We start from the raw sequence: 239,847 nt of genomic DNA, 5'->3' as shown, positions 1-239,847 counted from the left end.
GGATTAACAATTGAGACGAATCAAATCGTTTTGATTATCGAGTGTGTGTATCACAGATTTGTATAATGTATCAGGTTATTATTGTGTATATTGTACATATAAATAGTGTAACAATTAAGATATGTAAATTACTTGTTTTGATCAAGACAAATGTGGATGATACATTAATATATATCAATCTTAGATTTTTGTGAATGGTTGTATCATTGATAATTTTAATTTACCTAGTAAATGTTCTAAGATGGTTACAAAATTGTGTCGATATGTGTTAGTTTTTGTTAGATAGGTGTTGGCTTTGAAAATTGAAAAGAATGTATTTCATATAATGTATCAACTGAATTTTTTAATGTTTGCAGATTGTTCCATGTCGTATGAGTTTTTATGTATCAAGATTATTATGGGTAATATGTACATAAATATTGCATTCTAAGTTGGATAACACTGAACAAATGTTAAAGAGTGTAGATACATAACACACAACTGATTTGTTTTTGTCTATATAGCCTTTTAAATTTGAATAAGATTGATGATGCAAATGATACATTAGGAAGTGTTTATGTATCAAGTACATTTATATTGAACATGATAAAACTAATTAAAGATTCAACAACATTAGAGTTATGTATCAACACCTTAAATATGAATATGATACATTGCATAAAACAAGGATGAACGGAGAATCATATGTATCAAGAAAAAAAGGGTAAAAACAAAAAAAATTGAAAAAAACGACAATGGAAAATATGAAAATGACCTAATTCAGTAGTTTAAATTTGATTGACTAGAGAGAGAATCCTTTTGAAATTCAAATTGAGATGAAAGTTGTAACTGATAAGAATGTGGAGTGAAATTGGGAGAGATTAAAGGAGTGAAAAGAGGAATGGAAAATGTGGAGTTAAGCCTAAAATACTTGTGTATCCAGATGACTTAAGAATTGAGTGAAAATAAGGGATTTTAGAAATATTTTAAAATGATAGGAAATAATAGAAATTATGAAAAATAAAGGTGTGTATATAAGTAATTAATCCATATAAAATACAATCTAAAGCGGTAAAAATATGAATACAATCGTATCGAGACATGCATAAATATGCTCAATATCAAACGCATACAAGGTAATTAGAACTTTTTGTAGGAATGATATCATTAGTCTTCCTTACTCTCATGTGAATTAAATGAATTTTTTTTAAAATAAAATTTCATCTTTTCATCATAATACTTAAATTGTCCTTTAAAGTTGAAAGGAAAAATAATTTTGGAAGTAAGCCTAGATTCCAAAGTTAAGGAAGTCCCACATAGATGGTATCTTCCAAGAATTTAGATTCCAAAATCAATGATAGTATCTTCTCGAAATTGAGTACTCCTCCGTTTAAAAAAGAATGATTTCCTTTCTTTTTTAATTTGTTTTGAAAAGAATGACATTTTTCTTTTTTTGGTAACATTTTAATTTCAGTTTTCCATGTGACATGTTTAAGGCCACAATATTAAAGGTCAATTTTGTATATTTGACATGTTTAAGGCCACAAAATTCAAAAAATTTATTTATTTTCTTAAATTTTGTGTCAAGTCAAACTAGGTCATTATTTGTGAAATTGAGAGAGTATTAAATTATAATTCCCCTCTAGTCATTGTCAAAATGTACCACAACATAGAGTAGGACCCATAGCCAAATAATACAACATTAGGGTCAAATCTTGGTATCATATTTTTGGTCATTATCATTGATAAGCTTTGCCTCATTCTTTTTACATTTTGATTGTGATTTTTGGATCAGTTTTTCCACACTTTGATTTTAGTTAAATAATACTTATAAGTTGAGAATTTAGGTTAATTAATAATGATTAAGTGCTAAAAATTAATGTGCAAACATGTTTGATGAAGTGACTAAATTATACTGAGGTATGACACAAATTCTGACTCTTCTAATAAAAATTTTGGTTGGTGAAATACTCTCTGGAACCAACCCCACATATTCATTCTAGCTAGGGTTCATATTGTGATAATGTGATCTAAACGTTGATTAAACAATAAGAATTCATGTAATTTTTGATTATACGTATCATTCTAAGTAGAGGTCTGGAGTTCAACCTTTGATAGTGAGTAGTGTTTGGTAGAGAGCTTAATTTACCTTTAAAATGAAATTTCATTCGTAAATTAATTAATTAAAAATTTTCAATACGAGTATCGAGAAAAAGAAAACCAAAAAGGAGTGTTTCTCTAGCTTCTCATAATTTTAGTGAATAAGAGCAAACGTACGTTTTGTGGGGGTAAAAGTGATACCCTACTAGGTAATATACTAACATAATGTCATCATATGATATAGCTAAATAAAATAATAAATAATTAAAGTAGAAAACTCAAGAATTATACACGTGCTACAACACTAATATTATGCAAACTAACAAAACCTGAATAAGGGCCGAATTTCCCTACCTATGTATAAACTCTTCTCCTCTATTTCTCACACTTTTCATGGTGAATTTCTACACATGAAATTTGAACTTCAAAATTTATAAAATTCGCATTTGCAGAACAAACAAAATTTCAAATTTTTGTTCAGAAATCTGAGAGATCACGAGTTTTTTTTGTTTGTTCGAAAAAAAAACAATTATCCAGCTCGGAGTGCTCTGTATTCTGTGAATCTGAAAATTTGTGCAGAGTTCAGTGTTTGTTGATGTTCAGCTAAAAGTTCTTCTGCAAATTGCTGCCGTTGTGGATACGTACAGGTAATTGCTTCGAAAATCTACGAAGAAATTACTACAAAAATTGTTAATTTGGAGAGAATTATTGTTTAGTAGAACGGAGTTTTGTGTTTATCTGCCATTTTACGATTCAAAATTATGGCTAGGAGTGCTCTGTTATTTTTTCCTTTTGATATTTGTGAATCTGCAAATTTCTCTGTTTATTACAGAAAAAACAGAGCTCAGTGTTTGTTGATTTGGACGTACAGGCCATTACTGTTATTGCTTCGATAATCGAAGAAGAAATTTATTGCAGAATTTGCAGTTGTAGAGAAAACTATTCACGTGAATGCATGCACACACAAAAATGATGTATATGTATATATCAATGCAGAGGCGGATCCAGAATTTTGAATTTATCTGCCAAAACACGTAAATGGAACTCTAGTTCCCCGCTGTATGTGTGATATAAAACAGTCAATTCCAGTGATGTGTTATTGCTCTTAAATTTGGCTTTATAAAAGCATTTAATTGATTTGAGATTCTGTCAACTCAATTAATTCTTTTCTGCTATGTTTTGTTTTTTTTACTCCTTTTTTTTTTTTTGGAGGAATTTTATCTTTTTTCTTTTATATGAAGCTAAAATTATTGCCTGTAAATTAGTGGTTTTGATGTGAAAATGGATAGTGATGTGAGTGTATATACTAATGCTTCTTTTATTATGGTTAATCATACACATCTGCAAATGTATATATGGCTCATCCTAAACTTGATGAGTTCAAATTTAATATTTGTCGAAATTTAAGTGATTTTTCACTTATATAATTATGTTACATGTTGAAATTACTAGGTTCAGTTGAACCCATAGACAATAGGCTTTGTTCGTGTCTTTGTAGCTATATAGGTGAACATGTTGCCACTCAAGGGTGTGGCCTAGTGGCCATGAATGAAAGTGAGTTGAGATTTGTTGGTGTAATATACCACAAATACAATAAAATACATTTGAAATTAAAATAACAAAAAATGAATAAACAAATCTTTAGGCTGAGGCGCGGATATATCGCTCTCTTTAAGGAGATTCAAGCCCACTGCAACATAATTTACACCGATCCAGCAATATCACTCTTGACTTGTCCCCTTCAGGATACAACATCCCAACAACATCGTACAACTCAAGCAACTCCGGATTAGTTGAAGAATCCAAAGCTCCACAAAAGAACACCTTCCTTCAACATATTATTACTCTCTTTTGTATAGTGAATATAGTTGAAGATTTAGAATATTTTCTTTGTCTCAACTCTCTCTTTCACTACTACACACTACAATATTATTTCATATTCTCTTCTTTCTTCCACTCTTTCACATATCTGTTGTTTTTCTTATTGTTCCCAACACAAAGGAAGACCACACTATTTATAGGTGATGAATTCTTCCTTGCAATGAATATGAAGATAGTGGGTATAAATTTGCCAAATGAATGGCTCAAATGTTACATAAGTTACAAGACATAAAGATAGAATAATGGGTGAAATGAAGAGTTGGTGGTTACGTAAGTTACTAACAACTAATGACCACTTTCTTTCACAATATAATTGTGATGTCCACCAATAGACATAACATGATACATAATGTGACATATAATATATTTTTATTAGGAATAATACATAAATATGCCTTTTAATTTGACCTCATTTCACATTTACGTCCTCCAACTTTGAGAGTTCACAAGTAGACACTTAAACTTGTATCAAGTTGAATAAGTAGACACATGAGTCCTATGTGGCGTAATACACGTAGGACATCACATAGGATGCAAATTGCCACGTAGGATGCCACATAGGACGTGTGTGTTTATTTATTCAATTTTATACAAGTTTAAGTGTCTTACTTGTGCACACCAAAGTTTGAGGGCATAAATGTGAAATGATGCAAAGTTAAAGGTTATATTTATGTATTATGCCTTTTTATTAATAAGAAAATGTCACACCAACAAGATTCAAATCCCAGCCTAGAAAAAAACACTTGGCTATTCTTCTCATCTGGCCTAGCCTTTGTGGACATAGTTACCTGATACCTGCACCTAGTGGGAGGTGAACATGTTGTGTGTATGCTTAAATTTTGTACTTTGAGTGATTTAGAGACCAAGTCATTTGAACTACTCATGGTCTTTCAAAGTTCTTCTGTGTCTCGTGGGCTCTTTTGTAGTGCATGAAAATAATTGCATCACTGTGTGAAATCTACATCAATTGTTTGTGAACAGGTAGCTTATCTGACACCATGTTTGGTATAATTTCTCATTCAGTGTCCGGCACCCAAATACTCTTGTTGTATTCTCTATGGAAATCGATTTCTCATCACTAGAAATGTGTCATTGCTGTTTATCTCATTCCTTTTCTTTTTTGTGGCTGAATGCAGATAAAAAATGGTGTCTTTTGGGAAAAAGTTGAAGGGAAGACAAATCCAAGAATGGCAAGGGTATGTCAGGTGTCCTTAATTTAGCAGAAACTAGAGATTGCTTTAGATTTATGTGTTAAATTCGGTAGAAATTGATCTTGTCCATGCTCTTATTCTGCACTTCTAGATGAACTTTGTGAACTTGCTTTGTTTCTTTTTACTAAAAACACAATTCCAGAAAATGCTATGCTGTGAATTACTCGATATATTTGCCGCATACATTCTGACCACAAACCTTATTGTTATGTGTGTTAATTAAAAAATGAAGAAATGGTAGTTGCAATGCAGAAAGACAAAGTTCGCTTCTTTGAGGATTAAGGAAATAGGTTCTCTTTTTTGTGTTAGTAAAGAGAGAAAAAACTACCTGAATACTTTAATGCAGTAGTGATTAATTATGTAGCTTGGACTCTTCAAAGATCCCACTGGGCGTTTGTCGAATCGTCCAAAAGCTATGCTATTTTTGAAGGATCCGACAGGAATACGACAACATCTTTGGAGGGTCCGAGCAACATAGGTGATTAATCAAAGAGGAGAAATTAGACATTACCAACTAATGAAAAGGAATCAAAAGAAAACATTTATTTTGAGTTTGCATTATTAAGTTGAATGGTGAAGATCAATTTTGTTGCAGATACTATATCAATTACAAATTGATGAAGAGGAAGCTTAAGCAATATGCTAACCAAAGCCAAGCCGTAGTACCAGATCGTCGATTTGTTCTTAAGGATTTCTCCAGAATGCTAGACAACCAGGTAAGGAGATGGAATTGATGCACTTGCATACTTTATCGTATAAAGGCCAAAGTAGGCCGAAACAGAAAAATTCATTGTAAGTCTTCCGGCGTCTTCCTTATGTGTGATGCATGTGCCCTGTTCAAATAGACTATTCTTGTCGTTTAGTAGCATTCAAATAGTTCATCTTGGAAATAAAATTCCTGAGGATTGGCCTCTTGATAGCTAATTACAGAGTAAGTTAGTAAGTGATTGAGGGCTACCTCTGCCCAACTCTTACCACAGGCTGGCTTCAACAGATGTCAGAGCCCTACATGCATAAATCAACTCGATCGTATTAGTTCTTTTGTTCTTCCTGTGACAATTTATCAACTTTGAAGTTTGTCAGCATTTATTGTGAAAGGTTTCTATGATGTTTTATACTTAAAGAGTTATTTTGGAGGCTCTTTGATGAAGTGGAATCCATGCCTAGTTCAACTTGAATCAGGATAAGAACTATGAGTATAGGTTATGCATCAGTTGCGAGTATCCTCATCAGTATTCGGTCTATGAAAACTAATCAATTGTGGAACCTTCATTTTGCAGAAAGTTTTATGTTTCTGAGATCAAACTTTTAGGAAAAAGACAGGTTCTTGTTTCACTCGATGTCTTATTTGCCATATTTGTTGCTAGTAGTGACTGTTGCATAATTTGTTGCTTACTCTGTCAATGTTCTGATCATGTTGTCAAAGGCTCATTAAAAGTGTGCTCAATCCCTGTATATCATAAACGCTTAAGGAGGGCACGCTGCCTAGCTTAAGCTGCGCTTCACTATAGGCAAGTCACTTAGGCGTGCACCTCATTTCTCATGAGTTCTATCTTGGATAGAGCATTACTAAACAAATATAATCGGCATCTAAGTGTAGTAGTGGTTAAGGAAAATAATATGAATGAACTTAATATTTTTTTCTCGAATCACATATATATTTTTGTTTTTTCCCTTCATTGTGCCTTCTATAAATGAAGCCCACACTTTTATTGTGCTTTTCTCTTAAAGCCCCAATTGATCTGGAGTGAAATTTAGAGCTTTTTGCCTTTGACAACTCTAGTTCTGATAGGTTTGGAGGGGTCAATAATAGTCCTTAGAAATTAATCTTGACTATCTCTATTTGCTCGTAGCATTTACACTTCCTGTGTTGGATTGAAAGGATACTTCTTATAGTGAAGAAGGCTTCAGCCACATCATTGAGATGTGATCATTTTCTTCTTATCTTTTGCAGATCGAAACAATAGTTCTCTTTTTGTTGGAACAACAAGGAGCTCTTGCGAGCAGAATATCTGAACTTAATGAACAGAAAGATTTTCTTCAAGAGGTGCCTGATATATCAAAAATAGACGAGTTGCGGGAAGCTTATCAAGCTGTGGGGCGTGATCTTCTAAAGCTTCTCTATTTCGTTGAAATAAATGCTATTGGATTGCGGAAGATACTTAAAAAATTTGACAAACGTTTTGGCTATAAGTTCACTGATTATTATGTCAAAACCCGGGCTAATCATCCATATTCCCAACTTCAGCAAGTATTCAAGCACGTGGTAATATGCTAAACTCAAATAGCCAGTCCACTATTCTTCTTCTACTATAATAATGCTACTGCTGCTAAGCCTTTGTGGATAGAATTATCTGGTTCTTGTGTTGGTGGGAGGTAGTAGGTACGCATGGAATTAGTTATGGTGCACGCAAGTTGCCCCAAACACCACGGTTATCAAAAAAAGAATAATGCAACTGCTGATAAGACAACTGCCACTATTACTTTTTTCCTTCTGAGATTTGTCTTTTAACTCATTACTGCAAATGTCATTTCTTGACTAAAAAACATGAGATTCAGATTTATTTGCACTAGTATGCCCTAACACAACTTGTGGGACCACACTGGGTATGTTGTTGTTGTAGTATGCCCTAACACAAGCCATCCCTGAATGATGATTGCAGGGATTAGGGGCAGTTGTTGGAGCAATATCTCGTAATCTTGCAGATCTTCAAGACCGTCAGGGAAGCTACTTGTCAATTTATGACCAGCCAGCTCTTCCCCTCCAGGTTTAGTTTACTTGTAGTAATCAGCTTCAGATCAATGTGCAGGTTTTATAAATATCACTCTGGTTGTTCCATTTTATGTGACACAGTTACTATTTGGAGTGTCAAAAGTTTTTCCGTGACCACTACTTTTCATATTGTGACTTATAGTAATTTTTATGTAGTTCCTAAATATGTAAATTTTATTTAAAAAAACTTGAAGATGTTTTGTCCGAGTTCACACAGAAAATTAGATAGTTTGGCCGTCATACTTTGAGTAGTGTCACATAAAGTGGGATGGAGAGTATAGTTTTTTCCTGTCAAACTCCATTCATATATTCTAGACATGCTCTGCTATTTTTTTCTAATATGGTACAGAGCCTTTTTGCAGGATCCTGTGGTTGACTCGATGCAAGCAGCTGTCGATAGATTAAGTCATTCGACAAACTTTCTTAACTTTTTGGCCCAACATGCACTTATTATGCAAGAGGAGTTACCCGCTCCTGTCGAGGAAGGAGTTGATGATCAGAGATACCATTTTATGTCGCTCCTGTTGAACTTGGCGAATACTTTCCTTTACATGGTCAATACATACATTATTGTACCAACAGCAGATGATTATTCTATGAGCCTTGGTGCGGCTGCAACGGTTTGTGGGATTGTGATTGGAGCCATGGCTGTCGCGCAGATCTTCTCGTCCGTGTATTTCAGTGCTTGGTCGAACAGGTCTTATTTCAGACCTCTGATATTCAGCAGTATAGTTCTTTTTATTGGGAATGTCATGTATGCATTGTCTTATGATCTCAATTCAATACCAGTTCTGCTTATCGGTCGTCTATTTTGCGGGTAAACCTCTCTCCTCCACTCTTTCCAGCTGTGTGCATCTATACATGTGGTTTTCTATTATTGAATATGTGAGAAATATAGGAAAAGAATATTATTGAATTGTTGTTGTTTACATTATTACATTGAGACCCTATTTATAGACCCTAGAATACAATCCTTTACCAAGTAGGATACTATTTAGTATTCCTATTTCTATTTCTATTCCTATTCCTGTTCTAATAGGATTGTATAAACTTATTCTTATTCTAATAGGATTGTATAAACCTATTCCTATTCTAATAAGATTGTATAAACCTATTCCTATTCTAACACTCCCCCTCAAGCTAGTGCATACAATTCATGTACCTAGCTTGTTACAAATGTAATTAACACGAGGACCGATGAGGGGCTTGGTGAGATATCTGCAAGTTGATCACTCGACTTCACAAATTTGACAATCAATCTCAATGGGCTTGGTCTTCTCATGAAATACTGAATTTGATGCATAATGCCGATAAAACAGAGACTGATAAAATTACAGTGTTGAACTTCCCAAACCAAGCTTGCAAAAACTATTTCAGACCATGGAGTAACTTACGTAATCAACATACAAGGCTACTAAACTCCCCCTGAGCAACAAATTAGGTGGTTGCTCCATATAGACTTCTTCACAATGCAACGGTCGCCGGAAGTGCTCAAAATCTAGTATAAAGTGTATGGATCATGTTGGAATCAATAGACGTGTCAATATTTAACAAGAAAGTCACCGAAAAATTGGCCGGAACATGCTTATATGCCGGAGTATTGATTTGATGGATAAAAGTGGTCACAATCTAAGAAATAAAATTATATGGATAGGGTTGGAATGATGTCACGACCCAACTAGAAAATAGAAATTATATAGGATAGTTCGAATTGATGGAATGACCCCCATTGAAAAAGAGAAATAATATGGGTAGGGTCGGAATGATGGCACAACCCTAATGAAAAAGAGAAATTATATAGGTATGGTTGGAATGATAGCACAACCCTACGCAAATCAGATTTGGGGAGTCACCGGAAAGACGAATGGAACTATGCAAATCAAATCTGAGGAGTCACTAAAAAGACATGATGCTATGCAACTCAGATATGCGAAAGTAGTTCGGTAAAATCCACGGTACTACACAAATTAATTATGAAAAGTAGTCCGGAGAGATGCACGGTGCTACGCAAATAAGATATGCAAAAAAAGGTAGTCACCGAAAGGATGTCACGGTGCTACACAAATTATATATGAAAAAGTAGTCACTGGAATGATGGCACAGTGCTACACAAATTAAATATGAAAAAGTAGTCACCGGAATGATGACACGGTGCTACAAAAATTAAATATGAAAAAGTAGTCACCGGAATGATGGCACGGTGCTACACAAATTAGATATAAAAAAGTAGTCACTAAAAAGATGGCACGGTGCTACAAGTTAGATATAAGAAAGTAGTCACCGGAATGATGGCACAGTGCTTAAATAAATCAAATATGAGAAAATAGTCACCGGAAAGATACATGGTGACCCAACTTTTGCTAACATAATTGTTGGCCAGACGGGCGGCATATATGAGTAATAGCCGCCCGCCGGCAGCGGAATCACTTTGATCGTTTACCAAGATCGTAGAGGCTCTGATACCATGTGAGAAATATAGGAAAAGAATATTATTGAATTGTTGTTGTTTACATTATTACATTGAGACCCTATTTATAGACCCTAGAATACAATCCTTTACCAAGTAGGATACTATTTAGTATTCCTATTTCTATTTCTATTCCTATTCCTGTTCTAATAGGATTGTATAAACTTATTCTTATTCTAATAGGATTGTATAAACCTATTCCTATTCTAATAGGATTGTATAAACCTATTCCTATTCTAACAGAATATTTAAGATATTTCTTTTTGGTACTTCGGACGATGAATGGTAGTGGTTGGAGGATGATTTATAAAATCATTTGGTGATTTCACTTTCTTTCGCGTTTTTGAAGCATATCTAGTTTCATTTTTGCTGATTTGGGAGGTTAACACCGACTTTCAAAAAGTAATTGCAAATGATGTCGAGTTAGTTGATGAAACTAGTCATGGAGTTAACGAGAAGTTGGAAGAGTTTCAAATCGTGAGCTAGATAGCCCTCGGGGATTTCTCGGTTATATTAAAAATGGAATATGTTCACCTCAAGTATAGTCCCCATTAGAAAAATGAATGAAAGTGAAGTGAGATAAGATTATGGTATGTAAATTTTGGTTCAGATGCCTAAGCTCAATCTTTTAGGAAAATGCATGATATAGTTGAATTTAGGTAATAAAAGAATATACTTAATAGAATGCTGATTAGTTGGAATTATGCCTTAATTGTGGTTGTTAAACTTACAATATTTACTGAGAAGTAATCAATTGATTTATCGAATTTGCACTTAATCATAAGACTTGCAAGTTGACAAGATGGTGGCTTGCCCTTCGATCTCTTCTTGAATTGCAGTTTTGGTTCCGCCAGAGCAGTGAACCGTCGCTACATCAGTGACTGTGTACCACTTAAATACCGGATGCAGGCTTCAGCGGGTTTCGTTAGTGCTAGCGCGCTTGGAATGGCATGTGGACCTGCAGTTGCCGGCTTACTTCAGACGAATTTTAAGATTTACATGATAACCGTCAATAAAGAAACTTTGCCTGGTTGGCTTATGGCTATTGCATGGCTCATTTATTTGGTATGGCTGTGGTTCTCTTTTAAAGAACCTGTGCGTGATACTGAAATAAAAAATGTTCCTCAAGAGTCTAAGGCCGGTATGTCCTAGTTATTACAATTCGAACATTACATATATTATTGCCTCTATGCTCTCCTTTCCTCTTATTCTCTGTAATATTTAACTAAGAATGCAAAATAACAATTCACTTGAGCTATATATATATCGTAATTGTGCCATAGAATATGTGCAAAAGCTGACGTAACGTAATACTTATCAAAAAGGATCTGATAATAAATCTTTTTGATCACTAGAACCTGATTCCCTTGAAAAAGGCATTGTGGAACCATTGCTGTTAAAATCACCGGAGAATCAACAAGATGAGGATGAACAAGAAGGTGACGAGAGTGAAGAAGCTCCTGAGGACTCTCATAAACCTGCTAATTCTATAGTAGCAGCATACAGATTGCTCACTCCTTCTGTGAAGGTATGTTCAAACTATGAGCTCCTTGCTTCTTTTTCGATCCAATAAGCAGCAAGTGATTGATCAATAGATTTCTCAAAACAAATGAAAAGGAAATGAAACATAAATCATGGATTAACTTAGCCCTCTTGGGGACTTCGTTAAAGAGGAACCTCATGTAAATTCCTTTTGTATGAAAGAGTAGTAATCCACTGAAATCACATGGTCTTATTCTTCACTGGGAAATTGATTCTTTGGAGTTCAACTACTAGCAGGGACAGGAGCTAGAGTACTGTATGAAGCGGGTTTGGCAAAAAACCAGTAATTTTGGTGTATTTATCTAATACAAATTCATTTAATATGTACAAATTATTACCAGTAACTCAAATTGATGACTAAAATCCCGAACCCATGTGTTTCAAATTCTGGCTGACTACAAGTATGTGATGCATGTTCCCCTGATGTTTCATACTCTTTTGATTTTTCCAGGTTCAATTGTTAATCTATTTTATGCTGAAATATGCTATGGAGATTTTACTTTCAGAATCTAGTGTCATCACGACATATTACTTTAGCTGGTCAACAGGCCATGTGGCAGTTTTTCTTGCGTGTCTTGGCCTCACGGTTCTTCCAGTAAATCTTGTTGTTGGGAGCTATATAACTAACATGTTCGAGGACAGGTAACTTCTTTCGCGCACACTTATGTTAATGGATGGTTACTTTCTGGTCAATAGTCAATACTATTTGCTTTTTAAAAGGATTCTTGCGTAGAAAATATTTTATTTTGACCTAAATATTTGCACAATTTTTAGATTGGTTCAATTTTGAACGGGTCAAAATGGGTTCAGTGTGTGCGGTTCATGATTGTCTGGCCTAACTTTGCCACCTCTACATGTAATCGATATAGTTTATGGCTTGGCGTATAAAATAAAGAAATGTTTTGGCAGCTTTTTCGCATAGAGTTCACGTCTCACCTTGTACTGATGCATCTAATAAGACAGAAGGTGGACAATTTTATATTCAACAATATGTTAGAAGACTGAAAATTCACCATACGTTTATCATATATAAATCTTCACCATCAGAAATTGAATGCCGAGTTTCTTTTATTTGCAGGCAAATTCTGTTGGCATCTGAAATTATGGTGTGTGTTGGTATACTGATGAGCTTTAATGTTATAATCCCGTATTCTGTGCCACAGTATGTCTGCTCGGGGCTCTTATTATTTGTATCTGCTGAAGTGTTAGAAGGTATGATCCCCTCTTTTCGTTGTCTTTCTTAAGAAACACTCATCTTTAATTGTCAATTGATCTATCAATATGGAAAACCAAAAATTGTGTAGTTGAATAAAAGTTGTGCTCAAACTCAGAATAACTCGAAGAAAAAGGCATATATTGGCTTCTAGTGTGTGATAGTTTCAATAAAGTTTGCTTATAGTTCAACAAAAAGAGTTGCTTCATGATCTAAAGGGAGTCGTTGATTTTAGAAATTAGGTTAATTGTAGCACGTTGATATAAGTGAATTCATTTCTATATACTATTATGTGTATAAGTGGTGTTCGTAGTTAACACTTCTTTGACATATAACAAAACTTGGCAAATTTTCAATGATAATACTATGTTATTGTTAGTTTTTATATCATGTACGTTCTAAAAAAGTTACTTTGGCTTTGGCTCACTTCAGGTGTAAATTTGTCACTCCTCTCGCGAGTCATGTCATCTAGGCTTTCTCGTGGAACCTACAATGGTGGCCTCTTGTCTACAGAAGCCGGAACCATTGCTCGGGTGATTGCAGATGCAACTATAACTCTCGCTGGGTACTTGGGGGAGAGTATGCTCTTGAATATTACTCTTCTTCCTTCGCTCTTCATATGCATTGTGTCCATTCTCGCCACCTTTTGGACCTACAATTCTCTCTATTGATTTAGTCTCATGTATTTAGATGAATCCTCAGCACCCAGAAATCATTTCTGCTTTCAATTATTTTATCGATTTATTTGTTTCTTGTACTTTTACTTCCATTCATCTGTATTATTGCTATAAATTGAAAGTGGCACTAGTGGATCATTAGCACAGATGATACTAAATTGATCCATGTAATGTTTGTTACGTTCGTCTAGTTGTTATTATTAAGCAGTTAAAGAAAAGAGTTACGTGAGTCCATGGATTATTATGCCCCGGTAATGTATCCCATCATTTCTTTCTCTGTGATTTATCAATGGATTTTCTTTTTGTATTTTTAGTTACATTCATTTGTATTATTATTGCTATAAATTGGAAGTGTCTCCAATGGATCATGAACATAAATAATACTAAATTAATCCTTGAAGTGTGATATGATAATCATACAAGGGGAAAGATAGAGTATAATGTAGTGTTGTGATTATGAGTATTAAAGTTTATAATAATATCTATATTTCTCCCCCATTTTGATAGAAAATATAATTTTTTTCTTAAAATTTTAGAATGTGTGTCATTGAATTTTATTTGTTATTCTATAAAATATTTTAGTATATCAAAACACATAAGTGAAAACTATTTCTAATTAGATCATGATTTTTATACCTTTTAAATAATAGTATCGAAATCTTACTGGGAGTACGAGTAGAGTAAAGTGTATGTAGATCTTATTTATATCTCATGAAGATAGAAATGTTGTTTCCGAAAAGACCTTTGACTTAAATTACAATGAGTACAATAGAGTGTATGAGAATAGCTATCATGATTAATATTTAGTCATTCTAAAGAGTAATTTAATAATAATTTAAAAAGATAAAAATAAAAAGTAATGTCTAATTAATATATTAATATTCTTTTCTTGAAAGATGTGTTATATTTCAACAATTTACTTATTTTGAAATGAAGAAAGTATAAAATATTTTGCTCACATTAATAAAATTTGAAAAGAATCACACCTCGAAAGATGTAATCTTATTAAAAAGAAAAAAGAATGTAACTATGTGAGGAAAATCTTCAATATAGGTTGCTGAACTAAAAATGTCTGCGTGGTGTCTAGTACTCTATTATTGACTCCAAAAAGATAATAAAATATCAAACACTTTAAGTACCAGTTACCAAACATGGAGGTAACGGGATAGACTCAAAATTTAAAATTTATAAATTTTTGTACTAAATTTAAGTTTATATATAATAATAATTGAATTCATACCAGAAATATTTATTAATATTTAGTGAATCAATTAATATATATATATATATATATATATATATATATATATATATATATATATATATATATATATAAATTAAATTAAATATTATTAAATTCAGATAACCAATAAATGATAATCTAGATATGTCCTTGGTAACCATGAACTCTTAGCAGTGAAGCCTATAACAAGGAGTGGATCAATTTTCTTATCAATAATATATATATTTCCTTTATTTCAGTTTATATGACTTTATTGAATATTAACATGTTTTCATATTTAAAAATACTTAAAAGTCATCAAGTACCAGTTCCATAATAATACTAATGTAAAAGAATTGATTCTTTACTTGTTGAAAATTCGTAAATCGAATTCACTTTCTTAACGCATATTTCACTCACTCACTTGAATGGAACTCGACCATTAATCTTTTTATTTGTAGGATCATTCGTTGTACACTCCCTCACTATTATCCGCTGAGAAAATTAAAATCAAATACATATATTTGTTATTATATGTACTATTGAAAAAGCTTCAAACTAACTAGTAGGCGAAATAATAGAATCAGCTAATAGACACAAATAAATATAATATACAATAAATACTTCTTACTTTACTCTTAACTAAAACATATTGAAAATCACATATTTTAAAAAAAAAGTAATTAATTCTATATCAAAGAAGTTGTTCAAAAATAATCATCAAAATAATAAGTGGTTGTAATAACACTAAAGTCAAGTTTGGCTGTCAACACTATACTAAGGGGTCGTTTGGTGTGAGGGATAATACCAAATAGTCCCGGGATTAAATTATAGTACCGTTTATTTTGTTGTTTGGTTGGCAAGTTCGGGATAACTTATCCCGGGATTAATAATTAGTACCGGGATAAGTTATCCCTCTCCTTGGGTGGTATAGTAATCCCGGAATAACTTATCCCGGGATAAAATAGGTAAATGACAAAAATGTCTCTTTCAACCCTTTTGTTATATCACTTTTTACATTAATGAAGGGCATTTTTGTAAACAAATAAATTGTTCTTAAAATTTATTATTTTGAATACAACAAACCAAACACTCAATAAAAAATAATCCCAACACAACTTATCCCATCATAACTAATCCCAACATAACTTATCCCAACATAACTTATCCCATCATAACTCATTTTCAAACCAAACGACCCCTAATAGTTTGTGATATAATATTCAATTGATCAGAAAGAATTTACGAAGTCAAATTTAACCAATAAGTTTGGTAATACAAAGAGATAAAACTTCAAATTGGTGGTTTACAACTTTGAACATTTTAATTAATTAGGCTTACTACATGTTCTATATATATGTTATTTTATAATAAGTGATTATGTGCTACTTCCTAGTTCCACAAATGCTATTAAGAGAGGGGAAAAGGAAATGCATTGAAGATCAATAGAGAAGGCATAAAACGTATACATCAAATGCGATTTATGAACAAATTTGAAAATTTTAAAAACATATTGTTGAACATAAAATATTATGTCAAGTATCTCAATATACAATATTATAAAATATTATATCTTGATAAATCCGTACTTTTTTGCTAGGTTACATATAAATTTATACTTATAAGTGGGGAGGAGAAAGATGCAATAACTTATTTCATCTTAAACTTTAATTATAAATTATATCTAATAGTTACTAATTGTATTTATTTATTGGTAAATTTTAGTTTTGACCCTTATAGCATTTAATTAAGTATATTTAACTTTTAATTAATTTAAGTTGTTTTTTTTACTCCTTAATATAAAAATGTGTGTTATTTGGAGTATTTTATAACTATATTTACTCAAATATAAAGTAACAATAAAAATCTAACATAACACTTCAACATTTGTAAATTTGGATTTTGATCCTTGTAATATTTAATTAAGTATATGTCGTCTTCAATTAATTAAAATGTGTATTATGATTCCTTTATTATTCAAGAAACATGTGATATTTAGATTATTTTTAAAATTATACTACTTTCAAATGTGAATTAACAATAAAAAATTAACATGCACATCTCTAGTTAAACAATTTACGCTTAGTGATTCATTAAATTTGAGTAGATTTATAGAAATTAAAAGTGAATATATCAATTAACTAAAGATTAAATATGTTTAATCATAAATTATAAGACTAAATTGAAATTCGATTCCATGAGAAATAGTCCAATCTTATTCACAAAAAATGAAGTTGGAGTCAAGTTTGGCTGTCATATTATTATTATTAGTATAATAGAAGTGGGGTCTTTTTTTATTATTATTATCAAATTATTAAATATTATATATTGAAAGTGGATTTGTCCCTAATGGCAAAAAAACAGATAATAGATCTGGTATTTTTCCATGTACCTTTAGAAAAAAAATTCTCTTTTTTATTTTATTATTCAAGTTTAAGATCAAATAACTACCAACATTACCACAATAACAATAGTAATGTTTGTAGTGTAGTATAGATCTGGTATTTTTCCATGTACCTTTAGAAAAAAAATTCTCTTTTTTATTTTATTATTCAAGTTTAAGATCAATTAACTACCAACATTACCACAATAACAATAGTAATGTTTGAAATGTAGTCTTGTATATATAAAAAATTAAAAAGAATAGACTATAGATAAATTTTATTCTTATTTTTATGAAATAAACATTCGATTCAATCCACCTCTAAATTTATGTAATATGTGAATTTGGCAAGAAAAAAAAAACTAAACTAATGTAGAAATAGGTGATTATTAGATAAAAATTGAAACAATGACTTCGACTTGTGTTAAAGGAGCTTTTAGCGTTAACCAACATTTATGTAGCGATAAGAACCCATAGCTCTCAAAGATAGGATTGGGCATAAAATATCAAAAATCTAATCAAAATTTTCGATAATTTGATATTCGGTAATTTGATATTTGGTATTTGATATGGTATTCGGGAATAATATGTTAGAATTATGATATTCGGGTTTAGGTTTGGTATGAGACATAAGTATTATTTGGTATTCGGTATTTCCCAAATACTGAATTATTTATTTAATGAAGGTCATATATTAACATGTGCATTACTCATAGTATAAGTTCAAAGAGAAAGTTAAAGAATAAACATAACAATTCAAACACATATGTTTTTTAGTTGTATCGATTTGCTTTTCTTGGTGTCTTCTTACTTGTTGATATTCTATTATATTGTGCCTCCACATAAACAAAAATAGAAATAATTGGAGAAAGAGTATTAACTTTGTAATACAATTGGCTACAACTTCAATACGGTACTACCGAATACTATATCAAAGTTTAATTTATTGATTATTGAATTACCAAACCATATTTAAAAATATGATATTTGATATCTACTTTTTACTACTAATTACCGAATTACCAAATCCAAAATTTGAGAATCCCAAACCAAATACCAAACACCCACCCCTAATCGCCATTTATTTTTTTTCAAATCATATATTTATCATAATTAAGTTATAAATTAAAAAGAAAAATGTGCATTTTTGTTTTTGGTAAATAATAAGAGCTTCTATAATTAAGAATACATAAAAAATTTTATATATATAAATATTTTGTTTCTTATCCTGAACTACTTACTTTATTTTATTACTCCTTTCGTCGAGTCAATTCCCTAAATGGTCACCCAAGTTTAGAGAATTGCCTTGAAATATCATTTATGTTTCATTTAGGACCAAAATATCACTCAACTATCACTATTCTCCTCCAAATATACTTGACACTCCAAAAGCCCCACTCTTTTCTATTTGGCATGACATGTCATTAAAGTCTTTTTTTAATAATAGACCTTTAATTCATTAAACTCATTTAACTAAAATAAGCCATGATCATATTATTTTTTTAAAAGTTACATTAGTTTATTAAGAATAAATTTTCATACTTAAGAATATTTTATCATAATTAAACTTTTTATTTTTGTATGTTATGAAGAATAGGTTTTTAAAACGTATTATAATATCATTAATTTTGAATACTTATAAACACATACATTCAAAAAAAAAATTGATATACAAATCACGCATGAATGCTAACTTACATCAGTTAATCATAAATTGTAGGGAAAAGGGACGGATTTACCCCCGAACTTTAATAAATGGTATGTGTATGCCCTCCGTTATACTTTGCGTCCACATAAGCCCCTGCCGTCCAATTATAGGTACACATATACCCCTCTCACTAACGGACCCCTAATTTCTTACACGTGTCTTAATATTATTGAACTACCCGTTTGACCCTTTTTTTAACCCATAACCCAACTATCCGCCCCATAACCCAATACCCACCCAATTTCCTCTAAAAGGATCCTAATTAAAACACCAAAATCCATCCCTTTTCCCTAGTCGGAGGTCCCCGCGTATCCCTCACACCAAAACCCTAGTCGTTGCCGCGATTCCAATTTGTCTTCGTCGATTCCACTTTGTCTCATCGATTTCACCTTGTCTTTGTCGAATCTATCGTGTGTTGGTCATAATTTTGTAGTCAATTTTTCATCTATCTGTCGTCTCCCTCAAATCAGACCTAAAACCATGTCTGAAAGTTCTTGTGATTCAATTAGTAACTCAATTAGAGCTTTGAAACTTTTGGGTAGTGCACTTTTTGGCATGGGTGAGTATAAGGTAGCTGTTAAGGCATTAGAAGAGGCCATTTATATGAAGAGTGACTATGCTGATGCACATTGTGATCTTGCTTCTTCATTGCACGCAATGGGTGATGATGATAATGCTATTAAGGAGTTTCAGAGAGCTATTGATTTGAAACCTGGCCATGTTGATGCCTTGTACAATTTAGGTGGACTTTACATGGATATGGGTAGATATCAGCGTGCTTCAGAGATGTACACTAGGATACTAAGTGTTTGGCCGAATCACTGGAGAGCACAGCTCAATAAGGCTGTGGCTTTATTGGGGGCTGGGGAAACTGAGGAAGCTAAGAAAGCTTTGAAAGAAGCTCTGAAGATGACGAACAGAGTGGAATTGCATGATGCAGTAGCACATTTGAAACAACTTCAGAAAAAGAAGTTAAAGGGGAATGGTGGTGGCAATGGGGAAAACCACATTGAGAGCAGATTTTGGTGTTTTAATTTGGGTGTTTTAATTAGGATCCTTTTAGAGGAAATTGGGTGGGTATTGGGTTATGGGGCGGATAGTTGGGTTATGGGTTAAAAAAAAGGGTCAAACGGGTAGTTCAATAATATTAAGACACATGTAAGAAATTAGGGGTCCGTTAGTGAGAGGGGTATATGTGTACTTATAATTGGACGGCAGGGGCTTATGTGGACGCAAAGTATAACGGAGGGCATACACATACCATTTATTAAAGTTCAGGGGTAAATCCGTCCCTTTTCCCTAAATTGTATAATGAATCAATAATATTAAAGGTCAATTAACTATTACAATAATATTAATTGTGTATTTTGAAATTCATGCTTACAATATTTTTTTAAAAAAAAAATAGAAAGTGAATAATATTATATTTTTGATCCAAAAAATAATATTAAATACCTCAAAAGTCTCCTTCTATTCTAGTTGATACGTCATGTCATTAAATCATCATTTTAAAAAATAACAGACCTATTTAATTCATCAAACTTATGTCTCTACAAAACAAATATATAAATTACATTTGAATTTGTGAAGATTATAAAAAAAAATTAAAAATCTAATTCCTTTATATATTTTTACTAAACAAAATTCAATGAAAAAATCTCTGTGTACAATTATTACCCGGTAGTTTTTAAAATTTCTAAGTAAATTATTTGAAAATTTTAAGAATTTTTTTTCATAAAAGTATTCAGATAAATTTGTAAGGTTGACAAAAAAGTTGGTATGAAAGAGAAAATTATTATTTAGCTTTTTTTTTAATTTAATTTTTTTATTATTGTTTTATTCTATATTATATTATATTTTAACTTCTCATACAATTAAACACCAATATATATTCTTATCTCATCCCAAATTTATGAAGTACAAGTAATAATTAATTGAATTGCCTTTTTTAATTCAATAATATACATATTATATGAGATTAATATACTGATAAATAAAGATCAAAATTTATTTTCTAATATAAATATTATTCACTTTCTATTTTCTTTTCAAAAAAAAGATATGGCAAGTATATATGAATTTCAAAGCACCCAATTAATTATTTTTTAGTAGTTAATTGATCCTTAATATTATTGATCCATTATATAATATATGATTAATTGATGTAAGTTGACATTTGTAAGTGATTTATATATCAATTTTTTTTTTGAATATATGTGTTTATAATTATTCAAAATTGATGACATTATGATAATTTTTAAAAAACTATTCATCATCACATAAAAAAATAAAAAAAATTAATTATGATAAATGATTCTTAAGTATGAAAATTTATTCTTAATAAACTAATAAATCTTTTAAAAAAATATGATCATTATTTTAGTTAAATGGGTTTAATGAATTAAATTAGTATATTATTTTTAAAAAAAAACTTTAATGACATGTCATGCCAACTAAGAGAGAGTGAGACTTTTGGAGTGTCAAGTATATTTGGAGGAAAATAGTGATAGTTGAGTGATATTTTAATTCTAAATGAAACATAAATGATATTTCAAGGCAATTCCCTAAACTTGGGTGATCATTTAGGGAATTGACTCCCTTTCGTCTCAACTTGTATGATACTTTTTGGATTTCGAGATTTAAATAAGTTTATTTGTAAATTTTTTATATAATCTTTTAATTATTAGTTATTGTGGTTTATAGTACTTTTTACAAATATATAAATTTCATTTTAAAATAATTGAAGATTCCACATATAAATTTTTAATCAAACTTAAATTATTTGACTCAAAAAATATAAATTAGAAGGAAATACTTTTTGGATAAATATACTTTTCCTCCATACGATCACATGTATACATGTCTGCCGAACTATGTATTTATTTTCTTCATTAGTCTGCGGAATATCAAAATGGAAAATTTCTTAGCAGTCTCCACTCTCCGGTTAGTATAAATATGTGAAAGCCTTACAAGCACAAATCATCACTCGCCTTTCTCTCTCTTCTGCAAAACGATAAAGTGTGTGTTCGCCGGCGCTCAATTCGAGGAGATTTAGAGTGACAGAAAACGGTGTGTTCACCGGCGGTTATTCCGATCTGCTCAGTTTAACATCGACTCGGAGAAGAAAGAGTACGTGTGTGTGTGTTCGCCGGCGGTTATTTCGATTTGTTCAGTTTAATACTGTTTGATAATAGTCGAAGAGAAGAAATCGGAAATCAGAAAATGGCAGCTCAACCGAAGAATGTCGGAATTCTCGCCGTCGAGATTTACTTTCCTCCTACTTGCCTACAGCAGGTACTTTCTCTTTCTCACACATACACATACACATACACTTGTGAAACTAACGGCCTGTTTGGTTAAGTTTTTAAGAGATCGGAAATGCTTATTTGAGCTGTTTAGTGTTTAGTCAAATTTTTGGAGAAAATACTAACTGAAAGTTGTTTTTGAAGCTTAAAAAATAAAATAAAATAAATTCCGATAGTACTTTTTGGAAAAAAATTAAATTAGAAACAGTTTTGAAAAGTTTAGAATTGTTTTTCAAATGGACACACATTATTTTTCACTTAAAAAATAGTACAAGCTTATTTTTGAAATTTAGCCAAACAGGCTATAAACTTTGATTATATAATTTATAGATATGTGTGTTAATTACTTTGATTACTTGAATGCTTAGCAGACTATATTAAGTGCTTTAAGTTGGTTGAGAATTTGGGAAATTTTAATTTTTGTCACTTTCTTATACGGAATTTTCTTTTCTTTATTGTCTTTTTTTTTAAAACAAATTAGAATATCTTTTTTTCATATGTTTTATTTCTGGTAAAATATTCCTTAAATGCTTTTTTTTAATCTCTTTTTTTAGTTCAAAATCCCTTAATTGTTTCATATAGAGATTCATAGCTCCGCCTAACAGTGCATATATGAGCATAAACTTTATTCCCTCCGAGTCAATTTATGTTGTACAGTTTTGACTTAACACAGACTTTAAAAAAATGAAAGACTTTTGGAATTTGTGGTATAAAATAAATTTTAGATATATGTGTGACTATGATAATAATTTAAAGTAAAGTTATTTCTAATTATGAAAAAATGTTTTTTTTTTGGGACAGACTAAAAAGAAAAAGATGTCATGTTAATTGTGACAATTATTAAACTATTATATTTTTACTCTGTTAATTGAGACAAGTTTAAGGCAATTAAATTCTGATCACTTGCAAAAAGAAAAAGAAAAAAATTCATTTTGTTTTGCATTATATAGGAAGCATTGGAGGCTCATGATGGAGCAAGCAAAGGGAAATACACAATTGGTCTTGGACAAGATTGTATGGGCTTTTGCACCGAGGTGGAAGATGTTATATCAATGAGGTACGTCTCCCTCGTCGGAAAATTACATTGCATAAATTGGTCATATTTTTCTTTTTATGTAGATAAACACTTCTCCGTGTGTTTAGTTCTTTATATTCTGAAGTATGTAGTTTGAAGGTGTTAGTAGTTTCTTCTGCTAGATGAACAACATGATAAATTTATCATTGTAATTTTTGTCACTGTACTGTCTTCTAATTAAATTGTTCATGCTCAGTTTGACAGCAGTTACTTCCCTTTTGGAGAAGTATGCTATTGATCCAAAGCAAATTGGTCGTCTAGAGGTTGGAAGTGAAACCGTAATTGATAAGAGCAAATCCATCAAGACATTCCTGATGCAAATATTTGAGGTACACAGTTCTAGCAATGCTTGTTTAGTAAATCGTCTATCATGGCACGTTCAATGAATCGAATATGTGTTTTATGACTTGTATCCTAGACTTCTGGCATATAAGCAAACCGATTGATCGACCAAAATGAAAATTAGATAGTTAGAGATTTACTCACTACACACTAGCTCAAGATGATGAATATATCTTGCAGCCAAGTATTAGGACAGAGATTTCAAATGTTGGATCCGCTTAATTCTGCCTGAAATATGTTGTAATGTTAACTTTTTGGCCCTGAATGCACTTGCTCATCCTGTTTGTTGAAAAAAGTGAGTTTATTGTTTGTTGTACATCATCCTTAAACATTGATTGTTGCATCTGTTTTGTCTTACGATGATATGAAATGAGCTTAAGTGAAGAAGTGGGGATTCATATACCCGCGCAACTTGTTTGAGGCTTGACACGTAGTTATTATTGTTGTTGTATGTGATTTATTTTTGTCTCACTTGACATTCCACTTCCCAAGCAGAGCTTTACATTATGACTAACAGGAATTTTGTTCAATGAAAACTTATCCTGCTTCCTTACTGTGTCAAAAAAGCAGACATGTGGAAATACTGACATTGAAGGAGTCGACTCAACTAATGCATGCTATGGGGGAACTGCCGCATTGTTCAACTGTGTGAATTGGGTCGAGAGCTCTTCATGGGATGGTCGCTATGGACTCGTTGTATGCACTGATAGTGCGGTAAGCTCATCACATTCATAGAATTTCTACAGCATATGTGTTGTCTTCAAAATATTGAGTTTGCATTGCTCATTTGGTACATATTTGTGATGAATTTGAGCATCTGCATGATAAACATTCACTAATTTCAGGAGCTTATTTTGACAGGTCTATGCTGAGGGAGCTGCTCGGCCTACTGGAGGTGCTGCAGCAATTGCTATGCTAGTCGGGCCAGATGCTCCTATTGTGTTCGAAAGCAAGATTAGGGCTAGCCATATGGCCCATGTCTATGATTTTTACAAGCCCATCCTCGACAGTGAATATCCAGTAATTCACTTGAGCCCATGCAATCGTTAATCATCTGTTTTTACACAGGAGTGCTTTGATATGTTGGTTACTGGACAAAATTTAAAAGAAATATATAGGAAATTGTTTATTGGTATATGAATTTCCATATGTGCTCTATATGATGGTTAATTGGTAATTAATTGTTGGTTTGCAGGTGGTTGATGGCAAGCTTTCACAAACTTGTTATCTTATGGCACTTGATTCTTGCTACAAGAGCTTATGCAACAAGTAAGCTGCCGGTTGAGCACACATTCTAGTATTCCAAACGAACCTCTCTATTATAGTCTTTAATAATCTCTTTGTTCACATTCTAGATTCGAAAAATTGGAGGGCAAGCAGTTTTCGATTGATGATGCAGCCTATTTTGTTTTCCATTCACCATACAACAAGGTACTTTATGGATCCAATACAGAATTTTGATCTTTTTTCTTTGTGATGATAAGGATTACCTGAACGTTTGTTTTATTTAATCCTGCAGCTTGTACAGAAGAGCACTGCTCGGTTGATGTTCAATGACTTTACAAGGAACGCTAGGTGGGTTGCACATATTCCGTACTAAAGGAATTGCTTTTTATTTTGTAAACGGAATTCAGTTGACTGATCTTATTCGATTTTGCATTTGCAGTTCCATTGATGAGTCTACTAAAGAAAAGCTGGCACCATTTTCATCCCTAACTGGTGATGAGAGTTATCAAAGCCGTAATCTTGAGAAGGTCCATACATAAGCTTTCATATTCGTTGATTTCGTAGAAATATTGTCTTCTTTTTTATCATTTTCAAATGGCTTTGTTTTGATCTTCCAGTATATGTTTAGAACGCTGAAAATGAAGCTTTCAGTAGGAAGAATTGCATTAACAATTATACATGTTGAGATTGGAACTAACTAAATATTGCATATACAGACATCCTGGCAAGTGGCAAAACCATTTTATGACGAGAAGGTAAAACCGACCACATTAGTACCAAAACAAGTTGGCAACATGTACACCGCGTCTCTCTATGCTGCTTTTGCATCCCTCCTTCACAACAAGCACAGCTCATTGGTAACTACGAGCTACTTCTTTTCCTTTTGGCCTGTTTTCTTGCTATAATCTATCGTGTTTCTTATAATTTCAAATGATTTTGTCAACTCAGGCTGGACAGCGGGTAGTCTTGTTCTCTTACGGGAGTGGGTTGACTGCAACAATGTTCTCATTAAAGCTTCACGAAGGTCAACATCCTTTTAACTTGTCCAACATTGCAGCTGTGATGAACGTTGAAGAGAAATTGAAGTCGAGGCATGAGGTATGATAAAATCGTCTTTATAATTTACTCATGGACGTTGAACTCGTTGCCAACACTGTGACGGTTGAGTTCCTTAACTATCTTTGACAAACAATCTTTTGTGCAGTTCACTCCTGAAAATTTCATCGAAACGATGAAAATAATGGAGCACAGGTATGGGGGTAAAGACTTTGTGACGAGCAAGGATTGCAGCCTTCTAGCTCCAGGCACTTACTACCTCACAGAAGTCGATTCGAAGTACAGAAGATTCTATGCCAAGAAATGTACTGAGAATGGACTTGCCAATGGTCATTGAAGATATGTCCTAGTATGATGTAACTTCCATGAAATTGGCTTGTACTCTTTTAATTATTGTCAGCACATAGAGGAATAATAATTACTTCATAATAACATATAGTACTAGTTTGTTTCTACTTTCCAACAAATTCAATATTGTTTCTTGTATTCTCATCTGTTTGAGAGATGATTTAAAAAATCATCAATGTAATGTAGTCTTATATATGAATTGAGAAAAACTATATTTTGAGATCGGCTATATGAATCCATTGCATCATTCGTTCTTACATAGTATCAACTATTACAAGATCAAATCGCAAAATAAAACTCCAGAAATAATATTGAAAAAATCAAGAATAAATGCTTGAGAAGTCCAAAAAAACATAGGACTACATGATCATTAGTTGAAGTTGACATTGGCTTGATAAGTCATTCCTACTTGCCAACTAGAAGGTGCAACATTAGTAGCTATAATTGTTTCTTTAGATGTGTAAGAAGTGATCTTAAACGAAAGTGTTTGGCCACTTAGAGTTGCAAATGCTTGATATGAAGCTCCCCAATTATGGCTCATAGCTAACCAACTTGTTTTAGTTCCCTTCACCCACATACTTGCAATATCTCCACTTCCACCAACATTCATCACATATACCAATAACCAATACCCATTTCCTTGAAGACTAAACTTGATTCCACCTTTTTTAACACAGGGTACCCTACAACCATGAGAGCAATGGTACATGTTAGAGGTAGTAAATGTCGGATGGAATAATCGAGGTGCACACAACTGATTCTACCACTATTATATAATTATCAATTTGTTTTATTTAAACGCATATTAAGCACAAGCGTATTTGTGTGTGTCCAAAGGGTGTCTATTGAAATTCTTTTCTCGGAAAATTACACCATCTTTGATGTTATATTTCATTATAGGTATACATATTTTTTTAAAAAAATTCTTGCTACACTTATAATTATAGTTTGAGTTGATGGCAACAAATTAAATTTAACTCAAAAAAACTCGCCTTAAAAGTTTGTTTTTGCAACATCTAAGGTAAATAACACATCATGCCCTAGGAATGGAAGAAAATCCTAATATGCAGTACTTCCTCTTTTAATGAGTCTTACATGAAGCCCGAAATAGTCAGGACCCAAAACACATATCAAGAATCAGGTGATAAAACAAAGATTAACATGTTAATTTTTTTTAGTTTTCCATCCGATTACTTTAGTGCCCAATTAATCAGATTCTCACCGAAAAGTCCTATTATAAGGGGGTAAAACGTTCTCTCTACTAAAGGCGACTTCATTTCTAGGGATTGAAAGCGAGACCTTTGGTTGGAGGAGTACTTACAACTCCACCACAACCTTTGACAGTCACTAAAATATTGAAGACATAATACATAAGTAGACACTCAAACTTGACCTCAGTTGTCAAGTAAGCACTCAAACTTTGAAAACATACATCTAAACACCTTAACTTGGTCTCAACTGACAACTAAACACTCTAACTCATTCCTACTATGTATCATGGACACCCGACACGGTGACACATAAATTTTGGAGGTGTCTAAATTATATCATTTTGTAAGTTGGAATGTTCAACTGACAGAGTGGAGACGAGTTGAGATATGCATACTCAAAATTAGAGTGCTTACTTGCCTGCTAAAACCAAGACTGAGTGTTTGTTTATGTATTATGCCAGTATTAAATGTTCAACCACAAAATGAATCATTTACCTGCGATAAGAAACAGGGACAATTCCAGCCTTCCATTGAGCAATTTTCATGAAAGCAGGTTTGGCCATATCAAAATGTGTTCTAGGTGGATTACACCAACCACCATTGTTACTGTCTTGTGCAGGATTTGGTGGACAGAGATTTGTTGCTGTCACTGTTACAATTGTTGAGTAGCAAGAGTCTGACTGCACACATTTTATTTGGAAACATTGTCCACATGCAAATCCCTTGCTGTATAATACTGAGCTCAATGCTGCTGTATCTGTTCCATAACCTGATGTGACCAAATTTCCAAATCCACAAGATCCCCCTACAAAAAGATTTCACATTATTAATTAGTGTGTTTTTATCTGTTGTAGCAGGTAATCTATCTTATTTAGCAAGTTAACAAGAAAGTATTACAGTGTAATAATTACACTATCAGTGTGTTTTAACTTTTATCGTTCTTTGAGCCGAGGGTCTATCGGAAACAGACTTTTTGTTTTCTCAAGGTAGGGGCAACATCTGCATACACTCTACCCTGATCCCAAGATCTCACTTGCAAGATTAATTACACTTGAGTTTTGTTGTTGTAGTAGTAGGTAATATGTCTTATTTTGCAGGTTAATGCTACGTTGCTTGTACTCTTAAAAAATGTAGTCTGACACGTATTGATTCTTTCAAAGATAGTGTATTTTTAGAGGATACAATATTGATGCGACATCTTTCTTAGATATTCTAGAGTTACATAGGGTTACTATTGCGTTTCTTGTAAAAGATTGTGTTGGTGCTAATGAATTGCGTGATCTTTTAGATTTTTCTAGTAGGTCTAACAAGTTGAAGTAAGAGTTTAAATTCTACGTACTGACCAATATAAAAAGAATATTTACGCAATGAAAATGTCCTTAAAGAATCCGTGTTTTCTAATAGTATAACATGCTATCACAAATTAAAATTTATTGATAGTGTGTAAAATACTTTTGTACTTACCCATATATATAACTTAAATCATTAGAATACATATTGAGGATGTCTACAATTGGTATGGTAGTATAATGAAATGCTTTTATAAGAAACATATTCCACCATAATAATATCACTCATTGCTAAAATAAGGCAATACTTCTACGTGAATTTTCGCTATTTATATATGTACAACGTCATAATAATGAATATAAATCAAAATAGTTTATCGATTAAGTAAACGCACCCATGGTAGCTGAAGCACTCTCATCGCCATAGAACGTAGCATGAGAGGGTTGCCAAGCTGTTGCTTGAAAGCCGCTAGGGGTGTCACCATAGCCCGCGCCATTTACTCGATCGATGATTGCTAATGTTGCAACCACCAAGAACATTGTCAAGCTCCATCTATGGTGAAAAGAGGCCATGAAAAATTAGCTTACAATCAAGAAAATTGTAATGGCTTATTTGATTTTTGTAAAGATATAAGACCTTAATATATAGTTTTTTTTTGTGTGTATAAATTATGTTACAAAAATGTAACACTTCGTGCCAACACGAACAATGTAACCTTTATAAGTCAACTTTGGTATTTGAAAATTAATTATGTTTCATAGAAACGTGCTGGCAGGTTATAAACTTACATGTTGTACATTACTATTGTTATTCAGTGCCATTTTCTTGATTTATTGTTTTCTACAAATAATGGAGAACTCATTTTTGAACAAATAGACACATTCTACGTGTCATTTTTGTTTCCTATGTGGCATCCTACTTAAATTATGACGTGTGTGTCTACTTGTTCAATTTTAAACAAGTTTAAGTGTCTACTTGTACACCCCCAAAGCTGGAGGGCGTAATGTTGGCTGAAGCCAAGTTAAAGGCATATTTATGCGCCTGTCACAGCGGTGGGCGGTGGAATTTTTATGCCCAACTATTAGTGGGTGACATGGATAGGTCATTTCATTCTCGATAGTTTAATGACATGTTTAAGCCTTTTCATAAGATAAAATAACTTCAGAAGAGAAGCTCATTAAAACTGTTATTTTTTTTTTTATTGATATACTTATAGTCACACACAATACATTACATAATATATTCACACAATACAAGTTGCAAATCATTCACAAATTCAATACTGAACTTGTTTTTCATTTTCACAAACTGCATCATATGGTCTCTCTTCCATGCCCAGCTTGTGTTAAAGAGCAAATCTCTTGTGCAGATATCTCCATATATAAAATCATCCTGCAGTTTGCAAGAAATCAGTAAACGGAACGGGTTTTCTATACGAAGGAAGCACATATATTAAGGGCGATTGGCTCAAATCATGTATTTGTGTTATGAAATTCACGTAATATGTATAAATGATATATTCAGAGAACCCAATAAACAAAAGGGGTTGTGGTCCGGAACTTATAAGTTAAAGTCCTGGATCCCCCTCCCCCTCTGATATATTATACTTCTCCATACAAGCGATAATATATTATCTCTCAGACTCTCCAAAACTGTTGAAGCACCTGTATAGGATTCTCCAAAAATGCAATGCTTTTGGAGGATTTTGACACACACTTGGTGGTACTTTTAAACAATCTGAGCAGCATAGGTTATAATAGATAAAAAGGCTAGGCCTAGCTAGGTATATACCTCGAATCATGCACTACTTCCTTCAGGCAATGTAATCAAACGCGTATCTGAATCATAGACCAAGTCTGTCCCACAACTGCGGAAGATGATGGTGATGACGATTACACTATGAATAGATCATGATAAACATCGAAAAACTAAAGTGTTAATGTCAACTTACCCTGAGCATTTTACTTTGTTGCTGGAACCCTCATTAGATACCGATAATATTGTACCAAAGAAGGAAGTATTCTCTGTTCCACAATTCGGACAGGGGCCCTAAAGATGGAGATTATGTGTGTTAAATGTCGAACACATAGCTTCTAAGATAATACTACGCACGCCTGAAATGTTCATGAGATCTTACCTTTAAGATCAGAAAATCTTTAACAATGGCGTTTGTGATTGTAAAGGATAGCCATAATATCAATGGCAAAGCAGCAAACCATGTGAAAATGAAACTGAAAGGCTCTGGAAGCTGCAAATTGATAAATTATATCATTACAAAGTCTAATGAATACTCTGATCTTTCATCTAGCTAGTTATTTTACTCGGACCCTCCAAAAATGATGCCCCAGCCGTTTTAGATCTTCCAAAAAGGTGTAACTTTTGGAGGATTCAGCATACACCCAGCGGTATTTTTGAAGAGTTTGATACCTTAGCAATGAAATAAGGACCAATACAGGTAACAAGGCGTACCTCCAAAAGATAAGTGATCTCGAATCCAGTCAAATCGTCTAGGAAGAAAAACCTAGCAAGACATTGGCAAAACATTTCTATTACAGAAAAATCATGCTAGTTGCTTCGTGAGCTAAGAACACGGATATGTGTGGTATCATTAGTTCACATATTCTTTTAACATCGTAAAACAGTCAAGTATTACTCACAATCCGAGAGCAACAACAGCAGCAGGGACATTTAACAAGAACATCTTCAGATAATCAACAGAAAGGTCACTATAAACCTGCACGAAGTAAAGTCCATCAACCAACTTAACCTCGTAGACATCTTGCATAGATGTAAGACGAAGAACAAGCATTTCCACAAGAGTACGACATGAAAGATGAATATGAATTATAATAAGACTAGTAAATCCCATCGAGCAGAGAAGTACAAACCTTTCTACTTCGAAGACTGCACCTTGGACCCTCAACCACAATATTGCTGCCATCCCTCTACAAAATTAAAAGATGTCAATACAGAAAAGACTAAAGAGTCGTTTGGATATAATACGAACAATATTGCGATCCAAATAACAACTAATGTCCGAGCACCTTAAGTTTCATCTTCAGCTTGTCATATTCTTTATCAGTCATAATTGGATTTCCAGATACATAAGCCATAGAAGCTTCGAGAAACCTCTGTTCATCGGGGCCTGCATAGTGAGAAACCGCTATTACTACACCTTTTTTAAGTCCCGATCAGACAAAAATACGAATACCATATCATCATTTAGACAATGTATAATACAGAAATTCTTCCATACTTAGCATGACGACGCTGCTTCCTTCCCACATTAATTCTTCCTTAAGGTTATCAAATTCCTCATTTGACATCATGGCCTTTCCTTCATAATAGAATGACTGTGGTACAACGCCAGGAAAGAGTGCAATTAATGTTGATAGAAGACAAAAGAAAACAATCAAGAAATAAGAGATCGTAGATGCTTAAGTACTTGTAGTGCTTGAAGAAACTCTTGCTCCATTTCCCCGAGAGACTTCTTTCCTTTACCGTCAATGCTACAATACTGCAAGATTTTACTGTCTTCAATCTCATCCTCCTTGAGCTGACCTGAAAGCAAAAGCGGGATCCCCAAAGTTGGAGGACATAGATGTCAGTTGAGTCCAAGTTAATGTATTATGTCAATTAAATATATCAACCATCTATGAATTTAGTACTATAACAATCAAATTGAAATTAGCATAACCAATTTCAATATCCATTAATCAACATACAATAGTGATAATATTAATCTCTAACTTTTCAAAATAAGATTCAAATAACCGATCCTTTTGTTGGGCTAAAACAACCTAAAGATACTCTTAACATGGAGTGATACCGTCCTTTAGGTCAAGCCTACACGATTTTTCTCAAAAGGCCTCACATCCCTTCTTGTCGGGAAGGAGAGTAGGTTGAAAACATCTAGGGGCAGAGCTGTAGTATTAGCTGCGATGAACCCCACTAACTAAAATAAGCTATAGGTTCGACTGTAAATGAACTATAAGTTCAAATCATGACTCCGCCTCTAAAGCATCATTAAAATACTTCTAACATCATAAAGAAAAAAAACATGCAGTGGCAGAGTCGGAGCCAAGTAGGACTGAAGGGTTCGTCCGAATTACCCTCTAGTGGAAAATTACACGGTTGAAATCATCTTTTATGTATATATATATAGCAGATGTTGAACCCTTCAAATTTTTCGTATTTTTATCCCCTCAATCAAAATCCTGGTTCCACCGCTAAGCAACGGATCCAAAGTGAAACTTATGGGTTCCTGAATTCAGTAGCTTTTGCCCGAACTCTCTATAGTATCAAAAACTCCACTAAAATTTATAAATATTTGACTATGAACTCATCGAGGTTAACTTACCTGGCTGATCGGTGGTGGCCTTAGGAGAGAGAAACAATAGCCTACGTCGAATAGATAACTTTCTTCCACCAAAATTAATCAAAGGGCTTACAGAATTGGGAGAAAAAATTGGTTTTTTTCTAAACGGAGCATGAAAAAAGCGACTGCTTGTTGTTATAGTGAATCCAAATTTGGTGGCCATTTCTGGCGGCGACTGCGGCGGAGATGGATGGAGTGTAGAAATGAATATTGCATTTGTGAAAAAAAAATTGTTAAGTGGCAATTTGATGGGGTTTTGGTAACGATGAAGATAAGGTTATGTGATGAATGTGTGGAGGGTATTCAAAATTGAAAAAAACAAAAACTTTTTTGTTTTCTTGGTTAAAATTCTATCGGGATAAATTCGTTCATGTGTAATAACTAGTAAATTACAAAGAAAATGTAAATTGCATTGGAATTGTTAGATGGAACGAGCTCATCTGAAAAAATGTTAACAAGATAAATGAATTTAAAATTTCACTTATGAATACAAATTATTAAACTTTTTTGTGTTGATAAAACTCAAGAAAATCAATTTTCCATTTTTTAGCAGTTATTTGATGTAACAGAATCTGCCAAGTCAGCTTCATGATGTTGTCAAGAATATTTGGTTGACACGTGGCTGCTTGTTGCTTTCATGTATCTGCCACGTAAGATTGATCTATCAAGGCCATGCAACTTTGGGGGGGGGGGGGGTTATGATAATAATTTCAAAATAATACGTTATGATTATTTTATTCTGTGTTTGGTTATTTTAAAATAATATGTATAATTTCATTTTGATGTAATTTTTTTTTATCTATCAAGGCCATACCACTTTTTTTTCACGTTATTTAGAGTATCAAACATTTTATCGGTAATTAATTTTCTTCTAAACTATTAATATGAATTTTATCTTCACATATTCAATAATATGTGCTATAACAATTTATTTGTTTCACTTTTCAGTTGAGTGACCTCACTAATTATTGATGTAGTTAACATATAATTATTTTTTAAGTGATTTAATAGAATAAAATTCTCTTTGATTATGCAAATTTGCTCAGCATATTCCGTTGATTATCAGTTTATTCAGCTCTTTGTTATGTCATTTCCCCTAGCAACTAGTTTTAATTTCTAATTTAGGTATCATGCCAAGTATATATGGAACAATTAAATATTAATTTACCATCAATAAAAGAAAATAATTAATTGTCATTTTTCAAAAAATTTATAAGTTCAATTTTTTGCTAAGCTTTCTTAGAAACCAATTGCACATAATTTTTTTTTATTTTTTTTCTTTTATAAAAAAACTCGCATGCATAAGAAAGAGTTGTTTGTTTTTATTGGTATGATCAATTTTGTCTCCACGCGTAAGTTTTTTTTGTTGTTAGAGGTTGAATAGTTCATATCTATATTATTTTATACATGTTATTAAATTTTTCTTTTCAAGAAAATGTCCCAAAAGCTACCTACATTTTCTAAAGACTTGTAACTAAACTCTTTTTTATTTAGTTAGAAGAGCTTTAAAAGTGAATTTTCTTTCTTGAGTTGTTGAAAAGTCTCTTAAGCAATCTAAGGATATTAATTTTATCGCATCGGAGTTCAACTTAAGGCAAAAATCTTGCTTATACCTTCTCATTTAACTTGTTGCTTTGAAGATCGAGAAAAAAGAAGGATTCGTAGTAATAACAAAAAAAAATGGAAGGAAGATGACGACGATGATTATAAGAGAAGAAGGGAGGGAATAGACAAAAATGGAATTTGAATATAAAAAGCGAGTATATAAATATTTTTAAAAAATATTTAATAATTGCCCCAAAATAATAATATTAGTCAAATCCATCAAACTTAATCATGATTAAAATGGATCAGTATCACCTTATTTTTGTGAAGACGTCTCATATTAAATCTTCTTAATTACCTTTATGAATAATTAATAGTATATCTTTTTTAATTAAGATTTAATTTTTTAAAAGTAGATTAACTAAATCTTCTTGTCCAAATAATATCCTATCACTATCTTTTTTTTGTGTTAAATTATTTTTAACCATATTATAATTATAATTTCTTATTTCCTTCTAAATGAAACAAAAACAAATAGATAATTATTTGAGCCAAATTGGGTCTTTGGGACAGAAAAATTAGGGCACAGCTTTATCTCCATCTGGAAAACTGTTTTGCTACTCTGCTCTCTCTCCTTTCAACCGGAGTTATTTCTGTGATTTTAAAGGTAAATTCTCTCCTTTTTCAGTTTCGCGGCATAAAATTACTTATAAAAACACTGAAACCAAAGTTTACATGGAAAAAATTGATTATCTTTTTGGTCATTCAGTTTCTTACTTGTTCGAATGAATGATGAAAAGTGTAATTCCGAAGTTGTTTTGGCTGTAAAGTAATAGTTTTTTTTGGTTGACTGAGTGATTTTATCATGTGGGATTTCCTTTTTTTTTTCTTTAAAGAAAGATGAATGAACTGTTGTAAAAGTTGGTTGGATTTTATTGAATTCTGTGAGCATTTTATTATAATGTGGTAGTTATAAATGAATCATTTTTAAGCAAAGAATTTGCAGATTGGATTGTTTTATAATGCGGGTTTTTAGGGGGTGAATGACCCGGAGGTCAGTTGGAGTTCTTATTGAATTCTGTGAGCATTTTATTATTATGTTGAAATTATAAATGAATTATTTATAAATAGAATTTGTAGACTGAATTGTTTAATCATGTGGGTTTGAGGAGAGGTAGAGGTAGACTGGATAAGTATTAGAGAGAGAGAGAGGTGATTAGATAGGAGATGACGTAGTTTTAGCTTGCTGAGGACATGACCTTAGATAGGAGGGTGTGGAGGACACAGTTAGGGTAGAAGGTTAGTAGGTACTAGGTAGAAGCGTGTGCTGTCCGTTCGTATTAGTAGTTGTAGTATAGCTCTTAGTTTCATGTCCTTCGATTTCTGGTACTATTTTTTGTTCCTTATACTTCTATTATGGTATTGTTGTTTTGTAGTGTCTGTTCTGTTACGATCATTGTTTTTGTTATTATTTGTTGTTTCTTGTACTTCTGTTACTTCTTTTTGGGAGTGCTTTGGACTGTTTTCCTTGAGTCGAGGGTTTATTCGAAACAACCTCTCTACCTATGAAGTAGGTGTAAGGGTTTGTGTACCCTCTACCCTCCCCAAACTCCACTTTGTGGGACTACACTGGTTATATTGTTGTTGTTTGAGGGTTTTTTCCTTTTTTTTTTGTCATAGAGAAAGATGAATAGACTTTAGCTGTATATTGTAGTTGAAGTCTCTCGAAATAGTGAGCATTATGTTAAAATGTTGAAGAATGTACTCTAAGTATCACTCTGACACACTGTTGGATGTTTAAGAGTTTAGCAGTTGCAATTAGCAAATAGCAAGACTGAAAGGAGCAGAGATATGAGAAATGAAAAGGGAAACTGAAGAAGAAGAAGAAGAAGGGGAAATATCAAATTAAGAATTGAAAAGGAGAAAAGTTGTTCATGAAAGAGAGACTTTACCCTTACACTTCTGCAATGAATCAAGAGGTGCGTAAAACTTGAACTGCTAAACCAAATGATGAGGGTGTAAGTGAAAGAAAATGGATGAAAGTAGACTAAAGTTTAAATCTAAAACTTTAATTTAAAAGCTAATGAATCTGAAGTTCAGTCTGTCAGTCATGAACAACTCGGTGCCACACGTAGTAAGAATTTGGTCATTGCCTTACACAAGCGAAGGGTTTGGATTCTGGATGGGGTTAGACTCTTTTATATCTTTAGAAATCTCAATTTGCTATGAGAGAATGCATAATTAGGAGGATAAGTGTAGAATGCTGGTCCTCAAATTGTGTTAAATGACCTTTGTCTTGTAAGTTGGTTTCTACTTTTCTTACATATGCTATATGATTCATCTTGGAATGACTACTTGATATGGACATTGAAAACCTAAAACAAAGTACTAAAAAAATTGTTCTGCAATTTTCTCTTTGTTCCAGTTAGTTGGCACGGATGAGTTCTCTAGATTTTTCAATTTCCTGCTCTTTGGAATGCCATGTTCCCAGTTGCCACAATAGCATCCATATGATAATCAAACTCTATTTCTTTGAAGGTTGATGATATGTATTAGTTTTGGATTTGATTTGTGATTAATTGTTTATTGGAAACAACCTCGCTACCCCACAAAGATAGGGTAAGGTCTGTGTACATCCTACCCTCCCCAGATCCCACTCGTGGGATTACACTGGGTATATTGTTGTGACATTTATAAATGATTTCATCTGAGAATTTTCATCTAGTGTTCCATATTTCTAGCTGTCCAAGGAGTTCTGTGCTTCCCTATATACTAAATGATGATCTTCATACAGTATGACAGAGAGCCAAGCCTGCTCATTGCAGTCTCTTTATTTGTTTTTATCGTGTTCTGAACACATATGTCCTATGCTCCTCAACCTAACATATACAGCCTGAGTGATCAACCTAATATATACAACCTAATATGATTATTTACTCTAGTGAGGTTTTAATTTCCGAAGTTTTCCTCATTTGACCTTCTGATATATATTATTTTATCTTCTTTGAGGTTTTGTACTCTTAAACCTAATTTTACTGTCATTCTGTTACCTTTTTTTCCGGCAGGAGGTTGTATGCAGATATGCCGTCAGATACTGCAAGAGAAAATGCATCTATAGCTAATTCCATAGTGACCGACTGGAAAAATGAAAGAGGGAATCTTGGCGGACCAGGTAACCCTGATGCGAAATCTATTCATAATTCAGTTATCTGTGTGGGTTTTGTTTTGTTTTGTATATTTATTTTTTTGAGTAGTTGCTACTGTTGAGATTTGTTACAAGGTTTCCTTGAATGTGTCTGCATCACAAAGACAAGGATGTGGTCATTCACTCTGGCCCACAATTTAATATTGGTGCAAAAGTTGTATGCTTCAAGTATCTTTTGGCTGGTTTTTCTATTCAACTGATGAGCAATAAGTATTCTTTAACGTGTTAGGGAAGACCAAACAATTCCAGTCTTTTCTACTTTGACTGGAGCTTCACTTGAGAATTAGAAAGAGCTTGCTGAATTTGATAGAAAGGAGGTCCACTAGTTAGTAATTAGTGATGCCATGAAGAGCTCTAGTTACTTGCATGGTTTCTTGAGGCTGTAAGGTGGCTTGATATTATTAGGTCTTTCCACTAAACCACGTAAAACTGATTCTAAGAGCCTGTTTGATTGGGCTTATAGCTTTTGATTTATAAGCCAAAATCCATACGTTAGGAATTCTAACTTATGGCTTTTGGCTCATTTTTGCCAATTTGGGTTAAAAAACTTAAAAACACTTTTTTATTTTACCCAAACACTACAAAAGTGCTTAATAACACTTGAATAAGTCAATCCAAACAGGCTCTAAATCTTTTCATAATTCAATTCTGCGTGTTGTTCATTTGTATGAACTGTGATGGCTGTCTTCGAGATTGTGTAAAAGTTTCACACCCTCCATGAATTTGTATGCATAAAATGCACATAATTCAATTCTGCGTGTTGTTCATTTGTATGAACTGTCATGGCTGTCTTCGAGATTGTGTAAAAAAGTTTCACACCCTCCATGAATTTGTATGCATAAAAAGCAGAGATGGTTTAGATGCACAACTTTTATTCCCGTCTAATGAACGTGACACTTCAAGCACTTCATAGGAGCGAGGGTTTTACCCTGTGCGCACCAAAAGGGTAGCGGCTGCGGGTTTCCCTTGTCATAAAAAATAAAATAAAAAAAATGCTATGAAGTTCATGGAGCAATAATACTGCATAACTTCATCATTTCAACACAATTTGTTGGAGAAACAAAGGGTAAATCGAACGATAAATGTTACTTATTGATGAGGATAAGCGCTATGGTTTTTTCCTTTTCTTTTTGTGTTAAAACTCTGTTGTCAGCATCCTGTTCTAACATTCCATCAAGATTTTGGCCCTTGTCTCTAGTTAGCCTAATAGTTCTTTATTCCACATTATGTCCCTCTTGAGATGCCTTAACTTCTTCATAAGGACATAATCTGAACTTTCAGTTACTTGATTATGTTTTTTTTTTGATAAGATTAGTGGTATTAATAACAGCATCAGGAAGATGCATAATTTACAAGATATGGCATTTGAGCTTACAAAAAATTCTCTAGCTAACTATACAAACTATCTAAGCCAGAGCTAAAATTACCTTATGTTGCCCCAATTAATAAAATTACCTTACTTTATAAATAAATTAGTGACGATACAAGGAGCTTCAGTTACTTTCATAACTTATTGAGTATGTACTATCTGGCGTGGCCCTTCTCAAAACTATAATGTACAATCTGACTTGACATTAATTTTTTTACAATGTTATAAAAAATATATGTGATTGTTGATTACGTTGAACCTACAAATTAATAGAGTACTTTACCTCTTTAGAATTGGAATCTAATTTCATGCCTTCATAATGAACCTGTGGTGTACATAAAGTTTGGAATCTTTTGATAAAACTTTCAACCTGTTGTCTTATTGGATTTTAATATTGTTTGACAAGTAGCTTGGGAATGATAATACGTAATCCACTCCCCCCCCCCCCCCCCCCCCTCTCTCTCTTTCCACTTTGGAATAGCAGGCTTATTGTGTTCTCAAAAAGTTCACTTATTTTATCTCAACTTCAGGGAATGACTCCATGAAGTTCTTTCAGTTTCCACTCCTTTTGGTGCATTCTATGTCATTATAGTAACTACTAAGTGCTACGTGAGTGTATATGTGTTAATTATAATACTTTACCTCGTGAATTGATTGTCCTCTATGTTCTTATTCATGAAAAATACTGCAATCCAACTTCTTGCCAAATTTTGCTTATTGAATCTTAGATTCGTAATTATTACGTAGTAAATTCGCAGAAATAGGCTGTATGCTTATTCATTTTCTTCTAAAAAATGTTGAGTTGTTGGAACTTGATGATTGATTTTTATGCACAAACAGTTCGAGTTAATTCCTATGCTTGCTATATTGTTTTTGGTTGTGAATAATGCTTTTTTTTTTTTACTGTAAGTTTGTTACTATTTTCTGGGATGTTTTATATGTGAATCCTCATAGATATTGTGTAGCAACCTTGATGATCAATGTTCAGGAGCCAACTCTGTTTTGTCTAATTTCTTGTTAAATTCAATATCTCCTGACTATAACCTTTATAAAGCTTCACGCTATCTGTTCACAGAAATAAAATACAAAAGGAAGATATCTTGTAGCTTCGTTGTCCTTGACATGAAAGTAGTGGTTAAATGATAAGTTAATGAATTACTATGTACTGGTACATCAACATGATTCAAATTTAAATATGAACTCTTTTCTCAGATAGTTCAACCCTCAGAGTAAATGAGGATACCAATCGTTCTATAGCAGAGGAGCTCACACTTTCATCTCCGCCGATTGGAATTTCAAGTGCAATTGAAAAGGGTAAACTCTATAGCATAAGATATTTTGTAATCAAAAGTTTGAACCATGAAAATATCCAATTATCAGTAAACAGAGGGATTTGGGCTACTCAAGCCATGAATGAGGCCATTTTGGATGAAGCATTTCATGTAAGTCGTTTTTCCTTTTATATCCTCATGAGTATTATAATATTATGAGCATCTGTAATATATATATATCTTACAATACAACAAATGTTTGTGTTTATTTTGCGGGCAGAATTCCAGCAAGGTTATACTAATATTCAGTGTCAACATGAGTGGGTATTTCCAAGGGTACGCCCAAATGATTTCTTCAGTCGGTTTGAGAAGAGACCAAGTTTGGAGTCAAGGAAATGGTGGTCGTAATCCTTGGGGTCGAAGCTTTGAAGTGAATTGGCTGCGATTGTATGATCTACCTTTCCAAAGAACTCTTCACCTTAAGAATCCATGGAATCAATACAAACCAGTCAAAATTAGTAGAGATTGTCAGGCATGGGTTATATTCTTGTCTTAGTACTATTCACTTATTTTTTCAATGTACTCTTGTTAGTAAAGAGGCTTTTATGACCCTGGTACATGTATTGCTGTCAGGAGTTACCTCCAGATATTGGTGAAGCTTTATGTAAGCTCCTTGATGGACAGGATGCTTTGGATGTTGATTTGAAAATGTATAGCCCTTTCTTCGAAAACTTAAATAGTGTGTTCCCGTTCCATTATTTGGAAACATACAGCCTTTTCTCAAAATTGAATTAGTGCTAGAGTGGTGGAAAAATTGGACCAAATGATTTTTCTCTTTATAATTGTTATTGGCTCATCCAGGGATATCTTTGCAAGGAATGATCTCTCTTCTAAAAGGCCATATGTAGAGCCTTCACTGCATCTTGGAGATCAAGACTGTAATGCATCTCTGATACCTAATGGGACCATGTTTTATCCCTCTTTACTCTACCAACATCAAATTGATGCTAGTAGACTTCACGTAGCACCTCAGAGAATAAATGGTGTATTTTCTGCTGAGGAGTCAGCCATTGCATCAGGGGAATCAAAGTCGAGACAGTCGAGGCATTCACAGAGGAATAGAAGCCTTGCTAATCTTCATGTAGACACTGACATGGGTCCTCAAATTAACATGTGGGGCTTGCCGGCAGAAAGGAGCCCACTTGCTAGTAATTTGACTGAAGATGACATTCTTGAAATGGTTTGTGTTTCCTGTCTTACCATTATTTATTTAGAAGTTCTCGTCTTACCCTTAATTTTTAATTATTGATGCACGTAGGTCAAAAAGATTGTTCTTGTATTTGTCAAGAAGATGAAATACTCTTTTGTACTCTCTCAAAGTTTGCTGATGATTTCAATTTTCAGCCAAGAAAGCTTATTTCTCTTATTTCTGACTATTTGATATCTAGCATCCTCCTCTTCTTTGAATGCATATGAATCTGTACTTTGTGTGCATTTTATACAAAAATGGTTATCTACTGTTGAAGGCATACGCCAGAAATTGCCCAATTCAGTAATTTTTAACTTACAAGGCCTCCACCAGATTTCTTGATACTGGACCGCATGTCATCTGATTCTTTCTGTAGTTAGACTTTCAAATCTTCTGTTTGTATGATAAGACTCATAGGTGTGGACTTACAATTCCTTAAACAAATGCACATCTGTTGAACTTTGATACCATTAACTGTATTAGTTTATTATCATTAAGTATCAAGGTGTTTGTTTAAATCAAACTTCGTAGCAAAATGGTTTATAAGATTTTAGTTTAATTCCCAACTTTACATGAATCCTGGTTGTCTTAGAAGTCAATATAAGTCCTTTTTCATTGAGTAATAATTCCTGCAGGTATAGAGAACAGACTGGGAACTTGTGTATGTATATATATACACCCATATAGTTTTCAATTGTAGAGTGGAAAGTTATCAGGTTATTCACATCCAAGGGTGTGTGACCTAGTGGTTAATCAAGTGGGCTGAGAACTATGATGTCTCAAGTTCAAAACCCAACAGAGGCAAAAACTTGTGATTTCTACCTCAACAAAGTTACCCGGTACCTATGCCACCAGTGGAGTCCGCAGGTACCTAGTGGGATTAGTCAAGGTGCACACAAGCTGGTCGGACACCACCAGCTATAAGAAGTTATTAGGTTATTCCTATTTTATTGGTGAAGTTTTTCTTCTTCTTTGGTGCTTTATGCACCTTGACAAAGGGGCTAGTCCAAGGAAATGCTAGGTGGGATTCGTAGACATTCTTCTTCTTTACATTTGCCCCTTACCCCCCATTAAGTAACACACACACACCAGCAACTTCTCTCTCTCCCCCTCTCTTGCATGGCTGCTACAATTTAAGGCCTTCTGACTCATATTGTCTCTTAGACTGCTGCAATATTGATAGTTTCAAGACACTATAGTTCTTATGTTTTTAATACATCATATTTATTCACCTGGCTCCTAGCTATGAACTTAGAAGGTTGCATATTCTCTGTCCTTGCCGAATTTAGTTTGAAGAATGTATTTAAACAAGTGTAATACTTCATGATCCACATGTTGTAGCTGTTAGATCCACCAGCAAATCATGTTGCCATAATTAAGATATTACTGTAAACTTCTTGTTCATACTCCTTTCTCTTTTTGCAGACATATGAAGAGTATCTTGAAGCATATAGCAGAGGCAGCAAAATATCGCCCCACCCTGTTAGTACTTTTTGACATTTTTCTTGTTATATATTCCTGTATTATCGAATAAACTCATGAACCATGCTCTGTTGGGTTGGATTTTGAACTGTAAAAAGTTCACCTTTATCCTTTTAGTTAATCTCTGTTCTGGAAAATGTATTCTAAATTCCTTTCTTTTCGGAGAAAAGCTTGTAGCACTTAGCATTTCCTCATTGTGCTATTAGCAAGAGATGATTAGCTCAATTGAGGAACTTGTGTCTTAAGTCACAAGTTTGAAGTAAGTCTAGTATTTTAAGTGTAGAAGGATTGAGGGTGGGTCCATCATCTCCGGGTTTTGAAAGTCACGGATGCCCAAACCGTTGGCTCCAGATGAACTTCTTGTTCATAAAAAACTTGGGGCGACTCCCATCCCTCTTTTTTCTCCATGCTATCTAGTGGTTGATGATCTGAATGTGGTGGGTTCTCTGGGTGAAGTATTGTGATAAATTCACGTGCTATTGTTAGGGTCCTCGAAATTTCAGTCTCTGTTCTGCTCTTTAGCATGAGATTTGAGTCTTGCGTATCTACCATTTCACCACCCAGGCATCTTGAAAGTGAATCATATTCCATGAATATGATATCTATCTAGTTTTGTAGATGGCATTTCCTTTTCTTTTCTCTAGCATGATGAAGTGGTTCATTTATGTATTTAAACTCAATTTTTGAAAGTGCCCTTGCTTAATATATGTATCTGCGGAGTGTTTCTTAGTGTGGATATCCATGACTTGCACACAGATTTTTAAAGAAGAATTTTTCGCTAGAAATGATTCTGAACAAAACATCAGGTTTCCATTGTGCAATAAGTTACCTCTCTTTATCTAGGTTTCAGGACCATCACGGAGTACACAGAGGTCATTAGCCAGTGAAGAAAACTGTGATGATTCGTAAGTTTATTTACTTCTCATTTCCAACACACTTGGGATGCAACGAACCAGCTGAGTGACCTATATCTATTATCTTTGCAGGCAATCAGGTTGCAGTTCGAAGAAAAGGAGAAGTCACTAAATCTCCCCATTGGTTGCATTGGTTTTCTTGGCGAGCAGGCTTATATGGTTGATAATTGTATTGTTGCAGTTGTCGCGAAGTGGTGGCTCTTGCGAATTGTTCCTTTACAGTTTTGTAAAACTTAAAACTTAGGAGCATATATTGCTATAATGTTGTAGTATATCTGTACTGTATTATATGACCCTCTTGTCACCCTTCTCCCCTTCCTGTTTTCGAAGGGAAAATTTTATACTGTCAATGGAAACTTGTACAGGAAATTAGCTAGTCTCTCTATACTCATATATTCATTCTTGATAAAGTCAGTACTGTATAGAAATGGATAATATCTTCTTGATTATTGGGTTGGAGAGGAATTATTCTTCTTTTTTTCTTTTCCCTATGAGGGCACTTCTTATTCTTCAAGATTATTTTAATGGTCTATGAAGTATGTATATTCGGGTTTGAGTTCTAGGTATGGAAAAATCCTTGGTAGGGAGGGCTTTCCCTCTGAAATGGGGACCTTATGGTGTGTATCTGGAAAAGTCGGGATTTAATGTGGATATCGAACACCAGATAGGAAATAAAAAGAAGTATGTATATTCGGAGGAAGAATAGTCTTTGAGGGTTGGTAACACTGATGAATTGCTCTTGTGGTTGCGATTTGCCCTAAAGACAGCGTGATGAATATCGAATGTGTTAGGTAGTTTGTAATATATAAAAGGAAAATTTCCTCCTAAACTTGTGTCGAAAAGTCAGTTACGCGCTCAAAATATTGTGGCGACCTATTGTACACTTAATCTTGCTCAAAGTGATATTAATACCCTCCTCCGAAGACAATTTGAGTTTTGTGTAAAAAAAGTGTTGTACATGCGTTTTCATACATAAATAATAATATTATTTTAATTTTTAAAAATCTTTATCTCTTGATATTTTCTTAAACTTTTGCAAAAAACTATAAATTTGGGCATCTTCTTCCTCTCACCATACATTTCTCTTTTTGAAATCTATTTCTTCTTCTCCTTCATAAATTGAAGGAAAAGATAAGAATCTGAAGAGAAAATAGGAGTCAGTAAATCGATTATGAAGTATAGAGATGTTAGCGGCGTCTATAGGTGATGGGCAACACCATTGTTGCCGGTGAAACAAATAAAATTTTCAGATCTGTAAAATTCTTTAAAAATATTGATAACTATGTATGTAAATCAAGCATTTCATTAGTATTCTTTGTATATAATGATTAATCAAATATGCTATTAATGATTTGTGACATAAAAATAGAAATTGTGGTGGTTGTAGGTAGTGCTCCGACGAGAATAGAGAAGACAAAGATGGGGAAATCATTTTCTTGGATGAACTTTTGATAAATTTAGGCAATATAATCATGAATTTTATGCATTAATGTTATAGGATTTTCAATTGGAATTATTGTCACACCCCTATTTTTCTCAAACGAAGTGTTTGAACATAGAGTTTCTCCGATTAAAGTGACGTTTCGAAAAGGGATTATTTTATTTCAGAGTCGCCACTTGGAATTGAGTTTTGGTGTTCCAAGTCACCTAATTTTTACCCCTAATCAAAAGGAAGTTGACTCTAATTTTTAATGGTCTGCGAACTAGAAATCTGGATAAGAAATTCTATTGACCAAGGGGAAGGTATAAGGCACCCCTCGAGTCCTGTGGTTCTAGCACAGTCGCTTCATTGACTTATATCTTGGCCTGACTTAGCTTTTGGATACAATACTTATTAGCTATACATTTACCTATATCCCACCCTCTTTGATTTATTGTAACTGTCTTATTTAAATTTTTCTTTGAAAATCCGAGAAATTTTAGTATTGTCATTTTAGTGAGAATAGATATTTGAATTGTGATAGGAGGTAAACTTCTATGGGATTTAGGATTAATTTTAGGAAAAGAAAATATTAAAGAGGTTAAGACCAATTTCTTGGAAATTTCTTTTATTTTTTATTCTATTCTTTTTTTTTGCACGTTATTTTTTATAGTTTTTATTTTATTTATTTATTTATTTATTAAAACATTCAGTTTCTTCTTCTTCTTACCGTTATTTTTTTTGTTTTTATCTAACAAAAATGTTTCTCTTCTTTTTTGATTTAAATAATTTTTTGGCTAAGTTTTGTTTTCCCCTTTTTTAGTTTTACCTTTTCTTTATTATTATTATTTTTTTTATCACTTTTCATCTTTTGTTTCTTCTGTTTTTGTTTTAAATGTTTATTTATTTTATTCTCACTTTCTTTTTAATGATCTATTCCTCTCTTTTTTTTTATTATCTTCATCTTTCTATTCTGCATTATTTTGTTTTATTATTATACTTTTCTCTGCTCACGTTTTCTTTTTAATTAATTTTTCCTTTAAACTAATTGAGAGAAAATAATATACGTAGTGATATAATAATTTTTCTTCACCAAATGATGATAGTGTGAAATTACTAATAAAAGAACTATCTCACGTTGATGAATTAATGACTCACTCAAATGAACTAATGTTCATCTCCTCCATTTTTAATATTTCGAATACGATAAAAAATATTTTAATAATTAATTGTCTCCATAAGTATGGCAATATTATTTATTTATTAAACTCCAGAAACTCTAAATGATAACTAATACAGAATCTCTAACCAATTTACATGTAATTAAATTAAAGTCATAAACGAAGTTGTCAATTTGTACCATCAAATAAATGTACATAAACATGTTGAAACAAAACTAGGAGTAAACAACAACCATCTTTGGATCAAATTAGTTGATTAAATTAACATCAGGTGTAAAAAATAATTCGATGAGCAAATTTAAACAGTAGCAATTCATGCAATCAACAATATGATATGCGTCATAAAATAGTGGCATATAACAATACATGTAATTTTAAGGACTACATAACATCATAATCGAATTCAGAACAATTATTTCATTGAACTATATAAGGAATTAGAATTACCTTTTCGTAAAACTTAATTCCAACAAAAGAAACCGCCACAATCTACTGATTTCCAAAGTTAATTATAATTAACTTTAAGGAGCCACGAACTTGAATCCACAAAAAAAATCTTTCTGACTTAAAGTATATTGCTTTTTTTTTTTTTTGTGTGCACCGTTATTCCGTATAACTGATCATGATTTATGATGATGATGTATTGTGATATATATAGGAGTCCTCCCCTCTTTTTAGATACGTGGGGGTGTGGGTCTCTTTTTGGTTTTTTTTATTTTATTTAATTTTAGTCGTGTATAGGGGTTTGTTAGTTGCTGATAGGTTTTTGTGGGGATATAGTAGTATAGGGGTGAGTAATGGGGTTTGGTGGGGGTATGGGAGGTTAGATTATTAGGTTATCTTTACTTTTATTTTAATTTTAAGAGAATAATAATTAACTAATTAGAAAAAGTCAAGTAGCTAAAAAATAAATAAAAATAAGATAATAATAATAATTAAATAAATACTAGCTTATTTATAAAAACTTAATTTTAAATATAGATTTTTTTTTGTAATCTTTCATTTCTTTTTAAACAATTGACAATAAAACTTACCTTAAAAAGTGATTCTATTTTGTTGTTTTCAAATCTTTTAAAATAAACTTAATAAAAAATAAGAGAAAAGTCAAAATGTTTTCTTTATATTTATAAAAATATTTCAGCTCTAAAAATGGTGTAAAATTTTAAGTTCGGTCAAAAATTACGTGTCTACAATTATTATCTTTCTCATGATTATTTTTTGGTAATCTTCTCCGGTGAATCATCCGGCGAGTTTAAACGGGAAAATCATGAATTTTAAGTTGAAATTATTAACTTTTCTATGAAAGTCATCATCTTCTCCACTCCTTTCTATTTCTTTTTAGAGTTCCTCTTTAAGGATAGAGAGTTTGATGTACTTCCATCAAACAATTAATGGTGACAAATGTTGTGATTCCTTAAGAAGAAGAAGAACTCAAAATAAAGAAAAATGTAAATGCTTTAAAGAAATTGGGCCACCAATAAAAAGATTAAAAAAGAAAAAAAATTGAAATAATTAATATATTAAAAATTATAATACATAATTATATAATGACCAATAAAATAGTGTCATGTGTTCAAATTTGTCATTTAACATGTATTTTTTTCTTCTTCTCTCACATCTTAAGGAAGCTGAAAACACTTTATTTGCCATGTCACGTTCTAAAGGGATATTAATATCACTTTGAACAAAATTAGGTATGTAATAGGTCGCCATAATAGTTTGAGCGTGTAACTGACTTCTCGATACAAGTTCAGAGAGGAATTTATGCCTTTTCCTTATATAAATACACATTTGTTTGTGATGAAGCATGATAATTTTGAAAAGTCGTGTAATAATTATAAAAACTCTTGAAGTAGTATAAAAAAATTCAGATATAAACATGAGTTTTGTTGTATTTTGAAGGTAATTTGTTGTATTTTTTCTAATTTGTATACGAAAAATATCTCTTTAGCATTATCTTGAAAGTTATGTGATAGATATGAAATACCTTATTGGGATAAATCATACCTATATGTTTTCGAAAGATGATTATTTCATGCTTCGAAACCATTTCTTCTTTAATTACATTTTTTTAATTCTTTAACGCACGATGGCTCAAAGAGTCGTTGTGGTTTGGCGATTAATGAAGTTGGAATGACAAACATGCAAAATTATTATATACTCAACTCTTAATAGAAGTACAAAAGTTTTAGTGTTTTTTTAATTTGTTTGAATCTTTGTTAAAACGGATTAAGAAAATATTTGTATGGATAAGAAGATTATGTATCCAGTAAGAATGATTTTTTATTTTTTTTTTCACCAGTAAGAATGAAGTTCATTTGAGTCTAGATTGCCCAAAGACAGAACTTATCTTGAGTTGAATCTCTGAGCTCCTCACTCACCCCACTCACTCCACCACTAAAAAAAATGAAACTTATCGAGAGCGGAGGTTGTCAAGTATGAACAATGATTTTATTCAAATATCTTGAGGCACTAAGAACGTAACTCATTTTGAGTAGAGCCACAAAGCTCCAATGATTCAATGTGGATAATTATTTCAATCGAGTATCTAAAGTCACTAGATATGAAATTAATTAAGTGTAAAGCTTCATCCTTACCATCACAAATAATGATTTGAGTCGAGTATGTAAAACTCAAACAATAAAACTCATCGAAAGTGATTCAAAATGAATAGTAACTTGAGTTGCTTACTAAGATTGGAATTTAATGATTTAAGGTGAATTACAATTTGAATCGAGTCTACCTTACCCCAAGGATGGAACTAACTAAGACGGATAGTTCAAAAATGATAAAAAATCATAAACGACGTGAAAAATGGTTCTAACAAGTTATTCTAATTAGTCGAATAAGTGAGTATCAAAAAAGAAAGAAAAAAATTTATAAACTAATTTAACTAAACAGACCAACTAATTTAATCATGATGCAATAGACCCTAATGGTTGGACCCTTTCCTAAACTCCAACTAATTTTTAGTCCTTTCTCCAACACATTAGTGGAAAGAGTAGTTTCAAAATCAAATTTTCCCCCTTTTCCAATTTGTATAGGGTTTACCGTTTCTACAAATTCAATACGAAAATCCATATATACATCGAAAATTAACAATGGAGAATGGTGATGGAACAAATGGGAAAAGGATAAGGGCAGAAGATGTAATATGTGAGCTCAAGGACGATGGCGATTTCGATAAACTTCGCCTCAAAATTGTTCGCAGAATGAAAGAAAATGTCAGTATTTGCTTTTTCTTCTTTGGTTTTGTTGTTTAGGGTTCTTCATTGGGCTTAAACTGTTAAGAGTATTTTTTTATCTTCGGTTTCTGTATTGTTTTATCTGTTTTTACATCAATTTACGCTAAATCCTGAGTTGGGTTTTGTTCTTTTTACTCTATCAAAATTGTATGTGATTGGTATTGGAAATTCGGCATAATTATTGGATTTAAGTTATAGACACTTGGACTGATGTTAGAGTAGAAGGTTAATACGTAGTTGAGTGTTGTTTTTGTAGCAGGGTTATTATTATTATAATTACTCCGATGTATGTGTATCTTATTCCTGGATTTTATTATTACTTCTTGTTCTCTTGGTTTCAGTTATTGTAGTGCTAGTTGTTGATAAAGCTCTTCGATTTTTTTTGAAATAGCTTATATGTTGTTGCTTTGGTATGTTTGATATGCTTTACTTGAGCTGAGGGTCTTTTGGAAACAATCTCTCTACCTTCACATGGTAGGGCTAAGGTCTACATACACATCACCCTCCCCGACTCCACTTGTGAGATTACAATGGGTATGTTTTTGTTGTACTCCGGGTGTGAGGCGAGGCGTGTAGTTTTTGTGGGCTGGGGGCCTTCTATAGAGAAAAAAAGGTGAGGCAAGGGGTGTAGTTTTTATAGGCCGGGTGCTTTCTACGAGGAAAAAGGGTGTGTATAGGTAGGCTCAAGCTAGATATTACTTTCCAGCAGAATGGGAAGACTGTGATACGTGGCATGTAGTTTCTCTGGTGTGGGTGCAGTATACAGAAAAAAAAAGGGGTGCAAAGATAGGCTTAAGCTAAGATTCCACTCGAGAGCAAAGTGGGCAGACTGTGGTATAAGGCATGTAGTTTTGCCTCCTATGGAGAAAGAAAGAGGTGCTGGCAGACTGTGATATGATTTACGAGGCATGCATTTCTGGGGCAGGTGCCCCCTGTTTAGGTGAAAAGAGGTGCAGGGGTAGGCTTGGGCTAAGATTCGACTTGCGAACATAATGGGCAGACTGTGATACTGACTAATGGAACAGAGATCAGGGTGATCCAGTAGTTGATGGATACACATGTACTTTAAAGAGTTGTTGCATTATCAATTCAACCTAATTCTTATTAACTGGCTGCACCAGGTCGCTAACCCTCCTTGCAGGGTACAAATCTACGCTTATACTAGATTGCTATTTGTCGTTTGTTTTTAAATAGCTTGATAATCATATTGTCAGTGTAAAAAATTAAACCTTTAGACCATAATTGTGTAGCACACGTCCTACATATGTGGTTTTGCTTGTTTCAGCTAACATTTGGAGACTTAACATTATTAAAAAACAAAAATCTGCTTCTCCTTAATTTGAAATCATAGAAGTACAAGCAAGGGGAACTAAGGACTTTACAGGATGCAAAAGGGACTTACTGGCAGGATTCTAGTGGCATGTTAAACTTGAACAGGCCTTTACTTGAAAGCTTGAGTTCTGTTGCATCTACTATAAAATTATGTTAAACAGAACTAATTGTACAAAAGGTCAATCAGCAAGCATTCCATAACTGAGGTTCTGACGTCTTCTCTTTTGCCAAAAGAATACCTTGATTATTAATCTACTGGGTTGCTAGTTAAGCTAGACCAATAGAAGCTTACCACTCAGCTTGTATTAGGGCTGGGTTTTAATTCAGTATGAGTTGGTGCAAAGTAATTTCAGATTGATTTTGACTGAAGGTACACTTCGTGCAAGTTCAGGGTGAATTTGCTTAGAGTAAGAATCTTTTAGTAGTTCTTTTCCGTCCCTACAAAAAGTTCTGGTAACAGCTGTTTATAGTTGTAGTTCTGTCTCGGCTCTGTCTACCGCTGTGCGGTCTGGACTTCACTTTTTTGATATTCAGGTATGAGTAATTCAACTTTGCTCGGCATATTCACTTTTTTGTTACATATAATTATCTTTTAAGTGAATTGATAGAATAAATTCTCTTTGATTATGTAAATTTGCTCGGCATATTCTGTTGATTATCAGTTTGTTTAGCTCTTTGTTGTGTCATTTCCACTAGCAACTAGTTTTAGGTTCTAATTTAGGTATCATGCCAAGTATATATGAAACAATTAAATATTAGTTTTACCATCAATAAAAGAATTTTTTTTTAATTGATCGTGATTCTTCATAAATTTTATAAGTTCAACTTTTTTGCTAAGCTTTCTTAGCAACCAATTGCACCTAGTTTCTTTTTTTGTTATAAAAAATACTTGCATGCATAAGAAAGAGTTGTTTGTTCTTATTGGTATGATCAATCTTGTCTCCACACGTAAGTTTCTTTGTTGTTAGAGGCTAAATAGTTCATAACTAATACTATATTATCTTACACATGTTCCTTTCATGTTATTACAATCTTCTTTTTAAGGAAATGTCCCAAAAGCTATGTACATTTTTTTTTTTGGTGAAGTAATTAAATTGCATTAGAAAGGCATCAAGAAGATGCAATGGTTACAACATGTACATTTTCTAAAGACTTGTAACTAACTCATTAGTTCTGGCTTAGATAGTTTGTATAGTTAGCTAGAGATTTTTTTTTGTAAGCTCAAATGCCATATCTTGTAAATCTTGCATCTTCTTGACGTTGTTATTAATACCACTTATCGTATAAAAAAAAAGACTTGTAACTAAGCTCCTTTTTATTTAGTTTGAAGAGCTTTAAAAGTGAATTTTCTTTCTTTAGTTGTCGAAAGTCTCTTAAGCAATCTTAGGATATTAATTCTATCGCATCGGAGTCCAACACAAAATTCTTGCTTCTACCTTCTCATTTAACTTGTTGCTTTGAAGACAAAAAAAAAAGGATTCTTAGTAATAACAACAAAGGAAAAAAAAAAAAGAAATGGAAGGAAGATGACGACGTTGTTAATAAGAAAAAAGTGGGAATAGACAAAATTGAAATTTAAAGGGAAAATTACGCGGTTAAGCAAACTTATACTACTTAATTATTCATCATAGCTATAGTTTGCTATAATTACCACCCGCGACTAACATTATACATTAATTATGTGGGCTGACTTCGAGTTTGTATAATTAGCCACGTTTGTATATGTATAATTCGCCAGAATATACAAATACATATGTATAATATACAATTATCTAACCGATATACATATATAATTCACCTCTCTCCCACTTTTTGCTCTTTCTCGCTCGCCTCTCTCCTCCCTCTCCCAATCTCGCTTGCCATATATACAAATGCATATGTATAGTATACAATTTTCTAACCGATATACATATACAATTCACCTCTCTCCCACTCTCTGCCCTCTTTCGCTCGCCTCTCTCCTCCCTCTCCCAATCTCGCTCGCCTCTCTCCTCCCTCTCCCAATCTCACTTGCCATATATACAAATACATATGTATAATATACAATTATCTAACAGATATACATATACAATTCACCTCTCTCCCACTCTTTGCCCTCTCTCGCTCGCCTCTCTCCTCTCTCTCCTAGTCTCGCTCGCCTCTCTCCTCCCTATAACATGTAGCTACAAATTGTAATTATCAAACTATAGCTATGGAGAGTAATTAGACTATTTTTGAGTGGCTATATGTGAAAGTTCCTCAAATTTAAATATAAAAAGCGAGTATATACATTTTATTTTAAAAATATTTGATATTTGCCGCAAAATAATAATATTAGTCAAATCCATCAAACTTAATCATGTTTAAAATGGTCAATATCACCTTGTTTTTGTGATTTAAGACTTGAGACATCTCATATTAAATCTCCTTAATTGCCTTTATGAATAATTAGTATTATGTCTTCTTTAAATTAAGATTTTATTTTTTAGAAGTAGATTAACTAAATCTTCTTGTCCAAATAATATCCTATCACTATCTTTATTGTGTTAAATTATTTTTAATGATTAATTTCTTATTTTCTTTTAAATGAAACAAAAACAAATATATAAAGTATATAATTGTTTGGGCCAAATTGGGTCTTTTGAGACAGAAAAATTAGGGCACAGCTTAATCTCCATCTGGAAAACTGTTTTGTTTTGCTACTCTGCTCTCTCTCCTTCCAACAGGAATTATTTCTCTGATTTTTAAGGTAAATTCTCTCCTTTTTTCAGTTTCGCGGCATAAAATTACTTCAAAAAAAAAATACTGAAACCAAAGTTTACATGGAAAAATTGATCATCTTTTTGGTCATTCAGTTTTTTACTTGTTCGAATGTATGATGAAGAGTGTTATTCTGAAGTTGTTTTGTCTGTAAAGAAATAATTGTTTTTTATTGACTGAGTGGTTTTATCATGTGGGTTTCCTTTCTTTTTTTTTGGTCGAATTTTGTTGAATTCAGTGAGCATTTTATTATAATGTGGAAGTTGTCAATGAATCATTTTTAAGCAAAGAATTTGCAGATTGAATTGTTTTATTATGTGGGTTTCTGGGGGTGAATGACCTGGAGGTTAGTTGGAGTTTTAATTGAATTATATGAGCATTTTATTATTATGTTGAAGTTGTAAATGAATTATTTATAATCATAGATTTCTAGACTGAATTGTTTTATCATGTGGGTTTGAGGAGAGGTAGAGGTAGACCAGAGAAGTATTATAGATAGAGAGAGGTGATTAGATAGGAGATGACGTAGTTTTAGCTTGTTGAGGACTTGACCTTAGATAGTAGGAGGGTGTGGAGGACACAGTTAAGGTAGAAGGTTACTGCTCATCATCAACAAACTAAAAGATTAATCTATCGTCATTTTAGAGAGATTTTATTGGTTCAAATTTTTTGCTAAGCTTTCTTACCAACCCATTGCACATAATTTCTTTCTTTATATAACTACTCATATGCATTAGACAAGGTTGTTTGTTCTTGTTGGTATGATCAATCTCTCTCCACGTATAAGTTTCCTTGCTGACAGAGACTGAATAGTTTATAACTTCATATCTAATACTATTATTGGCTTTAGTGGCGGAGCCAGGATTTACATTGAGGGGTGTCAAAATACAAAGTAGTAAGTACACATGAAAATCAACAAAATAAATTTTACTAATGAAAGCAAAAAATAATTACATTATCACAATCGTTTGGCGACGCCCGACGAAGAGTCGCAGCGAAGGCAGCGACTCAGCAGCGAACAAAAATGATTTTTTTGGGCTCTTCCTCCTCGAGCCCTTTAATTTTGAAATTAAGGATTTGCTTAATCCCTAAAGTACATTTTTTCTTTTTAAAAATAAAATATTAAAGTCAACTTTATTTAAGTCAATCGCTTAAAAATTGATGGAAAAAAAACGCTTCAGTTTTCCAAAATTTGAAGACAAAAGACGTTTCTTTTAGTCTTAATTTTAATTAAAAAAACGCTAAAAAAAAAAAAAACCCCAGCCAGGTTCAAACCCCTAACGTTCAGGCCAAAGCTTAAGGAGAAATTTTGCAGGCCCTCAACCACTGAGCTAACTCTTCATCTTATGTTAAAGAGTGTCAACTACAATATATGTAGGGATAAAATCAAAATTTAACCTACCTATACAACGTAATTTTCCGACGAAGATGTATCGCTTGACACCCCTCGGGCAAGGGTAGCTCCGCCCATGATTGGCTTATATATGTTCCTCACATGTTATCATAATCTTTTCATTTTGAGAAGGTCCCAAAGCTATGTACATATTCTAAAAGCTTATAACTAGACTCTTTTTAAATTAAATTATTTTTTTTGGCAATTAAAACACTTTATTAATCACTGTGCAAGGAATTGGAGAGAATAACTTGTATCTTATTCAATAGGTAAACATGTATAAATACAATAATATTAGAAGCTAATTAAGGAAAGAAATAAAGAGGAAATCCTAAAGATATGCTATCTATCTATATCTTTGTACAATATCAAGAAAGAGATCTGTATACATTCTTCAACACTCCCCCTCAAGCTGGAGCATGTATATTGATCATGCATAGCTTGTTACAAAGGTAATCTACTCGAGCTCTATGCAATGCCTTCGTGAACAAATCAACTACTTGTTCTCTTGTCTTCACGTAGTCCGTAGATATCAAGTTTTCCTGAATCTTCTCACGAATAAAATGTCAATCAACTAAATGTTACTAGTGTCAAAAACAATAAAATGTCAATCAACCTCAATATGTATCGTTCTTTCATGATACACCGGACAAGCAATATGAAGCGCAACTTGATTATCACACCAAAGTTTTGATGGAGTAGAATGCTTCAATCCAATTTCAGTTAAAAGATGATGTATCCACATGATTTTACATGTAGAATGTGTCGTTGCTCTATACTCGGATTCTGCACTGGACCAAGATATAACATTTTGTTTCTTACTTTTCCATGATACCAAGTTTCCACCAACAAAAACACAATAACCAATAGTAGATCTTCGATCAATCTTGGATCCAGCCCAATCTGCATCTGCGAAACACTCAATGTGAAAGTGTCCATGATTGCTATACAATATACCTTGTCCTTAGATAGAAGAAGAAGAGGAGAAGCAAGAATGGCAATAACCTCCACTATTTCCGCTTCGGAATTGCTGTGATCAAGAAGTCTGCAGCAAATTCGAGTTTAAGGGTTGCCAAAGCATTGAGAGATGGAAGGAATGCTCTGTCTAACCGCAATGCTTGTCTGGCCTCTCCAGCCAAATTGCTCTCTCACTAAGGGCTTCTATTCCAATAAGCCTACTTATACGTTCTATCTGAGCCTAGCTTCCAAAGTCAACTCATTCACAGGGACAGGATAAGGGCTAAAGAATCATATCCTTACTTAGATCAAGCTCTCTGGCCGTGGGTGTGGACATGAACTGACTAACCACACTTACTGCAAATGCGATATTTGGACGAGTCACAATGAGATAGTTTAATTTCCCAACCAACTTTCTGTACCGTTCTAGATCTTCAAATGGATAGTCATCATCATTTATAAGATGCATATTAGGAACCATTAGAGTACTACAAGGTTTGGTAGCCAACTTTCCAGTTTTTGCCAGGAGGTCAAGAATATACTTTCTCTCAGATAGAAAAAAACCCTTCTTGCTTCTAGATACTTCTATTTCCAAGAAGTACTTAAGTTGTCCCAAGTCTTTTGTATGAAACTTAGTATGTAAGAAAGACTTAAGAGAAGAGATACCTGCAAAATCACTTCCAGTGATGACATTATTGACATATACAACAAGGAAAATAGTTGCAGCAGCAGATTGCCTGTAAAAGACTGAATGATCACATTTGCTCTTTTTCAATCCGAACTCCTGAACTACCTCGCTAAATTTTTCAAACCAAGCTCGGGGACTCTGTTTCAAGCCATACAAGGACTTCTTCAAGTGACAAACCTTTCCATACTCCCCTGAGCAACAAAACCATGCGGTTGCTCCATAAAAACCTCTTCGTGGAGATCACCATGAAGGAACTCATTCTTAATATCCAACTGATGTAACAACCAAATCTCAGAAGTAGCTAGAGAAATGAACAAGCGGACAGAAGTGAGTTTGGCAACCGGGGAGAAGGTGTCTGAATAATCCACCCCATAAGTCTGAGCATACCCTTTGGCCACAAGTCTGGCCTTAAGTCTCACCACAGAGCTATCTGAATTAACTTTGACTGTGAATACCCACTTGCTTCCCATTACTTTCTTTCCACTAGGTAAGCCTACCAGATCCCATGTATGATTTTCCTCTAAGGCATGTATTTCCTCAAGCATTGCTTCAAATAACCCAGGATGATTCAAAGCCTTCTTAATAGTTTTGGGTACAGATATAGAGTCTAGAGATACAATCAAAGATCTAGATGCGGGATATTATTGACCGTAGGAAACAAAATTACCAATGGAATATATGGATTTACAAGTAAGTGTACCTTTGCGAAGAGCAATAGGAAGGTCAATATTTTCTGTGGGATCACTTGGAGGAGGATCTGATGACGAAGGAGCTGGTGCAGCATAGGTATCATTAGTCTCTCGCCTCCTAGAGTAAACCTAAACAACAGACGGTCTTGTTGGAGCTGATGGAACTGGTGCTGAAGGCACGATAGTAGATTGGTGCTCAATTGAAGAATCAGGCGATGCATGAGAAACATCATTTGATCGTTCTGGTATGGCCGTGGTAACTTGGTACACTAACCACTCCTCTTCCTCCCCTTGACTCGTAGAAATAGGAGGTGTATAGAAGAATGGTGTAACCTAGCTACATCAGTTGATACCAAATATTTTCCAAGTTTAGTAGAGTAACAACGATATCCTTTCTGAAGGCGAGAATATCCCAAGAAAACACACTTCAAGGCCTTGGGTTCCAACTTGGTAACTGATGGTCGAACATCTCTAACATAACAAGTGCTTCCAAATACCTTAAGTTCCATCGGAAATAAGGACTTATTTGGAAAAAGAATGCTATATGGTGCATCACCTACAAGCACAGTAGATAGCCTGCGATTAATCAGGAAACAAGTTGTAGAGACAGCATCGGCCCAAAACTGTTTAGGAACCTTTGTTTGAAACAATAGTGCCTGAGCTATCTCAAGTAGATACATGTTTTCTTTCAGCAACTCCATTCTGAGAAGGTGTATCAACACAAGATGACTAGTGGAGAATCCCATGTTGCCTCATATACGACTGAAATGATTCTGACATGTATTCTTTAGCATTATCACTCCTTAGTATGTGCAGGGTAGTATTAAATTGAGTCTTAACTTCAGCAGAAAACACACAAAAATGGGAAAACACTTCAGATCTATTCTTCACAAAGTATATCCACGTCATTCTAGAAAAATCATCCACAAAAGTAACAAAATATTTATGTCTAGTTTTGGAAACAACAGGACATGGTCCCCAAACATCAGAATGAACTAACTCAAAAGCTGACTCTACTCGCTAATTAACCCTTGGACTTAACGAGGTGCTATGGTGTTTAGCAAATCGACATGATTCACAATCTAATAAAGAAATATTTTTAAACTCGGGACAAAGCTTCTTCAACAAAGGTAGTGAAGGATGTCCCAATCGACAATGTGCTTCAAATGGAGAAATAACACCTGAGCATGCAACAGACCGAGGTTCCCATTCATTAAGGATGTAGAGATCATCAGATACATGTCCTTTACCAATAACCTGATTCGTTCCAATGTCACAAAACAGACGATAATTGGGAAAGAACGAGATATAACAGTTAAGGTCTCTCGTAAGTTTACTAACAGAAATCAAATTAAAGGCCGATTTTGGGAAACTTAATACAGATGACAGGGTAATAGATGAGGTTGGTTTATGAGTTCCAGATCCAACACTGGTACAAGTTGATCCATCCGCTACAGTAACTGGAGAACGTGCTTTGTGTGGCTGGAAGTTCGAAAAAGTATTAGGGTTACCTGTCATGTGATTTGTGGCGCCTGAATCAATCACCCATTTATTTGAAGAGGTAACAAGGCACGCTTTCCCTGACTTGGCAAAAGTAGTAACTGAAGCAGATTTCTTAAGTGATTTCTGATACTGAACGAATCTAGCATAATCTTCTGACGAAACCAAAAATGTTTTATCCGATGATGGCCAATGAGTAACATCAACCTTACTATTATGCTTATCTGAACTCTTCCATTCATCTCCCTTATTATCATTCATTCTCACAATATCTACGCAAATTAACAAAGAAATCACCAAAACTTCCAATATAAAGGTTTTAACAAGAGAATAGTCAACTTCACAAAAAGGCTCAACTCAAGTAGAGAAAATCAGAGAAAACCAAATAACCCAAAACAGAGTTCAGATGGTTCGAATACCCAGCAGTTCACAGGGTAACAAGAAACTAAAATATGAATAGCCAAACGCTCCGGACAGAAAACCAATCAAGCAACAGAGAGGAAATTTGAACCAGCAGCAGCAAAGATCAGACAGTAGTCTGGCTCAAAACAGACCAAACAGCAGCAGAGAAAGGAATTCAAACTAAAGTATCACCAAAAGAAAGATTGCAGAACCTGGAACTTGATGTTAAATCTTCAAAACGTAGTCCAATGATAAGAAAACCACCATAAATCAACTGGGAATCTTAAGGCAACGTCAAATCAGTAAGACAGACCACCAGTGGTGAAGTCACATGAACCACAAATATGGCAGCGGTTAGTTCCGGCAACCACCAGTGGTGAGGCTCGAGAACCACCACTTCAAGTCTCACAATTCCGGTTATGCTCTGATACCATGTGCAAGGAATTGGAGAGAATAACTTGTATCTTATTCAATAGGTAAACATGTATAAATACAATAATATTAGAAGCTAACTAAGGAAAGAAATAAAGAGGAAATCCTAAAGATATGCTATCTATCTATATCTTTGTAGAATATCAAGAAAGAGATCTGTATACATTCTGTAACACCAAGTGAGATCAATTACAATACCAAGGGAAAGAAACCTACTTCACCCTTCTTAATAACAATCAAACAACCTATAGTAATCAAATTTATTCCACTGCTCAGCTACCTACCACTCCAAACTAGCATGTATCTATGTACTCCATCAACTTTCTATTCCCACTAACTCTTGTACAAAGTCCCAGTTTTATGTGATGAAGAAGTGCTTCCATTGGTCTCTGAATTTGTTGAAAAATCCTCTTGTTTCGTTCAATCCAGATGTTGTATATAACCGCTGCAAAACTGGCATTCAAGATGATACCTCTTTCTTGTTTACCCCTTGCCTTCTTATCCACCCATTTCCGTTCATCTTCCCATTGAAGTATGCCTCTATGCCATTTTTTCCATGCTAGTATTGATGTCCATAATGCTTTGGTATAGGGGCATTTAAAAAATAAATGATCTGCACTTTCAGGTTCATCATTACATAGGACACATGTTGCTGCCACTGGAATACCCCATTTCAATAGTAGGTCTTTGGTTTGTAGCCATAGTATAAATATATGTTTTGCTTCAGCACAACTATGACATACCAAGTTCTTCCATTCCACATTAGGACCCTCACCTCTTAGCTGGTGTATACGCCTTTGAGATCAGAAATTTTCCTTCGTGGATCAGCTTTTCAGTGACTCCCCAAGTCTGCCGGAATTTCCTCATATGCAATATCTTTTGTACCATCCATGATGCTTTTGTTGGAACTTTCATAGTCCCAATAAGGAATTAGTTTCACTGTGAATTTTCTTTCTTCAATTATCAAAAGTCTCTTAAGTATTTTAAGAATATTAGTTTCATAGCATAGCAGTCCAACTTAAGGCAATGTTCTTGCCTCTAGCTTCTCATTTAACTTGTTGCTTTGAAGACAAAAAATAAGAATGATTTGTAGTAATAACAATAACAAATAATGAAACAAAGAAGAAGAAACGGAAGGAAGACGACAATGATGATTATAAGAGAAGGGAGGGAATAAACAAAATTGAAATCTGAATATCAAAAGCGAGTATGTACATTTTATTTTAAAAATATTTAATATTACCCCAAAATAATAATATTAATCAGGCTCGTCTTCACTTAATCCTGATTAAAACCGATCAAGGTCAGTTTCTTTTTGTTATTAAGACTTGAGAGATCCCTTTAACTTTATGAATAATTAGTAGTACAATATGTCTTTTTATAAATTAAGACTTTAATTTTTGTAGATTAAATAAATATTGTGCAAATAATGTTCTGTCACTATCTTTATTATTTCAATTATTTTATTTATTAACCAAAAAAGAAGGGGAGTATTGTTTTTTATTATTGGTACTATTTTTTTTTATTATTGTTGGTACTATTATTTTAACCATATTATATTTCCTTATTTCCCTCTAAATGAAACAAAAACAAATATAAAGTATAATTGTTCGGGCCAAATTGAGTCTCAGAGACAGACAAATTAGGGCACAACTTTATCTCCATTTGAAAAACTACTTTTCTACCGTGTTCTCTCTCCCTCTCGTAGTCTCGTTCCAACCGGAGTTATCTCTGTAAATTTTAAGGTAAATTCTCCTTTCCATTTTCAGTTTTGCGGCATAGAGTTACTTCAATTATCACTGAAACCAAAGTTTACATGGAAAAATAGATACTCTTTTTGGTCATTCAATTTCTTACTCGTTCAGAATGAATGTTGAAGAGTGTAATTCCGTAGTTGTTTTGGCTGTAAATAAACAATTTTTTTTGTTGACCGAGTGGTTTTATCAAGCAGGGTTTCCTCTTTTTTTTGGAGGTCGAATTTTGTGAGCATTTTATTATAATGTGGAAGTTGTAAATGATTCATTTTTAAGCAAAGCATTTGCAGATTGAATTGTTTTATTATGTGGGTTTCTGGGGAATGACCCGGGTTAGTTTTTGTTTTAATTGCATTGTGTGAGTATTTTATTATTATTATGTTGAAGTTGTAAATGAATTATTTATAATCATAGGTTTGTAGACTGAATTGTTTTATCATGTAGGTTTGAGGAGAGTTAGAGGTAGACGCGAGAAGTATTAGAGAGAGTGGTGAATAGATAGGAGAGACATAGTTTTAGCGTGATGAGAACATGATCTTAGATAGGAGGGTGCAAAGGACACAATTAGGGTAGAAGGTTAGTTGGTAGAAGTGTGTTATGTCCATTTGTATTGGTTGTAGTATTGCTCTTGTAGTTTCATGTCGTTCAATTTCTGTTACTCTCTGTTGTTCCTTATACCTTACCTCGATTATGGTATTGTTTTTTTGTAGTTTCTGTTCTGTTACTATCTATTGTTTTTGTTATTAGTTGTTGTTTCTTGATCTTTCGTTACTTCTTTTTGGGATTGCTTTGGACTGTTTTTCCTTGAGCCGAGGGTTTATTTGAAACAACCTCTCTACCTATGAGGTAGGGGTAAGGTTTGCATACCTTCTACCCTCCCCAAACCCACTTTGTGGGACCACTAGTTATATTATTGTTGTTTGAGAGTTTTTTTCCATTTGTTCATAGAGAAAGATGAATAAACTCTAGCTGTCTATTTTAGTTGAAGTCTCTCGAAATAGTGAGCATTATGTTAAAATGTCGAAGAATGTACTCTTAAGTATCACTCTGACACATTGTTGGATGTTTAAGTGTTTAGCAGTTGTAATTAATCATGATTAAAATGGATCAATACCTTGCTTTAGTTACTTAAGACTTGAGAGATCCAATATTAAATCTCCTTACCTTAATGAATAATTAGTATTATGTCTTTTTAAATAAAGATTTTAATTTTGAAAAGTAGATTAGGTAAATCTTGTCCAAATAATGTCCGATCACTATCTTTGTTATTTCAACCATTTTTATTTTGTTAACCAAAAAATATAGGAGTATTGTTTTTTATTATTGGTATTATTATTTTTAAACATATTATATTTTCTTATTTCCCTCTAAATTAAACAAAAACAAATATAAAGTATAATTGTTTGGGCCAAATTGGGTCTTAGAGACAGAAAAATTAGGGAACAGTTTTATCTCCGTCTGGAGAACTGCTTTGCTATTCCGCTCTCTCTCGTTCCAACCGGAGTTTTTTCTCTGATTTTTCAGGTAAATTCTCTCCATTTTCAGTTTCGCGGAATAAAATTACTTCTTAAAACGCTGAAACTAAAGTTTACATGGAAAAAATTGATCAACTCTTTGGTCATTCAGTTTCTTACTTGTTCGGGAGGAATGTTGAAGAGCGTAATTCTGAAGTTGTTTTGGCTGTAAAGGAATATTTTTTTTGTTGATTGAGTGGTTTTATCATGTGGGATTTCTTTCTTTTTGAAATAATGAACTGTTGGTCGAATTTTGTTGAATTCTGTGAGCATTTTTTGTTACGATGTTGAAGTTGTAAATGAATCATTTGTAAGCAAATAATTTGCAGATTGAATTTTTTCATCATGTGGGTTTCTGGGTTTTTTTCTTTTTTCCTGAAAGAATGATGAATGAATAATTTTTGGTCATTCAGTAGCTTACTTGTTAGGAATGAATGTTGAAGAGTGTAATTCGTAGTTGTTTTGGCTGTAAAGAAATAGTTATTTTTGTTGACTTAGTGGTTTTATCATGTGGGATTTCCTTTTTTTTTTGCTTTAAAGAAAGATGAATGAATAGTTGTAAAAGTTGGTTGGATTTTATTGAATTCTGTGAGCATTTTATTATAATTTGGTAGTTATAAATGAATCATTTTTAAGCAAAGAATTTGCAGATTGGATTGTTTTATCATGTGGGTTTTTGGGGGGTGAATGACCCGGAGGTCAGTTGGAGTTCTTATTGAATTCTGTGAGCATTTTATTATTATGTTGAAATTGTAAATGAATTATTTATAACATAGAATTTGTAGAGTGAATTGTTTAATCATGTGGATTTGAGGAGAGGTAGAGGTAGACTCGATAAGTATTAGAGAGAGAGAGGTGATTAGATAGGAGATGGCGTAGTTTTAGCTTGCTGAGGACATGACCTTAGACAGGAGGGTGTGGAGGACACAGTTAGGGTAGAAGGTTAGTAGGTACTAGGTAGAAGTGTGTGCTGTCCGTTCGTAGTAGTAGTTGTAGTATTATTCTTGTAGTTTCATGTCCTTCGATTTCTGGTACTATCTTTTGTTCCTTATACTTCTATTATGGTATTGTTGTTTTGTAGTGTCTGTTCTGTTACTATCATTGTTTTTGTTATTATTTGTTGTTTCTTGCACTTCCGTTACTTCTTTTTGGGAGTGCTTTGGACTGTTTTCCTTGAGCCGAGGGTTTATTCAAAACAACCTCTCTACCTATGAAGTAGGGGTAAGGGTTTGTGTACCCTCTACCCTCCCCAAACCCCACTTTGTGGGACTACACTGGTTATATTGTTGTTGTTTGAGGGTTTTTTCCTTTTTTTTTTTTCATAGTGAAAGATGAATAGTCTTAGCTGTCTATTTTAGTTGAAGTCTCTCGAAATAGTGAGCATTATTTTAAAATGTTGAAGAATGTACTCTAAGTATCACTCTGACACACTGTTGGATGTTTAAGAGTTTAGCAGTTGCAATTAGCAAATAGCAAGATTGAAAGGAGCAGATATATGAGAAATGAAAAGGGAAACTTAAGAAGAAGAAGGGAAAATATCAAATTAAGAATCGAAAAGGAGAAAAGTTGTTCATGAAAGACAGACATTACCCTTACACTTCTGCAATGAATCAAGAGGTGCGTAAAACTCAAACTGCTAAACCAAATGATGAGGGTGTAAGTGAAAGAAAATGGATAAAAGTAGACTAAAGTTTAAATCAAAAACTTTAATTTAAAAGCTGAATGAATCTGAAGTTCAGTCTGTCAGTCATGAACAACTCTGGTGCCACACGTAGTAAGAATTTGGTCATTCCTTACACAAGCAAAGGGTTTGGATTTTGGATGAGGGTAGACTCTTTTATATCTTTAGAAAACTCGATAGTTGCTATGTGAGAATGCATAATTAGGAGGATAAGTGTAGAATGCTGGTCCTCAAATTGTGTTAAATGACCTTTGTCTTGTAAGTTGGTTTCTACCTTTCTTATATATGCAATAGGATTCATCTTGGAATGACTACTTGATATGGACACTGAAAACCTAAAACAAAGTACTAAAATTTTTTTTCTGCAATTTTCTTTTTGTTCCAGTAGTTGGCACGAATTAGTTCTGTAGGTTTTTTCAGTTTCCTCCTCTTTGGAATGCCATGTTCCCAGTTGCCACAATAGCATCCATATGATAATCAAACTCTTTTCTTTGAAGGTTGATGATGTGTATTTGTTTTGGATTTGATTTGTGATTAATTGTTTAATGGAAACAACCTCTCTACCCTACAAAGATAGGGTAAGGTCTGTGTACATCCTACCCTCCCCAGATCCCACATGTGGGATTACACTAGGTATATTGTTGTGATATTTATAAATGATTTCATCTGAGAATTTTCTTCTAGTGTTCCATATTTCTAGTTGTCCAAGGAGTTCTGTGCTTCCCTATATACTAAATGATGATGTTCACACAGTATGACAGAGAGCCAAACCTGCTCATTGCAGTCTCTTTATTTGTTGTTATCGTGTTTAGAACACGTATGTTCTATTCTCCTCAACCTAACATATACAGCCTGATTGGTCGACCTAATATTCAACCTAATATGAATATTTACTGTAATGAGGTGTTAATTTCAGAAGTATTCCTCATTTTACCTTCTGATATATATTATTTTATCTTCTTTGAGGTTTTGTACTCTTAAACCTAATTTTACTGTCATTCTGTTACCTTTTTTTCGGCAGGAGGTTGTAAGCAGATATGCTGTCAGATACTGCAAGAGAAAATGCATCAATAGCTTATTCCATAGTGACCGATTGCACAAATGAAAGGAATGTCGATGGACCAGGTAACGCTGATGCGAAATCTATTCATAATTCAGTTATCTGTGTGGGTTTTGTCTTATTTTGAATTTTTTTTTTGTTTGAGTACTTTCTACTGTTGAGATTTGTTACAAGGTTTCCTATAATGTGTCTGCATGACAAAGACAAGGATGTGGTCATTTACACTGGCCCACAATTTAATATTGGTGCAAAAGTTGTATGCTTCAAGTATCTTTTGGCTGGCTTTTCTATTCAACTGATGAGCAATAAGTTTTCTTTAACGTGTTAGGGATGGCCAAACAGGTCCAGTCTTTTCTACTTTGACTGGAGCTTCACTTGAGAATTAGAAAGAGCTTGCTGAATTTGATAGAAAGGAGGTCCACTAGTTAGTAATTAGTGATGCCATGAAGAGCTCTAGTTAATTGCATGGTTTCTTGAGGCTGTAAAACTGATACTAAGAGCCTGTTTGATTGGGCTTATAGCTTTTGATTTATAAGCCAAAATCCATAAGTTAGGAATTCTAACTTATGGCTTTTGGCTTTTTTTTTTTTTTTGCCTATTTGGCTTAAGAAACTTAAAAACACTTTTTTATTTTACCCAAACACTACAAAAATGCTTAATAACACTTGAAATAAGCCAATCCGAATAGGCTCTAAATCTTTTCATAATTCAATTCTGCGTGTTGTTCATTTGTATGGAGTGGCGACATTGATGATGATGTCACACATCGCGTTGGGGCTGCTTGGATGAAATGGAGGCTTGCCTCTGGAGTATTGTGTGATAAGAAAATTCCACCGAAACTTAAAGGTAAGTTCTACAGAGTGGTAGTTAGACCGGCCTTGTTGTATGGAGCGGAGTGTTGGCCAGTTAAGAACGCACATGTTCATAAAATGCATGTTGCGGAGATGAGGATGTTGAGATGGATGTGTGGGCACACTAGGAGCGACAAGATTAGGAATGAGGTTATCCGGGAGAAGGTGGGAGTGGCCTCTGTGGTGGACAAGCTGAGGGAAGCGAGACTGAGATGGTTTGGACATGTGAAGAGACGGAGTGCAGACGCCCCAGTGAGGAGGTGCGAGGTAATGGGGGTAGAGGGTACGCGGAGGGGTAGAGGTAGGCCCAAGAAGTATTGGGAAGAGGTGATTAGACAAGATTTGGCTATGCTTCACATCACCGAGGACATGACTCTAGATAGGAAGGAGTGGAGGTCGCGTATTAAGGTTGAAGGTTAGTAGGGTTAGCGGGTTGTCTTCCCTTGCGAGGGTTTGGGTTGTTAGCGTTTGGAGCAGTCCTAGCCTTATGCTGTTTACTGTGTTTCACTCCTTCTATATCTTTCTTGTTATTGTCTCATTTGTTGATTATACGCTATCTTTTGTATTGGCTGTTATGTTTGCATATATCTCTCCTGTCACTTAGATTTGATGTTCTTGAGCTGAGGGTCTCTTGGAAACAGCCTCTCTACCTCCACGAGGTAGTGGCAAGGTCTGCGTACTATTTACCCTCCCCAGACCCCACCTAGTGGGATTTCACTGGGTTGTTGTTGTTGTTGTTGTTGTGTTGTTCATTTGTATGAACAGTCATGGCTGTCTTCGAGGTTGTGTAGAAGTTTCACACCCTCCATGAATTTGTATGCATAAAATGCAGAGATGGTTTAGATGCACAACTTTTATTCCCGTCTAATGAATGTGACACTTCAAGTATCTTTTGGTTGGAAATGCTTTGAAGTTCATGGAGCAATAATACTGCATAACTTCATCATTTCAACACAATTTGTTGGAGAAACAAAGGGTAAATCGAACGATAAATGTTACTTATTGATGAGAATAAACGCTATGGTTTTTTCCTTTTCTTTTTGTGTTAAAACTCTGTTGTCAGCATCCTGTTCTAACATTCCATCAAGATTTTTGCCCTGGTCTCTAATTAGTGTAATAGTTCTTTATTCCACATAATGTCCCTCTTGAGATGCCTTAACTTCTTCATAAGGACATAATCTGGACTTCCAGTTACTTGATAAGGTTGCCCCCATTAATAAAATTACCTTACTTTATAAATAAATTAGTGACGATACAAGGAGCTTCAGTTACTCGCATAGCTTATTGAGTATGTACAATCTGGCGTGGCCCTTGTCAAAAAAAAAAGTACAATCTGGCTTGGCATTAATTTGTTTACAATATTATATAAAAAAGAAATGCGATTGTTGAGAAAGTTGAACCTACAAATTTATGGAGTACTTTACTTCTTAAGAATTGGAATCCAATTTCATGGCTTCATAATGAACCTGTGGTGTATATAAAGTTTGGAATTTTTTGATAAAACTTTCAACCTGTTGTCTTATAGGATTTTAATATTGTTTGACAAGTAGCTTGGGAATGACTATACGTAATCCACTCTCTCTCTCTCTCTCTCTCTCTCTCCCTCTCCCTCTCCCTCTCTCTCCATCTCTCTCTCTCTCTCTCTCTCTCTCTCTCCACTTTGGGAATAACAGGCTTGTTGTGTTCTCAAAAAGTTCACTTATTTTATCTCAACTCCAGGGAATGACTACATGAAGTACTTTCAGTTTCCACTCCTTTTGGTGCATTCTATGTCATTATAGTAACTAGTAAGTGCTACATGAGTGTATGTGTTAATTATAACATATTACCTCGTGAATTGATTGTCCTCTACGTTCTTATTCATGAAAAATACTGCAATTCAACTTCTTGCCAAATTTTGCTTATTGAACTTTGAATCTTAGATTCGTAATTTTTTTTCTTTTGAAATAGCTAACTTTGTACTATATCACAAAACAGTACATGGGTTTGTACTGAAACCATTATATACAAATGTCTCCTTTTCTACTTGTTTCAGTCTATATTGAGCCTAAAACATCAATTACCAATACAATGGCATTGGAGTATACCTGATTACACCAAAAACATAACAATAAAATGCAGTTTAACTTGACTTACACAATTATTACGTAGTAAATTATCAGAAATAGGCTGTATGCTCATTCATTTTCTTCTAAAAAATGTTTTGAGTTGTTGGAACTTATTGATTGATTCTATGCACAAACAGTTCGAGTTAATTACTATGCTTGCTATATTATTTTTGGTTGTGAATAATTCTTATTTTTCTTTACTGTAAGTTTGTTACTATTTTCTGGGCTGTTTTATATGTGAATCCTCATAGATATCGTGTAGCATCCTTGATGATCAGTGTTCAGGAGCTAACTCCGTTTTGTCTAATTTCTTGTTAAATTCAACATCTCCTGACTGTAACCTTTATGAAGTTTCACACTACCTGATCACAGAAATAAAAAATAAAAAGGAGATATCTTGTAGCTTCGTTGTCCTTGACATGAATGTAGTGGTTAAATGATAAGTATATGAATTACTATATACTGGTACATCAACATGATTCAACTTCAAATATGAACTCTTTTCTCAGGTAGTTCATGCCTCGGAGTAATTGAGGGTCCCAATCGTTCTATAGCAGAGGAGCTCACACTTTCATCTCCGCCGATTGGAATTTCAAGTGCAATTGAAAAGGGTAAACTCTATAGCATAAGATATTTTGTAATCAAGAGTTTGAACCATGAAAATATCCAATTATCAGTAAACAGAGGGATTTGGGCTACGCAAGCCATGAATGAGGCCATTTTGGATGAAGCATTTCATGTAAGTCGTTTTTCCTTTTATATCCTCATGAGTATTATAATATTATGAGCATCTGTAATATATATATTTCTTACAATACAACAAATGTTTGTGTTTATTTTGCGGGCAGAATTCCAGCAAGGTTATACTAATATTCAGTGTCAACATGAGTGGGTATTTCCAAGGGTACGCCCAAATGATTTCTTCAGTCGGTTTGAGAAGAGACCAAGTTTGGAGTCAAGGAAATGGTGGTCGTAATCCTTGGGGTCGAAGCTTTGAAGTGAATTGGCTGCGATTGTATGATCTGCCTTTCCAAAGAACTCTTCACCTTAAGAATCCATGGAATCAATACAAACCAGTCAAAATTAGTAGAGATTGTCAGGCATGGGTTATATTCTTGTCTTAGTACTATTCACTTATTTTTTCAATGTACTCTTGTTAGTAAAGAGGCTTTTATGACCCTGGTACATGTATTGCTGTCAGGAGTTACCTCCAGATATTGGTGAAGCTTTATGTGAGCTCCTTGATGGACAGGATGCTTTGGATGTTGATTTGAAAATGTATAGCCCTTTCCTCGAAAACTTGAATAGTGTGTTCCCGTTCCATTATTTGGAAACATACAGCCTTTTCTCAAAATTGAATTAGTGCTAGAGTTGTGGAAAAATTGGTCCAAATGATTTTTCTCTTTATAATTGTTATTGGCTCATCCAGGGATATCTTTGCAAGGAATGATCTCTCTTCTAAAAGGCCATATGTAGAGCCTTCACTGCTTCTTGGATATCAAGACTGTAATGCATCTCTGATACCTAATGGGACCATGTTTTATCCCTCTTTACTCTACCAACATCAAATTGATGCTAGTAGACTTCACCTAGCTCCTCAGAGAATAAATGGTGTATTTTCTGCTGAGGAGTCAGCCATTGCATCAGGGGAATCAAAGTCGAGACAGTCGAGGCATTCACAGAGGAATAGAAGCCTTGCTAATCTTCATGTAGATACTTACATGGGTCCTCAAATTAACATGTGGGGATTGCCGGCAGAAAGGAGTCCACTTGCTCGTAATTTGACTGAAGATGACATTCTTGAAATGGTTTGTGTTTCCTGTCTTACCATTATTTATTTAGAAGTTCTCGTTTTACCCTTAATTTTTAATTATTGATGCACATAGGTCAAAAGGATTGTTCTTGTATTTGTCAAGAAGATGAAATACTCTTTTGTACTCTCTCAAAGTTTGCTGATGATTTCAATTTTCAGCCAAGAACGCTTATATCTCTTGTTTCTGACTATTTGATATCTAGCATCCTTCTTTTCTTTGAATGCATATGAATCTGTACTTTGTGTGCATTTTGTACAAAAATGGTTATCTACTGTTGAAGGCATATGCCAGAAATTGCCCAATTCAGTAATTTTTAACTTACAAGGTCTACACCAGATTTCTTGATACTGGACCGTATGTCATCTGATTCTTTCTGTAACACCCCGTATCCGAAAATAGAGATTTCAGATTTCTGGTGTTACAGGTGGCACTCACGGACACCATCCACGGACCGTAGATGGACTCACGGTCCGTCCTGCAGGTCCGTGGTTCGTGACAGAAAACTTCCCCAGAACTCAGTCAGAAAATTTGGCTAAGTGTTGACCCACGGCCGGACTTACGGTCCGTAAGTCAGGTCACGGACCGTAGTTCGTGTCCGTGAATCGATGCCCCAAAAGCCCAGCTTCAGTCCCAAACTACGGTTGACCAGCACGGACCGTCATTCGATCCACGGTCCGTAGGTCTGACCGTAGATCGAAGGTTAGCAGCCAGTTAGCTGAAAATTCTGATGGGTCAACTTCAGATGGTCATAACTTTTAGCAAAAAATGAATTATGTGTCCCATGACCTATGGTTAGATAGATAATTGAATTATCTTTCCAACGCCACCGAGTTTGCTAAATTCCGACCTCCGAGTAAAAAGTTATCCCCGTTTTAGTGAAGACCTGTCGGGCAGACTCGACCTACGGACCCAATCGACGGACCGTCGATTGATTGACGGACCGTCTGTCACTCCGACAGCAGCTAATTTAAGGGTCTTTTGGTCTTTTCCTATTTCGTTTAACCCCTAAGATACGTCGTTTAGACCCTAAATCATGAGATTTTAATAAGTTTAAACCTAGAAACATAACTAGAACTTACCTAAGTCAAATCATTAATCAAACTTAGAAGAATTAGAACGCTAAAAGGAGAAAAGAAGTCAAGAACCCTAGTTCAAGAACGCAGCAAGGTTCCTTCAGTTCCAGCCCCTAAATCGAAAGATTTCTCCGTGGAATTCGTCACCAGGTATGTGGGATTTCACTAGTGGGTTCCTTTCGCCCATTAGGTCCCTAGAATTCAGTCAGATTCTTGATTCCATGATTATGAACAGACCTAGGGTTTCTAGAATTATAGCAGATCATCATGAATTAGTTATTTAAATGTTCCAAATTAGATTATCATGTTATTGCTCAGTTTATCGCATGAATTTCAGAACCCTAGCTATGTATTTCTTTAGTTCTTGAATTACACATGCTAGGTCAGATATTTCAGTATTCAGTTTTACATGCCTCAGTTTATGAATGCATCATTATCAGATTAATTATTGCATTCTCAGTTTGCATGTTCAGTTCGAGCTATCCAGTATTTACAGAAATTCAGTCATAACCAGTTAACTACTTAATTCATTGGGAGTAGCATAATACCGAGTTGGACTAGGGTTTCAGCGTACCCATATAGTCCTAGAACTACGAGCCACGTAGGTGTAAGTCCCCTCTGTGGGCAACATCAGTTTAGTGATCACGCCAGCATGCCTCTATACCTCTGGCAGGGTATATTGGGTCCTCTCGATGGGGCGTATACATCGAACTCCACATTTAACTCATGTGGTTTTATGTCGGTTATTAGTAGCTCCCACAGTTCAGTCAGACTCTATTGCATTGACCATATTTCAGTACAGTCAGTATTCAGTCTCAGCATGTTATAAATTTGGTCATTGCATTCAGTTAGCTTAGTATTCAGTATTTTCAGTATCTATATCATGTTCAGATTATATCATTGCTCAGTATGCCTTGTTCAGTTATGCATTATTTTAGCTTTACTCTATCCTGCATGCTCAGTACCTTTCAAGTACTGACGCATACGTGCGCTACATCTTCTCGTGATGTAGGTTCAGGTTCTCAGTATCCAGATCACGCTTAGATTGGTTCTCGATCTTTAGTTCAGCAGCATCAGTGGTGAGTCCTCATTCTTCGAGGACTAGTGACATGTTTATCTTTATCGCTTTTAGTCTTTAGTTTCAGTTTTTTTCTAGATCTAGTTGGGGCATGTCCCAACATTTCTAGTCAGTTTAGAGGCTTATTTCAGACATAGTTAGATTCAGCTTAGTATTTGAGTTTGATATTTCTTTTGTATTAAACTCTCAGATTTGATATATATTCAGCTATAGTATATGGGTATTCCCCATCTTTTTAGATTTATTTATGAATTAGCTTCCGCATCAGTTTATTATCTTTAGTATGCTCATGATCATGCCAGCAGGGTTAGCTTGGGATCACTTGTGGTCCTAGGTCCCGTGTCCGCGTCTCGGGGGTAGCTTGGGGCGTGACACTTTCTGTAGTTAGACTTTCAAATCTTCTGTTTGTATGATAGGACTCACAGGTGTGGACTTACAATTCCTTAAACAAATGCACATCTGTTGAACCTTGATACCATTAACTGTATTAGTTTAAATCAAACTTCATAGCAAAATGGTTTATAAGATATTAGTTTAATTCCCAACTTTACATGAATCCTGGTTGTCTTAGAAGTCAATGTAAGTCCTTTTTCATTGAGTAATAATTCCTGCAGGTATAGAGAACAGACTGGGAACTTGTATATGTATATATATACACCCATATAGTTTTCAATTGTAGAGTGGAAAGTTATCAGGTTATTCACATCCAAGGGTGTGTGACCTAGTGGCCAATGAAGTGGGCTGAGAACTATGATGTCTCAAGTTCAAAACCCAACAGAGGCAAAAACTAGGTGATTTCTACCTCAACAGAGTTACCCGGTACCTATGCCGCCGGTGGAGTCCGCAGGTACCTAGTGAGATTAATCAAGGTGCACACAAGTTGGCCGGACACCACCAGTTATAAGAAGTTATTAGGTTATTCCTATTTTATTGGTGAAGTTTTTCTTCTTCTTTGGTGCTCTATGCACCTTGACAAATGGGCTAGTCCAAGGAAATGCTAGGTGGAATTCGTAGACATTCTTCTTCTTTACATTTGCCCCCTACCCCCCATTAAGTAACACACACACACCAGCAACTTCTCTCTTTCCCCCTCTCTTGCATGGCTGCTATTTATGGCCTTCTGACTCATATTGTCTCTTAGACTGTTGCAATATTGATATTTTCAAGACACTGTAGTTCTTATGTTTTTAATACATCATAATTTATTCACCTGGTTCCTAGCTATGAACTTAGCAGGTTGCATAATCTCTGTCCTTACCGAATTTAGTTTGAAGAATGTTCTTTAACAAGTGTAATACTTCATGAACCACATGTTGTAGCTGTTAGATCCACCATCAAATCATGTTTGCCATAATTAACATATTACTGTAAACTTGTTGTTCATACTCCTTTCTCTTGTTGCAGACATATGAAGAGTATCTTGAAGCTTATAGCAGAGGCAGCAAAAGATTGCCCCACCCTGTTAGTACTCTTTGACATTTTTCTTGTTATATATTCATGTATTTTCGAATAAACTCAAGAGCCATGCTCTGTTGGGTTGGATTTTGAACTGTAAAAAGTTCACCTTTATCGTTTTAGTTAATCTCTGTTCTGGAAAATCTATTCTAATTTCCTTTCTTTTCGGAGAAAAGCTTGTAGCATTTAGCATTTCCTCATAGTGCTATAAGCAAGAGATGGTTAGCTCAGTTGAGGAACTTGTGTCTTAAGTCACAAGTTTGAACCTTGCACCAAGTGAACTAAGTCTAGTATTTAAGTGGAGAAGGATAGAGGGGCGGGTCCATCATCTCCGGGTTTTGAAACTCACGGATGCCCAAACCATTGGCTCCAGATGAACTTCTTGTTCATAAAAAACTTGGGGCGACTCCCATCCCTCTTTTTTCTCCATGCTATCTAGTGGTTGATGATCTGGGTGTGGTTGGTTCTCTGGGTGAAGTATTGTGATAAATTCATGTGCTGTAGTTAGGGTCCTCGAAATTTCAGTCTCTGTTCTGCTCTTTAGCATGAGATTTGAGTCTTGCGTATCTACCATTTCACCACCTAGGCATCTTGAAAGTGAATCATATTCCATGAATATGATATCTATCTAGTTTTGTAGATGACATTTCCTTTTCTTTTCTCTAGCACGATGAAGTGGTTCATTAATGTATTTAAACTCAGTTTTTGAAAGTGCCCTTGTTCGACATATGTATCTGCAGAGTGTTTCTTAGTGTGGATATCCATGACTTGCACACAGATTTTTAATGAAGTATCTTTTGCTAGAAAGGATTCTGAACAAAACATCAGGTTTCCATTGTGCAATAAGTTACCTCTCTTTATCTTGGTTTCAGGACCATAACGGAGTACACAGAGGTCATTAGCCAGTGAAGAAAACTGTGATGATTCGTAAGTTTTTTTACTTCTCATTTCCAACACACTTGGGATGCAACGAACCAGCTGAGTGACCTATATCAATTATCTTTGCAGGCAATCAGGTTTCAGTTCGAAGTAAAGGAGAAGTCACTAAATCTCCCTATTGGTGGCATTGGTTTTCTTGGCGAGCAGGCTGATATGGTTGATAATTGTATTGTTGCAGTTGTCGCGAAGTGGTGGCTCTTGCGAAATTGTTCCTTTATTTTTGTAAAACTTAAAACTTAGGAGAATATATTGCTATAATGTTGGTATATCTGTACTGTATTTTATGACCCTCTTGTCACCCTTCTCCCCTTCCTGTTTTCGAATGGAAAATTTTATACTGTCAATGGAAACTTGTACAGGAAATTAGCTAGTCTCTCTATACTCATATATTCATTCTTGATAAAGTCAGTACTGTATAGAAATGGATAATATCTTTTTGATTATTGGGATGGAGAGGAATTCTTCTTCTTTTCCCTATGAGGCTACTTGTTATTCTTCAAGATCATTTTAATGGTCTATCAAGTATGTATATTTGGGTTTGTGTCCTAGGTATAGAAAAATTCTTGGTAGGGAGTACTTCCCTTGCGTAATGGGGCCCTACGTGATGTGTATCCGGAATAGTTGGGATTTAAAGCACATATTGAACACCGGATGAAAAAAAAAGGTATGTATATTCAGAGGAAGAATAGTCTTTGAGAGGTTGTAGCACTGATGAATTGCTCTTGGGGTTGTGGTCCGCCTTAAAGACAGCGTGATGGACATCAAAATAGTTTGTAATATTTCAATACACGTTTGTTTGTGATGCAACATGATTATTTTGAAAAGTCGTTGTATAATTATAAAAACTCTTGGAGTAGTATAAAAAAATAAAAATAATTATAAACGTGAGTTTTGTTGTATTTTGAAGGAAATTTATTGTAATTTTTCTAATGTATATATGAAAAATATCTCTTTATGATTATCTTGAAAGTTATGTAATGACATGAAATACCTTATTGGGATAAATCATACCTATATAATTATGAAAGTTGATTTTTTTATGTATCAAAATAATTTCTTCTTTAATTACATATTTTTTATTCTTTAACGCATAGTGGCTCAAAAAGTCAGTGTGGCTTGGCGATTTATGAAGTTGGAATAACAAGCATGCAAAATTATTATATAATTAACTCTTAATAGAAGTAAAAAAGATTAAGTGTTTTTTAGTTTGTTTTGATCTTTGTTAAAGCGGATTAAAAAACTACTTGTACTGATGAGCAGATTAGGTATCTAGTAAGAATGAAGTTTATTTGAGTTTAGATTGCCCAAAGACAAAACTTATCTTGAGTTGAGTCTATGAGCCCCTCAATCCACCCCACTCACCCCCCACCTCTAGAAAAAATGAAACTCATCGAGAGTGAAGCTTGTCAAGTATGAACAATGATTTTATTCAAATATCTTGAGGCACTAAGAATGTAGCTCATCTTGAGTTGATCCACAAAGCTCCAATAATTCAATGTGGATAATTATTTTAATAAAGTATCTTGAACCACTAAATATGAAATTAATTAAGAGTAAAGCTACATCCTTATCATCACAAATAATGCTTTGAGTCGAATATGTAAAACTCATCAAAAGCAGATATCGATAGCAATTCAAAATGAATAGTAATTTGAGTTGCTTACTAAGAATGGAGATGGGAACCTAAATAAGCCACAAAAACATAAAAGTGACCAAAATAAGCCACAACTTTAGGAAGTAACTAAAATAGGCTTAGTGGAAGAAAAATTTCCACTTCATCTAATATTCTAAACGTTTTCCGTTAGTCCCATAACGTATATATTTTAATATATAACAGAACTATTTCCTACACTTTATAAAATGGAACTATTTCTTACACTTTATAAAGTGTAAGTTTTTCTTACACTTTGTAAAGTGGAACTTTTTCTTACACTTTATAAAGTGGAAGAAAAAATTCCACTTTACAAAGAGGAATATTTTTCCCATCTCTTTATCTTTTTTTTTGCAGTGTTTGTGTCATACAATCAATTATATTGATTTGACATATCATAAAAACGGAAAAAATTATTTCACTATGTATTTTTATTTTTTTATTCTGAAAAATCCTCCAATCTCTATTTAAGGAGGATGTTCAAACATAGTTGATAGCACCTACAACATAAAGTCTTCTATATTTGTTCATTTCAATCTCAAAAGAAAAATCTCTTCTAAACCAAAAGTTAGAGTTTCGATTTATTGGGATGGCGAAATTATACATGACGGAAATACCGTTTATTATAATTGTCCTCCCAAACACAATGCTAAATATTCAATTAATGTCCGCTATCATAAATTTCTTTCATCAATTTATAAAATAATGGGTATAAATAGTACTGATTATAATTTGATTATAGTCGGAAAATACCCTACTTCATTTTTATCACAAGGACAAGTAAATTTTGGAGAGTGGATTATCTATAATGACGAATCGTTGACCGACTTTTTGAGGGTTCCAAATGACTTCATAGATCAAATCAAGTTAACAATACTTGAAAGCTATGTTAGGAAGGAGCCTAAGACTAGTCAACAACATTCTCCTTTATCGGTCGATGTCCATCCCCGATTAGAAAATCGTAATAGCGTTGATGGATTTCCGATAACTCAATCTACTGATTTTTCTAACATGACTCATTATCAAAATATTCTTACCGGTCGATATGATGTTGATTTGAACGAAACTATCAATGAAAGTGACTGGTAATGCTCAATAATTATATTTCGATTATTATTTGTTGATTTTGTCAATTATTTATTAATTTATATGATTTATTATTCTTATTATTCTTCTTATTATTATTATATATTTTGTAGCGGTTTACCTCAGCAAGATAGGAATATTGCTTCAAGTTATGGACTAGATAATTATTTTGGTCAGTCCTCACACTTTCAAATGACGGAAAATGTCGGGACATCCTCAAATTTTCATGTCTCGCCTACTTTTGATGCAGATGATTGTCGGTATGTCCAACACTTGATTTTTTATTTAAGTAAGTTAATTGCATGAGACAAATATTTATACTTTTATACATATATAGGGAAAATATCACACAAGATGAGCCCATTGATCCTGTAAATATCGATGATCGTGACCTTCCAAATTACGGCTCACCTTCAGCTAGTGATAGTGATGATTTGCCTAATGCCGAGAAATCAAGAGATAATGTTCCATTTGAGGTATCATCTAGTGATGATGATTTTTTAATGCCCAATCGGTCGCCAAGACCAATGTCCATGAGTCCTTTTTGTAATCATGAAATTCCTTATCTGGATCATCTCCAAGATGGTCCAGATATCTTTGGCGATACACATGATGAATATACATCACAACGTACATGGGGTGAATCGGAAGATTTCATGAATGGTGCTATTTATATTGAAAAGGGCATGTTGTTCAATTCGAAGAAGCAGTTGCAAAGAGCAGTTAAGCTTCTACATTTAAAGATAGCGAGGGAGTACTTTGTTATTAAATCGACAAAGAAATCATGGCGACTTGTTTGCAGGCGTGTAGAACAAGGATGTCGATTTAGGCTAACTTCTTTTAATGATAAACATACTAACATGTGGAAAGTTGGAAGATACATTAAAGAACATACATGTGATATGGGTACGTGCCGCGATGGACATTTCAACTTGGATGTTGAGATGATTGCTAACGTCATTCGTGTTGATATAGAAAAAATGCCAAGGTACTATTTTATCCTTAGATGATTTTTCTTTAATAAGAAAATATTCATTTTTTATTTGATAATGAATATTATTTTTACTTTTCAGGTTTCCCATCAAAGACTGTCAAACAACGGTTCTTAAAGCATATGACATTTCGATAAGCAGAAGAAAAGCATATCTTGGTCACAAGTGTGCTTTTGAAAAAGTCTATGGTACTTGGGAGGGTTCTTTTTCCGAGTTGCCGAGGTTCATGGAAGCTTTGAAACACTTTAATCCCGGAACAATAGTTGAATGAAAAACAGAGTGGCGTGTCGATGTCATTGAAGATGTATTCAACTATGTGTTCTGGACTTTTAAACCATGCATTGATGGGTTTGTGTTTTGTCGTCCTGTTATATCGATCGACGGAACACATGTCTATGGAAAATATGATATCAAGTCGTTGATTGTGATTGCAACGGATGGTAACGGCTCAATATAACCTTTGGCATTTGCAATAGTTGCGAATGAGAGCATGGAGTTAATTTTTGGATCATTTGCACTTGCACGTTGTCAAGGGTCGTAGAAGTGTGGCATTGATTTCAGATAGGCATCACGGAATACTCTCATCCGTGTATAATTCTCCCAATTGGCATGTAACATCCCGTATTCAAAATAGACAAAAATGCAGATTATGAGAAGTTGCAGGTGCAACTTACGGTCACCATCCACGGACCGTAGGTCAGACCACGGCCTGTGCTGGTGGTCCGTGGTTCGCCACTTCAACCCCTCCCCAGCCAGCTCAGAAAAAATTGGCTAAGTCTCGACTCACGGTCCGTAGATCAGACCACGGTCCGTAGATCAGACCACGGTCCGTGGTCTGTGTCCGTGGATCGAGACTTACCTTACCCAGCCTCTGACACAAACTATGGTCGACCAGCACGGACCATCATTCGATCCACGGTCCGTAGGTCTGACCGTAGATGAGGGTCAACAACCAGTTAGCTGAAATTTCTTGATGGGTCAACTTCAGATGGTCATAACTTTTAGCAAAAAACGAATTATGTGTCCCATAACTTATGGTTAAATAGATAATTGAATTATCTTTCCAACGCCACCGAGTTTTCTAAATTCCGACCTCCGAGTAAAAAGTTATGCTCATTTTATTGAAGCCCTGTCGGGCAGACTCGACCTACGGACCCAATCGACGGACCGTCGATTGATTGACGGACCGTCTGTCCAGTCCGTCAGTCACTCCGACAGCAGTTAATTCAAGGGTCTTTTGGTCTTTTCTTATTTCGTTTAACCCCTAAGATACGTCATTTAGACCCTAAATCATGAGGTTTTAATCAGTTTAAGCCTAGAAACATAACTAGAACTTACTTTAGTCAAAATCATTAATCAAACTTAGAAAATTAGAAGCAAGAGAGGAGAAAAAGGTCAAGAACCCTAGTTCAAGAACGCAGCGAGGTTTCTTCAGTTCCAGCCCCGAAATCAAAAGATTTCTCCGTGGAATTCGTCACCAGGTATGTGGGATTTCACTAGTGGGTTCCTTTCGCCCATTAGGTCCCTAGAATTCAGTCAGATTCTTGATTCCATAATTATGAACAGACCTAAGGTTTCTAGAATTTGAACAGATCATCATGAATTAGTTATTTAAATGTTCCAAATCAGATTATCATGTTATTGCTCAGTTTATCGCATGAATTTCAGAACCCTAGCTATGTATTTCTTTAGTTCTTGAATTACACATGCTAGGTAAGATATTTCAGTATTCAATTTTACATGCCTCAGTTTATGAATGCATCATTATCAGATTAATTGTTGCATTCTCAGTTTGCATGTTCAGTTCGAGCTATCCAGTATTTACAGAAATTCAGTCATAACCAGTTAACTACTTAATTCATTGGGAGTAGCATAATATCGAGTTGGACTAGGGTTTCAGCGTACCCATATAGTCCTAGAACTACGAGCCACGTAGGTGTAAGTCCCCTCTGTGGGCAACATTAGTTTAGTGATCACGCCAGCATGCCTTTATACCTCTGGCAGGGTATATTGGGTCCTCTCGATGGGGCGTATACATCAGACTCCACATTTAGCTCATGTGGTTTTATGTCGGTTATTAGTAGCTCCCCTCAGTTCAGTCAGACTCTATTGAATTGACCATATTTCAGTACAGTCAGTATTCAGTCTCAGCATGTTATAAATTTGGTCATTGCATCAGTTAGCTCAGTATTCAGTATTTTCAGTATCTATATCATGTCCAGATGATTTCATTGCTTTATTGCTTTGTTCAGTTATATTTTCTTTCAGCTTTACTCTATCCTACATGCTCAGTACCTTTCAAGTACTGACGCATACGTGCGCTACATCTTCTCGTGATGTAGGTTCAGGTTCTCAGTATCCAGATCACGCTTAGATTGGTTCTCGATCTTCAGTTCAGCAGCATCAGTGGTGAGTCCTCATTCTTCGAGGACTAGTGACATGTTTATCTTTATCGCTTTTAGTCTTTAGTTTCAGTTTTGCTAGATCTAGTTGAGGCATGTCCCAACATTTCTAGTCAATTTAGAGGCTTATTTCAGACATAGTTAGATTCAGCTTAGTATTTGAGTTTGATATTTCTTTTGTATTAAACTCTCAGATTTGATATATTCAGTTATAGTATATGGGTATGCCCCATCTTTTAAGATTTATTTATGAATTAGCTTCTGTTTCAGTTTATTTTCTTTAGTATGCTCATGATCATGCCAGCAGAGTTAGCTTGGGATCACTTGTGGTCCTAGGTCCCGTGTCCGCGTCTTGGGGGTAGCTCGGGGTGTGACATGGCAGGCCCCATTTGGGTTCCATCGTTTTTGTTTAAGACATTTGAAGGCCAATTTTCAAAAAAAATTCAAAATTTTAAACAACCTTTTATGGGCAACTGCAAATCACTGTCAGGAGAAAAAGTTTTTGGAAAAAATGGAGATGATCAAGGAGATTAACCCGGAAGTGTATGTGTGGTTAATGAAGAACGATCTTGACAAATGGACAATGCACAGGGATGGAGGTAGGAGATGGGGCATGTTGACAACAAACAGTTCCGAGTCATTCAATGGTCTTCTTAAGTCAGCTAGGGGCCTGCCAGTTACTGCAATGGTAAGACTCACTTACAATCAAATTGTGAACCGATTTGTTACAAGATCAAAATTTGTCAATCAGCTAGTACAACAAAAGCAACAATGGATGCCTAAACCATTCAAGATTTTTGAGGATAATCGAAAAAAGTCACAGCGTCACACACTTATCAACTATCACCAACAAAGGGAAAACATATTTGAGGTGCAGACACATATGCATCATGGCAGTGGTGGTAATAAGCACATTGTAAATGCATCACAAGGAAAATGTCAATGTGGTAAATGGCAATCATACCACATTCCGTGTTCTCATGCAATAAAGGGATTTGACCAAATTGGGTATCAAGCATGAGAGCATATGGCACCAGAATTTAGCGTGTGTAGCTACAAAAAACCTACTCTGGACAATTCAATCCACTCGGCGGTGAAAAATATTGGCCTGATAGTCCTTTTCTTATGATAGCAAATAAAAAATATTTACGAAAAGTGAGCATAAATAAAATCACCCGTATACATAATGAAATGGATGTTCCCGCAAGTACACTTACTCGCAAATGTTCAACGTGGTGGTTGGTTCCCCAACTAGGAATCGCAGGTATATGTTGGGGACGACCAAACTGACGTATCACTCTATCAGGTGCGTGCACCTCAACAATCTCTAGGCAAAACATAGGCACGCATGCCATCCACAAAGGCTCATTGATCGTACAACAATGAAGCGGTGTATGTAAAATCTCATTATACAGTGTCCATCGAAACTTTTTTTAAAAGATAACAATTAGATAAAATCAACGTTAACCGCTTAGTATATAAATAAAATTATTATTGATTTACTTTTAAATAATTTACTTTTATATGTAGATTATATATATATTTTTAAAAAAACTAGTAAAGAGTTACAAAAATTATTTGATGTACCTGATCCTTCGTCATGTGGTCTAGCTGATCTCTAATCGGGATAAGAACATGATGTGACTCAGTATCCCTATCAATTCCACGCGTCTATCGCCTAGCATATGGAAGTAATACATCACCATCATGCGGCAGAGGAGCTGATGGTTGTACATGCAAGATCCTCTCCCAACACCAAACCTTAATGTGACAAACAAAATAATTAAACTATCATTATTAACAAAAACAAATTAACAATTACATATATCTATTTTAAATAATTTTTAGAAATTATTTGTATCTAATTTAAATATTTTAAAAAATTGAATATAGAAAAAATATTCTTGTACAGTATAATGTTAAAAGATTCTTTGTATTTGAATGTATTTTAAAACTTTAGTAAAGTTACCTGAAAGAGAGGAATAAATCCGCAAATGTCAACCACATTACCGATAGATGCCCGACAAAGTGCACGGTACAAGTAGGCCAACACTGCACTGCCCCAACTATACTTACCTACGTCGTGGATGGGATCTAGGAACGCCAAGTATTGTAAGCTAATAAGGTTCCCCGACGTGTTCGGAAATAAGATGCCCCCCAATATAACAAGCATGTAAAGTCTACAAATTTTCTCAACCCGCTCCACTGGAGTAGCATCTCCTATCGGATCTACTTGTAACTAATCTCGCAAGTAGCCGGTAATGTTATGTATCCTCACCCGGCTCGCACCATCCATATCAGCAGGTGCTATGGCGCATTCTGTGAGTGTCTCTAATAAAGTACGCCATGGACGAATCCTCCGTGTAGCATCCTGCATGTACACATCATCACCATCGATGCGCAAACCAAACAAGACCTGCACATCCTGTAATGTAATCGTGACCTCACCAAAACGTAAGTGGAAGCAATGAGTCTCTAGCCTCCAACGTTCAACCATAGTTGTAACAAGGGCACGGTCATACTGCATCCTGCCCACACAAACTACATCATACAGTCCTGACCTACGTAAGATCTCCTCAACACGTCCATGAGGTCGATGCAAACGAAATAAATTTCAGGCATCATTCATGCGCACCGTCCTCATAAGGCTAGTAAATGATATCTCACCTTTCCATAACAATTCTGATTTATGCTCATGCTGAGAGAGAAGAAGTGTACGATCAATCGGTCCAGGATTCACAACACGCTCCATTATATTTTGTAAGAAAAATTCTATTAATTTTGCAATTAGAGATTGTATATGGTGGTTACAGACTAACATCTTACTCAAACGAAGTGATAAGCCAATTACTTGCTAATACAAGACAAATGATATTGCCATCGTATTAGATGAAAACAGATTCTGCAGAACATAAGATCCATGAAAATTACACTATTGATACCATCTTGCAGCTTGTGTTTTATTTACATATCCACTATCTCATAGACAGATTACTTACATTAGATTTCAAGTTATAAGTTCTTATTTCTGCTCTACTCGTACTCCAAACATGTATCACTTGTAAAATAGCATAACATTGTACTGCTGCTTACATCCTCATTGATTTTTTATTTTGATGTATCTCAATTTGACTAATTGTTCAGACTCTCGGTACTCTGAGAAGTTGTATAACTATTATACCATTGAAAAGGTTCTCTGACTTTTGAATTATTATTTCTGCTTACAACAAATTGGTTTATCTAATAAGATGACACTCAATAATTTTACTTTTCATTTGCCATTCTTCAACAGGCTTGGTATCTTTGTGATACAGAAGCCGAGAGGGTGTTCTAGCCCCTTCAAGCGGCAGAAGTAAAGTTCGTTCTAATGTCAAATTTTGACATCCTATTGAGACCAATATTAAGGACTCTAAACTGTGATCACTGATTTGATGTCAAAAATTTCTAATCCTGGCTCCGCCTTTTATTTGTTCATTTTTTATAGTAATTATACATAAGTAGTTCAATCGATGGTCAAGTGGTTCATCTATAACAAGTTAGATTTTTATTTTTATTTTTAAAAATAGATTTGGTGTTTTATGTCTTTAAAAAGTATTATATCAGTGCAATGCTTATAGCAGCTTTGCGTTTCACCTATGCTCTCCTATATATCACACAAATGGTGTTGCGATTACGTTGTTTCCCTTGTTACCTGATAGTTAGTGGTATCATGACAATTGCATTTGCTAGAATCTAAATCATGTAATCCTAAGAGAATCTTAATGTGTTTTTCGTCTTTCCTTTCGCTTCCATTTCGTACTTTCTGATTCAATAGCTGATATTATTTTTGGCTTTTCACAGGTTAGATACGTGTCGTAGTTTTAGCTGACCGAGCATATGAACTTAGATAACAGGTTATGGAGAACTCGAATTAGGTTAAAAGGTTAGTTACGTAGTTTAGTGTTATTTCAACTACTTTGTAATTTCTTCTTTTTTGATTCTGTCATTATTTGACATTTGTTGTACTTTGATTATTGTTTTATTTTGTCGTAGTTATTGTTACATTTTAAGAAGATAAGAGTTCTCACATGCTTTTTCTTTTTTCCCCAACTACTTTTTCTCCGGACCTCACTTGTGGGATTATATTGATTATGTTATTGTAGTAGTAGCAGTGATCTATTTGGGCATTCTTCCCAAGGATTATATTCCTACTATGCTTGACAATTTCAATGCTAATGTGGATATGGATGGAAGAATTGTCAATTTGGGATTATGAGACACTGCATATACTTTTTCTTTAAATAGATTTATTGCTCTTATGAGATATTTCAAAGTTAAAATCCGCATGAAAATGGTAGCTTTTATAATAAGTGCAAGCCATAATCCTGATAATCCTAAATATGATTGAGGTGTCAAGCTCTCTTTTCCTTTTCATTAAACACGAAGGGCTATTATCTACACAAAGAGATACACAGAAAGAGACACACAAAGATGGCATACGTGACATTTGCCTACTGGATCCTCTTATTCGTACACATTTTCTTTATATTTCATCTTTGCTCCTTCACATACATTTTATGTATCTATAACCACTACGTCAACTATTACTGTTGGGCCCGTGCTGGCACGGGCGCCACCTATCTAGTTAGCTTAAAAAATATCCAAGCAAAAGAGAGTTGTTTGCTATGAAGTTACCTAGGGAATAATCCTAGCTATTATTTGCTTGAATATGTTTCTTAGAAAAAATATTCTAGCTAAATTAGCTAGGCTAACAACGTTTTTCCTAGCAAAATTTTAGCTAAGAGTGTATTAGCTACAAAAGGTTGCTACGGTCATTTTCCTAGCAAAAATGATGTTAGCTAATTTTGTAAGTTAGCTAGGGATTTAGTCTCTCGCTAATGACATGTTCTCTTGTTTGCAATACCAATCCAACAATGTAATTCATTTTGTTTATTTCGAATTAAAGACTTTTTTCTAACTCAATAATTAGAAATTGAATGCATACTGTATAAGGCATCATTTTAAAGTAATGAAAGTATGAGATGAAAAAAAATACCTAATTTATATAATTTGTAGGGTCGGATTGTGCTACTCCAATCTTTCAAGATTTTGATTTTTTAGTGTAGGGCTGCTTCAATTGTCGGATTGGGACCATCAACTGTTATGTTAATCTTCAAAGTGAAGTTTGGAAGCCATGAAAGTGAAAGGGGAGAAGAAGAAAGTGAAAAGGTAAAGTAACTTTTTATAAAGTGGAAGAAAAAGTTCCACTTTACAAAGTGTAAGAAAAACTTACACTTTATAAAGTGTAAGAAACAGTTCCATTTTATAAAGTGTAGGAAATAGTTCCGTTATATATTAAAACATACACGTTATGAGACTAACGGAAAACGTTTACAATATCAGATAAAGTGGAATGTTTTCTTCCACTAAGCCTATTTTAGTTACTTACAAAAGTAGTGGCTTATTTTGGTCACTTTTATGTTTTTGTGGCTTATTTTGGTTCCGAACTCCTAAGAATGGGGCTTAGTAGTTCAAGGTGAATTACGATTTGAATCAAGTCTCCCTAACCCCCAAAGATGGAACTAACTAAGAGGTGAACTTAATTGCGGATAGTTCAAAATAATAAAAAAAAATGACGTGAATAATGGTTTTAATAGGTTATTCTAATTAGTCGAATAAGTAAATATAAAAATAAAATAAAATTATAAACTTAATTTTACTAAACAGACCAACAAAAATCCTAATTTTTTAAATCACAACATTATATATTGATGCAATAGATCCTAATGGTCCGACCGTGTCCGAGCTCGAATTAACACCATTTGGCCTTTTTAGTCCTTTGTCCAACACATTTAGTAGAAAGAAGTAGTTTCAAAATCAATTTTCCCCCTTTTCCAATTTGTATAAGGTTTACTGTTTCTACAAATTCCCTACCAAAATCCATATATACATCGAAAATTAACAATGGAGAATGGTGATGGAACAAATGGGAAAAGGATAAGGGCTGAAGATGTGATATGTGAGCTCAAGGACGATGGCGATTTCGATAAATTTCGCCTCAAAATTGTCAGTATTTGCTCATTCTTCTTTGGTTTTGTTGTTTAGGGTACTGTTAAGAGTATTTTTTATCTTTGGTTTCTGTATTGTTTTATCTGTTTTTACATCAATTTACGCTAAATCCTGAGTTGGGTTTTGTTCTTTTTACTCTATCAAAATTGTGTGTGATTGGTATTGGAAATTCGGCATAATTATTGGATTTAAGTTATATATATACTGGGAGTGATGTTAGAGTACAAGGTTAATAGGTAGTAGAGTGTTGTTTTTGTAGTGGGTTATTATTATTATTATAATTACTCCGATGTATGTGTATCTTATTCCTGGATTTTATTATTACTTCTTGTTCTCTTGGTTTCAGTTATTGTAGTGCTAGTTGTTGATAAAGCTCTTCCATTTTTTTTTTGAAATGGCTTATTTGCTGTTGCTTTGGTATGTTTGATATGCTTTAGTTGAGCTGAGGGTCTTTCGGAAACAACCTCTCTACCTTCACATGGTAGGGCTAAGGTCTGCATACACATCACCCTCCTAGACTCCATTTGTGAGATTACAATGGGTATGTTGTTGTTGTTGTACTCTGGGTGTGCAGCGAGGCGTGTAGTTTTTGTGGGCTGGGGGCCTTCTATAGAGAAAAAAAGATGAGGCAAGGGGTGTAGTTTTTCTAGGACGGGTGCTTTCTATCGAGGAAAAAGGGTATGTATAGGTAGGCTCGAGCTAGATATTACTTTCCAGCAGAATGGGAAGACTGTGATACGTGGCATGTAGTTTCTCTGGTGTGGGTGCAGTATACAGAAAAAAAAGGGGGTGCAAAGATAGGCTTAAGCTAAGATTCCACTTGCGAGCATAGTGGGCAGACTGTGGTATAAGGCATGTAGTTTTGCCTCCTATAGAGAAAAAAAGAGGTGTGGGCAGACTGTGATATGACTTATGAGGCATGCATTTCTGGGGCAGGTGCCTCCTGTTTAGGGGAAAAGAGGTGCAGGGGTAGGCTTGAGCTAAGATTCGACTTGTGAACATAGTGGGCAGACTGTGATACTGACTAATGGAACAAAGATCAGGGTGATCCAGTAGTTGATGGATACACATGTACTTTAAAGAGTTGTTGCATTATCAATTCAACCTAATTCTTATTAACTGGCTGCACCAGGTCGCTAACCCTCCTTGCAGGGTACAAATCTACGCTTATACTAGATTGCTATTTGTCGTTTGTTTTTAAATAGCTTGATAATCATATTGTCAGTGTAAAAAATTAAACCTTTAGACCATAATTGTGTAGCACACATCCTACATATGTGGTTTTGCTTGTTTCAGCTAACATTTGGAGACTTAACATTATTAAAAAACAAAATTCTGCTTCTCCTTAATTTGAAATCATATAAGTACAAGCAAGGGGAACTAAGGACTTTACAGGATGCAAAAGGGACTTACTGGCAGGATTCTAGTGGCATGTTAAACTTGAACAGGCCTTTACTTGAAAGCTTGAGTTCTGTTGCATCTACTATAAAATTATGTTAAACAGAACTAATTGTACAAAAGGTCAATCAGCAAGCATTCCATAACTGAGGTTCTGACGTCTTCTCTTTTGCCAAAAGAATACCTTGATTATTAATCTACTGGGTTGCTAGTTAAGCTAGACCAATAGAAGCTTACCGCTCAGCTTGTATTAGGGCTGGGTTTTTTTTTTTGATAAAAGTAAAAGTTGGTCTATATTTATCCACAGGTATACTACCTCAAAAGTGTAGTTCCCCTCCAAAAGTGTTGTAGTTACATAGGATCCTATACCTACCAAGTTACATAGTATGAGTTGGTTCAAAGTAATTTCAGATTGATTTTGACTGAAGGTACACTTCGTGCAAGTTCAGGGTGAATTTGCTTAGAGTAAGAATCTTTTAGTTGTTCTTTTCCGTCCCTACAAAAAGTTCTGGTAACAGCTGTTTATAGTTGTAGTTCTGTCTCGGCTCTGTCTACCCCTGTGCGGTCTGGACTTCACTTTTTCGATATTCAGGTATGAGTAATTCAACTTTGCTCGGCATATTCACTTTTTTGTTACATATAATTATCTTTTAAGTGAATTGATAGAATAAATTCTCTTTGATTATGTAAATTTGCTCGGCATATTCTGTTGATTATCAGTTTGTTCAGCTCTTTGTTGTGTCATTTCCACTAGCAACTAGTTTTAGGTTCTAATTTAGGTATCATGCCAAGTATATATGAAACAATTAAATATTAGTTTTACCATCAATAAAAGAAAAAAAAATTAATTGATCGTGATTCTTCATAAATTTTATAAGTTCAACTTTTTTGCTAAGCTTTCTTAGCAACCAATTGCACATAGTTTCTTTTTTTTGTTATAAAAAATACTTGCATGCATAAGAAAGAGTTGTTTGTTCTTATTGGTATGATCAATCTTGTCTCCACACGTAAGTTTCTTTGTTGTTAGAGGCTAAATAGTTCATATCTAATACTATATTATCTTACACATGTTCCTTACATGTTATTACAATCTTCTTTTTAAGGAAATGTCCCAAAAGCTACGTACATTTTCTAAAGACTTGTAACTAAGCTCCTTTTTATTTAGTTTGAAGAGCTTTAAAAGTGAATTTTCTTTCTTCAGTTGTCGAAAGTCTCTTAAGCAATCTAAGGATATTAATTCTATCACATCGGAGTCCAACGCAAAATTCTTGCTTCTACCTTCTCATTTAACTTGTTGCTTTGAAGACAAAAAATAAGAAGGATTTGTAGTAATAAAAATAGAAATAATGAAACATAGAAGAAGAAACGGAAGGAAGACGACGATGATGATTATAAGAGAAGGGAGGGAATAAACAAAATTGAAATCTGAATATGAAAAGCGAGTATGTACATTTCATTTTTTAAATATTTAATATTACCCCAAAATAATTATATTAATCAGGCTCGTCTTTACTTAATCCTGATTAAAACCGATCAAGGTCAATTTCTTTTTGTTATTAAGACTTGATAGATCCCTTTAACTTTATGAATAATTAGTAGTACAATATGTCTTTTTATAAATTAAGATTTTAATTTTTGTGGATTAAATAAATATTGTGCAAATAATGTTCTGTCACTATCTTTTTTATCTAAATTATTTTATTTATTAACCAAAAAAAGAAGGTGAGTATTTTTCTTATTATTATTGGTACTATTTTTTTTATTATTATTGGTATCATTATTTTAACCATATTATATTTCCTTATTTCCCTCTAAATGAAACAAAAACAAATATAAAGTATAATTATTTGGGCCAAATTGAGTCTCAGAGACAGACAAATTAGGGCACAACTTTATCTCCATTTGAAAAACTACTTTTCTACCGTGTTCTCTCTCCCTCTCGTAATCTCGTTCCAACCGGAGTTTTCTCTGTAAATTTTAAGGTAAATTCTCCTTTCCATTTTCAGTTTTGCGGCATAGAGTTACTTCAATTATTACTGAAACCAAAGTTTACATGGAAAAAGAGATACTCTTTTTGGTCATTCAATTTCTTACTCGTTCAGAATGAATGTTGAAGAGTGTAATTCTGTAGTTGTTTTGGATGTAAAGAAACAATTTTTTTTGTTGACAGAGTGTTTTATCATGTGGATGTGGGGTTTCCCCTTTTTTTTTGGGGGTCGAATTTTGTTGAATTCTGTGAGTATTTTATTATAATGTGGAAGTTGTAAATGATTCATTTTTAAGCAAAGAATTTGCAGATTGAATTGTTTTATTATGTGGGTTTCTGGGGAATGACCCGGAGGTTAGTTGGAGTTTTAATTGCATTGTGTGAGTATTTTGATTATTATGTTGAAGTTGTAAATAAGTTATTTATAATCATAGATTTGTAGACTGAATTGTTTTGTCATGTGGGTTTGAGAAGAGTTAGAGGTCGACTCGAGAAGTATTAGATCGAGAGAGGTGAATAGATAGGAGATGACATAGTTTTAGCGTGCTGAGGACATGATCTTAGATAGGAGGGTGTGGAGGACACGATTAGGGTATAAGGCTAGTAGGTAGAAGTGTGTTGTGTCCATTTGTATTAGTTGTAGTATTGCTCTTGTAGTTTCATGTCTTTCAATTTATGGTATTGTTTTGTTGTAGTTTCTGTTTTGTTACTATCTATTGTTTTTGTTATTAGTTGTTGTTTCTTGAACTTTCGTTTCTTCTTTTTGGGATTGCTTTGGACTGTTTTACCTTGTGCCGATGGTTTATTTGAAACAACCTCTCTACCTATGAGGTACGGGTAAGGTTTGTGTACCTTCTAACCTCCCCAAACCCCACTTTGTGGGACTACACTGTTTATATTGTTTTTGTTTGAGAGTTTTTTTCCTTTTTTTGATAGAGAAAGATGAATAGACTTTAGTTGTCTATTTTAGTTGAAGTCTCTCGAAATAGTGAGCATTATGTTAAAATGTCGAAGAATGTACTCTTAAGTATCACTCCGACACATTGTTGGATGTTTGAAGTGTTTAGCAGTTGCAATTAATCATGATTAAAATGGATTAATATCACCTTGCTTTAGTTATTTAAGACTTGAGAGATCCAATATTAAATCTCCTTACCTTAATGAATAATTAGTATTATGTCTTTTTAAATAAAGATTTTAATTTTGAAAAGTAGATTAGGTAAATCTTGTTCAAATAATGTCCTATTACTATCTTTATTATTTCAACCATTTTAATTTATTAACCAAAAAAAAAGGAGTATTGTTTTTTATTATTGGTATTATTATTTTTAACCATATTATATTTTCTTATTTCCCTCTAAATAAAATAAAAACAAATATAAAGTATAATTGTTTGGGCAAAATTAGGTCTTAGAGACAGAAAATTAAGGCACAGTTTTATATCCATCTGGAGAACTGCTCTGTTATTCCGCTCTCTCTCGTTCCAACCGGAGTTTTTTCTGTGATTTTTAAGGTAAATTCTCTCCATTTTCAGTTTCGCGGCATAAAATTACTTCTAAAAACGCTGAAACTAGAGTTTACATGGAAAAAATTGATCAACTCTTTGGCCATTCAGTTTCTTACTTGTTCGGGATGAATGTTGAAGAGCGTAATTCTGAAGTTGTTTTGGCTGTAAAGGAATTTTTTTTTTTGTTGATCGAGTGGTTTTTTCATGTGGGATTTCTTTCTTTTTTGAAATAATGAACTGTTGGTCGAATTTTGTTGAATTCTGTGAGCATTTTTTGTTATGATGTTGAAGTTGTAAATGAATCATTTGTAAGCAAAGAATTTGCAGATTGAATATTTTTATTATGTGGGTTTCTGGGTTTTTTTCTTTTTTCCTGAAAGAATGATGAATGAATCATTTTTGGTCATTCAGTATCTTACTTGTTAGGAATGAATGTTGAAGAGTGTAATTCGAAGTTGTTTTGGCTGTAAAGAAATAGTTATTTTTGTTGACTGAGTGGTTTTATCATGTGGGTTTCCTTTTTTTTTTTTCTTTAAGGAAAGATGAATGAACTGTTGTAAAAGTTGGTTGGATTTTATTGAATTCTGTGAGCATTTTATTATAATGTGGTAGTTGTAAATGAATCATTTTTAAGCAAAGAATTTACAGATTGGATTGTTTTATCATGTGGGTTTCTGGGGGGGTGAATGACCCGGAGGTCAGTTGGAGTTCTTATTGAATTCTGTGAGCATTTTATTATTATGTTGAAATTGTAAATGAATTATTTATAATATAGAATTTGTAGAGTGAATTGTTTAATCATGTGGGTTTGAGGAGAGGTAGAGGTAGATTGGATAAGTATTAGAGAGAGAGAGGTGATTAGATGGGAGATGACGTAGTTTTAGCTTTCTGAGGACATGAACTTAGATAGGAGGGTGTGGAGGACGCAGTTAGGGTAGAAGGGTAGTAGGTACTAGGTAGAAGTGTGTGCTGTCCGTTCGTATTAGTAGTTGTAGTATTGCTCTTGTAGTTTCAACTATCTTTTGTTTCTTATACTTCTATTATGGTATTGTTGTTTTGTTGTGTCTGTTTTGTTACTATCATTGTTTTTGTTATTATTTGTTGTTTGTTGCACTTCCGTTACTTCTTTTTGGGAGTGCTTTGGACTGTTTTCCTTGAGCCGAAGGTTTATTTGAAACAACCTCTCTACCTATGAAGTAGGGATAAGGGTTTGTGTACCCTCTACCCTCCCCAAACCCCACTTTGTGGGACTACACTGGTTATATTGTTGTTGTTTGAGGGTTTTTTGCTTCTTTTTTTATAGAGAAAGATCAATAGACTTTAGCTTTCTATATTAGTTGAAGTCTCTCGAAATAGTGAGCGTTATGTTAAAATGTTGAAGAATGTACTCTAAGTATCACTCTGAGACACTGTTGGATGTTTAAGAGTTTAGCAGTGCAATTAGCAAATAGCAAGATTGAAAGGAGCAGAGATATTAGAAATGAAAAGGGAAACTGAAGAAGAAGGGAAAATTTCAAATTAAAAGGAGAAAAGTTGTTCATGAAAGAGAGACTTTACCCTTACACTTCTGCAATGAATCAAGAGGTGTGTAAAACTCAAACTGCTAAACCAAATGATGACGGTGCTAGTGAAAGACAATGGATAAAAGTAGACTAAAGTTTAAATCTAAAACTTTAATTTAAAAGCTGAATGAATCTGAAGTTCAGTCTGTAAGTCATGAACAACTCCGGTGCCACACGTAGTAAGAATTTGGTCATTCCTTACACAAGCAAAGGGTTTGGATTTTGGATGGGGGTAGACTCTTTTATATCTTTAGAAATCTCAATATTTACTATGAGAGAATGCATAATTAGGAGGATAAGTGTAGAATGCTGGTCCTCAAATTGTGTTAAATGACCTTTGTCTTGTAAGTAGGTTTCTACCTTTCTTACATATGCAATAGGATTCATCTTGGAATGACTACTTGATATGGACAGAGAAAACCTAAAACAAAGTACTAAAAACTTTTTTCTGCAATTTTCTCTTTGTTTTAGTTGCACGGATGAGTTCTGTAGATTTTTCAGTTTCCTGCTCTTTGGAATGCCATGTTCCCAGTTGCCACAATAGCATCCATATGATAATCAAACTCTATTTCTTTGAAGGTTGATGATCTGTATTAGTTTTGGATTTGATTTGTGATTAATTGTTTATTGGAAACAACCTCTCTACCCCACAAAGATAGGGTACCCCAGATCCCACTTGTGGGATTACATTGGGTATATTGTTGTGGCATTTATAAATGATTTCATCTGAGAATTTTCTTCTAGTGTTCCATATTTCTAGCTTTTCAAGGAGTTCTGTGCTTCCCTATATACTAAATGATGATCCAGTATGACAGAGAGCCAAGCCTGCTCCTTGCAGTCTCGTAATTTGTTGTTATCGTGTTTAGAACACGTATGTTCTATTCTCCTCAACCTAACATATACAGCCTGATTGGTCGACCTAATATACAACCTAATATGATTATTTACTGTAGTGAGGTTTTAATTTCAGAATCCTCATTTTACCTTCTTATATATATTATTTTATCTTCTTTGAGGTTTTGTACTCTTAAACCTAATTTTACTGTCATTCTGTTACCTTTTTTACGGCAGGAGGTTGTAAGCAGATATGCCGTCAGATACTGCAAGAGAAAATGCATCTATAGCTAATTCCATAGTGACTGACTGCAAAAATGAAAGAAGGAATTTTGATGGACCAGGTAACCCTGATACGAAATCTATTCATAATTCAGTTATCTATGTGGGTTTTGTTTTGTTTTGTATTTTTTTTTTTTTTTGAGTAGTTGCTTCTGTTGAGATTTGTTACAAGGTTTCCTTGAATGTGTCTGCATGACAAAGACAAGGATGTGGTCATTTACACTGGCCCACAATTTAATATTGGTGCAAAAGTTGTATGCTTCAAGTATCTTTTGGTTGGCTTTTCTATTCAACTGATCAGCAATAAGTATTCTTTAACGTGTTAGGGATGGCCAAACAATTACAGTCTTTTCTACTTTGACTGGAGCTTCACTTGAGAAATAGAAAGAGCATGCTGAATTTGATAGAAAGGAGGTCCACTAGTTAGTAATTAGTGATGGCATGAAGAGCTCTAGTTACTTGCATGGTTTCTTGAGGCTGTAAGCTGGCTTGATATTATTAGGTCTTTCCACTAAACCACGCAAAACTGATACTAAGAGCCTGTTTGATTGGGCTTATAGCTTTTGATTTATAAGCCAAAATCCATAAGTTAGGAATTCTAACTTATGGCTTTTGGCTTTTTTTTGCCTATTTGGCTTAAAAAACTTAAAAACACTTTTTTATTTTACCCAAACACTACAAAAGTGTTTTATAACACTTGAAATAAGCCAATCCAAACAGGCTCTAAATCTTTTCATAATTCAATTCTGCGTGTTGTTCATTTGTATGAACAGTAATGGCAGTCTTCGAGATTGTGTAGAAGTTTCACACCCTCCATGAATTTGTACGCATAAAATGCAGAGATGGTTTAGATGCACAACTTTTATTCCTGTCCAATGAATGTGACACTTCAAGTATCTTTTGGTTGGAAATGCTATGAAGTTCATGGAGCAATAACACTGCATAACTTCATCATTTCAACACAATTTGTTGGAGAAACAAAGGGTAAATTGAACGATAAATGTTACTTATTGATGAGAATAAACGCTATGGTTTTTTCCTTTTCTTTTTGTGTTAAAACTCTGTTGTCAGCATCCTTTTCTGACATTCCATCAAGATTTTTGCCCTGGTCTCTAATTAGTGTAATAGTTCTTTATTCCACATAATGTCCCTCTTGAGATGCCTTAACTTATTCATAAGGACATAATCTGGACTTCCAGTTACTTGATAAGGTTGCCCCCATTAATAAAATTACCTTACTTTATAAATAAATTAGTGACGATACAAGGAGCTTCAGTTACTCGCATAGTTTATTGAGTATGAACAATCTGGCGTGGCCCTTGTAAAAAAAAAAGTATAATCTGGCTTGGAATTAATTTGTTTACAATGTTATAAAAAAGAAATGCGATTGTTGAGAAAGTTGAACCTACAAATTTATGGAGTACTTTACTTCTTAAGAATTGGAATCCAATTTCATGGCTTCATAATGAACCTGTGGTGTACATAAAGTTTGGAATCTTTTGATAAAACTTTCAACCTGTTGTCATATTGGATTTTAATATTGCGAATCCTCGTAGATATCGTGTAGCATCCTTGATGATCAGTTTTCAGGAGCCAACTCCGTTTTGTCTAATTTCTGGTTAAATTCAACATCTCCTGACTGTAACCTTTATGAAGTTTCACGCTACCTGATTACAGAAATAAAAAATAAAAAGAAGACATCTTGTAGCTTCGTTGTCCTTGACATGAAAGTAGTGGTTAAATGATAAGTATATGGATTACTATATACTGGTACATCTACATGATTCAAATTTAAATATGAACTCTTTTCTCAGATAGTTCAAGGCTCGGAGTAAATGAGGATACCAATCGTTCTATAGCAGAGGAGCTCACAGTTTCATCTCCGCTGTTTGGAATTTCTAGTGCAATTGAAAACGGTAAAACTTTCAACCTGTTGTCTTATTGGATTTTAGTATTGTTTGACAAGTAGCTTGGGAATGACAATACGTAATCCACTCCCTCTCTCTCTCTCTCACACACACACACTCTCTCTTCTCTCTCTCTCCACTTTGGGAATAACAGGCTTATTGTGTTCTCAAAAAGTTCACTTATTTTATCTCAACTTTAGGGAATGACTCCATGAAGTTCTTTCAGTTTCCACTCCTTTTGGTGCATTCTATGTCATTATAGTAACTAGGAAGTGCTACATGAGTGTATATGTGTTAATTATAATACATTACCTCGTGAATTGATTGTCCTCTGTGTTCTTATTCATGAAAAATACTGCAATCCAACTTCTTGCCAAATTTTGCTTATTGAATCTTTTTTTTTTTTTTGAAACTGGTAAGGTTGAATTCTTCAGCATCTTAATGCTATGCTGGCTACCTCCAAAAAGGGTTAATTACAGATTTTCTATCAATTCTATAATCTGGTCTATATCATCTATACAAAGCTGTTTACACCAAAAAAGTAGAGATACTATACAATTCCATTTAACTTTGTGGACGGAATTGGATCGATCTTCAAAACATCTTCCATTTCTTTCTTTCCAGACTGACCACCATACACATGATGGTATTAGCTTCCACCATCTCTTTTGACTCTTACTGCCTCCCTTCCTAATCCAGCAGCTCAACAGATCTGATGTATGTTCTGGCATTGTCCAGTTCATGCTTGTGATGTTGAGAAACAAGTTCCAAATTTGAACAGTAAACTTACAATGCAGGAAGAGATGGTTATTTGTTTCCCCCGTCAAGTTGCACAAAAAACACCTAGGGACCAGTTGTCTGCCTTTCTTTTGTAGAACTTCTTCTGTTAAACATGCTCTCTTTATTACTAACCATGTGAAACACTTTACTTTTGTAGGAATGTCACTCTTCCAAAAGTAGTTCCAATTATATTTTGGGGCCCCTGTCATCCCCAGTGGTCCTCTTTTGTAGGCATTGTTGACTGAGAAGACTCCATCCTTACTATGTTTCCACAGGATCTTCTCTGTTGTTGTTGTAGTTATAATCATTCCAGCTAGTTTTTCCAGTAGCGCTGCCACCCTCTCCACCTCCCAGTCATTAAGTAGTCTTCTTAAAGATATGTCCCATCCCTGTTCTGTCCAACAATCACTCACTCTAGCATCAGGGTTCTCACAGATTTGTTTGGAAAAAGTTCTCTAAGAGAGGTTTGGTCTATCCAGCCATCTTTCCAAAATTTAGTTTTGTTTCCATTACCCACCTTAATATACATATTTCCTTCCATTTGTGACCATAGGTTCCTGATTGTCCTCCATACCCCCACCCCATATGGTTCAGAGGTGGTTTTTGTACACCAGGGATTTAGTTCTCCATATTTTGCTACTATAACCTCCTTCCAGAGAGCTGCATTAGTACACCAGGGGTAATTTTTTTTTTTTTTTTTTTTTTGAAATAGTTAACTTTGTATTATATATCACAAAACAGTAGATGGGTTGTACTGAAACCATTATATACAAATGTCTCTTTTTCCACTTGTTTCAGTCTATATTGAGCCTAAGACATCAATTACCAATACAATGTCATTGGAGTATACCTGATTACACCAAAAACATAACAATAAAATGCAGTTTAGCTTGACTTTCTGGACATAACCATAAAATGCAGTTTAACTTGACTTTCGTAATTATTACGTAGTAAATTTGCAGAAATAGGCTTTAATCTCGTTCATTTTCTTCTAAAAAATGTTTTGAGTTGTTGGAACTTGATGATTGATTTCTATGCACAAACAGTTCGAGTTAATTCCTATGCTTGCTATATTGTTTTTGGTTGTGAATAATGCTTATTTGTCTTTACTGTAAGTTTGTTACTATTTTCTGGGCTGTTTTATATGCGAATCATCATAGATATCGTGTAGCATCCTTGATGATCAGTGTTCAGGAGCTAACTCCGTTTTGTCTAATTTCTTGTTAAATTCAACATCTCCTGACTGTAACCTTTATGAAGTTTCACGCTACCTGATCACAAAAATAAAAATTAAAAAGAAGATATCTTGTAGCTTCGTTATCCTTGACATGAATGTAGTGGTTAAATGATAAGTACATGAATTACTAAATACTGGTACATCAACATGATTCGAATTTAATTATGAACTCTTCTCTCAGATAGTTCATGCCTTGGAGTAAATGAGGATACCAATCGTTCTATAGCAGAGGAGCTCACAGTTTCATCTCCGCCAATTGGAATTTCAAGTGTAATTGAAAAGGGTAAACTCTATAGCATAAGATATTTTGTAATCAAGAGTTTGAACCATGAAAATATCCAATTATCAGTAAACAGAGGGATTTGGGCTACTCAAGCCATGAATGAGGCCATTTTGGATGAAGCTTTTCATGTAAGTCATTTTTCCTTTTTTATCCCCATGAGTATAATAATATAATGACCATCTGTAATATATATATATATATATATATATATATATATATATATATATATATCTTAACCCTTCGGGGTGGCCTAGTGGTTTGGGCTTGGGACTTCCATGTTGGAGGTTTCAAGTTCGAAAGCCCTTGCCAGCGAAAGCAAGGGGTTTGCCTTCTGGGTCGAGCTCGTCGCACCAGGCTTGCCTAGTGCGGGTTACCTCTTCTATGTGGTTTGCAAGCTATTGCATAGGAGCGGGGGTTTTACCCTGTGCGCACCCAAAGGGTAGCGGCTGCGGATTTCCCTTGTCATAAAAAAAATAAAAATAAAAATAAAAATAAAAAATATATATATATATCTTACAATACAACAAATGTTTGTGTTTATTTTGTGGGCAGAATTCCAGCAAGGTTATACTGATATTCAATGTCAACATGAGTAAGTATTTCCAAGGGTACGCCCAAATGATTTCTTCTGTTGGTTTGAGAAGAGACCAAGTTTGGAGTCAAGGAAATGGTGGTCGTAATCCTTGGGGTCGAAGCTTTAAAGTGAATTGGCTGCGATTGTATGATCTGCCTTTCCAAAGAACTCTTCACCTTCAGAATCCATGGAATCAATACAAATCAGTCAAAATTAGTAGAGATTGTCAGGCATGGGTTATATTCTTGTTTTAGTACTATTCACTTATTTTTTCAATGTACTCTTGTTAGTAAAGAGGCTTTTATGACCCTGGTACATGTATTGCTGTCAGGAGTTACCTCCAGATATTGGTGAAGCTTTATGTGAGCTCCTTGATGGACAGGATGCTTTGGATGTTGATTTGAAAATGTATAGCCTTTTCCTTGAAAACTTAAATAGTGTGTTCCTGTTCCATTATTTGGAAACATACAGCCTTTTCTCAAAATTGAATTAGTGCTAGAGTTGTGGAATAAATGGTCCAAATGATTTTTCTCTTTATAATTGTTATTGGCTCATCCAGGGATATCTTTGCAAGGAATGATCTCTCTTTTAAAAGGCCATATGTAGAGCCTTCACTGCATCTTGGAGATCAAGACTGTAATGCATCTCTGATACCTAATGGGACCATGTTTTATCCCTCTTTACTCTACCAACATCAAATTGATGCTAGTAGACTTCACGTAGCACCTCAGAGAATAAATGGTGTATTTTCTGCTGAGGAGTCAGCCATTGCATCAGGGGAATCAAAGTCGAGACAGTCGAGGCATTCACAGAGGAATAGAAGCCTTGCTAATATTCATGTAGACACTGACATGGGTCCTCAAATTAACATGTGGGGATTGCCGGCAGAAAGGAGCCCATTTGCTAGTAATTTGACTGAAGATGACATTCTTGAAATGGTTTGTGTTTCCTGTCTTACCATTATTTATTTAGAAGTTCTCGTCTTACCCTTAATTTTTAATTATTGATGCACATAGGTTAAAACGATTGTTCTTGTATTTCTCAAGAAGATGAAATACTCTTTTGTACTCTCTGACTCTCAAAGTTTGCTGATGATTTCAATTTTCAGCCAAGAAAGCTTATTTCTCTTGTTTCTGACTATTTGATAGCTAGCATCCTCCTTTTCTTTGAATGCATATGAATCTGTACTTTGTGTGCATTTTATACAAAAATGGTTATCTACTATTGAAGGCATATGCCAGAAATTGCCCAATTCAGTAATTTTTAACTTACAAGGGCCTCCACCAAATTTCTTGATATTGGACCATATGTCATCTGATTCTTTCTGTAGTTAGACTTTCAAATCTTCTATTTATATGATAAGTCTCACAAGTGTGGACTTACAATTCCTTAAACAAATGCACATCTGTTGAACCTTGATACTATTAACTGTATTAGTTTATTATCATTAAGTATCAAGGTGTTTGTTTAAATCAAACTTCGTAGCAAAATGGTTTATAAGATTTTAGGTTAATTCCCAACTTTACATGAATCCTGGTTGTCTTAGAAGTCAATGTAAGTCCTTTTTCATTGAGTAATAATTCCTGCAGGTATTGAGAACAGACTGGGAACTTGTATATGTATATATACACCCATATAGTTTTCAATTGTAGAGTGGAAAGTTATCAGGTTATTCACATCCAAGGGTGTGTGACCTAGTGGTCAATGAAGTGGGTGAGAACTATGATGTCTCAAGTTCAAAACCCAACAGTGGCAAAAACTAGGTGATTTCTACCTCAACAGAGTTACCCGGTACCTATGCCGCCGGTGGAGTCCGCAGGTACCTAGTGGGATTAGTCAAGGTGCACACAAGCTGGCCGGACACCACCAGTTATAAGAAGTTATTAGGTTATTCCTATTTTATTGGTGAAGTTTTTCTTCTTCTTTGGTGCTTTATGCACCTTGACAAAGGGGCTAGTCCAAGGAAATGCTAGGTGGAATTCGTAGACATTCTTCTTCTTTACATTTGCCCCCTATCCCCCACTAAGTAACACACACACCAGCAACTTCTCTCTCTCCCCACCTCTCTTGCATGACTGCTACAATTTAAGGCCTTCTGACTCATATTGTCTCTTAGACTGCTGCATTATTGATAGTTTCAAGACACTATAGTTCTTATGTTTTTAATACATCATATTTATTCACCTGGTTCCTAGCTATGAACTTAGCAGGTTGCATATTCTCTGTCCTTACCGAATTTAGTTTGAAGAATGTTTTTTAACAAGTGTAATACTTCATGAACCACATGTTGTAGCTGTTAGATCCACCATCAAATCATGTTTGCCATAATTAACATATTACTGTAAACTTGTTGTTCATACTCCTTTCTCTTGTTGCAGACATATGAAGAGTATCTTGAAGCTTATAGCAGAGGCAGCAAAAGATTGCCCCACCCTGTTAGTACTCTTTGACATTTTTCTTTTTATATATTCCTGTATTATCGAATAAACTCATGAGCCATGCTCTGTTGGGTTGGATTTTTAACTGTAAAAAGTTCACCTTTATCTTTTTAGTTAATCTCTGTTCTGGAAAATCTATTCTAATTTCCTTTCTTTTCGGAGAAAAGCTTGTAGCATTTAGCATTTCCTCATTGTGCTATAAGCAAGAGATGGTTAGCTTAATTGAGGAACTTGTGTCTTAAGTCACAAGTTTGAACTAAGTCTAGTATTTAAGTGGAGAAGGATGGAGGGGTGGGTCCATCATCTCCGGGTTTTGAAAGTCACGGATGCCCAAACCGTTGGCTCCAGATGAACTTCTTGTTCATAAAAAACTTGGGGCGACTCCCATCCCTCTTTTTTCTTCATGCTATCTAGTGGTTGATGATCTGAATGTGGTTGGTTCTCTGGGTGAAGTATTGTGATAAATTCATGTGCTATTGTTAGGGTCCTCGAAATTTCAGTCTCTGTTCTGCTCTTTAGCATGAGATTTGAGTCTTGCGTATCTATCATTTCACCACCCAGGCATCTTGAAAGTTAATCATATTCCTTTAATACGATATCTATCTAGTTTTGTAGATGGCATTTCCTTTTCTTTTCTCTAGCATGATAAAGTGGTTTATGAATGTATTTTAACTCAGTTTTTGAAAGTGCCCTTGTTCGATATATGTATCTGCGGAATATTTCTTAGTGTGGATATCCATGACTTGCACACAGATTTTTAAAGAAGAATCTTTTGCTAGAAAGGATTCTGAACAAAACATCAGGTTTCCATTGTGCAATAATTTACCTCTCTTTATCTAGGTTTCAGGACCATCACAGAGTACACAGAGGTCATTAGCCAGTGGAGACAACTGTGATGATTCGTAAGTCTTCTTACTTCTCATTTCCAACACACTTGGGATGCAACGAACCAGCTGAGTGACCTATATCTATTATCTTTGCAGGCAATCAGGTTGCAGTTCGAAGAAAAGGAGAAGTCACTAAATCTCCCCATTGGTTGCATTGGTTTTCTTGGCGAGCGGCTGATATGGTTGATAATTGTATTGTTGCAGTTGTTGCGAAGTGGTGGCTCTTGCGAAATTGTTCCTTTATTTTTGTAAAACTTAAAACTTAGGAGCATATATTGCTATAATGTTGTAGTATATCTGTACTGTATTATATGACCCTCTTGTCACCCTTCTCCCCTTCCTGGTTTCGAATGGAAAATTTTATATACTGTCAATGGAAACTTGTACTGGAAATTAGCAAGTCTCTCTATACTCATATATTCATTCTTGATAAAGTCCAGTACTGTATAGAAATGGATAATATCTTCTTGATTGTTGGGATGGAGAGGAATTATTCTTCTTTTTTCTTTTCCCTACGAGGCTACTTGTTATTCTTCAAGATCATTTTAATGGTCTATCAAGTATGTATATTCGGGTTCGAGTCCTAGGTATTAAAAAATCCTTGGTAGGGAGGGCTTTCCCTTCGGAATGGGGCCCTATGCACTGAGTATCCGGAATAGTTGTGATTTAATTCGGGTATCGAACGCTGGATGGGAAATAAAAATAAAGTGTGTATATTTGGAGAAATAGTCTTTGGGGTTGTGATCCGCCTTAAAGACATCGTGATGGATATCAAAATAGTGTTAGATTGTTTGTATTTTATATAAATATACATTTGTTTGTGATGGAGCATGATTATTTTGAAAAGTTGTGTTATAATTAGTAAAACTCTTGAAGAAGTACTATAAAATAAATATTTAGATATAAACATCAGTTTTATTGTATTTTGAAGGAAATTTGTGGTATTTTTCCTAATTTGTATTCGAAAAATATCTCTTTAAAATTATCTTGAAAGGGATGATATGAAATACCTTATTGGGATAATCATACCTATATGTTTTTGAAAGTTGATTCTTTCATGCCTCAGAATCATTTCTTCTTTCATTACAATTTTTTTATTCTTTAACGCACAATGGGGTTTGGCGATCAATGAAGTTGGAATGACAAAGATGCAAAATCATTATATACTTAACTTTTAATATAAGTAAAAAAGTTCAAGTGTTTTTTTGTTTGTTCGAATCTTTGTTACAGCGGACTAAGAAAATACTTGTACTGATGAGTAGATTAGGTATCCAGTAAGAATGAAGTTCATTTGAATCTAGATTGTCCAAAGACAGAACTTATCTTGAGTCGAGTCTCTAAGTCCCTCACCCCACCCTACCACTAAAAAAATGAAACTCATCGAGAGTGGAATTTGTCAATATGAACAATGATTTTATTCAAATATCTTGAGGCACTAAAAATGTAACTCATCTTGAGTTGAGCCACAAAGCTCCAGTAATTCAACGTAGATGATTATTTAATAGAGTATCTTGAGTCACTAAGTATGAAATATTAAGAGTGAAGCTTTGTCCTTACTATCACAAATAAAGATTTGAGTCGAGTATGTAAAACTCAAACAATAAAACTCATCGAAAGCAGAGATTGATAATGACTAAAGATGAATAGTAACTTCAGTTGCTTACTAAGAATGGAGCTTAGTGGTTCAAGGTGAATTACGATTTGAATCGAGTCTCTCTAACCTCCAAGGATGGAACTAACCAAGATGGTAGCTTAATTGCGGATAGTTCAAAAATGATAAAAAAAATAATCATAAACGACTTGAATAATGATTCTAATAGATTATTCTAATTAGTCGAACAAGTGTATATCAAAAAAGAAAGAAAAATAAATTATAAACTAATTAAACTAAACAGACCAACAAAAATCCCAGGACACCATTTGGCCTTTTTTAGTCCTTTGTCCATCACATTTAGTAGAAAGAAGTAGTTTCAAAATCAATTTTTCCCCCTTTTCCAATTAGTATAGGGTTTACTGTTTCTACAAATTCAATACGAAAATCCATATACACATCGAAAATTAACAATGGAGAATGGTGATGGAACAAATGGGAAAAGGATAAGGGCTGAAGATGTAATATGTAAGCTCAAGGACGATGGCGATTTCGATAAACTTCGCCTCAAAATTGTTCGCAGAATGAAAGAAAATGTCAGTATTTGCTTATTCTTCTTTGGTTTTGTTGTTTAGGTTCTTCATTGGGCTTAAACTGTTAAAGAGTATTTGTTATCTTCGGTTTCTATATTGTTAATTCTGTTTTTACATCAATTTGCGCTAAACCCTGAGTTGGGTTTTGTTCTTTTTGTTCCATTAAAATTGTATGTTATTGGTATTGGAGATTCGACGTTAATTATTGGATTTAAGTTATATACACAGGTAGTGATTGTTAGAGTAGAATGTTAATAGGTATTCGAGTGCTGTTTTTTCTAGTAGAGTTATTATTGTTACTCTCGTGTATCTTATTCCTGGACTTTATTATTACTTGTTGTTCACTTGGTTTCAGTTATTGTAGTGCTCGTTGTTGATAAAGCTCTCTTCTTTTTACAAAATGGCTTATTTGCTATGGCTTGATATGCTTTACTTGAGTTGAGCACCTTCTAGAGGTGCATGCACTTCACTTGTGAGATTACAATGGGTATGTTGCTGTTTACACTGGGAGTGAGGTGAGTCAAGGCGTGTAGTTTTTCTGGGCTGGGTGCCTTTTATAGAGAGAGAAAAATGAGGCAAGAGGTGTAGTTTTTCTAGGCCGCGTGCTTCTATAGATGAAAAAAGGTGTGTGTAGGTTGGCTCAAGCTAGATAATACTTACGAGCAGAATGAGAAGACTATGATATGTGGCATGTAGTTTTTCTGGTGTGGGTGCCTCCTATAGAGAAAAAAAAGGGTGTGCAAAGATAGGCTCAAGCTAAGATTCTACTTGCGAGCATAATGGGCAGACTATGGTACGAGGCGTGTTGTTTCTCTGGTGTGGGTGCCTACTATTGAGAAAAAAGAGGTGTTCAAAGGTACACTTGACCTAAGAATATGCTTGCATGGGAGATGATATTATATCTCTGAATGCCCTGAACTTAAAACAAAAGCATTAGTTAGTAGTAACGACTCATTCAAGAAATGGATTAGTTTTTTTAAACTGGTAAGTTTGTATTCTTCAGCATTGAGGATAAGCTGACCACCATCAAAAGAATTAGAGATTCCCTATCAGATCTATAATCTGTTTAGTATCCTCTATACATAATTGTTTACACCAAACAAGTAAAGATAAAATAAATTTCCATTTGCCCTTGTGAATTGGACCTATCTGTAAAACATCTTGCATTTCTTTCCCTCCATACTGCCCACCATATGCATGAAGGGATCAGTCTGCAAACCCCCCCCCGCCCCCCCTCTTTCCCTCCTTTCTTATCCAACAACTAAGAAGCATCTGATGTATGCTCAGGCATGGTCCAGCTCTTCCCTGTTGAGGAACAAAATTCCACAGCTGAGCAGTGTACTTACAAATGCAAAAAAATGTGTTTGTTTGTCTCCTCAGTCTCCATACATAGAAAACACCTAGGAACAAGTTGTGTTCCCTTCCTCTGTAGCACTTCTTGAGTTAGGCAGGCCCATTTTATAACCAACCCGATGAAGCACTTTACTTTGTGGGTATGTTACTTTTCCAGATGATGCATTGGTCATATACTTTAGTCACCAGAAGACCCCTTGTGTAAGCACTCTTTACAGAGAAAATCCCATTTCTATTGTGAATGAAAAGAGCTCTATCCTGTATTACTGATACTTGCCCTATTTTCCCCAATAACAGGGCTACCTCCTATATCTCCCAATCATTTAAAAGCCTCCTAAAAGGGATGTCCCACCCTTGTGTTGACCAAGACTCTTGGACTGTCATCTCCGGATTTACACAAATAAGAAATAGATCAGGGAATGCTTAGTAAAGAGGGGTTTGTTCAATGCACTTATCTCTCCAAAATTTTACCTTGCACCGCTGCCTACCTTGAGGTAGATGTTGGCTTCCATTGATTGCCACAGATTTCTAATTGTTCTCCACACTCCCGCTCCATATGTATCCGGTACCATTTCTGTGCACCATGGATAGCTTCACCATACTTTGTCACAAGGACTTCCTTCCATAGAGTCCTATCCTCAGTGATGTATATCCATAACCATTTCGACAAAAGACTCTCATTCTGCAACCTCAAGTACCTGATTCCTCGACCCCCTTCACTTTTGCTGAGAAACACTGTTTTCTAGTTCACCAGACAATAACCCTTCCCCTCCTTATTCCCTTGCCACAGAAACTTCCTCCTAATTCTATCTAGCTTTTTCACCACCTTTGCTGGGATTGTGAAAAGGGACATCACATAAGTGGGCAGTGAGTCAAGAAATGGATTAGTAACTACAAACAAAAGGCATTAGGGATAGAGTTTGTTCGTTTCATGGCCACACAAACAAGATAGTGAAGTGTTTCACCTAAAATAAAATGATTTCTGTTACAAAAATCACACTCCAAAATATGTATATGAATCAATTCTGTGTCAAAGTTGATGGTAAAAAGTATAGGCAGCATTAAATTTGATGGTCGTGCTTCCAAGTATATAGAAAAACATGGGTTTGGGGTGGAGCAAAAGGGCAGAGAAAGTTTCTCTATCGGTTTCTGAAAGCATTAGATACCTGTCTTAGGTTGGTCAACAAAGAATATTCATCCTCATTATATTGAATTTCATTTAGAATTTTGTCCCTCCTAATTTAGATATTTATTTTCTCACAGAGAACTTGAGAATAAAGGACCCTACTCTTAGTTTAAAAAAAAATAAAGGACCCTACTCTTGATAATAAAATTAAAACATATTTCTTGTCCTTCAGTATATCTATATGTAAAAATAAGATCAAAGATACACACGTTATCTTTGTTATGGTGTACGTAAATGATGTATTTCTAATTTTAAAGTTTTGTAATTATTTACTTGCTAAATTTAGTATGAGAGGGTGGTTAATTTTTCTAATTGTAAGAAAAAAGAACTATATATATACTTGATTTGTTTTCAGGTGAGTCTGTGAGGTAAGATGGTTGTTATTTTTGTTCTTCTAATTGATGGATGAATTGTTTAAGGTTGAGGAGCTAGTAGTGGATTGGGGTTTTTGTCCTCTATTGTCTTCTACTCGACTCCCACCAAGAAAAAAAACTTTTGGTGCTTAAAGACAGAAGAAGCACCAATACCATTAATAGCAGTCTATTTAAGTGTTAGTCAACTTCACCTAGCTGCAAATTGAAAAGGAAGATAACCCTAATTCTTAAGGAAGATGATGAGAGTTTTCTATCAAATTTTAAAATTGTATATATATATTATTTTCCCTTTTAGTATATGAGAAAACTCCCAACTTTTAAATGACCATTTTATGTTGAGTTTGCCCGCTGTCATGTATTTGAACCCTGCTGCAGACTAAAGCCTGTTATTTAAGTGAAGAAGGGTACAAGCACAGGCCTATCGAGTTTTGCACCGTCCTCTGCTTTCCCTGGAGGATTTCACAGTTATTTTAAAAACAGGCAAGAGAAGAAGGAGCATTTTATGCTAAAGTTTTGAATCAATGAAATATATTGTTTATATTGTTCAATATCTTTGGATCAATTAAGGCTGAATAAATTGTTTATCAATTTGTATTTTACTCGTGTCGTGTCACTCTACTTTCAAAGTTTGTTTTTTCCATAATGTGTTAGTGTTGAAAATGATGAATTGCTTAACACCAAGAAAGAACCATTGACTTTTTAGTGAAAATATTTTGTTTTTTGCGCAAAAAACATAATTTCTTTTGTGAATTTGAAGACATTTGTTTGCAACAGTCTTAATATGTGTTTTCTTAAAGGGCATGTTAGGTCTCAGCTTGATGTAGGACAGACTACAATTGTGCAAGGGTTTTAGAAGATAGCTTAAGTTTCATTGAGCTCTTTTCTAAAATAAGCTGATAATATTTAGGCAACATCTCTAGCATTGGGCTTTGTTGTTGTGCCTCAGTTTTATTCAAGATACTGTTTTCTGATGATCGAGAAATTCGTTTGGGGCCAACCCATTAAGACCAACTGCTGCCTTTGAAACTCGAGGATAATGATCCCATCCCTCTACCCTTATCCAATTAGATACTAAGTATATTTCTCATGGCACACGGCTCAAGCCTGTGATCAATGTCACAGTCCCTTAAGCTTTGCCACTTGAACTAAGCCTGGGGTGAAGTTTTACTCAATACCTAAGAAAATGAAGGTGAGATTTGAGTTGAAATATAGTCATGAAAATATGGTCTAATAGTTCTCTCTCTCAAAAAAGAAAGAAATTAGTTTTAATGATGTAGCACGCCGAATTTAATTGTAAGGATGAACTGCTGACAAAATTGGCATACAATAAGTGGAGAAGGGTAGAGGGGTGGGTTAATGATCCACAGACATTTGACTGTGTGCCAAATACTCTCCCTGATTTCTCGGTTATCAAGAAAAATAATACACATACACCACGTTAAGGATGAAACTGGAAAACAAATCAATAATAACCTATATGATCGAAAAGTTTATCATTGCTAGTTCTCGATTAAAGAGAGCTCTTTTCTGCCATTAGTTAGTTTCACTTGTCTGATCCGTTTCTAGTTTCTATATTTCCTGTTCTTTTTTGCATTGTCACGATATTCAAAAAGTGTTCAATCATCAGCAACATACAAAATATAAACTTACATCTCAAAGACTCTCGGGATTAGTCTCTCCCAAGCAAATATATTTGTACCTTCGCCTCTTAAAACTGTAGTCTTAATGGTTCTTTTTCTGTGTGTGAATGAGTTGGATGTTGGTGCATCTTTTGGATAATGTGCTATCTGCTTGACAATTATGATTACCAAGATAAATAGGCAAAAAACACATAAAAATTCGTCAATAGATTATTCACTTGAATTGATAACTTGAGAAACTGAAGATAATGGAAAAGCTCCAATCCCCCTCCTCCTGTGGGTGAAGTGCGTTGGTTGACACAGTTATGGTATGTCATTGTCAGTGGGGCATGAACTTTTTTGTTGCATATTTTCTGTATCCACTATGTAAATGGATTTGTATGTCATTTCTTTTGGCTTACGTGGTATGTTATCTTTTTGCTTTGTCTTCAGATAAACAAAAGGAATAGAATGATGCTATTATACATTTAAGCTTACATGTGTGCTCCAGTTGTGTGACAATTGTGTTTTTTTCCAGGTAGAGTTGCGAAATAGCTTAAGAGCTACAGTGAAAGAATCAGCAGCACTTAACCGTCCAGGTGCAGAAAATATGAAACTGAGGCAACTGTCCGATGCTATATATCAAGAAGTTGGGTAGGTCATATTTTCAACCTTTTCCCATGGTTTTGATTTTTTCTCTTCAAGACACTAGAAACATGCCTGAACTGTCCTTCAGTAGATCTCAACAACCCCCCCTCCCTTCTTTTAACTGGGTTGTTCAACTAGGCTGTTTCCGTTTCTTCTTTTCTTTCACAAGAACCTTTTGACTATAGGATAAGTGGTAGTTGTTTATTTTTTGGGGGACTGGAAATTGTTGACATCTTTTAAAACAATCTGGGCCTTTCAATTTGGTATTGAAGGAATAATTGTTTATCAACACAATGAAAGAGAATATTTCTGACGAGTACAGCAAAAAAGTTGGTACTCGAGGGGGAGGGGTACGGGGATGGCCGTGTCATGTTAGGAGAGAAATTTAAGGGGCCTAACTGATAGATTAATGAAAGCTCAATTATTCTAGTCTTTTTTCCTTTTATTCGAACAGCGAATTATGATTCTGTGTTTCAACTAGTGGTATTAAAAGTTAATCTGGTAATGGATATAGAGTTCCACAATTTTAACCTGTTTTGGTCATGAACTATAGGGACAAAGTCATGAGTAAAATTTCAGATGATTTGTGGAATACAATCAGAACCAGTGATGGCATTCAAACGGAGATAACCGAAACGGTTCAATCAGTTTACAATAAGTTATTGAACCCACAGCTAAATGATGCTGGTGAATCGGCCTTCCATTCAGACTTGCAGCCAGCTCAGAATGGAGTTGAAAGTAATGGACATCTTGCTGTTTCTGACAGTGGTATTGATACCACATTTTCTGCTGATGCGGAACCAAGTGAACCTCCTGGTTTTACCCGATTAAGTTCAAATCAGAACGGCAAAAGTGACCATAAGGAATCACCGAAAGAAGTGTCGGGAATTCCTGTTCCTTCTGATGGAAAAGCAAAAGAAACATATACCCAGTCAGAGAACAACTGCTCACTTGACCCTTTGGTACCCAACAGTGTGGATGTGGGTGCGCCACCTGGCTTTGCTATAGGCACAAAAGAGAAGAATCCAGATGATGTTAATGATGAAGATCCTGAAGTGCCTCCAGGATTTGGCTGATGGCTTATTAAGTTGTTCATATAGTTCTGTTTATATTTTTGGGAAAGGTTAGCCATATTTGGTTGGTCATTGTTGTATCAAGTTCTAGAAGCTTGTGTTTGTACTTGCAGAGAGTACTTTACTTTCACTGCGCCGACTAGCAGCTCATGACCTCTCTTTCTTCAATTTCCCGAGGTTAGAAGTCTTAACTATGTCGCTTGTGCATGATCTTGGATTACAGATTAGTACTATCAAAACTCAGAGGCTTCAAATATGAACATTGCTGATGACAAGATGTCTTGTTGTAAGATGTAGACTAAACTAAGTTAATTTTGTTGGTTCTTTAGATGCTACCCGCAATATTTCTTCCTAACCTGTTCAAGTTGGATTTTTTTTCTCCCTTGTGATTTGTCTTTTAAATGTTTTTCTTTAGCTGAACAAGTTCCTAGATAACAAGCCTAAAGGTTTTTTATTGATGAGCTTGATATTGATGATAGTGACAATCTTGATGCTAGTGATGATATCAATCGTGACCTTGATACGGAGCTGGAACTGCTAACTAGGATGAATGGGTTTGTTTTTCCTAAATTTTTAGGAGTTGATGCTGTGGATTGGACAAAGGAAAATTAGTTGGTCATCCCATATGGCAAGAAGGTATTTTTTGTAAATGCCTTTACATGATTTTCTAAGCAATTTATTTTTCTCTTGGTTACAAAGATGAAGCACTATGCTCTGGTGAGGTGCCTTGCCTCTTATGGAGAATTATACTAGAGAAAAAAACTACTCCATTTGTCTCAATTTATGTGTCACCCTTTCTTTTTAGTCTTTCAAAAAAAGAAAGTCATACTTCTTTATTTAGAAACAATAAAGAGGTGATGTATAGCCACACAAATATCTATAATTTAAACTTTACTCTTTACCCTTAAAGAGGTGATGTATAGCCACACAAATATCTATAATTTATTTAAACCAATTTTTCAAATATCTTTCTTTCTTCCTTAAACTTTGTACCTCATCAAACACCATCGCCACATAAATTGAGACGGAAGGAGTAGGATATTCTGAATTATTCATATTTATGATATGAATTTGTAGAACTATATTGTTAAGTTATGTTGCCACCTCTTCTAAAAGGTTAAGTTGTTAGAGAGAACATATCTAATTAATTATATTTTCAATACGCTTCTTTCATGCCAGCCAACTTTTTTTTAATGATCCAAGCACATGGGAATTGTTCTTGATGAAGGTTGGTGGTGAAATTTAAACTCAGGACATCTGGTTCCATGATAAATTACGTGACCACTTTATGTCTGAAAGCTTAGGTTGTTAGAAAAAACTAATTTAATTATATCGTCAAGATTCTACTAGTTGGAAATAAGTCTTGGACTTGTTAGAAGCTTTCTAATTTTATTGTTTCACACACACACACCACTTCTAATTTTATGGCATAAGTTGAGCTTCAAAGAAGTAGTGAGGATTCATATACTCGACTTGACTCGTCGGGACTGAGATGTTATTTAATTATATTGACAAGATATATTTTCTCTTCTGAATGGAATTTTATGATCTGTACTTGTGTTTGTGTATGCTACATGAGATGATGGAATTTTGTTGACAAGTCTATGGATAATGCAGGTATGCAACACACTAACTTCAGGTGCAAGAAGTGTTATTTATTGGTTTTATTAAGTTCCAAGCATGTTTCTTTTGGATTCAAAATTTAGATTTGTTTGCCTAAATACTCTTGTAATACGATTCAGAATTTGTTTGCCTAAACATTCCTGTAACATGAATTGGAATTCAGGTTTGTTTGTCCAAACACTCTTGTAATATGTTTCGGAATTTAGGTTTGTTAGCCTAAACAGTCTTGTAATAGTATTCAAAGTTTTGATTTGTTTGTCGAAACACTGGTGTAATATGATTCAGTTGCGAATGCATTTTTTTTTATTGAATGGAAAGTTATGGTACTGCAATTAGTTGAATCTATTTTCAAGTTTTGGCAGTTTGATTAAAACATTCATTTCTATTTATCATTCTAGTTATTGAAAATGGCTCTCATTTAATTGAGTTACTGGCAGACTCTCATGTGGAAACTCTAGATTTACTCAATCTCAGAAAGTTGAATTTTCAGATTAAATTAAACCAAATTGTTATGAAATTAAGTTTTTCTTTTTTTACATAATCTAATGTAGTTAATTCACAATTACCAATAATTGTGACCTAAATTGAGTAATAAGAAGTTTCACCCAAGTGTGTGTCCTAGTGGTCAATGAGGTGTGAGTGGTCATGAAGGATGGGAACCTCTAGGGAGAAAATATTGAAAGATTGGACACCATAGACGCTTGACAAAAGTATCAAGAAACATAGAAGTGAGCGGTGTTGATCCCAACAATATTTTCTTCATTTCCAAGGGCGTGAACCTGAGGCCTCTAGTTAAGCGTGATGAGATTCCGACCATCCACCACAACCTATGCCGGTGAACAATTAAAATTCAATGAAATAATTTTATCTATTATAACTTTATGAAAAAAGAAAAGATATTAAAGGAAAGGAACTTTCACAAAATGAAAAGTAGAGTCATCTATCATTCTATTGTTTTTAAAATATGAGTGTCATTCCATGGAAGTATTTAATTCATTAGGTATTTATAGATTGCAACTTAGTTTAACTTTGGCTTTATGAATCCTCACCGTCCATTTATACTCTATGAACTCAAATAATTCAACGTTGATACAAACCTTAATCTTAATTATTCAGATTTCAGTTATTAAGTGCATTTATTTTTCAGGTTTAATTTTAATCACTCAAATTTCAATCATTAATGGTGTGAAGGAAAAGGTGTTCCATGAAAAATGTGTTTCTCGGAAAATAAGTGATTTTTTTGTATTTGTTATACGTAAGTAGAAAATATTATCCCAAAAATATTTGTATATAATCTACGCAAACACAAGTGGGAGTAGGGGCGGAGAAGAGACAATCAATATGAAATGGCACTTCCGAAACTTATTTTCCATTCTTAGACTATTCTTAGTTACTCTTTCACATCACTTTCCTTTTTCTTTTCTTTATTCTTCCTATTACTAGTTGTTTCATAGAATTTCTACTATTAACTTTAATTCAGAACATCAACAGATTAGAGTTTTTCTGTAGCCCATTTTGCAGCTATGAAAATCTTGAAATTTTATCTTGTTTTTACCATACTTGGCTGTTTTTCATGGCCTAGTATACAAAGTGAATTAAAGACGTATATAGTACACGTTGAATCCCCAGAAAACCAAATTTCAACACAAATTTTATCAGAGGATTTGGAAAGTTGGTATCAGTCCTTTTTGCCAAATACAATAGCAAGCACACACTCAAATGAAGAGGAGGGGCCGCGTTTAGTATATTCATATCGCAATGTTATGAAAGGCTTTGCTGCAAGATTATCAGCAGAGCAAGTGAAAGAAATGGAGAAGAAACCAGTCTTCATATCTGCACAGCCACAGAGGATATTGTCTTTACACATGACTCATACTCCGAGTTTTCTTGGATTGCAACAGTACAGTGGCTTGTGGAGGGATTCCAACTATGGTAAAGGTGTGATCATCGGTGTTTTAGACACCGGGATTTCACCTGACCATCCTTCATTTAGCGATGAAGGAATGCCTCCTCCGCCTGCTAAATGGAAGGGAAAGTGTGAATTGAACTTCCTTACAAAGTGTAACAACAAGCTCATAGGCGTGAGGACTTTCCCAAAAGAAAACGGTTCGCCAATAGATGATGATGGACACGGTACTCACACCGCCAGCACTGCTGCTGGCGGTTTTGTGAGAGGTGCCAATGTGTATGGAAATGCAAATGGCACTGCTGTTGGTGTTGCCCCTCTTGCTCACTTGGCTATTTATAAAGCCTGTGACTCAACTGGTTGCGCTAGCAGTAACATTTTAGCTGCTATGGATGCAGCTATTGATGATGGCGTTGACATCTTATCCCTTTCCCTTGAAGGATTTACTAGACCCTTCTATAATGATCCCGTTGCACTCGGTGCGTATACCGCAACTGAAGGAGGTATCCTTGTGAGTTGCTCTGTAGGTAATAGTGGTCCAACCAATAGTTCTTTATCAAATGAAGCCCCATGGATTCTCACTGTAGGCGCGAGCACTCTTGATAGGAAAATTAAAGCAACTCTTCAATTGGAAAACAAACATGAAATTGAGGGTGTATCAGCTTTCCATCCAAAGGTTTTAAACTCAACATTTTTTCCTCTGAATGAACCTGGAAAGAATGAAAGCGAATCTACTGAAGGTTCTTATTGCCAAGATGGATTAGTGTACAATTCTAATGGAGGCAAAATAGTTTTGTGCCTGGTAGTTGGAAAAGGACAAGTTGTAAAGAATTCCGGAGGCGTTGGCATGATTATCATCAATAAGGAGGAAAATGGTTTCACGACATCAGCTAATGTTCACGTCCTTCCTGCCCTTGATGTTACTTATGCAAATGGAATGAAAATTCTTGCCTATATGAATTCAACAAAGAAACCTGTTGCCCGGATTACATTCCAAGGAACAATAATAGGTGATAAAAATGCTCCTGTAGTTTCTTCTCGCAGACCAAACTTAGCTAGTCCTGGAATCTTGAAACCGGATATTATTGGTCCTGGTGTAAACATTCTTGCTGCTTGGCCTACCTCCATGGAAACAACAAAATCTACCTTCAATATTATTTCTGGCACCTCCATGTCTTGTCCTCACCTGAGTGGAGTAGCTGCATTGCTAAAAAGCACTCATCCCACTTGGTCTCCGGCAGTTATCAAGTCAGCCATCATGACAACTGCTGATACAGTAAACCTCGCCAACAAGCCCATCCTAGATGAAAGGCTTTTTCCTGCAAATATCTTTGCGGTTGGTGCAGGACATGTCAATTCCGTCAAGAGCAAATGATCCAGGACTAATATATGATACCCCATTCAAGAGCTACTTACCATATTTGTGTGGTTTGAATTACACAAATCAAGAGATTCAAAGCCTTCTACAACGCAAGGTGAACTGCTCAGAAGTGAAAAATATTCCTGAAGCACAACTAAATTATCCTTCATTTTCCATCACACTTGGAGCAAATTCTCAAACATATACAAGAACAGTGACTAACGCCGGAGAGGCTAAATCATCTTACAGTGTGGAGATAGTTTCACGACCAGGAGTTTCTGTGATTGTTAAGCCCTCTACTCTGAAATTCTCCAAGTTGAACCAGAAGTTGACATATCAAGTGACCTTTTCAAAAACGGCGAATAGTTCAACCAGTGGTACAGTTCAAGGATTCTTGAAATGGACTAGTAATAGGCACTCTGTAAGAAGTCCAATTGCAGTTGTGCTAGTCTAGTGAAACTGCAAGATTTAGTTTTTCGTTTCATTTACTTTTAGTAATTTGATCCTTCTACAATAATCATGTATTAGTTGTTCCAATTTCTTCAAATGATCCATTGATATCTAATGAATCTGCTTTTTTGTTTCCCTACTGTAACTTTTGCTTTACAATGTGAGTGTATGTAGCAGCCATATGCTTTCCCTTGTTCTTGATTTTGTATATACTATAACAATATTAGTATGGGAACTTTAACTTCCTTGTACACGTAACGTATGGATGTTGCCTTTGCCCCCTGTTTGATGTTGGACTTATTTTAGTAACTAATAGTAATGATACATGGTTCTTCGTTTGAGCTAGCACTCACTATGGTCGTTGGAAAGAAAGAATCATTCCAGCTCTCTAAATCCATCGCTGATGATTGAGTAGAAATTTGACTCTATGGGGACTGAACTTGTATTATATAAGTCTTGAACGGACTCTGAATAATAATTGGCCATATAAGAGAGGTAAGCAAGCAAAAAAAGAAGATATTTTTCAAGAATTCCATGGTTGCAAATGGGCTAGAAGAACTCTAATTTCTTACTATTCTGAAGTAATTCATGAACTATGATGCGCTTATTTAGTAACATAGATTCTGAGAGAGAAATGCAGAGAGTTTCATTTCTGTAAATGAAGCAATTCTAACACTAATGCACATTCCTATAATGAAAAGATGACTAAAAAGATTACATAAAGAGGGTAAAAGAAGAGAATAAAGTAATACAAGTATAATAGAGTATCATGAGTACTTTCTGCATTCATTCTACATTTTGGATTCAAACAATGAATGCAGGCTTATTACATGGAACAAATCATGACTTTTTAAAACGAAACGAGACTAGAAATCAAACGTTGCAGTTTCTTATAGAACGATTGCAATTGGACTTCTTACAGAGTGCCTATTACTAGTCCATTTCAAGAATCCTTGAACTACACCACTAGTTGAACTATTGTCTGTTTTTGAAAAAGTTACTCGATAGGTCTTTTTCTGGTTCATCTTCGAGAACTTCAGAGTAGAGGGCTTAACAGTCACGGAAACTTCTAGTGGTGAAACTATTTCCACAATGTAAGATGATTTAGCCTCCCCGACATTAGTCACTGTTCTTGTATATGTTTGAGGATTTTCTCTGAGTGTGATGGAAAATGAAGGATAGTTTAGTTGTGCTTCAGGAATGCTTTTCACTTCCGAGCAATCCACCTTACGTTGTAGAAGGTTTCCAACCTCTCGGTTTGTGTAATTCAAACCGCATAAATAAGGTACATAGTCCTTGACTGGGGTATCATAAATTAATCCTGGATCATTTGCTCTTTCTGGATTGACATGTCCTGCACCAAACGCGAAGATGCTAGCAGGAAGGAGTGTTTCATCTAATATGGGACCGTTGGCAAGATTGGTTGTATCAGCTGTTGTCATGATTGCTGATTTAATAGCTGCAGGAGACCAAGTGGGATGAGCGCTTTTTAGCAATGCTGCTACGCCACTGAGGTGAGGACAAGACATGGAGGTTCCCGAAATAATGTTGAAAGTAGATTTTGTGTTGGTGTTGTTCTCCATGGAGGTAGGCCAAGCAGCAAGAATGTTTACACCAGGACCGATAATGTCAGGCTTTAAGATTCCGCGACTAGCTATGCTTGGCCCTCTGGAAGAAAATGCAGCAACAACCGGAGCATTTTGATCACCGAGTATAGTTCCTTGGAATGTATTCCGAGCAACAGGTTTCTTCGTTGAATTCATATAGTTGATGATTTTCATTCCGTCTTCATAAGTTACATCCATTGCTGGAAGGACGTGAGCGGTAGCTGATGTAGTGAAACCATCTTCAGCCCTGTTTATTAGAATCATGCCAACACCTCCAGCATCCTTAACAGCTTGTCCTTTAGCAATTCTCGAATAATCGCCTCCCATCATACACAATACTATTTTGCCTTTAACAGCATGGTCACTCAACGTACCTGATCCGCAATAAGATTTGCGAAACTCACTAGCATTTAGTGCAGGAACAAACAAAGGGAAGAATTTTGTACTAACACCCTTTGGATGAAAGGCCGATTCACCCTCAAACCATTTTTTGTTTCCTAGATGAACTGTTGCCTTAATTTTCCTGTCAAGAGTGCTCGCGCCTACTGTGAGAATCCACGGGGCTTCGTTTGAAACAGAACTTTTGGATGGACCAGTATTACCTGCAGAGCAACTAACAAGAATGCCTCTTTCAGTTGCGCTATATGCACCGAGTGCAATGGGATCACTATGGAAGGGACTAGTATATCCACCAAGGGAAAGGGATATGATATCAACACCATCATCAATAGCTGCATCCATGGCAGCTAAAACGTTACTGACAATGCAACCAAAAGAGTCACAGGCCTTATAAATAGCCAAGTGAGCAAGAGGGGCAACACCAACAGCAGTGCCATTAGCATTTCCATACACATTGGCACCTCTCACAAAACCACCAGCAGCAGTGCTGGCGGTGTGAGTACCGTGTCCATCATCATCTATTGGCGAACCATTTTCTTTTGGGAAAGTCCTCGCACCAATGAGCTTGTTGTTACACTTTGTAGTGAAGTTTGATTCACACTTTCCCTTCCATTTAGCAGGCGGCGGAGGCATTCCTTTGTCGCTAAATGAAGGATGGTCAGGAAGAATCCCAGTGTCCAAGACTCCGATGATCACGCCTTTCCCATAATTGGAATCCCTCCACAAGCCAATGTTCTGCTTCAATCCAAGAAAACTCGGAGTACGTGTAGTGTGCAAAGACAATAACCTCTCCGGCCACACATTTACAAAGCCTGATTTCTTCTCCATTTCTTTCACTTGTTCTGCTGATAATCTTGCAGCAAAGCCTTTCATCACATTGCGATATGAGTATATCAAGCGTGGCGCCTCTTCATTTGAGATTGTGCTTGCTATACTCTTTGGCAAAAAAGAATTGTACCAACTTTCTAAATTCATTGACATTGATTGGCTTTCTGGAGATTGAACTTGAACAATGTAAGTATCTAAATTGCTCTGCATACTTGGCAATGATAAACAACAAACTATGAATAAAGCAAGAAGGAACTTCATGGCTACAAAATACATGAACTAATAATAATAATGTATAGTTGATGATTTTGCATAGTAGAATATATAGTGCCAGGCTTTTTAAATGGAAACTTAAAAGATGTTTAGCTCTTTTCCTTTTTGATAAAGATGTAGGTGGAACATAATTAAAGTTATCCCTGTCATAAAAAGATACTACTAATAATTTAAGTGCCAGGCTTCTTGTATGGAAACTTAATTTTCCCAATTGGCTTGTAAGAATTCTAAAATTTATTAGAAAAAATGCTGTTTTTTATATAAAAAAATACATACAAATATTCTTGGGAACGAGCAAAGAGTTTGGTAACAAGTTATGAACTCATAAAGTTTAAATCTAGGTTACGCACGCCGATGAGAACTTTAACTTCTTTTTTTTCCACATGCACCATGTGGATTTAGTATCTGGCATTTTTTTGGATTTATCCTATGTCCTACTCAATTTTCAATTGGACAAAATGTTACTAAAAGTTTATATCTAATGAATAATTACATGTTTCAAGAATCTTGGTAGGGTCAATACCATATTGTTTGAGCGGGAATCCAAGAACGAAAAAGTTGTTTGAATTTTGAAAAAAAAAAGGTAGTCCAAATGTGACAGGGGAGAGATCAGCAAAATCGTCCTTTTTGTCCTTTTTTGTCAACAAATACAAAAAAAATTGACTTCAATGTTTCAAGAAGCTGGCGGACTTGGGCCTTACTTGGCTATTGTTGGGCTGCGTTTCTAGTGGATTTTTGTTTGATTTTGAGCTCATAATTGGATAGGTTTTTTCCTTCTTTCAATTATTTCTTTTCAAGTTTTAAATTAGTAACTACTATTATCTACATTATGTAAAAACTTGAAATAAAATACTATTTTAAAGAAGACGACATTAACGTAATAATAGTAATGTTGATAAAAAAAAAAATTGAAATAGTGAAAATCATAATAAAAAGATGATAATCATAAAAGCAAAGTAATATAGATAATTACGATAACAATAGTGATTAATGGAAAATAATAATGAATTATAAAGTATTCGACTTAGAGCCCGTTTGGATTGACTTAAAAAAAGTAACTTTTCAAAGTGCTGAAACTTATTTTTAAAATAAATAGTTATGTGTTTGGATAAAAGTGTTCCAGTTGAAAAAAAAGTTGTTGATGTGTTTGGCAAATAAGTGCTGGTAAACACTTTTTTTTATCAAAATGTCTGAAATACCCTTTAAGTTGTTAACATGATGAAAAGTTGATTAATTTAAGATTTTTATACTTTAAAAAAAATTAAAACAAAATTAATTTATATTTTACATCCATAAGTAATACTCCCTCAGTTTCAAAAAGATTGGTCTGGTTTGACTTGACACAAAGTTTAAGAAATTAAAGAAGACTTTTGAATCTTGTGGTCCTAAATTAAAGTTATGTCAAATGTACAAAATTGCCCTTAATCTTGTGGTCTTAAACATGCCATGTGGAAAGCAAAAAGTAAAATGTTACCAAAAAAAGAAAGAAGTCATTTTTTTGAAACTGACTAAAAAGGAAAGGAGACCATTCTTTGTGAAACAGAGGGAGTAATATTTTCCTATCATTCACATATTTCTTTACCACCACAATTTATTTATAAGAGGAATAATAATAATAATAATAATAATAAATAATAATAATAATAATAATAATAAAATGATAATAATAATAATAATACTAATAATAATAAAATAATAATGATAATAAAATAATAATAATAATAATAATAAAATAATAATAATAATAATGATAATAATAATAAAATAATAATAATAATAATGATAGTAAAATAATAATAATAATAATGATAATAATAAAATAATAATAATAATAATGATAATAATAAAATAATAATAATAATAATAAAATATCACATATTTCTTTACCACCACAAATTATTTATAAGAGGAATAATAATAATAATAATATAATAAAATAATAATGATAATAATAAAATAACAATAATAATAATAAAAATAATAAAATAATAATAATAATAATAATGATAATAATAAAATAATAATAATAATAATAATAATTTTAAAAAATAAAATAATAATAATAATAATAATTCAATATGGGCAATTTGGAAATTGTATAAAAGAATTAAGGGCAAAACGGTAATATACTTGGTCAACATAAAAAGGCTTTTAAGTTAAAAAAAAAGAAGCTCCCCTCCTCTAGCTTTTAGCTTTTGGCTTAAAATAAGTCACTTTGATAATTGCCAAACACTCTAATAAGTCAAAAACTGACTTTTAAGCTAGTTTGACCAGCTTAAAAGCCCATCCAAACAGGCTCTTATTAGTAATTTAGAAGCTCAACGAAATAAATTAGAAAAAAGGAGGGACAAAATTTGGTGTCACATGCAAAGACTGGTTTTCTTGATATTTTATATATTTTTGATTCCTTCTTTTAGGTATTGGATATTGATATTCTCCTTCAACTTTCTGAGTTGTCATGGGATGGATAGTTCTAATTCCTTCGCCCTTAATTCAAACTCTGAGAGCGGAAAAACCCTTGTAGGTAGCGCTTTCTCCTTTAATGGCCTTATGCAAGTGAATCCAAATTAGGCAGGCCTTAAAAGGGAACACTGAACACTGAATGAGAAATTAAAAAAAAAAAAAAGACACAAGTTTCTAAATCCTCCACCCTAGACCAAAGGTATTGGGTTTGAACCCTCATAATCGAATAAACTCATGGTAGGGAGTGCTTCCTTCTTTAATGGGGGATTAACACGGTGTGGAATCATATTAGTCGTTGATAAAATTATTCCCTGTACTAAAACGGTGAAAGTAATGGCACTAAAAGAAAATATAAGGCTGAGGGGTGGGGAACGGACAAGACTCACCTCGTGAGCTAGCTTTCGTGGTTGAGTTATGCCCAAGATTCATTTCATATAGAACATGTTATCAGAGTAGGATCCACCCCGATTCTTGTTTACTGATGATGGCCCCCATAGGCGTGAAGTGGTGTGTTAAAAGAGTCCCACATTGGATGAAAAAGGGTTGGTGGTTGTATCAGAGATGAACCCATTCGAATTCTTTGTTTCACCAATGTTGGGCCCCAATTATATTGTTCAAGCACCAGTTGGCAGGCCTGGGCATGTGGGGGGTGTTGAGTCCCCCTCATCGGCTAAGGGATGGAGGACTTGGTTTCCTTATATGACTTGAGCAATCCTCACTTTTGAGCTAGATTTTGGGTTGAGTTAGGCTCAAAATCCATTTTATAACAGTTTCTGTGCAAATTCAGCTTGTTGTTGAACGGGAGAGCTACCTACTCCACAAGGCATAATTGATTTAGCACTGTGTGCTTGATCGAAATCAATTGAGAACCTGAAACTTGCAAGTATATATAGTGGATGGTAGTAATCGATCTGTCCATTTCCATTTTCCATCGTGGCTGAGCCTGAGCTAGCTCGAGCTTCAATAATGCTGTTTTTCCGGTTGACTTGAGATAAACAGCCTCAATCTCAGCATCATTTCTCTGATACCTGGAAGTTTGATAATGTAAAGTGAAATTCAACTATAACGAAAGGATGTGGTGTGGTAAATAAAGAAAGTGAAAGAAGAGAATAGAAAAAATAGTAGTTCACTCTGAAATGAAAGTAACACAAGAATAATAGAATAGCATGAGTACTTTCTGCATTCATTCTACATTTTGGATTCAAACAATTAATCCAGGCTTGTTACATGGAGCAAATCATTTTAAAAACGAAACGAGTCTAGAAATCCAAAATTGCAGTTTCTTCTAGAACAATTGCAATTGGACTTCTTACAGAGTGCCTATTACTAGTCCACTTCAAGAATCCTTGAACTACACCACTGGTTGAACTATTGGCTGTTCTTGAAAAAGTTACTTGATATGTCTTTTTCTCGTTCATCTTCGAGAACTTTAGAGTAGAGGGCTTAATAGTCACAGAAACTCCTTGTGGTGAAACTATTTCCACAATGTAAGATGATTTAGCCTCCCCAACGTTAGTCACTGTTCTTGTATATGTTTGAGGATTTTCTCCGAGTGTGATGGAAAATGAAGGATAATTTAGTTGTGCTTCAGGAATGCTTTTCACTTCCGAACAATCCACCTTACGTTGTAAAAGGTTTCCAACCTCTCGATTTGTGTAATTCAAACCGCATAAATAAGGTAAGTAGTCCTTGAAAGGGGTATCATAAATTAGTCCCGGGTCATTTGCTCTGGATGGATTGACATGTCCTGCACCGATGGCAAAAATGCTAGCAGGAAGGAGCGTTTCATCTAGGATGGGATTGTTGGCGAGGTTTACAGTATAAGCAGTTGTCATGATTGCGGATTTAATAGCTGCAGGAGACCAAGTGGGGTGAGCGCTTTTTAGCAATGCTGCTACTCCACTGAGGTGAGGACAAGACATGGAGGTACCCGAAATAATATTGAAGGTAGATCTTGTTTTAGTATTGTTCTCCATGGAGGTAGGCCAAGCAGCAAGAATATTAACACCAGGACCAATAATGTCAGGCTTTAAGATTCCGCGACTAGCTATGCTTGGCCCTCTAGAAGAAAATCCAGCAACAACCGGAGCATTTTTATCTCCGAGTATAGTTCCTTGGAAGGTAATCCGAGCAACATGTTTCTTCGTTGAATTCATATAGTCAATGATTTTCATTCCATCTTCATAAGTTACATCCATTGCTGGAAGGACGTGAGCATCAGCTGATGTAGTGAAACCGTCTTCTACCCTATTTATTAGAATCATGCCAACACCTCCAGCATCCTTAACAGCTTGTCCTTTTGCAATCCTCGTATAACCTCCCCCTATCATACACAAGACTATTTTGCCTTTAACAGCACCGTCAGTCAACGTACCTGATCCGCAATAAGAGCTGTCAGACTCACTAGCATTTAGTGATGGATCAAACAAAGGGAAGAATTTTGTACTGAAAGACTTTGAGTGAAAAGCCGATTCGCCTTCAAACACTTTTTTGTTTCCTAGCTGAACTGTTGCCTTAATTTTCCTGTCAAGAGTGCTCGCGCCTACTGTGAGAATCCACGGGGCTTCATTTGCAACAGAACTTTCGGATGGACCACTATTACCAGCAGAGCAACTTACAAGAATACCTCTTTGTGTTGCACTGTACGCACCGAGTGCAATAGAATCACTATAGAAGGGACTAGTACTCGAACCAAGAGATAGCGATAGGATATCAACTCCGTCATCAATAGCTACATCCATAGCAGCTAGAATCCCACTGTCAGAGCAACCAAACGAATCACAAACCTTATAAATGGCTAGGTGAGCAAGAGGGGCAACACCAACAGCAGTGCCATTAGCATTTCCATACACATTGGCACCTTTCACAAAACCACCAGCAGCAGTGCTGGCAGTGTGTGTACCGTGTCCATCATCATCTATTGGCGAACCATTTTCCTTTGGGAATATCCGTGCTCCAATGAGCTTGTTGTTGCACTTTGTAGTGAAGTTCGATTCACATTTTCCCTTCCATTTAGCAGGCGGAGGAGGCATTCCTCTGTCGCTAAATGAAGGATGGTCTGGAAAAATCCCAGAGTCCAAGACTCCGATGATCACGCCTTTACCATAGTTGGAATCCCTCCACAAGCCAATGTTCTGCTTTAATCCAAGAAAACTCTGAGTACGTGTAGTATGCAAAGACAATATCCTCTCTGGCCACGCATTTACAAAGCCTGATTTCTTCTTCATTTCTTTCACTTGCTCTGCTGATAATCTTGCAGCAAAGCCTTTCATCACATTGTGATATGAGTATATCAAACGCGGCACCTCTTCATTCGAGCTTGTGCTTGCTATACTCTTTGGCAAAAAAGAATTGTACCAACTTTCTAAATCCATTGACATTGATTGAGTTGAAATTTGGCTTTCTGGAGATTCAACTTGAACTATATAAGTCTCTAAATTGCTTTGCATACTAGGCCATGACATACAACCAACAATGAACAAAACAAGAAGGATATTCAAGAACTTCATGGCTACAAATTTACTAAAAGAACTCTAAATACATGAACTAATTATGTATTCATGAAAGAGAAGTTGGTGATTTTGCCTTCTTTGAAGTACTAACATATATAGTGCTAGTCCTATAGTTTTGATTGGTCCATCTAGATCAAGATTTAAAATTGTTTAATCAATAGATACCCTCATGTTACTTAATGTATTATATTGTGTGTGGGAAAAAAAGAAGTATCATGTGATAGAAAAAGGCTAAAGTTGAGAGGAACAATTAAATAAGAACATAAAACATAAAATAATTTTAGTTGGACCTTCCTAAGAATTGACTTAGTCTTGATTGAAGAAAAGCTATCTCTATTTTCTCAGCTCGAATCAAAGACCTCTGATTAAAGACACAAGGATCACCTTTGTTCCACTACATTCCTTGTTGGTAAAATAGGCATTGTTATACGAGGATTACTCTTTACGAGCTCTTTTTGTTATATGTGTATACTTATTCCACATTCTATCAGACATAAAATAAAACTTAATTTTCCCAATTGGCTGTAAGAATTCTAATTTCATACAATAAAATGCAGCTTTTTGCTGAGAAAAAAAAAAAACTTAAAAATTCTAGTCCCCTTGCAAGCCATGCTTTTTCCTTTTCCTTTATTTTGTGCATATTGTAATAGGGGCAGAGCTACTGTATTAGGTAAGGGTTTGATCGAACTCACTATCTTTTGCTTAGATACTGTAGTTATATTAGGAGATTCATTAGATACGTATAAATATTTACTCGCGGACTCAGTAGCTAAAACGAGCGAAGAGTTTGGTAACAAGTTCTGAACTCATAAACTTTAAATCCTGGTTCCGCCTCTATATTATTACCACCTAAAGATGGGAACTTTAACTACTTTTTTTTTCCACATATACCATGTGGATGTTGCTTTATTTTCTTGTTTGATGTTGGATTTAGTATCTGGCATTTTTTTTTGTTTATCATGTGTCCTACTTAAAATACTTATCCCTTTATAATATTCAATTGTACAAATGTTAAAGTTTACATCTAATGAATAAATTACATCTTTCAATAATCTTGGTAGGGTCAGTATCATATTACTTAATTAGACCACTAAGACTCTTGATGAGTATTTTATATTATTCCTTCTTTTAGGTATTGGATGTTGAAATTCTCCCTCTACTTTCTAGACACCATGAGTTGTTGTGGGATGGATAATTTTAATTCCTTCGCCCTTAATTAAATATCTCGGATTCAAACTTCTAGAGCAGAAAAAAAACATGGTATGGAGCGCTTCCTCTTTTAATGGCCTTATGCAGGCGAAAAGGGAACACTGCACACCAAACGGAAAATTAAAAAAAAAATGGACATAAATTTCTACACCCTCCAACTTTAACCAAAGGTCTTGGGATTCGAACCTTTGTGATCGAAAAAAATCATGATAGAAAGTGCTTCTTCCTTTAATGGGCCTAACACGACGCGGATTTGTATTAATTGTGTCTTGTATTTAAGTTTTTATCACTTAACTATGGTTAAGTAATATGCATTATCATTGTAATTTCAGTATAAATACTGAGTGCGAGTAAGTATTTTCCGTTAATATAATAGATGAAAGAGAGTACAATAAAAAGTAACAAGGATCAAAATAGAAATATTAGTCCATACATGAGTGATTTGTGAACTCATTTGGATGCAAACCATTAATGTAGGCTTATTATACATGGAAACAAATTATTAAAAATCAAACAAACTAATCAATATCTGGTGTTTCTGGCTCTTGTAGCACAACTGCAATTGGACTTCTTACAAAGTGCTTATTACTAGTCCATTTCATGTATCCATGAACAACTTCCATGTTTCTAATCTCTGTTGTTGTGGAAAATGTCACACGGTACGTCATCTTCTGATTCAACTTTGAGAACTTTAGAATCGAGGGCTTAACAACCACGGAGACCATTCGTGGTGAAACTATCTCCACGCGATAAGTTGATTTTGCCTCTCCAACGTTTGTCACCGTTCTTGTGTATGTTTGAGGTTTTTCTCCAAGTGAGATGGAAAATGAAGGGTAATTGAGTTGTGCTTCAGGGATGCTTTTCATTTTTGAGCAATTCGCCTTGCGTTGTAGAAGGCTTCCAACCTCTCGATTTGAGTAATTCAAACCGCATAAATAAGGTAAGTAGTCCTTGAATTGAGTATCGTAAACTAGTCCTGGATCATTTGCTCTTGATGGATTGACATGTCCTGCTCCATACGCGAAGATTCTAGCAGGAGTGAGTGTTTCACTTAGGAAGGATTCGTTGTTGAGGTTGACTATGTCCGCGGTTGTCATGATTGCTGATTTAATAGCTGAAGGGGACCACTTGGGGTGCGCGCTTTTCAGCAATGCTGCTACTCCACTGAGGTGAGGACAGGACATTGAGGTGCCCGAAATGATGTTGAATGTCGATTTTGTGTTTGTTTTGTTCTCAACCGAATTATGCCAAGCTGCAAGAATGTTGACACCAGGACCAATAATATCAGGCTTCAAGATTCCAGGACTAGCTGTGCTCGGTCCACGAGCAGAAAATGCAGCAACCACCGGAGCATTTTTATCTCCAATTATCGTTCCTTGGAACGTAATTCTAGCCACAGGATTCTTAGTTGATTTCATATAGTCAGTGATTGAATTTCTATCAGAGGATGTCACGTCCAAGGCTGGAAGGACGTGAGCATCTGCTGATTTAGTGGAACCGTCCTGAGGACGATTTGTGAGAATCATACCAACACCTCCAGCATTCTTAACAGCTTGCCCTTTTTCAATTCTGTTAAAACCACCACCTACCTCACACAAGACGATTTTCCCTTTTGCAACAGCGCTGAGCTCAGTCAGCCCTGGTCCGCAAAAGAGGATATCTGAGTCAGAATCAGGATCAGTTGCATTCTCTGAAGGATCAAACAAAGGGAAGAATTTGTTATTGGAAACTTTAGGATGAAAAGCTGATTCACCCTCGAATTCTTCTTTGTTTCCAAGCGTTAGAGTGGCCTTAATTTTCCTGTCAAGCGTGCTCGCTCCTACTGTGAGAATCCACGGGGCTTCATTTACAACCGTGCTTTCAAATGGACCGTTATTACCAGCAGAGCAACTTACAAGAATACCTCTTTGTGTTGCACTATACGCCCCGAGTGCAATAGGGTCACTATGAAAGGGGTTAGTAGTTCCACCAAGGGAAAGTGATAGGATATCAACTCCGTCATCAATAGCAGCGTCCATAGCAGATAAAACACCACTATCAGAGCAACCAAACGAATCACATACCTTATAAATGGCTAGGTGAGCAAGAGGGACAATTCCAACCGCGGTGCCAATAGCATTTCCAAACACATTGGCACCTTTCACAAAACTGCCAGCAATTGTGCTGGCAGTGTGTGTACCATGTCCATTATCATCTATTGGTGAACCATTGGCTTGTGGGAACGTCCTCGCTCCAATGAGCTTGTTGTTACACTTAGTAGTGAAGTTGGATTCACATTTTCCCTTCCATTTAGCAGGCGGAGGAGGCATTCCTTCGTCACTAAATGAAGGATGGTCAGGTGAGATCCCAGTGTCTAAAACACCGATGATCACACCTTTCCCATAGTTAGAATTCTTCCACAAGCCAATGTTCTGTTGCAATCCAAGAAAACTCGGACTATGCGTGGTGTGTAAGGACAAAATCCTCTCTGGCCACGCAGCTATAAATCCCGGTTTCTTCTCCATTTCTTTCACTTGCTCTGCTGTCAATCGCGCTGCAAAGCCTTTCATAACATTGCGATATGAATATACTAAACGCGACGCCTCCTCATTCGAGCTAGCACTTGTGGTTGCTATTGTATTTGGTAAAAAGGATTGATACCAACTCTCTAAATCCCCTGACAAAGATTGTGTTGAAATTTGACTTTCTGGGGATTCAACGTGTACTATATACGTTTTTAATTCGCTCTGTATACTAGCCCATGACAAACAACCAAGTATAGTAAAAACAAGAAAAAAATTGAAGATTTTCATGACTAAAAATGTGGTAAGAAATTTGTATTTTCTTGAGCTAAAACATTAATACAATTTGTAAAATGATGTTTATTATTTTGCATTCTTCTGGACAAATGGTATATATAGTGCTCTGGCGGCTGATCCTGTTCATGATCAAAACAAGTTGAGTGGAAGCTTTTGTATTATTTAATTAGTAGAGCCCATGTTTAATATAGTACTAATTCTTGATTTTTTTAAAATTATTTTATTGAAAGAGGAAAACAATTATTATGAGAAGAAAAAAAAAAAGAACTAAAGTTAAAAGGAAGAATGGATAATGATGTGAATGAATGCCACCACTGTTCTAGTGGTAAGAGCGCAATACGTGATACGTAAATTCGCGGTCTTTAGTAAGGCAAAAGTACACAATGACTTGAATTCCAGAGATACATCTTAACTAAATTAAGGTTATATTATCCCAATTTTATTTTATTTTTATAATTTTATACACCTTTTTGGGTTACATGGCATCTAAACATCTCCCACGTATGTGGAGTCACAGAGTGTGTCACGCAAGCCAAAAGGTGTATAAAATTATAAACAAAATGAATTTAGATGTAATAGGATCTTAGTTTAGTTAAAGTGTATCTCTAAAATTTTGATTATAATCCAGACTCCAAAGGTATCTGTGCCTTTTTTTCTTTATTTTTAGATAAAGCTATTCCTTTGTCAGAAAAAGAAGAAGATAAAAGTAATAGTTGCACTAATATATTAAGGACCCATCCAATTAGCAGCCATTATTTTCCCAATTGTGTTCATATTATATATTATAACAATCTAAAGTTGACAACTTTGACTTCTTTGTAGCGAGAAGTCCGGATACTGATTCGATCGAATCTACTATTTTTTAGTTAAATAATGTATTTATATCACAAAATAAATTAAGAGGGTATAAATATTAGATTTAGATATTTATTATTGGCTCTTGAAGGTGTCATTCTAAATTTTAGAATCATAAAATTAAAATTTTGATTTCGCCTTTGTTTGTATACTTGATATTTCTGGTCAATTATTTGATATTGGATTTATTATATAGTACTATTATTGATATACCCTATTTCATACATATAATGATCAATTCTTTAGTGGGCAACATGTTTAAATAGTTATAAGTTTCCATTACATCTTCCAAGTACCTTCACAAGGTCAACATACTTTACCTTAATTTAGGCCACAAAATACTGGTTCTCCGTAAATATTTTTATTTTCTCGTTAAGTTTGATACTAAATATAAAATTTATTTTTTAATTAAGTTGTATTAATTTAATAAATAATAAGTTAAAGTTTTATTTTTTAAGGAAAATCAAGTTGTCTATGGGCGAAGGGTCCAAAAGATAAGTAGCTAGTGTCCATCAAAATCAAATTATTCCATTTTCCTTGGCTGTTAGCATTCACCATCCCTAGCTGTTGTACTCTCCATCTCTCCTTCACGTAGCCGCCATTGGTGACTATCTTTATTTTTTAGAGATAGAATTACAGATTAAATTTTGCGAATTGTGAATTTGTTAGTGTATTCATAACTCATTTTAGTTATTTGGTTCACAATTAAGTAAATATTTATGCATATTCAATAGAAATCTCTAGTATAAAAACGAGATCTAAACAAAAGCTAGCTCTGCGGCCTTATCATGAACTTTATATTTCCACCACCTTCAAGTTCCATTCCAAGAAGACATATCATAAACAAACATTCAAATTTGATTTTATCTGATTTTAAGCATATAAATCTATAGTGGCGGAGCCAGAAAGTAAAAATATACAAGCGTTGTTACCAAGGATAAAACACACAACCTCAAGTAATTTTTGCAACCCCTTAATTGCTATACCAAACCTTCTACTTGTATCAATATGTGTCAACACTTGTATATATTTATTAAATCAAATTTTGATCTATATACAATGTAATTTTTTGAAGTGTCGTTTGACACCCCTTGCCTTAGGGTAGCTCCACCCCTGTATATCCTAGACACATTAATTTGTCGGGTGACACCAAAATTTATGTATTGCATCAATATTGAGAATTTGAAAGACAAAATTGAAATGAGTTGGAGTGTTTAGTGGTCTATGTTCCAAAAATAAAATAAAATCAAGTTTTCAACTTTTTTTCCCCAAATCAATTACACTTCCAAATAAACAAATTGGGGATTTTTTTTTTTTGAAAAATAGAGGAGAAAGTATGAACACACAAATTCTCGACGCCAAACTGTTATGAAATTCGAGGTAAAATTGAATCTCATTTTCCCCATTTTCTGCTTAATTTTTCACTTTAATGGAAGAAAAAAGTTTCCTTCGTGTCTGTTTTTTTATTGCTAATTCAGATATTTTGATGATTATTGCTGGTGAGTTTTGAGTTTTAACTGATTTTGTTATTCGAATCATTACTTTGCTCCGTCCCTGGACCACCATTGTCCGACCTCTGTCCACGGCTCAGAAGCAAAGCCAGAATTTAAACTTTATGAGTTCGAGATTTTAGGATAATAATTTTAAATGCTAATTAATAAGTTTGGAATTTAATATTTATACTTATTTAGTAGAATCCTTGAGTCGAGAATCTATAGGAAATAACCATAAGGATAAGGTATGTTTACGCTCTACCCTTTTCGAGTCTGGAATTACATTGGGTATGTTGTTGATATTTAGTAGAATCTTAACTCATAGAGAATTTGAGCTGAAGATTTAACCCTACGGGCGGATAGACTTTTAGTCGTGGGCTCATTTGAACTCATAACTTTTGTATATGGTATAGATATATATATGTAAAAAAAATATTAAAATATCAAAAGTTTGAACGATGCAAGAGAATTAAATCCATTAAATTTATATCTTGGATCCGTCTCGATCTCTTATTGTTCCCCTTTATATATGCTTCACTTTCAGAAGTTATGTAAAGAATTCACCCTTTAACATTAAGAATTCATCCCACAAAAGGACCCTCTTTATAGAACAATTACTCGGAAAGATGAGTGCAGGAAACAAAGAGATGAAATGAAAGCGACAAGAGAACAACCAATAAAAGTTGTGGTGGAGTGAGAAGTACTCCTTTATTCTTAACTAGAGGTTTCAGGTTCGAGCTTTGAGTATGGAAGTGATTGGACACAAGTTGGGAAACAAACTAATAGAGAGAAGAGAATAGAAAATTTAAACGAAAATGAGACCCCGAAAAAATGACAATATAAAAAGTTGGACATGTGCAACTAAATGAAGCTTCCGACATAATTTTTTTTTGCATTCGCTCTCCTATTATATGTGTAGAACATGCGAGCGTCACATAGCTGTTGGAGTCCCTCGTCGGTTGGATAAGGGGTCCTTGTTCTCTTTTTATGGTCTGGGGCAATCCTTCCCTCATGATCTAGTTTTTGGATAAAGTCAAGCCCCCATTTCTTTAACATGGTATTAGAGCGAAACACATCCCAATTCATTGTTTCCGATGTTGGGCCTTCCGGCTTATATTGTCCATACTCTAGATGTCTAGTCTTGGGCATGCAGGGTTGTTGGAGTCCACATTGGTGGGATAAGGGGTCCTGGTCTCCTTATGTGGTCTATGTATTAAGCCTTTATAGAATTTACATGAACAATTTTGGAATTATAATTATTTGTACTGAGTCATGTGGTAACATTTTTTATATTATGAAAATGTAACATGCAAATATAATGTGAATACTTTTGTCACTTATAATTCAACAGTTTCTATTGGAACCACTAACATAGGCTTGTTATACATAGTTCCAATTACTAAAATGAGAAGAAAATAAAACTAGAAACCAATTGTAGGTTGTAGCACAACTGCAACTGGGCTTCTTACTGAGTACTTCTTACTACTCCATTTCAAGAATCCTTGAGCAATGCCACTGTTTGGGCTATTATCTCTTTTCGTAAATGTCACTTGGTATTTCAACTTCTGGTCCAACTGGGAGAATTCCAGAGTAGAGGGCTTAACAATCACAGAGACTCCGGGTGGGGAAGCTATTTCCACACTGTAAGATGATTTAGCTTCCCCGACATTAGTCACTGTTCTCGTATAAGTCTGAGAAATTTCTCCTAGTGCGATGGAGAATGAAGGATAATTTAGTTGTGCTTCAGGAATGCGTTTCACTTCCTTACAATCCACTGTGCGTTGCAGGAGATTTCCCACCTGTCGATTTGTGTAATTCAAACCGCAGAGGTAAGGCAGGTAGTCCTTCAATTCGGTGTCGTAGATTAGTCCTGGATCATTAGCTCTCGATGGATTGACATGTCCTGCACCGATTGCGAAGATGTTAGCCGAAAGGAGCCTCTCATCTAAGATGGGATCATTGGCGAGGTTCACTGTGTTAGCAGTTGTCATGATTGCTGATTTGATAGCTGCAGGGGACCAAGTCGGGTGTGTGCTTTTCAGCAATGCTGCCACTCCACTGAGGTGTGGACAAGACATTGAAGTGCCCGATATAATGTTGAAGGTAGACTTTGTGTTTGTTTTGTTGTCAATGGAGGTTGGCCAAGCAGCAAGAATGTTAAGACCGGGACCAATAATATCAGGCTTCAAGATTCCAGGACTAGCTATACTTGGTCCCCTAGAAGAAAATGCAGTAACCACCGGAGCATCTTTGTCCCCAATTATTGTTCCTTGAAATGCAATTCTTGCAATTGGTTTTGACGTTGAGTTCATGTAGTCAAGAATTTCCATTCCATCTTTGTAGGTAATATACAGAGCCGGAAGGACGTGAGCATCGGCAGGTATAGTGAAACCATCATCAGCGGTACTAATGATAATCATGCCAACACCTCCGGCATCCTTTACAGTTTGTCCTTTTACTATCCTGGGAAAACCACCACCTGCCTTGCACACAACAATTTTGCCTTTAATTTCAGGGTCACTCAGAGTACCTGGTCCGCAATAAGGTCTTTCAAAGTCAGTTGCATTCAGTGAAGGATCAAACAGAGGGGAAAATGTTGAATTGTGATCCTTTGGTTGAAAAGCTGTTTCACCCTCGAATAATTGTTGGTCTCCGAGCTTAACAGTGGCCTTGAGTTTCCTGTCAATAGTGCTTGCACCTACTGTCAGAATCCATGGAGCTTCATTTGATAAGGTGCTATCATATGGACCGCTATTACCGGCAGAGCAACTTACAAGAATACCTCTTTTCGCTGCACTATAGGCACCGAGTGCAATTGGATCATTATAGAATGGAATGCTGCTACCACCAAGGGAAAGGGACAGGATATCTACTCCATCATCAATAGCTGCATCCATGGCAGCTAGAATGTCACTGTCAGCGCAACCAGATGAATCACAGACCTTATAAATGGCCAGGTGAGCAAGAGGGGCAATCCCAACTGCAGTGCCTTCAGCGTTCCCATACACATTCGCACCTTTCACAAAACTTCCTGCAGCTGTGCTGGCTGTGTGTGTACCATGTCCATCCTCATCAATTGGTGAATCACTGCTTATTGGGAAAGTCCTCGCACCAATGAGCTTGTTGTTACACTTTGTTGTGAAGTTCGATTCACACTTACCCTTCCATTTAGCAGGCGGAGGAGCCATTCCTTTGTCGCTAAATGAAGGATGGTCAGGTGAAATCCCGGTGTCTAAAACACCAATGATCACACCTTCACCATAGTTGGAATCCCTCCACAGGCCAACGTTCTGTTGCAATCCAAGAAAACTCGGAGTATGTGTAGTGTGCAAAGACAATATCCTCTGAGGCCACGCAGATATAAAACCTGGTTTCTTCTCCATTTCCTTCACTTGCTTCGCTGACAATCTAGTAGCAAAGCCTATGATAACATTATGATACGAATATATCAACCGTGGCTTTTCCTCTGAGTCAGCGGTTTCTATGGTCTTTGGCATGAAAGATTTGTACCAGCTCTGCAAATCCATTCTTGACGATTGAGTGGAAATTTGGCTTTCTGGTGATTCGACTTGAACTATGTACGTCACCAAATCGCTCTGCATACTAGGACATGAAAAACAAGCAAGTATAGCAAAAATAACAAAAAATATTTTCAAGATTCCCATGGCTGCAAGTGTGGTATGAAAAAGGAACTATGAATTAATGATGTACATTTAGGAAAGTGGAGTTTGATATTTTTTACTTTGTGTGTACTACTACTATATATAGTGTAGTCTGGTCCTGCAGTGGAAGATTTTTGAATTGTTTAATCAATAGCACTCCTTTTGATATCTTTTCCTAGAAATGGTTGTCACAATCTTCTTTTTTAATGAAAAAAAAAACCATTTTTCCACTTGCAAAGCTGCATGTTTAACTACCGATTGGGCTATTGACATTGACATTTTGACTAAAGATGAGTGTTCCCATTGAAAACTTTATTATAAAAAAGAGGGTACTTTGCTTCGACAAACTTTTTCTAGAAGTTATTAACACCTTTTTCTTGTTAAAACTATCCTTAACAGATCGATTTCAACTTCCATGATATAGCACTAATAGTCCACCATGCAAAATTGGTGCACTCTTGGTCCCCAAGCTTTTGCCTATTTTTTTAAATTTTACGTTGGTTTTGCCTATTGGTTTAGTAGAAACAATAATTTCATGTGAGAGAAAGTGAGATTGAGAAGAAGAGTGCTCCTTATTTTGCTTAATCCAAACATCATTGCACCTAAACCAAGAACCTACCTTTACTTTTTGTATAATCTTTGCATTTCCCAAACATTATATGCTACAAAAAGTAATAACATGAAATCTCATAAGTATGATAAAAAAAATAAGTTCCAAATCTCAATACATAAAGAGTGAATAAATTAAAGGTGATATAACAAGACAAGGTCGGGCCTAACACATCGGAATGGAGTAGAGATATACATGTAAATTAGCAACCTAGCATCTAATCTTAACCAATTTCATAGTTGGTATTGTGCTCGTCAAAGTGTGATGAGTCACTTTGCATTCACCTCATTCATATGAACAATGAGTACTCTTCTATTCGTGTTTTGACTATTGCACTATTTTGTTGTTTTTGTTTCTTTTTTGTAGGCTTTGCACTGTTTTCTTTGTTAGTTGCTATGTTTTCTTCTTCTTTGTACTTGGATTTGCTTCTCTTGAGCTGAGGGTCTTTCAGCAACAGCCTATCTGCCTCCATAAGCTAGTGGTAAGGTTTGCGTACACTTTATATGAAACTTTTGACACATGTTCTTGCATTCATTCTCATTTTCTATGTGTAGAGCTCGCGAGTGTCATGTAGCTAAAGTGATATATATTAGACACACTTTGTGAACGTTTGATGTGTAAAATGTTGAAGGACATATATATGTGAAAGAGATTTGACTACAAGCTCATGTAGTAACATTTTTGATATTGTGAAAATGTAATATGAAAATATGATGTGAATACTTTTGTCACTTATTATTCAACAGTTTCGATTGAAACCACTAACATAGCCTTGTTATACATTGTTCCAATTACTAGAAACCAATTGTAGGCTGTAGCACAACTGCGATTGGGCTTCTTACAGAGTACTTCTTACTACTCCATTTCAAGAATCCTTGAGCAATACCACTGTTTGTGCTATTATCTCTTCTTGTAAACGTCACTTGGTATTTCAACTTCTGGTTCAACTGGGAGAATTTCAGAGTAGAGGGCTTAACAATCACAGTGACTCCGGGTGGGGAATCTATTTCCACAGTGTAAGATGATTTAGCTTCCCCGACGTTAGTCACTGTTCTTGTATATGTCTGAGAACTCTCCCCGAATTCGATGGAGAATGAAGGATAATTTAGTTGAGCTTCAGGAATGTGTTTCACTTTGTTACAATCCACTTTGTGTTTCACGATGCTTCCCACCTGTTGATCTGTGTAATTCAAACCACACAGGTAAGGCAGGTAGTCGTCAAATGGGGTGTCGTAGATTAGTCCTGGATCATTAGCTCTCGATGGATTGACATGTCCTGCACCAATGGCAAAGATGTCAGCAGGAAGGAGCCTTTCATCTAAGATGGGAACATTGGCGAGGTTCAGTGTGTTAGCGGTTGTCATGATTGCTGATTTGATAGCTGAAGGGGACCAAGTGGGGTGTGTGCTTTTAAGCAATGCTGCTACTCCACTGAGGTGAGGACAAGACATGGAGGTGCCCTGTATAATATTGAAGGTAGATTTTGTGTGTTTTTCGTAGTCAACGGAGGTAGGCCAAGCAGCAAGAATGTTATTACCGGGACCAATTATATCAGGCTTCAAGATACCAGGAGTAGCTTTGCTAGGTCCGCGAGAAGAATATGCAGCAACCACCGGAGCTTCTTTATCTCCGATTATTGTTCCATGGAACAAAATTCTTGCAGTTGGTTCTGATGTTGAGTTCATGTATTGAAGGATCTCCGTTCCGTCATTGAATGTAATAAACAGAGCTGGAAGGACATGAGGATCGGCTAACTTGGTGAAACCAAACTCAGGGATACTAACAAGAATCATGCCAACTCCTCCGGCATCCTTTACAGCTTGTCCTTTTTCAACATTGCCAGCATTCCCAACCTTGCACACAACAATTTTGCCTTTAATTTTAGGATCATTCAGAGCACCTGGTTCGCAATAAGGGCTATAAAAGTTGAGTTTACTCAGTGAAGGATCAATCAAAGGGAAAAAATCCAAAATGGGAACCTTAGGACTAAATGCTGATTCACCCACGAATAGTTTTTGGTTTCCGAGCATAACGGTGGCCTTAAGTTCTCTGTCAATAGTGCTTGCACCTACTGTCAGAATCCACGGAGCTTCGTTTGATATGATTCCATTGGATGGACCATCATTACTGGCAGAGCAACTTACAAGAATACCTCTTTTTGCGGCACTGTATGCCCCGAGTGCAATTGGATCATCATAGAATGACCTGCTAGGTCCACCCAGGGAAAGGGACAGGATATCTACTCCATCATCAATAGCTTCATCCATGCCAGCTAAAATGTCAGCATCGGGGCAACCAAATTCTTGACAGACCTTATAAATGGCCAAGTGAGCAAGAGGGGCAATCCCAACCGCAGTGCCTTTAGCGTTCCCATACACATTGGCACCTTTCACAAAACTTCCTGCAGCTGTGCTGGAGGTGTGTGTGCCATGTCCATCATCATCTATTGGCGAATGTTTGTCGTCTATGTAGGACCTTGCGCCAATGAGCTTGTTGTTACACTTTGCAGTGAAATTCAAATCACACTTTCCCTTCCATTTAGCAGGTGGAGGAGGCATTCCTTCGTCGCTAAATGAAGGATGGTCAGGGGTAACCCCGGTGTCCAAGACTCCAATGATCACACCTTTTCCATATTTGTCATCCCTCCACAGGCCAACGTTCTGTTGCAATTGAAGAAAACTCGGAGTATGGGTAGTGTGCAAGGACAATATCCTCTGAGGCCACGCAGATATAAAACCTGGTTTCTTCTCCATTTCCTTCACTTGCTTCGCTGACAATCTAGCAGCAAAGCCTATGATAACATTATGATACGAATATATCAACCGTGGCTTTTCCTCTGAGTCAGCGGTTTCTATGGTCTTTGGCATGAAAGATTTGTACCAGCTCTGCAAATCCATTCTTGACGATTGAGTGGAAATTTGGCTTTCTGGTGATTCGACTTGAACTATGTACGTCTCCAAATCGCTCTGCATACTAGGACATGAAAAACAAGCAAGTATAGCAAAAATAACAAAAAATATTTTCATTGTTGCAAATGTGTTGAACTAATGATGTACACTTAGGAAAGTGGAGTTTGATATTTTTGCATTATGTATACTACTAGTACTTATAGTGAGCTCTGGCCTTGCAAATATTTGATTGTTTAATAAAGTAGTATTGTGTGTTTAAGGAACTAAAGTTGAAGCAGCAATTAAGAAAGTAATAAAAAGGAAAGAATGGTGATGTGAATTAGTTAGTCTAATTGAACATTTTCCTAGAAATGATTAGTGTTAATGACCATGTATCAAAACTTTATTCTCATAAACTACTTCTTAATTAAGAACAAATCTCCACTTGCAAACCTATAAGTTTTACTACATTTGGCCTATTGACAGTTTGATGAATGATGATTGTTTTCATTGAGAACTTTAGTTCTTTTTTGGTAATTTGATTTGACATACCTGGTCTAGAACCTTTTACTTGTTAAAGCGGTTAATCGATTTTGATTTTATTGATCACATTGTCCTGTTGTCTTAATCGATAAACACCCTTTTTGGAATGTCAGTTAGCAGACAGTTTGACACTAATTGCACGCTTTCCTAGAAATCATTAATATTAATGACCATACGCAAAAACCTTGATTCTCATAAACTTCTTCTTAATTAAGAACACATTTGTATTTGCAACGCAACAAGTTTAACTGAATATTGGGCTATTGACATTGACATTTTGATGAATGATGACTGTTTCCACTGAGATTTTTTTGAAAAATAAATTGGTAATTTTCTTCGAGTGAAGTTGAGAAGAGAATTTTGGACAAAGAGTGACTTGAAAGTTATCTGAATAAGACATATTTCCATTAGTATCGCCTTACCAAGACCTGCAAGTCATTGTAACCATGCCGAAAGGTATAATTAGCTATTTAAAACTCTTAGTCATCCTTTGAAAACCAAAGACACATTTATGTTAAAACATTATGTTCAATACCATCATCCAAGTCTTTCCAAGTTACAAGACAACATAAAAATGCAATATCACTAACAATTTACGGGGACAGAAACATTATCCTTTGTTCATCATTTTAAACTGAAGATTTTGAAAGACTCATAGATTCCCAAATTCATTATTTATACTGAAAAACCCTTTTCAAAATCATACGAGGCAATTCACAAACCAATAATCCAAGTTCTGAAATCATAATAAAGTAATTTGAACATAATTAATAAGAAAGGAACATTTGTAATCAATTTTCATGAAATCATCTCTCGACCCTAACCTCATTTCATAAAGAAAATACGAGTCTTGTATGAGTAGTTTGAAGTAGGCAGTGTTTATAAGGCCATCAATAGTTGGAGGACTAAAGTAATAATTCACGCCAAGTTTAGGCGTATTTTCAATACTTATCTCTTAAAATTCAGGGGTTAAACTATGTATTCAGCCTTTATAGGACTTACAAGAACAATTTTGGAACTATAACTACTTGAACTAGTTTATGTAAAGTTTGGTGCCATGTGACTCACGGGTTTGAGTCATGGAAATAGCCCCTTGCAGAAATGCACGACAAAGCTACGTATAATAGATCCTTGTGGTCCGTCTCTTTTCCAGACTCGCTCATAGAGAGAGCTTAGTGCACCAAGTTGCCCTTTTTTGGGTACTAATTCATGTAGTAACATTTTGAAATTGTGAAAGTGAGTACTTTTGTCTCATAGTATTCACTGTTTTCTATTGAAACCACTAACAGAGTCTTGTTATACATTCTTCCAATTACTAAAAAAATGAGAAGAAATATAAAACTAAAAACCAATTGTAGGCGGTAGGATAACTGCAATTGGGCTTCTTACAGAGTGCTTCTTACTACTCCATTTCAAGAATCCTTGACTAATACCACTATTTGTGCTATTATCTCTTCTCGTAAACGTCACTTGGTATTTCAACTTCTGGTTCAACTTGGAGAATTTTAGAGTAGAGGGCTTAACAATCACAGTGACTCCGGGTGGGGAATCTATTTCCACAGTGTAAGATGATTTAGCTTCCCCGACGTTAGTCACTGTTCTTGTATATGTCTGAGAACTCTCCCCGAATTTGATGGAGAATGGAGGCTAGTTTAATTGAGCTTCAGGAATGTGTTTCACTTTTTTACAATCCACTTTGTGTTGCACGATGCTTCACACCTGTTGATTTGTGTAATTCAAACCGCACAGGTAAGGCAGGTAGTCTTTTAATAAGGTGTCGTAGATTAGTCCTGGATCATTAGCTCTTGATGGATTGACATGTCCTGCACCAATGGCAAAGATGTTAGCCGGAAGCAGCCTTTCATCTAAGAAAGGATCATTGGTGAGGTTCAGTGTGTTAGCGGTTGTCATGATTGCTGATTTGATAGCTGCAGGGGACCAAGTCGGGTGTGTACTTTTCAGCGATGCTGCTCTCCACTGAGGTGAGGACAAGACATGGAGGTGCCTGATAGAATATTGAAGGTAGATTTTGTGTGTTTGTTGTAGTCAACGGAGGTAGGCCAAGCAGCAAGAATATTAAGACCGGGACCAATTATATCAGGCTTCAAGATACCAGGACTAGTGTAGCTTGGTCCACGGCAGAAAATACAGCAACCACAGGAGAATCTTTATCTCCGATTATTGTTCCTTGGAATGAAATTCTTGCAATTGGTTTAATTGTGGAGTTCATGTAGTCAAGAATTTCAATTCCGTCTTTGTATGTAATAAACAGAGCTGGAAGGAAGTGAGCATCAGCAGACGTAGTGAAACCATACTCAGGGAAACTATAGATAATCATGGCAATACCTCCGGCATCCTTTACAGCTTGTCCTTTATCCCTTATAAATGGCCAGGTGATCTAGAGGGGCAATACCAACCGCAGTGCCTTTAGTGTTCCCATATACATTGGCACCTTTCACAAAACTTCCTGCAGCTATGCTGGAGGTGTGTGTGCCATGTCCATCATTATCTATCGGTGAATCACTGCTTATTGGGAAATTCCTTGCACCAATGAGCTTGTTGTTACACTTTTTAGTGAAATTCAATTCACACTTGCCCTTCCATTTAGCAGGCGGAGGAGGCATTCCTACGTCGCTAAATGAAGGATGGTCAGGGGTAATCCCGGTGTCCAAGACTCCAATGATCACACCTTTTCCATAGTTGGCATCCCTCCACAAGCCAACGTTCTGATGCAGTCCAAGAAAACTCGTAGTATGGGTAGTGTTCAAGGACAATATCCTCTGAGGCCACGCAGATATAAAGCCTGGTTTCTTCTCCATTTCCTTCACCTGTTTCGCTGACAATCTTGCAGCGAAACCTATGATAACATTATGATACGAATATATCAACCGTGGATTTCCATCTGAGTCAGCAGTTTCTATGGTCTTTGGCATGAAAGACTTGTACCCGCTCTCCAAATCCATTCTTGACGATTGAGTGGAAATTTGACTTTCTGGAGATTCGACTTGAACGATGTACATCTCCAAATCGTTCTGCATACTAGGGCATGAAAAACAAGCAAGTATAGCAAAAATAACAAAAAATATTTTCATTGTTGCAAATGTGTTGGGAGTTTGATGTTTTTGCATTATGTGTACTACTAGTATTTGTACTGTGCTCTGGCCTTGGAAATATATGATTGTTTAATAAAGTATTATTGTGTGATAAAAGAACTAAAGTTGAAGGAGCAATTAAGAAAGAAATTAGTTAGTCTAATTGAACCTTTTCCTAAAAATGATTAGTGTTAATGGCCACATCTCAGAGCTTAATTCTGATAAACTTCTTCTTAATTAAGAACAACTGTCTACTTGCAAAGCTGTAAGTTTAACTATATTTGGTCTATTGACATTTTAATGAATTTAAAATTCTATTTGGTAATTTGATTTGACAAACTTGCTCTAGAAGCTTTTAACATCTTTTACTTGTTAAAGCGGTTAATCGATTTTTATTTTGATGACCATCGTCCTGTTATCTTAATCGACTTAACACCCTTTCTGGAATGTTAGTTAGAATGCGGTTTGGCACTAATTGCACGTTTTCCTAGATATGATTAGTATTAATGACAATATGCCAAAGCTTAATTCTCATAAACTTCTTAATTAAGAACATATTTGCATTTGCAAAGCTACAAGTTTAACTAAATATTGGGCTATTGACATTGACATTTTGATGAATGATACTGTTTCCATTGAGATTTTTTAAAAATATTTTTGGTAATTTGCTTTGATCCTTTGATAAACCTTCTCTAGAAGTTATTAATACCTTTAACTTGTCAAAACTATCCTTTGCAGATTGGATTCGACTTTCATAGTCACCATTCTTTTGTCTTAATCGATCAACACCCTTTGTGGAATGTATACTTATAAAGAAACTGCCTTCATTTTCAAGATTCGGACCAAGAAAAAGATCCAAAAGATTGTGGTAAGTCCTTCTTCATCCTAAGTAAGAGGTCACCGGTTCGAGTTCTGATTATAGAGTAACCTTTATTAGGAAGTGCAATACAAATTTGGATTAAGTGGGATCCTAATACGGGTAGCGGAAGCTGGATGGGAAAAAAAGAGAAGAGAGAACAAAAATTGAAATGATAATTATTTCCCAAAAACATAAAATAAGTAAAAGTTGGACTTGTGTCATCCATATGAAGTTTCTGACACAATTTTTTTTTTTTGCATTCGCTCTCCTTTTTTTTATGTGTAGAACGTGCGAGTGTCGCGTAGCTTAAGTGGTGCATATTAGATACACTTTGTGAAACGTTTGATGTATAAAGTGATGCTCGTGAAAGAGGGATATGTCAAAGAGATTTGACAACAAGCTCAGGTGTTAAGCTATGTCTTCAGCCTTTATAGAACTGCAGGGTAAGGCTGCATATATATACGATAGTTCCTGTAGTCCGGTCCTTCCCTAGACTCACACATAGCGGAGACTTAGTGTACCAAGCTGCCCTTTAATGTAACAAATTATTCAATGGTTTTTATTGAAACCACGAACATATAGTCTTGTCATACATTGTTCCAATTACTAAAATGAGAAGAAATATAAAACTAAAAACCAATTGTAGGTTGTAGCACAACTGCAATTGGGCTTCTTACAGAATACTTCTTCCAACTCCATTTCAAGAATCCTTGAGCAATACCACTGTTTGTGCTATTATCTCTTCTCGTAAACGTCACTTGGTATTTCAACTTCTGGTTCAACTGGGAGAATTTCAGAGTAGAGGGCTTAACAATCACAGTGACTCTGGGTGGGGAATCTATTTCCACGCTGTAAGATGAATTAGCTTCCCCGATGTTAGTCACTGTTCTTGTATATGTCTGAGAACTCTCCCCGAATTTGATGGAGAATGAAGGATAGTTTAGTTGAGCTTCAGGAATGTGTTTCACTTTGTTACAATCCACTTTGTGTTTAATGATGCTTCCCACCTGTTGATTTGTGTAATTCAAACCGCACAGATAAGGCAGGTAGTCCTTAACTGGGGTGTCATAGATTAGTCCTGGATCATTAGCTCTCGATGGATTGACATGTCCTGCACCAATGGAAAATATGTCAGCCGGAAGGAGCCTTTCATCTAAGATGGGAATGTTGGCGAGGTTCAGTGTGTTAGCGGTTGTCATGATTGCTGATTTTATAGCTGAAGGGGACCAAGTGGGGTGTGTGCTTTTCAGCAATGCTGCTACTCCGCTGAGGTGAGGACAAGACATGGAGGTGCCCTGTATAATATTGAAGCTAGCTTTTGTGTGTTTGTCGTAGTCAACGGAGGTAGGCCAAGCAGCAAGAATGTTATTACCGGGACCAATTATATCAGGCTTCAAGATTCCAGGACTAGCTAAGCTTGGTCCGCGAGAAGAATATGCAGCAACTACCGGAGCTTCTTTATCTCCGATTATTGTGCCATGGAACAAAATTCTTGCAGTTGGTTCTGATGTTGAGTTCATGTAGTCAAGAATTTCCATTCCGTCTTGGTATGTAATAGACAGAGCTGGAAGGACGTGAGGATCGGAAAAGGTAGTGAAACCATACTTTTGGATATTATAGACAATCATGCCAACACCTCCGGCATCCTTTACAGCTTGTCCTTTATCAACCGGTGCAACATTCCCTAACTTGCACATAACAATTTTGCCTTTAATTTTAGGATCATTCAGAGTACCTGGTTTGCAATAAGGGCTATAAAAGTTGAGTTTACTCAGTGAAGGATCAATCAAAGGGAAAAATTCCAAAATGGGAACCTTAGGACTAAATGCTGATTCACCCTCGAATAGTTTTTGGTTTCCGATCATAACAGTGGCCTTAAGTTCCCTGTCAATAGTGCTTGCACCTACGGTCAGAATCCATGGAGCTTCGTTTGATAAAGTGCTATCGGATGGACCACCATTACCTGCAGAGCAACTTACAAGAATACCTCTTTTTGCTGCACTGTATGCCCCGAGTGCAATTGCATCATCATAGAATGACCTGCTAGCTCCACCCAGGGAAAGGGACATGATATCTACTCCATCATCAATTGCTTCATCCATGCCAGCTAAAACGTCACTTTCCAAGCATCCATCAGTACAGACCTTATAAATGGCCAGGTGAGCATGAGGGGCAATCCCAACTGCAGTGCCTTTAGCGTTCCCATACACATTGACACCTTTCACAAAATTTCCTGCAGCTGTGCTTGAGGTGTGTGTGCCATGTCCATCATCATCTATTGGCGAATGTTTGTCTTCTATGTAGGACCTTGCGCCAATGAGCTTGTTGTTACACTTTGCGGTGAAGTTCGATTCACACTTGCCCTTCCATTTAGCTGGTGGAGGAGGCATTCCTTCGTCGCTAAATGAAGGATGGTCAGGGGTAACCCCGGAGTCCAATAATCCAATGATCACACCTTCTCCATAGTTTTCATCCCTCCACAAGCCAACGTTCTGTTGCAATCCAAGAAAACTCGGAGTATGTGTAGTGTGCAAGGACAATATCCTCTGAGGCCTCGCAGATATAAAGCCTGGTTTCTTCTCCATTTCCTTGACCTGCTTCGCTGACAATCTAGCAGCAAAGCCTATTATAACATTCTGATATGAATATATCAACCGTGGCTTTTCATCTGAACCAGCGGTTTCTATGGTCTTTGGCATGAAAGACTTGTACCAGCTCTCCAAATCTATTCTTGACGGTTGAGTGGAAATTTGGCTTTCTGGTGATTCGACTTGAACTATGTAAGTCTCCAAATCGCTCTGCATACTAGGACATGAAAAACAACCAAGTATAGCAAAAATAACAAAAAATATTTTCATTGTTGCAAATGTGTTGAACTAATGATGTACACTTAGGAAAGTTGAGTTTGATGTTTTTGCATTGTGAGTACTACTAGTATTTATAGTGTACTCTGGCCTTGCAAATATTTGATTGTTTAATAAAGTATTATTGTGTGTTAAAAGAAGTAAAGTTGAAGGAGCAATTAAGAAAGAAATAAGAAGGAAAAGATGGGAATGTGAATTAGTTAGTCTAATTGAACATTTTCCTAGAAATAATTAGTGTTAATGACCATGTATCATAGCTTAATTCTCATAAACTACTTCTTAATTATGAACAAATGTCCACTTGTAAAGCTGTTAGTTTAACTACATTTGGGGTATTGCCAATTTGATAAATGGTGATTGTTTTGATTAAGAACTTCTAATTCTGGTAATTTGATTTGACAAACATGCTCCAGAAACCTTCAATATCTTTTACTTTTGAAATCAGTTATCGATTATGATTTTAATGACCATTGTGTCTTGTTGTCTTAATCAACAAATACCCTTTATAGAATGTTAGTTAGAACGCGGTTTGGTACTAATTGCACGTTTTCCTAATAATGATTAGTATTAATGACCATACGCCAAAGCTTGATTCTCATAATCTTCTTAATTAAGAAACGAATTTGTATTTGCAAAGCTACTCTAGAAGTTACTAACACCTTTTACTTGTCAAAACAGTCCTTAGAGGATCGGATTCAGCTTTTATTATGACCGTCCTTTTGTCTTAGTCGATCAACACCCTTTATGGAATGTAAATTAGTACACAGTTTGGCATTAAGATATGTGAATTTCAGATGGAAATTTGTGAGAAAGGTCTATTGGGATTTCCGAGGGAAGGTCCATTGGAAAATCACTTCACTTTTTTTTTTTTTTGAATCCTCTTAGTGAAAATTCTGATTTCGCCATTGATTCACACGGTGGTGATGACCAAAAGCGGAGTTAAGATTTCAATTTTATAGATTGTGTGTTTTAAAAGGACGACTTCAATAGCTAAAAACTAGGTTCTAAATAACAAGTTTTACAAATATATTGTTGGACCAAAAGCTACTAGATCGAACCCGTATCTGAGCTTCTACCTCTTCCCTTGGCGATGGGTTCAGTTCTATACAAAACTAGGAAGAACCCTTACATCCCCTTTATATATACCTCACTTTAAAAAGTTATACTAAGAGGCTGCCTTCATTTTCAACAATTTTTTTTGCATTCACTCTCCTTTTTATGTATAGAACGTGTGAGCGTCACGTAGCTTAAGTGGTGTATACTAGATACACTTCGTGAAATGTTTGGCGTGTAAAGTGATACCCGTGAAGGAGGGATATGTCAGAGAGATTTAATTACAAGCTCAGGGGTTAAACTATATATTCAGTAATTTTGGAATTAGAACTATTTGTACTAATTCATGTAAAGTTGCTGCTTTTTTGACCAGGAGTTCACGGGTTAAAGCCATGGAGAAAGCCCCTTGTAGAAATGCATGATAAGACTGCGTACAATAGATCCTTGTGGTCCGTCCCTTCCCTAGACTCTCATATAGAGAGGGCTTAGTGCGCTGAGCAGCCCTTTTCTTGGTACAAATTCATGTAGTACTTAACATTTTGATATTGTGAAACTCGTACAAGTGATGAAAATGTAACTTGTGAATACTTTCACTTATTAGTCAACAACATCTATTGGAACCACTAACATAATACATTGTTTCAATTACTAAAATCAGAATACAGAAACATAAAACTAGAAACCAATTGTAGACTCTAGCATAATAGCAATTGGGCTTCTTACAGAGTGCTTCTTACTAGTCCATTTCAAGAATCCTTGAATAACACCACCGTTTGTTCTATTGACTCTTTTCGTAAACGTCACTTGGTATTTCAACTTCTGGTTCAACTTGGAGAATTTCAGAGTAGAAGGCTTGACAGTCACGGAAACTCCAGGTGGTGAAGCTACTTCCACACTGTAAGATGACTTAGCTTCCCCGACGTTAGTCACAGTTCTTGTATATGTCTGAGAAACTTCTCCGAATGTGATGGAGAATGAAGGATAATTTAGTTGTGCTTCAGGAATGCTTTTCACGTCCCTACAATCCACTTTGCGTTGAAGGAGGTTGCCCACCTGTCGATTTGAGTAATTCAAACCACACAGGTAAGGCAGGTAGTCCTTAAATTGGGTGTCGTAGATTAGTCCTGGATCATTAGCTCTTGATGGATTGACATGTCCTGCACCAATAGCGAAGATGTTAGCCGGAAGGAGCCTTTCATCTAAGATGGGATCATTGGCGAAGTTCACTGTGTAAGCGGTTGTCATAATTGCTGATTTGATAGCTGAAGGGGACCAAGTGGGGTGTTTGCTTTTCAGCAATGCAGCTACTCCGCTGAGGTGAGGACAAGACATGGAGGTGCCCGATATAATGTTGAAGGTAGACTTTGTGTTTGTTTTGTTTTCAACGGAGGTAGGCCAAGCAGCAATAATGTTGACACCGGGACCAATAATATCCGGTTTCAAGATTCCAGGACTAGGTATGCTTGGTCCGCGCGAAGAAAATGCAGCAACCACTGGAGCATCTTTATCTCCGATTATTGTTCCTTGGAACAAAATTTTTGCTGTTGGTTTTGATGTTGTGTTCATGTAGTCAAGAATTTCCATTCCGTCTTTGTAGGTAATATACAGAGCTGGAAGGACATGAGCTTCGGCAAACATAGTGAAACCATAATCAGCTGTACTAACGACAATCATACCAACACCTCCTGCATCTTTTACGGCTTGTCCTTTTTGAGTCATGGAATAACCACCCCCTACCATGCACATAACAATTTTGCCTTTAATTTCAGGGTCATTCAGAGTACCAGTTCCGCAATAAGGGCTATCAAAGTCAGTTGCATTCAGTGAAGGATCAAACAAAGGGGAAAATGCTGAATTATGATCATTTGGATGAAATGCTGATTCACCCTCGAATACTTTTTGGTTTCCGAGTGTAACAGTGGCCTTGAGTTTCCTGTCAAGAGTGCTTGCACCTACTGTCATAATCCACGGAGCATCGTTTGATAAGGTGCTTTCATATGGACCATTATTAGCGGCAGAGCAACTTACAAGAATACCTCTTTGTGCTGCACTGTACGCCCCGAGTGCAATGGGGTCTTCATAGAATAACCTGCTACTTCCACCAAGGGAAATAGATAGGATATCTACTCCATCATCAATAGCTGCATCCATGGCAGCTAGAATGTCACTGTCAGCGCAACCAAATGGTTGACAGACCTTATACATGGCCAGGTGAGCAAGCGGGGCAATCCCAACAGCAGTGCCTTTAGCATAACCATTCACATTGGCACCTTTCACAAAACCACCAGCAGCTGTGCTGGCGGTGTGTGTACCATGTCCAAAATCATCTATCGGTGAATCACTGCCTAATGGGAAAGTCCTCGCACCAATGAGCTTGTTGTTACACTTTTTAGTGAAATTCGATTCACACTTGCCCTTCCATTTAGCAGGCGGAGGAGGCATTCCTTTGTCGCTAAATGAAGGATGGTCAGGGGCAATCCCGGTGTCCAAGACCCCAATGATCACACCTTTTCCATAATTAGCATCCCTCCACAAGCCAATGTTCTGTTGCAATCCAAGAAAACTCGGAGTATGTGTAGTGTGCAAAGACAATATCCTCTGAGGCAATGCAGATATAAAGCCCTGTTTCTTCTCCATTTCTTTCACTTGCTTCACTGACAATCTTGCAGCAAAGCCTATGATCACATTGTGATATGAATATATCAACCGCGGCTTTTCATCAGAGCCAGCAGTTGCTATGGTATTTGGCAAGAAAGACTTGTACCAGCTCTCCAAATCCATTCTTGACGATTGAGTGGAAATTTGGCTTTCTGGAGATTCGACTTGTACTATGTACGTCTCCAAATCGCTCTGCATACTAGGCCATGAAAAACAACCAAGTATACCAAAAATAACAAAAAATATTTTCATGGCTAGCTGCCAATTTGTTGGGAGAATGGAACTTTGAACTAGTAAAAGTGGAGTTTGATATTTTTGCATTAGTGTACAACCTGTATATATAGTGTGTTCTGGCCTTGCAAATATTTGATTGTTTAATCAAGAGCATCCCTCTTGTTAATTAAAGTAAGGAAAAGAGTCTGATATACCTCTCAATTTTGCGTCTTAGAGCTAAATATACCTCTCATATTTTGTGTTGGTCTTTAATTATTACTCTCAAGGCAAATAATTTTTTCGCGAGGCATAAGTTTATACTTTCGCATCATAATATCTCACAACTTATCTCCCGTTAGACATAAGTTCGATTCCTAAAGGAAAAAAATTAAAGAACAACAAATTGAAGGTGCAAGACTTGGTAAACTCCCAATGGAAGTTTTTTGAATTGCTTAACCATTACTACTCCTCTTGTTAATTAAAGTATTAGTAATTATTGTGTGATATAAAAAGGAGAATCAAAGAACTAAAGTTGAAGTAACAATTTAAAACGAAGAGAAAAAAGGGAAGGATGGTAATGTGAATTAATTAATTAAATTAAACAAGTTCCAAGAAAAGATTAGTCTTAATGACCACATGGCAAAGCTTGATTCTCATAATAATCTTCTTAATTATGAACAATCTTCTACTTGCAAAGCTGTAAGTTTAACTACACTTGGACTATTGACAATGACAATTTGATGAATAATGAATGTTCTCATTTAATGAGAACTTAAAAAAATTCATAATTTACTTTGACAAACCTTATCTAGAAGCTATTAACACTCTTTCTTGTCAAAACTATATTTAGTGAATCAATTTCAACTTCCATGATCACCATCCTGCTTGCTATCTTAATTAACCAACACCCTTTGTCGAATGTAAACTAGTCCATTTTAGCACTAAAAACACAACAAATTTTCGACAAAAATTCCCAAAAGACACTCATCAAAAATATGGAATTTTCGATGGATTCCCTCCAAAATTTTCGTAGAAAATTCAAATGTTTTTAATTGTTAGTTAAGTTGGTTTGGACAAATTAAAGAGTGAGTTGAAAGTATTTTATTTTCTTGTGAATTAGTAGTGATGAAGAGGTGATCTTATGAGTAGATCTCAAAACAAAGACATGTGATGTTAGTTTGAAATTCTATTAGAAGAGAGAATGGCGCCGGGATACACTAATTATTTGCAATACAATGTGCCAAATTGACAAATTTGACAAAAAAAATAATATTTTATGTTGAAGTGAGTGGGCAGGGGGGGGGGGGAGGGATCTGGCTCTCTAGCTAATTGTTGAACCGAAAAAATGAGTTGGAAAGAAGTGGAACGAAAGCAAACAAGTGAAGACCAAAAGAGACAGATAATACGTGGGAGATTATTTAGTTTAACATAAAGAAGTGGGACGAAAGCAAACAAGTAAAGACTAAAAGAGATAGATAAGACGTTGGAGATTATTTGGTTTAACATAAAGTAGTAGGATGAAAGCAAACAAATAAAGACAAAAAGAGACAAATAAGACGTTGGAGATTATCTAATTTGACAAAAAAAGACTATGTTGTAACTTGTAACTATTCAAGCATTTCAAAGTCTGTCACTATTGATGAACTTGAAAAGATATGAAATCGGGCGGAGGCCTTAGATCAATAGGGCAAATAGCGTAGTTATCATTTTTTTTTAAAAATTATCAATGACTTATTATCAATTTTATGTCTTTTATCTAAACAAGTCATTATTTATTTATAAAATCAGTTTCACATATTGCACATCTATTTCTGAGGCCGAGAAAGCGGCACTCTCAACAGGATTTTTCAACACTTGGTGTCATAGGACTCATTCATAGGGACAACATTTCCAATAGAATTTTTTTCAACCATTCCACCACAGCTCAAGTTGGTGTATGTCTGCCATTACTAACACACCCTATTAGCTAATAAAAATATCAGTCTTTCTTAAAAGTGGATATAAATTAAGCAATAAGATGTTGACCATATTGAAGTTTTTACTATTTTATTATTTGTCCTTATTTTTTCTAATTCTCAAAATATCTTTTCTACAACAAAACTTCTAATTTCCTCTCTGTTGTTCATCCTTACCTTACAAAAAAATACTTTTAAAATTATCTTCACTTATTTGTTTTCGTTTTCACTCTTTTCCAACTCATTTCTTCGATTCAACAATTAGGCAACAAGCTAGCGAACCACCCCCCTCCCCCCCCCCCCCCCCAACATGTGATAAGACTTTCACATTAACATCACATGTCTTTGTATTGACTATGAAAATTGAAAGGAAATTGCTGTGAGATCCACTCATAAGATCACTACTAATAATTGACAAGATAATAAAATACTTTGAATCCCCTCTTTTAATTTGTCCAAAAATAACTTAACCAACAACTAAAACCACGCGATTTTTAGACAAAAATTACCTAAGGAAATTAACTACGTGCTGATTTACATTTCACAAAGGGTGTTGGTCGATAAAGAAACAGGGCATTGGTCATAAAAGTCGAAATCGATCCTCTAAGGATAGTTTTAACAAGAAAAAAGATGTTACATAACAAATTCTAGAGAAGGTTGTCAATGGAAACAGTCATCATTCATCAAGTTGTAAATGTAAATAGCCCAACATGTAGTTAAAACTTACAGCTTTGCAAGTGGACATTTGTTCTTAATTAAGAAGAACATTATGAGATCAAGCTTTGCCATGTGGTCATTAATACTAATCCTTTCTAGGAAAGCAATTAATTAGACTAATTAACAAGAGGGGTCCTACTGATAAAACAAGATTATCAATCAAATTAAACTGAAGGGCCAGAGTAGTACTACATATACTCCACTTTTCTATGTGTACATCATTCATCAGTTCAAATTTCCTTTCTCTCGACACATTTGCAGCCATGAAAATATTTTTTGTTATTTTTGGTATACTTGCTTGTTTTTCATGGCCTAGTATGCAGAGCGATTTGGAGACGTACATAGTTCAAGTCGAATCACCAGAAAGTCAAATTTCCACTCAATCGTCAAGAATGGATTTGGAGAGCTGGTACAAGTCTTTCTTTCCAAAGACCATAGAAACCGCTGACTTAGATGAAAAGCCGCGGTTGATATATTCATATCACAATGTGATAATAGGTTTTGCTGCAAGATTGTCAGCAAAGCAAGTGAAGGAAATTGAGATGACACCGGGCTTTATATCTGCGTGGCGACAGAGGAAATTGTTTCTACACACTACACATACTCCGAGTTTTCTTGGTTTGCAACAGAACATTGGGTTGTGGAGGGATGCCAACTATGGAAAAGGTGTGATCATTGGAGTCTTGGACACCGGGATTTCACCTGACCATCCTTCATTTAGCGACAAAGGAATGACTCCTCCGCCTGCTAAATGGAAGGGAAAGTGTGAATCGAACTTCACTACAAAGTGCAACAACAAGCTCATTGGCGCAAGGACTTTCCTAAACAGTGATTCACCGATAGATGATGTTGGACATGGTACACACACCGCCAGCACAGCTGCTGGGGGTTTTGTGAAAGGTGCTAATGTGTATGGGAATGCTAATGGTACCGCGGTTGGGATTGCCCCTCTTGCTCACTTGGCCATTTATAAGGTCTGTGATTCGTTTGGTTGCTCCGACAGTGATGTTCTAGCTGCCATGGATGCAGCTATTGATGATGGAGTAGATATCCTATCTATTTCCCTTGGTGGAAACAGAAAATTGTTCTACGAAGACCCCATTGCACTCGGGGCATACAGTGCAACAAAAAGAGGTATTCTTGTAAGTTGCTCTGCTGGTAATGAGGGTCCATACGAAAGCAGCTTATCAAATGAAGCTCCGTGGATTCTGACAGTAGGGGCAAGCTCTATTGACAGGAAACTCAAAGCCACTGTCAAGCTCGGAAACCAAAAAATACTCGAGGGGGAATCAGCATTTCATCCAAAGGGTCACAATTCGATATTTTCCCCTTTGTATGATCCTTCACGGAATGAAACAGACTTTGACAGCCTTTATTGCGGACCAGGTACACTTAGTGACTCTGAAATTAAAGGCAAAATTGTTGTTTGTTCGGCAGGTGGTGGTTATTCCAGGATTGATAAAGGACAAGCTGTAAAGGATGCCGGAGGTGTTGGTATGATCATCTTTAATACAGCTGATGATGGTTTTACTAAGTTTTCTGATCCTCATGTCCTTCCGGCTCTGCATATTACCTACAAAGATGGAATGGAGATTCTTGACTACATGAACTCAACGTCGAAACCAATTGCAAGAATTGCATTTCAAGGAACAATAATCGGAGATAAAGATGCTCCAGTGATTGCTGCATTTTCTTCTCGCGGACCAAACATAGCTAGTCCTGGAATCTTGAAGCCTGATATTATTGGTCCCGGCCTTAACATTCTTGCTGCTTGGCCTACCTCCGTTGACAACAAAAAGAACACAAAATCTACCTTCAACATTATATCAGGCACCTCCATGTCTTGTCCTCACCTCAGCGGAGTAGCAGCATTGCTGAAAGGCACACACCCGACTTGGTCCCCTGCAGCTATCAAATCAGCAATCATGACAACCGCTAACACAGTGAACTTCGCCAACGATCCCATCTTAGATGAAAGGCTCCTTCCGGCTAACATCTTCGCCATTGGTGCAGGACATGTCAATCCATCAAGAGCTAATGATCCAGGACTGATCTACGACACTCATTTCAAGGACTACTTTCCTTACCTGTGCGGTTTGAATTACACAAATCGTCAGGTGGGAAACCTCATGCAACGCAAAGTGGATTGTAGGTCAGTGAAACACATTCCTGAAGCACAACTAAATTATCCGTCATTCTCCATCATACTCGGAGACATTTCTCAGACGTATACTAGAACAGTGACTAATGTCGGGGAAGCTAAATCATCTTACAGTATGGAAATAGCTTTACCACCCGGAGTTTCCGTGACTGTTAAGCCCTCTATACTGAAATTCTCCAGGTTGAACCAGAATTTAAAATACCAAGTGACGTTTACGAGAAGAGATAATAGCCCAAATAGTGGTACTGTTCAAGGATTCTTGAAATGGAGTAGTAAAAAGTACTCTGTAAGAAGCCCAATTGCAGTTGTGCTACAGCCTAAAATTGATTTCTAGTTTTATTTTTCTTCTCATTTTAGTAATTGGAACAATGTATGACAAGAATATATTTGAATAATTTGTATGTTACATTTTCACAACATCAAAAATGTTACCACATGTATTTCATAATCCAAGACACATAATTAATACTAACATGTGTATACGTTTATATTTTCAACAATAATATGAACACAATTGAAAATGTATGGCTGCTAATCGGAGGAATTAAGATCGCTTGGTCATTTACAAATGAATAAAAGAAAACAACATTTTCAGATCTCTTGTAAAGTGGACATAAAACTAAAAATTCAGATCTCTTGATGCACCAGTACTGCCTCTGCAGATGGAATAATCTCGCCAAGTTGGTGATAACCACAAACACATCTTTTATTCTTTCGCCAAATAGAATGTGAATACTTTTAGCATTTAATCAACATTTTGGATCGAAACCATTATATAGGATCCTTTTACATTGTAATACTGATCACTAACAATAAAAACACAAGAATAACATACATAGTGTAATCCCATAAGTGGAATCTGAGGAGGGTGGTGTGTACGCAGCCTTACCTTGTGGAGGTAGAGAGGCTTAATCCGGTAGAAATCCAAGCACTTACAAGAAAAATAAAAAAGAAATCCAATCTTGAGCACTTACAAGAGGCTCAAGCACTTACAAGAAAAATAAAAAAGAAAAAAGAAGTTAGAAATCCAATCTTGCAGTGTCTACCACAATTGCAATTGGACTTCTTACAGAGTGCTTATTATTAGTCCATTTCAAGAATCCTTGAACAACGCCATTGTTTGAGCTATTAGCTCTTATTGAAAAGGTCACTTGATATTCCAACTTCTGGTTCAACTTTGAGATGTTCAAGGTAGAAGGCGTAACAATCACCAAAACTCCTAGTAGAGGACCTATTTCCACAGTGTAAGATGATTTTGCAACCCCAATGTTAGTCACCGTTCTTGTATATGTTTGAGCACTTGTTCCAAGTTTGATGGAGAATGAAGGATAATTTAGGGTGCGTTTGGTATGAAGGAAAACATTTTCCGGAAAATGTTTTCCAATTTTCTCATGTTTGGTTGGGTTAAATGTTTTGAAAAATGTTTTCCAAATCAACTCATTTTCCTCAAATTTAAGGAAAATGACTTCCCTTCAAAACTTAAGGAAAACATTTTCCAAACTCTCTTCCAACTTCCAATTAAAAAAAAAATTGTTAAAAAAATCAATTTATTTTGTCCCTACACTCAAACCAACCCCCAAACCACCCCCAAAAAAAAAAAATTTAAAAGTTTGTTTTTAAATTCAATATTTTTACCCCACCCTCACCCTACTCCCACCCTCACCCTACCACCACCCCTCCCAAAAATATATTAAAAGTTGTTTTTAAAAGATATTTCTAATTTCAATTTTTTATTTTTTACCCCCCACCCCCTACCCTCGCCCCCCCAGCCCCTATCAGCCCCCACCACCTTCAAAAAGAAAAAAAATTAAGTTTGTTTTTAAAAAATATTATTTCATTTTTTTACCCTTACTCTCTACCCATTCCCCACCCACCCCCTACCAGCTCCCCCACTCCCCAAAAAAAAATTTAAGTTTGTTTTAAAAAAATATTTTCGACTTCAAAATTTCATTTTTTCACCCCTGCCCTCGACCCCACCCCCTGCCAGCCCCCCCCCCACCTCCCAAAAAAAAATATTAAGTTTTGTTTTTAAAAAATATTTTCGACTTCAAAATTTCATTTTTTCACCCCTACCCTTGACTCCCCCCACCCACCCACCCCCTACCAGCCCCCCCCAAAAAAAAAGTTTAAGTTTGTTTTAAAAAAATATTTTCGACTTCAAAATTTCATTTTTTCACCCCTACCCTTGACCCCCCCCCACCCACCCAGCCCCCCCCAAAAAAAAAAGTTTAAGTTTGTTTTAAAAAAATATTTTCGACTTCAAAATTTCATTTTTTCACCCCTACCCTCAACCCCCCCACCCACCCACCCACCCCCTACCAGCACCCCCCCCAAAAAAAAAAAAAAGTTTAAGTTTGTTTTTAAAAAATATTTTTAACTTTAAAATTTCAATTTTTCACCCCTACCCTCGACCCCACCACCCCCCAAAAAAAAATTTAAGTTTTTTTTTAAAAAAAAAATTTTAACTTCAAAATTTCAATTTTCCACCCCTACCCTCGACCCCCCCCCCCACCTCCTACCAGCCCCCACCCAAAAAAAAATTAAGTTTGTTTTTAAAAAATATTTTCAATTTCAAAAATTATTTTCTACTCTAGTAAAAATAAAAGAAATTTTTCAAAAACATTTTTTATTCATAAATCAAACACAAAAAATCTTTTCCGAAAAATATTTTCTACTCACCAACCAAACATGGGAAAATAAGTCAAAATCCAACTTGTTTTCCAAGAAAACATTTTCTAGGAAAACATTTTCCTTCATACCAAACACACCCTTAGTTGTGCTTCAGAAATGCTTCTCACTGTTTGGCAATCCACCCTATGTTGTAGAAGGTCTGTTATCTGTCCATTTGTATAATTTAAACCACATAGGTAAGGCAAATAGTCATCAAATGGAGTATCGTAAACTAGTCCTGGATCATTAGCTCTTGATGGATTGACATGTCCTGCACCAATAGCGAAGATGTTAGCCGGAAGGAGCCTTTCATCTAAGATGGGATTGTTGGCGAGGTTCACTGTGTTAGTGGTTGTCATGATTGCTGAGTTGATAGCTGCAGGGGACCAAGTCGGGTGTGTGCTTTTCAGCAATGCTGCTACTCCACTAAGGTGAGGACAAGACATAGAGGTGCCTGAGTTTGATCCGCGAGAAGAAAATGAAGCAACCACCGGAGCATCTTTATCTCCGATTATTGTTCCATGAAACGAAATTCTTGCAATTGGTTCTGATGTTGAGTTCATGTAGGTGAGAATATTCATACCATCTTGATAAGTAAAAAACAAAGCTGGAAGGACGTTATCATCGGCTAACTTAGTGAAACCACCATTTGGTCCATTGTAGATAATCATGCCAACTCCGCCAGCATCTTTTACAGCTTGTCCTTTTCCAATCCTAGAATAACCACCACCATCCATGCACAAAACTAATCTGCCTTCAATGTCAGGGTCATTCAGTGTACCTGTTCCGCAATAACGGCTGTCTAAGTCAGCTGCATTCAGTGCAGGATCAAACAATGGGAAAAATGATGGATTGTGACCCTTAGGATGAAATACTAATTCACCCTGGAATACTTTGTGGTTCCGAGCTTAACAGTTGCCTTGAGTTTCCTGTCAAGAGTGCTTGCACCTATAGTCAGAATCCACGGAGCTTCGTTTGATAAGGTGCTATCATATGGACCAGTATTACCGGCAGAGCAACTTACAAGAATACCTCTTCGTGTTGCAGTAAACGCACCGAGTGCAACAACATCATTATAAATGGCTTACTACGTCCACCGAGGGAAAGGGATAGGATATCGACCCCATCATCAATAGCTGTATCCATGACAGCTAAAATGTCACTGTTAGAGCAACCGGACGAATCACAGACCTTATAAATGGCCAGGTGAGCAAGAGGGGCAATCCCAACCGCGGTACCATTAGCGTTCCCAAACACATTGGCACCTTTCACAAAACCTCCTGCAGCTGTGCTGGCAGTGTGTGTACCATGTCCATTATCATCTAATGGCGAATTACCATTTTCCAGAAAAGTCCTCGCGCCAATGAGCTTGTTGTTACAACAAAGTTCCAGTCACACCCACCCTTCCATTTAGCAGGAGGAGGAGGCATTCCTTTGTCGCTAAATGAAGGATGGTCAGGTGAGATCCCGGTGTCTAAAACTCCGATGATCACACCCTTTCCGTAGCTGGAATCCCTCCATAAGCCCATGTTCTGTTGCAATCCAAGAAAATTTGGAGTATGTGTAGTGTGTAGTGGCAATATCGTCTGTGGTCTTGCGGATATAAAGCCCTTTTTCTTCTCCATTTCTTTCACTTCCTCTGCTGATAATCTTGCTGCAAAGCCTTTCATCACATTATGATATGAATATATCAATCGCGGCTTTTCATCTGAGCCAGTGGTTGCTATAGCCTTTGGCAAGAAATAACTATACCAACTCTCCAACTCCGTTCTTGATGATTGAACGGAGATTTGGCTTTTTGGAGATTCGACTTGAACTATGTATGTCTCCAAATCGCTTTGCATACTAGGCCATGAAAAACAACCAAGTATAGAGAACATAACAAAAAGGATTTTCAACATTTTCATGGCTACTAATTGACTATGAGAAAGGTATTTTGAACAAATGATACTTTGGAAAGTTGAGTTTGATACTTTTTTGCATTATTTGAACTACTAGTATATATAGTGATCTTACCGTGCAAGTTTTTGAATTGTTTATTCAATAGATCCCCTCTTGTTTAAAATACAATTAGTAGATGTATATTAGTCTAATTAAATGGTTTTCTAGAAGTGATTAGTCTTAATGACCACATGGCAAAGCTTGTTCTGATAATCTTCTTTATTATGACTAAATTTCTACTTGCTAAACTATAAAGTTTAAATTTAGTATTGGAGTTATATGAGCTTGAATGCAGCAACATATATGATATAGACAATGAGAATTCATTGACAACTTATATGCTAAACTTGCAATTACAACAACAACATCATGCCCATTGTGATCCCACAAATGGATCCGAAGAGGGTGGGGTGTACTCAGACCTTACCCCTACTTTGTAATAGGTAGAGATGTTGTTTCTGATAGACCTTCGCTCAACTTGCTAATACTATTCAAGTTTGATATTTCTTAGTTAAGTTGTGTAAAGATATGACACCTAAGCCTAATTCAACCCCATGAGCGGAGGATTGCCCAAGTCCATATAAGCAGACTATACTAGTACATTCTCCAACCAATGTGAGACTTTAACCCACTTTAACATCTCCTTCAAGCCCAGAGGCGCAATTGGAGCGTGGACAACAACCTAAACGAGAATGGACCTAGCTCTGATACCATGTAGAGAATTTTGAACTTAGAGTCACCAAAAGTAATCTTATTTTCTTCTCAATTAGTAGTGATCAAGATATGAGGAGCCTTGGAGCAATGGTTTAGATGTTTCTGTGTGACCTATAGATCACCGGTTTGAGCCGTGAGATCAGACGTTAATGCTTGCATCAAGGTAGACTATTTACATCACATCCCTTGAAGTACAACCCTTCTACAGACTCTGCTAATGTGAGATGCCTCATGATCTCAACCAAATACTCAATGCGTCTCCACTATATCTCATGAACACCCGACATGACACAACAATTTTAGAGTGTCTAGATGACCATTTTATAAGTTGGAATGTTCAACTAACAAAGTGGAGATGAGTTGATGTGTCTAGTTATCCATTCTCAAAATTGAAGTGGTTATACTTGTCAGCTGAGATCAAATTTAAATATCGTAAATTATTTATGCTTAATAAAAAAGACTTGACTTCACTTTTCTGTTTCCCTAAAATGAACATGACTTGCCTTTAATTAAGATCTTGTGTCTTTTTTAATAGATAAAGTTGTAGCACAACGTTATTACCTGCCAGAAACAAAAAAAAAATTGCACTAAATTAAGTTCCATGTGGATCTGTTATTATTGACATAAAATACTAAAGTCTTTGGAATTATCAATTGAGCAACATGTTAGGTAAGTGTCCATCAAATGAGTAAATACATTTTCTAAGAAAGTATTTTTCAAAAGTTGTCCTTGAACTCCATTTGTCTTGAAATTCAAAAGGTCCATCTCAAACAACCAGCCCTTTCGTATTTCAAAGTTATATTTTAATTTATTGATGCGTTCGTCACTAACTTTTAATTCTTTTGATGTACTTGTCTCCAACTTCCTTGATGCCTTGTCACCAACCTCTTTTTTTTTTAGCACTTGTCCCAACTCTATTAATGCACTTGTCATTAATGTTCTTCGATTTTCATTGAATTACTTATCTTCAATCCCATTTAATTCATGCACCTTTTATTTAAAAGATACAAAACAAAATAATCTTTCTTAAAGATAATATAAATTTTATAAAATATCTAATCAAACCGTCTCATATCGACTCCACCTCACCAAGAAGTGTTGTCCTCCATACATCCAACTTTGTCCTGCAAACATATTAAGATAACTTATAAAACTTCTCAACATTAAATCCATGTAGCCTATACTTTGTACATAAAAACGTGATTTACTGATATATATATATATATATATATATATATATATATATATATATATATATATATATATAAAAACACTTTATAATTATATACACTATTATACACTTTATACAAGATAATTAATATATTATATATAATATTTTTTCTCAGATATAATATTATATATAGCTATTGAGGTACGCGATAGTAAATATTTTTAAAAGTTGTATATTTTTCTTTAAAAAAATCAATATTATAATGTTAATTTAAAAAAATATACATATAAAATACCTTTAAAAAAATTAAACCATGAATTTACGTGCCTAATAATTTAGTCTATAAACTTTATACTTCAACAAGTTATTTCTTAAAGAATGTCTTGATATATCCTTAAATATCTCACATTGTTGATAAAATGCTTCGAATGTCATCTACAATTTTCACACTTTAATCTAACAACATCTATATTTACAATAATACGGAATCTACTATTCAACAACAAAATTCTCTATTCCTATGTAATTCTAATTATAAATTTTATTAAGACATGAATTAATCCTAGGGGCAAAAAGGTATATTCACACATTGAAGTAAATGAGGAGTGGGTAGGGGTAGGTGATAGGGTTTAAATCTTTTTTTATAGCCTAACAAGGTCGTTATCCATTTATCTTTGTCGTCTAATTTTTGTAGGTTGCTAGGAGATTTGGTCCCTAAGAACACAAACTATTTATATTTAAATAGATATGAAATTATAAGTTTTTTCAAAATTCATAATTTAAAATAAATTATAAAGTAATTATTTTTGTGACTATACATAATTTTATTAAAGATATGATTCTTTTTTTTAATGGAATGGAGGTAGTAATAGATAGCTATAATTGAAGAAAATTACAAAAGTGGTCCCATATATTGAGAGTAGATTTAAAATAGTCATTTAATTTAAGTATGTCACAGTATTGTTCCTTTAAGTTCACCAAACATTAATACTTTTAGTTTCTGTCAAATATTTAAGAATTGATGTTTATTAGATTTGATAAAAGACAAAAGGAAGATAAATAATCAAAAACATCAAGAAAATCTTATTAAACTCTAAAATATGTAACACAAAATTTACACTAGACACAGTTTCTTTAAATATAAAATAGCATAAATTGGCGTACAAAAACTGCATTAGACTCTAAAAATAAATTAAAAATTAACCAAACCAGCTAATTTTCCTTTTTTTCCCCTCTTATAGATCTAGTCCAATTTAACAGACCTCTTTCATAAATACTTGATTTTTGTTCCAATTTATCTGATAATTTTTTGTTTTTTAAGAGTCAAATAATTTAAATTTGATCGAGATTTATATATAAAATCTTTAATTTTTTTTAAATAAAATTTATAAATTTATAAACTACGTAAAAAATAAATAAATTATAAGTCACAATAATTAACAATTTAAAATACTTAAACCTCAGAATTTTTTTGTCATTTTCCCTAAAAATTGGACCACTTTGAATCCTACTATATAAACCCCAGAAAAAACAATAAACACAAGTCTCCTTTTTATAGTTTCTCTCAAAATCAAAAACGAAAAAAAAAATGAGTATTAAATTTCTTCTTTTTCAGCAGAGTCATCAAGGCTTCAAGATTCTTGATTCTCCTTCACTTCACAAATCTCTACCTTGTTTTCATCAACACCCAATTGTTTCTTTTCCCAAGAAATGCTTCCACTCCTCAGGTTTGTTTGTTTTTATACTTATAAGTAGTAAAAAAAAAAAAGGAGAGATTTTAATGATTTTTTTTTCAATATTCACGTGTCTTTGTGCTTACCCTTTTGACAGTTTTTTCCAGTTTGGAGTTCTTGATGTGGTATGATTGATGAAAGAAAAAAGTGATTTTGTGAATTTTTTTGTAATATCAAGTGTATCTGTACAACCCCTTTTAATGAATTAGTCCAACTTGTACTTGAGTTCTTGAAAGGGAATCCCTTAATTGTACAATCCACATTGCTTAGTAGATTTTATTCTTTTTGGGGAAATTGACATAAATAGTTGCTGGCCCAAAAACAAAAACTGCCATAATATTTGTATAGAGCATGTGTATTTTCTAGCTGATGTAGATGAGCAACCAAATGTGTAACTTCCCTCTTTCTCTTTTTTACCTCAATTGTATACTATTTTGCTTAAAGTTTGAATCTTTTTGCTTCTCAACAGTAAAACTATACTTGGGTAAATGGGTTCTTGAAGGGGGTATGATTGATGAAAGAAAAAAGAGATTTTGTGATATTTTTTTCAGTATGAAGTGTATTTATAATGCCCCTTATGATGAATTAGTCCAATTTGTACTTTTGTGCTTGAAGGAGTTTCCCCCATCTATACAATAGCTAGTAGGTGTGTTTTATTTTACTCAATTGTTATCTATGTTCCTCAAAGTTTGAATCTTTTTGCTTCTCAACAGTCAAACTATACTTAGGTTCTTGAAGGGGTATGATTGGTGAAGGAAAAAGAGATTTGTGATTTAATTTTTTCATATAAAGTGTCGGTCGTAGTATTAGCATATTCATTTAGTCTTTGGTTTCGAGTTTCTGATTATCATATGTGGTTTATTGGGTTTAGGTGATTGCACGTTGTTGTTAATGTTACAGTTTCTTGCATATATGCTCCGCACTACTTTGCTATTAGCTCTCATGGTTTTCTTTTTGATTACTGGTTTGACTTGCTTGAGCCTAGGGTCTTTCAGAAGCAGCCTCTCTACCTCGGAGAGGTAGTGGTAAGGTTTGCATACACCCTACCATTCCAATCCCACTGGGTTTGTTGTTGTTGTTTTTCATATCAAGTGTATTTTTTCTGCCCTTTTTAATAAATTAGTTCAATTGTAATCTATTTTGCTCAAATTTTGAATCTTTTTGCTTCTCAAAGTACAGTTGATAATGTGCTCTTTACTTATAAGTATAAAAAGTAAAAATGGAGAGATTCTTATAATTCTTATTCAATATCAAGTTTATTTCTACTGCCCCTTTTGATGAATTAGTCCAACTTGTACTTGTGTTTCTTGATTCTTGAAGGGGTACGATTGGTGGGGGTTTCTTCAACTATACAATCCACATTGCCAATTAGGTGTTTTTCTTAAAATTCAATTTGTTCTATTTTGCTCAAAGTTGAGATCTTTTTGCTTCTCAAGTTAAGTTGATAACGTACCTTTTTTAGGTCATGAATGTGATCTTTTTATATAGGTGGTAATTCAAGACGGTTGTTTAGTAGATGTATCTCAGAAAAGTTCTCAGATTTTGTGATTGTTTTATTTTTCAGTATCAAGTGTGTTTCTACTGTCCCTTTTAATGAATTAGTCCAATTTGTATTTGGGTTCTTGAAGGGGTACGATTGGTGGGGTTTCCATCAGCTATACAATCCACATTGCCAAGTAAGTGTTTCCTACACTCAGTTGTAATACTTTGCTCAAAGTTTTAGCTAATAATGTCTTTTTTCTTGCTCATGAATGTGATCTTTTTTTGTATAGATGGTAATTCAGGACTGTTGGTTACTAGATGTATCTCAGAAAGTTTCTCAGATCCGCTTGGGCCTAATGACTTTGAATCACTTGAGGTTTTCCATTTTAACTTCTTGAGCCATCTACTCAAAGTTCAATTGTATGTTCTTGTGAATTTGACTTGTATTTGTATGTGGAATTGAGCAATGAGAGACTTGTTAATTTACTGGCAACAACCATTTTTCTTTGAGAGGTAGGGCTATGAATACCATCATTGCATAAAAAAAAGAGTTTGATATGGAAAATTCTCTAGCATCCAAGGGTGTGGTCTAGCGGACAATAAAATGGGAAGAAAATCATGAGAAACCACGATTTAAACTAACAGAGGTAAAAATACCCTACGTGAATTTTTTTCCATTTATCTAAGCCTTAGCCAACAGAGTTATCTGATACTTGTGTTGGTGAGAGGTAGAAGATACTGAATGGAATAGTCGAGGTGTGTGCAAGCTTGCCCAGACATCACCCTTATAAAACATAGAAAAATTCTCTATTTATATGGATAAAGTTCCAGATATGAGAAGTAGTTAATATAGGAAGCAATTTTTTTGGTTCCTTTAGCCATTTCAAGCTGATGTACTGACTGTTATTACTAGTTGAAGACATTTCTATGTGAAGGTAATGGTTTCTATGATTTGAGTACCATTTCTAATGTTTCTAATTCTTCTTTCCTTTGAAATTGTGAATCAAAGAGGTTGATTTGCTCATATTTTTATTCTTAAACCTCTCGATATTTTTGAGAAGGAAAAGAAACATAATAGGGGAAAGGGGGTTATGTTGTTTTCTTGTATGTTTCGAAGCCGACGATTGATTTGTGGGATTTGACTATCTTTAATATGTAGTATTTGCATTTAAGTTGTCTTCCTTTTTCTATTTTTAACAATAGACATTTTGATATTACAGAATTTGAAACAAAAAGAGAACGCCTTTTTGACAATTTTGAAGGGAGCAAACTCTTTCCTACCCCATGTGGTTCTTGCTAGCACAATTTTGGCTCTTATCTATCCACCTTCTTTTACTTGGTTTACCAACAGGTTTGTCTATCATTCAATTGGTGCTTATTTTTCTCATCTATTTTGTTCTCTTCCTCTAGTATCTCATGATATCTTACTTTTCACTTTTCCAAAAAGTTTTGCAATAGGTCTGATAACCTATCGGAAGTTCGCACTTGTTTCTGAATTTTGATCTTATTAATTACTGTTGTCTGCTAGACAAAGAATTCAATTGACATGTAATTACTTTCCCTGTTTGATGTTTAAGAAACATTGGTTACTGCATGAAGCAAGTACATTTATATTTTGTTTAAAAGCAAGCAAGAGCATTTTTAATTTTAATTTGGAGCTTAAGTTCTACTTTTGGAGGTGTTATATACTGTCTATGCAAATTAGTTGAATAGAAGAAAATATTTCCTTTGCATTCGTGAACTAGGTGGCATCTTTATGTTGTTGAACTACATAAATAAACAGTTGTAAGATACTTTTGAGTCTTGTAATACACATTATTAAAGTTGATAATTCGGAGAATTTCAAAATGTATGCATTTGATCGCTTTCTGAAAGAAGAGTTTTTTCAGACTTTTGTTTGTTTGGATTACTTATCATGTATACTAGAATCAACAACTCATTCCAAGGAGAAACTCATATAAATTTTGCCGGCACAAATCATTAATTGCATTCTAGAGGACTTATAAGTTATATCTCTCTGCTAGACTTGGTCAGAGTTTCGTGGCTTGATCATATCATTTGACTTTATCCTTATAAATGTATACTGAGGCTTCTATAACTAAACCAATTGGCATTAGTTGTAGCAGGAGGTGTCATAGAGACCCGTGCCAGAGGTCAGAGTAATTCCTTTATTGAAAGTTTTCCGTGAACATATCTATTTTTTACCAATTCATCCCCTCTAGAAAAAGATGGAGGTATAGAATTGGATCTTGGCAGAAGTCTGCCATTCAATATTTGCACCGATTTGGTCTCACGTTGTCTATCTTGGAAGTTAGAGAAAAAGGTATTATGAGACAAATAGTTGCAGAGTGCACACCAAAAAGTCCAAACTTCTTAATTTTTAACCTCGTCGTTTGTTATCATATTTACCGTGATGTTTGCCGTTTCTAGGTACTATGCCCCTGCATTAGGATTTTTAATGTTTGCTGTTGGAGTCAATTCAAGTGAAAAGGACTTTCTTGAAGCTTTTAAGAAACCCGCTGCCATTTTTGCTGGTTATATCGGTCAATTTGCTCTGAAGCCACTACTCGGGTATCTTTTTGGCACAATTGCAATGGCCGTATTTGGTCTTCCAACTTCCTTAGGTAAAATCTCTGACCCCTTTTCCAGGAAAGAAAATAGTATGCGGACTAAAGTTCTGTTAGCTGTGTATCAGCTGCTGGGATTATGTTGACCTCTTGTGTTAGCGGAGCACAGCTGTCAAATTATGCTACTTTTCTAACCGATCCACAAATGGCCCCTCTTAGTATAGTGATGACAGCGTTATCTACAGCTACTGCTGTTTTTATCACCCCGACGTTAACTTTATTGCTTATTGGGAAAAAGTTGCCTGTGGATGTTAAGGGAATGATTTCCAACATACTCCAGATTGTTGTTGCACCTGTTGCTGGTGGACTCTTTCTGAATAGGTATTATTGATGTTATGTGTACGTGTATCCTTCAACGATCCGAAATTCATTCTTTATGACTTTTGGTTTTGCTTCAACAGATTCTTCCCGCAGATTTGCAATGCTATTCGGCCGCTGTTGCCTCCCCTATCAGTTTTTGTGACTGCTCTCTGTGTAGGAGCTCCACTCGCTATTAACATAGATTCCCTCGTATCCCCTTCTGGAATGTCTGTTTTGTTCCTTGTGATTGCATTTCATTTGTCAGCGTTCATCTTGGGCTATTTTCTTTCCGGCTTAGCCTTCCACAAAGCACCAGACGTCAAAGCTCTACAAAGAACACTGTCATATGAAACAGGTTTGGGGACTACATAATATGATCACCGTGCACGAGTTGCATATATTATTGAAACTTGATTGACGTTGTCATTTTCAAATTGCGTTTGCAGGCATGCAGAGCAGTCTTTTGGCCCTTGCTCTTGCCAATAAGTTTTTCCAAGATCCCCTTGTTAGTGTCCCTCCAGCTATATCAGTAAGTCATCTATCAATTGTACGAACTTCCTTTCCTATTGAAAAAGTTGAAAAAGAGTAGCTGATTTGGTAAATAGTTCAAAGCTTTAGTTACTCAAAATTGCCAAAAATGATTAGCTTTATACGCGTTCATCTGAATTATGGTATACAATATCTATATCAGAGTCGAATCTAAGATTAGACATGAGGAAAAATGCCATTACACCCATTCGTCTCTTGAAACACTAGGTTCGGTTTTCACACACACACATGCACATGAGGTCGAACCTAAAAGTGCTGAGTTCAAACAATCCCGCTGCTAAAACACTAGGTCCATCTCCTGGTTTATGCAAGAGATTGAGATCATATAGTGCACACCTGAACCTTACGTTGGCCTAATTACCCTTGAACTCGGCAATTTAATAGCCTCGAATCCCGAGTACATCTGTTTATGTGGTACTAGGGGTATCAAGGTTAAGCAGTCTTGCAACTTCCGTATTTAGATTTAGAGTCTATACACTATCGGTGTAAAAGATCTTTTACATTATTAGGTCACTTAACTACGGATAACCGTCCATAATAATTGAAACTAGTAACCAAGAAAATAGCAGGTTGCTTGCTATAACAAGTTTATAATACACTGATCATGTAAAACTTCTTTACATTAATAGTGTATATAAGTTAAATTCTTAGATTTAAGGGAAAATGCATAAGTACCCCCAGCCTATGCCCGAAATCCCAGAGACACACCTAACCTTTACTAAGGTCCTATTACCCCCCCCCCCCCCCCCCGAACTTATTTTATATGTAATATTCTACCCCTTTTTAGCCTACGTGGCACTATCTTGTGGGCCAAGCGCATGTTGACAATTTTTTTAAGGATAGTGCCACGTAGGCCCAAAAGGGGTAGAATATTATAGATAAATTAAGTTCGGGGGGTAATAGGACCTTAGTAAAGGTTAGGTGTGTCTCTGGGATTTCGGGTATAGGCTGGGGGTACTTATGCATTTTCCCTAGATTTAATAGAAAAGGGCCAAAATCGCCCTTGTACTTTTTCCGCAAAGGGGGACGCTTTTGCCCTCCGTTAATAGTTTGGCTGCTTTTTGCCCTTGTCATTACCAAAAGGTGGCATTTTTGTCCTTTCAGGTTCGGTATCTTAAAAAAAACATACGGATAAAGGAAAAAGTGTTGATCAGTATAGTTTAGGGGCAATTTTGACCCTTTTCCGTTCTCTCATCCTATTCATTTTTCTTTCTATTTTCTTTGAAATCTTTTCAGTTTTAACTTTTAATCACATTTTAACATTTGCTTGGTACATTTTTGCAGGTTGTGATCATGTCATTAATGGGCTTCACACTAGTGATGCTGTGGACTAAGAAAAAAGAAACTGTTATGGAGTGATATAAGAGTTAATATCTCAAAAGGTCACTCAACTTTATGAATTTATCTAGCAAAGTTATTAAATTTTGTTTTGTATCAAAAAAATCACTCAACTTCGGCATTTGTATCAATAAAATCACTCAACTTAAATCTTTGTATGAATAAAATCACTTTTAATTCTAAGCATTAAGAGTGAATAAATTCATTCTTTCAAATATAGTGCCAAATAACCCGTACAATGAAATTTCCGATTTGACAACTTTTGCAATATAAATATTAATTCCTCCAGAATTGGAGCAATATTATAAATTTTCTTAAGTTAATCCCGTGAATATGTTGTTTACGTAAGTTATCTAGTAAGTAATCAGCTATCATCACCTTAATTATTGTATGTTAGGTTGAAACTTTACGACACTCAGGCAGCTCATGGAATTAATTTTTTTATTTATTTGCTTATGATTAATTTAGTTATAAAGAGTTTTTCAAAAAAATAAAGAGACCCCAAAAAGAAATAGAAGATGTTGTGAAGTTCAGCTAAAATGTGTTGGGATTAAAATTAAAAATAATATATAAGAGCTTTATTTGGCTTGTTTTGGAGATGATCTTTGTTGATGAAGTTGGGAATGGGATCTCGTCATAGATTGTCAATTTATTAGCTTGAATAGTCCTTAATTAGTATGAATTAACAATTTTGATTTTCATGTTTGTTAAGAGTTAATACATTGAGTCAGTTCATTAATTTTGACTAGAATTATAAGGGACAAAAAAAAAAGAAGGAAGATGAAGGAAATTCACATTTAGAGGTATATTTTGAGGTAGATAAGTTGATTTTATTGATATAAAAGTCTAAGTTGAGTGATTTTATTGATACAAAACAAAATTCAATGATTTTACTAGATAAATTTTCAAAGTTGAGTGACATTTTAAGATATTAACTCGTGATATAACTATTAAAATTAATCTTGAACTAATCACTCATCAAGTTTCAAACCGTCTATTGATTGGTCCTCGGAAATTTCTCGATTATCAAAAAAAATAAAAAAGATCCACACAAATCTGTCCTGACAGTGCTTGTGGTACAACTAAAGATGACTTCTCCAAATGTTTGTGTGGAATGTTTTTTTTTCTCTCTTCATTCCATGTGTAATTTTTCAGAAGAAAAGAAGTACTTAGGTAGTTGAGCGTTGTTTAGTTTTTTTATTAGTGTTGTCATTTTAACTCTCATACAATATATAATTTTTTAAATTTTAGTATTAGTTGTTTTATTTAGTTCAGTTATTGTATTTTTTTTGTTATTGTTATTCTTTTTCTTCTATCATTATTATAAGCATGAACTCTTTCATTGTTGTATTTGTTTTGTTTTACACAGTGATATTTAATATGTTTTATTTGAGCTGAGAATTTATCGTAAACACTTCTCTATCTTCACGGATGTAATATCATGCATATTATAACCTCTCTATCTTTTATTTGAAAATTCTTTTACACTTGTTCCCAAACTCTTTTAATTATAGGCATTAGCTATATAAGTCATTATCCTTCTTACCGTTCGAGTATTGAAATGAAATTTACTGACACGCTCAAGTGACCATCAATATATTCAGCCTATTTATATATATTCATATTTTAAAATCAATGTATATTATTTAAAAATCCATTCATATTTTCTCTTATCTACTAAAGCAAAAACAAAAAAGTGATAAACTTTCTCAATTCAACCAACAATGGCAGTTCCAATTTCATTATCCCTCTCAAAACTTCACTTTCTTCCAAATCCAAAACAAACCCAATTCTCTTTTACACATAAAGATCCAAACTTTATCTTCTCTACAAGAAAAAAGACCCATTTTCCAGCACCCATTATCAGTAATTTGAAAAATGCTGCAACAATTTTGGGTTTTTCTGGACTTGCTTTTACAACTCTAATGGTGGGCTCAGCTTCTGGTTCTGAGTTAGGTTTAATGGATTCTTCTTCTTTTCAATTCAATGAACCTTCTAATGCTCTGTCATTGCACACTTGGGCTAGTCATGTTTCCACTGTTGTTGAATGGTAATTTCTCTATTTCTATTTCTTTTGTCGCACATATTTGACTTGATGAGAGTTTAAGATATTAATTTGGATCATACTCACTTCGTTTCATAATACTTGACCCTTGTTGACATGACATGACATATCCTTAAGAAAGTTTTAATTACTGATATTTTGAAACTCTAAATTTGACTACTATTACTTTATGTTGTTATTTAATACTACTAAGGATAGTATGGAAAAAAAAAACTTTCTTGACTTGCTAAAATGGAAAAGTAAAATGAGATGGAGGGAGTATATCATTTGAGGTGGATCAAGATTTGAACTTGGAATCGAGGGTCCATTGGGAACCATCTCTCTATCTTCACAAGGTAGGGGTAAGGCTGCATACACGTCATCCTCTTCAGACCCCACTTGTGAAATTACATTGTGTATGTTGTTGATCAAGATTTGAACTTTATAAGTTTGAGTTTGGGTTCTACCACAACCCATTTGATTTATTTGATTCAAAATCTATTACTTCTAGTTATTTAGTGAGTTTTCTTAAGAGTTAATTGGTCAAAAACACACCTAGAGTATCCCGATTTTTCGAGTTTCATATAGGAAATATCATCATCGTTCAGGTAGGAAAAGTGAACAATTGATAGTTGAGGTGTGTTTTGATGAATAACGGTGATAGTTTAGGTAGGAAATTCGCACACATGATAGTTTAGGTTTGAATCTCGAAAAATGGGAGTACTTTAGGTGTGGTTTTGACCCTCCACTCTTTCCTTAATACATATACAAGGTTTGAGCAAACTCTATTGTGGTTCAAACCTGTAACATATGATGTGCATCCACGGTCCGCTCCGGTATATTTATAGAGAAAATGTTCAAATTTATCCATTTATGCAAAATTCACCTCTACATTATAAGGTAGATGTAAGGCTACAGACACACTTACCCTCCCCAGACTCCACTTCTCGGAAAAATGTCCAAATTTATCTTGGTTTAAAGTAATAGTTAAAAGATTAGTTTAGCAGATACTAAAACATTACATCAAAGCTCAAATTTGAATTATCAAAAACTATGGAAGTTTTATAGAAATGGAATGGTATCAAACATATTGAGACGTCCTAAAATGGAAAGGGTGTTATGTAAATTTGGGAAGAGGGGGTATTGTAATGTGCAATGCACTTTGTCGCAGGGTGTTATTTGTTCATATGTTTTTTGTACTGAATGAAATGACTGATTTTTAACTTTGTTCGAAAGGGTAACTGCTATGGCTCTGGTTTGGCAATATGGAGAAAAGTCGGGTTATGAATCTTGGAAGGGACTCTCCTGGGGTATGGTAAGTAATGTTGCTTATTCATGATCATTTCATTTGTTGTGCAGATGCTTTTGCCTTTGGGAAGTCACATTTTGCTCAAAATTTTGCGCTCTAGGTTTGCAAGATTGAATCTGCTCTCTGTCAATGAGCTTAAAAATACTTTTTGAAAATGACTTCTCTCAATATGTTGAAAATTTCAGTTTGGTTGATGAATGTTATATTGGCCCTTCTCGATCTCTGTTGACCTGTTGTTAAATGAGATAGAAGCTTAAGTCTTTCCCTAAAAATGGAAGTTGAACTCAAAAACTCTAGAAAGAACAATTTTTGAAATATTTTTGTTGCTCAAAGGAAAAAACTTCCCATGGTATGTACTATAGAGAACTTGAAAAAAATAGGTTCTGTATACATATGTGAAATCTGTAAACCGAGTCTAGTCTCAGGTTCAAATCTCATCAGAGGCAAAATACCCTAGTGGTTTCTTTCCAATCTGCCTAAACCTTGGCGGACAGAGTTATGAGGTACCTATGTTGGTAGGAGGTAAAAGGTACCTGATGGAATTAGTCAAAGTGAGCAAGTTGGCCCGAACACTGACATCATGAGAAAAAAAATCTGTAGGGTGAACTACATGTAAGCTTTGTGACATTGTACCTTATTTCTTTGCGATATATTAGAGTCGCAGAACTCTGATCAGTGTCTATATCTGGTCCAATAGAAATGGCTGTTATGCTTAAATAGCATTCTTCTGGAAGTAGAAAAGTAGATAACAGTCTTTCCTGTCAGTTAAAAGTCCGTGTTCTTATATGTTTAATCAGACAATAGTCTAAATGTCTTCATTCTCGTTTGTGGATTGGGATTGGGTTAACTCAATTAGTTGATCAACATTTTACTACCATACAGTAATAAACACAAACTATAAGAGGCTGAAATGAATATTATCACTGTCAGCCTCTTATTGCAGTGAATTTTTCTTTCTTTGATAATTCCGATTATCTCCCACCAATCCATTTCCCCGATTCAACCAATCCCAAACCTTGCGGGGGGGATAGTTGTGTCTTGATTGTTTCATGGCTGACTTTTTTAGGAAGAAGTACAGGTGTTTATGAAGTCTTCTTTTTTTTTTCTCTATTTTATTATGTTTTTCATTACTATCCTCAGCCAAAAGCAACAATAACAATTACGCCTCAATTCGAAACAGGTATTTTCAACCAAGATACACGATTTAAACTTGTGGATTTAAACCTACCTTTATGATATGCTGTCCAACCATGAAATGTTTCATAGGGAGCGGTGGCGGAAAACATGTACATGTGATATAATTTGTTGAGGTTACACTGCCATCACAGTGCTATATATATTGTTGGCGGCAATCTGTGAAGTTTAGAACTACTTGCTCTTCAGGTTTCCTTTTTCACTTTCTTACCTTTCTCATGACATGGCCAACATAGTTCAAATGTCGAAATTTTGTTGATTTTGATTATTGAGTTTTTTGTTCTAATATTATGTAGTCAGTGACAAGACAGAAAAAATTAGAGCTTTTCAAGTTGTGAAATGTTGTCTTTTCTTAACAAAGTGAATTTTTTTTTATTTGATTGGTTATGCTGAGTTATCGCGTCATGTTTCTCTTTGCTCATTTAGCACTTATCTCCATTTCTTTTCTCCCAATCTTCGTATCTTCTAAGTGACTTCATTTACTACTTTCCGATTTAGGTGCCCCTGCTTGGAGGAGCACTCTGTGCCTGCACTTGGCATTTCTTTTATAACTCGGAGTCTCTTGAGGTAAGTAGATGTAATTCTTTATCTAGAATGAAAATTATGAACTTCTATTGGTAAAATATGATTGCGATGGCATTAAGCCGAGTATATAATATGACAATTTGACTATCCCCTTTGTGTTCTGATCTTGTGAACAATCGTTACATAAAATGTTCAGCTTTCTGTAATTAACATTGAAAAGGGGGAAATAACGAAGCAAAAATAGCGATCACAGTTAATCCATTAATTCATTGACCTCGTGATCGTTTTACTGGTTTTGGCTGTTATTTGCTTCAAGCGGACAGCTAATTTTGGGGGAAGATGTATTAACCATGTGCAGTGGCCTCTCTCATTTAGATATTATAGTTACTTCTCTGACTAACAATCAAGCGTCACTCCTGACCAAGTTGGGATCGGCTATATGAAACCGTACTGACCATGGTTACTCCTCAGACGATTAAAACAATTACAATGTGTTATCCTAAATGAGTTTCTAATCAGGTTACCCTGATGGTGAGAATTCCCGGGAAGGAGATGATTGTCGATTTGTCTTAAACCATTCCCCTATAGGCTGTCGTTAGCATTTAGGCAGCGGTTGATCTACTATGTTGGTTACGAGTTCAAGCAAACTCAGTAGGTTTTTTCCAGATCCTATATATGTATAGTGAACTCATTTATTGTTTAGTATTGACTTGATGTCACTATAGGAGCTCGTAAACTTCAAATCCTGAATCCACCTCTAATTTAGGTAAAGTAGGATATTCTTTTCATCGTGGAGATATGACTAACGTTCCGTTCCATGCATGAATTTCAGGTAGTAGTGGCTCTACAAGCAGCTTTGACAGTTATCGGTAATGCCACAATGTGCTTTGCAGCATTCCGGATATACAGATCATCACAGAACCAGTCAAACAAACTGTGATCATCATCGTTGAGTCCAGTGTACTTTCTTCAGTCACCTCACCCGACTAAATTCTCCGTCTAACTCGTACATAACGTAACGATCCCTATATTGTTTGTGCTGAAAAACAACAATAGGAAGAGGAACATACAGCGCGTAGTGAGACACAATGTGTAGCATGCAATGAAATCGTTGCTCCATGCGAAGAAATGAAGAGTTTTTAGCAAGAAGATGCCACCAGTGTGGACTGAGCTCTAGCTAGCTCGTGAAGAAATCAAAAGCGGATCCAGGATTTTGAATTTATATTGTTTAACTTTTAAGGTTTTTAGACTAAACTCATTGTACTTCTTTGAATTCATGTACTCGAGATTTGAAATTTATAAATATCAATGTTTGAATCAAATTCTCGATTATTCACCAGATATTTGCTACATCCATTGAATTATTCTCAAAATAGTACTTGAATCTGATAAATAAATTAGTTTTTATCATTTTTTCCACAATAATATCTCGCGTTAGCAAGGTCCAGAAAATGTTGTAAATGAAAAATTTAATAAACCTAATATTATTGTACCATGCTTTAAAAAAAAATAAGGAGACAAATTGGAGGCAACAACACTGACAATTTTTAACCTCACGCGTGTTAAGAAGCTTCACTGAATACTTTTTTTTTGTGGGGAAAATACAAAAGGTTAATTTATTATATTTGGAAATTATGTTTTGCTTTTTTTCTAAAAGTACATTTAGAGGGTCCCAAATGTCTCCTCTTTCATTTTACTTTTGCCGACTTCTTTTCTTTTTTTTTCATGCATCGGATATCTGATTTGGACTTTGATCAAGTGAAATTCATTTTGTATAATGTTTATTGAAGGGAAAAGTATTTTTTTAGGACTTTTTTCGCTTTAAGATTCAAATTCAAAATATATGATTAACACTTGTCATGAGTTCTTACTTCTAATTATAAGTAATTTTAGGTGACTATATATAATTAAATTTTATTGACAACATTGTTGGTATATGAAAATGCTATTGTCGGTATATAAAAATATTACGACAAGTTCAAGATCATAAGTTTCAAAAAGTGGTCGACAAAGATCAAAAGGCTATTCATTTAGTTTTGAAGGATACGACATGAACGCGACAATATTTTTAATGAGTTCAAACGATATATAGACTAGCAATATAATTTGAATTCAACATGTAAAAAAGAAACATATTCCATAGAACACTTTTCGAGAAAATAAGGGTCGTAGACATGATATTTAGATCATGAAGTATGGTTTCTTCATTGATAAGATGGCTTAGGAAGACAAAACTAGAATTTAAAGCTTATGCGTTCGAATTTTAAAATTAACAATTTATACATATTCCATAGATTTTATTAAAACAATACTGATTTTGATCATCAAAGTGCTTCGAGTTTGACTGAACTCGTAACTTAAACTCTAGCCCCGTCCCTGATTACATTAAGAGTGGCGGAAACCCGATCCAAGTGAGAAACTTTCTTCTCAAATTCAGAATATAAAGCAAGATTTTCTTGATGGAGAAGATTTGCCTTTTTCCTCAAGTTCTCATTTTCTTCTAATATACTCATATTTTCCATGTACAACTTCAAGTTTTTCAATTCCATATTTTTACCTGCTGCTGCCTTTTCCTCACTTCTCTTCCTCCTGAAAAAAATAATCATATTATATATTACTAAATTGAGTTAGTATGAATCAAAATATTTGTTTGTGAAATAATATGACTTGTTACAAGTAATCATCTCTAAAGGTATTGTATAAATACTAACAAGTAAGAATAATGAATTTGCCATGGCAAAATCTTTCTACTTTAATTTTGTTTCCTATTTTCCTATTATTAGGATTGAATACTTAATTTCAGTATAAATATTTTTACACTGTCAATGTATATAAATTAAATTCATACATATATAGAACAAGAAGAAAGTCACACTTCATAAGAATAGTTTGAATTTTGAAAGCAAACTTCTTTATTTTGACTATACATTTGAACATACTACAATCTCTAAGATTTTTGAAAAATAATTTACGTTTTTAGAAATTACTTAAACAACGATATAAGTCACAAGAATTAACCATTCAAAATATTTTTAAAACATACAAATATTAATCACAATCAAATATTTTCTTATTTGACTCTCGAAATAAGAACTAACAATAAAGCATACTTCTATGGAAGAAAAACATTGTAATTGTTTTAAACTATGTATGAAATTAAAGTAATATAAGTATTACCATGCAAGCCTATGAACTTGAACTTTGGATTTTTTTGGTTTTTGTTTCTTTCCAGAGAAGTAATAAATACGTGAAGCACTCCATTCTGTAGAATTGACACACATTTTCTTGATTCTTTAAGTAGTTTTCTTCTACTTTTTTCCTAATTTTTTTAATATATGCTTGAGGAAGAAGAAGAAAAAGAAGATTTGAATAAAGATTTGATAGAAATGTGAAGTGAGTGAGATCCTATAAATAGGTGGTTATTGTGTTTTTTATGTATAGTTGTATACACATTATATTCCATGTGGCATATTGAAAAGATTAGATTGACGTAAAATTTTAATATGATATCATAGCAGATAGTTTATTTCTGAGTTAGATAGAATTTAACAAATAGTATTAAAAGAAGCTATTTGTACAAGTACCTCGTTATTCACACAATATAATATCAGAGCAGTTAAAATATATGTGATGGTGGATAGAATTTAAAAAGTGGCATTAGAAGAGGCTATTTGTGCAAATGTTTCGCTATTTTACGTGCTTGATCATGAAAAAAATAATCAAAATTCATATCACGATATATGTGACAAATATAATAAATAAATAAACAAAAGCATATCAAATTTGTAACCATTTTTTTTGTTTGTCCACCAATCCGGCTAATTCGATTCGTACGGGATGTCCAATGTAGGGGGAGGCAAAGGGAGAGGTAAAATACTTCTTAACATAAACTTTCTCTCAACTAATTATTCTATGTATCATATTTTTTAATAATTATTTTGAACCGTTTAAATTTTTAAATAAAACAATCATGAAGTTCAAACATATTTCAAACTAGTTTTGTGGTTGTGTAAGAGAGAGACAAAGACAAGAAGAAAGAGAGAGAAAGAGAAAGAGAGAGATCTAATATTTTTCTAGTATTGAATGATGACAAGGGGACTCATGATTACTTATAGAAAATGGATCTATTTTATTATTAATGACTCAGACAGGAGTTTTTACAATTCAAATTATAGAAAAGTAAATATATAAATTGATTGAAAGTGGTTGATATACCTCTCGACTTTGTCATTTAGAGTTGATATACCCTTGTTATGAAAGTGGTTCATACGTAACCCTACTGTTATACAAATGACTCACATATATAAGGGTATAACGGGAAGGGTATATATGAGCCACTTTCGTAACGAAGGGCATATCAGCTCCAAATAGCAAAGTTGGGGGAGGAGGTATAGCAGGCCCTTTTCCCTTTATTATATATATATACACATTAACTTTGTATACTATTAGTACCTTGTTTGATACACTCTTTTAATTTATGTATAATTAATGTTCACCCCATTTGATATTAAAAATATATGAAATTTTATAGTATTAGTAATGCTAAGTGTTTTAATGTATGCAGTAGTATGATTAAAAAATAAAATTACCTTTCAAAATTCTTTTTACATTCTTTCTATCATATTATGGAGGGTTATTTTTATAATATTTTTTTGTTAGAAAATAATGTATATTATTTTAAATACTCTATTAAAAACTATTTCAAAATAACTATACACATTACTAATATCGACATTACTAATACAACAATTTCTATACACCTTGTCAATGCCTAAAATTAGGGAGTTGTGTTTGAGAGGTGTGTCAATGGCATTTAGCCTCAAAACTATATATATCTTCATAAATAAGTATATATCAAGAAGTCAAGGGAGTTCAGTATTTCTAGATCTATTATTGGTAATCTAAGAATTATTTTTACTTTTACAATGGTTAATTATTATATAATTTTAAAATATATAACAAAATTGTAATAAAGGGGGTTATTTTAAAGTGTATTTATTATTATTTTTTAAAATAGTCGGTATTTATTAAAGATAATTAAAAAATTATTATAAAGATAAAATATAACATAAAAAATCAATTTTGAAAGAAAAAAAAATAATCATTATAATAAAATATTATATGATGTTGTAGTTACAGAGAAATCCATATATATCCAAATATATGAAAGTCATTAATATATTGGTACTTTAGCAAGCCAATTTATTATCAAACATCTGGCATGAAAACGAAAGAAATTGAGAAAAATCCAATTTACTGTCCATTTTTTTAGTAGTCTACCATGTAATTGAGTATTTCTTTTTTGTATCCATTATCAATTACCTTCGATGATAACAATTGACTCTAAAAATAGGTGGAATAGTGGGAATTAAAGTCAAAATTTTTACTAAAGAATTTAAAATATGAAGAAAAAAATTACAATTAATAAGAGAAAGTATCATAATACATTGTCATTTGCTATTTATTTGCGTCATTTTTCTTTTTTACCATAATAAAACATTTGAACAAGTTGAAAAAATTTAACATCTGTTATATTTACGATTAACTGAAATCATTTATAGAAAGAAAAAAGAACTTTTATTGTGTTCTTGCACTATGTTTGCATTGATTTTAAAAGATTGTAGGTCTTATTAAGGCTACTTTTATTTATATAATTTTAGTTTATGCTTTTCATATTTCTAGGATAAGAAGTTCACATATCAATAAAATATATAAGAGATATTAGGTATATAAATAATACACATCGATAAAATACAAAAGAGATATTGAGCATATAATAAGCAGGAAATTACATTTTAGTGATGCGTTTTAAAGTTGTGTAAGCCTAGACTCAAAGCGGACATTTCACTAGCGGGTTGAGCCGCTATAAATGTTATCAAAACCATTCTTGTGTAAATCTTGTCGATATGGGAAAGAGTCAACTGAATTTAGGCAAATTTTGATCAAGCGGGATAAATTAACCTCAGTGAGTCTTAGACAAATCTCATGCAGTGGGTAACCCTCAGCGAGGACGTTGAATCTATAAGAGTGGTGTGAATGTGACACCCTAGTTTAGAATAAACAGTCTCACATTGAGAAAAACACAAGAGACATATTAGATAAATAATTAAGCAGACCTTAAACCCCAATGATGCATTACAAAATCGTGTGGGCTTAAACCCAAAAAGAACAATTCACTAGCGAGCTGGATTGTTACGATCTTGTCTTTTTTAATACCTTCGCTCGCCATGATTTCACATTTACAAATTCCATTTGGCATTTATCTTTTAAAAACTCTTATTAAAATTTGTGACTCCACCATTAATGCGATGAAATATATATATATATATGTTCAACAGGAGGGGGAAAAACAATTTACCAATATCTTTTTAAAATCTTGTGTCCTACAAGAAAATGACCTCGTACTTGGCATTATTATATTTTAGATAAAATAAATGAAGATACCAATATACAGATAACAGTACAAAGTAATCAATCCTATATTTGAATTTTACTCATTGATGTCAAAAAAAAAAATTATAATGTGAAGATTTTTTACATTATTATTGTACTAGTAGGTCATTTATTATTTTATTTATCAGATTATAATATAATATTTTTCTTATAAATCTACATTTAATTTAATTACTGAATAAGTGACAATTTTCATTGGTCAAAATTATATTTTGTACACATATAATAAATCTTAACTATTCTTTATATTATTTCTAATTTTACCCTAGTCGTCAATGTACAAAATTTAAACTCGCAAGTTAAGGGTCTTGTAGTTTAGCCAAAATATGGCCTATTAGCTAGAAGATTTTTTTTTTATATAAAAAATAAATAATAATCATAAATTAGAAGATTAGTTAGCAATTTGTGATGGTGTGCTCAAAGCTAATATTAACCTTTTTCTGATTTGAAAGACAAGAAAAAAAACCCCCAATTTATTTCACTTTGAATTAATTAATGTCATTATCAAATTATTTGAGTTGAAAATTATCAGAAAGTGCAGCTTTGTTGGTTAATTAATTAATTAGCAAAAGTTTGCATGGTTAATCATTGATTAATTAGTTATCTAATTATTTAAGTCTACGAGTTAATCAACTCAACATGTCAATATTAACACAAAGGATCTTTGTCTTAGTCATCCTTCAATCTTTAATTAAGAGTTAAATCTTAGGGATTAGTTGTGGACTATTTAGGGTGTGTTTGGTATGAAGAAAAATGTCTTTTATGGAGGATATTTTCCAAAAAAATAATTATTTTTTTAAAAATTAATTCTCGGTATTTGATAAATAAGCAAAAACTATTTCTATATAATCTAGGTAAATACATACTATAAAGGTGGGAAGGAAATAATCAATATGGAGTGTCACTTACAAAACTGTTTTTTCTATTTATACTAAGAAATTATTTTCCTCATATTTAAGAAATTTATGTTTTAAGAGAATATTTTCAATTCTTTTACTAACCAACATGGAAAAATTTTAAAATATTTTCTTCTCCCTAACAAACACACCTTTAATTAAAGAGATCTATTGCTAGCTTTGAAGCTTTTGCTCTATTTCAATTTTGGGCCATTGAATAGAGAAAAAAGTGGCACTTAATTCCTTCTCTATATCATTTTCACTTTTGTTATGATCTTATCCAATATTCCCTCATTATAATTTGGTTGAACACAAAAAATAAAAAAAATCAAAGACACATTTCAATTTTGAGTTTGACTTTTATAAATGGATTGTGTAGAAGAATTTGAATATTATATTATTTAAATGATAACTCAAGTTTAAACGTTTATGAAAAGTAAAATTATACTAACCTGAAAATTAATACATGTTAGATTTGACCCAATATATATTTCCCACTTGTCCAATTATATATTGTTGTTGAACAATTTTTGGATATAAAAAAACTTTAAAGACCGGTATTTTTATTTTTAAAAAGTGTAAGAAGTCATAATATATTTGATGATCGAAGGATCTATCGACTTGCATATATTCACTTCTCGTGGCTGGTAAGGAGAACTTTGTAAATTCATTAGAAAAAGCTTAGCGCGCGTGGCCTCCTCTAATAATTTTATTTGTATTTGATGGCAATGTTTTGATTAGCTTCATTGAGGAACGTAATGTAATGGTTGAAATTTATCCATCATTAATTAAAATTTTCTTAAATTCAATGGACGAATATAATAAAGCCCTTTTCCCTTTAATTGGCCTTATATACTATATGTATATGTACAAGTCGAGTCAGTAGATACGAATAACGAATAATTATAATATAAAAATATATATAAAAAAGATATGATTAGGAAGGGTCCATAATCCTGCTAGTACTATTAGGTCCAGAGAGAAAAATCCAAAAAAATGACAAAATAATTGAGTTTTATATGTATAGAGGAAATTAAATTTCTACCTTGTGTTATGGAAATTAAACATTTTCCTTTACAAGTCTATTTCCACTTGATGGCACTTGTATCATTATCAAGTACAATGACGTGCACTAGAAATCCCAAATATTCTTTTCATTATTACAAAAATCTTTATTTTTCTAAATTCATCAAAGAAAATATATGACTATATATTAATGATAATTTGTTATAAATATTGGACAACCAAGCATATTGGAATAAATAATCCTATATACTTTTTCTTTATCCGAACTTGATATCAGCAATATAAGCAAACTTACACCGGTGAAATTTATAACATATTGAAAGCTAGAAATTTCTTGGAAGTATACTTTGTGGCACTCATTAGTGATGGGATAGATATAATATAAGTTGTATATATACAAGCACCACAATTGATGGGATAGAAATAATAAGTTGAATAAGCATAATTACTTTGGAAGTAAACTTTGTTGCACTCATTAGCCATTATATACAATATAGAAAGCTCAAAGAGAAGACAAATTAAATAATGCACATGTAAGCAAATAATGGTATTTTGAATAGTAGCATGTATAGCCACTCAAACTTTCACTTAATTATTCTTTCTTTTACTACTTCAACTACACATGAGTCATGACTATATGGCAATGTATATGAGAGAAAATATATATGGGCCATTGTCTAAAGAGTAATGAGAATATATATGTATCTTGTTGTAGTCAACAAGAAAATGAATTTTGCTTTAGCCATGTTCTACTCCATTCTCAAGTGTACTTCAACAACCAAAAGTTGTGAAAAAAGAATCAAGAATACATTTATTGGAAAAGAGAAAAAGGGTGCCTTCCTTTCTGCCAAATTATATATATAGGGTTATATACACCAATAATATCACATGCATAAACCATCAATCATGTTACCCCATGCATTTATTATATTATAAATAAATAAATAAATATATATATATATATATATATATATTGAAGTTCATTGTACCTATTACCTCCCTTCACCCTTGTGAAAAAAGAAAGTTAATTGCTTTTGGATTGAATAATGTATGATAAAAATTGAATAAACATAATATTTATATATAATGAGATGATATTCATTCTATCACAATCTAAGGTCATTGTATGTAATTTTTATTTTGTCCAACAGACTTTATAGATTTATCTCTTGAGCTACAACATTATTAAGTTAAAAAATGGGTTTACCATGTAAATTTATGTAGTTTGTTTTATATAGTACTTTATTTTTCCCTTCTTTATGGTGTGAGATTTACTTAGGGTATCGTTTGTTCTTCGTATTTACAGTAATCCTCCTCTCTACTACCTCTCATCAACTCCTCCTGTGTTAGGGGCATCATATACATGTACTCAGTAGGCGTTTGGCTATGCGATTTCATCCCATGATATGAATTCATGAGATGAACTTAGTATTTGGACATGCAATTTTACGTTAATTTCGTCTCATGATTTCATATCATGAGATGAAATCTCAAATTCTCCAAAAATCATGAATTTGAATTCAAATCATGATTTGAGATTTTTCAAATACAAATATTGAACCCCCAAAGTTTATATTTTGTAAACCTAAGCTCAAACTATGTATTGTCCAATTTGTCCCACCAGACCTTACAAATTTGTCCCTTGACTATGTAATCATAGATCTCAAATGCGTGTGTATCATGTGAAATTGTATTTTATCTTATATAGTACTTCACTTTTCTCTCTTTTGAAAAGGAATTTTACATAAAGTACCATCTTCAGAAGTTTGCTAGTCTTTCTCCTTAATCGTCACTCATTTTGAATTCACTAATTTTAAATCTTTGAATTCTATTAGTAATTTCATTTATTTTCTCACAATTACTATACTCCCAATCTCTTTTATATACTTATACTAAACTAACAATCTTTTATTTTACTTCTATTTATTTTTTATTAGATGTTGGGAATAATAATTTGTGTGGCTATCAATTTCAATTTCATCTACTTGGATCAAGGCAATTGATTGCTATTCTCGTTTGAATTTAGCCAAGAAGATGCTTCTTCTTCTTCATCAACAACATCATTACTAGCACCCCCTTATTATAATTTCTTTTACAAAAAATGTCAAGAATAATATTGATAAGCAACTTGAATAATTATTCAAACTGTAAATTATGATGTCTATACCAAGTAATAATTAATACATTGGCCAATTGCTGCTTTATGAATTAAAAAGTTTTGTTTTCTATATATTTGATCGGTCGATCAAAAATAATTATAGCCGATATATAAAAATATATTTCTTGACTTTTTATTTTGGTGGGCGATTATACAAGGTAAAATTCCAAAGAAAAGGTCTAGCTATTTAATGGAAAGTTTATAAACACTTTAATATTTACCAAATATATAAATAACAAAATACATAAATCAGTTTATAAGTTTACCCAAAGTCCTTACTAAGTAATATTTTACTAGTGATAAGTAAGCAAAAAAATCCCATTTTTATGAAAAATTCAGTACTTGGAAATTGTTCAAATGAACTTATCATTAATTTTTAATCTTCAAATGAATATTCTTTAGCAATTAAATTTACGTCTAGCAAGACAAAAATTCTTTAAAAATTAAAGTCATGTCTTGATATAACTTGTGAAATACTATCATACAAAAATATAAACTTATGCCCCTCAAAAAGGTTGTTTGTTACAAGGGACAAAAATTAAAGACCAGTACGAAATAGAGGGTAAAGGTGCATATGACCCTTTAACATTTTGCTCAAACCAAAGTCCAAATTCAAGTCAAGAGGAAATTTTAGTGGGCCGAGTAGTTTGGGCCAGACTTGAAATAAGTGTCAAAGTCCAAGTAGCCCATATAGACAGGTTACATGAAACTGGCCCATAATAATACTCTCTTCGTTTAAAAAAGAAAGATCCAATTGAAGTTTAAGAAAATAAAGATCTTTCAACTTTGTGGTGCTAAATTGAAGTTATGTTTAAACGTACCAAAATATTCTTTAATCTTGTTGTCTTAGACATGTCATGTAGAAAACTGAAATTAAAGTATTACCCAAAAAAATAAAAGGATCATTTTCTTTTAAATAGACTAAAAAGAGGTAGGTTTTTTTCTTTTATGAGTATAATATAATTGCACTAATATGATCCATCACACGAATGAGGTTTGGGAAATTATTTGCATTGACTAACCAAAAAATATTCATAATAGATGTCAGATGATATGAAAAAATTTTAACAAAGACTTTTTAATATTCAACTAATAGTTGATATCACCTATATGTCTGGTCTTTAGTTAAGTTTACATTGATTTTAAGTAAATATAAAACTTCCAATACCTTTTCTCAAATATATTTAACTCCAAAATCTAAAAAAAAAATTCAATCTCAAAAAATATATTTTTTTAATTCGAACCTTACAAAATGGATAAACACCTTGTACAAAGTATCTTTTTTTTCCTTTATTAATGAATCTGAATTACTCGATCTAGTAAACACTGAAAAGTTGAAAAACAAATGCTTATACGATTAAAATAAAATAGGGGAGAGGGGGGGGGAGGGGGGGGGGGGTCAAAACTATTGAGAAAAAAATACAGTATGTGCCAAACATGTCTAATCAAGATGTCTTACGTACAAACACAATGATTAATTATAATCTTTTGCTAATCCACCCTGTTTAGTGTCAACTTGTTCATGTTTTTTTTTGCTTGTGATATTTGTTAATTAGAAAAATAAAATATTGAAAGGAATCAAATCAAAAGCCATGTATCATACTCCATAGTCAAACTAGAGACATAAATAGAAATCTATTTAGGATTCATTATAAATATTTTTTTTATTCACGTATACAATTTATTTATTTTTTACAAATCACTAGATATTTTTGTGCAGAAATAGCGCTCACTTGGCAATTAACTTTGTTTTCTTAAAAAATAATAATATCTTGACATACGTTTCAAATTTCACAAGTGAAAACTTTAATATAATATCCTCAAATTTCACTTATTAATTTAAAACTCTAGAATATCGCCTTTTCTTTTCAATTTCAAAAAATGAAAAATGATTAATTTTTACCCGATTTCTTATAGAATTATTTTTTAAAAAACTAAAACGGATCATAATCATTTCCTAGTCAAGATTATGATGTGTAATTTTTGTCCATTTGTTAATTATAATTAGCTTAAGAATGCTGACTTTTGTCTTAATCAAAGTAAACATAAGTTTAATCGCCGTATTAATTGACGAGACAACATATTAGCTACGTATTGTATAGTGTTATCTTTATCTCAATTTGAACAAAGACTAAATTTATCATATTGTATTGTTAGTTTAAATATAATGTTTGTTTTGATTATTACATAATTTATATTCTATTGTATCGCATTGTTTAAATATATTGTTCGGTAACGATGAAAAGGCTCATTTTATGTAATGACCGATTTGGTGTGATTGGATTGTTAATTACCTTAATATTTTCTTTTCACTTTATCTTTAATCATTATTTAAATAATTACAATGTTTTATCTTTTATTCTACCTTTTCATGGTAGCTACATATTCCTACTTTTCTTTTAGGTTTATCATTCAAATTATGAGTCGTGATATTATTTAATGACAAAGAACGATATAATCTGTTCAAATATTATATACATTAAAAACAATACAGATACAATACAAGTATACAATACAATACTTTGCGTAGTACCACTACTAAATCAGTGGATTTTATTGGTTTTTAAGAATTGTCTTTTATTTATACTCTTCAGATTCAATTTATTTGCAAATTTTCTTTTTCTTTTTTTCTACAAAAAATAACTCCAAGTATTGATATTTTGCATTTTTGTATTTATAAAAATCGACCTCGAAAAGTTGATAATATTCAAAATAACTAAACAAATCAATACTTCTTCGGCTACTTTTTACTTGTTAAATTTTGACTTGCACAATTATTAAGAAAATAATTATTGATATAGTAAGTTTATCATTTCATCCTTATTAATTAATAGGATCCCACATATATTTACTCACTACATTTTTTTTAAAGACATTAACTCAGTTTTAATAAATAAAAAGTATAATAGAAAAAAATAAATTGTCTTTTCTTGATTTGTCGAAAATAATAAGTAAAAAGAGAAAGCAAATTAAAAAATATTTGACAACTATATAGAAACAAAGACAATAGTTCTCAACTCCCTTTAGAAAGGGCTAGAGAGAGAGAATGGATAAGCTTTAGACATTCAAGCAAAGATATATATATATATATATATATATATATACTAGTTTTTGACACGTGTGTTGCATGTGATTATCAATTTCAAAAATATATGTTATAGTAAATACTATTGTTTATTTAAGCAAAGATTTGAATAATAAGCTTAGTACAAAATAATATTGCAGATTCTTTTGTGAATGTTTAATATGGATCATCATATATATCTCTTATTCACACAAACCTATGAAGATGGTAAATGAAATTTTTTATTAGTTAAATGTAATAATGTTTATATTTATTTTTATTTTATGAGGTTCAATCATGTAATTAGTTGTATCTCATTAATATTACCTTATGGACGATATTTGTTGTGTATACAAAAATTAAACTAATACAAACTTCAACTGGCGTTATTACAAGTAATATGAACTTTTCTACGTCTAAAATACTGAAATATGAAGAAATAGTAAATAAGTAAAACAAAAGGGCAATGTTTATACAGTATTAACTATTTTGAAGCAAACTTTCTGACAATCTAAATCACGTAAGTAGCATTAATAAAAAAAGTCATTCTTTTGTCTTGAGCATCAAAAAATCAAATCGTGACAATTCTCTAAATTTTGGAAAAAGATATTCAGAAGCATATACCTACATCACAAGAGAAATTGTTAACAAAAACAAATGAATAGAGACTACATCATGTTAACTTCATATATTGAAATATTACATACTAATGTATATCTTAAGAAAAAAAAAATATTATATCATCAAAATTATTTTTCTCAAGCACGTGAGGTTATAGAAATAGAACGATTTACTTCATCAGAATAGTGATACCTCATATTCCGCTAAACTTTTAACTCACTCTGACAATAAATCATACAAAACGTTTAAAATACAAGAAAAAGAAGAGTAGAAGATTAAAAATAATTGTGGTTGAAAAATGAGAGGAAGCCCCTCTATTTATAGTCAACAAAGGGTAGTATGAACAAATGTTTTTGTGCCTGAAAAGTCATGACCTTTCCGAGAAATCACAACCCTTTGGAAAAGTCACAACTTATTGAAAAAGTCATAATTCTTTGGAAAAGTCACAACTCATCGAAAAATCACAACCCTTTGAGAAAAATCACAACTTATCAGAAAAGTCACAACTCATATGAACAAATATTACTTTAGTGTCTTATCTGAAAAGTCATGACCTTTTCGAGAAATCACAACCCTTTGAAAAAGTCACAACTTTTTTGAAAAAATCACAACTCATCGAAAAATTCACAACTTAAGTTAGGGATATTATAGTAATTTAGCATTCAAGTTAGGAGTTCATGCTTTTAAGGTAATATAGAATATAGATATTGTTAGGGTTTTACCCTGATTTTCTTACCTTATTTGAAGTTTATATTTTCCTAAAAGAAAAGACAAAACATTACCATAAATATTTTTACTTTTCTTGAAAGGAAAATATAATATTCTTTCATATTTGGTTTATTCTTTCCTTTTAGGAAAAGGTTTTGGAGTAGCTAGTTCTTTTCTAGTAGGAAAGGTTTTAAGACTCTATAAATGTAGGTTTGTTTCTTCTAACAATAACACAATAGCATTCACAATGTAGACATTTAAGAGTTTTGTTTATGGGAGATTTTCTCTCTACAGTTTTTATGTTTTGTATTAGTTTTTAATTATGTAGGTCAATTGGTCATATCATATAATAATAATATTATGTCTTTTAATATAGTTTTATGTGTCGTCTAATTTATCCTCATATGATTTGCAAATTATAAGCTTCCACATGACGCCCCAATTCACCTTTAACCCAACAGATAAATAGATATCTATTGCATTACCACATGTATGTAGATAAGGTTAAGGTTACATGGTGTGTTGCATAAAAAGCAAGCAATATATATAGGGGAAGGGGTGTCTAGTTTATATGTATGGGGGAGATCTAGGTGCACGCTTGCTTGTTTTGGTGCAAAGAATATGGAGATGTGTCTCACTTTTATAATTAAGATTTCAAGAAATAAACACATTGGAATTCTAGCCATTCAAACGACTCTGATTGATAGAGGTATAATTTTTATTTTAAAAGACATATATAATGTAATTTTATAATAAAATAATTCTTTTCTTGTATTGTCAAAAGTGACAAGTAAAAATGAACGAATAAAGTATAATACATATTAAATGGAGCTTTTAACACAAGTATAAAATTTTATCGAAGAAATTAAGTTGAACCCACGGTTAAAACTCTAACTTCACCTTGTAGATATCCACTCTCGAATTTTTCAACGGATATATTTAAGTGAAGTAAAAATTTAAGAAAAAAAAACAAAAATTATATAATATTCTTTATTTATGGAATTTTGAACTGTTAGTTAACTAGGACTCAAATATATTAAAGAAATATTTTATTTAAAAAAAAAAAAAGACAATCAGTCAGAGCAGAGCTGCTAAAACGTTACAAATGGTTTTGCCTCGAGAAAGAACCTCTTCAGTAACTGTGCACGTGCAAACCACTGTCCATATTCAGACTCATGTCTCCCTATTATATAAAACCCTAAATTTTTTTATAACTATTTTTATTAACAAAAAATAAAAGATTTTGAAGAAGTAAAAAAGATACTCTAAAGTGAAAAATAATGTTGGAAAATAAGCTTATTCAAATACTTTACTACTCTCTCAGTCTCAATTTATGTGTCAGCAACAACATATTCAATCACCAGTGTGTAATCTCATAAGTGAGATCTGAAAGGGTAAATCATGTGTATGCTATCTTTGTGGGGTAGAAAGACTTTTAGATTGACTATCGGCTCAAATAAAGCATATCAAAGTAGATTTGAAAAGAAAATAAAGTAGTGAAGTCCCAATTTATTTGTCACCATTCAAAATTTTGGGAGTTAAATTTCTTAACTTTGACTATAAGTTTGAACATAAAACAATTTAAAAGGCATTATAATTTATAAGTCACATTAAACAAGTTAAAAGGCCTAAAATGAATCACGAAAAGATTATGATAAAAATAAATTTGTTTATCTCTATGCCAAACACATACATTGGGATGAAGGGAGTACTATAATTGCCAAGTACTAAAAAACATGGTCATTAGTAGAACTCAATTATCATGATTATGGAATATTAATGTATTAAATGAATCTCACACAATGATGGATTTCATAAATAATGATATGATTTTTTTTTGGTTGTCTTGGTTAGAGAATAGTTGAAATTCATTATTATAAACTAATTTCATGAAGATGCAACTCACCAAGAAACTAATAAGTTTACATCATTCAATTGATCAAATTAATGACAAACATTTCATATCATTTGATCATAGTCAAACTCACAATAGAAAAGCCTAAATTAAAGTGTAATGTGACTAATTAAATTAACAATTATGAAGAACTTAATAAAATGACCAACAACAACACATTCCTAAGAATTCTTGTAAACTAAATGGAGATAATTTCAACTAATTAAAGGTCACAACCCTCAAATTTTGGATCATGAACATATATGATCCAATACTGGAGGGTCGCGACCTTAAACAAGTTAATTAGAGAAAATTATTACCCGGCCCTTGTACGAATCTCATCTAGTTAGAATGGAGGTCGACCCGTTGCCCAATATGCCTCAGAAGGTAATTGAACATTATTGAGAAGATTTGGTGGCATTCCATGAAATAGTGAAGGGTCAGCTAATAATTGTTGTTGTTGTTGTCCTCCTGGAGCGATTGTCGCTCCAGGAGAACCTAGTGAACCTCCTTGAACCGGAAGTTGGTTCGAATCATCCTCATCTAAAGGAAGTCTTTCATAAGCTGCATTGCTAAACGAAGCCGCCATAATAACAACCGGACCAGATGCCATAAGGGACCCTACCACACAACCTCCCACCACCTGACCTTGTCCGCCAGCTAAATATATAGTCAACCCTGAAGCAGCTGGCGGAGCTGGTGGTGGGAGAAATGATCCTGCTAACGATAATATCTCAAAACGTCCATGTAGGGTTGCAATCGCACCTGATAAGCCCAAAAAAAGAAGAAGGTAACATTACAAAGACAGTCATAAAAAAAGAAAAATCAAGAAAAATATTTTAAAAAAATTGTACCTGGTGAAGCTGGTTGTCTTAAGTTTACATTTGTAACATTTCCTGTTCCACTCATGATACAAACTCCTCTTTGACGTCTTCTTGAAAAATTTGAAACACTTTCCATAATATCACAACCATCAGCAATTTCCATAACATGAGTTCTAAGGGCATTTGCACTATCTCTAGTGATGATGATAGGTGCTTTTGGCTTATTTTTGGATCCAGCAGGTCTACCTCTAGGCCTTCTATTAAACTCTCCATCTCTATGGCTTCCGTTAACGCCTAATTCATCCGTTGATTCATCAACATTTGAATCATTGTAGTTGTCGTTGTTGTTGTTGTTGTTGTTGTTGTTGTTGTTGTTGTTGTTCTCTTCGCGATCTCTCTTTTGCCCGGACATGTTTAGGCCACTTGTTCCACTTTGCTCGTCTTCCGAGCTATGTTGGAACTGAAGTTGTTGTTGTTGGTGGTGGTGGTGGTTGTTATGATGTTGTAAGTTGAAATTTCTCGTGTGGAAAGGAGGGGGTAGAGAATTGTTCGATGGATCCATAGTCTTTTTTCGTATAATTAATTCTCAGAGAGGCAGATCTAGAACAGGTTCAACAATAAATTCAACTGAACCACTATCGAGAGAGAGAAAATGAAAATGAAAATATGTCTAATAGATCACATCCATCTAACTACTTTGACCAGTTGACTCTAAATTCTGAATCTGCGTCTGATAATCTGTACTTGATTTTGGGGATGTAGATTGATGGAAAGAGTGAAAGAGAGAGAAAACACTAAAGTTTGGAGAAACAAATTAAAGAAAATGAAAGTACAAGAAAGGGAAAGGATGTAATGATTTGAAAAGATAAAAAATGTAATGATTTTATTGAATTCAAAAAAAAAAAAAACACTTTGTTTGCTTAGTTTTGTAGAAGAGAATATAAGGAGGAGTTGAGTTAGGGTTAGCTAATAACTAGCTTGTGAGAAAAAGAGGAAGATTTAGATTTTAGATCTGGTGGAGTTTTTGCATATTTTGTTTTGTTTTTGGTTTTGCTGTGCTCATGGACGGTGCACTGGTCCCCCTCACCCCACCCCACCCCCTAATATTATTTAATTTGAGGTTCTGAATCATGCGTGAATGTAGGATGCTTTAATGTGTGCATCGAGCTATCCCTCAATCACCTTATCTTCTATAAATCAATAGTGTCAAATGATTTTTTTTATAGTTACGAGTTGTTTACGTTAATAATTATGGATCGATGATTGTTCATATAAGAATATGACTAGTAATTTAGAAAATAAGAAATATATACATGTATTTTCTGTTTCAACGGTTAGATAAGATTATCTAGTCACATCCACTAAAAAGTACGAATTGCATATGTCAATAAATAAATTAGGGAAAGTTGTTCCTTGAGGTTATAAGTGTGGTCATGTCTTGTGTGGACCTCTAGCTATATCGATCGGTCCAAATGTATGAAATCATGGTGAATGAAGATGTTAATCGCAGAAAGTTGTTATGAAAGATGAACAATAATATAAAATCAATGAAAAATTAGTGATCTATATATATATATATATGTATTATCTGTTTCAACGGTTAGATAAGATTATCTAGTTACATCCACTAAAAAGTACAAGTTGCATATGTCAATAAATAAATTAGGGAAAGTTGTTCCTTGAGGTTATAAGTGTGGTCATGTCTTGTGTGGACCTCTAGCTATATCGATCGGTCCAAATGTATGAAATCATGGTGAATGAAGATGTTAATCGCAGAAAGTTGTTATGAAAGATGAACAATAATATAAAATCAATGAAAAATTAGTGATCTATATATATATATATATATATATATATATATATATATATATATATATATATATATATGTATTATCTGTTTCAACGGTTAGATAAGATTATGTAGTCACATCCACTAAAAAGTACAAGTTGCATATGTCAATAAATAAATTAGGGAAAGTTGTTCCTTGAGGTTATAAGTGTGGTCATGTCTTGTGTGGACCTCTAGCTATATCGATCGGTCCAAATGTATGAAATCATGGTGAATGAAGATGTTAATCGCAGAAAGTTGTTTTGAAAGATGAACAATAATATAAAATCAATGAAAAATTAGTGATCTATATATACAGGTAATACCAATTAATTGAAAATACATTTTTAATCATATTAATGTATTTATATTTAAAATATAAAGAACTTTAATAAGTAATTTTCAAAATTTAATTATTTTTTTATTTGTATAACGTTAGCCTGAGATGATTTATTAATAAACTTGAATTCATATTTTTCGACTTTCACTTATATATGTTTTACGAAGGAATAATTTGTTGTTATTAATAGGTTAAAATACGATTATATTTATGAAATTCTTTTATAAATTTATAAAATAAATCTTATTTGTTTTATAGTATTAATATGTTCAACGCTTTTTGACTTTTTGTCCATATTCCTGGCATAGTCTCAATCAATAAACTTAGCTTTTTTCTTCATGCATTTGTTACTTGATTGGTTAAGGTTTTCTTAAATTTCTTTATAGCATGTTACATTAAATGTTGTAATTCCTTTATTTTAATTTGGTTGTCTTTATTCCTAATCAGGAATATAGGTCAAAAAAAGAGTTATCCTCAACTTTCGTTTTGTTATTTCTTTGTTCCATATTAATTGATGATTTTCTTAACTGATCACCTTTTTGTATTTGTCCCAAATTATTTGATCACTTATTAAATTAAGATAAAACTAATCAATTTTTTTCTATTTTATCCTTATAATTAATATCATCATCATGCTTAATGTTCCCGTAATTTCTATTTGGAAGCTTAAAAAAATTAAAGTTCCTAAAATTTATTTTTTCAAAGAGTTCATTAAATACTTAATTACTCCCTTAGTACTTTTGTTCTCACTCGCTTTTGAGTATTTATACCTTTTGTATCATCATAAATTATTTTGATATCCATCAATATGAATGAAGAGTAAATTGGTCAAATTGATCATTTTATTTATGATTTCTTAAGTATCGTGCAAAATGGAAAGTGATCAGTTATTATGGGACGGAGGGAGTACTATTTTAATGGTCAAAGAATATTTATACTATAATTTTTCAAAATATTATGAATTTTTAATAGCATCTTTTAGGTAATTTTAAAATATGTAAATTTTATTTTGAAAAAATTTTAAAATTTATGTTCATATTCATATCAAATAATAATTAGTATGATCCTCGTATTTTAAATTAAATCAAATAAATTAAAATGGATGGAGCAAAAGTTTTTTTGGCATATATAGACCGTTCAATATATATATATATATATATATATAAGAGTTTTACACTCTTACAAGAGTTTGAGACCACTTGCTATGCGATGTGGATGATTCGGGGTATATTTAAGTTGAGTTAGTCAAGTAAGATGAATGTTTTTAAGGCTGTTAATAATTCGGAAATGAAACTAATAATTCATATGTAAGTTCAAGGATGTTTTCAATACTTCTCTACGGTTATTGTAAAAAAATATTTTCACATCCCTTTCGTAAGTTGACACGTGTCTAAATCATGAACCCGATATTGTGCATGAATTTATGTTGATTGTGTGGAATTTAGAGGGAAATTGTTGAAATTTTGGAAAAAACATGAATAATTGATTTAAGCAAATAAGTAGGGGGGAAATTAGAGACTATCCAAAAGGACAAGTTGTTTTCAATAATTTATATGAGGATGATGATTGAATAATTCAAATATCGTGATGAGATAGGCGGAGGAAAGAGGTAATTAATTAATTAATTAATTAAATGTATTAAGTTTATATGAACTCGATAGGTGTGGATGAGTGGACATACGAGTTTAATTGAATCATAACTTTTTTAAAAAAAATTATTATTCATTAATTTAAAATTCTAGCACTCTTTGTCTATAGTTAGATATGCTATATATTAAATTTTCTAGGCTATATATAAAAAGCTTGTCATTTAAATAAAACAAAATTTAAAGTTAAATACTTTTCAAATACAGTATAATGTCTTTGTTAAACAAATTGTGATCCCCGATGAAAGGCCGAGTCAAGCATGATTGACAGACTTCTAGAATAACAAGTTTTCTTAAGATGAGGTGCACATGACATCTTAGACGAATCACACATCGAAATGAGACAGAAAAGATGAGAGTTTTATATATAAAGCATAATACAAATCCATATGATACATACATTTTTGCCTTTTGGGGCTCAATGTGACATAGCACAAAAGACAAATTCATGCGGGCATAGGCCCAAAGAAAACGATATGTTCCATGAATTCGGGATATGACAAATATGATATAAGAGCCAGAACGTGACGCGCTCCGTAACAGAGGGTGGCCGAGTGAGGATGGGTTAAGAAGGAAAAATATGTTTAGGCTGACAAGCTTCTAAAAAAGATCTACACGTGACTTTAATTAAGCGAATCCCATTTTAGACATACAAATTAGAAGAGGGAAGTGAAAAATTCCATTAGGCACCATATAAGTTCACATGATATGTACGTACACTTTATAGTTCGAAAAATGCAGCATAAGCCAAAAGACAAATTCATATGGATTTAAGATCGGTAAAAAAAAAAAAGGGACAATTAGTACCATAAACTATATATATAAACGTATTACATAAAATGAAATATATGAAGGACTACTAGTTACATCATAATGTAGAAGTTATTCTCATGATTAAAGGATTGATAACAAAATTACATATAAAATAAAGAGATTAATATTGATTAATGCCGACCAAGCTAAGGTCATAGAGTATGCATGCTTTTAATTTGTTTCTTTCTCAAACGGTTACTCCACGTAATTGGGAATTTCCAAATAACATAGTTTGACCACATAATAAATTTGGATACTAGTTTATTAATTATTGTCTTCTTGTTAAAATTATAGAAACAAAGAACCATTATGGAATATGCTTTTACAATGTCGATGTCTACGTAGTCTTAATTACTAGACGAAACGGATCAAAAAGTCATTCTTCATAAATCTTATTATCAAAAGAAAAAAACTAGAAAAAAAAATAAGTACAATATAATTAGTGATGAAGACAATCTAAAATATTTTATTTGACACTATATGTGAAGGAAAAAAAATGCTTTTACAAAGTAAATGTCAATTTGGGTTATGAAATAAATGCCACGATCTAAAACTAGGGAATATTGTGATCTTTAAAAGAAATTAAATCACCTAAGTTTCTTGTGTTTTACTATGCATTATATGCAAAATTTAGCTTATAATAATGAATATATCGATATTATCTATTCATGAACAAGAATCTTGAATTCATCGGGAAGATTTTGTATACAAGTTATGAGTCAAATTGACTTTGGCTTAAAATATATATGGGTATAATATATATCTATATTTAATTTTAATTAACAATTAAATATTTTAGTTTCGAATATGCACTGATATCTTAATTTATCGCACATTGTGTCAGTTGAATACTTCAACTTATAAATGATTATCTAAATACCTCCAAAATTTATATGTCACGTCAGCATTGGGTGTCCACGATACACGATAGCAATGAGTTTGGAATGTTTAATTGTCAGTTGAACACTTCAACTTATAAAATGATTACGCAGACACCTCCAAATTTTATATGTCACATCAGCATTAAATGTCTACAAACACAAAAACAACGAGTTGAAATGACTAATTGTCAGTTGAGATTAAGTTATGATACCCAAGATATGTAACCTCAAAATTTGTTTAGTCAGTCAACTAAAACCAAATTTAAATGTTTATTTTGTATCATGTCATTTATTTATTTTTAAAAAAAAAACATAAAATAAATATAAATAATAAATTTTGAACCTAAATAATTAAATTTATTATGATATAATTTGGAAGTCGAACACATGGTGCATCTGCCCCATTCTGTCTATAAATGTGTGCATTGCAAAGAGGCGAGTTTAACGCTGACACAATTGAGAACTACAGTCATGTGGTAGGATTCTCTTTCTATGCTTATTCTTTCGATTTTCGATATTCGATATTTATATTTAAGAATAAAATTATATTATAAAAATATATTTCGTTCAATATGTTAATTTGAGTTGATTACTAATATGTTAATTTGGTAACTTAGTTTATTTTAGTTCATAAAAGATCGAGTTAATATGTAGCTCAAGATTATTGATCTGTTATTTGTAACTCATTTTATTTTAGTTCATAAAAAAATTGAGTTAATATGTAGCTCAAATTGATTAATGAGAAATTTTGTCATTTTTTTTAATTTGATTTGTTATACATTAGCTATAATGAAGGGAAAAAAATAGTTTTATTAGGTAGTAGAAAATTATAAAAGAATAAATAAGATAATTAAAACTTAGTAGTAAGAATTCAACGAATTAAAATTATGACCCTTTTTTAGTACATTTCAAGTCTACCATTTTAATCGAAGTAATTTATGAGCGAGTCAATGACCTGTCCATATATATTGACATATTGATCTGCTCATTTGAAAACTTTATCTATATTGAAATTCGAAATGAACTATTTTCTATAAATAGTAAAATTCCTCTTTATTTATCTACATCTAAGTAGCTTTTATAATCTCCCTCAGTAAATTAATATGAGTCGAACTACTATTTATGCTCATATTATTGAAAAAATACAATTCTCAATTTATATAGTATAGTTTGAATTTGATACAAAATTTAATAAATATGAAAAGCATTTCCAATGTTTAAAAATGATTTCTTAACATAAATGATTTTTTAAAAAACAGAATAATATTCTTTCCGTTCATCTATACTTATCCTCTATACTATTTTGGGATATCCAACAATACTTATTATATTTATAAAACCAACGAGTAATTTATCATTTTATTCTATTTTACCCTTGCTATTAAATACTATTCATTTTTTTATATTTAAATGACTTATATTTAATAAGAGTGATTTGGTTGAATCACCTCTATTATTTACTCCTCCTTAATTCATATGTCAAGTGAATAGTGGACAACTATTGTTGGACAGAGGGAGTACATTTTTGTGATTTTTTTGCCAAATAAGTGAAACTCAGGAAAAAGTTGATAGTGTCATTAAATATTTATCCAATAAGAAAATATATCATTCTTTTTTAAACGGATTAAAAGAAAAAATATATCATATAAATTGAAACATAAGAAGTATAATTATAACATACTATGAAAGATTAGTTCCCTAGAAAATATGGTCATTATGATGCAATATTTTATGAGAATAACTAGTATAGGGATGTATATGATTATAACAATATGAAGGCTAGTTTAAGTAGAATTCTTGTATTTATAGACTGGTGGATAAAAAAAATACACCTATAATATTCTTATTTTTTCATACAGGAATTATCAGGTGTGTGATTTTTTATCCAAATATTTACCAAAATACACCTCAATTATCAGTTGTTTACTTTTTCTACTTAAACAATGTTGATGTTATTGGTAGAAAAAGTGAATGTACAATTGATAGTTGAGATATGTTTTAATAAACATGTGGTGATAATTCAGGTAAAAAATTCACACACATGATAACTCGTATTAATATATAAATTTTACTTAATATATATAAATAGTCTATCACAAATTAAACTCATTAAATTCTCATGTTTTATTAAAAAAAAAAAATTAAAATCTTAAATCCAATTTATATACATTAATATACTTTTGTAAAGCAACTTTGAGAGGTCAAGGAGACTCATGCACATGCAAATTTGAGGTCTTCAAGATGAAAAAAAGAGAGAAAAAGAGTTTTGAAACTTTCAACACTTACATGTAGCCAATAATAGGGATTATATGCTGCTAATTCTTGTCTCAATTTAATAAATATATTGCCCTTTTTTTTAAACAACATATTTTAACAAGTTATTATCATCTATCCAATGTCAGTCCATAAGCTCATTAATCATAATTACAAGATAAACGAATATGTAAGAATGTTGATTTTTTTTCTCTTTTTATGATCGTGTTGTTTGAGTCAATTTTTACACATCTTAATTAATTTACAGAATATTTACCACCTCCCATCAGCAACATATATCAGGTAACTCTGTCTACCAAAGCTAGGACAGATGGAAAGAATTACATAGTATTAGTAAGTATATTGATATACAAATATTAAACGCAAATATATTTTATTATATTACGAATGTAGTGATTTAATTGAATGAAAATTATTTAAATCTAAGAAAAGTACAAAAAAAAAGGGGTATGCATGTCACCATTATCTGTTAGGAATCAATGCAATCATCACTTAACTAATTAATCAGTAGCTTTGTTAATTTATTATTAGCACTAATTTCAACTATATTTGCTTCTTTCTTAATTGTTGAGTTGTTATCAAAGCTGTCCCCTTACCAAACTCCAAGAAGATGCTACTTTTATTGACAAATTAGTTTGGACAAAATCTATAGATTCCGATATTCACTCTGTTTTAATTTGTTTGTCACATGTTGATTGACATGAAGTCTAATATATATATATATATATATATATATATATATATTTATACTAAATTATTTTCAATCTTGTGGTCTTAAACATGTCAAGTAGAAAATTGAAAACTAAAGAATTGCCAAGAGACACTTTTTTTAAAATGAAGAAATATAAATTAAATGACTTTATTGATATAAAATAATTTTATTAGTCGATTTTCCTAGATTGAGTGACCATCTGAGAAATTTACTCTTGATGCTCATAACACAAGTTGTAATTAGTTGAGACTCATTTGGAGGCAACAAAGTGTTTGACATTTGAATGGAAATACAATACGACGTGCAACTTATAAGAAGCTATAGAGCTAGTGCGGATCCTTTAAATATCATGTTTCCCCATAAAGACTTGCTTTGCCTCTTTAGGAGGTATAAGTCTATGAGATTTATGAGTCTCTGTCAATGGTATTTAACATGTTTAGGTACACCTATCTTTTGGTGGAAGGTGTTGAGACTATATATACGACGCGACACGTGGTTAAATTCGGATAACATTGGCAAAGTTAGTGAGCGTCGTTGGTTTTAAAGATGGTAAAATTAGTCCATGAAAATATAACCTGCTCAAGCTTGGAGGATTGTTGATCTCCCATTTATTAACTTAAAACATATTTTCAATGAAAAACTGGACTAATATGTAGCCCAAATTAACCAATTTTGATGGGCATACAAAAATCCAGTGGGCTTTTGGCAAGCCCAGTGAAACTACACTTAACACTAGCAAAATGAAAGACTACTATGTACTACAACAACTACATAATCAATGTAGTTTAACAAATGTAATCTGAAAAAAATAGTGTGTACGTAGATCTTACCAATGTTGCAATCATCACTTAAAACTAATTAATTGATACTTAAGTTCAAAGTTGTCCCTGTACAAGAAGATGCATTTTTTATTCACAATTAATAAATTCACATGGAGATTAGTATTTAAGTGTATTTGTAATTTGAATTAATGACTTCACATGGAGACTTTTATTTCTACTTCTTTGATAAAAAAAATTAATTGCACACATAAAGTCAAAGCTAAAGCTATTGAATTCGAATGGAGTCATAAATTTCACAATACAAACATTCAAATATTATAATCATTAAACTCGAAGTTACAACAGAAAATGGAACTAACAAAGAAAACTATTGTAGTAGATAACTAGAAGGGAGATGAGAAGCATAGACTCAAAGAAAGGGGATGAGAGGACTAGACATTTTTCTCAACAATTTGCATAATTCCTAAATCACATATCACTACCCTTTTTGTTGGAACCGTTTCATGCCCACTACTCAACTTGGATCCCAAATTAACCTGGCCCTATTGCCCATTCTCGACCCAATAACTCTTGTCAGCCCAATAACAACTTGTATGACATTAGTATCTACATTGGGTTGGACTTGGTTCATAACAAAATCCACCCTGAAGTGGCAAATCCACTACTCAATTTGGTTCTTATTTCTCTTGACCTGAGTCACAACAATTTCTATGGAAATTTGCTATGCTTGGTTTTAACAACTTCAATGGGGAGGTTCCTTCATGGTTCGGGGTCTTTCACCAACTTCAAGTTCTGAATCTACGGAATAATAGTTTCAGTGGTTCCATTCCCTCTTTATTTTCTAATATTTCGACACTTCAAACTTTACATTTGGCATGCAATTCCTTAAGAGGGGCAGATCCCAGAAGAGATTGGAAATCTGCAATTGAAGATTGGGTTCCAACAAATTGCATACCAGCAAGCTTTGTATGTATATTTAAAGTTGGACACCCTTGACAAAAGTTATGCCTTTGGCGCAGTGGTAATTGGTGTCCATTTGAATGAAGGAGTTTCGGGTTTGAACCCCAAATAGCACAACATTTTTTTGTTTTATTTTGACAGCCATTAAATTTTCTTCCTCCGCCACTGTAATCGTATCGTGTTGGGCTTAATAAACAAAGGTTGCTTTTTGTTCCTCACAATGTACAGTCTAGCAACACTAGTAGAGTTACGCTATGCACTAAATCATCTACATGGAGTTCATTCTTTTGAAGTTCACAGCGTCAGAAAAAAGAATTTTCAATTTCCCACCATTTAACAAGTTAAACAAATAGATCTCAACCATAATTACAGTACAAAATCATTCACACAACAAGAAGACTCATTCAGGCAATTTAAAAATATTTGAAGAATTTAATCAAATTTTAAGATTAAAAAAAGTATTTAAAGATAAATTTTTGAAATGCGATTCAAACTGCATAAAATAAGTAGTTAAAAAGGTAGTTTGATCAAGGTAAGACATGGAGTATTGGCAGTTGATCGATCAAAAAGTCTAAATAGGAAAAAAAAATTCGCTCTTATGCCATAAATCACAGAGGAGAGATAATCTACACTATGCAAGCGTGCAACAAGCTCGACCTAAAAGACAAATTTCTTTCTTTCGATGATAAGGATTTAAATTTCTAACATGAAAATTTCAAGTTCAAATCATTAGGTCACCATCCCAAAGGATAAATTTGAATTTTTATCATATTTAAAATTCACCAATCATAATTACACGATAATAATATTAATTTTCTAGTCACTTTATATGAAAACATTGTCAACATCACCAACAAATATTGTTACGAAATAATAAATTCTTTTTAAATTTCTTAATTAGAAATTTCAAATTCAATTCATTAAAATAAAATTACCTTTAATAAAAAATATTTGTTTTCAAAATTAATTTTCCCTTGTGCAATTAAATTAGGTATCAAACACCAAATAAAAATAAAATGTAGGCAATTTATCCTAACAAAAATATTATTATTAATTCCACAACTCGAATATTTAACATATAAATTAGAAGAAGAAAAAACATGGCTAGCATCCACATGTTTAATACATTTCAATTAAGGAATATAAAAATCATTTAAAATAACATGGAATCTGAGCTGGCATCCACGTGTCAAGTATCCACATAAACCACAAATTGTAAACTTATATTCCTCTTACCCTTTGGTTTCTTATAAAAGCCATTATAATTGTGGATGTTCTTTCTTTTGCCTTTTCAAAATTCTATTTTGCTATCCACAAGCAACAAAAAAGTTTTAAAAATCCATGTCATAATTTTATGTGGATAAAAAAACATCTTTTTACAATGCTACCCATGCCACCTCACTTCCCTTTATACGGTCTCTCAAATCGAATAATCTCATTTTAAAGATAAAGTATTTACTATCAAAAACGATTTTATATTCAAGATTTGAGTATGATATCCCCACTTAATAATGAAAGAGTACTTATCAGTTTGCTACAACTTTTGGTGATTATCGAGTAAACAACAATGTCACCTCACTTCCCTTTTTTTAGTTTCCCATTTGATTTTCGATAGGCAATTTAGGGCATAACTAATTTGAATTCACATTCGAAAATTTCACTTCGGGAATAAAACACTATGTAATAGATGGAACGACATACCTAGAGTTTGAATCTGATACTTCTAATTAAATATGAAAAAATATTTATCACTCTATCACAATATTTTTATGATTATCAAGTGAACAACAATGCCACATCATTTCCCGCCAGATCTTTTAAGTAAAGCGGGAAAGTGAACTACTTTGTAATTGTTGTTGTCGGGTTGTCATGAAAGTTTTTCAAAGTTTGAATATTTTTGTTATTTTTTTTATATTTTTTTTCAAAGTTTGAATTTAAAAATGTAAAGTAGCTAAGGAGTATTATTTTATTTTATTTTAAAAAAAATAGTCTTATATTTTAAAGTTAGAAAATTTGAGCACTTGCTTATATATCTTCTTTTATAACTAATAAATAGGTAGTGTTCGTTCGTAAAAAATGGCCATATAACTTTTTTAAAATGATTTTTGAATTACAAATTAAATTCAAAATTCAACAATTAAACATTTCAAATTTTGGATTGGATCTTGAATTTGGAACTTATATCTATATACGTAAATCCAAAATTTTCAACTTTATATTTATTGCTATAGATTAAACATAAATTCATTTACATGATACTAAATTCATTAGCTAACTATATATATAGATAAACTTTTTCTCGATAATGGTCATTACTTGAATGAACATTTTATCTGGATGATTGTGGGGGAATGAGAAATTACTAAGGCAATTTGACGTAAATATTTCAGAAGAAGGACAAATTCATGAATTTATAGGCTCATATCGAAAAATTCAAAATAATCAAATCGATTAGTTCAAAGCCGCGAAAACTTAAGATAACCGACATAGTTATTATGATTGGATTTGGATTTTTAATTTAATAATTTGAGCTTGAGAAAAAACGTGATTGCACGTAAATGTTTGAAGTAATGCTCGTGTAGTTGTATTCCATGACAAAATTAAATTTAATAATTCCTATAAATTATATAAACAATACTATTATATTGTTGACATTTTGATTTATCAAGAGGCATGAATGTGTTCCCTCTCGATGTTTTTAAAATACTATATAATACTAGTATATAAAAGAAGCTAAGAATTTAAACTATATATTGTGATAATGATTTGTTAATTATTTTCAAATTCTGAATTCGCTTCTAAGTATAGTATTATATGTAATTATCTTTTAAATGATATAATTGTAATTTTACGCATTATCAATGTAGGGAATTTAACTTTGTAAAATAATAATGCTATGGGACATGCAAAAATCACACTCCATGATATGTCCACCAAACACCTAATTAATTAATGTCATGTTTTTTTTAGTAATTTATTAGTCAGTGAAATGAATTCAGACTGTCTAAACAAGTCAATGATACAGTAACAGCATGAATCATACTATCATAGCATGAATTAGCATCTATGTATGCATACAATAGAAAATAATTAGTTATTATATTAGATAAGTATGTAATGAGTACACCTTAAACCAAATAATTATATTCGTATTTGTTACAGAAAACTATACTCGGTATATATTAATTAATTATAAAACAAGTAATCCATTATTTATGACCTTCAAATAACAAAATTATTTCTAACTTTGAGTTTTCATATTCAAATCTTATGCATAAAATTGTCGTTTATGTTAGAAAGCATTTGATTCTCAAATATGAAACTTTGTGGGGTGAACTTAAATTTCATCTAAGTTATATCAAATCTAAAAACTGAAAAACTATATTTGCCCTGGTTCATGTTGACGTGCTAATATCATAATCTTAGTCAATAATTGTCTTTTACTTTATAACTCTCTTTGTTCCATTTTATTTGTCGTCATTTGAATAGTAGAGGGTTGAATTAACCATGTGTTGCTGTGAATTCGACTATGAAATTTCTAATTTTTTTGAAATAAAATTTATGTATAATTAAGTAAAGATAGGTAAAACAAGATTAGTCGTTACTTCAATGGTGTGGCCTAATAGTGAAGAGGATTATTAGGTTCCGGATTAAAATTTTAAAGATAAATAATAATATGTGATTTTTTCCCTCATTTGTAAGGCTAGTATAGAGTTAGTTACCTGGTACCTAATATTGCTAGAAGGTGATAGGAATTTCATGAAATTAATTAAGGTGCGCGTAAATTAATTCGAACACCACAATTATTATTATTTAAAAAAGAAAAAACAAGAGTAGGCATGGCATGTGACATACTCACTTATGCACACCTTTTGCTAGAGTTAAGACCTTGAAATATAAAAATAATTAATCAAAATGTCAAATATAATATATTTCTTTCCATAGTCAACTAATTCTTTAAAAAAAAAAAAACATAGTCAAATAATTAGCAAAAAAATAAATAATACTCCATATAAATAGGTGTGTATTTACAAAGAAGGAAAATGAACAAAAAAAATACTCAAAACCAAAAAACGCCATTTTTACTCTTTAGAGAGAGCGAAGTAGACGGATTTTTCAAGGTCGTTAATGGTGGAATTGAGGTGTTTCACTGAAGAAATTTTCTCATTTTCTGAAAAGGGGTTCTCAAATTGTTTGCTTTGAACCTGAATCCTTCTTCAATTTCTTCATTTTTATCCTTTCTTTTTCGTCTTTGGTGCTGAAGGAAATTTTAACAGTTACTGGTGGAATTGAGCTGTTTCAGTGAAGAAATTGTTTGTTTGAAACTGAGCCCACCTCCATTTTCTTCCTTTGATCTTGTTTTTTGACTCTGGTGTTGAAGGAAGTTGAAGGGAATTCAATTCCAGTGAAGAAATTTCTCATTTCTGGAAAAGGGGGATTTGAAGTTGAAATTTGCTTCAATTTATCCTCTTTTTGGGTCTTTGGTGAAAAATGAAATTCAACACAGATGATATGGAGTGGCCTACTTTTTTAGATGAATATGAAAAGCTTGTTTTTCGAATGACTATTCCCAGGTTAGCCCCTTCACTGTTCCTCCAAATTCTGCGGGGGGGCGTTTGATCATGAAAATTGTGAATATTTGAAAAAAGAAGAAGTAGTTTTTGGTTTCAAAGTGAAAAAGGATATTTGAAATTCGGAGTTGTGTTTGACCATGAGTTGCTTTTGAATTTCTGTGGGTCATTTGGAGTAAAAAAGAAACAAAAACAATCTTTTTGGTGTTTTTCAAATTCTTGAAGCTGATCTCTGGATTTTTATGGTCAAACGTGTTTCTCGGAGTTCAACTCGTAAAAGAAATGAAAAAATTTCATGGCAAAACGCATCCTTTATGTTTCATAACTTGAATTTGATAATTTTCCATTTTTTGTTTGAAGTACTGTTTTTTTCTGATTAGTCTTTGTGAATTCTACTACAGGGTCATGATCGATAACACTAGTTGTTCAAACGCCACCCTTGTTAAGGTAATTTGCCTTTGCTGGAATCCTTGGATCTTTTTTTATTCAGTCAATAATTACCATCATTGTTCAACTAGTCGAGGACGAGTTTATCTGAGTAATGGTCACTCAATTAATAGTTATTATATGAGAAAGTCACTTCCTTTGTTGAAGAAAGGTGATTTTTTGAGATAGTAACTAACTATAAGTTGAGTGACCATATGAGAAATCGTAGTCTATTTTACCACTAATTGTCAAGCTAACACACCCTTGTTTTCATTCGGATTAAGAATACAAGTTACATAGGAGGAGAATTTATGTAAAATGATAGTTAAATCCATCTTAAGTAGTACTAATCTTTCCGAATTTGATGTCGTGATCATGTACAGATTGATAGTGCGAGGAAACATGGGATTCTTCTTGAAGCAGTTCAAGTTCTCACGGATTTGAACCTTTCAATCAAGAAAGCTTATGTCTCATGTGATGGTCGGTGGTTTATGGATGGTGAGCTGAGCTCAATTCATTCAACGTTTTGGCTTAAGAGAATTTTCAGTGAAATTTTTATTGATTCTTTGCTGTTTGAATTCATTTTGATCTGCAGTTTTTCATGTTACTGACTTGGATGGAAACAAGTTAACGGACAAAAGATTCATCAGCTACATCGAACAGGTATATAGCTATCATTTTAACAGTTATTCCATTACATACTACGTTACATGGATCCTTTATTTGCCTTGATATCAAATTCTCGTGACATGGACGGGTAGGGCTACTTAATGGAGATTTTTCAAAATATACTAAAATTACCATATTTGTTTAACATATAATATGAAAGATACTTGATGAGTCTTTATGCTAAATTTTAACTTTTTTGGTAATGTTAAACAGTCACTAGGGACAATTCATTATGCAAGTTCAAAGAGCTATAATGGCTTGACTGCTCTGGAATTAACTGGGACGGATCGAATTGGCCTTTTATCGGAAGTCTTTGCTGTACTGTCAGATTTACACTGCAATGTAGTTGAAGCTAAAATGTGGACTCACAATGGTCGTATTGCCTCCCTGATATATATAAAGGAAAGCCAGTCAGGGTACCCAATTGAGGACTCACAGAAGATTGACAGAATTGAAGCCCGTTTAAAGAGTGTTCTCAAGGGGGATAATGATGTTCGGAGTGCTAAAACATCAGTGTCATTGGCTGTCACACATACAGAAAGAAGACTTCACCAAATGATGTTTGCCGACCGCGATTATGAAAGAAAGCCAGTGATTAGGACTAGCAACGATACCCCAATTGTATCGGTGTTGAACTGCTTGGAGAAGGGTTATTCCGTGGTAAATATTCAGTGCAAAGACCGAACTAAGCTTCTATTTGATGTCGTTTGCACGTTAACAGACATGCAGTATGTTGTGTTCCATGCCACAATTAATTCAGCTGGGGACAGGGCATACTTGGTATATATTCATTTACCTACTTATCTCGTTTTTTTATTTCTCTAAGGCATAATACATAAGACACGCTCAAACCTGGCCTCGACTGATAAGTAAGTACTCCAACTTTGAGTATGCACATCTAGACACATCAACTCGATGTGTCAGTCGAACACTCAAACTTACAAAATGATCATCTAGACTCCTCCAAAAATTTTGTCCCATGTCTGCATAGGGTGGTCATGAGACACAGTGGGGACATGTTGGGAGTGTTTAGTTGTCAGTTGAGACCTAGTTGAGGTGTCTAGATAGCATACTCAAAGTTGGAGTGCTTCCCGTTGAACCCAAGTTTGAGTGTCTGTTTATGTATTATTCCTTTATTTAATAATATTCAGATAATGTGCATTTGCTCATGTTTTTCTAAATCTTGTCTCCAGGAATTCTTCATTAGGCATACAGATGGAATCCCAATTAGTTCAGATGCTGAAAAGCAACGTGTGATTCTATGTCTACAATCTGCTATTGAAAGAAGAGCATCCGAGGTATTCGTCTGCTTCTCTCTTTTACTATGTGAAAAGAAACGTTTTAACTATATCTTTCGTAAAGAGTGTTTAGAATATGCTTCCAACATAGTACTCCAATTCTTGATCACAGGGAGTGAGGCTGGAACTATCCACAGGAGACAAACAAGGCTTATTGGCCGATGTAACTAGAACATTCCGGGAAAATGGCCTAAACGTGACGAGGGCTGAGATATCAACCACAGGGGATTCAGCTCTAAATATATTTTACATAACAGATGTGAGGGGGAATCCAGTCGATTCAAATATCATTGAGTCTGTTAGGGGGGAAATCGGATGGAGTAACTTGAAAGTGAAGGAATTGCCATTGATCAATCATCAAACGGTTGATAGAGACGGGTCCGTGTTGTTGTCACTTGGTAACATATTCAGAAGGAATCTTTACAGCTTGGGGTTGATCAAGTCGTTTTCTTGATGCAAGAAAAATGAATCTTCTCATACCAACTTACCAAAAAGAAGAATACGAGAAGTTCATATTCCTCCGAATTCAGACTCTGGAAGCCTCAAAGGACACCTAAGTTCAAGTGGCATGTACATAGCTTAAGGATTACTATAAAGTGATTCGTTGTTCAAGAAAAATGCATAGCTGTTGGAGAATCCGATACATGCCCTAGTGATGTTTCTGAAGAGTCCGAGCAACATAGGGTGGATGGTATTGGGGGCCACTTAGCCCACCATATTCAATAGTTAGGTACAGTGAAACATGTAGTAGGAGACAACGCCTCAATTTCAAGCAAGTTAAGGTCGGCTACATGAATTTCCATTGTCCATGACACTCAATTTAAGCATGCAAGGGATGGGTATACAACGAGGACGCTTTAATCTTCAAGCAACTCGAGATCAGCTACATGAATTTTTACTGTCTATGTCACTCCCTTTTAAGTAGACGGTGAAGGGCTATACAATAAAAATGCCTTATCTCAAACAATTTGGGTTCGGCTTACATGAATCTTCACTGTCTATGTCGTTCCATTTATAAGCCGGCAGGGAAGCAGGCAAAAGAGTCCACAAAGTTGTTTGTTTCAGACACACTGTATATCTGTAAATATTCACTGTTTTTAAATGCTAAATCTAATGTTTGACTTCCTTTTTTTATGCTTATAATTGTCTGTCTGGATGTTAATTGTTATCCATATGGTTTTTCATCTTCTTTTATGGAGTAGATAATATTATACTAAAAGATTTATGCAAATTGACCAATAAAGATTTTTTTAAAAGATAATTCTTTAATAATTTGCAAATAATTGGCTTAAATATTTTTTTTAAGTGTAGGTGGATGTTGCTTCTTACTAATTGCAAAGAATTTTTTAGATCCTTCAATTTGGCATCTTACAACTTCATGCCTATAAGTAACCATTTTTTTTAAATAATTGACATTATTACAATAAGGGAAGAGTTTGAGTGTGACATATGGATTTAATCGAATTTAAATTTTGTATTTATTTAATATGTATAAGTTATCAGTACTTGAAGAAATTTAAAACTCAAATTCATTGATTTCAAATTCTGATTCGATGGCTGACTATGTATATTATTATAATAATAATAATAATTTTCTTGGCTGATGTATGTATAGGTTGTAATGGATTTTTTTTATTTTTTATTTTTTTAACTAAAAGGAGGTTGTAATGGATAGAAGGGTATCTTCTATAAATAATGTTCCAAAAGGGTGCTTTTGTCTCTTCTTTAATTTGTTTTGTTTAATTGTTCCAAATTAGTGGCTTTCATATGATTTCTTACACGTCAAATGTTATTCTTTAAACACTAAAAAAGCATTCCATCCTTTTCTAGACAATAGTAAATCACCTTTTGAGTTTTGTTTAAGAAGATAATTATGATAAATCTTATCATTATAAAGGCATATTCAAATATTCAATAGTAAAAAGAAATTAATTGACATGTTTGTAATTGAACTTTTTCCAAACAAAGAAAATAATCTTGGCATTACAATTCACTCAAATGGGACCTAAATTAGTTTCACCTGTTTCGGTCGCGTTTTTCGTCTGACTCTAGGTCTCAACCTATGAGATGTGGGTCGTGACACACTAGTTGTTTCATCTTGAATGTGTCTAACTAGCTTTTCGCCTTTAGTTTTTCAATCTATTTTCTTTTTAATTTTATATTTTTTTATTACGAGAAATCTTTATTTTTACGCGTAAAGAGTTAATTCTTTCTACCATATCACAAACTTGAATTTTATGATGATGCATTTTCAAACTCAATTTGTTTTGGCTTCTGTTATAAGAGCTTATTGGGCCTAGTTTCATCCAATTGGCCCTCATCCATTATTGGCCCATCTAGCCTGTTATGAAACAACATGATCTACTCAGAATAACTCATTAGAGATCTCGAGTTTAAATTTAGGAAATAAAGAAGCCTAGTAAAGTGGATTCTCCTCTCTAATGGATTTTACATGGTGTGAATTTTAATTAGTCAGGCCAGTAGATACCGTGTACTAAATGGTTATACAAATATAAAAACTAATGTGAAAGTTCCAAATGCATAATTTTTTCTTCTTATTTTTATTTATTTGTGCTTTATATGGTCATGTCTAGTGGCAGGGCAACATGTGCACTATTGAAATACTTAATATGGTAGGGAAGATGTTCTTATGAATGCTCTTTTTTTGTAACAGTAGTACAATCACTTTACAGTCTTGTCTTTATAAAATAATTATTGTTATGAAGTTTCAACGTCTTTAGAGTTCCATCCAGAAATTTTCTAACTTCATAACAATTACTATTTCTTAATTATATGACTAAAAAGTGATTTGTTTAGTGGATTTCACCCCTTGTTTCAATATTACTATATAGTTCTTATATTTCTTCAAATCATAAATTATACTTCACCAGGCTTCATTTGGGTCAATCCATCACCAAATGGTTGGGCCTAACTTTGTTGGATCAATAACATGCATGTTTTAACCAAATTTCTTCGTGCAAGAAGTAGTGAATTGTAACTAACAATATCGTTTGTCTTAATAATTTTTGATTGCTATAGAAAAATATTACTATAGAGAACATATAATATAACATAACATCGAAAATCAATTCTTTTAAAACTAGATTGATAAAGTGAAATGGTGTTATAGAAGATGGTTGTTATAGAGAAATGTGATAGTATCTCACTATTTCTTTTATGATAATAATGTTGTGTATGCCTTCACTAATCCATCGAGTATTTGTTTCCTCACAACTATTAAAATATGTATAAGGTAACTGTTCTACCATGACTAAGACATATGAAAAGAAACATATAACAATTTCCCTTTAGACTTGAATTTGAATTCTGATTTTCTATGATTTATTCTTACTCTATTGACGGTTAAAGTATTATGCCTCTTTTTCTTTCTTCCTAGTCCTTTTTTTAAAAACAAATAATAATAAAACAAATTTGGGTTTTTAGGTGTTCAAACTTAGAAAAGGTCTCTCTTTTTATTTACAAATCCGACTAATTCAGACTCACGCTTATTTGAATAATTCAGGTTGTGTTCTCATATGGAAGGGGAAAGACACTCTATGTCACCATTTTTTCACAGACTCAAATTCGATACCCACGATTAAGTATGAAAATATTTTATTCAGTCGCACAACAATTTTTAGTTATAAAAAAAGAAAAAATTCACACAGAATGTTGCACTAGACCAATTAATATAACAATTATTTTTGCTTATAAATTTTTGTCATTTGATCAATGATTAAACAATATGTATTATCACTTCGATTGTGACTCAAGGTTAAATTACCTGAACATAAATAAGTACTCTCTCCATTCACTTTCATTTGCTAATTATATTAAAAATACATTTTTATTTGTTATTTTAAGTATATAAAAAAAAACATATTTTTCAATGCTTTGCCTTCAATGTTTAATTACAATTCACAAAATTATTCCTTAAGATTTAAGTCAATTATATATTATGATAAAAATACTTATCTTTAATATTTTTTAAAATACAAACAAAGTCCAAAATGAATAAATATAAATAAACAAAAGGGGTAGATTATATTTTAGCTAAACACTAATTAAGCACCATTGATGGCCCACAAAAGAACCTAATTGGTGGCCAATTCTTGTAAGCTTTCAAAAACCCATTTAATGCACACAACTAATATTGTTTTTCTTTTTATACTTCATTTCACTTTAAGAAGAAGAAGAAGAAGAAGAAGAAGAAACTCAAACCAAAATAAGTAAATAAAATAAAAAAAAGTAAATAACAAAATGCCCACAAGTCAGCTTTTTATTGATTGTACAAAGATTATAATGATAAATTATTGAAATTTCATGTCCAAATTAAAGGAATCTCATAACAATATATTAACTTTGTAAATGTAATTAATCTCTCTAAAGACATTATTTGTTTAAATATTTTGATAGCTACATCAAAATACTATATAGATATAATATAATATAATTATATATATGATTGGGTACAATATAATTTTAAAAATTATGGTGGAAACATAAGGATGCTAAATTGCCAAGTGGTAATCAAAATAATAATTGAATATCTAAAAATAACATATAATATAATATAATTATATATATGATTGGGTACAATATAATTTTAAAAATTATGGTTGAAACATAAGGATGCTAAATTGCCAAGTGGTAATCAAAATAATAATTGAATATCTAAATTATTATTTCTCTTGAAAATTAAAGTTAGATGTCATCAAAGCTTTATAATTTTTATATCATTATAAATTATTTTTTAATCCCTTCCACTTGCACCCATGATGTTGGAATTTGCAAAAACTTTAGTCATGATCAATTACCCAAAAATTTAAAATATTATATTATATATATATATATATATATATATAACCACTCATCACCATAGACATAATATTAATTAGGGAAAATTGTATATAATAGCAAACTATTAATTCAAATTAAATGCTATATGTGAAAGTTGCTCTATTAATTATTTAATCTTTTTTGAATTAGAATTGTTATTATCGGAAGGTGCTTTACATTATTATTAGGGATTATAATATTTTAGTCACTCTGATAAATTTTATGATAAATGACTTAATATATTTAATTTTTAAAATTAATTAACAGATGTGCTTTTAATTTCATTTCATAAAGTATGTTAACCACAAATATAGAATAGTGGTACAAATTAATATATATATATATATATATTTGTAAGTGAAAGAATCAAATTAAAATATATATTTTAAATAATTAAAAATTAAATTACTTAGATATCACATGGACGAGAATTAAAATTTATCAACAAATAAGGGACCCAAAATACTACTTAATTTACCTGTAAATATACTAAAATGATTTTTTTTTTCACTAAAAGGGGGAAGAAAATGGAGAATTAGCTTACATAATACTCTCTGTGTTTCAAATCATATGTAGTAATTTCTGAAAATATAGTTATTTTAAGATAAAAAGTTATTTTTCTTTATTTTTTTAGTGCAATTGCTTTTGAAGACTATAAATGTTTCAACAGAAAAAAAAAGTTCAATATTTCTCTTAAAGAACCTGTAAAAAAAGTATATGACAATTGACACATAATTTGAGACGGCAAGGAATATTAATCCTCTAATCACTGCATATTTTTTTAATCATTTTCGAAAAGAATTGTTATTATCGAAAGGCTATTTACATTATTATATAATTTCAAAAACGTTAATTATTTCTCCCTAGTAATGGCTTTATTGTTGGTCAACTTTAGTGGTCCCACAAAGGGACAATTTTCTCTATTATATAATAAATAGGGTGCATCAATTATCAACCTTGTGAATTGATTTTGTAAGAAAAAAAAATAAGATTAACATTAATAATATTGCTATATTTGGGTAAAAAAATTAATATTATCAAGTAATCATGATGACCACATACTGATTCCTTTTTCTTTAATTTATGAAATATATGATTTCTACTAACTAATTCAGCTGTTTAATATATTAATTAAGCAATATTTAAAGGTTGTAGTTTATCAAAATTGCTAAAAACAATAATAAATAAATTGTACTCTAGGGTGCGTAAATACACGCTAGAGTACAATATTGTTTTTTTTTAAAAAAAAAATTCATCAATTGGTCAATATCCATGTTAGAGCGTGATTAAATTAAATTTCGTATCAAAAAATTTCACATAGAGAATAATGTATACTTTGATACACATAAAATTTTAAGTTTGAATCTATCTTTAAATCACTTTATAACATCAGTTTCCCCCTAATATAATAAATATGGTATACACTATCTTTTGTAATAGTATGATTTTTTTTTACCCATTACAAGATCAAGACCTATTATTTATTGAAATCTTTGGGAGTTTTCACATGAAGTATTATATCATGCGTTAAAAATACGAACTCAAATAATTTAATTTTAGTAAATAAAATTTGTTGAAGAGTCATATATTGGAAAAAAAAAAGAAATAATTAGTCTTTATATATGGATTTTAATTCTTCCACCGCAAATCAGCTTTTGAGATTAAATTTGACCCAAGATTTATTTTAAAAAAATTAAAGTGAGAAAACATATAACTTAATCGTAATTAAATAAAACAAATTCAACAAGTGATCACATTTTATATTAATTGTGTCATCTCCACCTTCTGACACACTTAATCTTTAGTTTCACAACTCTAATCCCCACCACTCCACACCCCTACCCCCTGCTCACGCATTCTATAATATTTGTCTAAATTATATACAAAATATTAATTTAAAATAATAATTTTTACTTACATATCAAACACAAAAAAATAGGTAAGAAATTCACTTATTTCTAGATTTTTCTCGTAAAATACTTTCTTCAGATATTACATTTAAAATTATAATTTTACTTAAAATCCTCTTATAATTTCTTATAACTTTCTCTCCTCTCATATGTAACTGCTTACACTTAGCTACTTAATAGTTAAAAGGAAAATATGAAAATAAAATAAAATAAAAATAACTTCCTACCCAGAAAGAATAAAGTTGAATAAAAAATAAAGAAATTATAATGATGTATTACTACGTGCACTCTGAAAATTGTACATTAGTGATGTAAGTAAGCAGTAAAGAAGGATTAGCATTAACCAGAAATGGAAAATAAATCCAGAAAAAAATAAGAAGTGGAAAAAAATATATAAATAATTCACAAGAAAGGAAAAGGCAAATTATATATATATATATATATATATATATATATATTATATAATGGAATTTTAAAAATATATTTTTTCCTTAATTTGAATTTTTTTTATAATAAAAGTAGTAAGAAATAAAAAATGTGTTTGTTCTAAGAATTTTTAAACAATAAAAAAAACAATTGAAATATTTTTTAGACTTTTAGCATAATTGCTTTTCAAAAAAAGTTGGTTTGTGTAATTTATTTATTTTTTTTCAAAAATTGTTATTGAGAAATTCTCTTCTTTTTACTTTTTCTTCTTTACTATTCACAAGTTAAATCACACTTTTAAAAAAAAGAAAAATACAACAATAACATATTTAGTATAATCTTATAAATGAAATTTGAAAAAAATAATAAAAAATACACAAATTTTACCTTTATCTTTGTGAATAAAAATAATATTTCTGATTGATCCTTAACTAAAAAAGAAAATAATTTTTTGAACAAATTTTAAAGAAATGCAAGACATAAAAAGCTAGTATAACAAAAATATTAGATAAAAAGAAATATAACAATAAAAAGAGTAAAGATAGTTAAAGTAAAAGAAATAATATATATTAATAATACAATTTTAAAAAATAGAATAATGTAGTATAACAATGATAATACAATAACTCAATAAGTGAGCAATTTGATTCTCTAGACTAGAACTCTTGTAAATATTTAATTATCAACTAATCATCTAACATTAAACATTGATCTCTATGTTCTCCAATTTGATATCATATTTTCGATATGTTAAGTTAAATATGTGTCATGCTCTCTCTAATCATATTTATCAATTCTTTCTCGATTTTTTTCAAATCTATCACTCGCCAACCTTTCGTATCTCCTCACTTATGTATATGTATTCCTCCTTTTTACATGTCCCAAAATCATCTCAATCAAAACACTATATAACATATTTCTTTGTATTCATACATTTTGTTTGTATTTGCTTAACCATTAAAAAAAAGGCCTTATTAAATAAATAATAAAGCAACAATGGATGGGAAATAATATATTATCTTTTGATATAAAAATACAAATTGTTGGGTATGTACTTCATTATTTTTTCCTTAAATTTTTATTTATTATTTTAAAAAAAAGGAGAGAGAGAAAATGGTTGTCTTCATGCCTTGGCAACCTAATTTCACTTTTCCCAACTACAAACTTTTTAATTTTTTTTAATTTTTAAAATTTCAAATTTTTCTTTTTTTTTCACCGGACTCCAAATATTTTCTTAACCATAACACATAATTTTCCTGCTTTCCATAATTAATTAATATTAATTAATTATTAATTAATTAATTACCTAATATTTAATAATCCTTTTTTTCTTGTCATTATTATTATTATTATTATTTCCTTCAATTACGATTCAGACAATCTGAAGAAAGTTAGGAAAATAAGCAAAATCCAAATTACCCTTTTCTTTTCACTCTACAAAAACTCCATTTTTCACAATTTCTCATAACTTTTTTTAGCTAAAAATTCAATCTTTTTTTCTTTTAATCTCACTCATTATTTCTCAAAAATAGAAATTCCCCTGTTTTGCTCTGTTTTTTTCTTTTCTTCCTCAAAGTTGAAAAAAATGAACAGCTTCATCTTTTTTCCAGTTTAATCCTTCTGTATTTCTTTTTAGCTGGTAAGATTTAATAAATATTTAATCTTCATTTTTCATTTTTGGTTATTTTGAGTTCTAAGTTCTTGTTTTTTAGCCTTTTTTGCTGTTCACTTTAGAAAAAATGATGGTTTTTGAATAAAAAGGTGATTTTTTTTTTCAATTTGTTGATTTTCTTGGTGATTTTTTTTTTTTGAAAAAAATTTAAATATGAGTATGAGTGGAGTAACAGTGGTGGGATCAGATGCACCATCTGATTACCATGTGGCACCTAGGACAACTGAAAATCCCAGTCAAGTTTCTGGATCAGCACCTCAAATAATGACTATTGCACCAACTCCGGTCACCGGTGCCGGCGCCGGCTCCGTAGCACTGGCGTTAGTGAAGAAGAAGAGAGGTAGACCAAGAAAATATGGACCAGATGGAGTTGCTGTACCGTCTACGGCGGCAGCGCTTTCGCCGAAGCCGATTTCGTCGGCGGCTCCTGTGTCGTCGCCGGTGATTGATTTCTCATCGGAGAAACGGGGGAAAATCCGGCCGGTCGGATTAGTTAGTAAGCCTCATATGCCTAAGTTGGAGGTTGAAAATTCAGGTAAAGATTTTAACTTTTCTGTTTTTTAAAAATGTTTAGTTAGTGGTAGATTAATATTTTGATGTATTAAGCTCCCGTTATGTTTACTTTGTGTTGTTAGTGGCATACCTATATAGACTTCATCGAAAAGATATATTGTACACAAGGGCGGAGCTAGAAACCCATCTTGCTGTAGTAAGCTCCCGTTATGTTGTTAGTGGAGTAACTACATAGACTTCATCGAAAAAGTTATATTATACATAGGGGCGGAGCTAGAAACATATCTCGATTTAGTAAGCTTCCGTTATGTTGTTAGTGGAGTAACTACATAGGCTTCATCGAAAAAGTTACATTATACATAGGGGCGGAGCTAGAAACATATCTCGATGTAGTAAGCTTCCGTTATGTTGTTAGTGGAGTGACTGCATAGGCTTCATCGAAAAAGTTACATTATACATAGGGTCGGAGCTAGAAACCCATCGTGATGTAATGAACTTCCGTTATGTTGTTAGTGGAGTAGCTACATTGAGTTCATCGAAAAATATAATATTATACATGGGCGGAGTTAGAAACCTAGTAACTTTTGCTAAACTAGTGTATTTCTATTAAGAGATTTATTAAATATTTAAAACCAAGTTATTAACATTTGAAGTTGTTGTTATAAAATTTTGAATCCATAAAATTAAAATTCTGACTTCGCCTCTGGTTATATATATATATTGAACTTTTGAACAATCTTAGTAAAAATCCTATTTCGCCACTATGTTGTGTGCATGGTGCGGTGAAGGGCAGAACACATTGAGTTTATTGTATGCAGTCTTAGCCTGCATTCATATAAGTGGACACTTATGTAACATATAATCCATTTTGGGTTCAATCGAATATAACGTTTTGATGTAGGTCACGTACACGTGTCTGTGTGCATGTCGCGTGTGTGTAAATTATCTCGATGTACTAAACTATTGTTATGTTGTTAGTGGCGTACCTACATAGATTTCATCGAAAAAATATATTATATATATGTACAAATATTAAGTTTAGAACCCAGTTATTAACACTTGAAGTCATTGTTATAAAATTTAGAAGTCATTGCCTTTGATTATACATATAGGTCAAAAACTACTTTTATATATATATATATATATATATATATATATATATATATATATATAAAATTTTTGAATAACCTTAGCCTAATTTCCTAGCTTTGCTGTCGCATCATGTGTAGGGTTCGACGAAGGGTCAAACCACATTGAGTTTATTGTATACCGCCTTAGCCTGTACTTATGTAGGTAGATGCATATGAAGTATATAATCTATGGGGGTTCAATTGAATGCAACGTTTTGATGCGGGTCATATATACATGTGTGCGCACGCATGCTGCATGTGTGTGTAGAATATCACTAAAATTTCAATAAATATTAAATTCTTAACTCATAATTTCAAATGTATAATAGGAAAAATCAGGTAAAAAATTTAACATTTTCTAATGTTTAGTTAGTGGTGGATTGATATCTCGGGTTGCGGCATAGCCACGCATACTTCATCGAAAAAATATATTATACATATAGGTCAAAAACTACTTTATTATAGAGATATATATTAATATTTTGAACACCCTTAGCAAAAATTCTTGACTTTGCCGTTGCGTTATGTGTAGGATCCGGTAGAGGATCGAACCACATTTGAGTTTATTGTATGCAGTTTTAGCCTGCATTCATGCAAGTAGACGCGTATGTAGTATACAATCTATGGGTTCAATTGAATGCAACGTTTTGATGCATGTCATATATATGTGTGTGTGTGCACATGCATGGTGCGCATGTGTGTAAAATATCACCATAATTTCAACAAATATTAAGTTCTGAACTCATAATTTCACATGTATAATGGGAAAAATCAGGTAAAGATTTGAACTTTTCTATAATGTTTATTTAGTGGTGGATTAATATCTTGGGCTATTATGTAGCTACATAGACTTCATCAAAAATATATATTTTACAGATATGTTAAAAACTATTTTTTTAAAGATATATATTAAATTTTTGAACATTTTTAACAAAAGTCCTAGTTTCACCATTATCTCATGTTTTGGGTCGGACTATATTGAGTTTCATGCAAGTAGACACATATGTAGCATATAATCTATGGTTTCAATTGAATGCAACGTTTCGATGCAGGTCATATATACGTGTGTAAAAAATCACTAATATTTCAACGAATATTAAAGTTTGAATGCATAATTTCAAATGTATAATGGGGTAAATCTAGTTAGTTGGGTTAGTTAGTCACTAAGCTCTTGTTATGTGTAGGGTCTGCCGGTCCGGTGAACCACGTTGAGTTTGTTGTCTTAGCTTGAATTCATGCAAGTCGACACGTATGTAGCATATAATCTATGTGTTCAATTGTACGCAACGTTTCGATGCAGGTCATATATGTGTAAAAAGTCACTAATTTTTCAACAAATATTAATTTTTGAACTCATAATTTCAAACGTATAATGGGGAAAATCCGACCTGATTAAGCCTCATATGCCTAAGATGGATGTTGAAAATTCAGGTAAAAATTTGAACTTTTTTACTGCTTATTTAGTGGTTGATGTAGCCGTTTGCTTGTACGTGCATATGCTCTTGAGCTATATAAAAAAAGAAAAAAAATTGCAGTGTTCTCTTAGTTCAGTGCACTAAGCTCTAGTTATGTGTTGACTTCGTGAACGGTCGAATCACATTGTAGCATATAATGAATGGGTTCAATTGATCCCATCATTTTGATAAGGTTCGTATATAGAAAAGAAAAAAACGTCTAGGTGTGTGTTAGTCCAGTGAACTAAGCTCCAACTATGCTTGGGGTCTAAGTGAAGGGTTGGACCATATTGGGTCTATTATATACAACCTTATCCTTTATTTATGAAAGTTGAGGCGTGTGTGTAACATTTAATCAATAAGTTCAATTGAATCCAACATCCGATACGGATTGTAGATATATACGTACAAAGTCACTAAAATTTCAACAAAACTTTGAACTTCGTGATATAATTAATTGAGCTATGTTTTTTATCCTATATATTTTCCTGGAGGGTGGAAAATATTCTTAAATATTAATGAGCATTTTAGTTACAGGTGCATAAGCGTGTTTGAAGGTGATCTAATGTTTGAATTTTTTCTGTAGGTGAATGGGTCTCATGCTCCGTTGGTGCTAATTTTACACCCCATATTATCACCGTTAATACTGGAGAGGTAAATTTATTAGCCTAAGTATGTGATTTTCATTGGAACTTTGTTAGTTTGGTGCTTCGCGTAACGTGTCTTGATAATCACACATATAGCCCTTTCTCTCATTCAGTATACGTACTGCATGAATTTCTTTTTTTCATACAGTACTCAAATATGATATGCAATTCATCATCAATTGTTTCACTTGCTAGTACATCTCGAATTCTCAATAATTAATTAGTCATTTTTCTCGGATTAATTTCTCATGGCAAGTGGCAACCGTATACATGCATGTTTTAGGACTATTATATATTGAACTTCATTATCGTTATTTTGGTTTTCTTTTTAGGATGTCACCATGAAGATTATATCATTCTCTCAACAAGGGCCTCGAGCAATATGCATTCTTTCAGCAAACGGTGTAATTTCAAGTGTTACACTGCGTCAACCAGACTCTTCTGGTGGCACATTGACGTATGAGGTGCTGCAGCTAGTTATTCTTTCATATTATGGTTAATCTTATCATTCATACTGTTCAGTGGCATCTTTACCTCTTCTTCGGAGGTTTAAACGTGAAAGATCTTCAACAATTCTCTTCGCGTTTGTTGGAAATTCAACATGTATCTTCAAGTAGTCCCAAGTCAAATTAGACTAAATCATTAAATTCCAGATATTGTAAAATTTATTATCCTTGTCTTGTTATGGGGTTAAGTCTATATAGACAATAGTAAGTGTACAAGTCTATCAAGTGGGAACTTCATCTATTGACTATGGTTATGTAGAAGCCTTTATCTACTTTACTTTAAGGGGTCGTTTAGTTCAGAAACAAAATTATGCAGGGTTTTATAATGCAAGAATTGTAATACCGGGATTGCACCTTCCTTCCTATATGGAAATTGATGAAAGGCATTGTCTTTGCGCATATTTATCTGGTTGACATTTGTGCATAACCTTCCTCCTTCCGTTGTTCCTGCAGGGGAGGTTTGAGATACTGTCATTGACTGGATCATTTATGCCATCCGAGACAGGAGGAATGAGAAACAGATCCGGAGGAATGAGCGTTTCTCTAGCAAGCCCTGATGGACGTGTTGTTGGAGGTGGAGTTGCGGGTCTACTAGTTGCTGCCGGTCCTGTCCAGGTATTGTTTCTTCTATGGTTGTTTGAAGGAAACATTGTGCATATTTTGGCGATAATTTTTTACTTATATCCTCTGATTTCACACGTTTAGTGTAGTTTGACCCGTCATAGCATGTCATCTACTCTCTTTCCTAAGTTATCCACCCGAAATTATGGAATAGTTGTTTTCAAAACAGAAAAAAAGGTTCAATTTTACCCTGTTGTTCGACTTATCCTCCGTTATATTCTGTGGTCATTCATATATTTGTTGTTAGCAAATCGTATCATATTTGCCCTTGACTTGACGGGTCTCCAGTATGGACTTGGCGGATTCCACGTGTCAAAATACTTCAGTAAATTGGATTCCATGTGTCAAAATACTTCAGTAAATTCATCCATAATGATTTAAAATTATCCTCCGTTATACCTGAGGTAGGAGAATACGAGACAATTTGCTAATAGTAAAGATATGAATGATCTTAAAGTATATCAAATAGAAAAATTAAGATATTTCGTATGGTTGAGGTTCTTTTCCACAGTCGGTGAGCAAAAATTAACCTCTTTTGACAAATATGAAGCGGTAAAATTCGTGACAAAGTTAAGGGATGAATCTTAACCTTTTTCCCGAAATATGTTGACTCGTGGAACCCACCGATTTCACACTTGAGCTCCGGGCAAATTCAAGACAAGTTGCTACCTACATGGTATGATTGGTTCCAAAGTATACGGACAACAACAAACAAAGTATACGAACAAACAACATATTCAGTGTAATCACACAATGGTTCCATAGTATAACATGGTGTAACATTAAGATATTCCATATGGTAGAGGGGTAGATTTGGACCTTTTTTCGGAACAAATACGAAATACTTTGACGACAATTCTCCGGCCAAATTAACATTTGTTTTTTCTTTTGTTGTGAATCAGATTGTTGTGGGGAGCTTCCTTGCTGGAAATCAACATGAACAAAAGACGAAGAAAAACAAATTGGAGGCAATAACAGCTGCTGTTGTTCCTCTATCTAGTCCAGATATTGAAGAACCATCATATAATCACTCTTCAGCAAAACCTACTATGCCCGCTTCCTCGATTAACTGGTCATCATCGTTGGCAACTGAGTCAAGAAGTAAGACAGCTGACATCAACATAACGTTGCCTGCATAGGAGTCCGTCCGTTCTTATTTGATTGATCCTTGATTCTCACATCCATTTGTTGTTTAACTTGTTTGTCAACCTCGTGTCCTCGAGCATGTCATTTTCCTGTTGAGGTATGTCTAGTAATCCGAACTAGTTTTTGTTGTAGATGTATAATTGGTTTCAGAAATGAACTTCATCAGGATTTATGTTAAGTTAGAACCAAGGTAAATTGATCATCTTCTCCTCATGGAATGTGTGTGAACTATTATAATTACCTACAGGAAAATCAAACCCCTCCCATGAACGATTGATTGATATGTTTTTCGGACCAAATTTATTTTCTCCTATATCGTCTCTTCTCAATTGAAGCGGACGATATGGATTTGATCATCTTCATAGTGTGACAGATGGTGGTCTGTACATGGCTTAAGAACAAATCCATAGGCATATAGCTAAATGGTTTGTATATTATAAGTAGGGGTGTACATAGGTCTGTTTGTTTTGGTTTTTCATTAAAAAAAAACCTAAATCAATTATGTCAGTTTATTAAATTTAAAAATCAAATTAAATCACATAAAGTCAGTTTTTTCGGTTTCGGCTTTAGTTGGTTTTTTTAGTTTTTTACAACTATACAGTATTTGAAAAAGAGATCAAATATGTTTTCATTTATCTGTGTGATAAGCTAAACTTAAAAAATGTTAAATGAATAGAAATTCTTGAAAATTTGTAAAATTCACACGAATACAGAATATTTTTTTTGAAATATCAACATTCATTATGTTAAATTAATAAGATTAAATGCTACAGGCAAACTGAATACAAAACAAAATATTCACAAAGTAAATTGTTAACTTCGAATTTGAAAAATTATAATAATATAATTGTAACTTCGGATCTTAATACAAAATAGAATATTTACAAATTTTACAAGCCCAAATTTGAAATAAAATATATAAACATTGAAAACTATAAACTAACTAAAATATATTAACAAAGTAGATTACAAATAAATTTTTTTATCTATAAATAAAATAAAATTTTATATATATATTATGTCGGTTTAGTTTGGGTTTGGTTTGACTGTTTTTCTTGGGAAAAGGGTCAAAAATGTCCTTAACGTATTGGAAATGACTCAAAAATACTCTTCTTCCACCTATTAGATTAAAAATGCCCTTCCATCCATCTATTTGGATAAAAATGCCCTTAAGGTTAAATTTAAGTTAAAATTACCCCTCATTTTAACAGAAACTGATGTGGCATAAATAATTTTTTAAATTAAATATGTGGCATTATTTCTATTGGTCCAAATTTAATTAAAATTTAAGTTTAAATTACCTCTCCTTATAACAGAAACTGATGTGGCATAAATAATTTTTTTAATTAAATTTGGACCAATAGAAATAATGCCACATATTTAATTTAAAAAATTATTTATGCCACATCAATTTCTGTTAAAAGGAGGGGTAATTTTAACTTGGGCATTTTTGATCCAATAGGTGGAAGAAGGATATTTTTGAGCAATTTCCAATACGTTAAGGGTATTTTTGATCCTTTTCCCTTTTTTCTTTTAATACCAAACCAAACTAAGAGTGGTCGGGTTTTTTTTTCAACTGCCACACCAACCAAACCAAACCACAAATAGTTTTTTTTTTCGGTTTGATTTGATTCGTCGGTTCGATTTGACTTTACGGTTTGACTTGTACACCCTTAATTATAAGGCTTGTGAACAAGTCCATTGACATAATTACTAGCGATTTCGGCTTTATGCAAAAATAACGTTTGAATTTTTGGGGTTGGGGGTAAGGCTGGCAAACGGACAGGACCGGATCAACAGGACCGGTTTTATCGGAACCGATACCGAAACTAGTCCTCGTTACCGGAACCGGGTCTTACCAGAAATTTCCAAAGGTTCCGTCCGGTCCCTTAGTTACCGGATAGGAACCGGTTTGGACCGGACCGGAACCGGTTTGGACCGGACCGGAACCGGTTCTTACCGGATCTTTGTGTACCGGTAATTTTATTTTTTTTATTAACTTTAATTATTATATAATATTATATTATTAATTAATAAAATTATATTATTAAAAAACTTCAATTTAAAACTTTAAACTTTAAGTTACTTTAAATTTTCAATTGAATTTAAGTTTAAAATTGACTTTAAATTTTAAAGTTTATATTGAATTTAAAGTTTAAAATTGACTTAAAGTTTAAAGTTTAAATCTTAAAATTCAATTTTATATTAAAGTTTAAACTAATATTAAAATAGTTGAAAATTAAATTTCTAAAATGACTTGGATTAAATATAAGAGACTATTTTAAAAGAAAATCAAGGCGAATAGCCGTATATTTATTCAAATAAATAAATTGTACAATACAAATATTAGAAAGAGACAGAGTACATAATCTAGGTATTGAATATTAATTATTGTACTAACAATTGAAACTTTTTTTAAACTCTTTTCGTAACTTTTGTATCATTTCAAAAGAAACATTTTTTGGAACTTGTATTTGTCGTTCTTCTTCCATTGCTTCCATGCCATCATCACTATTATCACCAAATATTTCATCTATTTCGTCTTCTATTTGGCTATTTAATTGTGGTAGTCCGGTATTTCTTCTTTCGGTATTGACTCAATCTCGAAACAACACCGATATTTTCAAACTATCCTTTGCTAATGAATATCGATGATCTCCAATCATAAATCTCGCCGCACTAAAGGCTTGCTCCGAAGCGACCGATGATGCTTGAATCGCTAGCACATCTCGAACAATCCTAGCAAGGGTCGGAAATTGATTTTTACGATTCTTCCACCATACTAATATTGGAGCTTGAAGTTGTCCTTCTTCATGCCTAATCTTTTTCCGTGCCTGATTGAAATATAAATCAAAATCATTATTAGTAGATGATTCAAGCTCAAGATAATCATCCATCCAATCATCCGTATCATCACTTCTAGGTTTACAAGATGGAGGTTCAACTATTGAAATATTTTTTTCCATATATTTATATGTATTATATAACTCTCTAGCTTTTATATATATGCTACTTTTACAATCTTCAACACTAGGAGTTTCATCATCTTTAATTTCTAAATTTGCATAAATCTTTTCAACCATTCTTTCAACACCTTTTAATTTGTAATTTGGGTTGAAAGTAGTAGCAGTCAAATAGATTTGAGGAATAAGGAAAAAATATTTTTTGAATTTTTTAATCATAAAAGCAAGGGAATCTTCAAATCGATCTTTTCCTTTATATTTTGCAAATTCAGATGAAATAGCACAAATATTTACTAAAACAGAAGAAATAGTTGGATAATATTGACCAGAAGCAGCATTTGTTGATTTATAAAAAACACTTAAAAATTCAATAAGTTCTTTTGTATTTTCCCAATCTTCATAGCCAATTCTCAAATTCGGGTCCGCATTATGAGCATTAAAAACTAATTGTACCGGCTCTTGATAAATATAAGCAACTTGAAGCATTTCAAATAAAGAATTCCATCTAGTGCATACTTCTTTTGGAACTTTTCTAAATTCAAATCCACATTCTTTACAACGATTTTTAAATTCTGTAATTCTAGCTTTTATTTTAGCTTTAAAAATCCAATTACAAGCAAGTCTAATTTTTTTCACAAGAAATTCCAAATTGAGAAATACCATCTTTTATTATCAAATTATACACATGTGCGGCACACTTAATATGAAAAGAATCATTATCAATTGGACAAAGTCTACATTTTAAATAATCAATTGCTTTTAAATTATTAGAAGCATTATCTAAAGTGACACTCATTATTTTATCACATATTCCATAAAATTGTAAAATAGAGCCTATTTTTGTTGCTATATCAGCACCGATTTTAGTTTCTTCGACATATTTATATGCTAATATTCGTTTTTGCATGTTCCATTCATGGTCAATCCAATGGAGAGTAATTGTAAAATAATCATTACCATTTGGACTACGTCCCATATCATAAGTAATAAATAATCTATCATCGTAATAAATAAATAAACAACGAAGAAAATGACAATATTCTTTTTGATATTTAAAAAGATCACTTTTAATTGTACTTCTTTGAATACCTTCATAATCTGGGTTATACAATTCCCGAATATACTGAATAAAATCAGGATGTGAAGGAAATGAAAAAGGCAAACCACAAACAACAACCATTTTAGTTAATTCTCTACGATCTTTTTCTTTACTATATGTGCGTTATGTGCTTCGGCTAGCCGGGTTAGTCATATTTAATACACTTTGAACCATATTAGAACCTCCAGCTCCCATAGAATTTTCAGGTATGGGTATTCCATTTCTATTAGCCCTTTCTATATCATCTAGGCGAGCAAATTCTTTATTACACTTTCTCAAATGCGTTCTTAGTCGTCCTGTTCCTCCTTGTGTACCCGTAGTTATATGTTTCATGGTCAATTTACATTTTGTGCAAGTAACAGTAGTTTTTTCCTCATTTTGTATCAAAAATTTCCATACTAAAGACCTTTTAACACGTACAACGGTCTTTGAAAAAGTAGGTAAAGAGGGGACTTCATCTTGTTCCGATAATTCGGTAGCCAGACTAATAGGGGTAGGGGTCTCATCATCTTCCTTATTTATTTCTACTTCCTCATCTAATTCTTCCTCATAATTAGTAAAACATCTATTTAAAGTCTCATGATCTACTTCATTTTCGGAATTAAATTCAATAGGTCGTAAGTCTCGGGTAAAAGAAGTTTCATCAATATAAGTATAATCATTAGTATTAATTCTAAATCTAGGAGGTGGCAAATTTTTAGAATTAGAACTACTTCCTCCTCCCCTATTATTTTTTCTTTCCGACATTGGTCTTTTACCACTATATTTTTCTAAATTCATGTTCAAGTTTAAAATAATTAATATTATGAAAAACAAACAAGATAATATATGAAAAAAATAAAATAACTTAATTAATAAACAAATAAAAAATTAAAGTTGGAACGAATGTACCGAACGTCTACGTAAAAGTAAACGTATAACCAAAGCCGAAATTGAGAGATGCCAATTGAAGCTTCCGATTTACTTTAAATAAATCTCCAAAATCCGAACTCCAAGCCAATATCACAAAATAAAAATTATGAATGTATGAGAGATTGAAAATTGAAAGATTTTGTAAGATGTTAATGAGATAATTTGTGAATTTGTGATTTAAATAAAAGAAATGGGTATATTTATAGTGTTAAGGGGTTAGAGAGGGGTGGGGGGCTGTTTTGAGCCGTTTTGGGCCCCAGCCCAACGGCTCAATTTAAACATTCACATTAAAAAAAATTAAATTGACCGTTGAACCGGATCAGAACCGGTTTTTACCGAACCGGATCAACCGGATAAAAATCCGGGTTCCGTTTCGGTACCGGTTCCGGTACCTATAAGACCGGTTCAACCGGTACCGGACTTATCGGTACGGGAATCGGACCAGAACCGGACCGAACCGGACAAAAACCGGTCTAATTGCCAGCCTTTGTTGGGGAATCTTAATCATTGGTGTACCTCATTTCTGGCGCCCTTTGTTATCGCAAGAATGTAGTGATCGAAAAACTTTAATTTAGTTGCTAATATCCAACATAACAATTTCGAATTTGGTTAACTTTCACAATGTGATAGATATTTTATGTAAGGTTGGAGAATAAATTTACTATCCATATGTATAGTCGATAATCATTAATGATTTTGCCTTCAAACAAACGAGTTACAAACACGATTTTGTATAACAAAAATAATTGAACCACACCGTTATTATATGATACGAATACTATCATAGTCTACACATCACACATGTGAACTATATTATATACCCCAAAGTATATAATATACGTACATGTTGGATAATTTAAAAATATTTTTTTTTTTCTAAATATAATTATTGATATTAATAATTTAAGAAAATACGTATAATTTCGGGCAAACTACATAAATCCCACTAGTTTAGGTCCTAATTACTAAGATTCCCAATAGTTTCAAATATTACTTCCTCTACCATATTTCATGCTTAGGATACGTGATTTGAAATCCGTGAGATACATATATCTGCCGAATTTTAAAGCTGAGATACGTATTTTATTTGTTTAAATTAATTGATTGTAACTGATTTCCTTAATTATATAAGTAATTAAGGATTTTCATAATACATGGACAATTATTTTTGAAAATTTAAATTAGTCAAATCCCTTAATGTAAGGCGGAAATCAAGGTATGCTTAATTAATTCAATTTTATTATTTTTTAAACTAATAAATTCATTAATATTATTAATAAAAGATTAAAAAAAACATTTATATATTAGTCATTTAATTTGATTAATTTCATTTTATTACTCTTAAAATAACAAATTCATTAATTTGATGTATCTATTATCAAATATCAATATATGATGTATCCAATCAACTAAACACTTAGATACATGAGCATCATACTTGTACATCCATATGTATCATAGAAGTATCTAGATTTATTTAATGTATTTGATATATGTATCTAGTATTAATTTCATGTATCTATTTAGATGATCTAATTTTAATTTCATGCATCTTTTATATGTACCTAGTATTAATTTGATGTATCAAATATTAGTTTCATATATTATATTTAAAAACATGTATTCCAGATACATAATAAGCATATACATATAATTATGTGTATCTAAATATGAAATGTAACTGAAATACACAAATTTAGAAAAAATCACGATGGTAGAGTAAAAATCTTCAAAATTCTTCCCTTTTTAGCATCTAAATTTTTTCATCATAGATACATATAATCTTAAGAACTCTTAACTAGATACATGTACTCATGATTTGCATCCAACATTGTTGTATTTCTAATGGTGTATTTGTTCTGTTACTTAAAACTTGGTATAATTCTTCCATCTTGATTGGGTTGTTCCTATACTTAGATATTTTCTCGGCTTGAATGTTGATAGATGAAGAGTCAGTCCCTGCAATGAGAAATAATGAGTAAAAATAAACAAATAAAAGTTGTCTGATTTAGTATAATATTGTTGATGTGTAGTACCTTTAACCAGAATCGTCCGATTTTGAGAATGGTCAGCCATTAAAGTGTTTGAGAAACAACAAAATCAAAAAATATAAAACCTAATTTGTAAAACTTTTTTAAATTGAACTTAAGAACATTATGAATTTTAACTCAGATACTAAATCAAGATACATGAGAATAATAAAACAATAAAAACAAATCTATATGTAAAATACTGCTTTGAACATGCAAATATGTATTGAATGAATGAAGATATAAATTAAAGAAGAAGAAAGAAAGTGGGCTGCTGGACATGGGGGTGGGGAACGATCGGCGGCAGATGGGAATAAAAAAAATTAATTTGTTAATGAGCATTAATTAAGGAGTTTAAATTTAAGATAATTATTCAATACTATATTTAAGAGATTTGTGTATCTTAATAAATCTTTTGAAATATATGGTATAAATATTTAAAATGATAATATGTGTAATTATTTTTAATTAGAGATAAATATAGTATATATGATAGTGATGTAAGTGTGTTGTTAGGTAGTTTTTCCTATAATTTATGTCATGAGAAAAAGTAGTTGTAGGGTCAAAATAAAAGTACAAATGAAGATTCACGGCCCAGTGGGTCTCAAAAAATGTAGGCCCAAAGGCACTCTTTTTTATTTTTTATCGAATTGCGAGCCATTAATTGAGAACCCAAAATAAGATTATTCTTCAAATTACCGTTTCTTCTCCGGCGAAAGTTCACGATTCTCCGGCTGCTGCAAAACGCTTTGCTCTCCATATTTTCTGGCAGCTCAAATCAAACTTGTAAATAATATCTGTCTCCATCTTTTCCAGTCGCCAAAAGCGAATTTGTAAACCCCAAAACCCTATCAAGCTAGAAAACTGTTCAGTGAGTTTCTGCTAAAAAGAGATGACTTTTTTAATATCTTTAGTTTCTTCCGAGTTTTTGTTTGATGGTGCTGGATTTAAGTGAAAGCTCAGTTTTAACTATTTTACATTTTCTCAGAGTAATTTATTTGCTGAAGTTTCTCTAGATATTCAATTGAAAAGCGCAAACAAGCTCTCTATCTTCTAAATGTAGAGGTAAGGTCTAGTATATAATATCCTCCCCAGACCTAACTTATGAAATTACTATGAACACCTAATTTTTAACGTGTTTATTTTACTCCTACAATATATAGTAAGGTCTTATATCTTTTGTTTTGTATTTTGGGTAATTTTGTCTTTGTTATTATTATTATTTTTAATTGGCCCAAATGATCCAATTTTTGATTGAATTGGATTAATTTAGACCAAATTCTGATGGCCCAATCAATTTTGACCCGGTCCAATAGAATGGTCAAGATTAAATCTCAACCATCCATGATTTTTTTGATCCAAGGGTTCTTATGAGACTCTACCAAAAATATAAAATCTCAAAATCAAATTTTTATTGCCATTTTTTTAATTTTTCTCCCCTTTCACAAGATTTTTTTTTTTCTTTTTTTTTTTTTAAAAGTTGACTTGTGTGCGGTTATACTCCTAGGCCAATCAATTTATTTTTTTTTAATTTTTTTTTAGTAACTAATACAAAAATTGTCTTTTATCCAAAAATTATTTTAGCTAAACATGAGTTAATAAAGCAATCATGCTAAAACCACGGGACTCGGGGGTGCCTCACACCTTTTCTCCGGTTAATAGAATTTTTTACCCAATCTTTATTTTCGTAGATTAAAAATAAATATATTTTTTAAAAAAATTAAAAATTACCGGGTGACTTGAAACACCTAAAAAACTCAATTTCAAGTGACGACTCTGAAAATGATTTCTTTTTATGTAGTTTTATATATATATATTTTTAAACCCGTCATATCCTTAACAATTGTATAATAATAAAAGTTGTGTGACAAATCTGGCGATTTCACTGGGAAACTTTCTTTAGAATTCGAGCTTTTTACATTGATCATATTTGACTATTTTTATTATTTGGATTGTTTTTTTTTAATTCTTTTTTGTTGTTGGCTAATTGTGCTATTTCAATTATTTATTGTTTTGATATTATGTGATTGTATATATAAATTGCCTCTTCTCGCACACCCTCTGAGTCTTTGGAATTTTTGTTGTACACTGTGTGTGCGAATACGCTCCACGGGACTTTTGTCTAGGATGACCCAGTATGCGGTTACGCTCATGATTCTAGGTTTGTCACACGCGTTAGGTTGGGTTGGACCACAAGTTAAGCCAGAATAGCTCTGCTACCAGTACGCTGACCCTCCCCGGCTCGAGTTGTCCACTCGAGTAAAGCAAGTCTAGACACCTTCCAAATAAAATGGTTAACCTAGTAAAAACTATCTCTGGTAGACTACGTTTAGTTGCATCATTTGTATTTGACCTAGAAAATCTGAGATATTTACCCGCTCTAAACCAACATGCCCATTTTATATGCTACGTGAAAATAATTTGTTCAGAAGGCCTTTACATTGTTGACCAGCTTTATAACAACTTTGTCTTTCAATTTATTTTATTTTTTATAAAAAGGGTGGTCTTTCAAGTGTGAGTCCTTTTTTTTTCTTCATGAACTACGCACACTCGATTCCTACTACAATGAGATACGTAGGCATCCCTTCTCGGGTTCGGTGTTTGTAAAAATGGGTATTTTATTCTTTTTTAACAAAATATAATAATAATAAAAAAAAATTCTTTTTTTTACTTTTCTCCCTCTGTTAGAATTTGTCGTAAAACATTAATTGAATTATATTCAAAGGTATAAATGACATCTCCGACCAAAGGACAGGGTTCTAAAACGCCTAGAAGTGAAGGAATTTCAGAGTTCATGATCGTTGACACAATACCCAATGATTTATGGCGATGGTGGATAGACATAGGGAGTCATGAGCAAAGGAGAATAAAGAACATTTGGGACATCTAGTTCATCTAATGGAGATTGACCCTAAAAGAAATGTGATTGAGGCATTGATTCCTTTTTGGGATCCCAAAAATAATGTGTTTCGATTTTCTGACTTCGAGATGACACCAACTCTGGAAGAAATCACCAGCTTCATGGGGAAGGGATCCAGTGTTCGAGGTGCTGATCTCCGCAATAAAAAACCTATAATTTCAAAGATCGTTAATGCCAAAAAGTTCCTGGAACTTCTCAAGATCAATCAAATAGAGAAGGAAAGTTTGAAAAATGGGTGGGTTTCATTGGAATTTCTATACGAGAGGTATGGCTAAAATGATGGATTTAAAAACTATGGAAACCAACTTAGCAACCAAGGGGGTGAAGAGGCTTGGAAGACAAATGGATGTTTTGCCTTCATGGTCGCGTTTCTAGGGATCATTGTTTTCCCCAAACGGGACAAGCATATCGACATTGGTTTGGCTGGGGTGGTGAAGGCGTTGACCACAGTGGAAAGTCCTACTATTATTCCTATGATCCTGGCAGATATGTTTCGTGTGTTGACTAAATGCATAAATGGGGAGATGTACTTTGAAGGCTGCAACATCTTGTTGCAAATATGGTTTTTGGAACATGTTTATCACCATGATCGTGCACCCAGGTTCACTCCAGACTGGTGTAATTATGTTTCCTCCCACAAGGAAAGAGAAGCGAAAATTAATTTTCCAAAAGGAATTATAGCATGTGAAGAGAAACTTTCGGTGATCACGTCTGATGAAATAGTGTGGAATTATTACTGGTTCCCAGCTAAGGATGTCATTTGCATGTCTAGTGGTATCTCATTTCTTCTATTGATTGGGTTTAGAGGTGTTCAACCCTATGCCCCACTCTGGGTTATGCGTCAGCTGGCAAGAGTACAAGAAATCCCACCAAATGATGATATGGGTAGATTTGTATTTGACACTCCGCCAGGTTTTACCTTTGATAGCACTGATATTTTGAAGATATGGTTTGGGAGTATAATTTCTGAGCTAAGTGAAATGGTTGTGGAGCAATATAAAGGAAAAGTGGTGCCTGGGTACCTATCGTGGTTTCGTAATCCAGCAACGTTTGCTGACATTCCCGAAAGATCCAACAGAAAAAGAAAAGACCAACACATCATAAAACAGTTGGAAAAAGAGTTGGAGAAGGCCAAAACCACCATTGCCCGGCAAGAAGTTCAAGTCCAAAGAGGAAGAAATATTCAGTTGGAGTTACAAGATGTGGAAGGGGAATTGAAACATGCATAGGGGAAATTAGCCCGGTTAGAGGAAGAGTTGGATAGTAGAATTCACTTAGCTCGACAGATAAAAAAGGAGCAGAGTTTTGAAATTTCTCGATTGAAGAGGGACCTAGTGGCATCTGAAGAGGTCATGCACTACCAACGGGAGAACTTAAGCGGTAGAAGGAGAAATTTGAGAAAGAAAGGTCATGTTGGATGAGTTTACATGATTAGCTTAATACACAGTTAGAAGAACATGAAAGGAAAATCAGTCGTTGTGTTGATATCAAAGAGGGGCAAAGACAAATGATCATAGAGAGAGAAACATTTCGTCATCAACTTGAAGCAGCAGAGGAGCGAGAGACCTTCTTAAGGAATAATCTTGGTGATCACCAGGTTGGGTTGAATAACTGTTATGAAAATATGGGAAGGGCAAACCGTCAAGTTCATCAGTTGGCGGAACAAACCTCATATATTATTAAAAATCATCGTCGTCTGAATGATCCAGAAGTGGCTGAGCAAGCACGAGCCATTGTTCCCCATATGCCGAAGGTGTTGTTGAATCTGTATGAAACCTTGGGAGGACAAAGAAAGCCCAATGAAGATGATGAAGATTGAAGAAGAGTTTAGGTGTTTTGTTTGTTTGTTTGTTTTATCTTATTTTTGTTTAAGACTTAGTGTTTCAATTTAAAGTTTGGTGTTCAAAGAGATCATGTTGATCATGGTTGTGTTTAAACCCATGGATTTTGTCGTTTTGCTTAATGTTTTTTTTAATGAATGAATGAGTTTGATTTTGCTTGTCTAAATTAATGTTGTTTAGTTGTCTATATTTCTGAACTACGTAATGATCTGATTCATGTGGCGACATGATACGTAGGCAACCTCCAAAGGGTTCGATCAAAACTTTAAAATAAAAAATAATAATAAAAAAAAAAAGAGAAAACAATGACCAAAGCAAAGCTGGGATGAGACAATGGCCTTCTGAACTCATGTTACTGTGTGATTAACAAATGTGTGGTTGATGTCTAACCCCTAACAAGTTTGTTCATTTCTCATCTCTTTAGTAAGCTTTCGATGGTTGGTTTGTGGTAAACTGGCAGAACACCCGTACTTTACCAGGTCTAAGGTAAGAGCGTCAATGACTAGCAATACTGAAACTATGGTGTACCCAGTGGATACTCCAGTTGATTCAACGACAAGAGAGACAACCACCGTTCAAGAAAATCGAAAATTGAGACATGTTATGGCACAGTTGTGGCAAGCCTGGGCCAATGGCCAAGAACCACCAACGTCTATTCCCGATTTTCCTGAGATCACTAGTATCCGATCTTCATCTTCTCAGGTCCCGATATCAGATCCTTTTTTCCCTCCGGGGTACGATCCATTTGATAATTGTGGGGCCGGACCATCAACAACATGCCCTCAAGACATGCCATTCAGGAATAATCCTATTATCGCGACAGCTGCACCGGTCTATACTCTCCCACAACCAACTGTGACGCAGAGAGCAGCTCAAGAGGGACAGTTCACCGTTCACCCAGAGCAATACTATACTCATGGGATAGCATTCGGGGGCCCTAACTCTGTACAATTCGGCTCCCCTATTGATGTTGAGAGGCCCACTCAAGGCTCAGATCAAGAGGAAATGTTGAAGAAAATGAAAAACATCGAGTAACACATGAAAAGTATGCAAGGGTTAGGAGGGCAAAAAAGTGTCGCGTTCAAAAACTTGTGTATGTTCCCAAATGTCCATCTGCCACCTGGATTCAAAACCCCTAAGTTTGATAAGTATGACGGGCACGGTGATCCCATAGCTCACCTCAAGAGATATTGCAACCAACTTAGAGGTGCAGGGGGTAAAGAGGAACTGCTGATGGCTTATTTTGGTGAGAGCTTGACTGATGTTGCCTCAGAATGGTTTATAGACCAAGGGATCTCCCACGGGAACATCTGGAATGACATGGCTCAAGATTTTGTTAGACAATTTCAGTACAATGTCGACATTATGCCAGATCGAAATACACTCTCTAATCTGAGAAGGAAGCCAAATGAAAGCTTCAGAGAGTATGCTATCAAATTGAAGGAACAAGCAGCCCGGGTCAAGCCACCATTAGATGAGCAAGAATTGGTTGATATCTTCATAGAGGCTCAAGATCCTGACTACTTCCACCACCTGACAGCCGCAATGGGAAGACCGTTTCACACAACAATCAAAATTGGAGAAATGGTCGAAAGTGGTCTCAAAACGGGAAGGATTGTGAGCCAGGCAACAATCAAAGCTACCACACAGGCTATTCAAGGTGGTTCAGGAAGTTTTGGAAATCGTAAAAGAAAAGAGGAAGTTTCTTCGCTAGCATCAGGGTCAAGGGGTACTCAAAGGAATTCTAATTGTCCTTACCCACCACTTCAGGGACAATCTAGCTATCCTCAGCATTACTACCCTTATATCCCTCAATATCCAGTATCTCCATCTCCATACACGGTCTTCAATGCTCAGTCATATTTGTATCCTCCCAATCGCCCACATTTTCGAGCTCCAACTCAAGGAAACCTTCGCCCACAACGACCACCCTACCAGGTCCCTTACAACCCTTTTCCTATGCAAAATTACACTCAAAAGCAGGGACAAAAAAGGAAATTCACTCCATTGGGAGAGTCGTACTCCAGCTTGTTTCAAAACTTAAGAAAGATATGAGTAATTGGGTCTATCCCACCACATCGTCTGAATCCAACTGCTCTAGGTTTCCAGGCCAATGAAAGATGTGAGTATCATTCAGGGGCCCCAGGACACAACACTGATAATTGTTGGACCTTGAAGGGGGCAATAGAAAAGCTAATCGATCATGGAGTGATTGTTGTGACAGATGATCAAAACACTCCCAATGTGACTAACAACCCACTTCCAGCTCAAAACAATTTAGTGAGCATGATCTGCGATGATCAAGAGTACAAACTCGTTGGCAAAATGGGAAAGTTGTTTAGGAAGATCGGAGATGAAGACAAGTCGATAAAGAGTTTAGAACCAGTTGCATCTTTGAATGTGGAAAGTATCAACCTTGATACCAAAATTTTGTGTGTCCCGGGGGTTTCGAAGGGGATTAAAGTTCAAGCAGGTATGCCGAAGTTATATGTATCAAAGGGTTTTTCATTAACACAACAGGACCAAAATTGCTTGGCAAAGTTGAACGAACCTATCTTTGTTATGCCCGTCCAACAACTTCCGGCAACTGATTCAAAGGCTGTCCCTTGGAACTATAACAAAATCGCTGTGGTTTTTTGAGGAAAGGAGATTGTTGAAGAGGTTGATGAAGCAGGGGGGCTGACACGCTCTGGAAGATGCTACTCT

At 33.7% G+C, this 239,847-nt stretch overlaps 18 protein-coding genes and 2 pseudogenes across 32 annotated transcripts; 12 read left to right on the top strand and 8 right to left on the bottom strand.

Moving 5' to 3' along the window:
• The first annotated feature begins 2,472 nt into the window (after nucleotides 1-2,472).
• On the top strand, nucleotides 2,473-13,916 carry LOC125834708 (SPX domain-containing membrane protein At4g22990-like). Its single transcript, XM_049513845.1, has 11 exons — nucleotides 2,473-2,726; nucleotides 5,097-5,156; nucleotides 5,767-5,887; nucleotides 7,126-7,437; nucleotides 7,835-7,939; nucleotides 8,307-8,761; nucleotides 11,251-11,552; nucleotides 11,767-11,939; nucleotides 12,405-12,595; nucleotides 13,032-13,165; nucleotides 13,599-13,916. The coding sequence occupies exons 2-11, from the start codon at nucleotides 5,104-5,106 to the stop codon at nucleotides 13,835-13,837; spliced, it is 2,085 nt and encodes a 694-aa protein (XP_049369802.1). The 5' UTR covers nucleotides 2,473-2,726; nucleotides 5,097-5,103; the 3' UTR covers nucleotides 13,838-13,916.
• Nucleotides 13,917-22,174: 8,258 nt separating this feature from the next.
• Nucleotides 22,175-26,713, top strand: LOC125834663 (hydroxymethylglutaryl-CoA synthase-like). The gene is made up of 12 exons (XM_049513801.1): nucleotides 22,175-22,450; nucleotides 23,412-23,518; nucleotides 23,733-23,865; nucleotides 24,449-24,592; nucleotides 24,740-24,898; nucleotides 25,074-25,147; nucleotides 25,234-25,309; nucleotides 25,398-25,453; nucleotides 25,545-25,632; nucleotides 25,822-25,962; nucleotides 26,054-26,203; nucleotides 26,310-26,713. The coding sequence occupies exons 1-12, from the start codon at nucleotides 22,379-22,381 to the stop codon at nucleotides 26,496-26,498; spliced, it is 1,389 nt and encodes a 462-aa protein (XP_049369758.1). The 5' UTR covers nucleotides 22,175-22,378; the 3' UTR covers nucleotides 26,499-26,713.
• A 166-nt stretch (nucleotides 26,714-26,879) lies between these two features.
• Nucleotides 26,880-29,611, bottom strand: LOC125834665 (expansin-A18-like). The gene is made up of 3 exons (XM_049513803.1): nucleotides 29,405-29,611; nucleotides 28,216-28,525; nucleotides 26,880-27,192 (listed from the first exon to the last, which is right to left on the bottom strand). The coding sequence occupies exons 1-3, from the start codon at nucleotides 29,580-29,582 to the stop codon at nucleotides 26,880-26,882; spliced, it is 801 nt and encodes a 266-aa protein (XP_049369760.1). The 5' UTR covers nucleotides 29,583-29,611.
• A 613-nt stretch (nucleotides 29,612-30,224) lies between these two features.
• Nucleotides 30,225-33,598, bottom strand: LOC125834664 (PGR5-like protein 1B, chloroplastic). Its single transcript, XM_049513802.1, has 11 exons — nucleotides 33,371-33,598; nucleotides 32,456-32,571; nucleotides 32,267-32,363; nucleotides 32,055-32,155; nucleotides 31,899-31,955; nucleotides 31,668-31,744; nucleotides 31,480-31,531; nucleotides 31,148-31,258; nucleotides 30,962-31,059; nucleotides 30,802-30,877; nucleotides 30,225-30,402 (listed from the first exon to the last, which is right to left on the bottom strand). Exons 1-10 carry the CDS (start codon nucleotides 33,549-33,551, stop codon nucleotides 30,808-30,810), a joined length of 960 nt encoding a protein of 319 aa, XP_049369759.1. The 5' UTR covers nucleotides 33,552-33,598; the 3' UTR covers nucleotides 30,225-30,402; nucleotides 30,802-30,807.
• A 1,916-nt stretch (nucleotides 33,599-35,514) lies between these two features.
• Nucleotides 35,515-76,095, top strand: LOC125834717 (uncharacterized). 5 transcript variants are annotated; one of them, XM_049513857.1, is made up of 10 exons: nucleotides 35,515-35,600; nucleotides 37,999-38,105; nucleotides 40,720-40,949; nucleotides 41,059-41,310; nucleotides 41,412-41,488; nucleotides 41,640-42,018; nucleotides 43,453-43,509; nucleotides 44,353-44,414; nucleotides 44,496-44,550; nucleotides 75,863-76,095. In XM_049513857.1, exons 2-9 carry the CDS (start codon nucleotides 38,015-38,017, stop codon nucleotides 44,533-44,535), a joined length of 1,188 nt encoding a protein of 395 aa, XP_049369814.1. In that variant the 5' UTR covers nucleotides 35,515-35,600; nucleotides 37,999-38,014; the 3' UTR covers nucleotides 44,536-44,550; nucleotides 75,863-76,095. The 5 variants fall into 5 exon arrangements, with proteins under 5 accessions (XP_049369814.1, XP_049369816.1, XP_049369815.1 ...); XM_049513859.1 differs by lacking the exons at nucleotides 43,453-43,509; nucleotides 44,353-44,414; nucleotides 44,496-44,550 and adding exons at nucleotides 74,739-74,795; nucleotides 75,662-75,716 and having other exon boundaries at nucleotides 75,798-76,095; XM_049513858.1 differs by lacking the exon at nucleotides 75,863-76,095 and having other exon boundaries at nucleotides 44,360-44,414; nucleotides 44,496-44,777.
• On the top strand, nucleotides 50,020-112,804 carry LOC125834723 (uncharacterized). Of its 5 annotated transcripts, none has more exons than XR_007443374.1 (5): nucleotides 87,685-87,703; nucleotides 105,549-105,770; nucleotides 110,838-110,953; nucleotides 111,501-112,197; nucleotides 112,598-112,804. XR_007443374.1 is itself a non-coding variant. In XM_049513870.1 (4 exons), exons 2-4 carry the CDS (start codon nucleotides 105,648-105,650, stop codon nucleotides 112,021-112,023), a joined length of 762 nt encoding a protein of 253 aa, XP_049369827.1. In that variant the 5' UTR covers nucleotides 87,685-87,703; nucleotides 105,549-105,647; the 3' UTR covers nucleotides 112,024-112,804. The 5 variants fall into 5 exon arrangements, 2 of the variants coding, with proteins under 2 accessions (XP_049369828.1, XP_049369827.1); XR_007443372.1 differs by having other exon boundaries at nucleotides 112,518-112,804; XR_007443373.1 differs by having other exon boundaries at nucleotides 112,500-112,804.
• LOC125834719 (uncharacterized) lies at nucleotides 50,078-103,948 on the top strand. 5 transcript variants are annotated; one of them, XM_049513861.1, is made up of 9 exons: nucleotides 50,078-50,227; nucleotides 95,433-95,539; nucleotides 99,583-99,812; nucleotides 100,237-100,488; nucleotides 100,590-100,666; nucleotides 100,818-101,196; nucleotides 102,637-102,693; nucleotides 103,537-103,598; nucleotides 103,680-103,948. In XM_049513861.1, exons 2-9 carry the CDS (start codon nucleotides 95,449-95,451, stop codon nucleotides 103,717-103,719), a joined length of 1,188 nt encoding a protein of 395 aa, XP_049369818.1. In that variant the 5' UTR covers nucleotides 50,078-50,227; nucleotides 95,433-95,448; the 3' UTR covers nucleotides 103,720-103,948. The 5 variants fall into 5 exon arrangements, with proteins under 5 accessions (XP_049369818.1, XP_049369823.1, XP_049369820.1 ...); XM_049513866.1 differs by lacking the exon at nucleotides 50,078-50,227 and adding an exon at nucleotides 55,978-56,002; XM_049513863.1 differs by lacking the exon at nucleotides 50,078-50,227 and adding an exon at nucleotides 60,406-60,445.
• Nucleotides 69,885-74,181, top strand: LOC125834732 (uncharacterized). Its single transcript, XM_049513879.1, has 5 exons — nucleotides 69,885-70,108; nucleotides 70,218-70,469; nucleotides 70,571-70,647; nucleotides 70,799-71,177; nucleotides 74,014-74,181. The coding sequence occupies exons 1-5, from the start codon at nucleotides 70,076-70,078 to the stop codon at nucleotides 74,077-74,079; spliced, it is 807 nt and encodes a 268-aa protein (XP_049369836.1). The 5' UTR covers nucleotides 69,885-70,075; the 3' UTR covers nucleotides 74,080-74,181.
• A 2,362-nt stretch (nucleotides 112,805-115,166) lies between the features above and the next one.
• On the top strand, nucleotides 115,167-117,363 carry LOC125834713 (subtilisin-like protease 4; annotated as a pseudogene).
• Nucleotides 117,364-118,171: 808 nt separating this feature from the next.
• On the bottom strand, nucleotides 118,172-130,442 carry LOC125834712 (subtilisin-like protease). 3 transcript variants are annotated; one of them, XM_049513850.1, is made up of 3 exons: nucleotides 129,554-130,442; nucleotides 124,573-125,555; nucleotides 118,172-118,609 (listed from the first exon to the last, which is right to left on the bottom strand). In XM_049513850.1, exons 1-3 carry the CDS (start codon nucleotides 130,440-130,442, stop codon nucleotides 118,250-118,252), a joined length of 2,232 nt encoding a protein of 743 aa, XP_049369807.1. In that variant the 3' UTR covers nucleotides 118,172-118,249. The 3 variants fall into 3 exon arrangements, with proteins under 3 accessions (XP_049369807.1, XP_049369806.1, XP_049369808.1); XM_049513849.1 differs by having other exon boundaries at nucleotides 118,172-119,238; nucleotides 125,202-125,555; XM_049513851.1 differs by lacking the exons at nucleotides 124,573-125,555; nucleotides 129,554-130,442 and adding an exon at nucleotides 126,235-126,469 and having other exon boundaries at nucleotides 118,172-120,271.
• Nucleotides 130,443-134,142: 3,700 nt separating this feature from the next.
• Nucleotides 134,143-136,461, bottom strand: LOC125834710 (subtilisin-like protease). Its single transcript, XM_049513848.1, has one exon. It carries the CDS (start codon nucleotides 136,459-136,461, stop codon nucleotides 134,218-134,220), a length of 2,244 nt encoding a protein of 747 aa, XP_049369805.1. The 3' UTR covers nucleotides 134,143-134,217.
• A 1,401-nt stretch (nucleotides 136,462-137,862) lies between these two features.
• LOC125834703 (subtilisin-like protease) lies at nucleotides 137,863-140,094 on the bottom strand. Its single transcript, XM_049513839.1, has one exon. It carries the CDS (start codon nucleotides 140,092-140,094, stop codon nucleotides 137,863-137,865), a length of 2,232 nt encoding a protein of 743 aa, XP_049369796.1.
• Nucleotides 140,095-141,840: 1,746 nt separating this feature from the next.
• Nucleotides 141,841-143,537, bottom strand: LOC125834702 (subtilisin-like protease). The gene is made up of 4 exons (XM_049513838.1): nucleotides 142,944-143,537; nucleotides 142,613-142,897; nucleotides 142,219-142,476; nucleotides 141,841-142,146 (listed from the first exon to the last, which is right to left on the bottom strand). The coding sequence occupies exons 1-4, from the start codon at nucleotides 143,535-143,537 to the stop codon at nucleotides 141,841-141,843; spliced, it is 1,443 nt and encodes a 480-aa protein (XP_049369795.1).
• A 2,077-nt stretch (nucleotides 143,538-145,614) lies between these two features.
• On the top strand, nucleotides 145,615-156,405 carry LOC125834701 (subtilisin-like protease). The gene is made up of 7 exons (XM_049513837.1): nucleotides 145,615-145,632; nucleotides 148,043-148,065; nucleotides 149,211-149,264; nucleotides 149,636-149,684; nucleotides 149,758-149,910; nucleotides 150,137-150,279; nucleotides 154,140-156,405. Exons 1-7 carry the CDS (start codon nucleotides 145,615-145,617, stop codon nucleotides 156,403-156,405), a joined length of 2,706 nt encoding a protein of 901 aa, XP_049369794.1.
• A 685-nt stretch (nucleotides 156,406-157,090) lies between these two features.
• LOC125834700 (subtilisin-like protease) lies at nucleotides 157,091-160,648 on the bottom strand (annotated as a pseudogene).
• A 3,459-nt stretch (nucleotides 160,649-164,107) lies between these two features.
• LOC125834716 (probable sodium/metabolite cotransporter BASS5, chloroplastic) lies at nucleotides 164,108-171,592 on the top strand. Its single transcript, XM_049513855.1, has 10 exons — nucleotides 164,108-164,294; nucleotides 165,929-165,976; nucleotides 166,085-166,158; nucleotides 167,003-167,133; nucleotides 168,213-168,406; nucleotides 168,478-168,730; nucleotides 168,811-169,064; nucleotides 169,156-169,238; nucleotides 170,543-170,622; nucleotides 171,544-171,592. Exons 1-9 carry the CDS (start codon nucleotides 164,156-164,158, stop codon nucleotides 170,615-170,617), a joined length of 1,251 nt encoding a protein of 416 aa, XP_049369812.1. The 5' UTR covers nucleotides 164,108-164,155; the 3' UTR covers nucleotides 170,618-170,622; nucleotides 171,544-171,592.
• A 715-nt stretch (nucleotides 171,593-172,307) lies between these two features.
• LOC125834729 (uncharacterized) lies at nucleotides 172,308-177,002 on the top strand. Its single transcript, XM_049513876.1, has 4 exons — nucleotides 172,308-172,646; nucleotides 173,877-173,955; nucleotides 175,642-175,710; nucleotides 176,501-177,002. Exons 1-4 carry the CDS (start codon nucleotides 172,321-172,323, stop codon nucleotides 176,606-176,608), a joined length of 582 nt encoding a protein of 193 aa, XP_049369833.1. The 5' UTR covers nucleotides 172,308-172,320; the 3' UTR covers nucleotides 176,609-177,002.
• A 15,832-nt stretch (nucleotides 177,003-192,834) lies between these two features.
• LOC125834721 (AT-hook motif nuclear-localized protein 26-like) lies at nucleotides 192,835-193,874 on the bottom strand. Its single transcript, XM_049513868.1, has 2 exons — nucleotides 193,343-193,874; nucleotides 192,835-193,253 (listed from the first exon to the last, which is right to left on the bottom strand). Exons 1-2 carry the CDS (start codon nucleotides 193,872-193,874, stop codon nucleotides 192,835-192,837), a joined length of 951 nt encoding a protein of 316 aa, XP_049369825.1.
• Nucleotides 193,875-208,037: 14,163 nt separating this feature from the next.
• On the top strand, nucleotides 208,038-211,210 carry LOC125834715 (ACT domain-containing protein ACR8-like). The gene is made up of 7 exons (XM_049513854.1): nucleotides 208,038-208,122; nucleotides 208,521-208,566; nucleotides 208,929-209,043; nucleotides 209,141-209,208; nucleotides 209,428-209,994; nucleotides 210,408-210,512; nucleotides 210,625-211,210. The coding sequence occupies exons 1-7, from the start codon at nucleotides 208,040-208,042 to the stop codon at nucleotides 210,964-210,966; spliced, it is 1,326 nt and encodes a 441-aa protein (XP_049369811.1). The 5' UTR covers nucleotides 208,038-208,039; the 3' UTR covers nucleotides 210,967-211,210.
• A 7,849-nt stretch (nucleotides 211,211-219,059) lies between these two features.
• LOC125834720 (AT-hook motif nuclear-localized protein 1-like) lies at nucleotides 219,060-225,788 on the top strand. The gene is made up of 5 exons (XM_049513867.1): nucleotides 219,060-219,894; nucleotides 223,043-223,110; nucleotides 223,436-223,567; nucleotides 224,063-224,224; nucleotides 225,133-225,788. Exons 1-5 carry the CDS (start codon nucleotides 219,513-219,515, stop codon nucleotides 225,367-225,369), a joined length of 981 nt encoding a protein of 326 aa, XP_049369824.1. The 5' UTR covers nucleotides 219,060-219,512; the 3' UTR covers nucleotides 225,370-225,788.
• Nucleotides 225,789-239,847: the final 14,059 nt, after the last annotated feature.

The sequence above is a fragment of the Solanum verrucosum genome, unplaced genomic scaffold (genome assembly GCF_900185275.1).
Source record: "Solanum verrucosum unplaced genomic scaffold, falcon-dt-bn FXZP01000149.1, whole genome shotgun sequence".
NCBI lineage: Eukaryota > Viridiplantae > Streptophyta > Magnoliopsida > Solanales > Solanaceae > Solanum > Solanum verrucosum.
The sequence above is the reverse complement of the archived record's forward strand: the minus strand, read 5'-3'. Positions and strand labels throughout refer to the sequence as shown.

Excerpts from the sequence above, each read along its gene's own strand:
- LOC125834708 (XM_049513845.1), top strand. The coding sequence starts at position 5,104 with ATGGTGTCTTTTGGGAAAAAGTTGAAGGGAAGACAAATCCAAGAATGG. Across the intron at positions 5,157-5,766 it reads CAAATCCAAGAATGGCAAGG|ATACTATATCAATTACAAAT; the intron begins GTATGTCAGGTG and ends ATTTTGTTGCAG. Across the intron at positions 7,940-8,306 it reads AGCCAGCTCTTCCCCTCCAG|GATCCTGTGGTTGACTCGAT; the intron begins GTTTAGTTTACT and ends GCCTTTTTGCAG.
- LOC125834663 (XM_049513801.1), top strand. The coding sequence starts at position 22,379 with ATGGCAGCTCAACCGAAGAATGTCGGAATTCTCGCCGTCGAGATTTAC. Across the intron at positions 23,519-23,732 it reads GAAGATGTTATATCAATGAG|TTTGACAGCAGTTACTTCCC; the intron begins GTACGTCTCCCT and ends GTTCATGCTCAG. Across the intron at positions 25,310-25,397 it reads TCCATTCACCATACAACAAG|CTTGTACAGAAGAGCACTGC; the intron begins GTACTTTATGGA and ends TTAATCCTGCAG.
- LOC125834665 (XM_049513803.1), bottom strand. The coding sequence starts at position 29,582 with ATGGCCTCTTTTCACCATAGATGGAGCTTGACAATGTTCTTGGTGGTT. Across the intron at positions 28,526-29,404 it reads GAGTGCTTCAGCTACCATGG|GGGGATCTTGTGGATTTGGA; the intron begins GTGCGTTTACTT and ends ATCTTTTTGTAG. Across the intron at positions 27,193-28,215 it reads GTCCCTGTTTCTTATCGCAG|GGTACCCTGTGTTAAAAAAG; the intron begins GTAAATGATTCA and ends TCATGGTTGTAG.
- LOC125834664 (XM_049513802.1), bottom strand. The coding sequence starts at position 33,551 with ATGGCCACCAAATTTGGATTCACTATAACAACAAGCAGTCGCTTTTTT. Across the intron at positions 31,532-31,667 it reads GCTGTTGTTGCTCTCGGATT|GTTTTTCTTCCTAGACGATT; the intron begins GTGAGTAATACT and ends ATGTCTTGCTAG. Across the intron at positions 31,060-31,147 it reads AAGATTTTCTGATCTTAAAG|GGCCCCTGTCCGAATTGTGG; the intron begins GTAAGATCTCAT and ends CTCCATCTTTAG.
- LOC125834717 (XM_049513857.1), top strand. The coding sequence starts at position 38,015 with ATGCCGTCAGATACTGCAAGAGAAAATGCATCTATAGCTAATTCCATA. Across the intron at positions 38,106-40,719 it reads AGGGAATCTTGGCGGACCAG|ATAGTTCAACCCTCAGAGTA; the intron begins GTAACCCTGATG and ends CTCTTTTCTCAG. Across the intron at positions 42,019-43,452 it reads AAGATGACATTCTTGAAATG|ACATATGAAGAGTATCTTGA; the intron begins GTTTGTGTTTCC and ends CTCTTTTTGCAG.
- LOC125834723 (XM_049513871.1), top strand. The coding sequence starts at position 50,126 with ATGGAGAATGGTGATGGAACAAATGGGAAAAGGATAAGGGCAGAAGAT. Across the intron at positions 50,249-110,837 it reads TTCGCAGAATGAAAGAAAAT|GTAGAGTTGCGAAATAGCTT; the intron begins GTCAGTATTTGC and ends GTTTTTTTCCAG. Across the intron at positions 110,954-111,500 it reads GCTATATATCAAGAAGTTGG|GGACAAAGTCATGAGTAAAA; the intron begins GTAGGTCATATT and ends CATGAACTATAG.
- LOC125834732 (XM_049513879.1), top strand. The coding sequence starts at position 70,076 with ATGAATGAGGCCATTTTGGATGAAGCATTTCAT. Across the intron at positions 70,470-70,570 it reads AAATTAGTAGAGATTGTCAG|GAGTTACCTCCAGATATTGG; the intron begins GCATGGGTTATA and ends TATTGCTGTCAG. Across the intron at positions 70,648-70,798 it reads TTGGATGTTGATTTGAAAAT|GGATATCTTTGCAAGGAATG; the intron begins GTATAGCCCTTT and ends TGGCTCATCCAG.
- LOC125834719 (XM_049513861.1), top strand. The coding sequence starts at position 95,449 with ATGCCGTCAGATACTGCAAGAGAAAATGCATCTATAGCTAATTCCATA. Across the intron at positions 100,667-100,817 it reads TTGGATGTTGATTTGAAAAT|GGATATCTTTGCAAGGAATG; the intron begins GTATAGCCTTTT and ends TGGCTCATCCAG. Across the intron at positions 103,599-103,679 it reads GGAGACAACTGTGATGATTC|GCAATCAGGTTGCAGTTCGA; the intron begins GTAAGTCTTCTT and ends TTATCTTTGCAG.
- LOC125834712 (XM_049513850.1), bottom strand. The coding sequence starts at position 130,442 with ATGAAAATCTTCAATTTTTTTCTTGTTTTTACTATACTTGGTTGTTTG. Across the intron at positions 125,556-129,553 it reads GTATAGTGCAACACAAAGAG|GTATTCTTGTAAGTTGCTCT; the intron begins GTATTCTTGTAA and ends CAACACAAAGAG. Across the intron at positions 118,610-124,572 it reads TGAATTACACAAATCGAGAG|GTTGGAAACCTTCTACAACG; the intron begins GTTGGAAACCTT and ends ACAAACCGAGAG.
- LOC125834710 (XM_049513848.1), bottom strand. The coding sequence starts at position 136,461 with ATGGGAATCTTGAAAATATTTTTTGTTATTTTTGCTATACTTGCTTGT.
- LOC125834703 (XM_049513839.1), bottom strand. The coding sequence starts at position 140,094 with ATGAAAATATTTTTTGTTATTTTTGCTATACTTGCTTGTTTTTCATGT.
- LOC125834702 (XM_049513838.1), bottom strand. The coding sequence starts at position 143,537 with ATGCAGAACGATTTGGAGATGTACATCGTTCAAGTCGAATCTCCAGAA. Across the intron at positions 142,477-142,612 it reads ACCAAGCTACACTAGTCCTG|TGGAGAGCAGCATCGCTGAA; the intron begins GTATCTTGAAGC and ends TCCTCACCTCAG. Across the intron at positions 142,147-142,218 it reads TGAATTACACAAATCAACAG|CCTCCATTCTCCATCAAATT; the intron begins GTGTGAAGCATC and ends CAATTAAACTAG.
- LOC125834701 (XM_049513837.1), top strand. Across the intron at positions 148,066-149,210 it reads ATCAACACCCTTTATGGAAT|AGTAGAAGGCTTGACAGTCA; the intron begins GTAAATTAGTAC and ends GGAGAATTTCAG. Across the intron at positions 150,280-154,139 it reads ATACTTTTTGGTTTCCGAGT|TTCAAATTTCCTTTCTCTCG; the intron begins GTAACAGTGGCC and ends ATCATTCATCAG.
- LOC125834716 (XM_049513855.1), top strand. The coding sequence starts at position 164,156 with ATGAGTATTAAATTTCTTCTTTTTCAGCAGAGTCATCAAGGCTTCAAG. Across the intron at positions 164,295-165,928 it reads GAAATGCTTCCACTCCTCAG|GGGTACGATTGGTGGGGTTT; the intron begins GTTTGTTTGTTT and ends GGGTTCTTGAAG. Across the intron at positions 167,134-168,212 it reads TTTACTTGGTTTACCAACAG|GTACTATGCCCCTGCATTAG; the intron begins GTTTGTCTATCA and ends TGCCGTTTCTAG.
- LOC125834729 (XM_049513876.1), top strand. The coding sequence starts at position 172,321 with ATGGCAGTTCCAATTTCATTATCCCTCTCAAAACTTCACTTTCTTCCA. Across the intron at positions 172,647-173,876 it reads GTTTCCACTGTTGTTGAATG|GGTAACTGCTATGGCTCTGG; the intron begins GTAATTTCTCTA and ends TTTGTTCGAAAG. Across the intron at positions 175,711-176,500 it reads ATAACTCGGAGTCTCTTGAG|GTAGTAGTGGCTCTACAAGC; the intron begins GTAAGTAGATGT and ends CATGAATTTCAG.
- LOC125834721 (XM_049513868.1), bottom strand. The coding sequence starts at position 193,874 with ATGGATCCATCGAACAATTCTCTACCCCCTCCTTTCCACACGAGAAAT. Across the intron at positions 193,254-193,342 it reads AAGACAACCAGCTTCACCAG|GTGCGATTGCAACCCTACAT; the intron begins GTACAATTTTTT and ends TGGGCTTATCAG.
- LOC125834715 (XM_049513854.1), top strand. The coding sequence starts at position 208,040 with ATGAAATTCAACACAGATGATATGGAGTGGCCTACTTTTTTAGATGAA. Across the intron at positions 209,209-209,427 it reads TCATCAGCTACATCGAACAG|TCACTAGGGACAATTCATTA; the intron begins GTATATAGCTAT and ends AATGTTAAACAG. Across the intron at positions 209,995-210,407 it reads CTGGGGACAGGGCATACTTG|GAATTCTTCATTAGGCATAC; the intron begins GTATATATTCAT and ends TCTTGTCTCCAG.
- LOC125834720 (XM_049513867.1), top strand. The coding sequence starts at position 219,513 with ATGAGTATGAGTGGAGTAACAGTGGTGGGATCAGATGCACCATCTGAT. Across the intron at positions 219,895-223,042 it reads GTTGGAGGTTGAAAATTCAG|GTGAATGGGTCTCATGCTCC; the intron begins GTAAAGATTTTA and ends TTTTTTCTGTAG. Across the intron at positions 223,111-223,435 it reads TCACCGTTAATACTGGAGAG|GATGTCACCATGAAGATTAT; the intron begins GTAAATTTATTA and ends TTTTCTTTTTAG.